At 39.6% G+C, this 288358-nt stretch overlaps 13 protein-coding genes across 32 annotated transcripts; 5 read left to right on the forward strand and 8 right to left on the reverse strand.

Moving 5' to 3' along the window:
* Positions 1 to 2087: 2087 nt before the first annotated feature.
* Positions 2088 to 3561, reverse strand: LOC116254596 (protein LURP-one-related 8-like). The gene is made up of 2 exons (XM_031630078.2): positions 3133 to 3561; positions 2088 to 3052 (listed from the first exon to the last, which is right to left on the reverse strand). The coding sequence occupies exons 1-2, from the start codon at positions 3544 to 3546 to the stop codon at positions 2636 to 2638; spliced, it is 831 nt and encodes a 276-aa protein (XP_031485938.2). The 5' UTR covers positions 3547 to 3561; the 3' UTR covers positions 2088 to 2635.
* A 22110-nt stretch (positions 3562 to 25671) lies between these two features.
* On the reverse strand, positions 25672 to 29808 carry LOC116254966 (protein LURP-one-related 5-like). The gene is made up of 2 exons (XM_031630645.2): positions 29440 to 29808; positions 25672 to 26164 (listed from the first exon to the last, which is right to left on the reverse strand). Exons 1-2 carry the CDS (start codon positions 29713 to 29715, stop codon positions 25772 to 25774), a joined length of 669 nt encoding a protein of 222 aa, XP_031486505.1. The 5' UTR covers positions 29716 to 29808; the 3' UTR covers positions 25672 to 25771.
* A 20302-nt stretch (positions 29809 to 50110) lies between these two features.
* On the reverse strand, positions 50111 to 55743 carry LOC116255135 (probable serine/threonine-protein kinase PBL8). The gene is made up of 6 exons (XM_031630894.2): positions 55142 to 55743; positions 54156 to 54490; positions 53909 to 54044; positions 52860 to 52996; positions 52623 to 52746; positions 50111 to 50977 (listed from the first exon to the last, which is right to left on the reverse strand). Exons 1-6 carry the CDS (start codon positions 55191 to 55193, stop codon positions 50517 to 50519), a joined length of 1245 nt encoding a protein of 414 aa, XP_031486754.1. The 5' UTR covers positions 55194 to 55743; the 3' UTR covers positions 50111 to 50516.
* Positions 55744 to 58089: 2346 nt separating this feature from the next.
* LOC116254870 (ethanolamine-phosphate cytidylyltransferase) lies at positions 58090 to 72773 on the reverse strand. Of its 3 annotated transcripts, none has more exons than XM_031630490.2 (10): positions 72543 to 72773; positions 71435 to 72465; positions 71115 to 71350; positions 70755 to 70939; positions 67095 to 67166; positions 64765 to 64832; positions 59582 to 59702; positions 59383 to 59448; positions 58835 to 58957; positions 58090 to 58638 (listed from the first exon to the last, which is right to left on the reverse strand). In XM_031630490.2, the coding sequence occupies exons 2-10, from the start codon at positions 71776 to 71778 to the stop codon at positions 58567 to 58569; spliced, it is 1287 nt and encodes a 428-aa protein (XP_031486350.1). In that variant the 5' UTR covers positions 71779 to 72465; positions 72543 to 72773; the 3' UTR covers positions 58090 to 58566. The 3 variants fall into 3 exon arrangements, with proteins under 3 accessions (XP_031486350.1, XP_031486351.1, XP_049934072.1); XM_031630491.2 differs by having other exon boundaries at positions 71435 to 72453; positions 72543 to 72729; XM_050078115.1 differs by having other exon boundaries at positions 71435 to 72729.
* A 1478-nt stretch (positions 72774 to 74251) lies between these two features.
* Positions 74252 to 81835, reverse strand: LOC116254871 (ethanolamine-phosphate cytidylyltransferase-like). Of its 4 annotated transcripts, XR_007573505.1 has the most exons (6): positions 81556 to 81835; positions 81090 to 81325; positions 80850 to 80917; positions 78663 to 78734; positions 75180 to 75833; positions 74252 to 74714 (listed from the first exon to the last, which is right to left on the reverse strand). XR_007573505.1 is itself a non-coding variant. In XM_050078116.1 (5 exons), the coding sequence occupies exons 1-5, from the start codon at positions 81687 to 81689 to the stop codon at positions 74643 to 74645; spliced, it is 582 nt and encodes a 193-aa protein (XP_049934073.1). In that variant the 5' UTR covers positions 81690 to 81835; the 3' UTR covers positions 74286 to 74642. The 4 variants fall into 4 exon arrangements, 3 of the variants coding, with proteins under 3 accessions (XP_049934073.1, XP_031486352.1, XP_049934074.1); XM_050078116.1 differs by lacking the exon at positions 75180 to 75833 and having other exon boundaries at positions 74286 to 74714; XM_031630492.2 differs by lacking the exon at positions 74252 to 74714 and having other exon boundaries at positions 74735 to 75833.
* Positions 81836 to 85595: 3760 nt separating this feature from the next.
* LOC116254739 (uncharacterized) lies at positions 85596 to 98205 on the forward strand. The gene is made up of 15 exons (XM_031630287.2): positions 85596 to 85950; positions 86573 to 86700; positions 86992 to 87124; positions 89288 to 89444; positions 89549 to 89627; positions 90770 to 90810; positions 90939 to 91055; positions 91143 to 91223; positions 92495 to 92557; positions 93860 to 93911; positions 94424 to 94498; positions 97441 to 97488; positions 97583 to 97618; positions 97697 to 97771; positions 97872 to 98205. The coding sequence occupies exons 1-15, from the start codon at positions 85791 to 85793 to the stop codon at positions 97959 to 97961; spliced, it is 1335 nt and encodes a 444-aa protein (XP_031486147.1). The 5' UTR covers positions 85596 to 85790; the 3' UTR covers positions 97962 to 98205.
* Positions 98206 to 111897: 13692 nt separating this feature from the next.
* LOC116254369 (protein SCARECROW-like) lies at positions 111898 to 116863 on the forward strand. Its single transcript, XM_050077920.1, is given in 3 exon segments — positions 111898 to 115250; positions 115253 to 115415; positions 116484 to 116863. Coding segments are annotated over 3 exon segments (2862 nt in total). The 5' UTR covers positions 111898 to 112786; the 3' UTR covers positions 116719 to 116863.
* A 4839-nt stretch (positions 116864 to 121702) lies between these two features.
* Positions 121703 to 131309, reverse strand: LOC116254039 (uncharacterized). 10 transcript variants are annotated; one of them, XM_050077802.1, is made up of 10 exons: positions 131148 to 131298; positions 130747 to 131072; positions 129502 to 129676; positions 128235 to 128323; positions 127986 to 128124; positions 127368 to 127442; positions 127154 to 127275; positions 126997 to 127072; positions 122837 to 122896; positions 121703 to 122016 (listed from the first exon to the last, which is right to left on the reverse strand). In XM_050077802.1, exons 3-10 carry the CDS (start codon positions 129604 to 129606, stop codon positions 121879 to 121881), a joined length of 804 nt encoding a protein of 267 aa, XP_049933759.1. In that variant the 5' UTR covers positions 129607 to 129676; positions 130747 to 131072; positions 131148 to 131298; the 3' UTR covers positions 121703 to 121878. The 10 variants fall into 10 exon arrangements, with proteins under 10 accessions (XP_049933759.1, XP_049933760.1, XP_049933761.1 ...); XM_050077803.1 differs by adding an exon at positions 130486 to 130651 and having other exon boundaries at positions 130747 to 131298; XM_031629074.2 differs by adding an exon at positions 123017 to 123076 and having other exon boundaries at positions 121878 to 122016; positions 122837 to 122861; positions 130747 to 131309.
* A 1402-nt stretch (positions 131310 to 132711) lies between these two features.
* On the forward strand, positions 132712 to 187535 carry LOC116255293 (pentatricopeptide repeat-containing protein At4g18975, chloroplastic). Of its 5 annotated transcripts, none has more exons than XM_031631073.2 (9): positions 132712 to 133536; positions 134106 to 134170; positions 134855 to 134876; positions 135038 to 135121; positions 136310 to 136423; positions 137954 to 138100; positions 140186 to 140398; positions 186693 to 186890; positions 186989 to 187535. In XM_031631073.2, exons 2-9 carry the CDS (start codon positions 134118 to 134120, stop codon positions 186995 to 186997), a joined length of 840 nt encoding a protein of 279 aa, XP_031486933.1. In that variant the 5' UTR covers positions 132712 to 133536; positions 134106 to 134117; the 3' UTR covers positions 186998 to 187535. The 5 variants fall into 5 exon arrangements, with proteins under 5 accessions (XP_031486933.1, XP_031486931.1, XP_031486936.1 ...); XM_031631071.2 differs by having other exon boundaries at positions 132713 to 133536; positions 136304 to 136423; XM_031631074.2 differs by having other exon boundaries at positions 132714 to 133536; positions 137957 to 138100.
* LOC126410097 (uncharacterized) lies at positions 165039 to 166678 on the forward strand. Its single transcript, XM_050078066.1, has 2 exons — positions 165039 to 165882; positions 166179 to 166678. The coding sequence occupies exons 1-2, from the start codon at positions 165111 to 165113 to the stop codon at positions 166214 to 166216; spliced, it is 810 nt and encodes a 269-aa protein (XP_049934023.1). The 5' UTR covers positions 165039 to 165110; the 3' UTR covers positions 166217 to 166678.
* A 4465-nt stretch (positions 187536 to 192000) lies between the features above and the next one.
* LOC116255292 (probable galacturonosyltransferase 7) lies at positions 192001 to 200853 on the forward strand. 2 transcript variants are annotated; one of them, XM_031631069.2, is made up of 9 exons: positions 192001 to 192291; positions 192574 to 192841; positions 193274 to 193305; positions 196067 to 196175; positions 196284 to 196336; positions 196519 to 196832; positions 198431 to 198788; positions 198873 to 199424; positions 199971 to 200853. In XM_031631069.2, exons 2-9 carry the CDS (start codon positions 192703 to 192705, stop codon positions 200244 to 200246), a joined length of 1833 nt encoding a protein of 610 aa, XP_031486929.1. In that variant the 5' UTR covers positions 192001 to 192291; positions 192574 to 192702; the 3' UTR covers positions 200247 to 200853. The 2 variants fall into 2 exon arrangements, with proteins under 2 accessions (XP_031486929.1, XP_031486930.1); XM_031631070.2 differs by having other exon boundaries at positions 192577 to 192841.
* Positions 200854 to 203873: 3020 nt separating this feature from the next.
* Positions 203874 to 206403, reverse strand: LOC116253900 (L-ascorbate oxidase homolog). The gene is made up of 4 exons (XM_031628892.2): positions 206278 to 206403; positions 205400 to 206018; positions 204468 to 205312; positions 203874 to 204383 (listed from the first exon to the last, which is right to left on the reverse strand). The coding sequence occupies exons 2-4, from the start codon at positions 205913 to 205915 to the stop codon at positions 204086 to 204088; spliced, it is 1659 nt and encodes a 552-aa protein (XP_031484752.1). The 5' UTR covers positions 205916 to 206018; positions 206278 to 206403; the 3' UTR covers positions 203874 to 204085.
* Positions 206404 to 218380: 11977 nt separating this feature from the next.
* Positions 218381 to 224429, reverse strand: LOC116254573 (leucine-rich repeat receptor protein kinase HPCA1). The gene is made up of 19 exons (XM_031630043.2): positions 224048 to 224429; positions 223266 to 223386; positions 223099 to 223170; positions 222857 to 222931; positions 222699 to 222770; positions 222421 to 222582; positions 222259 to 222333; positions 222072 to 222143; positions 221884 to 221952; positions 221729 to 221797; positions 221554 to 221628; positions 221409 to 221480; positions 221192 to 221329; positions 220635 to 221104; positions 220358 to 220510; positions 220055 to 220197; positions 219754 to 219973; positions 219399 to 219634; positions 218381 to 219277 (listed from the first exon to the last, which is right to left on the reverse strand). The coding sequence occupies exons 1-19, from the start codon at positions 224136 to 224138 to the stop codon at positions 218756 to 218758; spliced, it is 2907 nt and encodes a 968-aa protein (XP_031485903.1). The 5' UTR covers positions 224139 to 224429; the 3' UTR covers positions 218381 to 218755.
* Between the last annotated feature and the right edge of the window lie 63929 nt (positions 224430 to 288358).

Consider the following 288358-nt stretch of genomic DNA (forward strand, 5'->3'; position numbering starts at 1 on the left):
CTTGGATTCGAATTCCAATATATGAATTTCTTGTAAATCCAAATGAAGAATTTGATGCGTCCAGTTGATCGATACAAATAGATGTGCGTAATGGGCGGCGACGACCTGATCTTAATTGCGATAATAAAGAAATGAGAAAAAAAAAAAAGTTGGTTTCTTCATTTTAAAGAAAAGATGAACAGAGCTAATATAGGAAGCTCGCATCTTTTGAACACTAACGGGTGCGGACCTGCCGCCAACGGCAAAGCATGATTCCACCTAAGGAGAAAATAAGATTAAAAAAAAAAAAAAAAAACAAAACCAAATAAAATAAAAGGATATTTGGTCGTCACATTTTTAAAATTTAAAACCGATGGAGACTTGTTAATGAAGTCGCATGCTCTAGTTTGCAAGCTCAGTCTATGCTGCGTCGACAAACAATCTAGCTGCTTCAAAATTTTATTAACTAAAATCAGATGTATTTTTATGGGGGGAGGTGTCTCGGATGACAAGTCAGATGGATACGAACTCTATCTCATGATTTGGTCATGGAAATTAAAATTCAAACCAGACATGGGCGTGCACGGAATTCGACTCTCACCAGTGGACGAGATTTTTCTAGCCTTGTGTTCCGGCCTAAATCTCGTGTTTAATTTGGGACTCAACCAAAAAAATTAGTCAGAAATTTTTTATGAAAGGGGTCGAATCAAACCTTTTAAATTTTGATTAAGACGGAAATATCATTCAAATTTTTTATATAGAATAAGTGAAATTTTTGAAAATTTACATGTAATTTTTTTTTAAAAAAAATTGAAGTTGAACAGGATCCATGCAAGCCATACCTTAGCTCGGCCCCGAGTGCATTATTCATTATTCATGAAATGACAGCAACAACAACATTAAAGGATATGAGTTAAAAACTGTATTTAATAAAGTTACTTGGGGTTGAAAAAGAGCTAAAACCTTGAAAGCATAAGGATATGGTTCTCATTAAAGGAGGTTTTTCTTAACCAAACATTGAGAGAGAGAGAGAAAGAGAGAGCGGGTGATGACAAAGTTGAAAATGGAAAAACAAATGGATCCAACGGTCGACCAGCTGGGCCCTTTTTACCTAATTGCTCCGATCTAAGGCTTATTTTGCTCAAATGGAAGCAATATATACACTTCCAGGCACATGCTTCTCCCCTTGTCTTCAAACTCTTAATTTCCTTCCCATCTGGTTGTAGGTAGCAGTAGCAGCAGCTTTGAGGAATGGACGAAGCAGACCGAGGAAGGAAAAGACATGCACACATGGTTCAGTTTCATCTATGGATTGCCGTCCGTTTCTTTAGCTTTGATTCCATTCAATGGTCATCTATTTATTATACAAGTTAAAATCCTCAGACATTGAGAAAGCCAATCTATAATAAGTATCATTAATGAAGACAATCCTAAGGATAGCTAGAGATTAGAGATCTCGTCTTATACATAATTAAACTTATCAAAAATTTCAGTTAACAATCTTGGTTGTTGTCTTTTCCACACCCAACATATGTTGTAGATTCCTTGAAGCGCTGATGAGGGTGATACCGTTGAAGGAAAATTTCAGGGAGAAACTCAAGTCAATTATGAAACGTCAGTGCCACGAAACGGAACACAGAAATTAATTTGCGCGACTATTTCTTTGTGGACTTAGTGGCTCGGGAGATGAAATCTTTGTCTCCGGCCGGCCGTCCAAATATTAATGGTGGTATGATTAGTATTCATTCAAACTTATGCGTCCGGCGATCGTTCATGAACATGGCAACATCTAGCGGCGAGAGCAGGTGGTGATTTGATAGCTTGCATGGAAATCTGTAGTCACCTTTCGCATCTTTTTTCCGGCGTCTCCTCTGAGGTGGCTCTGTGTTTCTCAAGTTCAACCAAGAACTGTCCCCTGGATGCTCAGATATGATCTCTTTGATTATCCACTGAGGTGGCTGCTCTGCTCACTCTGCCTTTCACTTCACTGAGGAACAGAAATTACGTTGAATCCTGCAAAATGGGAATTTTCCTTACGAACTGGTGAGATATTTTGGAGGGCAAGTCATGACAACGTCCTAAACGAATTCCATTTTTCATTCTTTAGATTACAAAATTCCACTTCTAGTTTTTATTGTCGCCATCTATTCAAAGAAAAATTTGTACATGGAACGAAGCAAGATTGCCTCAATTATTAAGCACAACGTTCTCGACACAAGCCCAAGGACAGGGAAATAGAAAAAAGGACCCTCTAGGGCGCTAATTGAAAACAGAACCACCACCAGAAGAGTCAAGACTCAAAAACTCTGAGAGGATGAAGAAGCTGGACTCCTGAAATGAAAAAAAAAAAAAAATACAAAAAGGAGAAAAAAGCACAAAAAGCCTGATCTTCAGCACCCCTTCTCTCCCTCTTACCACACACCGCCCAGCAAGCACCACGTAGTTTTAAGGAATGTACAGAAGAACCATGCCGACTCCCACAGTCTGCTTCTGCAGGGTTGAAGCAAGCGATGTTGGGTAGTATTAGTTAGGGCAGAGCACCCTTCAGCTTCGACCGGCGATCAAGGATTCATTCGGTTCGGGAAGAAGAAGAAGAAGAGAGCCCATGACCATGAATCAGCTTGATCAGCGCCAGCGATGAAAGTACATGCGTTCGTTAGATTGGAACGGCGGCAGAGGACCACCTAGAAGTAAACATCTGGTCGAGCAGCAGAACCAGCGCCATGGCATCGGCGGCGTCCATCTCCGGCTGAACGATCAGCCGGAAGACGTCGGCACCAAAGGCCACCCCACCGGAGGCAGCCTCCTTCCGCTTGACCTCTGCCACCTTCCTCCGCTTCTCGTCGTATACGGTGCAACATCGCTGCGCGTAGGACCCTTCGATGTCGTAGAAGGCAGCCTTGGAGTGGCAGCAGGAGACGTGGGCAAGGGACCTCGACCCCAGGAAGTTGCCCTGCTTCTTCACGTGAAACTTGGGCGGCCTCGTCGGCGACCCACCTCGCCTTCCTCTCCTTCCGACTCCCAGCGACACTTCCCCATCAAACACCAGCCATTGGTCCCCCAAGCTCAGTCTCTGCATCAACATTCAAATGATTGGTCAGGCCTACCTCCTAAAACTTCAAAAAATCCCTCTCTCTCTCAGATCTCTCTTACCTTTCGCCGGAGGGTGCGGAGCGGCTGACCGGAGGCGTCCATGAGGACCACCTCCCCCCGGTGGTCCGTCGCGTAGTTGTCCACCCGGAAGAGGAGACTTCCCTTGGAGTCGAACACAGTGAAGCCGCTGCAGTTGAACAGAAGCGATTTCTTCCACACTGTCAATGCCATCGACTCGGACCGACCGGAGGAGGAGGAGGACAGCGCTCCCCTGACCTCGTCGGCCGGCGCGGCTGCGTTCGGGTACACCTTCGTCATGGTGACTAACTGGGTGACGGCGTCCTCAGTGGCCGCTCCCTCGTCTCTCTCACTCTTAATTTCTCTGGCTTCCTCTCTCTGTGATGGAGCATCAGGTCTCCATGGAAGCCATATATAAAGCACTTCGTCGCACGTGAGAATCTGGAAGCGTGCCATTGTCGGATCTCGCACGCATGGGTGGTAAATCCGATTCGTGTCGATGGGTTGGGCTGCCATTTCTTTATTCCCTGCACCATCATCACTTGTGGTTGCGCTTCATCTCTTCCCTTTCAAGCTGGACACGTGGTTGGTGAAACGGCCCTTCCCCTCCATAGAAAATTATCAGAGATAAAACACTACGACGTCAAGTAACCTAAACTTCGCAACTATTCTGCTTTCTGTTCGCTCTAATCCTTTTTTTTATTGATCAAAAGCGATAGTGAAAGCAAAACTAAAGCTACGGAGAAGTGGGTTTTTATGATAGTTTATGTTCCATGGTCAACCTGTTTCTATTCGTGACAAGCACCTGCGTCTCGTATGATTATATAATACTGACGGTGATGAAAGAAACCCCACTTTTTAATCTTGTTAACATCTTCTATTGTTTCTCCCATTTGACAAATTAAGATTTCGTGATTCTTCTTCACTTGTCGGCAAATTAAATCTTTTTTTCTTCCTAAAAGGCAATTAATGAACACTCGAAATTCAAGTTCGAGGTTAGCATCAAACGCAATGAAAAGGAAAGTAAGCATGACCATCGCACGCCCGGCATATAGAAATCAAGACTGGTACTTGTTCAACGATAGTGGTTACGGACGTTGCGATGGCTGATCAGAGTCCTAGATATTAATTATGTAATATTATTCGTGTGGAGAATGAGATTTCAGCGGCTGAGAGGGACTTGTGAAGGGTCCACGCAGTCTGCCGCTGTAATTGCACTGTACAGCTTCCTTTCTTCTTCTTCTTCTTCCTCTTCTTCTTACGTGAGCCATGGTGTTACAGAGTCTTAGACTGAACATGAGTTGCCCTTGATGGTCTGCTGAACATTGCAAAAAAATAAAGAAAAAGGAAAGAAACAATTAGTTAAACGCAAATATAAAATAAGAAAAGTCCATCATCCATGCTAGCTCTTTGGTGGTCATGTAACAGTAGTACTTTTCGATTTGGAGAAATTAATTAATGTTTTCGCGAGGGCAACCATGGCGGCCATGATGCCTCAATCTGGTGCGCATAAACGCATAAACTAAGGTCCGAATCAGGATCAATGGGTGCGCAGAATCATTTACAAGAAATCCAAAAACATCATGCTGTTCCACTACCAACAATATAAATTCCTTTCCGTTCCATCGTTTTCGTCCACCGCAATGCAGGATTCTGAAGCCGGTCAGCTCCTAATAGATCGAACAAAAATATCAGCTGGGTACCGGCCGTAAATGAAGCCAACGAATCAAGAAGCCGTCGCCATGGTCGACCAGCAGCGCCGGGACCATGCGGCCGTCCATCAAATCATGATTCTTTGCTCCACTCCACAGTATTGGTCCCAAGGGCGGTGGACCCAGTTTCTAGTGATGAGGTTGTGATCTGTGGTTAGCCATGGCCGCAAGGTCGACCGCAGCAGTCATGGTCACGGTCGCAACAGTGATGGCAGATAAGAATTCACATGTGCAGAACGATGGAGGCGACCTCCAAAAGGATCTCCATGCGGATACTGCGGGGTCGCAGCGCAGTATAAGACACAGCCAACCCTCTGGCTGAGAGATTCCATGGCTCGCTGGATCCATTCCATGTGAGCGCAGCCGATTGTGCAAAGAGCATATCTTCTCCTTATGGAAGGATACCAGGACAAGACAAATTGAAAAGAGATCATTTGGGTCCCAGATTCCATTACCTAGCATCTAAACCTTCGCATTAGTAGTTTACCCATTTTATTGAAATGATCGATGGTCAACTTCTGATTGTGGTTTGTTAACATTCAAGAATCCATAAGAGGACTCTGTATCCCCTCGTCTCCTTCTTCTTCTGACAGTCGTGCATTTTCTTGCCTAAATTTACTCTATGGCAACTTTAACAAATTTTGTTGAATCCATCTCCTTGAATGTCTTGTTTTCGTGGAGCAATAATGCTAAATGTGAATTTCAAATTAAAACGATGCACATACCAAATATGACTTTCTGGGTTGAGACAAGTCAACTCAAAATTAACATGTTAAAAGCACATAAAATGTACAGGCACTATGTGAATTGGTTCTAAGTTATTTGGTGAATGAAATTGATAATTAATTCATAAGGTGTTAAGCAGGAACATTAAAAAAAAAAGAAAGTTTCCGAGTAGCATATTCTGAACAATTTAGACGATTCATATATAAATCAATCCAGTTTTTTCGTGAAATGCAAATGAATGTAGAAATGGAAGTGGATTTATCAATAACAACGAAATTATTGTAATATAAGAGGTATCTAAAAAGGATCTGATGGAAATCGAAAACCAATATTCTTATTGATCCGGGCGTGGGTTGACAACCTCCCACACCTGAAAAATTGAAATGAATATTGTCAATAAATATATTCTTAGAAATCATAAACTGTCCATGTCCTGTAACATTCAAAAAATTTAGTCTCATATTGAAAATTGTGAGAAATATTCAAGAGAGGGTTATTGAATAAATGGTTGTCTGGTTTCTATCCTTTTTGGGGGTTGTAGTCGAAATTACTAAGTGGCAGGTTGGGATTCGTCAAAACAAAGGCTCGAAGTAGGTCAGATTGTTACATGTTCAGTACTCTTATCTCCTCCAAATTTAGGTTCTTAACTCTTAAATTAATATATTCTCAAATCTTTTTTTTTTTATAAAATTCTTTTAAGGGTGTGTTTGCAAGGATTTGTTGGGTATTTTAGACCCTTCCTTTTCTTTATAAGGATTTTATTTGTGGGAGATGCAAGGATTGATTGCATCATATATGGATTTGTATACCTTCATGCATCTTAAATTAATCCATGGATGTCACATCACGACCGCCCACCTGACTTGAGATGCATGGATTTAATTTAAAACAATAAATTAAATGTCACCAAACTTCCCCAGATCAATATTTCTTCACCATAGAATTTTTCAATACATGGATGGGAGGTGAAAGCTTAATGGGAGTTGTAAAATGGGGAATGTTAACTTGTCCAATTAGTGCCTAATGAAGACGGCCTGCTGGAGAAGGTGGGCGGGGCGGTTTGACATAATAAGTTGATGTAAGAAGGTGGAAGGCAGGGCCCAGGGCCGACCCACGCGCAAAGTATTGACCAAGGGAGGCAGAGAAAGATGCAAGTTAAAGGCATGAGATGGATCGAATTGGTTGAAGAGTGATTCCTTTTTCCTTACTCAACACCAACAGGAAAAGCAAATTAACAATGTGAAAAGAAGGACGTGATGGTGACAAGCACAAGGGCCGACCATTTCCTTACAAAATGATGCAATATATTCCCACCAACTCTCCTCAAATTAATGTCTTCATTTGTTACTCCCTTGCATTTATTTTTACCAAAAAAACACCAAAAATTTGGAGAATTCCCAATGACAGCCTTGATCTGCTACCAGCATTGATCTTCTTATGCATGCCTCGGAAACTTACGAACCAAGTGAAGAAATTAGAAAAAAAGGAAAAATGCTAGCTGATCCTGAGTTTAGCTAGATCACCACGGTTGCGAATATATGAGAAGGGTCCCAGAAACAATATGAAAAGCTTGCCAACGACAAGCAAATATTTGATCATCTTAATTGGGCAAAGGTAAGTGAAGAAAGAACTAGAGTGAGAAATTGGCCAGTTTTAGAAAAAGCAAAGTCTTGTATTGGAAAGGAACCCTATTCTCCCGAAAAGTCAAAAACACTTTCGGCTTCCTCTTCATTAATTAGCATTCTATCCATTACATATACATAAAAGTATCTACCGATTACATATATATATTTGAAGACATGTAGATTAATTACATATGCAAAGAGAAGCAACACTGTGAGAAACCATGTGTTGGAAAGGGAATCCTATTCGGATCACGAAAAGGTTAAACACTTTCGGTCTTCTGTATTCCCTCTTTATTAGCCCTTCTATCTGTTTATATATATGTATGGTCACACACACACAAATAAATGTGAAGATTATAAAGGCTAACTGTGAGTTGCCATTCAAGTCAATTGATTCTGAAGTGCTATATATATGAAAGATTGTTTTTTCTAAAAGATAAATGTCAACTTGCATAAAATAGTTTTACAAATGGCACTTCATAAGCAATCAAACAAGTTAATTGATCGACCAAGTCTAGACAGTAGACACACACACAGATATATATATATATATATATATATAGTTTTACAAATGGCACTTCATAAGCAATCAAACAAGCTAATTGATCGACCAAGTCTAGACAGTAGACACACACACAGATATATATATATATATATATATATATATATATATATATATATATATATATATATATATATATATATAGAGAGAGAGAGAGAGAGAGAGAGAGAGAGAGAGAGAGGGAGCACAAGGTGAGTTTATTGGTGTTGACTACAGTAGCAAATGTTACATATGTATGACTAGATGCACCAATCCCACTAATGGGAGATAGGTGAAGGTAGTAGGATGGTAGATTTTTTTTTTGCCTTGATGAGAATTTTTCCTCCATAAAGGTATCTGGGATTAATTCTCACAATTTGAAAGCTCTGCTGACTATCATGTCCACTATGAGGGCTGAGACCTGAATTTATGCTGAAAATATCGTCACAAAAACTTGACAACACTAATCACAGGTAACTATCTTTACTTTTCATGATTTTTTCCTTTTTCCGAAATGTTCATGTCCACTATGGGCCGAGACCTGCATTTATGCTGAGAACATCGTCACAAAAAATTGACAACACTAATTACAAGTAACTATCTTTGCTTTTCATGGGTTCCTCCTATCTCCAAAATTATGTAGCCAAAACAAAACAGAAAAGAACTTATCACCTTTTCTAGAACAATCGGCACGTACCCAAAATTCAAAGACCCTATTGCAAGTGATATATCATTCCCGTAACGCGGAAACTTGCAACTCACTCTCTCTTCATCCATGGATGCATTTGATTTCAGCAATATTCTTTTCCACTGTGATAAGTTTCCTCCCCTCTTAGACATCTTGTCGTGCTAGTTAGCTTTAGCCATCGAGAAGTGGTTACGTGCACATCGCGTAGAGCACACATCTATCTTATTCTTAAGGGTACACAAGCATGAGCATATAAACAGGCTCGCTTTTATAGACAAATAGTTTCTGGTGGGGTGAGTAATGTTTCTCAAAGTTTATCTGTCTAGATAGAAAAAAGACACAAGGGTGAAGAAGAAGTCATTTCCACTTGTACAAGATGGTGGAGGGGGCCTTTAATTCATTACCACTTATGAATCTCCTCATGCTTTTGAAATTAACTGCACAACGGAATGGAAGCAACGTTGGCAGCCACTGTGGTTGACCCAAATTCGGCGGCTCCTCCTCCATTTCCTTTCTCCTTTACAGCTTCGATTTGCCATGCAATATCTCCGCATGCATCTCCTGTCCGCTTCTTCCAGACTTTTCTAGTTGAATCCCTTGTTGCAAAGGAACAGATAGTGATCAGATGCCTTTAAAGATCTTTCCTTTTTTGCATAGCTGACTTTCTCGACCTGAACTAGAAGGTGCAAGTCCACATACGTAAGCACCAACAAACGTCTGTATTGTGTGCGTGCGCGCGCGTGTGTGAGAGAGAGAAAGTTTACTTCATACTGACATAAGAGGTAGCAACTTCAAACCAAAGACAAAATGAATAGAAGGAAGGAGGTCTGTGCACACACAGAGAGAGAGAGAGAGAGAGAGAGAGAGAGAGAGAGAGAGAGAGAGAGAGAGTTTACTTCATACAGAGATGAGAGGTTGTATCAGCTTCAACCAAAGATAAAATGAACAGAAGGACGTACGTCTTTGCAGAGAGAGAGAGAGAGACAGAGAGAGAGAGAGAGTTGCTTCAAAATTTTAATCATGACTGGGGTTCCATTACTTCCTACGTACTTTAAGTTCGCACTCCCTCAAAAGTCACGTGTAGCAAACTAATAACGGATTCTTCATAGACAACACTCCAATTTCCAATCATAGATTCATAGGTACTCTGTTCAGAAGAAGATATGAAAAAGTTATATTCTTATGATCAGGAACTACGCATGTTAATCAAATTTCGAGGTTTGAGTACCGATCATAAGTACATCCAAATGATCTAATCAGACTATTTGCTTGATATTGGAAAAAGAGAGAATTAGTTCTGGAGTGAAAACAAATTGAATGATATGACGGCCGGTTGCTTTGAACCCTCCATAAGGAAAACGAATCTTTGTGGGTGACATATAAGTAAATCATAAAGAGCTTAAGCAAATAGTTAATACACACACGTGAGAACAGGTTAGGAGGTCGGCTTATTCTTGAAGCTTTATTAAATAGAGAAGCAATAACACCCTGTTGGTCTTCTTTCACGTTACGAGGTTCACTCAGATTTGACTTGTGAAAGGAAGGAGACTATCGTCATCGAATAACTGCCCAGTGAATAAATATGAGAGAAAAATTAGTACATTCAAGCTAGCTTTTGCCTTCTCTAAGAATCACCTTGCCTTATTAGACATGATTTATAGTAATTGTGGTTTCCTCGGTTCAATTCATGGGAATTTAGTCTTACATCAATTTAGATGCATCAATAGGATTTTACATCCAGGAGAATGATCTGAGAGTTCAAATAGTTAGTTTGTTCATCTGAACATGAGATCTTCGTCTTACATATTCATGGTTGAAACTTAATTAGATCCTGAAGACAGGAAAGCTGAAGATAATTACGGTTTCGCATGCACATGAATTGCGTCCTTATTCCCAAGCTTTCCTTTAAAATGTCGAAGTGAAAAGATGGGTGGCGATGTTGGGACGTTGATATAGAATGACAGGGCACTCACAAACCAGGCAGTTAAAAAGAGAAATTTGAAAGAAAGAAAGAAAGAGAGAAAGAAAGAGGAACTGATGATCAAAAGAAACTAAATTGAAACCCTAGTCACAAAAAAAAGTAAATCATTTACAATTAAAACAAAAAACTTTTTTTAAAAAAAACGCCAAAACGAAATTTTCTCATTTCTCCTCCCTCTTTTCATTCTTTTTTTCATTTTTTAATGTCAAACTACTTGTTTTAATTTTCTAATTTTTGTTTGATGCAAATTTACTTATTTTTTGATGTTTATGTTATTAGTTTCTCACTTATTTTATTTTTTCTTAATTTTTATTTTTTTTTGAAAAAATATCATATTTTTTCTATATTTTCAAGCTCACCATATCATGGTATGAGAAAAACATCACCGTTTAAAAGGTTAGAAAGTTTTTTGTGACCATGATCGAAACTGAACGGCAAATGCTTCTCAATTCAAACCACTAATAGTAGATGACAGTGTGGAGGAAGCACCACATACCTTACAAATTTGTTAGGTAAATAAAATGGAAAAGAGGAAAATGGACCAGACTCTTTGCTCCGACCAGTAGTTGGCCCGGCCGCAGCTACCGGAACCACACATGCATATTCTACGAAGGGCCGTCACCATCGATCTGCTGCGAGGTCCCTTCTCAACCCACCTTCCACCCACTGCCCAATGATGATTGTGAGCTAATCATGATGCTCGTATGTACATTACATGGATCTATCCAGTGACGTATGTATCTGTTCCACTGAGGAAAATTTGGGTTTTCACATAACATAGTTGCAGCAGTTTGGTATGAGGAGTCATATCATGAGGTCGAAGATATCTTTAAGGGGGGACTAGACGCCGTTCGTCTCTAAGATGAAGATTGAAGGCGGGTACATGACAGCCATTAATAGCTTGAAAAAAAAACAGATTCTGTGGATCATCTCCTAGCTCGGTGGACATTACAGTTTCAGTTTTTTGCAGTCACTCGATTTGTCAACGAATGGCATCAGGTCTTAATTTAAAAACGGGTGGCTGTCCATCTGTGGCGTGTTTTCTGCCCATAAGCCAAACCATTGTTTCTGTCACCTGTTCGATCTCCATGCCACTTCATTCACATGATCATCGGTTGTTAATTTAGACCCAAGAAGCAAGAAATATTTATCTATCCTCATGATCACCAGTTGTTAATTTAGCCATACCATAATCAGATGAAGCAATCTTTACTAACAAAAGAAATGCAGTAATTAGAGGGGCTTCATTTATTTTCTTCAATTTGAAGATGTCAAGATCCTAATATATATATATATATAGATATATATATATCTGAGCTACTTCTAATTGGAAAACTTTTAGCTATTGTAATTCCGACAAAATGATTCGTGAAATTGATTGCTTTTCATCTGAAAGAACAACTGCCCATGTTCCCCGCGTTTATCAAAAATCCCGTCTGTGGGCGATTTGATTCCGGTGATTCGAACACTGGTACGATGGAACTTATAAAAAGTCTGCGATGAATCCACCCAAGTGATGCCTGTTCAATGAATCAACGTACTGACATGATGAGTTCCACTGATGATGTCGTGAAAAGGAACCCGATTCCTTCATCGCTGCCCATGCATTAAGCAGGGGAAATGATCAAACTAGTGAAGATAAACATAACAGAGGAACAACCGACAAGCAAAAGTCTTCTCTTTGCCAATAATTAAGGAATTTATTTCAGATTTGGCGAAGATTGCTAGCCGAAATTTGATCTTTCTTTTTTGGAAAAAGAAAACGAAACGGAAAAGTGAAGATGCTTTGGGTCCTGGAGACGAAGGGATGTTAACTAACACGTACAAATTTTATATTTTCAAGCATTTGAGGAAGCTCATTGATTTTTTGAAAGCTTCGACAAAAGAAAAACATGTTTGCATGTTCATTTGATTACATACCACAGTTAATTTGAAGAAACGTACGGCAAAAAATGTGAAGATTAAACCATGTTGTTTGCAAATACTGGATAACTTGGAGACCAGTGTAGCTTGAAACAAATATTGGGAAGTCAGCCAAGTAATAGTTATTACAGTATAAGGTTGGACCACCGTGGAACATCTACATCATGATATCAGAAACATTGGAGATATTGGTTACCCGAGAAAGAATTAAGAATACATCATGATATCAGAAACATTGGAGATATTGATTACCCGAGAAAGAATTAAGAACGTACATGGGTGTAGCCCTATAAGTAAGAAGAAACCTACAGTGTCCATCACTAGACAAACCTGTGTTAGTTTTCTGCGTCGATTCTTTTGAATCCGAACTATTAATGACTTGATAACTACCACATATAGACCAACCAGAGCGGGGAGGTTAGGTACCAATGGTTAAGTCTATTAATTGAATATTCGATGGTTGCCCACTTTAATTACCAGATGCACTCTGTCCTCCAGCTGCCATTTCCCAAGGAAGAGATGAGAAAATACCCTTTTAGATCTAACATCCACGGAAGGAAGGGGGACAATTGAGTTACATTAGGCCGCACACAGACCAATCAAGTGCTGTTTCTTTTTTACTAAAAAACAGTAAACTAAAGAGAACTTTTTTGGATAAGCGGCAGGTTAACCTGCCACCCAAATGAGCACACAGACCAATCAAGTGTTGTTTCTTTCCTCCCCTCTCCCTGGTCTCAAGGTCTAGAGTTGCATCCAGTGGAACAGGCCCATGATAACTTCAACTTGCATGCAGAGCCAACCCGTTTTTTGGTACATGAGCATAGCTGTTATTAGTTTTTGACTTGGCCATATGTAAGTCAACAGTGGGCATTTATGTCTTTCTTCTTAAACCCTTATTTTGCTTTATGGAAGGGCTCGACATCTTTCCCCTTTTTTTTGCCTCACGCCATCATCTTGTGGTTTGCTATTTTGGTGGAGAAACTCAAGGAGTGGCCTGCAATTTTGGTGGAGCGTCTCAAGGTGTCGTCGTCAACATGGAGACTCCACGACCAACTCTCTCACTTGCTGAAATCTCTTGTGGGCAGTTATTCTATGTGTCGTCTCTAGAAGAAGAGGTATGTTTTTCAGTTTTAGGGTTATGTGAGGAACATACAGAAAACAGAGAGAGAAAGAGTTTTGGGGCTGAAGGTCACGCAGAGACATTGTTGTTTTGTAAGGGGATTTAGTATATTCTGGTTTCTTGGATCTCACTGTATTTTTTATGCTTCATATAATATGAATCCTGCTGGTTTCTCCCCGTGGATGTAGGAAGACAAACAGTCTATCCGAACCATGTAATTTGGGTGTCTTCTGTGTGATTGCTTTTCTGTTTCGCTCTCTGGAGTTCATTCCACTATTCACTCTCTTGATATCACGAACACATATTTGTTTACAGAGTGGCTGTTTTTCACCTTACTCTGTTTTTGCTTGCAATTTGGTCCTAACATGCATAGTAGTAGTGGTGTTGAATTTGGATGAAATACTAGCTAACATATCTTTTGTTGTTGGACAGTCTTCAAACACTATGATCATATCATCTTCCATGAATGTTAACATGATGGTTCTGGCCATCAAGTCATCATTCTCAAAAGCCTCGTATTCCTTCTTTTCCTCATCAGTAGGTTTGTCTCCTAAAGTAGGAAAGGGCTTGTTGATCACATAAATCAGTCTTTCTAAAGTTAAGGTCAACATCATCATACGTTTCCATGCATGAAAATTATTTCCACTGAGTTTTTCAGTCTTAGCTAGTTCAGAGGCTCCCACTCTTGAAGTCATTTCTAAATTAGTTTTTAATAGCAAGCAAAGTACAATAATCAAGAAGCAATATCATGTCAGGAAATCCCTAGTAGTAGCACTCTAAATTGATTTGAATATAGAGGGATAACAAATATCACAATATTATCGGATCCAAAAGGCAAATATGATAATATATAATTGAATCAATGTAAACTGGATATGATAATTTTAACCAATATTCAAACTATATGTCATGATTCAAACTGAATACAACTATGGATCTTAATCAGATCTAAAGCAAGAATCCAACTAATTATTTAGATTCAGACCTTACCAATGTGGATCCACACATAATGATATTACCACTCGAGATAATATGTATTTAGACAAATAAAGATGATCCAAATTCAAATCCAATTAGAATATGTTCAACATACATGGATCCAAACCTCGACGACGTTCAACCATACAATAGATATGGGTGCGCAATATGTAGAAGTTCAAAAAATGGATAATAGTCAAATCCAAAACCAAACCGTTATAGGTATCCACATCATAATTAACACGGATCTGAATATAGTTGCACCCACAATATAGCCAGTATTGATTTAAATAAGAACCAGCTTTACTTCAAATAATATGAACATTCGACAAAAACATTCAAGTCATAACAAAATTCTGGTTAGTTAAAGAGAGATTGGCATTCTTTATCCAATTCATTTCATTTTTCTTTATATCAACACATCTGATATATCAATTCTTTCAAGTCAAGGCAGTAAGATGTATGTTTTTCAATTGATAAGTTGGAGTGGTACCTATATGTAATTGTAGTAAAAACTTTATTTCCATCGAAATTGCAAAACAATTTTTCCGAACCCTCTTTCAAAAAATTATAAGAACTTTGAGGGTACCACCACGAAATTTCGTATGAAATTTCAGGTTTTTGCTCAAATTAATTTTCGCAAGCCTCCTTTTGAAAACTTTTCCGCAAAAAAATGTTGCGGCTTTAATTTTTGAGAAACATAATTTTAAGTAATGCATAAGTGGTGGACTGTTATTGTAATTTAAAAAGTTGCTATAAATACCCCTCTGAACTGCATTTCCTCGGATTCATTCTCCCTCCTCTCGAGAACTTCTCTTTCCCCTTTTGCAGAAAACCCTTTAGGGTTTCGTCTGATTTTCCCTCTCCTCTCGGCCGCCCTACAGCCAGCTCGTCTCTACCTAGTGCGCGAGGAAGACCTTGCTGCCGGCGAGGGAGACTCCAAAGATTCTCAATGTTCTGTCCTCCTTCTCGCGGAAGCAACACGAGCAGCGGCTCAAACTCTCACAGAGGTGTGAGAAGCTCTGGGGAGGAAGAGAAAGTAATAGCCTCAAGAAGACCGGAAAGGTGAGACGATGGTGGAACAGAACCCTCATTTTCTTCTGGAAGTCTGGAAGATGAGGAGGAGGTTCGAGCCACGGACCTCATTAGTCTTCGTCCTATGACATCAGAGGGATCAAGCTTGGTGATGGTCCCTCGACCATCAGGGTGTGCCCCGCCCCGATTTATGGCTCGGTCGATGCGTTTCCTCGCTGGAGAAGCCTGCCGACACGCAGGGGAAGAGCAGCAGAAGATGGGGAATTCAATGTCCCGTATCTCAGCCTGAAGGAGTTCAACATGGACCCTTGTCGATTCTCTACCCCCACGGCCTACCGCCCCTATCTACTTGGTCACTTAGCATATTAGGAAGAGAAATTGGACCCCCGTTCCCTCCCATCTATAAAATCTGATACCAGAAAAAAGAGGGACAGACTGCTGAACTAAAGGTGCTCTCAGGTCAAAAACAAAAAAAAGGAACGACGAGGGAGATGGCCAACAACTGAAGTAACTATCCAATACTTTCTGCTATGGTTTTGGGTACTCCATGTCCTTGCGTGTCTGCTGAAACAAGTGCAGCCGTGGGTTTCCGGTTGTTCCAGAATGTCCGATTTACAGAAGAAGAAGTCGAAACAATTTATTAGAGGCTTCAAAACACAGATTACAACACGATGGTAATCCTGCCTCTCTGTCATAGTGCGTGTGCCCTTTCTGTATAAAGCTGACGGAACAGTTGAAAAGTTTAAAGCAAGGCTGGTGGCGAAAGGTTTCTCCCAAAAGGAAGGAATTGATTACATGGAAACTTATTCTCCGGTAGCAAAATTTGCATCAATCAGAATAATTTTGGCTATTACAGCCTTCTATGACCTGGATGTTCATCAGATGGATGTGAAAACTGCGTTCTTGAACGGTGAACTAAAGGAAACCATATATATGACACAGCCGCAGGGATATATCGTCAGAGGAAATGAAGACAAAGTATACAAGCTACATAAATCATTGTACGGATTGAAGCAGTCTCCAAGACAGTGGTATTTTGCTTTTTATAAAGCAATTACAAAGCTTGGATACATAGCAAATCAACTAGACTAGTGTGTATATGTTTGGAAAAGTGGGAGTCTATTCTGTATCCTATCTTTATATGTCGATGATATTCTATTGACTGGAAACGATAATAGTATGATATCCAAAACAAAGACTTGGTTGAATAAGAATTTCGAAATGAAGGACATGGGTGAAGCTTCCTATATATTAGGAATAAAGATCACTCGAGATAGAGACTCAAGAATTCTGAGTTTGAGCCAAGAACGATATATTGATTATGTCTTAAAGAAATTTCGAATGCAAGATTGCAAACCAATTGGAACTCCGATAGCTAAAGGAGCAAATCTAAGTAGGAGCGATTGTCCTAGAGAAGAACAACAAAAATTGCATGTTCCTTATGCACAGGCTGTTGGTAGTTTAATGTATCTAATGCTTTGTACAAGACCAGACATAAGCTTTCCTGTTGGTCTTGTGAGTCGTTACCAAAGTAATCCTGGTTGGCCTCACTGGCAAGCGGTTAAAAGAATTCTTCGGTATATAAAAGGAACTAAAGGACTGAAATTGTCTTATCAAACGAATGAGCTTACTGTAGTTGGCTATACCGATGCAGATTTTGCTGGTTGTAAAGATGACAGTAAATCCACATCTGGATATGTATTTCTCTTTGGAGGTGGAGCAATAGCCTGGTCCTGTAAGAAACAAGGATGTGTTGCTCAACACACACAAGAAGCAGAATATGTAGCATGTAATGTTGCCACCACATTTGCTGTCTGGATAAATCGGTTCTTGAAAGACTTGAAATTAGGTCTTGATCATGAACCAGTTCAACTATATTGTGATAATCAGGCAGCGATATCACTTATGAAAAATGGAGTTGTGAGCTCAAAGAGTAAACATATAATGGTGAAATACCATTATGTCCATGAAATGATTGAGAAAAATGAAATCTCAGTTGAATACATGCCTACCAATGACATGATAGCAGATCCCCTGACCAAGAGAATATCAGAAGACTTGTTTACCAAGCATGTAGCTCATATGGGGCTGAGATATATTTGAAAGGTTGCGATGAAAGAACCTTGAATGGAAAACCTCGCTACAAACCTTGAGTTAAATTCAAGTTACGATGGACAAACCAATTAAGGAAAACCTCGTAACTTAAGAAAAGAAAACCCACATGTAGTGGAAGCAAACTGGCGGTCTCATGGCCAAGTGGGAGATGTTGGATAGTGGCCCTGAGCCCTATCCTTCCTTTGTAACTGAAAAAGAAGATTCTGCAGTTACGCAATTAAAATGGAAAATAAGTTTACAAATTTAATGTTTCCGTTTTCATTCTTACCATAACTCTCCATGCCATAACCATAGCTGGGACTGGGGAAATCCTGAGAGGCAGTCTATAAAACCCAGCTTTTATTCATCTACCGTATGATGGTTGTGTAATCAACCTGCGCCTCTCAGAAGCAAACCCCCAAAACGATTTCTCTCTTGCTTCTTCTTTTTTCTTCTTCTTCTCTTCTCTTTTATTTTGTCACAGGTGCTGCTATTGCTGAGTCGTAGCTGAAGGATCTCTGAAGTTTCCGCTGCATACTCTATATCAACAGAGTTCCACTGATGATGTCGTGAAAAGGAACCCGATTCCTTCATCGCTGCCCATGCATTAAGCAGGGGAAATGATCAAACTAGTGAAGATAAACATAACAAAGGAACAACCGACAAGCAAAAGTCTTCTCTTTGCCAATAAGTAAGGAATTTATTTCGGATTTGGTGAAGATTCCTAGCCGAAATTTGATTTTTCTTTTTTGGAAAATGAAAACGAAACGGAAAAGTGAAGATGCTTTGGGCCCTGGAGACTAAGGGATGTTAACTAACACGTACAAATTTTTTATTTTCAATTATTTGAGGAAGCTCATTGATTTTTTGAAAGCTTCGACAGAAGAAAAACATGTTTGCATGTTCATTTGATTACATACTCTTTCTAGTTACATATACCCACAGTTAAATTGAAGAAACGTACGGCAAAAAATGTGAAGATTAAACCATGTTGTTTGCAAATACTGGATAACTTGGAGACCACTGTAGCTTGAAACAAATATTGGGAAGTCAGCCAAGTAATAGTTATTACAGTATAAGGTTGGACCACGGTGGAACATCTACATCATGATATCAGAAACATTGGAGATATTGGTTACCCGAGAAAGAATTAAGAACGTACATGGGTGTAGCCCTATAAGCAAGAAGAAACCTACAGTGTCCATCACTCTGGACAAACCTGTGTTAGTTTTCTGCGTCGATTCTTTTGAATCCGAACTATTAATGACTTGATAACTACCACATATAGACCGACCAGAGCGGGGAGGTTAGGTACCAATGGTTAAGTCTATTAATTGAATATTCGACGGTTGCCCACTTTAATTACCAGATGCACTCTGTCCTCCAGCTGCCATTTCCCAAGGAAGAGATGAGAAAATAACCTTTTAGATCTAACATCCACGGAAGGAAGGGGGACAATTGAGTTACATTAGGCCGCACACAGACCAATCAAGTGCTGTTTCTTTTTTACTAAAAAATAGTAAACTAAAGAGAACTTTTTTGGATAAGCGGCAGGTTAACCTGCCACCCAAATGAGCACACAGACCAATCAAGTGCTGTTTCTTTCCTCCCCTCTCCTTGGTCTCAAGGTCTAGAGTTGCATCCAGTGGAACAGGCCCATGATAACTTCAACTTGCATGCAGAGCCAACCCGTTTTTTGGTACATGAGCATAGCTGTTATTAGTTTTTGACTTGGCCATATGTAAGTCAACAGTGGGCATTTATGTCTTTCTTCTTAAAACCCTTATTTTGCTTTATGGAAGGGCTCGACATCTTTCCCCCTTTTTTTGCCTCACGCCATCATCTTATGGTATGCTATTTTGGTGGAGAAACTCAAGGAGTGGCCTGCGATTTTGGTGGAGCGTCTCAAGGTGTCGTTGTCAACATGGAGACTCCACGACCAACTCTCTCACTTGCTGAAATCTCTTGTGGGCAGTTATTCTCTGTGTCGTCTCTAGAAGAAGAGGTATGTTTTTCAGTTTTGGGGTTATGTGAGGAACATACATAAAACAGAGAGAAAGAGTTTTGGGGCTGAAGGTCACGCAGAGACATTGTTGTTTTGTAAGGGGATTTAGTATATTCTGGTTTCTTGGATCTCACTGTATTTTTGATGCTTCATATAATATGAATCCTGCTGGTTTCTCCCCGTGGATGTAGGAAGACAAACAGTCTATCCGAACCACGTAATTTTGGTGTCTTCTGTGTGATTGCTTTTCTGTTTCGCTCTCTACAGTTCATTTCACTATTCACTCTCTTGATATCACGAACACATATTTGTTTACAGAGTAGCTGTTTTTCACCTTACTCTGTTTTTCCTTGCAATTTGGTCCTAACATACGCAACATCTGGTATCAGAGCCAGGTTGCAAGATTTGTGTTTGTGATAGTTGTTTTTTGTTGACTATGACGTCAAATATGTCGATGACTAAGTTTGAGGTGGATAAGTTTGACGGCAAAATTGATTTTGGTTTGTGGCAAAAACGTGTAAAAGCTATTTTGGTTCAGAACAACTTGCATAAAGCCTTGCTTGGAAAAGAGAAATCAGGGATTAAAGATGCTGATTGGGATGAGTTAGACCTGAAGGCGATGAGTACAATTCAGCTTTGCCTAGCTGATGAAGTGATGTATAATGTTGTAGATGTAGATACTACGACTGATTTATGGGCCAAATTAGAAAAAATGTATATGTCAAAGTCTCTCACAAATAAGTTGTATTTGAAAAAGCAGCTTTATAGTTTACGTATGACTGATGGGACAAATTTGCTTGAGCATCTGAATACTTTCAATAAATTGATTGCTCAACTTCGTAGTATTGGTGTTAAGGTAGATGAAGAAGACCAGGCCCTTCTTCTTCTTTCATCGATGCCTAAATTGTATGATCATCTTGTGACTACTATCCTTTATGGAAAAGACACTTTAAAGCTGAAAGAAGTCAGGACTATTTTGCTTTCAAATGAAGCCAGACATAAGCCAAATCATGGAGAAAATTTAAATGTAAAGGAACATGGTCACGAGAGAGGCCGTCAAAAGCATAAATTCAGCAAGAAGTTCAGATCTCGATCCAAGTCCAAAGGTAAAGACAACAGATGCAAGTATTGCAAAGAAGAGGGTCATTGGAAAGTTGATTGTCCAAAGCTTAAAGAAAAATACAAACAAAAAAAGAAAGCAGCCGAAGAAGCAAGTGTACCATCAGATGTCGATGGAGATGTGCAAGCCATTTCCTCAGGTAATAATCTCAAATCTGATGTACGGATTTTAGATTCTAGATGTTCATACCATATGTGTCCTCATAAGTCATGGTTTGATTCTTATACATTATGTGATATTGGAAAAATGTTGATGGGAAATAATACAAAATGTAAATCAGTTGGAATTGAAACCATAAACGTAAAAATGTTTGATGGTGTCATTAAAACTCTAACAGAAGTTAGACACGTTCCAGATTTAAGAAAAAGTCTTATTTCTCTTGGTACACTTGTTATTAATGGTTTTACTTTTAGTGGTGTTAATGGCATATTGAAAGTGAAGCGAGAAGCTTTAGTTGTCATGAAAGGAGAGAAAGTTGGATCTCTATACTGGTTGATTGGAGAAACAATAACAGAGACTGCCGCCATCTCATCTTCTTCATCCCTTTTTGATGATGATACTGCATATTTGTGGCATGCTAGGTTAGGCCATATGAGTGAAAGAGGGATTCAAGAGTTGCATAATAAAAAGCTACTCAAGGGCATCAAATCATGTAAACTTGAATTCTGTGAATGTTGTGTTCTTGAAAAACAGTGCAGAGTTAAATTCTCAACCTCTACAAAAAGAAGTAAAGACATTCTTGAATATATCCATTCAGATGTATGGGGGCCTGCACCAGTTACATCTAAAGGAGGAGCTAGATTTTTTGTTACATTCATTGATGACTACTCACAAAAAGTTTGGGTATATTTCCTCAAGTATAAGTCTAAAGTATTTGAGACTTTTAAAGAATGGAAAGCGAGAGTGGAAAATCAAACAGGTAAAAAGTTAAAAGTGCTAAGAAGTGACAATGGTGGTGAGTATACGTCTTCTCAGTTTGAAAAGTTTTGCAAAGTTGAAGGGATTACTCGACATTTCACTATTTCAGGTACACCACAGCAGAATGGTGTGGCAGAGAGAATGAACAGAACTTTGATTGAGAGGGCTCGTTGTATGAGGTTGTTTGCAGGTTTACCAAAACAGTTTTGAGCAGAAGCTGTTAATACTGCATGTTTTTTAGTAAATAGATCTCCTTCTACAGCATTAAATCTGAAAGTGCCAGAAGAAGTATGGTATGGTAAGCCAGTTGATTACTCTGACATACATATATTTGGTTGTCCTATTTATGTGTTATTGCAGGAAGGAGAAAGAAGCAAACTTGATGCTAAATCAAAGAAATGCATCTTTCTTAGATACAAATCAGGCGTGAAAGGGTATAAAGTTTGGAACCCCGACACACAGAAAGTGGAGATTAGCAGAAATGTAGTTTTTGATGAAGCATCATTGTTAAAGAAAATTCAAGATTGTGATAAAGACATTGAAAAGACAAGAAATCAAATTCAACTTGAGTGGAGTAATGATAAGAACAACCAAATCTTGGAAGAACCATCACAAGAAAGTGAGGAAGAAGAACAACCACTTGAAGAACCTTATTCTATTGCAAAGGGTAGAGAAAGAAGGGAAGTTAGATTACCTTTAAAATTTCAAGATACAGTAGCATATGCATTTCCAGTTATGTCTACTAACTCACTGACTTTTCAGGAAGCAATAGAAAGCAAGGATAGTGGAAAATGGATGGTTGCTATGGAAGATGAAATGAAGTCTCTTCAAAAGAATCAGACATGGGAATTGGTAAGTCTTCCAGAAAGAAAGAAAGTGATTGGCTGCAAGTGGGTGTTTAGAATAAAAGAATCTTCGAGTGCAGGAGAACCACCAAAGTACAAGGCCAGACTGGTAGCCAAGGGCTATGCTCAGAAAAAAGGAGTGGATTTTTCAGAAATTTTTTCTCTAGTGGTGAAACATTGCTCAATTAGAGTTTTGTTAGCCATAGTAGCTATTGATGATTTGGAACTTGAACAACTATATGTTAAAACTGCATTTTTACATGGTAGCCTAGAAGAAGAAATATATATGCAGCAACCAGAATGATTTATTCAAGCAAAAAATGAAAAGTTAGTGTGCAAATTGAAAAGGTCACTCTATGACTTGAAGCAAGCACCACGACAGTGGTACAAAAGATTTGACACATTTATGTTGGCACAAGGCTACAATAAAAGCAGGTATGACAGTTGTGTTTACTTTCATTTTTTGAATGATGGTTCTATTATTATTTTGATGCTCTATGTGGATGACATGCTTATAGCATGCAAACACATGTTAGAAATTGCTAAGTTGAAATATGAACTTAGAAATGAATTTGAAATGAAATATTTGGGGGCAGCCAAAAGAATTTTAGGTATGGAAATTCATAGAGATCGAGAGAACAAGAAACTATGGTTGACACAAAAGGAGTATGTAAACAAAGTGTTGGCTAAATTCAATATGAAGAATGCAAAATTAGTTTCTACTCCACTTGCTCAACACTTTAAGTTATCTTTGAAAGATTGTTCCAAATCTGAAAAAGAGAGCAACATTATGAGCAAAATACCATATGCAAATGCAGTTGGATGTCTTATGTATGCTATGGTCTGTACTAGGCCTGATTTATCTCATGTTGTAAGTAATGTTAGCAGATATATGGCAAATCCAGGTCAAAGACATTGGGAGGCAGTAAAATGGATTCTACGATATTTGAAGGGCTCATCAGATGTTGGTTTACTATTTCAGACATGTATAAATATTTCTGATACTCTGATTGGCTATGTTGATTCAGATTATGCAGGTGACTTAGATAAAAGAAGATCTACAACAGGGTATATATTTACTCTAGGTGGAGGCCCAATCAGTTGGAAAGCTACATTACAAGATATTGTTGCTTTATCAACAACTGAATCAGAGTATATTGTCGCAGTAGAAGCTGCTAAAGAAGCAGTTTGGTTAAGGGGACTTGTTAATGAACTGGGTATTATGCAGGAAAATGTCAAATTATATTGTGACAATCAAAGCGCAATATGTTTGGCTAAAGATCCAGTTTATCATGGAAGAACTAAACATATAGATGTCAAATATCATAAAATCAGGGAGTTTGTGGCAAATGGTGAAATTCAACTGCAAAAGGTGGAGTCGCAACATAATGTGACAGACATGTTGACGAAACCTCTCACCACAACTAAATTTCACTATTGTCTGAGCTTGGCTCAGATTTGTGCATGTTAAACATGGTTGGAGTCCAAGGGAGAATGGACATTCATATTGAACAGGATTGATCTTATATATTTTCTAGATTATGACCAAGCCCAAAAGGTGGAGTTTTGTTATTAGTTTTTGACTTGGCCATATGTAAGTCAACAGTGGGCATTTATGTCTTTCTTCTTAAAACCCTTATTTTGCTTTATGGAAGGGCTCGACATCTTTCCCCTTTTTTTTGCCTCATGCCATCATCTTGTGGTATGCTATTTTGGTGGAGAAACTCAAGGAGTGGCCTGCGATTTTGGTGGAGCGTCTCAAGGTGTCATCGTCAACATGGAGACTCCACGACCAACTCTCTCACTTGCTGAAATCTCTTGTGGGCAGTTATTCTCTGTGTCGTCTCTAGAAGAAGAGGTATGTTTTTCAGTTTTGGGGTTATGTGAGGAACATACAAAAAACAGAGAGAAAGAGTTTTGGAGCTGAAGGTCACGCATAGACATTGTTGTTTTGTAAGGGGATTTAGTATATTCTGGTTTCTTGGATCTCACTGTATTTTTGATGCTTCATATAATATGAATCCTGCTGGTTTCTCCCCGTGGATGTAGGAAGACAAACAGTCTATCCGAATCACGTAAGGTGTCTTCTGTGTGATTGCTTTTCTGTTTCGCTCTCTGCAGTTCATTTCACTATTCACTCTCTTGATATCACGAACACATATTTGTTTACAGAGTGGCTGTTTTTCACCTTACTTTGTTTTTGCTTGCAATCTGGTCCTAACATACGCAACACATAGCCTCTTGCAGGTCAAACTGGGGATGTGGATGTGCCGCGTACATGCAACTCCCTGCCCGCCAGTTTGAGCTATGCCCCTTGAGGTGCAAAAATTTTCTGTTTTTAAAACCCTATAAGCCTTATGTCTGAGTTCATGTCCTCGAAAAATTGATAGCAGCCGTTCGCACTTGAATTTCGTCTTCTATCACTATGTCATCAAAAAATTAAGCATCTTAATTTGATAATGCTTTCTGCAGTAATGTCCGTTAAAAGTATGCATCTGATACAGTTCAACATTATGTTATGCGCAGATCACGTTTCTTGTAATTGCCAGTCATTTACAGACCAATATAAACTGGGTATTAGTTAGAAGGGGCCACTAATGTAATTCATAATCTAAAGATATTTGTTGCAGTGGTTCGTCCCTGTAACAAATCTCCTCATGTAAGTTTGTAATCAAATAATGAAGACATCAAATGATAGAAGCTTCTTTTCTCTCTGTTTCTATCCCGCGTATCCTCTGTTTCGTACCCTGCGTATACACTGTTCTGTTTGTGACCCTTTGCGTCGATCAGGTTTTGCGCTGTATCACTTTCTTTGCAGGCTCTTACAGTGTCGATGGAGGTTACTGTATTTAAATCCAACCACAACCCAGTTATACACTGCCCGAGTGCAGGTCAAAGTTATAAATTAAGGCCTCCCGATGCGTATATGTCTTTCGTAAAGAAACCCGCAAAATGGGCCCAGCAATTCGCGGTAATCTGTTGACCATATTTTATTTCAAATATTTCTCTGCAGATGCAAGACACGATGCAACCTTTACGTGATTCAGAGACAGAATTGGTTGTGTTGTTTCGTGAGATGAAACCACCTGCGGCAATTGTTGCAAACTACCTCGCCTTACAAAAAGAGTTTTTAATGGATCGATGAACTTAATCCTCGACATAACTAACTAAGGAATTGTTATTGGCACTGAATGCTTTGATATCTCAGTAACACTAGCTGCTAACAAGAGAACGAGAACATTGGACATCAAGCTCTCTTCTCTGCATCTCCAAAACGGCGTAAAAACGAAAATGGAGATACCAACTAAATTAACAGCTAATTACTAATGCATGGGGATCTTATGCCAACGAAGTATAATTTGTCGATGCCTCAATGGAATAATGCAGGGATGAAATATTTCCAGCTTATCCGATCCATGGCGACGACAAATGCCATCACCAGCTCGCTGTCAAAACCGGGATTAATGGTAAGGCTGAAGACATCGGTTCCCAACAAAACTGCATCCGATGTGCTGGCCTGTTTCCTGCATATCTCCGCTACCACTTCACCGGTGACGCGTCGGATCTTGCAGCACCTTTTGCTGTAGTTGCCCTCGATGTAAAAGTCGGGCACCGAGAAATCGTCACCAATATTGACTACCGCTTGGCCCTTGTGGTTCGCCATGTGACGCTTCCTGATCGAGAAAACGCGCCGTCCTCTGCCTGTCTTCCTTGGACTTCCTTCTCCTTCAAATCCGTCCCACTGTTCATGCATGCTGGTGATCTGCAAAAAATGGTCGACCAAGAAAATAATATAAGGGCTCCAAACAGGAACTTTGCAAGGGATATATTGACCTGCATTAATCTGTTTATCTCAGCCATTGAATGGCAGATGAGCATACGTTCGTATGATCAGCTGAAACGAATCAGACACAGCTAAAATGCACTACCACCGATCCGTTTAGACCGAGTTAATTGCGTATCATAACGAAGACGTGCAGCAATTAAAATTCTGCTACAAACATTCACCACATATAACAACAGTTTCGGTATTTTTCTTTTCCCACTTTCTCTTGGATTTTTCTCAAAGTTCTAGCTGAATTAGTGGCCCCACCGTTTCTTTTCTAGAATGGATCGTTCCGGTGACACTGAGACCTCATCATGACTTACGTTATACGTTCAATTTCTGAAGAATGTCGAATGACTGGTGGAGGCCACCTCATGCAGGGCGGCTGTCGGTGGCGCGATTCCATCGGTTGCAAAACGAAAGCATAAATCCAAAGTGGCATCATTCCTTCCGAATCCAGCCGCATTTTCCCGTCGCCCGGGTGCCCGCTCCAGTTTCTTTCGATGATCTATTGAGTTTTTATTCTTTTCTTCGTAGAAGCCTAACAACATGTGAAGAGATTTTAATGATTTAAAATCCTTTAGAGTGTGCGTCCTAGACAAAAAAGAGAACCTTCCGCTAGAATATCAGAGTACTAGGCAACTCGATTTTCTGCTGGAATTAGCTTAAAAAGAACCATAGCCCTCCATGATCAATATCAGGTAAAAGAGGCAGACTTCGAAAGCCTAAGAAGTTGAAATTAAGAAAGTAAAAAGTATCATGAAAAGCCCTTTTTGTCTATGCGTATGGATTCTTCGGGAGATTATGGCTTTTCCCAATGTAACAGCTAGTTTGAGAATTCTATTACGTTACTCGTAATGTCCGTTTCCGATGGTTGATGTGGCTAGGACACTACCAGTTTTTGACCAAACTCTGATCGGAGCCCGTCTGCAAGTTGGCGAAGAGGCCAGTTAAACAAAAGAGCTTTTCTTTGGGAATTAGTGTGTGACTCAGAATCCAAAAGACAAAGTTGGAGAAAGAAAAGAAAGCGAAAGCTGCTGCTACACCCACGACTCCACCAGCATCTTCCCTTGATTTATTTTTAATTTGTTTGTTCTGGGCTTCCCTATCATGCAGCCTGGTAGCGGTTTCTCACTTCTTCTTCTTTAAAAAAAGAAAAGGAAGCAATTGAAAAAAGGAACAGCAGTAGAAGACGTACATGTGAAAAGAAAACTTTTGTATAATCTTAATGCCCGCAGAAAAGTAGATCCATCTCAAGATTTTCATGGTAGGACATGTTCTGTTTCAGAAAATTTAACACTGTATAATCTATATCTTGTGGGTACAGATGAAGCCACGCGACTTAGGAACGTAGAACTTAGGAATCCAGGAGGGCCCCCTCTTCCTACGACTGGGATCGTTGACCTGACCCAAGAATAGTCCCTTGTTTGAAATGGCAGCTCTGTTGATCTAAATTGTGACGTTTCACCTACCCACGATCTTTAGGACATACGTGCAAAGAGAAAGAGATAAGCCAAGACTGTCAGGTCTTCAGTTAGAGGAATTAATAATGGAACCCAGCTAATTATGCAGCTTTCTGGTATTATGAGGCCCGACGGCGCTCTATACTGCGGCGCATGGTTTTATGTCAAGAATCTGCCCTAATTGAATTCATTAATAGGCTTGGCTCTTCACGATTAAGGGATCCTCAGGTAATGATAGGATCACTTTCCGCCCTCTCAATTGCGCGAATAGATGGTCCTTTTTGGCGTATGTAAGAGGGCGTTTGACAAGCTAGAATTAGAATTCTAGAACAAAATGCTACTCCAAACTAGAATTGAAATGAAAATTCATGTTCTAGCTTCCATTTGTATTTGATAGTCTGAAATTTTGATTTCAGAATTGAATAACATATCTAATAGAACATGGATTAAAATTCTAGAATCGATGAATTTAAACCATCGTGTCATGAAAAATTTTCTCAAATTATGGAATCACAATTCCACCCCCTAGGATAGAACTATAATTTATAAATTCTCATTCAAGAGATACACATGAGTACTCTCTTTCATGTGAACCCCACTGGAGCTGCGTGTACTTCTCTCATGGTCCGGGAGGATGGACCTAATAGAGATTTGCAGGTTCTTCAGAATTTTCCCTCCTTTAACCCAAAAAAAAAAGATTATATATATATATATATATATATATATATATATATATATATATATATATATATATATATATATATATATATATATATATATACACACACTTCTGCTGTAGATCTATTTTTCTTATGAACTTTGCCGATCGAGAAGACAACAAAATTCCCATATCTGTAGCTTCTCTAGCTTTTCCCCGCTATAACGGCATTAACACCCCTCCTCAGCTGATTCCGATCCTAACCACAATTGCTATGCAAAGACCACACCAACTTGCGTTCACTGATCAGTTTCTCACCACCACCATTTTTATTGTTTGCCGCTAGTAATGCCGCTCTCGCAGAACGCCACCTAGACGGCACCGACAACAATAACAAAGATGATGGTTGCCGCCAACTTGACTTCCCACGGCCACCAAACAAAACATGCTGCTTTCGCTTTGAAGTTTTCTATGCCACCACCAAGACTACCAGCAACTGTTAGAGGCAGTACCTGAGCTACCATGGGGCTGGTGTACACAACTACTCATCCTAGCATGTGTAAACCTTTGTAAATTTTTATTTATCATGTGTTGAGCTCAGGCCTAGACATATGGGGTGCCCACATCAGGCCCAGGTCAATGCCATGTAGCTTTACATATACCCAATCAATTACAATAATAAAATAAATTAGTGCCCTAAGCTAAAACCTGGTTAGAAGGGATGAGATCCATGTCGGCTATAACACTGAGTGTGGTGTGCTTTCCGCAGATCTCTCCCATGAAACCATAGGGAGATCCTTTCAACCGAGTAATAAGATAATATTTCACTTGTTGATCAACTTAGTTAGGTGGTGCATAGTTGGCCTCTATATGGGACTCTCATCTGGACATCTCATGCCCTTTGTATGCATCTTTCACGCCAACAAGTATGTTTTTTGGCAGACGTACTCGCTTCTGGATCGTAGTCGCCGGAGATCATGCATAGACAATTTTTTTATTTTTCTTCATGCATTACACCACTTGGATTGCTGATCCTTTATTTATTTTTAGTTTTTGTTTGTCATAGTATATATGAAGGTATACTTACGTACCTTGGGACGTAAAGCCATGATCGGACTGCCTTCGCCGTCCATAAGCACTAGATCCTGGGTCAGCCATCGGCAGCTTCGGCTGTAGTTGTCGACCCTGAACGCCAACCTTCCTCTGCTATCGAACACCGTGAATCCGTCCATGCAATCAAAAGACATGCTGGATTTCTTCCACACAGTAAAAGTGGAAGGGAAGATCATTGATTCCGCCGGCGGTGGCGATGTCGAGGATGGAGATTGCACCTTGTCGTCATCACCCCGCGGGAAAACCCGAGACATTGATTGCTTCTTCGGAATTTGGGTTGTATCAAGATGATGAACAAGAGGTAGATTGGAGGAAACGACGACGGGAAGTGCAAAGCTCAAGAAACGGAAGACTCGACCTGGGGGTTTGAAAAGGTCGGCCACGAACCCTCTTTTATAAGGAACGATTGCGCGCCGTAGATGAGCAGTGAAAGATGATCTTATGGCATACAGACGTGGAAAGCTTCACTTTCGGACGTGGACTCTACGTCTCTGGCTCTCTCTCTCCCTCTGATCTGTTGACTGTAGAGGACGGCTTCCGTTCACTGTGTAGGCCGGAATGCGGACGGTAGGCCACGTCTGTTAGGCACCCCTTTAAACGCGATCGATCGAGAAAGGAAGCCCGCCAATCGTGAATGAACCAACCAGAGGAGTCACATACTATGAAATGGTATGCACAAGTAACTGCACCAGTACACCAGATTCTCTTGGAAACTTTCTTGACTTTTACGGCTCATAAATCCACAGACAAACACATCCGAGTGGGCTCCAGTTTGGAGCTATGGGGGCCATGCATATCTCACGCCCGATTGGCTCCTTTCTCTTCCATCTTTCCACGCGCTTCTTCTTCATCTTCCCTTGATCATGCGAGATTCAGCGCGAGCTCTCTGCAACAAATGTTAATGTTTGCCGATGCATTTGCCGACCAATATTGGCCGGCACGGCCTATGACCCAAAGAACGTCATACCATCCAGATATCGACAAAACAATAGTCCTTCCTCATAACACAATCAGTTATAGTGATCGTCTTTTAGAACGTCAAGTTCATGCATAGGAAATCACGCATAGGAAATCCGGAAGTTTTTATGTGCGTAGGCATTAGCTGGGCAACAGTCGGGAAGAGGGGAAATGCAAAAATTAATTAGTGACATCAGATTCCGCAACTCTACATATGCGTACGTACAGACCTCTCATCGTCCGACAAAGATCACAATTTGATCAAGCCACGTGCCTCCATGTTTAATTGTCTCTGCACTACTGCTGCATAATCTGTAGTTACATGGTTTCCACAGAGAGAGAGAAAAGAGAATATATATATATATATATATATATATATATGCAGTGCATCATTATTTGCCTACATCTTTTTCAAACATTAGAGAAGGGAAAATATCTATTTACGAAGAGAAAAGAAAGCAAGAGCGAGAAAGAGAGAGAATTAACAAGAAGAAACCAACGGCCATCACTTCATGATGACTCCACATAGTCTCCTCCTTCCAATAATTTATGAAAAATATATATTATAATAATACAAAAATAGCCGCAAAATGTGAGGTTACGACATTCAAAATTGGTGGCCTGTCCTGGCCTTTCCCGTTTATGCTTTCACCGGCCCACCGAATTAAACCCGACATCGTCCTCCCCCTTGCAACAGCCATGGCCGGCCATGGACAAGTCTCGATCCTTTCTGTGATCACTCGACTGAAAAGGCTTGTCACGACATCAAAGTAATGAAATCTGCTCTGTGGGTTCCAGTTATGATTTTCTTTCGGCTTCTTTCGGAGTAGCAAGGGCGTTAAAGAAAATTAATTAAGGAAGATCCATCGTTGTCAACATGCTCCTCTCATTCGCCTGATCTGGTCTTAAATCTTAATTTGAATTGAGAGATTTTGATCAACTTGAAAAAGGTCCACTCGACAGCAGTACTATAAACTTGACTGGGTTCCTATTGGCAAGTCAGCTTGCCTAGCTAGTTATATATAAAGAGATTTCTAGGATATCACCACGAAAATGAACACACATTGTACATGACGAGTGCAGTAACGTCAGTGTTTTGAAGGATTGCAGGTCCCAATGAACAGACTCTCAATAGCCCCTGGAGCTCGGGCTGGGAGAAAGAAGGGCGGTTTCGACGTCTCAACGAATCGCCAATATTGGTCATATTCGAAGAGTTCCTTAAACACGGCTTAATTTGAAAAGTTGTACCCAGCCCCTTGCACCAACCGACGAGAGCGCCTGTTTAGGCAGCACTGTTTTATTTGTACGTAAGATCAGAGACAAAGAAGTCTATATAATCGATCCGGCTTTTTGTTAGATTGAGTTGTTCTTTTTACAATGGTTTCCCTTTTGTCGCTTTCACCGTAAAGAAATGAAATTGAATGTAAAGATTAGAAACACCAAGCGTTCCAATTAAATGGACCAGCCACAGATCTCCATAGGTCTAATGGAGTGAATCTCACCCGGGTGACGAGACTAAGGGCAATCTTTTGTCCTTACAACAAATTGATTTATGCAGGATGAAAAATGAGCGTGTGTATGAAGTCTGTTTCGGTTTGTTTGCGCATGCAAAAGCCAAAAAATACCAAACCAACCATATGTTCTCTACTCACAAGCTTGAAACCAAGGTGTTTCAAGCTTCACTCAAATAGAGAATTCTGGTCCTCCTGGTCTTTGGAGGGAAGCATCTATATATTAATAAACTAATCAGAGGGCGTTTGGTAACAGGAACATGGCATTCCATTATACTTCCCCTTGCAAATGCAATGGATGTATAGTTGGTGGGAATGGCCTGCAATACCTGCTGGGCCAATCAATGTGTCAAACCACTCTGTCAGATTATTGTAACCTCTTCCTGGACAATGGCATCACAGTCATTGTCCATTGATGGATCTAATTGTCTTAAAGTCAGCAGTGATCTATACGTGTTCTTTATCTTTTCGTGAAAAATTGGCAACAAAATCAGATAGGTGACGACTGAACCATATTGTGCATCAACAAACCAACAATATTCGTGTCAAACCTACACTTCAATCCCCCTCACATTTTCCTTTCATACCAAAGTCCATGAACTTGGAGCTGTGTCACTATGTGGGAAATTTTTTACTCAAGAAGACCTTTAAAACTTTTATCAGCAATCTACACGCATACCCTTTCCGTGCAAAGTTCTCTAGCTAGCTGTTCCCTCGACTGTACCAGCCGGACTTTTCTTGTCTCTCTCACCCTACAACCATATTGCTGGCTTAGCCAATAATGCAAAGGAAGATCCAAACGCAAGATATATTGTAAGATTGTGATTCCAATTCCCAAGCAGTTGTTAGCTATGCCTTGGGGAAGAAGAAACAAGTGAACATTTGCTTTAATTGGTACTATCGTCCAATTAGATAGCACCTCCACCCAACACTATGGCATTCTCCTGAGGTACTTGTTAGGACACATTCACTCATCCAAGACATCATAATAGGGCCCGATCGATTCGCCGTTGCTTTTCCAAAGGGGCCGTCTATATGATGTATATGGCTTATCACGATATGGTGGGAGCTTTGGTGTGCTAGGAGGAATGCATTTTATCATGGGATAAAGGTTAATACAAGGCGGGTCACAAACAAACTGTTCTCTTATGCTGCTTTCATGTTAAAGGCTTTCAAACCAAATCTAGGTGGAAATTTTGGGTTCATACCGATCGCTTCTCGATCGCTAATGTTTTCAACCTTCCTAACAGCTTGTTAGGAGGCCTCTGCTTTCTGCTCTTTCGTTTTCTCACCTACTTATTTCTCTCTCTCTCTCTCTCTCTCTCTCTCTCTCTCTCTCTCTCTCTCTCCCCCCTCTTTCTTTCTTAGTTTTTTCCTTTTCGACATCCATCATCCCCATCGTAGGTATTGGGGATTCAAACGAGACAAGGAGACTTGAAAAGTCAGGTTCAAAATAAAACTGATTTAACTCGTTTCATACGTGTGTGCGCGCGCGTGTGTTGTACTCACCATTTTGTAATTTATTTTTTGGATCTTATATAGATGTTTGAACATGTGAAGCCCATTCCTGCTGTTGCGTTTGGTACAAACGTATTTTCAGATGTCAGAATCTAATTACCATATACATGCTAGAATATTCAGTTGGTTGTCAGATTCTGTAGATGTTCAAAATATTATTCAATAGCGTACATAGATAAACTTTACTCTTTACGGATGATCGATATCGTGATCCTGTTTCAAGATAAAGTTCTTGTCAAATGAAAAAGCAGTACTACCTGATAGGACATTCGTTTCTACCCGCAATTTATTTGACTTACGGTAGCTTTGTTTTCACCATTTTCTTCCAAAAGAAAAGCATGAAGGCAGGGAGGAGAGGATCGGGAAGGCACAGATCACTAGAAAAGCTTTATTTTAAATTGACCAAAGTTTTCTGCCGACACAATATGCGCCGTTCTTTTTTTTCAACTTTTTTCTTTTTGGCTATTTGAACACAGAAGAACTTTGTAATTAGCGGAGGCAAGCTGTTTTAATACAGAAACGCTACTAAGTAGAGAGATGACTAAATGGAAGATTAAGCCAAAAAAATTGCGTTCAATTATATCTCTTTTAGACGCAGTGCAAGCCCCCAGTACTTTTCATTATGCTGCGGCAGTAGTGGGAGGTGTAGGTGACAGAGGAGGTCAGCATCGGTGCCAAAGTAGACAAACTGAGAATGCCATGACTATGACCTATCTTGCACGTCCACCTCTTCGCTCATGAACACTAATGTGAATTCATGCACGCTTTGATGGATCGTGTTTCCCACAGATAATATTCAAAGTTGATGATGACCGTCTGTAGGCACATCCATGAAGAGGTGGATCCATGTTAAAGTGGGGGTTTTCATTAATCTTTTGCTGAGAAAGATGAGTTTTTCAATTTGCCGGCTGATGAAGCAAAACCTCTGCCCGACGATTTGCTATGCTTGAGACGTCATTCCCTTGGCTAGCTGATCGTGCTTAGACCACATATGGTTGTGATTTTGGTCATATATGTACGTAGTAAAAGTTTACTGAAAACAATTAAGCAATACTGTGTTAGTATTCCATAAGTCTAATGTTCCATCATTAATTAGCTGCCCCAATCTCTGGGACAGAATGTTCCATGAATTAACTGTCCTAATCTAATCTTAGGACAGTTAATTCATGGAACACTAATAAAGTGGACCCTTTATAAATCATTCCCTCAAGAACCTTGAAAAACCAGCAGTTAGCAAATAGCTGTATATATATCTCCAATTTTTGTTTAAATTGAGAACATGTTCAAAGCGTATTCCCAACAAATGGCCGTCCAGATATATCTACCAAGTTTAATCTGGCAACATGCACTGCAAAATAACATGGTCTGAGCTTTCCCTCGTTAGTTCGAATTTGCCATGGCAAGGGGAGGAGATCAGAAGTGTAAGACCCCTGATTTTATTTTGTTTTCATAAATTACTGAAACGTTAAAATTAAGAAGGAATTATAAGCGGTAGATTTAATTGACTGTTACATAGAATGGAAACTGTCAATTAAATCATAGAGGGAGCCATTATGGAAAGAAATAAATGAGAAACACTGACTGTCCTATTCCTTTCCATGAGAGAGGCGGACAGATTAATCATTTCTTCCTTAATGCTGCAGCCATAGACGAGAGGATCTAGCAACAAGGGGGATTCAAGAGAGAGGGAGAAAGAGAGAGAGGGACGTCCTCATTCTTGTTCTCTTGTTGGGATTGAGATTGAAGTAGGAGGCTGCTGGAAAAGAACCTCACTCAAAGGGAAGGAGTTGCTGCCAAGAATTTATTTCAGATTTTCAAAGGTATGGTGATTTTCGGTTATGTTTGTAGCATGAAATCTAAGTATTTTTTATTTTGCATAGAAACATATAAATGTAGATATATGTATGCATATGCCTAGAAATGAATCCAAGCATGAGGTTCTAGAAATAAAGCATGCTAGATTCAGATATATAATGTTGGGCATGTCCGTTCCACTTATGTTTTGAAATACTTGAATTTCTTGTATCATGGTGTGTGTGATTTCATTTTATCCGTGAGGAATCGAGACCATAGGCAACACTAAAACCTAATGTATCATCAAACAAGAAAAAAAAAAAAAAAAAAGAGAGCAGTCCCAAACAACGTCGACAGAGGGCAAGGCCTGCTCTGCTCGACTTGGGGTAAACAAAAATCAGCAAGCTTTAAATCAACGCCCAAATGAGAGAGAAATAAAGTGAAAGACCTGTCTGCACTTTCTCTTCTTATGCCTCTGTGAATGACACAACACAAGAACACAACACACTAATCGAGCACTTGTTTCTACAAGTGATCACAAAGGCATGACACGTGATAAGAGTACACAACACTAAAAATTTGGGGCACACTTGAAATGTTTTCTCTCACACATTTAGCCAACCCAAAGGGCCATATATATACATGTAAAGAAAAACTGAAAAATAAATGACATTGACTCTTGGTAACTCTACTATGGTCATTATGGACATATTAAAAACAAAAAACTCAAAATATAATGACTATATTAAAAACAAAAAACTGAAAATTAAAATAGGGCACAAGTCTTGGAACGATAGAACTTTTGGAGAACCCAAAAGTTAAACCGTTCACCTTCTTCATAAAGGCAACTGCATTAATATTGCATTAACTTTCATCACTCCCCCTTAATGCAAAGTATGAAACACCAAGGTGAGACCCAAACTTCATATATTTTGGGTATGAAAGTGCCTTTGTAAATCTATCTGCAACTTGGTTGAGCAATACTTCAACACAATTTGACCTTTACCAAAAATCTCACGAATGAAATGATGACGAAGTTCAATATGTTTTGTCCGTCCATGGTAAATTGGATTTCTTGTCGTTGCTATAGTTGCCTTGTTGTCACAATGAATTGGTGTTCCTTCAGTTTGACTTTGACCAAGGTCTTCCAAAACTCGACGCATCCAAATTGCCTGACAAGTAGCTGCAGATGCAGCAATATACTCTGCTTCTAAAGATGATAATGCCGTCGTACTTTGCTTCTTTGAACACCATGATATAGCACCTGATCCAAGTGTAAAGACATAACCGCTTGTGTTCCTTCGATCATCTACAGCTCCTGTCCAGTCACTATCAGTGTAACCAAATAAGTTAAAACAAACATCTGATTTATACCAAATTCCATATTCAGTAGTTTCACGGATGTAACGCAAAACACGTTTTGCTGCCCCCAAATGGTGTAATGATGGATTGTGCATGAATCTGGATAACAAGCTGACAGCAAATAAAATATCTGGTCGTGTATGAGTCAAATATAACAAGCCACCAACTAGACCTCTAAACAATGTTTCATTGGCTTTAGCAGTCCCATCAGACAAAGTCAACTTTTCACCTGCATTCATAGGAGTAGAGCACGATTTGCAATCTAACATTTTATACTTCTTAAATAGGCTTAATGCATATTTTTCTTGAGAAATAAAAATACCATTATTTGTTTGGACAACTTGAAGACAAAAAAAATGCAATAAACCCAAATCTGTCATTTCAAACTCACTTATCATACTGTTCTTGAATTTTTGAATGAGCACATCACTTGATCCCATGTAGATAATGTCATCTACATAAACACATACCACAAGCATATCAATGTCTTCATTTTTCAAGTATAATGTGGGTTCAGTCTCACAACGTCGAAATCCATTTTTGTAAAGATATGTGTCAAGCCTCCCATACCATGCTCTTGGTGCTTGCCTGATGCCATAAAGGGCCTTCTTCAACTTATACACTTTCTTCTCATATTCACTTATGACAAAGCCCTGTGATTGATGTACATATACATCTTCTTTTAAAGCACCATTCAAAAAAACAGATTTGACATCAAATTGAAATACCTTCCATTTTAAGTGAGCTGCAAGTACCAATACTAGCCTAATAGTCTCAAAACGAGCAACAGGAGAAAAAGTTTCAAAATAATCAATGTCATATTTTTGTACATACCCTCTGACGACTAGTCTGGCCTTGTATTTTTGCACATCTCCATCAACATTATATTTCAATTTGCAAACACATTTCACACTTATAGGTTCCTTTCCTTGTGGCAAATCTACTAGCTGCTATGTATCATTTCTCTTAATTGTATCGATATCTTTTTGCATTTTTTTTTCTCATTCTTCTTTACCACATGCTTCCTCATAACATGATGGTTCAGTTACCATAAAAGCAAATGAACAAGAAGCATATATGTCATCTAGAGATCGTACCTTTCTTGGTGGAGAAGACCCATCTGTAATTATTTCAACATCTTCTTCATGATCTGAATTGGTCTCTTTTGAATGAGTAGCACTTGACGTTGATGCATTTGAGTGAGAAGTTGAATCAACAAATGGAATCTGTTGATCTTCTATTGTTGTCACGATCCATTCTCATCAAAAATGATATCACGCCGAATAATTAAAGACTTTGTTACTGGATTGTATAGTCTATAACCTTTTGAGTTATTACTATAACCCACAAAAATACATTTCTCACTCTTTTTATCTATTTTGTCTCGACTACTAGAATCAAGCAGAGAGTAGACAATGCATCCAAAAACTTTCAAAATACTTACATCAGGTTTTTTATTCCACCATGCTTCATATGAAGTCATATTGCAGACTGCTTTGGTTGGTGATATGTTGAGAAGATACACAGCTGTAGCTTCTGCTTCAGCCCAAAACTCATTTGGAAGATGCTTCTCATTCAGCATGCTACGAGCCATCTCTACCACTGTACGGTTTTTTCTTTCAGCTACTCCATTTTGTTGAGGAGTTTTTCTTACTGTCAACTGTCTACGTATGCCATGTAATTTGCAAAAATTGTCAAAATCATTTGACAAAAATTCTCCCCCTCTATCAGTACGAAATTTTTTTATAGGTCGCCCACATTCTTTTTCTGCAAACACTTTAAATTCCTTGAATTTTTCAAAGGCTTCGGATTTTTCAACAAGAAAAAACACCCAACTCATGCGAGAAAAATCGTCAGTGAATAGTAGAAAATATCTACTATTATTTAGAGATGGAGTTCTTGGTGGTCCACAAATGTCAGCATGCACTAATTCTAATGGAGTTTTTGCTCTCCATGCTTTCCCAACTGAAAATGGAAGACGATGTTGTTTTCCATACACACATGCTTCACAAATATCTTCATTATTGGTAAGACGAGGTAAACCAACAACTAATTTTTTCTGCCTCAATAACTTCAGTCCATTGTAGTGCAAGTGTCCATATCTTAAGTGTCATAATTTAGACACTTTATTCATGTCTGCTACTAAGGCATATGCATCAAAGTGTGAAAGCTCGATTGAAAACATTTTGTTCTTTGTCATGTGCACTACTATAGGTGGCATGGTAGAACATTTCTTTTTTTATTTCACATACATCATCATGAAATGAAATCAAATATCCTTTTTGTGCTAACTGTCCAACGCTTAGTAAGTTATATGTTAATTCAGGTATATAATAAATATCATGTACCAACCTTTTAGTACCACTTTTAATTGATATCTCAATTGTGCCTTTACCATCAATTTGCACCTTTTTATTGTCTCCAAGTCGAACTTGTTGCTTCACCGATTCATCAATGTCACAAAACAAGCCTCTCTTTCCTGCCATATGTTTACTGCATCCACTATCTAAAAACCATACATGATCAATATTTTCATTTGACTCTGTATGAGTAAAAAATAAGTTACCATCTTCTGCTTTCTCTTCCACTACATTAGCTTGTTGTTTTGCTTTATCCCAACAGTACGCTTCAGTATGACCATTTCTTTTGCAAAAAACATAATACCTGTTTTTGTGGGCATGTTTTTTATTGTTAGTGTCACCTCCTTCTGACTTGTTTCTGACTGCCTCAAATCTTCCTCGTCCACGTCCACGATAGTTACCTCTACCTCGCCCGCGATATGCATTCTTTCGTACAGTTGCTCCCTTTCTCTCTTTGCTAAAGTCATCCAACTTGAGTTGAGCTTGGAATGCTTGTTCAACACTTTTCTCAGTTGACCTGTTCATTCTTTGTTCATGGGCTAAAAGAGAACCCAATAATTCATTAGCAGAGTATGCAGTCAAATCCTTAGACTCTTCTATAGCCATAACCACATGATCAAATTTAAGCAGTAAGCCCCTCAATATTTTTTCTACAATTTTCTGGTTGCTAACAACCTCTCCAAAGATTTTCATCTCATTTATAATTATGAAAGCTCTTGAAAAAAAATCTTGGACTGGTTCATTGTTTTTCATAAACAATGTCTCAAACTCTTTACGGAGGATTTGGAGTTTCACTGTCATTACCTTCTTATCACCATGATATTCTTGTTTGAGAATAGTCGAAGCTTCATTTGAACTAATAGCACCAGCAATTCGAGGAAAGATAGTCTCACTTACAGCTTGTTGAATAACAAGCAAGGCTTTTGAATCCTTCTTTCGTTGCTCTCTTGATTCAACTGTCTTTTCTCCTTGTTTTGAGCTCTCTGCACTTTCTATATAACCATTTTCAACTAAATCCCAAAGATCTTGTGACAAAAAGAAGGTCTTCATTTTTATGCTCAAAAAACAATAATTATCACAACTAAATACCGGTATGAGCGATTGAAAAATATTTGAAGTGGACATGCCATTAGCCATAATGAACAAAAATTTCTCACAGAAATTTTGTCGAACAAGTTATGTGCAGACTTTACCTTGCAGGCATCTCTTTTGCACTTTTACCAACAATCACGACAACAAAATCGACATGTCTCTAATACCACTGTTAGCAACAGGAATGACATGTCTGCACTTTCTCTTCTTATGCTCATGTGAATGACACAACATAAGAACACAACACACTAATGGAGCACTTGTTTCTACAAGTGATCACAAAGGCATGACACGTGATAAGAGTACACAATACTAAAAATTTGGAGCACACTTGAAATGCTTTCTCTCACACAAGGCCTGCTCTGCTCGACTTGGGGTAAACCAAAATCAGCAAGCTTTAAATCAACGCCCAAATGAGAGAGGAATAAAGTGAAAGACCAGGAAAAGAAAAGAGTAGGGAAGGAATTGCCACAACTCCATCTACCCCTCACAGAAGCATGCTGGAAGAATAATGGCAGAAGAGGCAACGGTCGCTGAGAGCGTCGGACGGTCGATGGGGCGGCGGAAAACCGTGGCGTCGAAGCCCACAGGAGGAAGACGTTCTCTTCTCCCCCATCGTGCTGGTTTTGGGTAGTTGAAGAAGTAGGGAAAGCCATCGCCCACCAGCAGTCGAGTGAGAGGAATGAGGTGCTCTCATGAAGAGAGAGAAAATCAGGCGAGAAATGAAGAAAAACTTAGATTAGAATACAAAATTGGTCCACCTTATTAGCTACATTCTTGGATAAGCTGTTATAATTTTTATAAATGCACGCCGCAACGTTTTTGCTAAAAACATCTTCAAAAAGGGGTCCATGAAAGTTATTTTCCATAAGAACGGAAGAAGTCTTACGAAATTCTGAATCAGTACCCTTCAAGTTCTTCAAATTTTCAAAAGAGGGTTTTTATAGATTTATTTGTAATTTCAGTAGAAAACCGAAATGTTATGTATTATTGCTTCTTGGTACCCTGAGTTTGCTTCAAAATTTCAGAAAAAAGGTTCTGAAATCTCTTGTTTCTATATGATTATCACAATATTATTATTTAAGATTTCTGAACGTGATATGTTGTGTATTGATGCATGTCCATTCGACTTTGTTCGGTTGCCATTAAATCAAGTTATAGAATGACTTATTTTTGTTGTTTGGAAAACCGAGCCTAAGGGTTGTTTCTGTGAGAGATAATAGACGATGTCTAATGATGAGAAACCCTCACATTTGAAATTTGAAGGCGAAATGTGGACTGTGTTCAATGGTTTATGCGAGTGCGAGCATGTGTTTTTGCCCAGTGTTTGGTTTTGTTTCGGGAGGTAGTAGCGTGCGTAAGCTTACTGTTGCCGCACACTCCTCTGTCTGTATTGGAGGGCCCACAGGGTATTGGGCGGCACAAGGGTCCGGGGTTCTGTTTTGTTTTTGTTAGAGAGTGAGGCGTCTGTTGGTCCCTCAAACTGGGTTCCTAGAGGGGCCATGTTACTGCAGTGACGATCTTGATATCTCAGGTGGCTTCACTGTAGGTACTCTTAATCTGTTAGATTGCCTAGTGAAGTTATGCTCTATTCTACTCGTGAGTTGTGTTCACGGGGATTTCTATCGTTGCGCGGTCCGATGACCATGACCTTGTCAGAGAACCACAGTTGGAAGCTTACGAAATTTTGAAGGTTGTGCACACCTTGTTTTTTTTTTCTGATAATATGACGTAACTTTTCGTGTGTTAAGATTTGGGTACTTATGGCTGTTGATCATATGGTCTCATTCGTTTTTGTTTGAAGAGATAAAATATTATTTTGTTGGGTCATGTTCTATTCATGGCTGAATTTTTCCATATTCAGAAGAATTCTGACCCTTTTTTCTATCTGTACAGGTAGTTCTTGAAGATTTGTGGCTATTAGATCGACCTTCTCATGCTTGTGATGGACGAGCATTGACAATATAGACACTGCGTCGGTTTTGAGATTTGTAGTTATTTTTGTTTGGATCCAAGTATTTTTATTGTTGAAATCAATAAAAGTTTGATTTGATTCGGTTTTGATCATTACTCAATGTTACTTTCGTTATTATTTATATTAAAAAAAATTAGTGTAAAAATTGAGTCGTGACAGAAGTCAGACAGACAAAACACAAACTTTTAACGTGGTGGTTCGGTGGCAACACCAACGTCCACCACAATGTCAACTCTCGTCAACGCATCTTCATGAGTGTTGAGGTTTCTTTATATGTTTTTTCACTCGGTCGCACAACTTAGATCCTCTATCATCTGTGAGGATTTTGTTTATATTTACTTCAATATTATCGTTCGGAAAGACAGCCAACTCATCTTCAACAGATCTGCCGTGACCAGCATTAGCACCGCATTCCTTAGCAACCGCACCTTATGAATAGAAGTGTAGAGATAAAGTTCTCTTGACTCATTCGTCAAGTAAACGAAGCAAGAAACAACCAGTAATTAATTTGGATTTAGTACGTTGCAATTTGTGACGCAATGAACTTGATATGAAGGATTCAAATGTTGTAACTAAATACAGGATTCGAGTGAACCAGAATTCCTAAAAATCGAATAGGTATCGACCCCATGCATCGGCCTGTGTTTATCTATGTATCAACCATTAAAAAATTAATTACAACTAAAATTTCATTCATATTATGTTTATGAATATATCTGATAATTAATACGCGGTTGAATGAGCAGCCGACATAGGCCAATTTGCTGATATACGGGCCTGACATAGGCCGATATTTTAAAAGGACAATGTGGAACCCCACACTGCTTGGCTTTGCTTGCGATAGGCACAGATAATACATATATGAGAGAGAACGTTAAGGAGACTAGTTCAGGGGTGGGAACGGCCGGCCGGGGCTTTGGATGCTCTCCGGTTGGTGGCCCAGCCCGTCTGCCATTCCTCTTAGATTGTTGCAGGGATGATGATTGGTTCCTGCGGGGATCGTGGGCCGTTGGTGCCCGTGAGATGCGACAATTCTGGGTGCGGATTCGAGGTGGTGGCAACGCCAGCGTCCAACAGCGAGGCCTGCCCCCCTCTTCGCCGGCCTCCACAGTCGAAGCATGTGCCACCAGCGTATCGCACACACAGGCCGGTGCAGTAGTCCGCAATCGACGCCATCCATCCATCCCATGTTTAAGATGTATCTCCATGATCAGGACCACAGCGGATGGAGTATGGACCTGTCATTCCTTTTCGAAAGGAGAGAGCAGTGCACAAATCCTCATACATCCCCGCCATCCGCCATTATTGGCACCAGTTAACTTTTGCCTGCAATAAACAGTAAATTGGGGAAGGGAGGAAAAACAATAGAACCGATTAACCAGGATCCTGTGTTTCCCGGTGGCAGGAAAAAAAGCAGCAATTCTCTTTCGTGTTCAGGGCACCCCGTTCTATATGGTCTTCTGTTTTGTGATCCGAGAGAGAGAGAGAGAGAGAGCGAGAGAGTGTGTGTGTCTGCAGTTACTAGATGGACTAATGGCACAACCATGAATCTACCGCACTTCGCGTATTACTCGTGAACCAACAATGGTAGCTAGGGAACCATCATATATAAGATCGATTTAATTTTTTGGGCACCGCATCGCTTTATACAATATGAATGAAATTGACAAGTTACCTACATCATCAATCTAAATCAATCCGCAATGTGCAACTTGCGAAAGCTTGCACAGGGTTCTGTATATGATCACCGCAAACAAACATTACACCTTTTCCTATTTCTGCACGGCCGTTTCGCCGTCGCTCCGATGGTTTTAACCTTCTCCTGTATCCCACTATTTCTTGCGTCCGACGTCACGCTTGCCAAGAATACGAAGTAACAGTCTACGGCATCACGATGGGATACGGCTGAAGGAAGAGGAAAGTAGCAGAGGCATTTCACCGGTCACATACCACAAGCCGTGCAGTTGCAGGATTTAGGGACGAAGGCGCAGACGCCGTAAGGCTTGTCGGGCAGAGAGCAGTCGATGCCAAAGCAACAAGGCAAGGTAGCGCAGAGGCTGGGGTCTGTGCCACCGCCGCTGCAACACCGGCAGGCTAAGCAGAGCTGAAACGGCGCCAGACGACGGCGGCCATCGGACGGAGCAAACACCCGGTACTGCACGTCCTCAATTGGCCGGTATTCGAACGCCGGCGCTCCATGACCTGATGACTCCTCAGATATGCCCGAGTAAGGAGTTGTGTATTCGACACTGCTGTTATTGAAGGCGGCTAATATGATAGGTGCCAACAAGATGATAACTGTAGTGATCAAGGCCATGTGGTTCTGATATCCTATGGCACCCATATTGGTGTTTGTGTGCGTGTGTGTGCGTCTGGGGAGGGAAAGGAAGAGGGAGAGAGAGAGAGAATTCTGCCGCAGATGAGAAAAGTATGAACGACAGGCTTTTTATGATACTCCTTGTGTTTCTTTCATAAGTGGGTTTAGTGCGGTGAGGGCAGGCACTATGAAACTTCCTCCCTCTCTCTCCCTTTCTCCCTCTTGGTATGGTTCCTTGAAGAAATCAATCCTTCTTTTTAAATGGTGATCACTCGCTCGATCAGCCACTGGTTCGCTCTTCCAAAGCTGACCGTTGGCCGGCCGCAGTCCCTTTGCTCGATAGATTGGTTGAGTGGGCTTCATGGATTGAGTGAAAGCCCCACCAATAACGTGAGATGTTCATCTTGGTAGCGTGCATCATCAGCACTCCCATCTTTACCCTCCGACTCTGCTTCCGTCCATCGCGGTAGCTGCGGAGCCCACCGGCCACCTCCATCAACGCACCAATGATGTCACCCGCAGCTCCGCCGCACAATGGTGGCCCTTGATCACCGCCCCGCGACACACCATCTCGTTCTCACCCACCCCCACTCCACTCCACTGATTAATGGGAAAAACTGTGTTAAGAGTCTTCTTCCATTGACTTAGATGACTCATGCCTTCTCTTCCTCCATCTGTCAAAGTTGCAAAGCTACTACTATTACCTTTGTAAGCACATGGCGCCTCCTCAGATGGAAATAAATAAAACTGAAAACTCATTTAGTCAGCGGTCACAACTGTGATTAATGAAATAGGAAGAAGAAAAAGAAACTGGTAATGTATATCTGGAGAACATGACAAGAGAGAATGTGGAAGCTGGAAGTGATGTTGAGTGGGGACTTCTATTTTCAATTTGAATGCAGTTTGTCGTCGTTGGCCTTCGGCAGCACCTTCCCTCCGCCGGTCCCATACATAATAAAGACAGAAGCCGCCAGCACCGTCTTCTTTGTCAACACCCCACAAGTGAGAGAGACCCTTCTGGCCTTCTCTCCAGTTGCATTTCTGTGGCTGCGAATTCGTGCCCAAAATGAGATCGCCTTATCATCATCACGGCCATGGGACCCTCCCCCTTTCTTAATCACCACTTAATTAGAACCGTATTCGACTACTTGCGTGCTCTGAAACGCAATCATAATGCAAAATTATAATAAATGATTCTCGAAAATCTCATGTTCTACAAACGTTTCGGTTTTACGACCGAAAGGAGAGTGAGAACCCATAAAATGGAAAAATCCATTGCCAACATGCGTTTTGGCTAGGATTGGAAAGAGAGAGTGAGAGAAAGAGACCTGATTATCTAACCATCCCCATATATATATATATACATATATATATATATATATATATATATATATATATATATATATATGTACGTGTGTGTGTGTGTAATGAGAGATATGGCAATAAAATTGAATGAAGAACAGGATGGGATGGAAGATACTAATGTGGTCAAAGGTATTAAGGCGACTACTAGCAAGGAGGAGTGAGGGTAAGCTAAGTAGCAGAGAGGTGGAAGGCAAAACAGCAATAGATTTAATTTGGAGGTAAAGATCCCATACTAAGAAGCCTAAAGGTAAAGTTACCATGAAAAACTAACTGATGACTTATCCTCTACCTGCCCACCAACCAGGCCGGCTGCGATCAAACTTACGCAAATTACTTATTACCATGGGATTTCTATGCGTATACAAAGTATATTTGTTTTGTGTGTGGAGTGTCTAGCACATTATTGATTTCCTGATAGCTTGACTTGTTCGTGCGAACATGCAAAGGACGAGGTACATCATGTGCAAATTAATGAGAAGAACGCGGCTCCGCCTGCCCTACATCTCTTCAAATCCCTAGCAAACAAGTCATGGCAGGTGCTAGCTAGCTCCTTGAGCTACAAAATTTCGCCGTACAACGGCTTCGGCTGTAGTCCAATATATTGATCGAGTTTCGTTGGGATGATAGTGTTTGACCGCAGTAATTGAATTGGCCTCGATATCCTTTTTTAAGCAAATGTAGCCACTATCCTTCTTGTTTATATATATATATATATATGTATATATATATATATATACCAGTTCCGTATCGGTCAGCCTATATCGGCTATTCATGCAGCATGCTTTAAGAAAAGCCGATTAAAAAAAAAAGCATCTAAAGCAGTCAAATGCATAAGGAAGAAAATAAGAAAGGAAAATTGCCGACGATTCGCTAATAGGGAACGGAGTCCCTTCTCGGAAAAGGTGATCGGTAAACGGTGGGTGGTCGGACTCTCACGACCACCACCGTTTCCCGATCCCTTGAAAATCGAGGATAAGCGTTAGGAAGATCGGATGGCGATCTCTCTCACCATGGGGGCCCGGCAGTTGGACCTCAATAATTCTTTAAATGGACTTCCCTCGATTCCTACTCCGATGTCGACGGCCCCCCCGCATTAATCTCTGCGATCCGGAGAATAGGAGTGGTTTCCGTTTTATATGGCCGGTTGTTCAAAAATGTTTCTCCTCTTCCGCTACCCACATCTGCAAAGTCCTCGAGCTTTGGACACGCGCCTTAGAATGGCACACCCAACAGCCCAACCATTTTTGTCTTCTTAGTTTAGTGACCACTGATCTGCGATCCCGCACGCAGTACCAGAGTCGGGGGAAGTTCAACCAGAGTCTATAATGTAGTTCTTCCCCCAGTGAACGGCATCTTACGTTGTAAAGTTCTCTGCAGGAATCGTGTGGTTCTTTTGAGTCCTTTGTCTGCGTAGTCTTTTTCCTTTTTTAATTTTTTAAGTTATCTGCTTAGCAGAACAAGGTATTGCTTAGCAGGGCTGGAAAGCAATGCTTTCTAGTGTATGCTAGAATATGAGAAAAATAAAGGAATAGCTTCTTTTGTGGTTGGATTGGTGACTGAGAAAGCAAAAGATGAGGGATGAAACTTGCCAAGGCTCAGATTACTGATTATTTACGCTCTACGGAGTGTTAATCTAACGCTAAGGCGACAAGTGCCCATTTTTTATTAACCCACGCCAATAACTTATCCGCCATTATGGAGAAAATGGGGGAAAAAAAAAGGTTCCCCATTGAACCAGTAAAAGCATCTGAGATAGATAAATATTGAGCCCACCAACCTCCCCACTAGAGAACAAAACAAATAAAGAGAGAGAGAAAGTGTGTGTGAGAGATGGGCACATCATGCCTTGCTCCTGCTCTGCAATCTAAGTTTAATTCCGTTGAATTATTGACACCGGAAGAAGAACAGTGGCCATTGGCAAAAAGAAGAAATCAATATGGCTCTGGCTGTTTCTTCGTCAACCGACGCCATTTTCCAATTCCAAGGAAAATTGGTTACAGGACGAAGTAATCTTTATCCAATCTAACAAATCTTTAGACAATTCAACGGTCATTAGAGAAACAAACATACTAAGTGGCTTGGTTTTTGGAGGGTTGCTTGTCAATCCAAACAAGAGAAAAGTTAAAAGCTGTATTGCTTGGCGTTGGTATTCGTTTTTCTTGCAGTTTAACTCAGTGAGAAACTCCGTTGGCATCCCACTGTGGGTTTTGGACCCGATAGCCAGTAGAAAAAAATGAATAAACAAAGCGTAATACAATATTTTGCTCCGGTGCTATATCATCACCTCATCAACGACCAAGGAGAACGACAAGAACGTCCAAATCTAACGAAGAGACGTTGCTTTTTAGGTAGTTTGTTTCTGAGCCTTAGTTCATTAAGCGTGCACGAAGATCTCTCTCCTTGGGTCGCAAACATGAAGTTTGTCCACCATTACGCATTCTTGAATCCATGAATCTAATGTGATGTTTTTCCACATGTGGCAAGAGATCCACACTAAAATCTGAGATTCATCAAACTAGAAATCCTGACCTAAGCTCCACACTTGTGATCCTAGTTTTACTTTTTTCATTGAGAAAAAATCTAATTTAAAATCAAAGAGGAAAGGCTCTTCTATCTTATGTCCAAGGATCTTAATAGGGGTGAACAACACGAGCTCGACTCGTTAAAGCTCGGCTCGTGAACGAGTTTAAGCTGAGTCATTTGCTTAACGAGTCGAGCTCGATTTCATGAGTCGACTCGTTCAAATAATCGAGTTGAGTTTGAACTCAACCCGTAGCTGCCAAGTCGAGCTTAATCGAGTTTGTCGAGCCTTAATCAAGTCGATATACTCAAAGAGTTTACGAGTTTGTCAAGCCTTCTTAATCGAGTAAGCTCGAGCTTAACACGTAACGATGAATATCAATTCTGTTCAAACGAGTTTGTCGAGCTTTAATCGAGTTGAGCTCGAACTCAACACGTAACGATGAATATCAATTATATTCAAACGAGTTTGTCGAGCCTCCAATGAGTGGAGATCGAGCTCAACGTGTAACTGCCGAGTCGAGCTCGAGCTACTTCCGTCGAGCTATTCTCGAGCTTGAACCGAGTCGAGCTCAAAGTTTTTCATTAGTCAAGCCAAGCTCTAGCTAATTGAACTTGAGCTCGACTCGGCTCATGTTCACCCCTAGATCTTAATTCCTGGGAATTTAGATCAAAGTAATAAATAAAAGGCAATCAAACATCTGCAAAGTGAAACAACTTATGACCCAACTTGTTAGTTACTGAGGTTTCTACCTTGTCATGCCGAAATGGCAGGGCCCAGTCTAGTATTAATTGACTTCTTCCATCTTAGAAGCCTAACTTTATTCCCTAGTAGGTACAAGGAGAACTTGTTGGACACTATTAATATAATGGCCCGGGCATGGTTGGTGGATTTTGACCAAAATGTCTCCCCGGCTATATGTACCCGTGCGTGCAAGCATTGTTTTGCCGTTTCCATGTCAAAAACACAAGCCGCAAGGTAACGGCGCACCAATTTTGAAGGCTATTGCATTTTATAAAATGCATGCAACAAGAGGGGTCTTTGACCCCCTCAACGCCTCGTCCCCAAGATCAACATGAAAGGGTAATCCTTGATGAATCTGTATCCACCGCAAAAACATTTGTCACAATTAAAGCTAACCTTAACACCAAACACAAGGGAAAGTACTTGATTCATAAACTACGTGTGGGCCTCTTGTAAAATTCAGACAACCACTTAGTTTGAAGCTTCAGCGGCAGTTCTGGAGGAAACAATCGGCGCACCCACAGTTTCCATGGTATATGTATGAGCACCTCAAATATGTTTTACATTAGAAATACATGGAGATCAGGCTGTCGCGTGCCCACAAATTTCAGATAACCATGGAGGAAGGCATCTCAAATGCAAGGGTGGTCAGAGATCCAGAAAAAAATAGACTCAAACCCGAGTAACAGTAGCCAAAAATCGAAGCCCAACATCTCAGTGGTCATCAGGGCCTACTTGGGGAACCACTGACCTACGGGAGAAGTTAGGGTTTGATGGAGGACGTGGCCTTAGATTAATGGAGTATTAGCAAGTCCGACCCGTTTTCCCTCCATTATAGGACAATAAAGTCTTCGGGAATACTCTTCTATCTGATTCGTTGAGGACAGTCTGAACCAGAAGCGTTGTCCCCGTGCTCTTTCCATGCCTACATCGGAGGAGCCCTTTAACGGTGAGACACTGAGGGCATCCACCTATGGTTGGAGCTTTTATTGTCTTTTCATGGCAGAGTTGCAACGGCTGCTGTGGGGGAGGGGACTACCCCAAGTTAGGTCAATCACACAAGCAGAAGCGTTGGAAGTCATTTGCATGAAACAACGGAAGAGAGATTCCTAAACCCACACACACTTGGAAGCTTTTCAAGAACAAGAAAAAGCATGTGCAACCCTAAGAATAACCATCTCAGAAACAAAGACAGACACAAACATGCACGCTTTGCATATGGTCATGCATGTTATTGTGGCATATATATTAATTACATACAGGCATATGACAACCTGGGAGCTCACAAGGAAACAGAAGAGAAAAAACCTGCTCTGCGCTCTGTCAAGAGTCAAGACAAGGGGAAGAAAGCCAGTGAGTGTTTGTGTGTGTGTGTGTGTGTGTGTGTCAACACTAGGTGAAGCAAGCAGCCAGCTTCTGTTGCGTATAATGCACACCTTACGGAAGGGGACTTCAAAAGGGCCCAAAAAGGAAAAGAGAGAAAAAAATATATATCAAAACTGTTTGTCAGTTTGTAGCTTTCATTTGGCGTTACCTTTCTCATCTGACCCGACAGGCAGGAGGCCCTCCAGGGGAAGCATTACCATGAGGAGATCGGCAACTGCTAATGCTACCAGCAGGACTCGCATAGGCATGCCTCATCCGGTATTCAACACCCTGTATCGAACCAAGCATAGTTGCTGCATCGTCCATGCCCGTGCTCTGTAGTGGCTCCAAGGTTTCCACAACATCACTCATGAGGGGCCTGGCCTTTGGATTCTGGCTCAGGCAGTAATATGCTAAGCTGCAAGCTTTTTGTGCAGCCCTCACTGAATACTGACTCTCAAGTCGGGGATCGATGATCTGCAGAAGTTTTCTCTTGTCATTCAGCTTGGGACGAGCCCAATCCACCAAACTTTGCTCTTTGGGAGGCCGTGTCTTGTCAACTGATCGTCTACCAGTTAGCAACTCCAGAAGCACAACACCGAAGCTATAAACATCGCTCCTTGCTGTCAGGTGACCTGATAAGAAAAGGCTTTACCACTCGTTCTCTCGGTATGAATAGCTACCCTTAGCTTTACTCGGACAACCAATTTAATTAGCAAGTACGCTATGAACAGGCACATCATTGCAAAGAAGTCTGACTAGGAATATGAGATGATCATGACCATACCACGATCAAAAACTGAAACTACCCCACATGCACCTTCCAACCCCAGCCAATAGACAATTCAGGGTCTTCAAATGAGGGAAATGGAGTAAAAGACGCTGAAAACAACTGATGCATTACAAAATAAATATCAGCAAAATGAAAGGAAATAAAAGGTGAGCCAGCTGGTGACGTAACTAATAACACTGATTCCTAGTATCCTACACTTCCATCAAGATTACAATAAGCAGTGTCTAATGTTTTTGAAACCCATAGTCTACCACTCAAAACTGGTGCGACAAAGTTAAGCACCAGCAAGACTATTACGGCCCAAATTCACCTTAGCGGCAACGGGTAAAACACCACCACCAGTTCTGAACAGCTAAGTGTCACCCTTGTGCCATATGTCGAGCTAGACACTCTTGAATATGCTTCTTTATTTTCAAGGAACCTGCCCAGAACATGAGACTTAGTTGCACAACTCCTGACAGCCTAAAACCCTGTGGCTAATAACCTCACCCAAAGGGCCTATGTCAGTGAGTGGCCCCCATGGGATTTTAACTCGATTTTAACTCTGACTGCTTTCCTAACAGCCAGAGACAACCTACCATGCCAACCGTTGGGGCACTTGGATGTGCATCTAGGAACATCTCTATTTCTTAGCAAGGTGGCATGGTCAGGGAAAGCCACCACATTTGTGATGCGCTGGCATTGTAAGAATTATGGGTATCATGAATTAATCATCAGAAGACACATGACATGACTGTACCATGACATTCGCCCATCACCATGGGGTCCATCACTACTCAGACTCTCTTGGAGGAAAGCCAAGGACAAGGCATAACATGAAGCGCAATCGTATCTCAACTTACCAGGTGAAATCTAATATGATTCCTGGCGTCTTTTTTTTGCACATGTGCTTGTAAAAAGCACTTTGTCTATATAGAAAAAAGTAATAATTCAGGTAATTCTGATTCTTGGACATATATTCCTATTTTAGAAACCCTGATGGGACCATTTGGAGTGACACATGTTAAAGCTAGGTTTTCACAAAACCCAGCTGTGTAGAGGACCAGGCTTTTGATCTGAGTTTTTCAAAAAACAAAAACCAGATTTTGTTTTTTGGGATGACATTAAAACCTGGATTTCATTTTACGTATTTGATTAGATGGCCATAACCAGGTTTTGTCAGAATTTAATAAACTAGATCAATAATCTTTCTTTCAAACTCAGTTTGGAGTCTCCTAAACGTGCCTGAAACCAGGTTCATTTTTGTTACCGGATTTTACATCCAAACAAAGTTTATAACTGAGTTTGGCTCCAGTCATCATCCAAACGGTAAACGATATCTTTTCATACAAATACAGCAATACGACAGACTTGCACTTTGTAAAGCTACACTTATAATTTTCCCATATATACGAGACTCCTGATTACTAGAGTTACTGTATGGAATCCAAAGCATGTAACGAATCAGCAGGCCAAAAAAAAGAAGCAAAAAACAAAAAGAAACTCACCAGTCATGACATATTCAGGAGCTGCATATCCATAGGTGCCCATCACACGTGTGGAAACATGTGTCTGATCTCCTTGAGGCCCTGCTTTGGCCAGTCCAAAATCAGAAAGCTTAGCTGTATAGTCCTGCATAGGATGGCAAAAGGAAAGAAAAAGTAAGACCGTAGATTGATACGCTAGTATGGACATGTGGAATTAAGATATCAGGCATCTATGATGTTCTAGGAAGCACCACTAACAGAGTCCAACAATATATTTGAGGTTTTGAAATCTCGGTAGATGACCGGTTTTTCGGCATTGTGCAGGAAAGCAAGCCCTTTTGCAGCCCCAAATGCAATCATCATTCTTGTTGCCCAAGATAACGGAACAGATGCCTCTGCAAGTAGAGATGCTAATTAGTTCCAAGTTACAACTAATATCACGGGCTAAACAGAGTAAAAGAAGACGCAGATGTGGAAGTACAACTAGGATATGTAAATAACGTATTTCTGTAAAACAAACCACAAAGAAACAGATGGAGACATATGCAGTAACTGCATCAAGAAGACATTTTTAGACAAGGGTTCCACAACAAGATAAAATGGAAGCCAGCAGACGTCCCTGACGTTCCTCCAAAATATATATTGGACATCTTGACTTGAACTCTTCCACTGTAATCTAAAATAACCACGACCAGACCTCCCTTTCTAACTTCATTTTCAAGCAAGATATGCGAACTATCAAGTACATTTCTGAATTTGCATGTAAATATAAAACACTTTCAGTAAGACATACACATTACCGAACGTCCTAACCTAAATGCCCAAGCACATTGACGTGAAAGGTGAAAGCACAGAAAAATAAGTTTAAAAGCACTAGCAACTTAGGAATTTGATTGTCAAACAAAATTTACAGGTAAAGCCTCAAAATGAAGCAACTTTTGTCCATGGCTAGGTGATGAAGAAAATGAGATTTACTGTCATAAAACAAATAAGAATGTCCTATTTGCTCTGTTCATAACTGCAAAATGTCTTTGACTCTGTTCTGCCATGGATAAATGAACCAGAGAAACAGAGCCTTCACGTCCTCAAAAAAACCAACCAGAAAACTGCGTTAAGATTGATGACAGAGAAACTCGCCAACTGAAATGAAATGCAGATCGTACACTCCAGTATGGGAGGCTAAGGAACTGTCGTGAGCACCAAAAACCCTTGTGTGCTTTAAAACGAACACTTGTGAAGGGAGGAATGTAAAACAGGAAGAACGAACAGTAAAAACAAAGAGAAAGAAAACTTCAGTGTATGCATACTTCGGAACAGGTGGTTCTCAAGGCTGCCCCGAAACATGAACTCATAGACAAGCAGCCTGTGATCGTCCTCGGAACAATATCCAATCAGCTTCACCAAATTGGGGTGCCGAAGCTGCCCCAGGAAATTAACCTCCGTCTGCAAGAACCAAGCATCAACAACAAGGGCTCCCGCATGAGTAACCCGAGACGCGAACCAGTCAAACAAACTACGATGAAAGCCAAAAAGACAAGAATAAATCGCACTTACGAGCCATTCTCTGTGACCTTGAAGGCCGTCCTTGTTAAGGACCTTAACAGCAACAGGTAGGGATTTTAGACCAACCCTCACGTTCTCGTCAATGTATCCTTTGTACACCGTCCCAAATCCTCCTTCCCCAAGGATATAATCCGAGCGGAAGCTCTTAGTGATTGTCTCAAGCTCAAACAGAGTGAAGGCGATGACTTTGGCGGATGCTACTGTGTGCCTCGGATCATCTGCATTTTTCGGGTTCGAAGAGTCGCTCAATTCTGATGAAGAGCGTTTGTGTCTCTTCTCAGAAGGGGTATTTTTAGCTGGTAACTGAAACATGTGGAGCTGCTGAACTGTTGTCGTCCACAAAAAAGATGGGAAATAAGAGAACTAAGTAAATCGAGGAGACAAGAATGGGTTTTTGTGAATTAACAAAATGCGTACTGCGAACTCTAAACAATCGTAAAGGAAAACAAACAGAAACTAGGAAACGCCAACAAAAGAAATACAAAGGAAGTGTCTCTCCTTGAGCAAAAAAAATGGAACCCTGAAGGAACTTTCATGTTAATGTCCTTAAAAGAATGAAACAAAATTGCGGGGTTTCATGATATTGGGAAGAGGAGGGGGAAAAAGAAAAGAAAACTAATTTATGCACAGACAGCCACCCTTTGCGAGAGAGAGGATGAATCACGAGAACCCCATTGACGAGGAAACCAGGAAAATATGGGGTTTCTAATCCCACTCAGCCACATAGCAGTGTGCTTTCTCGAATTGTCGTATCCAAAAAGGAACAGAAAGAAATCAGAAATAGTAAAACCCCAAGCGAAAGGTAAAGAACCGGGCACTTTTTCTTGGCAACACATCAAAAATCATCCCAGGGATGAATGGCAAAAAAGGGGGTGAATTTGTTGCGTGTGATGCAGTGGAAGAAAACCCATTAGAGAGGACGGAAGGTTGGGATAGAATTTCACGCATTATGCGAATGGTGGTGGTGACGGCGGTACCTTGAGCATGGGTAACGACAGCCGATTCCTCTCTGGTTCCACAGTTTCCCATCTCACTCTCATTCTTGTTGTGAAGCTTCTGTTCCTGCAATTCCAGCAACTATTCCCTGCAACACCACATCATCACACAACGTTCAATAATTGGGCCAGAAAAACACACCCCACAAGGCCGACTTCGATCCGCTTGATGGGAAGCTCTTGTCCAGAGGCCGAGCTGCTTCTGCGGCTTTTGCTTATGAAAGACGGGGTCTTCTTCAAGGATCGGAAGACGATGCCACCATTTTCAGCTCAATTCGTTTCAACCGTGCCTCATTCTTTTCGTTCATTCAGGTTGTTTGTTGAAGTTGAGCCAAAACCAAAGATGAAGATTCCACTCTCTCTCCCCACTTCCCCTCCCTTTTATTTTTTGCCTTCACTTTTCTTTATTTCTTTTAGGCCTTGCGGCCCACCCTCAGTTACCCACAAGCCAACTTCCTTTCCTTTATCGGGGACAGTGGAGTGTGTGAATGTGGGGTAAAAAGGTTGGCGCTCTCTCTCTCTCTCTCTCTCTCTCTCTCTCTGTGCTTTCCCAAGGTGGTCTTGGTGGGATCACCAGATGGACATGGAGACACTTGGACTTGGGTGAGGTGAGGTCTTCCCTCCTACTTAGACAGGAACCAGAACGGGTAACTCCCACTTCCCTACCTAACTGGATCTCTCCACTTTTCTGTTATTTATGCATACTTAGTTTATTATATTCTTCTACCGAAGGGTCCTCTCTGTCACGTCCCTTCCACACCCCTGCTCCGTCAAAGAAAGAAAAGAAGAAAAAAAATGCAGTGCCCTTCTCAATGAGACGGAAAAGCCCCCACTGCCTGCGAAGTAAGTAAAGTTGTGGACGGAAATTTTATTGTTAGCTTCATGGTGTCGGAAGGGCGAGATAGAGTGGTAAAATTATGCTCCTCGTAAATGGTAAAACGCCAAATCCTGGGGAGAGGGGCCCCGATGGGCATTTCGGAGTCGCTACCGGACTGGGGCCGACCCCCCCCGGAGTAGGGGACAAGCTACATGTGCGCGTAACGAGGCCCTCATCAATATTGATTTCTCGTTCGTTTTTGTTCTGAAAAGAAAAAAAGAAAGTAGTTTCTTTTCCCTTGACTCTGTCATCACCATTATCGTCATTCATCATTTTGTTAATCCTTACAGTAACCAGTCAGTCAGTAAGAGGTTTCGAGGAGGAAAAAGACAGAGACAGTTGACGCAACACGAGGGATGTGTACAGCCCTACTCTTAATTATGCTCTTGAGTTTTGGCTGTTCTTCTACCTATGAGGTCGACTCCACCACCACCTATCCATAATCCATCTCTCCCCTCCACCACCATCACCACCGGTTCCCCTCCCCGTCCACTCTGTTTCTTCTCTACTTGTTCTGCCAAAAAAACCTTTGGAGCTTGGAGCTGGAAAAAGAAGATGGAGAGACAAGAGAGTGTGTGTGTGAGGTTGAGAAAGAAAGCTTGGTCTTTTCCGTTAAGCCACACTCTTTTCATCAAAAGCACCTTAAACTAAAGCCTGCCTTCCCATGTTACTGTCGAGAATTAGATCCAAAAATCTTTTGTTGCCTCGGTCTCTACTTGGAATGGGCACCAAGCCACGAGAAAAGGAGGAGGGGAGATCAGTAACACAGGCGAAGAAAAGGGGAAATACAATAGAAGCGGGTGAAGACTGAAGAAAGAAAAGGCGCTGGGGAAAAGCCCACGATGGTGGTGGGCTGATGATGGTCAAAAGTTTCGTTTGCAATGGGAAAAAGGAAAGGGCTTGACTAGAAAGCAAAGATATCTTCTTGGTTAGCACGTGGATGCCCTGCACGCGCGTGCGCATGGGCACACGCAAACATGCATTTGTCGGGTTCCCGAAATTTCCTCCGGTGGACCATTCCAGCTGCCCGGTCCTGCCCACAGGACCAAAACCCTCCGGCATGCCTCTGAAACGTCCGAGGGGCTCTTATTGAACATCAAACTGTGAATAGCACCCTTGGGCAAAAGCTCAAAAGCCACCCAGCCTCCACTGCACCACGTGTTCAGATTGTTTTGTCCAGTGACAGTAAGAAATGTATCACGGACCCTGGAGATCATCCTGTCTTCACGACGGACAAGCCGGTCGGGCTTTCTCGGAATTAGCAGCAAGGCTTGGCCCATACAAACACAACCGCAGTTATTGCAATGTCCCCCCATTTTCGAATTCAACACCCAAATGAAAAACCTTTCATTGAGTGGTCGGCAACAAGTTATAATTCAGAATCACATGCGGTCCCGGCGACCATGCACATCACTTTCTTCTACTATTCACTCGAATAACAACTCCTCACTAGACGGATAAATGGGCTCAATGCCACGCGGTTTTAAAGGGCCCCACAAAAGGACATCTCGTGGCTTGACATGATCCCGATCATCGATCTTCGGCACTAAAATCAATAGCACGGAGCCAAGATCTAGTGCCACCACGAAAGAAGGATGAACATATTGCTTCAGTACAAAAACGGGAATAGGTATACGCAGGCGGGGAGAGATGTGTGTCTTTGAGAGAGAGAGAGAGAGAGAGAGACGCAGGGAAAGATAAAGAGAGAAAAAGACGTTAGAGCTAGCATAACCATGAGACGACGATTGTCCATCAGGCCCACAGGAATAAATTACAACGTACCGAATAAGCACCCAAATTGTTATCTTATGTAGCAGAAGTGTTTCAAGCTCACGCTGTTCATTTTAATAGCCAATGCTTCCAAGTATGATGCTACGTTCCTGAGGGGCTCACGTTGATGAACCACATCCAACTGTTAAGCCGTTAGCAAAGTTTCGAGTTTCAATCAAATCACCTGTTAAATGGAACCAAGCTGCTGCCCATGATAGAAAAAAACCAAGGGGTTCACAAAATCTGCCAGATAGACTGTGACCGACTTCCTAAGAACTGAGGATCAGATAAAACTTCGAACACTTTTTCTCTTTAGTCTTTTCCATTTTTGTTCAATTGAAACTTCATTATCCCAATTTCCGACTTGATCTTGCAAAACACGCAAAAATGCTCCAGGGAAGGCAATCTGCACTCTACAAAATGTAACTCACTCCAAAACTCGTACAAGGAGGTTAAATAGGAAACCAGAAAAAAGACATGGTCAAGGTGATGCTTGCGCTTCTGCGCCACAATGTAGGAAGCAGCGCTGGTTATAGCACGGTGTTTATATAGAAACAGAGCTAACCATTCGCTAGGCGACCTGGCTGTCAAATCCCAAAGCATCATGGAAATAAATAAGAGGACAAACTAGCAGACCGAGCTTCTCAACAAACGCCTGACCAGTGCTAAGCCGCCTCTCTTCAGATAAGGAAGATTAAAGAGGGGATATTGGTCCCCTTAAAACATTACTACGGTCTTGTCTCCGCTGAGCTTTGTAAGGTCAATCGTCACCAACAAAGGTCTTCCCCTCGTAATACCTCTTCTCGCTTTCTGATTTTTTTTCATTCCGCTTCTGAGGAAACCAGAAGTACGGTTAGTGATACTTTGAACTTGCAAATTCAGTTTCCGTATATCAAAAGGAATATAAAACTACAGATCACATTCATGTCACAAAAGAAAAGAACAATGTTGCATCACAAGGACTTGATATAGTAAAAATAAAAACTTTTAAGTGAGTAGAGACGTTGAAGTGTAAGCAAAAGGAAAACCTGGTAGGCCTCGTGATTAGCGACAATCCTTTTGATGATTGTAGTGGTTGTGATGTCCAAAGTACTTTCCAGCTCCTTGAAGATACCCATGCTCGTTGGGACAGCATATGGATTGCAGTTGCCCTGTTTATGGGTTACGTCATATCAGCACCGATTGACAGTTTTTGTGCTAATAGAAATCGAATTTTGCATGGAAGAATATGTTGTGAATGCACTTTTACAATGTAAGGCTGTGTTTCGAAAGCAGACTTGAGGTTAGAGATGAGAATGAAAATAGGCAAGAAAATGGAAGCAAATAGCGTCCTCTCCAAGTAGATGAAACCGGCTTATCTCCACCCTCACTTTCACTTGCCTCTCTGTTCCTACAGCCTACCATTTCCATGCTTCCAAGCAGTCGAAGAAATAAATGTTCTAAGGCAGTAAATGCTCAACAAATCTCCTCCAAATCCTAATCCTTCCTCTAACTTACCATTCTCAAACGAAGTCCAAGTAGCAAGGCTAAATTAGGCTAGTTAGCCAATAGAATAAACAAATGTTTCAAAACCAACCTTCGTGTAATCCATGTTCTCAGCAACAGTTCCATGGACCACCAAGGAGATGTTAAATGTAGTGATCTGCAGCACAAAATACACCTTTAAACATTGCTACACTAAATAGAATAATCTTCCAAGCAGATAGCAAATGTAGTTTTCAATCAGGAAACTGTTAAAGGAAAGAACTTTTAGGACAAGTTAAGCACGGCCCAACCATATCTTTTGACACCTCCCACGGAGCACCAATTATAACCTCATCCACATATCGACAAGCTAAAACACTTAAGCTTCTTTCATGCAGATTCATAATTGGACGATGTGCCCCTCTATTGTTACTGCAATGACCACCATGACGTCAAATGCAAAATGTTAGATGAAACAGACAAATACAAGTTGCATAAACTTAACATACCACATTACACATTCACAAATAAAGTAACAGGACAGGAGTACGATTAAATTTACACCATCGGAGCACAAGTAAATTTTCACTATCACAATAAACGAAGAACCATTGTTACATACAAACAGAAATTTCATGCAAAAATGAAGCTATGCTTACGTCATCCCTCCCAAATCGATCTTCCAACAATCTTGCAATTTTAATACCGCAGTTTCTCTCTCTCACACACACACACAGAGAGAGAGAGAGAGAGAGAGAATTGTGAGAAAAGTAATTTATATCACTGAATTTTCTATTAGGATTTCATCGTCAATATATGATCCAATTTTATTCATCTTTTGGGACTTGATCTTCAATACATGATCCAAGTTTCTTTTTAGTTCCTTTACCTTTCATTTCAAAATTTTTTTTATCTTCACAAATTCCCATCACATTAGTTCCGCAATAATGAATCTGTCGATAAGTGTGTGTCACTTAATGCTGTATAGTTTTAGGCTCATTTCTACGATGATGCTGAAACTGGTGCCTTTGATCAACTTGGTTGGCTAAGTCAACCAACCCCGCTTTTCACTTATACATGTTTCCTATGTGAAGAAGCCACGTAAAAGACTATGACCTGGAATGTTCTTTTACATACCATACTTATTACATGTTCCAGGCAGCAAAAAAACTCTGGATATTCCTCGATTTTCAAGAAACCATGGGTTCACCTTGTAGAAGGACGCCCAACATGGGGACTTAGATAGGGAAAGAAGCCCCACCCATGAACTTGAGGCTGCATGAGTGGTTGCTTTGGGTCATCAATAACCTAGAATTATTTACTTCTTGATGAACATTCTGCGTGTAATTAAGGAATTCAAATAACTATAACTTTGCACCAAAAGAGTGAAAAAATGTAGATCCCAAAGACCGAGTATGATTTGCACTTTTGCAGTTAGCCACTTATGGTTGTCGACTTGCCGATGAATCCTACAGTCGAAGGACGTGAAACATGAAATGCCATCTATTGGAGTTATCAAGCAGCCTACTCTGCATGTGTCTGCTTCCCTACCAAACTTCTTGAGGTTTTAGTTACACAGTATTAAGAACATACTTATAAAAATGGATTTCTTTTTTTTTTTATTGTATGTAATCCACTTTTCACTCACTATAATTTTTACTAAGGTACAGATATCATCTTTTCCACTTACCAGCATTTACTAGCTCATAGTATCAAAGTCTACATGAAAATCCTGCTTCTTCATTAAACGCAAACTCAAACATGTTATCATTACTATGATAGTTCAATCGCCATAATTGTTTCATCATTGTAATCAATTCTCTGTTATGATGGTTGATGTACTAATTCCCTTACTATTAATAGGATGAGTCCACATTATTTACTTCATATACTCCATTCATATTCTTCATATTTAAATAATTTTGATGAACTATACTTTCAGGTAATAGTATACATGTTTATCTTTTCCATGCAAATATCCATCCAACTTAATAAACTCACTCAATGAACCCAATTCATGAGCTCATTAAACAATGGTCTCAGACTACTAACATGCTCGTAACTCCTTACAAGAGGTCGAGCTTTTTTATCTAAAAACATAAACATAGTTATCACCAGCATCTAAGTTCTTCTATCATTTGGAAGTTTATCTTCAAGTAAGCGCTAGATAAGATATAGGGAAATGTTTTAAGCTAACATACTTAGACAAAAATATAATTTTGCACTAAACATGTCTAGATACTAGATAGTGAAGATGGCCAAAACCTGAAAAATATTGCAACCCTCTTTATCGGAACTTCATTTTCATTATCATCACCACATGAGAAACAGCAAAACCTATGCAGTATGCATCTACTTGAACTTGGGCATGAAAACCAGCCAAAACGTCCTATTCCTTCATCTTATCATCTATCAAGCAATTGGTGGTAATATGGATGGAACCCACCTTGTCCCCTCAGATTTACTAGGAAGTATCTAGTTGACCATTTCCTATACATGAAGCATCTATACAATTACCTGTTTATGTATCAAAATTGACATACTACTCAGGTCTCCATATATTCCACCTCGAGACTGCACACCCTTGTTTTTCTATAAGACAGGTTTCTCCTACAAGTAACAATAATCTATCATTCATCTTCAATGTCTACTAAGCAAGTTCAATCTAGACCACACAAAGCGCTTCCACTTTGGATGCCCACAGCAACCTTTTACCTTCCCTGGAATCAGGTTTCCGTTTTGTTTTCCTTTCCAAAATATTGGGAGAATGCCTGAAGACTCTGAACATGTGAAAATAAAGCACGAAGCACTCCATAAATTAACTTCTATCACAGCAGTCATGTTTGCTGAAATGGGCACAAAGACCTGTTCCCAGTAACTTATTTCCTTATATAACTAATAAATAGAAGATAATAAATATGAACAAGGCAGGGTTTAGAAAAATGGTAAAATAACCCTAAGCCAGCAACTCTGAACCACTGAACTGAAATATTGCCTAGGGAGTTAACACAAATATGATAGCTGGCATGCTACATATATGCTAGATATGTCAATGACTCTGAGGGCCAGTTTGGGCGCCACATGACGAAACCTTGAGGAAAACCTAATTACTAAAAACCTCTGAGTTCTAACTAAATAAAGTCAAAAAAATTCACTTTGGGGATGAAAAGGCTGCTCTCCCTCAGTTTTCATAAAACTGGAATAAACTCACTTATGGCAAAAAACTAGTTTTGCAAAAATCTGCGTTTTGTGCCATCCAAACAGGCACAAATACCCCATTTTAGTTTAAAACTGGTTTTGACACCAAAATGAGGTTTTAGTGGCACAAACAAGGCTCGTGGTTTTACGCATGAAAAACCTGATTAGCTTTTGAACCAGTGGGGTTTGATTGCAAGGAGAGTAAAATCAACTTCAGTTTTTTTGCTTTAAAGGTGCAAGAAAACAGAAAAATGTTTTCTGGAGAAAGGAAAACCTTTTCAATCTCTCTCTCGCTCCTGTTTGTGTATCATTTTTCCTCATCTTCTCATCCACCTCCACCCTCCTTCTGTACTCCGTTGCCACCATACTTCCCACCACCTTCTTCTCCACTTATATCATCATCACCATCATCTATTCCATGGTCATTGTCCCCACTATTGGCCATAAATGTTCCATTCCCTTCCACCATTACCAACACATAAGCCACCAGCACTATCACCTTCCTCCCTCTTTACCGCCACATCTATCTTTTCTGATCCTTCATCATCACTAACACCACCATTGACCAACAACCTTTCCCCCTCCCTCCTCCACCTTAATCGTCAACCCACCACCACCCATCGCACTTCTCTTCTTTTAAGGGGGGAGAGGGTATTGCCCACAAACCTTAGTTGTTAAACTAGCAATCAGATGGTCAAACTAGTTACATAGTCAAGCCAGGTGCCAGTCAACATAGTGGTCCATGCCTCCAATCTGCTGGTCCCATTTGATAGACTAGTTGACCAACTTGGTCAACAAGTCTGTGACATGGGCCCTTCTAAAATTTCAAATATGACTTTTGGTCGTGTGTGCATGAGTGTATACTGTAATATCCCAAAAGTTTAGTCCCCTATTGAAGATTGTGAAAGACCTTTAAGGGCTTATAAAAGGGGTTGTTAAAATTGTTGGTTGTTCTAGTTCCGGGGGTTGGAACCGAAGCTGTTAGGGGACGGGTTGGGATTTGCCAGACCAAGGACCTGAACCCGAGAGTGGGTCAGGTCGTTACAGTGGCATCAAAGTGAGGTTCAACACTCGGACTTGGGGATGGATTATAACGTTCCAAAAATTTAGTCTCGTATTGAAGATTATGAGAGATCTTCAAAGGCTTATAAAGGGGATTGTTAAAATAGTTAGTTGTCTTACTTCCTAACCTTTTTCGGACTGGAAGCAAAACTACTAGGGGGCATGTTTAAATCCGTCTAGGGGCCCGAGTCAAGAAGTGGGTCGGGTCATTACATATATAGTCATGACGTTTTGCAGATTTTGTATTTCTAAATATTATCTATTTTATTATATATATAATTATAAATTTATACATTTCTGAACATAAATATCTATATCTGCACATTTTACAAAGTATATATATATATATATATATATATATATATATATATATATATATTTGCATTTCTGTGTGCATATATGTATTCAGTATATTCTGTGAGTTTGTGCATGTGTATAGCTGTGTGGTCTTATGCATAATCAGTGAACTATATGGCTACACAATTCATTATAAGATTTTATATCTTCTGTTACTTTATTTCACTTAGAATGTTGCGTTTATGTGCCTCCTTAGAACTGAGGAAATCCCAACTTGTCTCGCCTGGTCATTTTAGGGCATTGACCAACCTGAGTCCGACTACTGATTTTGACAATTGAGGCATCAACTAGTCTTTCGGAACCTTGTCTAGCATGAGTCCAACTTCCGATTTTAACAACTAAGTCATCAATATCCTCCTCAACTCTCTTTTTCGTCAATAAGAAAAAAAAAATATTTGTGCATTCAAACAGCCTATTCTATCCATTGAACATTGTATATTTTCAATATCGGCCAGTCGCCCTCTAGATAAATAATAATCAAACAAGTCTGCCCGAATTCAAAAGTAATCTACAGCTTATCTACACTGTAAATTCTCAATATTGGATGGTTACCCACTTTGGTTAAATTGACTTAGCTCAAAAGTAGTCTACAGCATAAAGGCTAAAGCTCAAAGAAGCAAATAGAAATGACCACAAGAACAAGAAACAAAAGATGCATCTGTGGATACATAGGTTACCAATCAGTATCCAGTACTCTAGTTCACACAAGTAGTGGACCTTCTCAAATGTTAAACACATGCATGTTACAAGTACCTATTCCAAACAGTAGGGTTTCTAAAGTTTAAAAACTAAAAGACATCACATAGTTAAGACTGTCAAAGCCAATATGGTTAATGGTATTGAAAGTTGTTTCAAGGTGGTGTTCAACAACATTCACCTGACGGTTTGATCAGTGTGGATACCAACAAGCAAAAAGTCTCCAAGTCCACGAGCCAGTCGCAAGATCTACAGAACACAGCAGAATAAATGTCTGAACTTTGAACAACACAGAAAAATAGTTTAAAGAATTTAACATCAAAGAAGATTCACTTTTAGAAATATCATCTAACCAGTCTTCAACCTCCAATAGAAACTCTTATACCTTTAAAAAAAGACTTTGTCCACTCAACAAAAGAATAGAAAAGTTAAGGACTGCAATGTGGCATAAGCATGCTAAAGTACAAGCATCTTGAATCACATAAAAGTAATCTGTCTTTGTTGATCTGGTGGGATAGGCTCCTGAGAATGCTTGAAGTAACTCTAGTTATCATAATCCTTAATAAAGGATGTTTTAATGCTTACTTACCACAGGAATGAAGGAAAATCTATCAAGTTATCCTCCCTGATGATCGTTTTCCTCAGACTGTCTATCAAGGAGAAAAAAGGAAACTACACAGGCAGTAACATGAGGATCTTCAAACATTTCTAAACAAGAAGGATTGATTAGTTAGATAGATAGAGAAGTTTAATCATCTATTCTCTTGCCATCCCATGCATATGGTCAACAGTTCACTGACCTCCTCCCCTTCCACCCACACAATTCAACCCAAACCTCTCATTTGAATAATGTTGTGCCCACTGCATTTTATTAGCCTATTAGGAAATACTTTTGGTCCAAAACTTTTCTGTTGCATCTAGGATGCAGGCATTTTTCTTCTCTTTAATTTGTATTGCATGTAAATGCACATGGAGAGAAGAAGGAAGAGAATGTGTAAGAAATAACAAAAAGGTAAGCTCGTGAATCCATCCAGTCCAGATTTGTAATCTTCTTTGAGTATGTAATAAAGATGTATGAGCTTGATAACAAAATAAACTAAAGAAGTCTTTCTGAACCTATGTAACATGGGTACCTTAATTTTGGTGGAGTACCCATACTAGTCAGGTGCGACACGGCTATGGGTACGGGTACGGTGTCGGGTGCGGCTCAGGTATGAGTCAACAGGTACCGGGTACGATCAACGTACCCAGGTCTGTATCTATCCAAAAACAGACTCAGTCAATGTTGACCGATTTCATTTTCGTCCAAAACTTAGGGGTTTTTTTTGTTTTCTTATTTCCTTTCAAAAACGCAGAGCCTCGAAAAAATTGTGAGCAACGTCCAGCGACCTGCGATGTCCAGCAACTTCCGACGACCTCCAACAACCTCCGGCGACCTTCCTGGATGAACTATTTTTTCTTTTTATTGTTGTTCTTAGCAGTATTTTTGTTTTCATTCGACTAATGTTTATACTTGATTGTTTAGGGGGCTGCTCGGTTGTCCATATGTTTAAAGTTTTTCATAGGTTTCTTAAAAACACTGCTGCAAGATCCGTTGATATATATTTTCTATGTTGTTTATTGTTTATGTTGATATTTTTTTTATTTTGATATATATATTTTCTAAGTATTTCTTCTATATATATATATATATATATATATATATATATATATATATATATATATATACGGCCGTATCCCCACACCCAAGTTTTTTGAAAATTGATCGTACTTGTACTCGCACCGGCACCCGTACCTATGTGACATAGTCCTAAACATTAAATACAAAAGCAAAGGTGAAAGGGAAGCATGTAGATCAGTAAAAATACACAGGAAATCAAAATGATATGAACATCAGTACTAAATTTGGGGTATACAACAAGAAACATCTATTGTAGTATACATCAACAACTTAACTAACTACTGCTGCGCCTAAAGTTCTCCAAATACCTAGGCTTTTGACATATTGATTGGAAGATAAAACGGATGACTTGCTAGACCCAAGTGACCATACTGGATATTAACAGATTTCTTAGATATTACGCCTCTAAGGACTAATAATGTCGCATCATGGCCTTAGGAGAGATGCAAGTAGTCACCTCCTGGGATGATAAAAGAGACCAGAATGGCAATGACAAAGGGAAAGTCTTTGAAACCCAGAGAGATTCAAATTTAGACAGGGGTTCTACAAAATCAATGTGTAAAAATCTACAAGCCATTTAGTGGAACTTTTTCAGCGATAAAAGAAGCACATGGTTCAGCAAGCACATTAACGTCCTTAAAAGTGTGGCACAGATACCAATAGTGACTTTAGCAGAATAAACATAACTGTTCAAAAAATAAAAACATCGGATTTCAAATGATGCAACAAAACATCTAGCGTGAAACACATAATGCTACACAATTTTGCCATCACAAGTTCCAACGTTCATATGCACATTAAGCTTTCAAAGACTCGGGCACAAATTATACCTCTACATGTCCAGCATGGAAAAGATCAAATGCACCATCTATATACACTATGCGTGCATCTGGCCCTGGCCCCTGAATCCAATACATCCACAGTCAAAGTGAGTCAAAGAAGCACAATAGTAGGAAAAGTCCAGGCATTAAAGACAACATCAAGAAGAAACTCTTCCTAGTATTTCATGTGACTTATCCTACACATTTGCAAAGTTACAAGGTTTGAGGGAAACGCACCATAAAAGCAGAATTTTGGAATCAGGCTAAAATAAAAACTTGGGACCCCACTTGTTAGCTCGATTTACAAACCCCAAGAACCAGCAGCAGTAACCCCAAAAGTAATGAGGTTAAAGTTGAACAGATCACATACACATATATATACAAATGCATATATCATATATATGTGTGTGTGTGTGTGTGTATGGATTTTCATGTATACATACAAGCATTAGTCATGGAGGTTTAGTTTAACAAAAGAATCTTATGGAAAAGGATCTACATGTCTTAGAAAGTTAGATGTGTGCATCATAATTTGATAAATGATAGCACTTTTGTGCTTGCTTATGTCTACTAAATGACCTTTATGGACATACAGTAAGAGTAGACACATGATTAGCATTTAGAGCCTTTGGAAGTCACTCATCATATATGGAAACCTTACATACATGTGCCCACAAATAAAAAAGTGTCTATTCTTTGTAAAATTGCAATATAGGCTATACATATTAAGCAAAAGAAGCACTCAATAGTTTCACTTTTGTAAATATTTTGCACCATTGGATATAATTTATACATTATCAAAATGCCACCAACATTGATTTGTCAATGAGCCCTCATAGATACTATTGCAGAATCTGTCCACACAGATACCACATACTTAAAACACAAGAATGCACACATCAAAACACATAGACATATACAGGATATTTAGAAAATGCCATCTAAAAATATGCATTTTGTAATCCTAAGCCAGACGGGTGCGCCAACTATAGCACCGATGCTGGTGCGCGTGCAGCCCAACACGGCACCCGACTCAGTCAAACCGAATCAGGTGCTGCTGACCGCACATGTTCTTCTTTTCTCTTGTTTTTTTTTTTTTTTTTTCCTTCTCCTATCTTGCCCTCTTCTTTTTTCCCTCTTCCCTCTCCAATCCCACTTATTTTATTTAATAAAACTTTGAATTTTGTATGAGATTAAGGTAACCTTGATAAAAAAAAGTTTAAAAATATAGACAAATAAAATTACTTATATAACAAATAACATATATCTATATATATATCATTGTCACATATATTGAGTATGGGCATTATACAGCAAGGAATTTCTCGAGTATATTACGGCAAAGTTGTATATCTAGGGAATATTTCGGGAAAATCTCGTCAAATTTTTAAACAATTTAAAACATTTAATAAATCCTGAAAATTATAAAAAATCATAAAAATACAAAAAAACGTGAAAAAATGTGTTTTTTTCACGTTTTTTATTTTCTGGCGTTTTTTGAAAAAGACGCATTTTTCAAGTTTTATTAATCTTTGCGTATTATACGCGTTTTTTTCAAATAAGATGTGTTTTCTGTGACAATGACATTATATATATATATATATATATATATATATATATATATAAATGCTCTCGCTGGGATTTTTTTTTGGAACTTGCCGCATTCCACACCGGCACCCACACCCAATTTGTTTTGGAATTTGCCGGTACCCGCACCCATGTGACATAACTGTAATCTGTAGAGTTCTAAAGTAACCAGACAAATCATACAAATGAATTTTATCGCCCAAGGCCAGATTATAAGCCCAAAAGTTTTTAAGCTCATAAGATCTGACATATGCATCAATTATATTATTAATTATATCCCATTGGGAATAGCCTAGACAATTGAATCTATCTTTGCATCCCACTTTTGAGCATTCAAAGAAGAAAGAAGTAGATTAAGCAGTCAGGTTATGAAGATTGTTAAAATTAGGACATAATATATATATACACACACACACACACACATACATATATATATATAGGTATATATATATTTATTATACAATTATATATATAATATATAATATATAATATATATAAACATGTAAATTACACTCATACAGTTAGTTTTGCAAGATCTCCACAAAGTACTGGCATGAAGTCCAAAATATATACAGCAAATCTCAGAACGGGATGATTAGATTGCAGTACTAAATGCACGTACACACACACACACATATGTATATATATGTATGTATTTGAGCACCTAAGGTCCTAAACCCACTTAATAGAAAGCTTATATTTTTGCAAATGATACATTTATTTTTCATCAAGGATACATTTATTTCTTCATCAAACCTTTTGGATTTGATCTATTTATGGTTTTTAGTAGGTCATAGCCTGGAGATCGTGTAATTCTAGCAAACATATGGGTGCCTTAATGGCTTGAGAAATCAATAAACTCACAATATGTCAATCCTAAAGGCTAAAAGTTTTTATGTTTTTTATTCCTAAACTGCATTACCCAAGAGATAATCCTATCAAATAAACCAACTTGGGAGCACACTGTGCACATACTTATTGCATCTAATACAACTACAACTTCTACTGATGAGGTTTCACAACATGACTGGAGAAACTCCAAGAGCACCAGACATTGGCAAACACACACACACACACACACACTATATATATATATATATATATATATATATATAAGAGAGAGAGAGAGAGAGTTTGATATAATTGCCATTTTTCAGGAACAATTGTTTCTTAGCAGAGCCTGAGAACTTGGTCTCACTACAAGAATCTTAAAAGCATCAGCATATCAGAGTTCTAGTGTTTTTCATTCTTCTTGGCACTCAATAGTTTTTTGAGCAAGTCATGTTAGAGTTTTACTAAATATCTATATACATGTTCAGGTTCAGCAAGCACAACATCATCACCACGTACTTAGCTAAACATATTATTTGTGGCATGCTCCACGGTAGCATTTATAACATGAAAAAAATATGTACTTTGGAAGTAAGACCTGATGAAATGACAATGTCAAGCGCTTTTTGAATTTCACGAAAAACCTAGTTTCTCCATCAGTCGGATGGACCACACAATGGTCAAAACCAGAATTTCATCATATCCTGGAGATTGAATCTTCTGTATCTTGATGACCTTATGACAATAAGCCCCAAAATGAAGATGCAATTTCAGCACAAATATATCAGGAAACCAAGCTAGGACGAATTCACATAAGGACAAAGAGCAAGCTTATGACCCGACTAGAAGAAATAATTTTTCAAGGTCTAACATAATTAATACAACTGCATACTAACAATAGTTGCTCAAGTATGAGAAAAATGGTCAGCATTCATTAGTAGGTCGGTTTAATAAGAAACATTTGTGGACCACAGGCCTAGATCAAAATTTAGATTAAATCTCAAAACAACAAGAACACAAACAAGAATAGTTCAAGCATCAATTTATAATTTCTCCAGTTTCCTTCTCCCTTTCCCGAGGCTAACACCACGAGTTTACCGTGAAGACTATCCGGTTGCTCATCATTGTACGTAAAATACGGAGATGGACATCCACACCTTTATCATGGACTACCAACCGAAAAAAATATAGCAAATTGCAAAATGCGTATAAGTAATTGAAATTCGGGCAAGGAACAAGCGAAATAACTACCTTGCCGTTGGAGAATTGTACAATCCTTCGAGATGTAGGCAGGAAATGTGATATCCGTGTCGAACTTGCAGTTACCCCTCCATCTTCAATCTTATGGCTGTGCCCATGGCTGAATTGCCGCTGCAAAGATGCATGGTTATGGCTGTCATTGAGTGACCTCTCTCTCACACAAAGAAGCATCCGGCCTGTCCAGAAAGCAAGACGGGGAAGTTTAACGATGCATGAAATGCTGCTGCAAGCCGGAGAAACTAGTCGAGCACAAATGCTCACACCATGAAAACCACCAATTAACGGGAACAGGCGGGATGGCAAAAATAATAACCATAGCAAGAGAAGAAGAGGAGGAGATGTGAACGGTACCAACGATGTCCGTGCTTGAAACTCCTTCAGTCCGCTTGATCTGCTTGTATCGGCCAGCCTTCTTGGCGAGGGCGTACGCATCGGATCCATCAGGGAGAAGGCAGGGATCGTCTCCGTGAATTATGTAGTCGATCTTATATTCATCAAAAAGCTTGTTCATGAATTCTTCCGTTATCGCGTAAGGAGCATCTGGAATGACTTCATCCACCCACTTCACGGCGTTGACCATTATCATCCTGCAGTTGGTCGGAAAGAATCAGATCGAACAAAATGGGCCGAGTCGCCCAAAGTAAAGGTAAAAAGCGACCAATTTCGCTTACCTCTCATGGAGAGGGGTAACCGGCGGACCTTTGTTGGCAATGATCTCGTCGTCGCTGACGACTCCGACGACAAGCTGGTCGCCGAGAGCACGAGCTTGGCGGAGGGCGTTGCAGTGGCCGTAGTGCATCATGTCGAAGCACCCGTCCATATACACCCTGACGGGCTTCTTCTTGTTCCTCTTCCACCACCAACTATCGCTGCCCCCCAGCAGAGGTGGGAGGCTATGGTTGGGGAAACCCAGAAAGAAGCCTAGGGCGGACGCCGTGAGAATGAAACCCCCCAGCAGACCGGTAGCTAACCATCTGGAGACCTGACTGTCCGGGCGAGAGAAATCGGAACCCATGGCGGAGTCAGACGGGCGAGCGATTCCACCTCGCTCCCCGGCCGGCCAGCTAACTATGGATGATAACGATGACCAGTGGTTGATAGGAGAAGAACCCTCCCTGCGAGAGAGAGGAAGAGAGAGAGAGAGAGAGAAGGGGGAGGGGGTGCTTTCTGGAATAACCCGTTAACGTCCTTTTCGCGGGTATTTGTAAATCTTTTCCTCCTTTTTTGGGGGGGTCCCTCTTTCCCTTTTATCTTCCAGCCCCTTCCCTCACCTCACCGTGAGATACGAGGAGGAAGTGGAGGAAAGCCCACCCACAAAACTCCCCATTCTTCAAAATTCTCGGCCCTCTTTCCCAATTCCAACACCCAGAAGAGAACGAAACTGGAAGATGACGCCCTGCCCTCTTCCCTCCACAGTCCAGAATCTCCAGGAACTCAATTTCAGAAAGAGAGAGAGGGGGGGGCCGCTCCCGGACTTTCTCCTGCACCTCAGGCGGCAAAAATCTCTCCTGCCCTTATCGATGGACGGCGCTGCCCAACGAACAACGGACCTACGGAACCAGGCTCTGCCCTTCCCTATTAACTGAAGGAAGGGCACTACTGGGGGTCATCTCAATCTCCTCCCTGCCTGCAGATGTCGTACACCCTCACCGATCAACCTCGCCCCCGGCAGCACAATTTGACTCAGAAACTGAAAAAACAACTGAAAATAAGAACATGGTAGCTTAGATTAGACAATGGCAGAGAGGATGCTTTTAGGCCATTAGGCATGCGGCCCACCTCGATTGGGCTTTTCCTTCTCCAAGCATCTCCTCGTCTTGGCTGTCATTTCGAGTGCTGATGCACCTCCAGTGCGCTGAGCTCTCGTCTTTTTTATCTCTCATGAGCGGTGGTACGTGAGAGGAACCGAAAAACGTGCAACTAAGAGAACAAATCACATGGTGCAACGCTGTCTTGTTGTGTCTTGAATCGACGATTCCTGATTCCATATTTAACCGAAACTGCAGGGGAAATGAAGGCATCGTTCAGTGCCAGTTGGTGTGGACTGTTTGTGTTGGATGGTCTGCCATTATAGATGACATTGCCGTCTCTGTGGTCTTTCAGCAGAACTTTTAAATCTTACGTTCTGTTGCCTACCTAACCATAACTGTTAAAATACAAATTGGCTAAACTCAAAGACTTCAAAAATTACTAGGAAGATGAAAAAGATACATAAAACTAAAGAAATCCATATACTTTTTTTCGTTCTTTGAAGTAAGCTGCAAGCTTCGTGGTCTCTGAAACATGTTCTTGAAAAGACTCTCCTGTGCATAGAAGTTTATAGCAGCTATGTGCCTGACTACCCAATACATGTCAAATGAAAAATGAATGAAAACCTCTCAAGATCTATTAACGACTTTCTTGGCCTTGAAGTTTAGATTCGAAGAGCATCTAACTGAAATGGGCCGCTTTAACTCTACAGTTAGAGAACTATATATTGAAGATCCCCATCAGGCTTGAATCTGTAAATCTCAAGTCTGAACGAAAATGGGCTTGATATTGCATATATGGACTTCAGAATTCAAATTGATAAATCCACGATTGTAGATCCAGCAAGGTTCAATCTTATCAATGCTTATCATCCCCATGCGATAGTATGCGTGTGCGTGCACGCGTGCACCTGGGAATTGTAAGTTGTACGGCAATCAGAAGTGCCACAAACAGGCGAAGGGCACACGCAAAGAAATCTGTAGGTCAAACAGGTTATGAAAACTAATCAGTTTGAAGATTATCTTTGCGCTTGGGGCATTGACCCTTGGGCAATGAGGCAGTTAGTTAAGTAAAACAGAGGCACGTCAATTGTTGGTTGAAATAGTTTGAAGATTTGATTTCTCGTTAGCTTTTAGTATTAATCTGCGTACGTACTCATGTTAAGGTGCAGTTAAGAAACACTCATTAAATGTAGTCTGTCTGACGTTTGATTGCATCAACTGTGTTTCTGTGCGTGTATAAAAGAGAAAGAAAGAGAGGAGGAGAGAAGGGATAAGGCCCATCCAATTAGCCCCACCAGCAATTCTCACTGTAACACAACACTCTTCAATAGTGTCCTTCAATAATCAAACTGAACACATAGATTTCACACGCTACCAAGTCCAACCGGTTGCATTACCTATCACTTGTGAGAAAAAGAAAAAGAGAAATTTTATAAATGAGAAATATGTAGGGTATTTTCTCAGTATTCCTAAACGAGAAGAAGTTTCCGCATTATGCATCATATAAGAAGCGAGTGGTTTAGTGGCCCATGAATTTTCCAGATTTGACCCGCCTTTCTCCCACTTCTTGCAGTTGTTAATGGTGTCTCATTTTCATGAAACTCACAATTTCAAACCAATTAACGGGACAGAGGAGCAAAAGGCTAAAATCTCACTAGGCTTCTGTCCCAAAAGGCTAAAATCTCATTAGACTAACCTTTAATTGATCTGTATCGGTTGTAATCATCACCGCTATAGATCCATACCAGTGGTTTCTTCGCCTCTAGTTTTCGCTTATATGAAGTTTAACGGTGGTTTTGCCACCGGTATATCCTACTTTAACTAAGCGCCAGCTCGGCGAACTTATACTACAATTGTTATTTGCTCTCCCTCAGGTGCGTTCAGCTGATGCTTGTATACTTTTCTATAGCTATATTTTTGTCCGTCAATTTACACCGATAGCAGCAATGCAAGTGCCTAATGGAAACAAGCCATTCATTGAGAGGATGTTCATTAGTCGACAGGCAGAACTCAGCAACACCTTCCAACCATCCACGAACGATAGTTTTCGTTGTTCACAATTGGCATTGGACACCGATGAAAGCAATGCTGCACCTTCTGTGACTTGAAATCAATGCCAAATTTGAAATCAGGCGTGTATTTGAAAGGAGCCACCCGTTGTTAGGACATACAAACGACAGGTGCCACGTTTATAATCACCCTGCAAACCAGTTTTCAGTACCATGTCTACATTCTAACACGAAGCTTTAACACAATAGTGGGGTTCATGCTGCTCAAACAAAAAAATAAACAACCCAAGGCAAAGGAAAGTTAAAAATCAATGAGTTAAAAAGCGAAGAAAAGAAAGAAATAAATATACTAGTATATATGGAAATTCGACGAACGGAAAGCACTGAACGAAGAAATCAAAACATGATAAATAACCTACTGAAACAGCTCTCATTCCTTGACTTGTAACTAGTCATGGCCCTTCTAAAAACGTCACAATCCCTTTCCCAAGCATTATAGGGAATGAATTCAATCCGCTTAGATACAATCAAGAGGCAGAACGAGAGCCCTTAACTCTTTCCGCATAGACTCGAGAAAAATTAAGTTTGCAGCAGAATCAAGATCAGGATAGTGCCGTAAAAAAAACTGCAGAAGCTAAAGGGAAGGAATGGGTTACCTTTTACCATGATCTGGATCGGAGACACACTCCTTTTTTTTATCATTGAGATCTGCAAGAATATACTTCAACTCGCCCTCTATTGTTCGTCAATGCCCTTCCAGTTTCCCCTCCCCCTATAAGGCGTAAGCTCACGATTTCTCCCCTTAACAATCATACGATGATGATAACGATCAAATGCCCACGATTTGATTTGAAAATTTGAAGAACTTCGTGGAATTCCAGTCCAGTCAATCGGGATGATCACTTAAGAGTTTGCGTCAATAAGACCTACTGGCACTTTGGCACCCCTATGCTTTCCTACACTTGGGACTTTTACACCACCCCCCAGGCCCCAAGCCTCCGACTTTGGACCCCCCAGCTGGGCTCGACGTTCTCGGTATCGCATGCAAGGGATGGACACAAATCTGAGGGGCACTCTACATACCACAAACCTCATGCATGCTGCAAAAGAACATTTACATGACCCAAGACCATTCTCAGTCGACTGGCATCTAAATCGACTGCAACCAGAACGCCACATTCCACATCCAGTGTTTGCAAGCGCTGCAAAAGCATACAGCTCTCTTCATAATGCAACATGGACCAGGGTATTATGAAATCCTTCAAATCATATCCCAACTCATCTGTATGCTCCCACTGCAACACAAATTCCTGCACCCAAAAGGCGGCAGCGTCGTTTGGTTAGGCTGCTGCTGGCCACCAAGCAATGTGAATGGTTTGAGTCCACCATCCCCTGAACCATCCCAACCTCTGCATTAGGAAACCACGGTCCACAGGGGATTCTGATTTGATTGCGGATCTCAACCAATGGTCTTATGTGATCCAAAAATTGTTGGATTTGAGTATGTGTACTGCTTTGGGTACAATGACGGCCGGCCGAAGCATGAAATCATGAAGTTAACATATGGGATGAACCGATTCAAAATTGTTTTGCAGACCAATATGAGCAAATGACTGGTACAATCTTGTTTGCTCCGCAAGCATACCCAAATCAGATTCACTTATGGGCAAAGGAGAACCATGACCAATAACATACGTTCAGAAGAATGTTGCTCGAACATGTTCCGCTTATCATATAGTAGTCATCACTCGAATAAACAACAAACAACAAACAACTGAGGGTGGTCAATTTAGGAAAGGTTTACGAAAAGGTTGATAAAAAAAAAAAAAAAACTCTGAAAATTTTTGTTTAACAAAAATTTGACCACAAGTTATGCAAAGATATATAAGTTCAAAACATTACGAATGCACATGAATGCCAAATATTTAGAAAGGCGCAAAAAAGTTTGAGAATTTTTCAACTTTTGATTCAAATATCATGAAAATTTGATAAAATAAATAAATGTTTACAAAGTTCAAAAAGTTGTAAAAATTTGTGACACTTTGTAACGTTCCAATAGGAATTGCAGAAATTAAAATTGGAGAAAACTAGGAAGGTTTAGCAGACATTTTACAAAGTGTTTTCTTCAAAATGTTGTAAACTTCAAACAACTCAGAAAAAGTTTTGTCGAACATCTAAGAATTAGATTAGTAAAGAGAATGTGAAAATATACAAAATATGTGAATCTTTAAGATGATAAAAAATCCTTTCAAAAAATTGCAATTTTAAAAAAATAGTTATTAGTTTATGAAGTTTCAAAAAAAAAATTATGAGTATATGAATTCAACAATGAGTTCATTAGGACAAACGAAAATTTAAAATCATCCACAAGTTAATTTTCTTCACAAAGTAAAATCATCCTTAAAAACGTTTCCAAAGGCCTCTCAAATTATGTGATAATCTATCTGCCTAAGGTTTGCAAATATGTGAGAGAAATAATACCAAAATTTTCCAAAAGGTTAGAAGAGCATGATGTTCTTGAAAAAGTATGAAATTTTTCATTTAAACTTACAAATATTTACAAGAAAAAAAAAGTTTGGGTGCTTATGGAAATAATTTTCTAAAAATGTTTATGCAAGTTTGAAAAAATATGTGAAAGATTGCACAAGTTGAAAGGATCGTTAAAATGTTGTCAAAGTTTGTAATATGTTTATAAAAAGCACATTAAGATTTGAAAGATAATATATAAACATGTTGTCAAGCGGTGATTTGTTATTTGCCCGAAAGTTAGCAGACGTTTATTTTTCCAAAAGTTTGCAAAAGCATCCAAATTGGGAAACCAGCAAGCAAGAGGTCACTATTATTTAAAGAAGGCAAACGAAAATTTAAAATCATCCACAACTAGAATTTTTCATCAAAAAGGAAGAGATGGGCAAAAAAAAAAAGATATCATAAAATATATATATGAGGGTGTAATTTTTCATCATAAGGAAAACACTGGAAAAAAATGGATATTAAATGGTCCAAACACCAAATAAATATTTGAGTGGCCACAACTTTTTCGGAGTTCAAATTACGTAGTGTCCTATTTAACCTAGCATTCTTGCCTAGATATAACATGAATGTTTGCATGTGTATTTAATGGAAAAAATGTGATTGCACATTCTATATATCACATCACGAATTTAAGATAGAGGAGGTTCCATATTTTTCTAGATGCTACAGAAAGCAAATTCTACTAATACCTCAGCCTGGTACATCATCCTGTCGAAGTATGGATTACAACTAAATGAGTCTAACCCTTCTCCTCAAGAAACCTGTGATTCTTTTACTGAAGTTTTTCCAAAGAAAGTTACAGAAAGGCCGTTGTAGTTGCAGATCCCACCCAAGTCAGGCAATAATGAGCTGATAATTCAATAGGTTCTACTGGAGTATTATATCACTAGTATAAGTATCTACAGTGGGAAATTATTTCATTATCATAGATCCTATACTGCTGTTTCTAGTCACCAGTATACACCTATGACAGTGGTGATACACAGTTGTATACTGGTGCTTGTCGCCATTTGTACAGTCTTCACTAATTTAAGAACAAAAAAAAAACAAAAAAGAAATACTGCTTTATACAGGTGGCAGAAAATTCTACAGACAAGCAATTCTGCTCCCAAAAGCCAACAAGAAGATAGAAGAAGGATTCCAGAACTAACAAAATAATCAACTTGACGACTAGGTTTGATCTCAAAAGAGTCAAAACCAGAGAAAAATCAAAGTGCTTTAGAAATTGGGATGATAAAAGAGGCCAGAATGGCAATGACATTGAGAAAGTCTTTGAGACCCAGAGAGATTCAAATTTAGACAGGGGTTCTACAAAATCAATGCGTAAAAATCTACAAGCCTTTCAGTGGAACTTTTTCATCGATAAAAGAAGCACATGGTTCAGCAAGCACATTAACGTCCTTAAAATTGTGGCACAAATACCAATAGTGACTTTAGCAGAATAAACATAACTGATAAAAAATAAATAAAAACATCAGATTTCAAATGATGCAACAAAACAACTATCGTGAAACACATACTGCTATACAACTTTGCCATCACGAGTCCAACCTCGATATGCATCCTAACTCCTAAGCTTTCAAAGACTCGGGCACAAATTATACCTCTACATTTCCAGCATGGAAAAGATCAAACGCACCATCTATATGCACTATGCGTGCATCTGGCCCTGGCCCCTGAATCCAATACATCTACAGTCAAAGTGAGTCGAAAAAGCACAACAGTAGGAAAAATTAAGGTATTAAAGACAACATCAAGAAGAAACTTTTCCTAGTCTTTCATACGACTCATCCAAAAATTTTGCAAAGGTACAAGGTTTTGAAGGAAACACACCATAAAAGCAGAATTTTGGAATCAGGCTAAACTAAAAACTTGGGACCCCACACTATTCACCTCAATTTACAAACCCCTAAGAACCAGCAGCAATAACCCCAAAATTAATGAGGTTAAAGTTGCACACATCACATACACATACATATACAAATGCATATATCATATATGCATGCGTCTGCGTGTGTGTGTGTCATAGTCACAAAAACGTGTTATTTTTGAAAAAACACGAAAGAAACGCAAGAAATGAAATGCCATTTAAAACTTAAAAAAAAAACACTTTTTTTTGAAAAAAAGGTTAAAAACGAAAAAATGCTATGAAAAAACACGTTTTTTTTCACTTTTTTTTAATGTTTTTTAATGCCAAACAGTTTTTTTTTTCATTTTCTATTTTTTATTTGTTGCAAATCTACTTATCTTTTGATGTTTGTGTTATTATTTTCTTACTTATTTTATTTTCCCCTCATTTTCAGTTTTTTAAATTAAAAAAAAAACTTTCCCGTATTTTTCAAAACCGCCGTATTATACCCGAGAAAAACCTCGCCGTTTAAAACTCTGAGACGTTATTTGTGACTATGGAATTATACATTTATGTTTCATCAAGGATACATTTATTTCTTCATCAAACTTTACAGATATGATCTATTTATAGTTTTTAATAGGTCACAGGCTCACAGCCTTGAGATCGTGTAATTCTAGCAAACATATGGGCCTTAATAGCTAGAGAAATAAATGAACTCACAATATGTCTATCCTAAAGTCTTAAAGTTTTCAAGTTTTGTAGTCCTAAACTGCATTACCCAAGACATAACCCTATAAAATAAACCAAGTTGGGTGCATATTGGGCGCATACTGATTGCATATAATGCAACTTCTGATAATGTTTCATTACATGACTGGAGAAACTCCGAGAGCACCATACCATTGGCAAACACACACACACATATATATAAAGAGAGAGAGATTGTTATATTTTCCATTTTTCAGGAACAATGTTTTCATATCAGTAACCTAAATTGTCATCCTAAAGGTTTTCTTGATAAAATAGACTCTTAGCAGAGCCTCATAACCTGGTCTCACTACAAGAATCTTAAAAACATCCGCATATGAAAGTTCTACTGTTTTTCATTCTTCTTGGCATTCAACAGTTTTTTGAGCAAGTCATAAATATCTATACATATGTTCAGGTTCAGTAAGCTCACAGCATCAGCACCACGTACTTAGCTAAGCATGTTATTCATGGCATGTTCCACGGTAGCATTTAGAACATGAAAAAATATGTACTTTGGAAGTAAGACCTGATGAAATGACTGTCGAGCAACTTTTGAAATTCATGAAAGAACTAGTTTGTCCATCAGTCGGATGGACAGCACAATGATTAGAACCATAATTTCATCATGTCCAGGAGATTGAAGGTTGTGTATGTGTGCCCTTGATGACCTTATGATAATAAGCCCCAAATTGAAGATGCAATTTCAGCAGAAATATATCAGGAAACCAAGGTACGACGAATTTACATAATGCCGAAGAGAAAGCTTATGACCCGACTAGAAGAAATAATTTTTCAAGGTCTAAAATAATTAATACAACTGTATACTAACGATAGTTGCTCGAGTATAAGAAAAATGGTCAGCATTCATTAGTAGGTCAGTTTAACAAGAAACAGTTGTGGACCACAGGACTAGATCAAAATATTAGATTAAGTCTTAAAACAACAATAACCCAAAAAAGAATAGTTCAAGCATCAATTTATGATTTCATAGGTTTCCTTCCTCCCTTACCGAAGCTAACACCACGTGTTTACCGTGAAAACTATCCGGTTGCTCATCATTGTTCGTAACATACGGATATGGACATACACACCTTTATCACGGACGACCAACCGAAAAAAATATACCAAATTGCAAATGCATATAAGTAATTAAAATTCTGGCAAGGAACAAGCGAAATAACAATCTTGCCGTTGGAGAATTGTACAATCCTTCGAGATGTAGGCAGGAAATGTGATATCCGTGTCGAACTTGCAGGCCTGTCCAGAAAGCAAGACGGGGAAGTTTAACGGTGCATGAAATGCTGCTGCAAGCCAGAGAGACTAGTCGAGCACAAATGCTGACCATGAAAACCATGATTTAACGGGAACAGGCGGGAAGGCAAAAATAATAACAATATAAGAGCAGAAGAGGAGGAGATGTGAACGGTACCAACAACCTCCATGCTTGAAACTCCTTCAGTTCGCTTGATCTGCTTGTATTGGCCAGCCTTCTTGGCGAGGGCGTACGCATCGGATCCATCAGGGAGAAGGCAGGGGTCGTCTCCGTGAATTATGTAGTCGATCTTATATTCATCAAAAAGCTTGTTCATGAATTCTTCCGTTATCGCGTAAGGAGCATCTGGAATGACTTCATCCACCCACTTCACGGCGTTGACCATTATCATCCTGCAGTTGGTCGGAAAGAATCAGATCGAACCAAATGGGCCGAGTCACCCAAAGTAAAGGCAAAAAGCGACCAACTTCGCTTACCTTTCATGCCTCAAGTGGAGGAACGCCCACCCACAAAAAACAAAAATGCCACACAGCCTATTTCCCTTGCGCAATGAAGTTTAAAGACAAACAAATTCTCATCATCCTCCTCTTGATAGGAATCTATCGCCAGAGAGAGAACTCACCATCGGCATTGATCAGCAGATCCTCCGAAACCCAGAGGGTGAAGGTGAGGATTAGAGGAGATGAAAGGGCGGGAACGCCTAGCCGCCTTTTTGGTTCCATTAGTTCGCGAGATGAGTTTCTTGGCTTTTAACATCTCCTCCCCGCGTGTTCGGCGGTTGACATCACCAATTACTACCGTGGATTTTCCAGTGACCTAATATGTGGGGAAGGAGGACAGCGTCGTAACCTTTCGGAAAAAAAAAAAAATAGAAACGAGTGAGCGAGGACTGAAACCGCGTAGCGCTTTCCAATTTTTTCAAGAGTTCATACTACTTGGATCTTATTATTTTGACGGTTGTAGGTAGCCTGTTACCCTGGTCCCCAAATAGACTTAAAAAAAAGGAGGTTTCCGGCTACTCACCAATAACTAATACCAATTTCAACCCAAATTTGATGGATAGATAGATGTGTTCTTCATACAGGAACAATAACAACCCATATTTAAAGTGAGCAATTTAAAGATTTTATGAAAGTATTATAGTCAGCGGTCATAATGGTTCTTAGATCATAAATCTCAGTCTGTTTTTGGAGAATATGATTTTAGTGTTGATTTTTATAGTTTAGAAGAAGAGAAACACATTTAACGAACTAGTTACTTGTAACATCATATCATATGTACTCTTGTGAAGAAACAGGGGCACGCATTGACAAAATAAAAAAGACAAACCAATAAAAAAAATGGAAAAATAAACTCGCAAGCAAAAATAAGATGCGGAAGATAGATTCTCGTTTTAAATGAGACGGGTCTGATATAAATGCGAAATGAGTTCCTCAAAAGTTTTCGTTCTTTGAATTAAGCTTCAAGCTCAGTGGTCTCTGAAACATGTTCTTGTCAAGACTCTTCTATAGATAGAAGTTTACAGTAGCTCTGTGCCTAACTACCCATGCACGTCAAAAGAAGGACGAATGAAAACCTTTCAAGATTTATCAATTACTTTTCTTTTATTTTTATTTTTTTTAGTGCTGGTCAGATGTTTTTATTTTCAGGTGTTTGGTGACCCTGAGGTTTAGACTCAAAGAGTATCTATCTGAAACGGAGCACTTTAACTCTACAGTTATAGCGAACTATAGATTTAAGATCTCCATCAGGCTTGACGTCTGTAAATCTCAAAGACTGAACTAGAAGGGGCTTGATATGACACATGTGGGACTTCAGAATGCAAGTTGATCAATCCATGATACAAACCTTGCACTTATCAAACAAGAGGTTTTCAGTTCCTTGTTAGAAATCAATGAGCTGAATCCTATGATTTAAGATTTTAAAACCTCAAATTGAAGATTTGTGATTGTGATAATCAAATGGTCGAGATTCTCAAAAATAATGCCATTGCCAGTAAAATAAAATTTATTTCGATGAATGTAATCTTAAAGGGATTGCTCCATTTAAATTGGTCAGACTGCATCATAGTTATCTCAAACAACCACAATTAAAACAAGTCGTGGAGACGGGAGAGTTCTAATATTACTCACCATCAGTAGTCGAGCACTTCCCCGTCGACTACACGGGCCAAGTAGAGGAACTTCCGGCGTAGATCCAGGAAGATTCAACCTAATCATATCATACGGTACTATGCGTGTGCGTGTTTGCGTGCACCTGGGAACTGTAATTTCGACGGCAATTAGAGCAGGTGTCACCACAAGCAAAGAAATTATAAGTCAAAAAGCTCATGAAAACTAAACAGTTAAAAGAAATTATAGTTTGAAGATTTTGCTGCTCGTTAGCTTTCAGTATTAATCTGCATGCATACTCATGTTAAGGTGCAGTTAGGAAACAGTCATTAAGTGGTTTGCCGGACGTCACTTGATTGCATCAGGCATCAACTATGTGTGTGTGTGTGAGAGAGAGAGAGAGAGAGAGAGAGGGAGAGAGAGAGAGAGAGAGAGAGAGAGAGACCTCATATATTTCAATGTTCTCATGGATTTAATGTCTGTATTTCTTAAAATTTTAATTTGATAAACCTCATATTGACTCAGCAAATCCGACCTCGGATCTGAGATCGAGGCTTTCAGGCGCAACCATATAAATAAATAGTGAGTGGTTTAGTGGCGCATGAGTTTTTCAGATTTGACCCGTCTTTCTCGCACTTCAATTGCAGTCATTAATGGTGTCTCAGTTTCATGAAACTCACAATTTGAACCAATAAATGGGACAGAGGAGCAAAAGGTTCAATTAAATCCTCATCCACTCTCATTATAGTTCACTGTTCATAAACACGGGTCTTGGTTAATCATAGTTCAGTTTTCAGACCCAAATCTACCATCTGAGACTAAACTTGAAGATGTTGTACCAATCGCAGCTTCTCATGTTGACTCAATAACTCGCCTGCATAGGAGTGAGCATGACTACTGCGGGACTATCGCGGTCTGCAATACGAGTAAATGCAGGGTTGTGGTGGGCACCTGTTGCATGTCAGTGCCAGCGGCTTCCTCCTCGTCGGTGGCGACGTGGTAGTGTTCCCCTCAACCCCACACGCCACACAGACAAATCGACGGGCATCCCATCAATCTACTGAAATGCCTCTTTTCATTTTCCGAAGAAGATTTATGTACAAGTAATCAATTATTCAAGTGGCTGATGATTCATGTCCTTGCTTTCTTGCTGTTGAAACGTAAAAAATGGCGAGTGCCGTTTACCTCAGCAACCGGCTTTCCTCTCGAAGGATATGCCCAAGGGGACTTTGACCGGTTGCTTGGATGACTGTGCTCGCGGTTGGTGCAGATGAAGACGCAACCGCTTCCGCCGCTTGTCGGAGAGAGCGGTTGCGGTCAACTGCTTTCATTGTTCACCGGAATTTTACGCTACAGGAGGATTTATTGCCAAGTCTCGCTAACTCATGACGAGTAGAAAGAGACGAGTTTATTTGGTCCATGGAAGAAAGCCACAAGCAGTAGATTCTAAAAGGAATATGCAGGGAATGTCCGAAAAGTTGCCGTCAACGAGCCTCTTCCTTCTCCGGTCACCCGCTCCCCGGGATTTAGACGGCAAAGAGTAATGGCCCACTGATGTTAGCTTGATGGATAAAGGGACGGGTAATAAATTTACTAGATGAACTGTCGGTGGAATAAGATGAGAGCGACAGCGATAGAGCGGATGGTCGAAATGGGTAGCTTAATTAGTTCTTAAGTCATATTATTAATCACCAAAATCCCATGTTAAAATGCGATTCGCCACTATCTATTATTATTACAGTGTACACGTGAAAGCTGATTAAGCGCCATGGTCCTTGGAGAAAATACTGTTTTCGCAAGCAAAAGAACAGAAAAAGAGCAGTAACGTGATGTATTGTGGGGGGAGGAGGGGAGCTCGCTTTTTTTTGTTTCTCCCACCTGCTCTGGAATTCTCTCTTGCGGCGGTTGCCTTCCCGGTAGATCCTTTTCTTCCAATCTAGATATTCGTGCTCCGCAGGCATTTTCATTTATGGTCTACCATTCTACGCTATATTGAAAAGAAGAGCTTCACGTGCTTTTAGTTTGTCTATGATATAATCATTTGCTGCAAACATGCATAGCTTCCTTCCAACATAAGAAAACAAGAAACGATTGTTCACGTGAGTTTTGGAAGAAAAAAGGACAAGAACAAGTAGATGTCTGATACTGTTACGAACGAGGTCTTTTCTTTTATCTCTCTCACCATATGAAAGCGAAGGCGAATAGGAAGAAAAAAAGAAATGCAATACATGGTTCGGATACTAATGTTTTTTTTTTTTTTACGTCCATAGTCTTATAGGACTAACTCAAAATAAAGAACAAAAATACAGAGATAACCATCCTCAAAATTAGTAAAATTATGATATTACCGCTGCAAAAGTTTTGCAAGGGACTCAGCCACTCAGGCTCCACTGTCTCGGAGGTATCTCACGAAAACATTAACCCCGCGCCAAAAAAGTTGAAAATTGCTGTGCGGTCTTGTTCAGAACTAGTGGGAAAAGCATCGAGTCTTAATGAAATTTTCTTTAGTAATAAAATTGCAAAAAGGCAGCCGTTGCTGCGCTTTGAAGGGGGGGGGGGGTGGTAGGTTGGTCGTCAGGCTGTCTCGTCTCTGTCTTGCCTGGGAAAGAAACTGGGCGGTTGCCTTACCGCTGGGGAAGCCGGTTTCACGTCCTGAGCGATCTCGTTCGGCTTCTGGTGGCTTTCTGGCTTTGCGGAGCGGATCAGAAAGGGGAGAGACGCAACAGCACCAGCACCAGCCCCATCCATGGCTTCCACGGAGGGTCTGGTGCCAATTACCAGGTCGTTTCTGGCCCGCTATTATGACAAATACGAGTGTGTTCCTCTCCACGACGATGTGCAGCGTTTGTCTGCGGAGCTCCGGGAAGGTTCCAAGGTGCTGATGGACGAGGCTGAACCCACCCCTGGTACGGGACTCTCTCTTTCCTTCTTTCGCGTTCCCAAATGGTTGTTATCTTCCTATTTATTTTCTCCTCCTCCTCCTTTTCTCTGTATCTTTTTAAGCGAATTGGAACAGGGATGAAATGAACAATATCCTTGCTTCCATTACTCGAAAGTCATTTTCCAGTTTAAGACCACATAGTTGGGAAAAATGGGTTTCTCTTTTGCCCAATACCTTTTGTAGTTGAACTTAGGTAGTCAATTAATCTGTGATTTTTTTGCGTGTGTTTGGTACCCATTTCGTGCTGTTCTTTATTTACAATGATTTTGGGGAGAATGGACGAGCAGGCCCGAGATTGCTCAATCAGCTTGTATAATTCTGTCTGAGTGGTTCCGTTGTTGCCGGCGGTGGATATGCTTCAACCACTTGATACATTTCCACGGGGACCATTAGAATAAGAACATAGTGTCTTGCACTTCTCACGAAAGATATATTTTTTTCGTTAAGTTGATCATTTTCTTATTTCCATGGCTCCCTGGGCTGCTGCAGCAGCTCTGCGTGGGCGTGTTCTGTTGTTGCATGGCCCTATTCAATATAATTAATTGCGCTGTACTTTACGTTGTCTTAATTATTGTGCATCATTTCAGCCGAGGAGTCCGTCCTTCAAGAAGCCAACTCCGTTCCTCCACATAAGATCGATCACAACCTCTGGAAGAACAGGGAGCACATTGAAGAAATACTGCATCTGCTGGAGACATTCAACTGGCCGAAGAAGGCACCAAACTTTTATCTCTTTTCCTCTTTTCCTCATTTACAATATCTTAATGATTGCAGACCATACTGGCCCTTTTTATTTTATTTTATTTTATTTTTCTTTCTGAGTTTTTAAGATTGCTTCATCCATTTAATGAACTTAAGCCTACTCATCAGCACAACAAGTAGAGACTACCCCTAATTTATCCGTTAACGTTTTCTTTGTTTGCCCTCCTTGAGTAGGCCTCCAATTTATATTTAATTGGTAGTCTTAGCCTAAGCGTCATTTCTTACTGCAAGTGTCGCATTGCAGCTTCAGCGACAAGAGACACCTGAAGAGGTTGACGTTGTTGTCATTATTGAAAAGGTTAAAACAAAACTAGAGGGATTTCTGAAGTTCTTGGAATCTTTCCAGGCCAAAAATGCTGATCACATATTTCAAGTGGGTTAGTATCTCATCTGCCCCTGCATCACCTGCATTGAGAACTTATAGGAGCTGCACGTCAAAATGCTTGATATTTTCTTTGCTGCAACTTACTTGGATCACCTTACTACATTTCATGAATGAATTTCTGTTTCTTTATTTTCTTTCTCCACTGATGCTTGCTCATGCTATGTGTTTTTCATCTGCTGCATTTTAGCTTCTTTTTCACATGGTTCATAGTTCACACATACTTAACTGGTTCTTCGTTTATGTAATGGTCAATCGATGAATCAGATAGTTTCCAAATGAATTTCAGATTCTCAATATCACTGAATCATCTGTTTCATTGAGAAAGAGATACACCATTGTCATACATACCCATGCCCTTCAATCTTAATACATGTTCTTAGAATGAGTCTGTCAGAAAAAGGGCCTTGTGTAATTAAGCTTTTTCGCTCCGTAAAATGACTCCTCAATCTTCATATATGATGATGGTGATGTTAGTTTAGCAAGTTGAAAGGAAGCAGATGCAAGTTGCTTTCAAATGTTTTAGTTCACCGGTCAAAGCACATAATTGTACCATTTAAGAACTTTCTGCGCTGGTTTTTTCTTAAGATCATTGTGAGAATGCAGGTTTGAGAAACTTCCTTCCATCTCCAGATAGAATTGTTGGACATTAACCCATAGGTGTGGAGCTTTTCTTTTGTAGGAAATGTGGCTGTTTAGATCATTTTCAGAATCTCTATCTGATGAAGAATCTGAAAAACAAAATTTTGGCAGTGATTTAGCTTCTTTTAGGTAGCATTTAATTGTTCCCACTTCCCTTATTTGGAGGGGAAATTTCACTAGGGGAAAGTTCCTTTGATAAAGCGTGGAATAAGAGAAATTTCACCTCATCCTAAAATGAGGTGTGTTTAATGAACTAGAAAAAGTTCATCTGGAGAAATTTATTGGTGTTTGATGCCTAGCGAGGGAAGGTGAGAAAAACAGTTATAAATACCTATCGGAGAGAGAGAGAAAAGGGGAAAAGACAGTTAGAGAGAGAGAGAAAGATGGCAGAAGGCAATACCTGTCACCAGATACTCGATGGAAATGGTGCAACAGCTGCTCAAGCGAAGGCAGTGGTGTCTGCTACTCAGGTGGAAGGAGATGGAGAACTCACAAGATGTTCCCCATGCCCAAGTGACATTTACCGACCCCAAGAAGGGGGTGAAATTTTCTAACATTTGATGAGGGAAAATCCGTACCATCCCCCCCCCCCTCTACAGTGTTTGACACTGCAATCAAATGCTACCTTAGTATTTGGACCCAAATTTAGTAGAACATCAATGCCCACAATATGAATATTACAATAAATAAATCAAGAGAAAAGAAACAAGCACATGCATTCATGTTTAAGTGAGTTTTTACAAAGCCATGTGATGATGGAGCCATGTGGATGTTGTCATATGCGGAAAACATACTGTGTGCAGTTTGTTTGTGTAAAAACATCTCCACAGAATAGTTTCTTCTACAATAGCCATACTTGCCTTTTAAGAAGAAGCTCATCAACTGCTTGGATCATCTATAGGAAATAAAGAACCAAGAGTAATGTGTAAGGTGGTTGTCATATAAAGCTTTGCACCAGCTTAGAAATAATGACTTTAGAGGGTCTATAAGTATGTATATCTTCATTTTTTTTTAAAATTGGACTTGGTACTTACTGAAGATCAAATGAATCCCAAATTTTTGTTGTGAGTATATTGGATGTGTCTTTGCATCCTTGTTCTCTTAGCTTATTAGAGTTAGAGGTAATTTAGTGTGAGATCAAATTTCTATGTTTTCTGTATCTTTTTTGTTTGACTTTTTTATGCTAATCCTCTTCAGTAGCTGAGTATTGTTAGTAAGTATGCTCATCTATTTTTCTTGCCTGTATTCTTAATCTAGTGGTGTACACCAGTCCTGGACCTTATAACTTGTATTGGTAATTCAGGTCATGGTGCCGCTATCCTGTTAAGCATTTCATATCGTGGGGTTCTTTGTTTTGGCTTCTTAGAGTTAGAGTTTCTGTCTGTTGGAATACAATGTTTAACTTGGAAGCATTTTGCTTTTCTGTTTCTTTAGTTTTATGCATTAAACATGCTGATAATTCTTGATGAGATATTGTCGTGACAAATGATCAGGGAATCTGTAAATATATTTGCAGTTATGACCTACATGCCTCAAGACTTTCGAGGTGCCCTAATCAGACAGCAACGAGAACGCTCTGAGAGAAATAAACAAGCTGAGGTTGAGTCTCTAATTAATTCTGGTGGAAGTATTCATGATCGATATGCCTTATTATGGAAGCAGCAAATGGAAAGGTGGGTTCCACACATGTATGGTTGATTTTTTTCTGCATGTTTTTGTGGGGTTTAAGTACATAACTGCTGTATTTGCTTGTTTTCCTTCCTTATCTATTTTTCAGAAGGAGGCAGTTGGCTCAACTTGGTTCTGCTACAGGTGTTTATAAAACACTTGTTAAGTACTTGGTTGGAGTTCCTCAGGTTTATTCCTCATATACCTTCAACCATACTATTTCATTTACTTGTGAAGCATCTGAAACTTTATTCTCTATGAATGATATCTACATCCTGCTAAACTTAGTTTGTCAGGAAGTTCTTGAGGCATACTACTATAGAAAAACTTAAGTTCTCTCTTTAGGCATCATGAAGGTTTGGATAGCTCCCTGATATAAAGAAACAGAATATGATAATAGATGCTCATCACTTGTGGATGCTCAGGTGTTTGATCTCTTAGATCTTGAATTACTCTGATTGTCATGCTGTCTGACATGAAGATAAAGTGGAGTGAGGACTCCGTTGCAAGCATCAAGTTTCTATTGTTAAGCTTTACAATCTCACCAATTGGACGTGACATGAAGTACCCAAATGGAAGCACCATGGTACCTCTGCTTCTTTCTGTTTGGTAGATGAGTTGGAAGACATGGCAATCATTTGAACATCGATTGACAAATCCAGCTACCTTATTTTGAATCATGTTGATCAATAGTCATTGAGGATTTGTAGTCTGTGAGACTCTGGGTAGCTGAAGCAAATCCATTGGATACTTCAAGAAGTTCTTCTTGTTGAAATTCACATTAAGTTCATTAAATATGATATTGGCTGTAAGTCACAAGCATTCAGTGACTGACTAAGGGGTCCTTAATTTTCTAATAAAATATTTGTACCATGACCATATGATAGCTATAGCTTCTTTCTACCTACAAATTTGTACAAGTCAGCAATGTCTGCCCCAATAACAACGTTGACTAGCAACTACTAAGCCGATTGTTAAAAGACTGGAGATGTTTGTGGTTGCATCTTGTGTACTTTGAGAAGTAGCAGGCTTCTGGATTCAAATTTTTCCTTGAAAAGGTTGCAAATATAAAGGTATTAGTCATTTTATTTTAGGAGATATGCAACAATAATTACTTTGACTTCTTTCCAACTACTGAAACATGTATGATGCTGTCACACTTTATTTAGTTGGGACATTGACCTACAGATCATAAGCTAAGAAAGAAGGGGAAACCATAATATTGGGATTTCAAATAGGTTCAACCTAAGTGAAGACAACTACCAGCTTGCATGCTTCCTTTCTATTCATTAATGATGCAAAAGGCTTACATGATTTGTTGTTGGTGCAGGTTTTACTGGATTTCATACGACAAATAAATGATGACCAGGGGTATGATATATTTTCTGAAATTAACAAATTAAAATCTTAAGAAAGCTTATGGTTGTTAAATAACTGGAAATAAATGCATCTCTTCACTTGAAAATTGGTGAGGTTACTAAAGAATCTTTCCATCGTAGGCCTATGGAGGAGCAAAGGCAGCGATATGGCCCCCCGCTCTACAGTCTAACTAGTATGGTGATCTGGATTAGGTCATTTTTGCTTCTTTTGTGGGGACGTCTGGAGGCAGGCAATCTGTAAGATCTTTTTTCTAAATTTGGATTCTCTCTCTCCTCCAATAATAGACTGATCAGAATATTCCATGCATATTTTCTGCTGGACAGGCACAAGGAGAAGTTTGATGTCTTGGAACAGGCTGTTAATGTGTATATCTCTGAATTGGAGCGGTTTCTTAAATTTATAGGGTACTTGCTCACTTGTCTATTAAAGCCTTTCTTGGATAATTATCTGTTAGTTGTAAAATCAGCTCTGCTTTTTGCTTTCATACACGTCGATTTGATTGAACTAGCTAAGGTAAATCTTGCACAGTATGGCAGTTCATTGTTTAGCTTCTAGATACATATATATGTATTTTTTGTATATTATTATGCATCTGTTGATCTACTTAGCTGCTTCCAGCTTGTTCATCTTGTGTCCCTAGCACCTAACAGTCGTGCCATTTTGTTTTCCGCGCTTGGGTTTTTCTTTTTTATAGTCATGTCATTGGGTGTAAATGGTTTTGACTTGAATTGTGCAGCCTAGGTTTGTCTAGTTCTAGCACCATCTCTGGTTAGATGTGCATGTCTGACTCTCAGGCCTCGCCCAATATTTTGTCTGTGTCTGCCTGCTTATTGGTTTGAGACTTTGAGTATTATTTGTTGATATGTGCCAGCTTTAGACAAGTATAACCTTTGAGTTTGAGAGTCTGGGAGTTGAACTGGTAGATAGTAGCTTCTGCCAATGCTATGACTGTTAGGTAGAAATCAGAGAGTTAACTGTACCAAGCTAAGTAGTGAAAGTGGATTTAGGTGCTCAGCAGCAGCCTAAATGCCTAGGCTGTGGCGCATAGGCAGCACAATGAGAATTATTATTATTATTTTTAAATTTTGGTGCTAAAAGTCTAATTCATTTTGATGTTCTATGTTCCAATATATTACTTGAGATGGAGAAATTTTGAGATACCTACTTTTCCTCCTTGTTTCTATTTTTCTTCTTTTTCTTTCAAATAGCACCATCTAGGCCCCTGCCTACCCTTTTCTAACCTGTCTTGTTATACTGCCTAGTGGTACTGCATAGATACCAAGGAAATACGATCATTATTTCTGTTCTTTTATACTACAAAGGACATTTTGCAGTGTGTTGGAGAAGAGCTGCACTGCCAATATAAGGTTTGGTATCTGATAAACGCATGTTATAAGATGATATCATAGTGTATATTAAATTGTGCACGGAAATTCTTAATAAAAGAGACATGCTAAAAGAATCATAGGAATTCACTACCATAACTTTATTGCAGCACATAGTATTGCTATGTCAACTTTATTTGACGGTTTTCTGATCCTTCATAACTTTGTGAGAGCAAATATTATATATTGATTGATTTGAACTGTAAATGAGCTTTTAGTTGATGAATGTAACATGAGTTTTTTGGTGTTTCACCCCATTGCTGTGTATCTGAATTTATATTATTTTACAGGGAAGTTTTTCAAAATTCTCCCTTCTTCATTTCGGCAGACGATGCCTGTGCTGCAGAATCAAGGCATGCTTCTCCTTTCAATTTTTTAGCTTTTGGCATGATACATTGAATAACTTAGTGTTCTTTAGTGGCTTTCTTAGAAGCCTGACATGACTTATGCATGTTCCTCATTGGCAAATTTGAGAAACAATATGTATGAAGCACTTCTTTTTAGTTGAAGTGCTCTAAGGAAGTAGATAAGTCAGCCTTCAAATTCAAGATTTACTTGTAAGGTTTTAGTTTTGTCAGCACAATGAAGGAAAATGATTGCATTCCTCCTCAGACTATGGTGTACTTTATGCTCACCAGTTCAGATCCTAAATACTACCGTCACTAGGTTTGGCAACCCTCTTGCCACTAGGCTGTCCCATGGCTTGGTCGGATCTTGGCCATCTGCCTGATAGTAAAAGATGGACTATCATTTTCTGGGCTAGGTGTAATTGTGACATCTTTTAGAAGAAAGGAAATGAAAGAAGAAACATACCTTAAAAGTTAAATTTACTAGGTTGGGTAGTGGACATTTTGACTCTGTCTACCATGCTTTGCCTGCATGGAGGATAGGTGGGTGGCCTAGTTTATGCATGGGTAAGGTTCTCCTCCCCTTCTCTCTTTCTCATGGTTTTCATTTTGGATTCATTGCATGGAAAGAAACACTGGCACATCCAAATATTTTTTTAATATGTCAACAAAATTTGTTAATATTTTAATACAATTTCTTTTGATTTTTGAAATATCAGCAATTTTTTTCTGATTAAAAATCAGAAATCCTGTGTCCGCTGTGTGGCTTATAGTGGTTATGATCAGGTTCCAGTTCTCTATTAGTTTCAAATCTTCAGATAGTGCTCTTTTGGTCCTTTGGATAATTAACGGCCTAGTGCCGTGTTACTTTTTGCTGCTGAAGTTCTATGAATTTGACTTCTCTTCTTTTTTTCATAATACATGACTTGATATTAGAACTAATCTGGCTTAGAACTTTTACATCCTAATGTATGATTTCAGTAAAAAGAGTCTCATTGCATATCTAGATGATATATAAAGGTCTCAATGGTTCGTAACTGTTAGTTATTTGTTGGATTTCCATGTCAAAGAGTACTGCATGCTTCTTCAGAAAGGTATCGAAGAGAAGTGTGATTCAGAACCATCAATTAACACAGAAAATTATGGTTGAACATATCTTACTTTATCTCTGCAGCATGTATGACATATCAAGAATCTGATCAATAATGAGCTTCTGATATAAACATTAACAGTGAATCAGTGACTATGTCAGCTTGATGGATAGAGATGTTGGCTTCTTTGACAACCTTTTTGATTTTTTTTTTTCAGGAATAATAATGACTTCAAGGAAACAATGATTCCTGCTGGAAAAACTCATGAGGTCTGCTCTTGGAATAGTTCAATCTTTTTGTTGAATTTATTTCAACGTGTTCTGCCTGGTGACTTCTCTATCTGTGAATGAAGCGTGTGCTTCAGAGAGATAAAATGTTTTGCATTCCTAGTTTTGTTCGTGTTCACTCCATTTGAAAAGTTTCTACATACCATTTCCATTGACAATATCATTAAACATAAAAAATGGCTAATGGATGAAATCTAAATTGTCTGTATTGAGATGGTAGCATTGGTGCATCTTTAAGTGAGCTTTAATTTCCAATAACTCATCTTTTTGCTAGTGTTCATCCTTTTTAAGGGAAGAAGGGGTATGAGACTGAACTATGATTCCGCCAGAAGCTTAGACCTGTTTGTCTGGTTGTTGGATATCACTTTTGTTTGATATTTAAGTTATTTGGATTGATTGGAATTGTTTTCTGATTGATTGGAATTGTTTGTTTTCCTTTCTTCCTGGGCTGGAAATTGTTAGCTCACTGTGTCTTTGGTCTTATTCTGTTTCAGATCTTATTGAATGTTGACTCAGTGAACTCCTATATTGCATGGGATTTCTCATTGGTCCAAGGGAAAATCAACTTGGTATGTTTCCACATTTTTTTGGGTTGAGAGCTAAAGTTTGATCTGCCTCGGAAAAATCTATTGCTTAGAATTCCTTTTTGTCTCACATTTGTTTGGCATAATGTGTTCAAATAGCATTTCTACTTTCATACATTATGCTTCTTGTTCAAAGGAAATTCAGATAAATCTCATTTAAAGAGTTCGTAGATTCACATATTCTGTGATTCTTTGGTTCCACAATCATGGTATACTGAAATCAGAATCTTTATTGGAACTAGAAGGATGTTGTTGTGAGCAAGGCCGGACATGATACCCAGGGACATCATATTTGTTGGTCTTTCAGAGGAACCAATAAATTTGCAAGTTTGTTAGAAGTACATCATAAATTAATGATCTTGTTTTCTTCCTGTTAGCATTAGTCTTGACTATAGGACACTACATCAAGTTATCTTGGTAGAAAAGGTTTCTCTCTTTGTCCCTCTTTCTCTATCTCCACACCAGCCCCCACCCCACCCCCCAACATCCATGGAGCTTTAGATAAACCTAGATAATGTATCCAACCATTCTCTGAACCTTTCCTCCCTTTTCTCTCTTATGGGTGATGCAGTGTAGCAATTTCAAACAAATAAGAAAAGGCTAGATATTACATTCCCTCTTGTTTTGTGTAATTTTTAAATGATCCTAAGGAAAAGCATAATGTCCATCTTCGATAGGTAGTGCATAAGGATATCCATTTGGACAATAAATTCAGTCAATTTACTATTAGGACATGAAATTTACACTGGGTGTTTAAATTTCAGTCGATTGTGCTTTCTCATACAACCACTGTGGTTTTCATGAGAGAACTGATGTTTGCTTGGGGCTGATTAGACAGTTATATAAAGGAAATCATCTTTGGAATGCTGTAGCTGTTTGTTTGGTGGAAGCCATAAACTGAGTGAGGTCATGCAAGATTAAACCTCCTGTTATGCTTATATTAGAACCTAAGTTGAGGAATTTATACCCCGGTTTGTAAGTACAAAATTTGTATGCAGCAGCTGTTAATTCTGGGACGATATAAACAAGTTAAAGTTCTGTAGCTTAATACAGGGTTGTGTTATTAGTTGGCTTTTTATAGGTTCAAGGATCCAACTTTCTAATTCTTGTTGAGTTTTGTATAAAGCATGAAGAAGGTAGGTCATGTCCAGGTTAAGGCAAAACTTAAGAGCCATGTATGTAAAAACAGGTTGCTGGTCTCACTAGCTTTCCATCACCTTTGCTTCCTTAGAGCCATGGGAAACCTTCCCTATTTGAGTGAAGTTAAGAATAGGCTCAGTAAAAATTGCTTGAGGGGCAAGCGCTATGTCCCACCTCTACTCGGGATGAAACTTGGGGAAGTTCAATCATTGTGTAAGTGTAGCCAGTATTTGGCTTAATCAGACTTTAAGCTCTGTTTCTCTCTCTCTCGCGCTTTTTACGTATTGGACTTTTGTTTTGATATTGAAGTGGTGGTGCAGGTGAAATGATTCTTGGATGGTCCTTCTCAAGCTGAAGTATGGTAGTAGTTGTCTGTCTTAGTTCTCTCCTAGTCATGTTGAGCTCATTGTAGCTCTTTTATTTGGAAAGCTTGGTCCTGGGTTTTTTGTGTTGATGTACATAAGGGGTATTTGTAGGTGAATGATAGGCTCAGATATTGTACAACCAGTTCCTGGGCAAGGAATTGGAGTTTATTCCCTGTGATCTTCTTTGGGTGCTGGGTTCTGCTTCACGATCTGGATTTTGACCATGGTTAGTTCTTTGGGATAAATTGTGGTTGGCTTACAATTGCATAGCCATCGTATATTGTGCCATGCAGACGAGAACCTTACCATCCATTTATTCTTGTTTCATCTAAGAGTGCAATGCCTTCTCCAATTGGGTGTTAGATTGTCCATGCATGTGGTTAGTGAATCGACCATCACACACGAATTCATCCTTGTTCCTGCTCCCATTAGGCATAGTAAGAAGTGGATGTTTCTTTGGAAAATGTGTCTGTTCACAGCGTGGTGGTATATTGGGACCATTACTAATTCTTTGGGATAATGGGGAGCATCTTAACCGTGTCATGCATTGCCCAAATGGAAGTGGGTCATGATTTTTCTTGGGTATATGAGCACCAGTCCTTTTTGTAGGTGGGGTTGTCTTATGTATACTGTTTTATTGTTGTGCTGCTCCAATTGTCAATGGATTGGTGATGTTTGTCCCATAGTCACAAAAAGCGCATTATTTTCGAAAAAAATGTGAAAAAATGCGAGAAAAAAATGCCATTTAAAATAAATAAAAAAACTCGTTTTTTTGAAAAAAATGTGAAAAAAACGCATTTTTTTCACGTTTTTTTTTCATTTTCTAGTTTTTATTTGTTGCAAATCTACTTATCTTTTGATGTTTGTGTTATTATTTTCTCACTTATTTTATTTTTCCCCATTTTTAGTTTTTTTAATGTTTTTAAAAAATACCTTTTTTCCCGTCTTTTCCCGTATTTTTCAAGCCCCCGCCGTATTATACTCAAGAAAAGCCTCGCCATTTAAAACTCCGAGACATTATTTGTGACTATGGTTTGTCCTGTTGGCTTTGATATGTTTTTGTCTCTCTCTCTATATATATATATACATGTCTGTGTGTATGTGTAATGTAAATGGCATGACTTAATTAGTTAATTTTTGTTTCCTTCGCTATTTCACCTAGAAGAATGAGATTGTTTGATAATTGATTTGATTACGTTACACCATAGGCTTTCTTGAACTTTTTATGCAAAGCTATTTCAAATGGTAGCACTTTGGAAAACATTTTCTAGTTGGACGTATGTAAGATTAGAACCAAATTGAGACATTTTTTTTTTCCAATCCACAACCTGTTTGGTGTATAATTGTGTGGCATTTCTTTTTTCTGTTTTTTCATATAATTTGTTTGTTCTAAGGAAACATGTGTCTTCTTTTCTTGCACAGGATATAGGATTCAGTGTGGAATATATAAGTTCTACTGGTCAAGTCACAGTGAGTTCTCTAAGTACCGAAATTTGTAGACTACAGCTGTTTTCCTTTTGCTTCCTGTCTTTCTCCTTTCTCTGATCAATGGTGTTTTTGGCAGATGATCTTGCCCTATCGGCGATGTGAATCTGACCAGGTAAATATTTCCCTCAGTTTTCTCGTCCTAAAATTGGTTTTGCATAAGAGAATGTAATTTGGGAGATTACTATCGCAGGGAAATTTCTGTACATGCATTGCTGGGTTATACAAACTCATCTGGGACAATTCTTATTCGAATTTCTTCAAGAAGGTACCGTGTCAATTCATTAGCTATACATGCCTTCTTGAAGATGGTGTTTCTTATTAATGATATTCTAATGATCTGCATTCTTTGTTCCATGTTTTTTAAGACGGTGCGATATAAAGTCGATGCTATACCACCTGTGGCAGAAGCAGCAAGGCTTGAAAGTGAAACAGATGTTCCAGTGGTAACAAGTTGAATCATCAATAGGGATTGGAGAGGTTTCTATCTTCCGAACATATATTCTTAAGGAAGCCCCATTTCTTCATCATCTGGATTCATCTTCTGGGCTGTCTTTTCTTCTCTCGTTCCTAATTTCTATCTGGGCTCAGCTCCTGGCTGCCGAGGGTTATCACTGATTATTTGTAATAGCAGCTACATTTTACAGCACTGTAATCAGTCCATTTTAGAATACAAATCACTGGTATTCTTTAGCTAGAGAACCAGAACGAGTCATTCTTGTTTGTTGTGGAAATGTTTCGCTTTTGTGAACCGCAAAGCGGCAGGACGTCTCATCATACGATTTTCACAATTTAAAATCTAAAGCAGCATCTTCTGCTGCCGTAAATGCGTCACCAAGTAAAATCTGCTCCGGACGGAAACCCAAAAAAAGATGAATTGTCCAAGAAGGTACAACCATCAATCGTCCATATAGCAATTTTCTCTCAACGCAGCTTCACGTACGCGACTCCGCCCATTTAATGCATTGTCACGCTAGCTTCATCCACGCGAGGGTGGACGACGTTGAGTTGGGTTGTGGACTCAGAAGGTATGACACGGGAATTTAACTAAAAATACTTTTTTTTTTGTTTTAACAGGTTACTTGTTCTTAATATATATATATATAGAATTTGCAGATTGGACCGGCCAATGACTGTAGGTTCTATTAAAAAGCCGCCAGAGTTTGTTGCATAACTTGAATTTTATGACCTTAATTTTTATCAATCCAGACCGTTGAATTCGCTTGATGCACTGTATTTTCAGGATTTCTTGTCAACCTTATAGGTGTGAAAAAACGCTTGCAGTTTAGACTAATCAGCTGGACGGCTAATAAAATAGTGGTTGGCCAAATCCTCTCTATATACGCACGTACACCCGCACACACTTGAATAAAGCATGTTTTGCACTAAACAAATATTCATAACACATTACCATGGAACTTAAAAAATGTGATCTTTTGACACGAATTTTGAGTGGTTTTTTCTTGATGTCTGATGTAAGGGACCTTAAAACCTATTCATCTCTCTCTCTCTCTCTCTCTTCCTATGTGTGTGTGTGTGTATACATAATTCATTTGCTAACTGCTATATAAAATATAATTTACTTGTGTAATCATAAATATAAAAATAAATAAATAGGACAACAACCAAAAGTTAAGAATTCCTATTTTGATGTGCAATCGAGTGCCTTAAATCAAGACGGCATTGATCGGATAAACTGTAAATAAACAAAGAAAGTATTGAGCCTGCAATTACCCGGCCTAAACTAACCTTAGACGTTTCAGCATCGGTAAGTGACAGAAAGAAAGCTGCATAATTTACTGGTCCAAACTTAAAATCAAAATAACTTAACTCCATAATTCATAAATAATAACTCATAATTATCCTAGACTAGCCTTAGACCTATTATCGAAAAACTGAACATAGTAGGATAAGGCGCTGCCAAATGCTGTAAGACCAAAGCAAAGCAATTGCATAAGCATAAAGAAATAAATATTCCACATAATTCACCAGGAGTTCTCTTTAGACCTTTGAGCTATACTTATCATTATGCTGAGGCTTATTTACTGTTACACGTTGTATCTACAGGGTAATAATTTTTTTTTTTCTGCTAACCCTTTTTCTTGATGTTAAAAAACAACTAGTTTAGAAAAGCTACAAGTTTAAATCCTAGAGTAATTGGTAACAATAACTAATAAACTGGAAATGCTGGTTTAAACGGAGTGGTAGATGGTAACGCTCAGAACAGCAATCGTCTGCTTCACATTGGAGAGCATTTCTGCTGCATTGCGGTGTAACTCATAAGAATCAACTTAGTAAAGCGACCTTTTTTTTTCCCCACCTATTTTTTACAAGGCAATGATGAGGCTATGAATACATAGTTATGTAGTTGTATTCAAGCCTTTGGCCTCTCGCTTTTGTTTTTTTGGTGGTTTCTGAACTTTTGTTTTTTGTCGGCCAAGGTTGTAATAATCCTTCTCTATTTCCCCATTTTAATGAATAAGTGGAGGAGTGAGAACCTCATAGGCAGCCCTTCATGGAGAAAAATAAGAACAAGAAACAAGAAGTAAAAAAATTAAGGCTCTAAGGCTAATTAAATTTGAAAGTTCAAGAGAAATATTCCCATGCCGCAATTGGCTACTGAAAGTAAGATTTGATGAATCATGCTGGACATGCACCTTGTTGATCTAGAGAATGCCATACCTGCAGTTCTGGAGGACATAATTATCTGAGAGAAGCCCTAGCCAGTCCGTCCCACTCTTCATTTGACATCCGAATCAGGTGGCTTGTCTCTTCCCTATGGCTTTAAGCCACAGAATCTGAGTATACTGTTCGCAAGTGCCACCCGATGCATGTTGTTACTCCAGAACCGCCCATGCTTGGAACTGCCAATCCATCTCAGTTTGAGACACCCCAGCCGGAAACTTCCTCTGAAAGACGACTACCTGAGACCAGTCAGCTAGTTGACAGCAGATCATATCGTTAGACTGGTCTTTGCTTTTGATGATGGCATGTTTCACAGGGAAATTAACTGCAGTTTTCAATCAGGTCCTTCAACTCCAAACAGCAGGAATTCCCACTTGCCCATCCATCAAACAATTGGCTCCCTGTCCATTTCCAACTTCCCAAACCCCAGCCAACCTTGTCTCTAAAGTGCTTAATTCCCTTCGCTATATATTTCCTTTCAGGCTTTAGATGGAGGAGTCCTGACGGCTCCACCAAATGTACTTCTTGCTGCACGGTTGATCTCATGTTCTGAATCTAACCAAGGTAGCTCCCTAAAGATTCAGTGCTAGCTGAGTTAATCGGGGGAGATATAAAAAGAGAGATTTGAGGGCTGATAAATTTATTTATGTAAATCTTATGAACATATTATGGAAAACGTCACCATGTACGTATCCTTTTAAACATTTGCAGCAAAAATGAAAGCAATTTATAAGTGAAACTGCTAAAGTTTGTTTATATGGTTCAATGAAAGCACTGTCACTTTCCCGTCCGTGGTATTACAAAGCGATATGGTTGAGAAAAGTCCATAGTGCAGAATAGTACTATGAACCAACTTTCTAGTCTCTAGTAATTGTCACTGGATTATTTTTCAGCCCATGAAGCTTTACCGTGTTAAACTAAACAAACAATACACCCAAATTAATTCCCGTGCGAAGCTTTCCACTTAGTTTCAATTGCTCCCCATATGCTAATCCTTAAGCTAGCAAAGCACTTGCCTCGCTTGGTAGAATTTGTCCATTGACTGCATTAAAACGAGTTTAGCAACACTGGAGGAGCCACTTTTGCAATATATATATATATATATATATATATATATATATATATGAAGATGCACTAAAACGAGTTTAATGTTAGAAATAACTTGCTTGTTTCAAGGTCTATAATTGAATCCTTTTTGTTCCAATTTACCAAGTTTTTCGTAGGAAGCTAGTATTGATTCTTGAGTTTGCATTGTTTTGTCTACGAGAATAAATAAACTTGCTTCCACAAATTTTTCGGTTCTCAGGAGCCAACCTAGTCAAGGTGACCAATTAACTCAAAAAATTGAATCATTTTCGCTACGATACCACTTATTTGACATGCTTACTTTTCACCCATCCAGTGCCAAAGGTTAACCCAGGTGATCTTCAGCCAGACTTCGCTCATCTCAAAATAGCAAAAGTTTAACTTCGTTGAATTAGACAATGAGTATAATCCAAGTACTCAGCTTACATTGCTAGGATCCAATAATTGATCGACAATGGCCATGGGAGTCCATCATAACATGCCATTCTTCTAGATGCGCTGCAACCTTCCAAACAAATTAGGAGAGATTTTGTTTGGAGGAAGTTCCTAGCCGAAGCTAGTTGTCGACGTGCAACCTAAGTGGCTAACATCACCATGTTATTGATATGGAGCTTTTACTTTGTCTGACCGACCACCACTCGTGTGCGAAGTTGATACTGTGCATAGAACATGACCTGTTCGATGGTCCATGACGTCTCAAGGTTTTTGAGCCCATTTGAATTTGCCTTTGCACCTCAACAACGTACATGCCCAAGTGCAAAGCTTGCTGCTTGAATTATCTTCCATTGCGTCTTCATGTTCTCCATCTAATATTAGACAAAGTTGGTCTATGATAGTAACCTTACTATGTAAATTTTTTCATACAGTACTACAAAGTCCATGCTGCACATGTACAGTTCGCCACCTGCGTGTCCCTGATTGTAGCTTCTATCGTGCTGCCCAACATAGCATGGTTTCACTATTTGATTCTTTCTTAAACACTTGGTTTCCTATACCTGGATATGGGTTTCACCGGATTTTCCCATATATATAGAAATTCAGTAGGACCAAGCATAAATCTCATATATATATATATATATATATATATATATTTTTTTTTTTTTCACAATGAAAATTTGTGGATCTTAAGGAGGCTTTTGATCTCGTCATGTCTTGGAACCGATGGTCTGATTAACAAGGGGCCCACCTTAAATCCATAACTATAAGAAACCATGGATACGAGAACGGTACATTTGAGATATGCCTTAAATTCAGGCCTGGCTTGAGATGCAAGATTTATGAATAAACCTTGGATGTTTCAAACATAGAATTTCAAATCTTTTCTATAAATCAAATATCTAAATTCTTAAAATCTAAGTTTATAAGATCTTAAATTACCTTGGATTCAAACGCACCCCTTAGGTTTTGCTATGAAATTAAGAAATCATTATGTCCTTTTAATTTCCATTTACTAACTGAACTCTTGCGTCGGGTGTGTGTTACATGTTAGATGATCTAATGGAACCTTAATATCGGTTTTTCCGACAGGTCCGTGACACCACAGTTGCTAAAAAAATTGGTGGTGTCCGGCCGTAGTCTGGATTGGAACCCTTACATTTGTATCCGAATGATGATATAGAAAAGGGAAAGAAAAAGATGGTGCGAAGGGAAAAGCTTTTAGGCAGTTAGGCAGAAGAATCACAAACCACTGCCAACTTCAGATTTCCTCATACGCAGATGATATTTCGTGTACTTTCCTCAGCACAGTTGAGCTTCAAAAATGCCAAAGCAAATTACATCAGCTCGTATTTTGAAGCTAAACTGTCCAAAGCTGCAGGTCAGGTGGCATGTACGCAGCTACATTTTTTCGATACATCAAGAGCGTCCAGCTTTGCCTTCACCTTTTGTGACCAGATAGATGTGTAGAGCATATTCCACGCCCTTTTGTCCCATTCTGAAAACAATTTTTATCGTTTTGTTTTGTTGCACATTAGTTTTCTTACAAAGAAAGGAAAAGAAAAAGCTGCCTCAACCCTGTTCAACATTAGCTTCCTGGCACTTTCATTAAATTCTGTCCCTCACTTGTATTAAACGTTTATTTGAAATTTTTGGTGCGTCTTTCCTTTTACCTTTCAATCTTTAATATAATTAGAATCTCTTCCATTCTCCGTTTAAATTGGTTACAGAAGCAACGGAAGGTTGAAGAGAAGAGAAAAAGTTTTTACGGCATTAATTTCAACATCGGAATTTAGGAGAGAGGGCATGTTCAGGGTCACGTGTCGCCGATGCCGCATGGAACCCACATCAGACCCGTGTTGTTGCAGAATGCAGAGAGAGTACCATATATCTATAAGTTCCCAAAAAATTGAGGATCTCAGATGCACAGAATTGAGAAAGAGCCCCAGGATCCCGAGCGGGAGTCTCAGAAGGGAATCCATGGTTAATTAATTACCGTTCAGTACTAACTGCAGGAAACGGGCGACTCATGCAGAATCCTTTTTCTTTTTCCTTTTTTCCTAGATTTATTTCGAGAAAAATAAACCCTTCAGTTTTGTTCTTAAGCCCAACAAGAGAAGGAGAGACGATGATGTTTGGAACTCTCAGACCAGTGACCACCATGGTATATAGATCTGTTCACGTGAATGTCAGAACTGTGGTACTCGACATGAAAGTTTGAGCGAGAAAAAGAAGTGGGTGTCGTCGCTCCAAATGCACATATGCCTCAAACTCTAATTCCTTAAGATTTCCACGGGGTAGAAAATCAATCTCAATCTCTCTCCCTCGGCCGCAGAAACTGGGCTGAGGATACGTACAAGAAGGTCGTACCTTTTCATGGTAAAGAAATTTTACCAGTAGCTTGCCGTTACATATGGGGGAGGAAAAGCAACGAGGAGAGGAAGGAAGAAGGTAGCTGGTGTCCGTGGCGTTGGTGGCGGTGGTGGTGACTGCACAGTGCAGGCTATTGATAAGATGTTACGAGCAGCTAAAGTGGGAGGGGAGAGCTGGTTGCAGGGACCACCAACCAAGGGGTAGTCACGTGGAAGCAGCCGGACGAAGCAAAAGACGTTCTACTTTTACACGCAAAACTGGAAAAAGTAGAGCTCCGCTTCTCAGTTTCTCGAACATTGTGCCCTTTCCGGCCGTGCCTGCCTTTTGATTTCCCCTTTCCCCTCCGCTACTTTCCTTTGCCTTGTCAATAACATTTAGAAGAGGTTGAATAATGCACACAGGGAGACAAAAAGTATTTGAAAGTATTGCCGACGACAAAGAGATCGAGATGCCAATCTTCAGAATTAGATGTCCTGCTAAGAGAGAGAGAGAGAGAGAGAGGAGAGCAGAGTCGTCAGCACTCAGCAGCTCTCTCCGGCCCCTACAGTTAAGGGCACGGCCACGATGGTAGTGGAGCTCGCAGGTGAGAGCACCGACGTTTACAGAAAACTCGCATGGCTGCGCCAAGACTACGTGCACCGTGCACGCGCCCCTTTTCTCTCTCCAAAATTTTGATCAACCCGTCCAGAGCGTGTGTACTAAGAAGCCTGTAAACAAACAGGACAGTCGGCTCCGCTTTTTTTAAAAAAATTCTTCTTGAAACCAAAGGCATGTGAACTGGTACGTAGTTAGTAGTATATACTTCTCTGTTGAAACAAAAAGTGAAATAAAATATCTTCAAATTTATAGCAGTTGTTTGTTGAAAAAAAAGTAATATAAAGTATCCTGATGAACACTTTGCTCACACAAACGGACGCACTATTTCCAACTAAAAGTTCAATGGAAAGCATAAAGGTTGTCAATCTCACTGATGATCATATATCTTATTTGATAATTATATTCTTGCACAGAACCGACACTCTCTCCTACTTATGTATTGGTGACCTTCAGTATCAGCGGCCGGCCGCTTGGCTGGGAGCTCAAATTCCTGGCCGATAATTACCCTAAGCAACTTATATGTGACTTGGTGAGGTCTGCAGTCAGCAGTTAAACACCAGCCTCCCCTTCATCTGGAAACCGGGCGCCTACCAATTATGAAAATGGCAGAGCTCATGCTGCTGGTGCAGCACCGTTCATTTCTGCGGCTCGCGCGCCGAGAACTGGATCCCCACGGTCATACTTTTTTCAGTTTTGCACTTCACCCGATCGAACTCTGCGGCCTATCTGCCAGCAGGTTAGTCGTCTACTCCAATATTTCTTTATCATCTGCACTAGTTTCAAAGCAGGTTTAAATCTTAAAGTAGTAGACGAACAGAAATGAGCTTCAGCCTGTTCGGGATATCTTCCTGCTTGTACTCTCACACTTGATCTTAGAACGAAGGGATAAGACCATGAATATATGGTAATAGAAAATGGCCACACAGGCCATATACTTAAGCAAAAGCATAGGCCTAAATGTATATTTCCTTCTCGCCAGAGTCCTTTACCGAGAACACCAATGACATGTAACTTACAGCATTAAATGATGCGAAAAGGCAGGCACCCCGGGAAAAGGTGAGGGATCTAAACCCCCAAAGACAAAAATCATGTCAAAAAGAAACGAAAGAAAGAAACAAAGAGACGGAGAAAGGGGAAAAACTTGAAGACAAAAAGAAACTTATGATGTCACAGACATAAGATATGGCCGTTGTACATGCAAAAGTATAAGTTGTTTGGGGTAACAACAGCTACTCCCAAGCAGCTCTCCACGTGATCAATCATGTCCGATGCAGTCAACAAATAGAGGGTGGCTCCAAACTAAGTGACAAGCTCACGCACTTTATCCACGAGCCCTACCAAGGCGGACCAGGCAATGCAAACAAGGAGGTACTGGACGTGCCGACTGCAGGAGGGCTGTTAAGGCCAAAATATTCGAAAGTCGACTGTTCGTGTGAGCGGTGAGGACACTGCTTCGCTGCATTAAGCCGCTTCGATTCACTGCTCCATGCAGTGCGCCACAGTTTTCTATCTCTTAGAGAGACTTGCATATGTATGCGTCATGCATGAATGTATGTAATTCCCCCAAGATGTGGTGTTGATGATGATCGTTGCAGCTCAGTCGACCGAGGTTTCGCTTTCAATTAAGTGAACAGTGTGGACCCTTTTGATTTCTGATGAGTTCTGATCAATGTAGAAAATGATCATATGGCCCCACAGCAGTGATCTAATTAGATCCGACTCCCACTTGGTGCATGGGCTCTGTATTGGGCCTGTCCTCTAAAGGGCTCATTGCATGGGTTGTTGGTGAACAAGGTCATGTGACGGACCATCACAGGGCCACTTCTTTTTGTTTCTGCATGCATCTTGAAAGTTGAAATGCTATGGACAAATGAGAAAAATCCATACGCTTCATTCGCCTGTACTTTGATGGAGGGTACTGTTAGTGTTAGCCAGGAGACACCCACCTCTACCGACGTCTTGATTTGAATGGAGAGGGTGTTTGGAGGTTTCATTGTCTGAGACCATGTCCTGATCTCTCATTCAAACACGCCCGACCCAATATCCTTGAGTGGCCTAGATAACTAGGAGGGCATGGATGAGTCCAATGTAATAAAAATTGATCGGATCGGCCAAGCTGCTGGCGAATTAGTGAATGAACTGAATCATAATTCAGCTTGCGAAAAATTATTAAATATATTAGTTAGACTCAACAAAAATGAAATGAAAAATCTGTATAAACAGTTTAAAAATGAACAGCCATTTAAGCTATTTAAAAACTATACAGCAAGTTTCGGCTCTTCTATGTCCAACACGATGTGGGACGTGTGTCATGGAGGGGAATATTGGTCGACCATCAAACATCCTTGGCCTTCAAACATTCAATCTGCCGAGAAGTTTGTACTGAAAAGCTACGCCTAATTGATTAGAAGCGAAGAAGCCCATCAAAGGCCTATATGTCTGTGTAAGTATGCCCCCGCAAGCAGTCATGCGTTCATGTATGTGTATGTGGGAGAATAATGGGATGATGAGAGAGGGCCACAAAAAGTAGGAGAGGTTTGAACAAGCTAACGAGCACCGCAGGAGGTTTCATCTACACCCAAGAAGTACCAGCAGAAAAAGCGCAAAAAATGCACATCATAAAAGCCATGCACCAGGTCGATTCAGATACTGGAAAAAGTGGAACAATGGCTTCCCTCACATGCACATGCACTTGGCTCCAATTCCACCCGAGGGCCGGTGTCTTCTTCCAACGAAAAGGAAGGGAACCCACACTGTTAAACCGAGACAGACGTACTGACAAGAATACCCAAGGATCCGTTGAAGATATTGCTAAATCCGAATTCGATATTTCGTGTTTCAGAGTTTTCACAATGACTTCGATGATATGCCATTGTAAAGATAATAATCAAATATGTCGATCATGTTTTGGTTTCCGACTGAGATCATTTCGTGGGGAAGAGGAAAAATGTTATTGCTAGTATTTATACATTTCTAACGAATCGCTTTCCTGAGTTAATACAAGTAGGATCAATATTTATGGGCTCGAGGTTTCGTCTTACAAGGGAATATATATGTAGGCGATAAAAGGCCAGGTGATGCGAACGAGAAGTAGAGATGCTGCTACTCAGCGTCGTCTCTGCACAAAGCCGGCTGTTCATCAACCTATGTGATGAGGACGAGAGGAGCTAGCGATTCCTTCGGCCTCCTCCTCAGTCCTGTACACGTTTTCTGGCTTTCCAGTATTCTAGACTCCCAGTTCCTTTTTCTCGCTTCGCGGGAGGGAGAGAGATAGAAAGCGGGGCTTGGAATCAGAAAGGAAAGCTTGGAGAGCTTTGGGGATCTCGTCAAGTGCGTGAGATTCGAGAATGGCCGCGGAAATAAAATATTTTAATGGCAGATAAATAATCGCATAGGCTCCCAGAACTTTTGTTGCTTGGATTTAGTGAGATCGAGCTGAGCTCGCGCTTGGCACTGGAGAAGATGTTGTAGGCTTAAATGTAGAGTTATATGGCGTTGTACGCTTAAATGTAAAGTTCTGAATAGAAGATATCGTTGTTAGCAGAATGGACCCAAACTCGGTTGCACAGTGCACACCCATTTGATTCGATCGGTTGCCTATTTATGAGTAGTGCTGCATGCGCTTATGTTTTACGTTGTAACTGAAATGTTTGTAATTCATTACATATTCAGCTCATCTTGTGAATTCGTTGACTCTTGACATTCGCAGTTTGGACGCCGATTTCAAAATTTAACTGATTATGACAAAATTATAAAATAAATACTGTTGCGCCATGCACATTCGAAAAACAGAAAAGAAAAAACCTTTTTCATTCTATCCAAGCCAAACAAAAACTCGATCATTCAAGTGTTATTTTAATTCGATCGAGTAGTCGTTTTCACTCTCCATGCTGACTTAGAGCCGCACCACAGTCGAGTACAGACTACTGCACGCCTAGCCATGCATCGAATGTGTAGTGCCATCAAATAGAGTATAAAGTTGGTATCTATACGCTCTAACATACCATTCTTTTGATATAAAAATTGGAAAAAACGAGTATACTCCACCCAATTAGCATGACCTTTTTATCATTAAGTCCACGATTCATATTATAAGTGAGTAAACACTCACAAAACTCTTCTTTTTCTTAATAAGGAACAAGAAGCTAAGGCTTTTCCCCTTGCTTGTAAGGACAGTTTGGTGTGTTATTGTTTCATGGATCTGTTTTTTGCTTAAAAAACATGGTCAATTCATGAATCAATTGTTACAACATTTCATGGACATCTCTCCATGAATTTGTCTTGGTTTTTTTAATAGATTCGTGAGGCACTACCAATAATGTTACATTTATGAAACAACCTGTTAGCGAAGGAGGACTGCATTTACTTATGCCAGATCTAACCAAACTATGTCGAACCCTTTGGAGGGCTATTCTCAAAACCAGTGTTATTACATATGATTAATCTGATAGCATCACTACATGCCTATATACATTTATATACATGTACAAATGCATTTGCTCATGCACCTGATCTATACATGTATGCATGTGCCAACGCATTTGCTCATGCACCCTGATCTATACATACACGCATGAAGGATTAGAAATTTCATGTTTAGTAGCTGAGGCCAACTTTGAAAGTCCACGGACGCATTTGCTCATGCACCTGATCTACACATATATGCATGAAGGATTAGAAATTTCATTTTAGTCGCTAAGGCCAATTTTCAAAATCCCCGGTTAACTAAACAAGGAGATGAGAGAAGGGCATTCTACTTCTAAGCGTTGGTGGTGGGAGGCTGTGACCGAATCTCCTCCAATCGGAGCAAGCAAAATAAATGAAGCACCGGTACTTCCGTTCCCTGATCCCACTAGTAGTTTCGTTAATGTCGAGGGCTCGTTAATTGGGAAAAACGATGGGGGCGGTGTTTGGATATGGGAAATGAAGAGGCCAGCAGCTATATTACATGCAGCAGCAGCCACCAGCTTACGGACACACGAATCCATGGATGGACTTTGGAGGAAGTGGATTGATTGACAGACGAGGGACGGGTGCCCTGCTCCCGATATTTACCATCAAAAGGATATGGTCCTTTTACCTAGTCCCCAGTTCTCCCATCTTTATCTTTTTTTTTTTTTTTTGGGTTGATTCTGAAAAGACGGAGGCCGGTGTCCCGGTAGTTTAGGATCTACGCTCGACTTCTTTACCTCTCCTGCAACGTCAAGTTGTTACAGTATGCATTTTGGTGTTTTCCGCCTTCTACCATCATCGAAATATGATGCAGATATTTTCTTCCCCATTAAAAATCTGCCAGCCTCACATTTCCCATTTGCATTCATTTCCGTAGAACAAGCTTTTGGGGTCTCTCGTTTCGTTTCTGTGTTGGATGACGGAAACCATACACAGTTAAGATGGACAGGTCATTAATGTTTTTTAATGTGATTGAGGCTGAACAGAACAGCCATTGATGATATTGAGGCTGAACAGAACAGCCATTGATGATATTGAGGCTGAACAGCACTGGATCAATAAGGCACTGACATGTCAGAGACCTGGTCCAATAAAAAAAAAAAAGAGAAAAAAAAAAAGACAATGTGAATCATTGGACTGGGCATGAATAAGGAAGGGCATATGACCCGTGCCTAGAACCATCCTCTCTGCTTCACTCTCCCTGCGTGATCGAGGAAGCGAGCAGTTTGTTCTCTCACAGCATGCATCTCTTCCATCGCCACCTGCTTGTCCAAATGTGTTTATTATGATTGATCCATATGTCATTGAGAGGTTCAGATACATGGCACAATGAAATGGGCAGAAAGGCTGATACTTCAATCTGTCAAAAATGTTTTAGTTCTGATTTGCCAACACATTAAATGATTCATTCACACGAAGCGGGATTTACAAGTCACTTTCCTTTTACGCTTCTCATCTAGAGACAATATTAGAAGCACGCTACCCTCTGAACTATCTTACCGTTCGAGTCTGCTAAGGCTCCCCAGGGCTGTATTGTGGTGGAGAATTTTTTGAACTAAGTTTTTGCTAAATATTCTAAGAAGGGGATCAGAAGCTGGCTACAAACATACGCTATTGAGTTTGCAATATCTTGAAACTTGGGAGTATTTATCATATAATATAGAATGTAGATAGAGTGCACGTGATGGTGAGTTGAAGCTGGGAGAGGGGAAAGGAAGGGGGCGGGAGTCAAGAATGTTGTGTGGGAGTGGTTGGGTTTACATGGATGGCCTTATTTTTTTGGAAAGCAACTTTATACGATCACCGAAAAATTAGGCTGTGACAGCGACAACCATATGCAACTCTGCACATGGGCGTTGCTTCCATAAGCATCCTGATTCTCGCCTGGCGCTCCCCCCGCTCCCCCTCCCATCCTTCACGGCTTCACCCTTCCCTTCGCCCCGCCATGCCCTCTCTTTGTTTCTTTCCTCTTGTTGTTGCCTTTGCGCTTCTCCAAATGAGTCCAAACCCACCAGCAGAAGCAGCAGCAGCAGCACCAACACCTGGTCCACCTCCTCCGCTTCCTCTTCTTCCCTTTTCTTGAGTGCGGTATGCCAATGACTTGGTCAAGGTCAAAGCACACCAACCCCCACCCCACCGTGGTAACTTGAGCGTTTGATTTCTTTTCTTTCAAGAGAACAACTGAACTTTTTTTGGTATTGTCCCATCAGCCGCGGATCTGGTTTAGGGGTCGCCGGAGAAAGGCTTGGTAATGCAACAGGGGGAGAGTGAACGAAAGTAAAAGGCGGTAGGGATGGAGGGACTAAATGGCCTTAAAAAAATTGTCGACAACCCGAATGGCCTCGGAACCAGAGGAGTCCATGAATTCGACGGCGTTGAGCATTTGACTTGGACCGTCAACTCCTCCGCCTCCTCCTTAAGCTGGGTTGCTGTGCTCAGTGCATGGAAATAATGCGTTGATTTTTGTTCCGCATCATTAATTTAATACCCCCCTAAATCCCTTCTTTCCCGGAACTTCATCGGTGTTCTAACTCTCTTTCCCTTCTGTTGTAATCAACTCGTTCATGAATGAGTAACTACTATACTGCAAATTGCAATTGCGCCTTCTTTTTCCTTTTCTTTTCTTTTTTTCCAACTTCACACGCATCATCGAAAAGGAGTCTCCTTCCTCACGTCATAAATCTTGTTTCACACTGTCCCAAGGTATTGTCGTACGATACATATGGTTCTCGTTCAATTAGGTAATGTATTGACATAATGTTAATGAAGGATTAGACAAGGGGAGGGAAAAAGAGAAAAAACACAGCCAACTTTGTAGACTAAAACTGGCAAATGTGGTGGATTAGAGAACGGTTCTGTCCTGTTCCCTTCTTCTTTCAGGGGCACAGAGAGAGAGAGAGTAGGTAGGGTGAGGAAGGGGGATAGGGTGGGACGGGGAAGGCACTTGACGACGAGGCAGCGGCCCCGACATGCCTCGATGACTCCCACTGCCCTCTCTAATCACGTTAAACACTCAACGACGAATACGAGGAGTAGGTGCTTGGGCAAAATTTTGCCCTCTTGCTTCTCCCGCAACCCATCTCCTCTCACCCCCTCTCTCTCTATCCTCTTTTTTTAAAAAAAAAAAAATCTTTGTACCTGCTGCGACTCTGTCACCCAGCCCCATCCGACCACGTATTGCCCATCGCCACCACCGCTACCACCACCGGCACCGCCGCTAGACCATTACTTGTAGGTCGCATCTCCGCAGCCACAGACCCTCGCTTTTATCCCTGTCACCCTGTTCTGTTCCTCCCCCCTCTCTATCTCTCCCCTCTTTTTCTCTCACTCCCTTTATTTTTTGGTTCAAATCCCGAAGGAGAAGAGGAACAGGAACAACAGCTAAATCCAACGGGCCCGCCCTTCGCTGCCCGAGCGCTCGTGATCTCTCTTTCCCTCGTTCCCTCCCCTCCCTCGGTTCGCTCGTCTCTTAACGGGCAATAATTTCCATTATTTTCGGGTGGGGGTGTTGGAATCGGCCTTCTCGCCGTGTCCGAATCTTGCCACCGTTTTCCCCCTTGTCTTTTGAGCCCCGATATGCCTCCGTTTAGCCACATGTATATCTACACACCTCTCTTGGATTCATCCGGGCAGCCACTCCCGTTTTCCCTTCTTCATGGCTGCTTGCGTTATGCTCGGGAACGGCTCTTCTGCTGCTCTGCAGGCGCGGGCACATACACCAGCCGGTGACTCCCAAACCTCACAGTCGCTAGCAGAAGCCAGAATGACGACCAGGAAGAGAACGGCAGCCGAGATGGACTTTCCGTCCGGCGCTGACAACCACCCACTGCCGTCATCATCAGCATCGCCGTCGTCAACCTCTGCGTCTCAGAGGCCCTTCCGGCGACTTGCTGGCGTCCCCGCGGCTGCCTCCACCGGTCAATACTTCGTAGAGGCACAGCTTGAACTTGAAGTGGGCGGAGCGCAGCCAAGGTGGTGGTACCAACAACAGCAGCACCAGCACCAGCATCATCAACAACAACAACAACAACAACAACAGGAGTTTGAAAACCCTCCTCCTCCTCTTCCTTCAGGTCAGATAGGGATCACCGCCTCCTGGCATCCCGACCACCTGTTTCCTCCCGCCATCCCTCGCCAACACCTTTCCAACCCCACCACCTCGACTCATGGGTTCCTTACGAACGAGCCTTTCGTCATCGACCCTTCGCAGCAACCGGCGTTGCCCTTGCCCATGCCGTTGCCCTTGCCGGTACTTCCCCCGTCACTTTGTGGCGGGACGGGCCTCTCCCCTTTGCAGCCATCGTTCACTACGGCGGAGAGGGGGAGCACGGTGCTCCCTATGCATCCCTCTCATGCTTCCCCATCTCCTGCTTTCACCGTGGATGACTCCCCAGACGGCGCCAACGCCGCAGCCACCGCCTGCATCGATGGCATCATCAGAGACTTAATCCACTCGTCCACTAACGTGTCCGTCCCCCAGCTGATTCAAAACGTGCGAGAGATCATCCATCCTTGCAACCCTAGCCTCGCCCTCCTCATTGAACAACGGCTTCGATCCCTCACTGATCTCCCGAGCACCGGCGTCATCGGGGGCAGCAGCAGCAGCAACAGCAGGAAGCGAGATCAGGTTTTCCCGGGCTCTGGCTTGAAGCTCTACCTGGACTCAAACATCGTAGACAACTATCCCTCTGCCGCCACCAACATCGATCACCTCAACCGTTTGCTCGACTGGAGTTCCCGGGCCGATAACCAAGAGGGAACGACGTCCCACCACCATGCTTCCGCATTAGCCATCGGCAACACTGCGAGCACCAACACGGCTGCCACTACCTCTCCCCATCTTTCTTTGCAATACCATTCGCCTTCTCAAACGTTGGGTTCATCTGGTACTGCTGCTGGGGTACCGCCAACGTCCTCCTGCCAGTCGGGAGCGGTTTCCGCCAGGAAGGCTTCTGACGAGCAGCGTCAGAACAAGTCCCCTCCCGCGGCAGCGACGGCCTTGAGCCAGCAGCAGCAGCAAAAGCGGGACGAGGAAGGTCTGCACCTTCTTACGCTTCTGCTACAGTGCGCCGAGGCGGTGGAGGCAGATAACCTGGAGGAGGCCCAGAGGATGCTGCTGGAGATCAGCGAGATGTCCACGCCCTTCGGCTCGTCGGCCCAGCGGGTTGCCGCCTACTTCTCGGAAGCCATGTCTGCCAGGCTCATCAGCTCTTGTATTGGCGTCTATTCTCCGCTGCCCCCGTGCACCCACAGCCAGAAGATAGTCGCGGCGTTCCAGGTCTTCAATGGGATCAGTCCGCTGGTCAAGTTCTCCCACTTCACTGCCAACCAGGCCATACAGGAGGCGTTCGAGAGGGAGGACCGGGTCCACATCATCGACCTGGATATCATGCAGGGATTGCAGTGGCCGGGCCTCTTCCATATTCTGGCGTCCCGACCGGGGGGCCCACCGTCCGTCCGGCTGACGGGCGTCGGCTCCTCCATGGAGGCACTGGAAGCCACGGGCAAGCGGCTTTCCGACTTCGCGGAGACACTGGGCCTGCCCTTCGAGTTCTTCCCCGTCGCCGACAAGGTCGGCGACCTGGATCCCGACCGGCTCCGGGTCAGTAAGGCCGACGCCGTGGCGGTGCACTGGTCCAGGCACTCGCTGTACGACGTGATTGGGTCGGACAGGAACGCGCTGTGGGTGGTGCAGCGGCTGGAGCCCAAGGTGGTGACGCTGGTGGAGCAGGACGTGAGGCATGGTGGCCCCTTCATCGCTCGCTTCGTAGAAGCCATCCACTACTACTCCGCCATCTTCGACTCACTGGGAGCGAGCTACGCGGAGGACAGCGAGGAGAGACACTCCGTGGAGGAGGACCTGCTGTCCAGGGAGATAAGGAACGTGCTGGCGGTGGGAGGTCCCGGCAGGAGCGGCGAGCTGAGGTTCGAAAGCTGGAGGGACAAGATGAGGGAGGCGGGCTTCCGGGGGATGTCTCTGGCGGGGAACGCTGCTACCCAGGCCACCCTTTTGCTGGGCATGTTCCCGAGCGAGGGCTATACGTTGGTTGAAGAGAAGGGCATGCTGAAGCTAGGATGGAAGGACCTCTGCCTGCTTACTGCCTCCGCCTGGATGAGGCCCATCACCACCATGATGCCTACTGCAACCTTCACCACTTGCACCACTTCCGCCGCCGCTGCTGCCCCGGGCGGCGGTGGTGGTGTCATCAGTCATCAGCATCTACTGCACCACCTTTCCTGAGTTATTTTTCCTCCTCTCATGGTGATCACATTTGTCATTGCAGGTAATGAATAACAAATGCACCGGTGTTCTTTCTCTCTTTCTCGCTCTCTCTCTCTCCTCCATTCTTTCTAGTCATCCCTTACTAGTCAATCTTCCAATTCAAATGCTGATTCTGCGCGTTTCTTGCAATGCCATTCTTTTATCGGCTTACTTTGTTACTGTTTGATCAGTTCTGGAAGTCGGGAGGCACTTGGGTTCTCTCTCGCTCCTGGGTTGCTTTGTTCTAATGCGATAATGGTAGTTGAGGGATGGGCGATTACACCAACGTATTAAAACATGAGCCGTTGCTCTCTCCCTCTCTTCCCTCATCCACACACATATCCTTATGTAGAAGGTCAGGGATTGCCGTCCTAGAAGTGCGATTAAAGCTGCGAAAAACGTGTTGCTATGGAGACAACTATGGTCTATTCGGAACGACATTAGATCTTTCTTTTTATTTTCTTTCTGACTTTGCTTCTGCGTCTTTCCTAACCTCCACCTTTACAGACTTTTACAGATGCAAATGTAACATCTCCTTTGTTAATTGTGGTGCCTCCTTTACCGCTTTTTGGTCGGTAGCTTCCTTTTTCAAATCTTGTGTCAAGGTCAAACCTTTCTTCTTGAGCTCCGTCCTCCGCGTCGGGATTCGCACTACTTATTTCCCTATAAAGAGCCCCTCTCCTTTCTCGTGGGATTTTCGTGGTATATTTTTTGCGAGAAAATGGAGGACCGGTCTGGTGGAGATTTTGAAACTGATCTTTTCGAAGTACCCCCTTTTTGTTCTTTCCGGGAGAGGTTTTTGAACTGAAACTCATCTTGTCAATGAATTATCGTTTGCATGATGTTGTTGGACAGTCTTGTTTATTCTTCTTCCTAAAGTTGTCTCTCTATTTGTTCTCACCAAACCAAATGATACGCGTGCAACTAACTGGATTCATGGTTCTTCCAAGTTCATCTGACACTCCGAGCTCTCATGTCCCGTGACCCCTGTCCATATCATTTTATTAAATATCTACTTTATCCAGTCAACGCTAAATGCTTTTCCTTTTTCTCCCGTTCTTTTATCGTTTCCATGTTTGACGGACCATAGCTTGTTGAAAGAGAGAATAATTGGCCGCTATCCTGGGAGACTCTCCGGCGAAGTTATGCAATTAATCTCCAGGTTCAGAGGCCCTGGCGAGCGTGCAAATCTCCCAGTCACGTATTCTTGTTCTTTACGATTTTTTTTACTTCTCAGTACAAAAAGGGAGAAAATTTTAGGGGATCTGTGTAGCGACGAAGACGTCACTGGAATTGAAATTTGGCAACCATTATGGCGTAAGTGAAAAAATTGAAAGTCGCCATATTTGCACTTTTAATATAGTGTTATGTAAGCTGAATGATCTTTGTGGTACGTTATTAAACGTGCAGCCCAGAAGGCAGTGCTCATGGAATTTTATATTTTACTAGATTTCATTTTATATTTTTCTAGATTTCGAATTCTGCATGCTTGCTGTTCTCATTTTCCGTTCTAGTGCGTTTCCCCTGGTAAATGACACATGGTCATCTCCCGCATTCCCGCGTCTAAGTGCGTTTGAATGTGAGGGTGGTTGCGAGAGACTTGCAAAATTTTTCGTGTTAGAAGTTCGAACCTAGCACAGAGAACACGAACAATTCACAAATGGAAAACCTGATCTGTAAAGGGAGTTCGGTGCTTATGTTTCGTCTTCACTTTTAATTGATGTGTGAAAAACGACGCGAAGCACCTAAAAACTATGGTACATACAGACAGCGTCCCAGCTGCTGGTGCACCACCTTTTCCGCGTCTTCACTGTACCAATTTTGAACGCCGTTGGGATCATTTCCGATGCAATCTGCAGGGTGAAGGACGCTCTAACCCTTTTATTACCCAAAAAATAGAAGGTAAAGATACAGTAAAGGATGTACATGTACATGAAATTCTAAACAAAATTGGAGCGTGAGGAGATCAGACAGACGTATCTAGCAGGGTAGAGGATCTCAAAAACAAAGCCTTCTAATTCTCTGAAGCCTAACGTTTCAAAATATGGATTACATCGGAGAAAGTGAAATGTGGGTGTTCAAATCCTATTTGACTACGAGTTTTTATCACTTGTTGGAGCAGGGATCTCCATCTATTTGGTGCAGCCACAATGGCAATCTTCCTTTCATTTGCTGGGGAGAGAATTGGACTATAAATCGTAATAAATGATGGTTCCGGCTGACACAGCTTCTCCCTGAATGGAGTGTTTCACCATTTTTGCTCTTGACCACCAACCTAAGAACCATTCTGTCTTTCCACGTAAAATGGAAGTCTGAACCACACAAGCCCAGTTATCGAATAATGAACATGGATCTGGTTTAATGGCTGAGGCAAACCAGCAACAGATCTTCCTCCCCATGATTCAATGCCCATGAGGATGAAGACCCACTAACCATAATTTTTATGTCCGGCCATAGTGCGCTGCCGATGTTTATGTTAGGTTTACCATCATCCACATGAGTTAGGTGATTTCTCAACTTCCATTTATGCCAAAAGGTCATTGGAAGGCTCAGGCGCCAGATGGATTTCATTCATTTGCCTCTAGGAGATCTCCTCCACCACCATCTGATGGCATCTCTCACGTTCTCCCACTTGGGGATCTTCACATCAAATTTCGTTTCAAAAAGATTCCAGAAACACAAGATATAAATAAACACATGGTCGGCTGTTTTGAGTTGCTAAGGCGAATCCAAATCTTTGCGCCCTATCTTGGGTGACAAGTCTGCCTCCTAAGGCCAGAGCGTACACCACCTCGCTCTAGGGATAGCAGTGTTTCTCCAAACCACAGGATTCAGACTGTCAATGGGTTTATGAAGGCGGATCATCTCATAAAGTTCTCGAAGACAAATTTGAGTTGTATCCTTGTTACCCATCAGCAAGGTAACACGCCCGTGGGTAGTAGATGTGTGCTCTATGACGTGTTTAATCCATGGGGAGACTATCTTGTGACAAAGGCTTGATTTATGAACTGTAATCATGTCCGCAATCAAGGCCCCTATAGGTGAGGCACATAGAGGCAGGTCATCCCCGTGAAGGAGGCATTCGATAATGAGAACCAAAACGGATGTTTTCACCATCATCCGTTGAAGCATATGGTCAATATTGTTCCAACCCCATAAGATGCTCTTCCAAAACCAAGAAACTCTGCGCCTTGGCGTGGCATGTCCACAAATTATGAATTCCTAGGTATTTATTTTTCAAGAATCCTGCCCGTGGGGAGTCTCTGCTCCTCACTTGGAGAGCCAAATAAACCAGGTGGACCTTGTTGAGTGTTTAAATCCTTCCTCTTTAGGGGAGCAGAGGCCCTTCCACCCTACAAGATGCATCTTCGTCTGATTTTTGTATCTCCCTAAAGAAATCTGCTGCAGAGCCTCTCCAGAGAAAGTATTACATTGTTAGGGAGGCGGAAAGCCATCGTCCAATATTGAATAATTTGGCCAAGAACGTCATGGATTAAACAGTCTACCTGAATATGCAAGGATTTTACATTTACAACCTGAAAATTTCCTCTCTACTTTGGCAATGAGGTTAGAGCAAATCTCGCTATTCATTTTCCCGACAAAAAGAGGCAGCCCAGGTATTAAATGGATAGGGTCCCTATGCCCCAACCAAGGATTCCTCCAAATGATTGTATGTTGCGTTCATTGACATGAAAGGGGATGAACGTCGATTTCTGATTATTAACCAGCATCCCAGCTTCCGTCTCAAATTGCTGTAAAATGTTTTTCATCTCAGAAAAGTCCCATCTGCCCTGCATGAGTTCACAATGTCATCCCCATAAAATAAGCATGTACGAATGATCCTTCCACTCACAATGCCGTTCCGCCGCATGTATGAATGATCCCCATATTCACTTCGCCTGCTTTTTTGCTCTCTTTTACATTCATGTGCTTCCATGACCTTATTTCTGTCAGGGACGTGTTGACTGGTTGAAGTTAATCGGGATTCTGGTGGTCCTATCAGATTTAACTTGGCATATACACGTTCATGGCGTGTCCAAAGGATTACCGTGAAAGGTGGGGAATTTATTTGGGTTGGAAAATCCTCTCCGCATGAAATTGCATCGTTTCAGCAAGTGACTAAAAGTTTCAACTTCAAAATAGTTGAATCTTTTGGCTCTCCATCTTTGCGGTATCCTTTTTTTCAGCTTTGAGTACGACATATTACATAGGTAGCGTAGGTAAAATCTATTTATTAAAAGTTTTAATCTCACCTGCAGAACACGACCCAGGGACCAATTTGCATAATTTGAGTATATGACAATTTCCTAATGGCGGCTTCAGCCCTTCACTTGTAGTTGTTGTTGTTAAGCTTTGGGGGCTTGGACTCGGGCCGCCCAAGCGGTCATCATAAACCACAACTGACTTCAATGTTGATGATGACAACTTCTGGCACAATTGGCCGTCTCACTCAGATTGGTCTTCTCCCACTGTAAGCGTTGTTAGATATTTACTTAAAAGGTTGCACTTCTACAGGATCATTCTAGTCCATGCACTCCAAATCGAATCTAGAATGTACCTATGCTTTGCGAATCGGTTGCTGAGTCTTGTTGTAATCGAATGTGTGAAAACAGGACACTCCAAAAAACAAAAAGGAAAGGTTGGTTGCGTGCCTCATACAGAGGGAACGTCCTACCTCAAAGGGGGGGCTCGATTTCATTATATTCCATCCATATCCAGTTCCTTTCAGTTCCCTTTCTTTGGAGCCATCTCGTTATCTTCATGTGAAGCTATCATACGGTGGAGTGACCGATCGATCCATCAGTTGACGAAAGAGCTCAATGCTGATTTTTGCAACTTCACTACGATTATAAAGTGTGTTTATGCCACCAAGAAATGCACTTTTTCTTGGAACACGGAGGAATGGAAGTTTAACCCTAAGGAAGTGCTCTATAACGTAATTTGATAATGTGAAAGGAGGGCCCGGATCGGTAGAACGAAACCCACAACTCCTTGGCGTCATCCCAGCTTCTCCCTAAGTGAGAAGCAAGCATTTGAAACATAAAAAATTATTAGTCGACACATTCTATTAAGAGTTTGAAAAATTCAATATTAATTATCAGCGAAAGAACAGGAGAAAACAAAACAGTAGTCATGCCCATGAACCACACTGAAAGCCATGAATGTCATATGTCAACCGGGCTTAGATGCTGAATCCCCGCCCTAGGTCCTATCCTTCTGTGCGCCCACCCACCCAAGCTTTAATGGGACTACATTGTATGACTTGGTCTTTCTTCATTACCAATTAATTTAGTAGGTATTGACAAAACCAATCCTTTCAAGTTTCCAGACTTTTGGACGATTTATAAATTCTCCGCCTTGCAGTTGTTCACAAGGTAACCTAACTTCTTTTTCTTCAAGTAGTCCAAGTTACTCCTAGGTGTTAAATTTGGAAAACTACTTTCCTTTCAATGAAATAGCACAGATAGAGCGGATAAAACCATCTTAAGAAATGACCAGAAAACCTGGAGGCGGCCATTTTTAAAGTTAAAAAAATGGATGAGTTTTTTGCAAAAATGCATATGAGAATGAGAATTTAGCAATCACAACGACACAAAGATGATGAGCAGGATCCCTGCCGATGTAATTATGCACGGCGTTATTAACGTACACGTTCTATATGGTGTCCTAGCGTAACGCCACAAGAGAGGGGATGAAACCCCCAGAAACCTGTGACCTGCACCTACTTATGCTGCTGCCAATGTTTCACTTCTCATAAGAGACTGTCTTGTTAGATAGCCTGTGCGCACATGCTCCTGCGACTTCCGACCGTCCGAATGCTGCTAATTTTCACCAGGAAAAAAAAAGAATGTAGAGATGCAAGACGGACATAATCAGTAGCTTGTGCAGTCACAGAGAGCAGTCGATAAGAAAAGAACTTAACATCCTTCTAACGTCCATTTTTTCACATTCTGAAAGAGAAATTCCTATTCCGATAGAGATCACGCACACCCTCGTTGCCAGTTTGAACTCTTTGACGATATCCTCATCTCAAATTTTTCTGCCTTGAAGAGCATGGTGTTTAGAAGATTACTCCAGTCAAAGCCACAAAATCATCGCAGAGAATCTCTTGTAGCATGTAGCTGCTCCTACCATTTAGATGGAGATCTAAACTTTTCACTTGACAAAGAACATCTAATCGTACATATATATCTCCCAACAATTTTCTCCTTTCTAAATACCCGAGAAGCCATTTTGTATAACCTACCATGATTATGAAACCCAAAAACGAAGAGAGAAAAAAAGAAAGGGAAACAATGAGAAATTCCCTGAAAGAAGTAGCATAAATTTTCATGTTACTATTAGCTTCTAATTTCTAGCAACTGTAGTATAATGATTATGATAACATACAATCAATTGGTCAGGTCGGGTGTTTGAGAGAGCCTGTCGTCCTTAACTAAGCCAGCAGACAAGTCGATTCACTGAAGAAGGCAAACTTTCCTATATCAGTTTTGATGCCTTGACCTGGACAATGTTTTTATCAACCCCTTCACAATCTTCCAAAACCAAAAGACGTTCATCAACGCCAACAGTGGAGGCACTGTTAACAGGCCATAGAAGCCCAACGGGAAAATAGTCTTCACCTAAAAAGAAGGCGTAATAGTCAGTCAGAACAGCTCTCTTTCTTTCATGTCTTGATAAAACAAATGGCAGAGAAATTCATTTTCATGACATATGGGTTCATGCATTGGATTATTTCAAATCCAAAAGTAAAAAAATATGCAGACAAAGTCCTAAATGTAAGCAAATAATATTTTCTGATTGCAAGCTGCCTCATCATGCTACCAGCTTGAAGTTTGACAACGGGCAAAGTGGGGTGGCCAATAAGGTCTCAACACCCCACCAGGTCGCACTAGTATTGGAGAACCGAAGAATGAGAACCGATAAAAAAGGATAGAAATGGAGGGAGATCCAAATTTTTTATTCAACTCGACCCTTTATCTTAAAGCCACCTGAGTCAACTCCTAATAAGCATGTCATTCCATTAGAATGAGGGGCTGCCCTTGAATTTCTGATTTTGCCCCTGAGATGACCATTAGATCTCTAATTGTGTTTAGGTGTACAGACCCAAACAGGCTTGTATATCGGCCGCCTTGGATGCATGTTTGGACAGGCGTACGGACAAGCGCATAACATGGGTCCTGCACCCCAGATCCAAAATAATGAAATTCCCTAGATAGGAAGCAAATGCCCAGAGTTCTTCACAGAGGAACAACTAGAATAAGGCATGATAAATGTGCCCCCGGATCAAAGCCAAAGCATCCAAAAAACTTAGAGGTTTCCCTCATTATTTATTGAAGGAAAAAAAGAGCAATTCACCAAGAACTTGTTAAATTAGGGTCCAAAGTCCAAACTTTCAAGAAAAAGAAGCCGCAGTATGGAAAATGTCAACAAAATCTTTACCTGATCAAAATGGTCATACATGTGCCTGAAGAAAAAAATGAACAAAATGATCCTAGCACCCTCATTATTTATTGAAGGAAAAAAAGAGCAATTCACCAAGAACTTGTTAAATTAGGGTCCAAAGTCCAAACTCTCAAGAAAAAGAAGCTGCAGTATGGAAAATGTCGACAAAATCTTTACCTGATCAAAATGGTCATACATGTGCCTGAAGAAAAAAATGAACAAAATGATCCTAGCACCCTGAAAGCAATTGTTGACAGGTCAATCAACAGCAGAAAAATCACAATTGTTCAACTTCTGAGATCTGGAATACTCTTTACCTTATTCTCTCCTAGAAAAGTAAAATGCAGGACTATCTGCAGATATGCTCAAAGATACTTTTACTAGAAATCAGACATGAAAAACCAATTCATTCTTAAACCCTAACAAGTGAATGGCGCGAAGCTCTTGTAAACATGCCAGCAACAAGCTCTTTGACAAAGAATATCATGTCAACATAGAAGAAACAAACAATTCACCAAATGAAGAACCAAAGAAAGCTTATCCATTCAAGCAACCGTATGAACTGCCCCAGGACTTATTGTAGTGTCAAACATGACCAATGATAGATCTATGACCATGTCCAAGGGTGTAAGATTGGATTATTCATTTCATGTTATCAGTTACTCATACAAGCATAAAACCCCCCATGATCATGAACAAACATGAACTTTTAAGAGTACACAAAATTTCATTTGATGAACCCAATAAGACGAACAATATCTTGATTGTGAATTTTCTCAAAAAAAAATAGATAGAAAAATTTATAAGGAAGAAAACATCTGCTTTCACTGTAGTTATTTATTTAGACACCACAAAGTGTCTTTCAAAATATTGTAATGCCTATCAAAGTTCATTCTAGTACCAAGGAGTGACAATAGTGAACAACACAAGCTCAGGAAGTAACAAATTACAACTTTAATTAAAGAGTAAATAACAATTTTTAATTCTGGTTCGTTGGTCTTCTTCTTCCTTCATCAATACAGATTATCATGGTTATATATATATATATATATATATATATATATAATCTCAGGGATGGTAACTCCTCTTACACCAATGGATCAATGACAAGTGCTAATCATCTCGGTAAAAAAGGCACTATTTATAGTTTACTAAATTGCCCAAGGCTATTTATATGAAATTCAAAAATCACAGCCCATTCAATTTATTCCCGAAAACACTTTGTTCATTAAATTATTCCTTCAGAAATGAAAACATCCATGTCATGTCTTATTTAAGCTCTTCCGATCATGTACTCCAAGCTGTTAGTCACTCTGCCACATAGATGCACCGAGGGTGCTGGTGCAGGCATTTTCTCAGTAAAAAAGGCACTATTTATAGTTTACTAAATTGCCCAAGGCTATTTATATGAAATTCAAAAATCACAGCCCATTCAATTTATTCCCGAAAACACTTTGTTCATTAAATTATTCCTTCAGAAATGAAAACATCCATTTCATGTCTTATTTAAGCTCTTCCTATCATGTACTCCAATCTGTTAGTCACTCTGCCACATAGATGCACCGAGGGTGCTGGTGCAGGCATTTCTCAAAAAAATGAAGGTGGTATATACAGTCACAGAAATGCAAACAAGGCTAACGTCACCAAGGGTGTAAAACATTTTCAAATAACAAAATGCTATATAGCAAAAGCATAGGATATACATTATTCGTTAGACTAGTCCAATGAACCTGTGAGTTTATGACTTATTTGACAACAATCAACTTCAATAAAATCAAATCTGATGCATAGGTGTGACTGCACTTGACATAATTGCATGTTGAATTTTGTGAGTCCATGTAGCACAAATTCCTATACCACCAACAGTTGCAACTTGCAACATAGAAACCAGAGAGTCCTTAAAGAGCCTATGTAAATTAAAATGCCACGGAATTTTCTGTGAGCATACCCCAAAATGTTGGGCACCATGAACTAATATGCCATCTACAGATCCACAAATTGAAGTTACACATGGATATACTTCAAAAGCGTTTGTCAAAAAAACTGCTGTTCTAAGAAGACTGCCCAAAACTCACCTGAACGCCAAGTATGGCAGATCTGAATCCACTTTGTAACTAGCTTCCAATTACACGTCAAAAGGCTATGAACTAGGCCAATCTGTACTTGTCATATAAGTATATAACCCTTTGAAGGCTTCACAAAATATTCAATTGAGAGCTATTTTCAATTTCTGCTCCATGCATTTTGGGTGCTACAGTCTATTCGTCTCACATATGAATTCCAAGCTTGAGTGTTGAACTTGGCTCTACCACCAGAGATAATTATCAGGCCCAAAACCGGCCTGGGTGCCTGGCATGCTGGGCATCATTCCACTTTGTAACTAAGTCTGGTTTCACACCGTAAAGGCTACAAACTGGGATAATTGATAGCTGGTGCAAGGGTATATGAGCCCTAAGGATTTCTTAAGATCTTCACAAACGGTGCCCCTCCATCCTCTTCAAGTACTTGTTTGCAGGATTGGAACCACTGTAAAACAAACACCAGACAGTTTGACAGATGTTCCAGAGAACTATTCTTTGTTGACATATTCTTTGACCCCCCTTGTCCAGAACTATTTGTCCTGGAACTGTCTGTTCTTGCAATGGCACACCTTTTAGTTTTAGAGAAAATCATCCTCTTGTTCTGTCATTTTCAGATTTCCGAGTCATGTAGCTTCAGATGCATCTAAAGTATTTTGAAGATGGTGCCATGAAAATAGACAATTTATTTAAAAAAAATTCTAAAATTAGAAATTTATATTTCTTTTAATTAAAATCTTAAAATCAGTGAAAAGTTTATAAAGGCAAGAATTTAAGGAATGCAAGAGAAGAAAAGCCTTTACTGTTTCATGCTTCATGAATTTAAGACACAGAATTTACAAAGCACATTGACAAGCCATCGCACCAACAAACTGCAGACTTCCATATCCCGTTTATTACTACCAGGGGTCAAAAAGTTGAATTCGCACCTAAGACCCATGGATTTAAGGCTTACGGAGTTAAGTCTTTGCAAATCCAGATTGGATATACAATTAGCAATCACATTGCCAAATTCTTAAGCATTTTAGTAAATTGAATGTCGATAAAAGCCTTAACTTTCACATGCACAGCTTTTAATTTTGGCTTTCATCATTACCTTAACAGAAATGCTTAAAAGAATTTTTTTCACATAATTCAGAGAGACCATAAAGAGAATCCTCTGTAACATATAGTGGAATCAGGACAACAAGACTCACTTTCCGTACACTAGTATAGACTATGTTATTACCATTTTGAATTTAAAAGTTTACAGCAGTCGTCCATATTAACATTAACACGTAGCAGTACTTGCATCTGTACATTCCCTCCTCCATGGCTGAAGTGGCCAATAAACATGAGGTTCACAAAAATTGCAACCATGTTTGCCTATTTTGTAAATTGAGCTGAACTTGGGTCTAGATAGTCTCCCATCTCTCTTTAGTTATCCTCTGTCTCTCTTTTCTCCTTTCACTAACTGCACATACGTATGTATGCACGTGCATACACTACACACACAGACACACACATATATATATAGAGAGAGAGAGACACACACACACACATTATCATTAACATTTCACACAGGCCAACAAATAGTTGGACCAATAACCCAAAACAGCGAAAGAAATCAGAGAATGTAAATTATACATCTTATGTTGAACACAGACCAAAGATGGAAACATATCATCAAATTTAGTTACAAAAATAAGACCCAACTAGCTGACGGCACAATGTTCAGTGATCGGACCACAGTCTGACCCTAACACACAGAATATAAGCTTAGATCTAGATAAGTGACAATTAAAAGAATTTTATCTTGACAAGGACCTTATCCTATTCCAAATTCCACTCCGAAACCAATTTCGCAGTGTCATGTGGCATCTAATTCATATCCGGATCACATTCACCTTGATCTTGTTTTCTCAAATATTGACACCATAATAATTTAAAAACTAAAGTGAACAGCTAAGAATGACTGATGGGTACATGCACAATTGAACCATCACTCATGTGTATATAAATGTATGCATGGCATCTGAAAATACTACAGGCTCAAGAATACAACAGACGTTAGAAGGTTCTGGAGTCTTGTTACTGTACCAGCCATCCAAAAAATAAAGCAATACCATTATAGACATAAATCCTGGATTTTTTCTCCCCACTGACATCCAAATACCTGAAAGAAAGCGATATCTTGATAAAGTTGAGATGAATAAAATCCAAAACAATTGAATAGTGTTGTAATGAAACCCATTACCATCTTAAATTAACAAATGGAGTGGTGATCTCAGAGAATAAAACCATCAGGATGTACATGTGCGCTTGACCACTCAAAAGTGCAAGAATGATTGAATATAATGAGAGCCCGTGATGGAGCATCTAAAACAAACAATCAGAGCAACAATGAAAAGGCTCACTTCATCTTCATGAAAAGCCATAACATCTAAAAGGTGGATGGACATATCACTCACATACTCTTTGCCACCTAAAGCTGGATAATGCCATAAGATCATTGCAAGATCAGAAAGAAAATAACCAATTGAAATCTGCACAAGATATGGAAACAGACATGGGTTAGAGAAAAGGAAAAATATGATCTGATTGTAAAACCGTTATGTGGGTCATCATATCTTCAATAATCATCGAAGAAAGATATAGACTAGTTGATCAAATCTTCACTTCATATGTTATCCTGAAGAAAATCACTTCTAGAAGTTTTAGAAAATATGGAATTTGAGTGTGTCAATGCATACACATTTGAGAGTTGGAACTTGAAAGCAATAAACTTAGATGTAAAGCTATCCGAAAAAGGAAAATTTAGGTGATAGACACTAGTCTGCTCCAAAAGGATCCAAACTTTTTAGAACTGACTTGAACCAAGAATGAGAACAAAATCAACAGCACATTCAGAAGAACAAGAGAATGGAATTTGACTCTTTTTATAAGGTAGGACATGGTTAGAATGCTTAGAACAAGTAACAAAACCTTAAAAAAAAAGCGAATAGCAAAGGAAAATTGCACTAGGCCAACATTTGTCTGCAAAAAAGCTAGAAAAAGAAACAGATAAAAAACCTGGAACTGTATCTCACCCCAAAAGTAGTATTGGAATAGGTGGATCTCCTGTCTACGATATACCCCTTTCCCAAATCTTCCTTAAAAAGATCTGAAAATAGGAGCAGGTGCAAAGCAGCAACCGCAACAATAAATGCATGCACGGTAGAGAAGCCCCTGGCAGGTAAAGCTTGTTCAATGTTATCCCAGGTAGAAACCCAGTGTGACGATCAAAGAGAACTGACGAAGTCAAGAGAAACAAAAATAATGTGAACACATGACATTACCTATTATTCCACTCCACCTTTTGAACACTCTGCAGCTTGCTATAAACCTTGAAGCACACAGAACTGATTGCACCCGTTACATGATAGACCTTCAGAAAAACAAGGAAATGAAAAACATAAACAAACTTTGGCATATCACGGAAGGCATGCACTGCTGTTAATACTGATTTAAAATTTTAAAGGAAAAAATTCAAATGTTTCTCCTTTTTGAGAACAAAACACCAAAATTTCATCCTACAAATTAGGTAACTTTAGAAAAGATATGACTACCAGACTATTTTTATTGACTACTGAATGTCAGAATGATCGGGAACAAATACAAAATGAAATAAATGGTCATAATTCATGCTGGCAAAGAGAAGGGAAAAGGTGGCATACATACATGAAAATGCTAAAGTATTGAAATTACTGTCGTTGATGAACAATTTGCAGTCATTAAATATCCTGAAGCAGGTACTTTGGATACAGTAAATGGCAGGGACCATGTTAAAACAAGTATGCAACAAAATCTTTAGAGAATGTATGACAGCTTCATTCCATGCAGATATCTAATGAACAAAGCTTGTAAGTGGAGAATAACCAGAAAACACTGAAAGATTGAAATAAACCCAAGAGATCATCACAAGAGGTAACTGCAAGAGCTTACAACTTTCCTGAGGGTAGCATCCAGTTTATCCTTTTACTCGATGCCTTCTGGCAATTAGCCAACAGTCCGGCAATGTTTTGTTCAAGTGCCCTTAAGCATAATAAGAGGATTAACATATTATGGTAGAAAGATTGAAATAAACCCAAAAGATCATCACACGAGGTAACTGCAAGAGCTTACAACTTTCCTGAGGGTAGCATCCAGTTTATCCTTTTACTCGATGCCTTCTGGCAATTAGCCAACAGTCTGGCAATGTTTTGTTCAAGTGCCCTCAAGCATAATAAGAGGATTAACATATTATGGTAGAACATTTTGGGGAGACTTTACCCACCCAATTACGATCAACCAAAGAACCAATATTCTCCCACTAGCCGGTTAGAGGGAAAATAAAACTGTGCTCTTGCTGGTTCTAGTTTTGAAAACCTGAAAGCCAATGTCTGATTTTTGAGTGCTGAAATTGGATTGCTATTTGACTACCCGGTCTCATCAGAAACCATGTCTAACTTAATAAGCATGTGGATGTCAACCAGATCGTTACTAGTACAAGGATTTACCATTCATACAAATAGATGAAAGAAATGGGAAAACAACAGCAGCTAATTGTACGCGATGATAACTCACAATGACGCAGATTAGGATCCCGCCGAGAACAGAAGAAAGCCAGAGCATCTGCTCTTTCATGTCAGATCCACCAATAGATGTTCCCGTCTTTTGGGAGTATGCCATCTCCGCAATTCTTTGGCGTGAGTAGAACTTAATGGCAGAAACAATATGCTAAGAGGGCTGACGAGGCGAACTGCACGGAAAAAGGAGCTCCTTCAGACGGCAGATGGTTGTTGAACTAGAGGCAAAGAGAGAGAGAGAGAGAAAGAAGACATGAGAAGATCCAACGATGAAGCTCCAAAGGATCCTACTTTGCGATCATCATTCTGAAATGTCCAATGGAACATGGTAATGAACAGACCCAACTCGAAAAAATAACGAAATGGAAGGTAGTTACGAAGAAGATGGTCAAAATCTTGAAACAGCATCTTGTTCCATCCAAGAAGCTCTATTCAAGAAAGCTTCAAAAACTTGAATAGGAGCCCTAAAAGCTGTTGACGCAATACACGGAGAGAAAAAGGATGGGCAGTGGACGTTTCCTCCGCCGTGCCTTTTTCACATTTTCTAGCAATAAGACCAGGCAAAGGAACTGCTAAATGGAGCCTACAATGCAAGCCACGGCAAGAAAGCAGTCAATCACGTTATGGTTAATGTCTCTCATCCAACACGGCAAATGCCATAATGCAAATTCAGGTGAATCGACGACACTCAAAGTTGTTGGGTGTCCCCTCCGCAAACTCTATCCACCCCCAAAACCTCCCTCCTCCCTCGGCGAACCAGTCCGCAGGCAGACGGCTCTTGCTTGTCTGATCCTATTTCGGCGGGATGAAGGGAGTCTTCCTAGCAGTTAATTTTTTTGCGCCATAAAGGATGACAGAATTGGGATTTTGACCGTGAAGATGGTAGTCGAAAAGAGACAGATAAGAATGCATAGCGTCCCTCGAGGCAACTGATCTAACGCATTCGATCTGATGGACAAAAAGGCTTCAATTAGATGCTTACTCAAACGTTCAGACTACGCCCCTCTTGTCTTGGTATTTCTAAGTTTTTCCTCGTGGGCGAATGTAACCAACAACTAGCTCTGCTGCCAACTTCCGAGCCTAAGAAGATAACTAATAATGGTGAGGAAATGGGACAAGGAAGGCGTCCCTTTCTCTCTTTCCCCTTCCTGTGGAAGTTGAAGTTAAGCATAAATCAAATAGCCAATTAAGCACACAGCAAGTAGCCAATCACTTGGACGTCGACCGGAGAACATGGCCACACCTTTGCCGTGACAGCGGGTCCTTGGTACGAGGACGATAGAGAGCCTGTGCGTTTCCGAGTCGGGGCCTGGGGGAACCCCTCAGACAAATTTGACGGATGTGCGATGATGCGGGGGTGGAGCTCTATGTTGGTCTGGACTCTGGTATGCGGTTTGCTAAATTCTTGTTCAGGACGGCTTGACTTTTCATCCAGGAGCGACCTTCGCACCCTCAGATACTCGATCCAAGAGTAACAGGCAATACAGTGGCGTCAAGCTATTGACTGTTAGCTGTTGATTCTCGGAGGACGAAGTTTCGATGTGGCGGGCACGCCGGGCAGCAAGGCTTCTGCAGATATGGGAAATGGGATAAAGCTTCGGCAGACTTCGACTTAAATCAACCGTAGAATCAAGGCTCGCTCACCTCTCTCCTCGTGAAAGCAGTCTTGTTTCTCTCATCTTATTTGGGAGGTCGAGACTTTTATTGCACGCCTCATCTTGAGTTCTATTTTATTACGCAACATACATTACAGTCGGTGCATTCGATCGGCAGTCCATCAACCCCCTTCACGAGCTGCCTTCACTCTTCAATGGAAGCGGTTTCTTTTCCTCCATACAGGCGTCGATTCTAAGGTCACCAAAATCGGCCTATTTGTGACTGAATGGCACGCATGCGTGAATTAAACGATACAAAGAGCATCGCCCACTTTGCCCCTTAACATGTAAAATAAGAAGGAAGAATGGCTAATGATGGTAGGAGACAAGGATTGAACCCAATGATTGTTATATAGTATGCGGATGATTTGATTCTCTTTGGATGTCTTACTCTATAGCAAATGATGATGATGCTTGTTGTCACTTGTGTCTGAAATGTTCACGTGCCCAATCATTCAGAGCCTGCAATATTTGGTACTCTTTCTTCAGCTGCAAGCTTTAAGATCCACTGCATGGATGCATATTATTCATAGTATTCATGACAGACGGGCAATATGGACATCAACATATCTCTCCGGTTGGCAAATCCATGATTAAGTAGTCGTGATCCTCATTTCCTTCTTATTTTCTCGCGCTCAATATTCCTTTCCCCGCGAGGGTCGAGATGGAATTGATTCATATTTGAGAAGGCTCGTATGAAGCAATACGACTGAAAAATAAATAAATAAATAAACACATGGAAATTTGTCAATCAGAAGCACATCAGGAGGGGGCTTGGGCATTCCTGATCTTAGGCAGATGGATACATCATTCGTTCACAAATGGTAGGCTTTTTGGAAATAACCTTAGTCACTTTGCAAGGTAGCCATATATTGGATCCAGGTTAGTTGCAGTAAGAGGGCCCTCTCATTTCAAAATTTATACTATTAAATATTGAACTTCTGTCCCTAAGAAGTTCCACAAGCTTATATTACTAACTATTATTAGGCATGAGACCAGGGTAGTTGTTCAAGCTTATAACACCCTCCAACCACCAGGGGTATATTGGCCCTCTAGTGGCAGAGGCACGTGTGGGCTGGTGAAAACAGTTGACCATACTAGTTCGACATAAATTGTTTATTTTCATATTAATACTTCGTGTTCTTTTACTACTTACATATTGACTACCACTTTAAAATTACAATTTTAAAGTTTTAGTGCCTCTCATTTCAAAATGTTTCTAGCTCTGCCACTAGTTTCCCTACAATAACTTTTACAGTATGCTCAAAACTCCCACATCGTTAATCATGTTAGACAAAATTCAGTCTGGAAAGGATCAAGCTTTCACCTTGCTAGTAGATGCCCTTTATGTCTGAGGCAGAAAAAGCCACTACACACCTATTTGATATGGCATCACCGTATTTCTCATGAAATAATTGGCAAACCTGGTCCTTTCTACCAGTTGAAGTCAATCAACTCTGGATTAGGGGGGGAAGGAATAAGTGGAATGCATTGTTCACTTCCGGTAGCTCATTTGGACCGCTATAAATGAAATACTCTACAAAAATGAAACATTGTCGATTCAACGAGTAGCCTCTTTCCCATGTTTGAAGTACGAACGATGCCTTTTTCCAAGGCTCTTCTTATCGTTGGACTTGACCTGCGATGTTACGTCTCTCTCTCCGTCGTGAGGGCTGCATGTCCGGTGATTGAATCTACCGAGAGAAGAAAAAGGAACGAGGAGACCACCATCTTAACACTGCTTGCTTATGATTTACACGTTATAAATATTTCAACGGGTTGAAATTATTAGGGAACTTTGTTAACCAAGTGGCCTTTTGCAAAATCTACCAGTTTAGGCGGCCATTTTTCTGCAAAAGCTTACCAGTAGCTAAAATTTTCGAGACGTGATTTTGTTGTCAAAAACATTAACGCGGGAACTATTTAAAAAACATTTGAATACTCATCCCTTCCCTGAGTTCCATCTACTCTCAGCGGTCTAGAGCTGCTCCACTGCAAATCAACTGGTGCATCACTATTTCCTGTTTGCAGAAGGGCCAACCATTGCCCAGGCCGGTACCCCAAAAATCCCTTGGGGCAAGGAAGCTGCAAATGCAACTGATTATCTCGAGCACTCACCGTATTCTGTTTTCAAGCAGCAGTTCCATTAAATTGTAACATCTGAACTTTTGGACCTCTCTAAACGCCACAAACGAGTGCGGCTTTTCGAGGTCGGGCAGCTGGCTCCAAGCATCGGGCACCGTCCTCTTTCCGACGTTCCGCCTCTGACTGTGATTCCAGTGGCTCGCCTCCTACTGTCATAGACTCCAGCGGCTCACATCCCTCGTCTGTCAGTCCGGCGACCCACCTCCAGCTTTGTAGATTGCGAGGACCCACAGGTGCGGCGCCTTCATCTTCTTTTGATAAAATTCGCATCTCTTTCGTTCATCTTGTGCTTGTACACGAATTGCACGTCAAATGTTCACTGAAATGCCCGAGACACATTTCACAGACAGAGAGGGGGAGAGAGAGAGAGAGAGAGACCTTTGTGCGTGCTATGGCATGTCAGAGACAGTTTGAGATAGACTCACGTGGTCCACTGCACATCCGATCGGCCAGTGGTGGAGCACAATTTTTTTTTTTTTGCTGAGGGGCACTATTGCAGAAAATTTTCATTCCTCAAGAGGCACTAGTATATACGTATAGTAAACAAATATTTGAAGGAACCCATATGTAAATAAGGAAAAATTTTAGGGCTGGTGTTGGCAACTAATGGCTCCGCTAGCGCTGGTCCCTACAAGCTATGAGCTGCTTCTAGGTGACTGTTGCTGTTTGTCGATGCGTCAGTAGTTCGTGGACAAATTTTGCGAAGCAGCAAACTGGTAGAACATGACACGCGAGGACGAGGATTAATTTGCTACAACTTTCGTTAATTCCTCTTGTCTGCTGACGCTTGAATTATTTATAGGTCTCTTTTAGCATGCTGACAACAATGTTTCATCCAAGAACAAGGTTCAATCTACTGGCGACAAGGTATTCATGGGAAAACTTGAATTTCTAAATCCTAATGTCTTGTTTGGTCAATTTTAGTGTCATAAGTACAAATCTGCGAGTCCGCGACCACTTTACAGCATTTACGTAAATTATTTTTTTTATCAGAATCATGGAATCCATGAGCATCTCTCTTACCCACCACCCAAATTAAAAAGAGCGAGCGATAGGTGGCTTTATGCGTGGTCATTCTTGGAGGATCATTAGTGAAACTTTTGCACCATAAATCAGCATCTTTTGGTAGTTCAATATTCTACATTTACGGATGTACTTGCAACTATTTAATAGCTTTATTTATCAAAACTTTTTTTTAATGATCTCTAAATAGATCTACGTGGATGGTTGATGTGCAAGGTTGAATACGTAAAATAATAATACGTTTTTTTGCACCTGCATGTGCATCTGTATGACAGTATGAGCATAAGATGCCTGTGGATTCATCTGAAGCATTTTGTTTTCCTTTCTTCATGTATCATCTTCTATTAACTGTGTGAGGTGTAAATTGTTATATATATATATATATATAACGTGCGTGTGTGCATGTAACCATGTATAGACGTTGCAAGTATATAGGGTTTCTCTTTATGTACCTTTTTCTTTCTTTTTCTGTTTATGTTTTTCCAATATCTTCTTTTCCTGATTCCTCTTTCTTGTGTTCTCATGTAGGTTTTGGAATGTGGCATTTGAGGTAATTCCTTCATTTTGTGGGTCTTTATGTTATATTCCATTAAACGAAATAGTAGCTCTAGCTGTTTACTCTCATGAATTATCATGGTGGCAGAATGGAAGGGCATATATTATGTTTTGTGTATGATCACTGGTTTAACATGATGTTCCCTATCTTTGCAGAATATGCGGCCTCTTTCTTTTGGAAGAGGTTTCATTCATGGTGAGAAGAAATTTATCTATGGGCCTGAAAGAAATGTCCAACACGTAAGGAATGCCCATGATGCTTTAAAGATTAATACTGTCATTTGCATAAAAAGTCACAAGCCATTTCTTTCGCATACTCTTGGACAATACCTTTGAACCTTTCGATTGGAACTTTTTGTCAAACACTTATTTTTTGTTGGCAAGCCTCGCCTTCTAGCACTTCTTGTTTTCTAAGCTCAATTGCAAGCTTTAATGTTACTTACCAATCTCGCTTATTTTCATCTTTCCTTTAAGGACCCACTGGGAGTCTGGGATGCCAGAGCCACCTTCTCCTTTGTTCATACTTCATATTGAGGCTCTAGTTTTTAATTGTTTGAATTGGTGGTTGTCTGATGCTAGAGTATTGTGCTGGCCTATGTTAGTTGGTGCATGCAGCATGGAATTTTTTGAGGGTGTAGAGTTCTCTCTCTGGCTCCAGTAAGGAACTTGTGCAGTTTCTCTCTTCTTTTGGTTCAAGAAATATGTTAAGTTCACTCACTTTCTTCTTAAAAGGAAGCCCACCCCTTGGTTGTGCCCTTTCTCTCAAACAAATTCAATAGCTGAAAGTTAAGAAAGGTCAAAGCTAGCTAAATGTTTTTCTTGAGAACCTGACAAGAATTTATCCAGAAGGTAAAGAAGGTGTTAGCTAAAGATTGATCAAGAAAAGAGAAGAAATGTATACAGGGTTGGGGGATAGGTGTCAGCAAAGAAATGTGGGTATCGTGTGCCACATTTTTCTTTGGAGAACAATAATCATGCGTCCTAGGGAATAGAGTATGTTACGTGACTATATTTGGTCAAGCCTTCTAGCTTAGCTTGCTTTCAACCTGTGTGAATGCATCTATAATCATTCTTTCTTGGTTAAGTTCTTATTCTGTTGTATATAGTTGTTTGAAAAATATTCGTGCTACACACATTTTGCTGATGGGTTACTCATGAAAGTTTTGGGTTTCCTACTTGGTTTTGGGCCTTCCGTTTATGTTGTGAGAAACTGATTGTGTTTGTTAGGTATTGTTACTATTCAGAAGATGTAATTTATGACTTTGTTTTTTTATTTCTTCAACTACAAATGATATTCTTTTAGAACCTTGTACGTTTTGTTGTGGTGACAAATAGTCCCCAGCTCGTGTGGAGGTGATCATGCATGGTTTTCTACTTTCTTCAGCTGCTATTTTGAAACTGGCTGAATGAATTCGATTGCAGGTGCAGTATAGCAGTGATACTACTGAGAATCACAGACTAAATGATGTAGGAGTTGTTCACAGGCCAGAGGTTGGCGGTAACATTTCAAAGAGGGATAAGACAAAAATTCTTCTTAACATAGTAAGTATAAAGAAGATTTTGAATTAATTGTTTCACCATCTAATACATTACTTAGATTGAACTTTATAGCTATCAATGATGAACTGCTATTAGGTGAATACTAAGTGGCCAACAATTCGCATTTCAAAGAGAATCATAAGTTTAAGAAATTTATTAAAATCACCTAACTTTTGGAGCATTTACAAACACATTAAAGTTAAACATTAGAAATTCCACATTTATCACTTCATTAGGAAATTAATTTACTCAGGTTGTTGACTAGAGTCAAACCAAGGTTAAGCTTTCGCTGTTACCATTCTTTGATACATTCTCTGATATAAAGCCATACTGACAACATACCTACTGAACATCACAGTGTGCACATTTGAGTCGCCAACTCACCAGGGTCATCTCTCTCTTCTGTATGCATGTGTACCTGCAAAAAGTTCAGCCTTTCTTTTGCAAGAGGCACGTATCAGTAAATTTGGCCAGAAATAATTCTTGCACTTTATCTTCTGATATTAAGATTTGTGAATAGCTGGAGCTAATTGTATGTAGGTTTGCAGTCATTATTGATTTTTAGAATGGCTTAGATTGATTGCATGATTAATCACACAAGCACATGATCAACACTGCACCCAATATGTATATGTATGTATATTGTGTAGATATACAGATCACTATATATATATATATATATATGGTTGGATGGTTATTTTTTACTGTGTCGTTAAAAACCGTTGCAAAATGTGCATACCATAGCTAAAAACTGTGGCCAAGCAATTGACCATTTTAAATGCACATTTTGAGTTGGTTTTAGCGATACCAAAAAAGAAAAAAAAACAACTATGCAGATACTGAAGTAGCCGGCTAATTTCAATTCCTCTCTCTCTCTATATATATATGTGTGTGTGTGTGTGTATGTGAGTGTGAATGTGTGTGTATGTGTAATAGTTTTTCTTTGGGCATCATGATCTATCCTTTGGAGATTAAATTTCGCAAGTTGAAAGGAATGTGGATTGGATCCATTAAGTCTGCTTGATTCATGTGGGAACCTCGATCCAGTTTAATTAGTTTATATGGTGCAGGCCTTTAGCTATTGAGAAATTAACCCCATCCACCCACCTCTGCTTCCTTCTCACCTTCTCGCTCCATATTGCTTTTTGTTTGATTTATTCCTTTTGATGAACTCTGTTGGTTCTTTTGAGAGTTCATTCTTGTGGAAACTAAAAGCATTATACCACTGGAAGAGTTGAAGTCTGTGGACTCTTGTTTTAACATGTTAGTGGGATGCAAATCCTTTTGAAACCAGCCTCAACTTAGGAATTTCAATTGAAAAGTTTTTTTATGTTCATCAAATTTTGATAATGTATTAGTATTATGTGATCTACTTCTTCAGTCAGATATTTGCTTCAATTTGTTTTGGCAATTATTTATTCACCTATGGTCTTGGGGATACGCTATTCCAGTTATTCTTCAATAAATTTAGATGCTGAATTTGGTTTTTGTTTCCTTGCTTATGTATATTCAAATATGTTGCGGTCCTGAAAGCAGCTATCCAGCCTCAAGGAGTCAAAGAAAGCAGTATATGGTGCTTTAGATGCTTGGGTTGCTTGGGAGCAAAACTTTCCATTAGTTCCACTAAGGCAAACCTTGACGATGCTTGAGAAGCAGCACCAGTGGCATAGAATTGTTCAAGTATTGCTATGACCATTTCACGTATTTTGATGACAGTTTCTATGCTATGTAATGTGGTTTAACTATATCTAGCATAAGAAGTTATGCATGCTCATATTTTTTTTGTCTGTATTGGTATATGAAAGCATAACCTATGTCACATAGGTACGGGTACAGGTACGGACTATTTTCAAAAAATTTGGGTGCGGGGGTACGGCCGTACACACACGCGGACATACATATATATGTCAAAAAATTTCAAAATGAATAACATATTCATAAATCATGATCCAAAACACAGTATGGAAGTAATTAACATACAAATATATCAGCTTTCTTGATTCTCCGTCGCATCATCAAGATTAGAAGGAGCAACAGGTCACGCTTTTAAGATATATTGACATCGCTATGGTTATGGCTCACACTATTATCGAAGAGTCAAGTTATAGAGAAGGGATCGATTTTCGAAACATTGTATTGGAAGATTTTAAATGAAAAGTTGTGAGGAACTATGTACAAGAAAGGTTTAGAGTGAAAAAAGAAACACGAAAAGAAAGGGGGATTTTTAATTTTCAACTAAAAAACCGGACAACTTTGGACTCGGTCAAAGTTGACCGAGTCCGAAAATGGACAAAAATGATCTCAGGTACATTGACTGTACCGGTGCTGCGTTGACCACACCTTTGCCGCACCCAAGACCTTACCCGTACCCGTACCCGTACCGTGCGGGTACTCCTCCTTAAGAGGAGTACTTGTGTGACATAGAGCATAACCAAATCTTGTAATTGGATCTAGTTAGGTTTTTTTTTTTGTACTTGTAATTGGATCCAGATCTGTAATCCATCCCTTTCTCTATATAAAGGGAAGTTGGTTCATTTTGTGGGGAGTTAGTTGAAAGAAATGAAAAGCAAGTTGTTTTGTTAGTTTTCTTTTGTTCTTTTTGTTCCTTTGATCTTTGCTTGAGTTTTAGTTAGTTTAAATCTTTGCTTGAGTTTAGTTTAGTTGTGAGTGCAGACGGATTAAGATTCATTGATCTTAATTAGTTTTGCATTAGTATAGCTGTGAATGGTTGTTGATTTTATGTCAAAGGAAATGGTTTTTATTTGCATTCTTGTAAAATGCAATTGTAACTTGCATTTGGGAACCCTACAATAAGGTGCATTCTGAAATAGAACCTAAGATATAAAAAATTGTATTTTTTGTTCCAAAAGAATTGTTAAAAATGTAAGAAGTAATAAAAAGAATATTAATTAGAAGATAAACAACATTTCAAGTAATCAAAGTTGCATAGGAGATCAAGTGTCTAATAATCAAGAATATATGTTGTAAACAGCATGCATGTCTTTAAAAAATCATTAGTTGTAGCTTAACATTCTAATAACTAACTAAATAGAAACTGATTAATGACTGTTGCCAAGCAATGCTGTTGCCAAATCATTGTTTATCTTCTCCATCATGTACCTCTTTTCTCCTTGATTGTTGAATTACTATACATCATCCAAATTTTTATGCGAGGAAGACAACCCTCCAACACATTGAAGTGCTGCAAGCTAAAGATGTCAACCTCCTCCTCATGCCTTCATGATAAACTTTTGCAATTGCCTCAACAAGTGGAAAATAAGTTAACAAATAATGTCCTCCATGGTAATTATTGTGAACATATAATATGCAGAGGTTGACAAAAACCTATAATTTGCTACATTATTTTCAATGGATGATCAACCATGAACTTCACAAATTAATTATTGGAACAGTCGCGAGCTAAAATCTGGTGGTAGTATGTAAACTATTGAGCATATAGTGATGATAAGGTCATCGGAAGTGGGTGGAAGTCGGATATCATTGATTGCTAATAATGTATTTTACTAAATTGTCCTCTTGGAATTGTTATGGTTATGTCTAATTTATATTTCCCGTTTTATTGTTTTTTTAAAGCACAGAAGTGTTCAAGCAGAGCCTCATAGGTCACCTTTTGCTGCATATAGTAAATTGTGTGTACTTCATCTCTAGTCTAGAGATGAACCGTGAAAGCTAGTAGGAAACCATATGAATTTGAATTATAGACAACTGAGTCTTTGTAAACATTCTGTTTGTTCACAATCTCAGGTCATAAAGTGGATGCTGAGCAAAGGACAGGGTACCACAATGGGAACCTATGAGCAGTTGATACGTGCTTTAGATAAGGATGAGCGGGCAAAGGAAGCTCACGTCTTTTGGGAGAAAAGAATTGGACATGATTTGCATTCTGTGCCATGGCGGTTATGTGAACTTATGATCTCCATTTACTATAGAAACAATATGTTGGAGCATGGTGTTAAGGTACCTGGTATTATAGCTGTATACAAATTATATCTCAAGGATAGCACATATGCAATTCTGGATTATGCTATTTCATGTTTTGGCCATTATGCTGATTTTTTTGGGTCAATTTCTAGCTAAATCTTGAGATGAGATAATGCTTCATTCTGGTACTGTTGTATGAATATTTCATTTTTTGTCCATTTTCTTTTCTTTTTTTTTTGTGAATTTCTACCTAGTACCTATGCATACATGCACGGGCATGACTTCTAGGTCACTCTTTTCTGGGGTTGGGTGTTGGGGTTTGCATCAACAAATTTGGCTAACTAGATATTGTGAGAAGCACAAGGTTCCTTCTGTAAAGTTATTAAAGTTTGATGCTACAATTTAGTTCCCACTGCGGACAAGAATTTGTTAACAAAATGATGATATATTTGAAACACACAGAAATGTCTTGTGAAAAGTTGAACTACATGCTCTATATCTGTTCCTGTTGAAGGTATGATTAGAACTGTTTCCCAAGTGGGGATGCATCAGCAAAATGGTTCAGTTTTAGAACAGACTCTGTCATTGATTAGAATCTTATTTTGTCCTATAATCTGTTTGTTTCTGTTTCATGTGCCATCTCATGGCTTCATTCTCTTTTATTCTTTTGTTATTCTTATATGTCAGGATTTCCTTGCTCTGTATTTCATATGTTGGTAAAGAACAAATCTGGTACTTCCAAGGTGTTTTATTACTGCTCCAGAGTGGGCTGTGGAAAGAGTTTCCACTTTCCCTTCCATAGCATCAAAACAGTAATTGTAGTAATTTTTAGTTTCTCTTTTTAAGATAAAAGTTCTGATGAGGATTTGAGGTCGTGATACTTCTTCATCCTGAAGTTTACGTCTCTCCTTTCTGTACTAGTCCTTCTAATAACCTTCATGGCAGCATTGCATCTGGGTATATAAATGTGTCTGACTCGAGTTCTATATTGGTTTTACCACATCCCGCATAACTGGATATCCAGAATTGGTTTGGAGTCACTATGATTAAAATTGGGTTTTGGAGTTGGACTTGGAATTTGGGTGATACTATTTAAAGCCAACTCTGGGTTCAATGCTGAAAAAAGAAAGGCCAAATCCGTCCCTTGGGTCAGATTGAAAATCAATTGAATAGTGGTTGTCCTATTGACAAGTATCATAGTTTCCATTTTCTTAACATAGCAGAGCCAGCTTGAGAAGCAAGGGTGCAAATAGGTGTGGCCATCTGCAGGCCACGCGTTCAAGGAATGCAGATTTTTGGATTACTTCTTGGATCAGATTTGCATCTGTCACTGAATCTGAGTCTGATTTGCATGCACACCTCCATTTCTTCTTTCGTTTCTCTGCCATCTGATAAGATGTTGGATCTAATCTGATCCAGATCCAACATGTCTACTGATTCAGATCCAACACGTCTAACCATGTCTGAGCTCATTTATCTAGATAGGGTTATGATTGTAATTTCTGTAATTGTTTTATTCTAGACTCTAGGTTATTGTGTTGCTTCACTCTAGGCTCTAGATTATTGTGATAATTTCATTCTAGATTCTTGTAAAATGTGTAGGGAGATCACTATATAAACGGGTTGTGTGAAAATGTAAAACCTTACCTCCCTTCCTCATTTCTCTTTTCCTGTTCTCTCTCTTATCTTTTCTTTGCTGAATCTGAACGTGGGATATACTTCGACACCCAAAATCTTACATGGTATCAGAGCAAGGTCTGGCTGGTTCTACCAAGGAGAATGTTTGAACAGACTTGAAATCTCCTAGTTGGTTTTCTCTTATACCTCTTCCAACATTCTGCTCCGATTCCTTCATCTATCTTGACAACACTCTTATATTTCTGTTAGTAGATATCTACGTTGATAGATGTATAATTTATCATGGATATTCTCTCACAATCTAATATGTCCTCCAACTTCTTGCCACACCTTATTTCTGAAAAACTGAACCACTCCAACTACCTTACATGGAAAAGACAGATCACTTCTTTCATAAGGAGTCAGGATCTGTACGGACATCTTGATGGCTCCATTCCAATCCCACCACAATTCATTCAACAAGAGGTGAAGAATGAGAGAGGAGAGACAATTTCCTCAGGAAATTCATAACCCTCAATTTATAACATGGATGAAACGAGATCAAAGTCTTGTTGCGTATATCACATCAACGCTCTCTCAAGAAGTGTTGATTTCTCTTTCTGATGACTGTACAACAGGACAGTTATGGATCAGTCTTGCTGAAACCTATTCTCAAATTTCAGAGGCATGTATTCTATATTTGAAAAAAGAATTTCAGAATCTTAGCAAAGGGTCAATGACGATTATGGAATATTTGGGACGTCTTAAAGGGATAGCTAATCAGTTGGGAGTTGCAGGATATGTTGTTTCCGACAAAGAAAAAGTCCAGCAGACTCTTAGCGGCCTTGGACCAGATTTTTATGCCTTTACTACTGCTCTTGAAGTTTTGCCTATCTTGCCCACCTTCAATGAACTTGAGGGCAAGCTGCTTCAACATGAAATGAACATCAAACAACTGATGGGAGGAACAAACTAAGGTAATGCTCACAATGTTTTAGTTATGAAAGCTGCTGCAGGTCATAGAAAAGGAAATGGGGCTCATCAAGGAGGCATGAATCGTAGGAATGATGAGTAAAATGGCAAAGGTATTTGTTACGTGCAGCCAAGGGAGAGGAGAGAAGAGAACATTTCATCGTATCCACTAAAGCTGCCTTAATCTCAAGTTAAATGAGAATTAGGGTAAAGTAACAAATTACAAAAGAGGTCCATAAATAAAACCCTTATTTATAAAGAGCTGTTCCTAAACTCTTAAATATTCTAAAATACCACCTAACACATATTATTCAACACTCCCCCTCAAGCTGGAGCATAGATGTTAATCATGCTCAGCTTGTCACAACATCTAGAAAATTCTGCAATAGGCAAGGCTTTGGTAAAGATATCAGCGGCTTGATCTTCAGAGGCTACATGTATAGTTGAGATAATTTCCTCTTGAACCATATAGCGAATATAGTGGCAATCTACTTCGATGTGCTTTGTCCTCTCATGAAATACTAGATTATTGGCAATATAGGTAGCCGCTTTGTTATCACAAAACATCTTCATAGGAGTAGAAGTTGGAATACCGAGACTCTCAAGTAAGGATCTAGACCATGTCATTTCAGCAGCCGTTTGAGCCATAGCACGATATTCCGACTCTGCACTTGATCTAGAAACAATATTTTGTTTCTTACTTCTCCAAGAGATGAGATTTTCTCCCACAAACACACAAAACCCTGTGGTGGATTTCCTATCATCAACTGAGCCTGCATAATCTGCGTCGCTATAAGCTTTGACATCAAGAGATATACCCTTTTTAAAAAAAAGTCCTTTGCCAAAGGAGGACTTCAAGTATTTGACAATCAACATAGCTGCATCCCAATGTGATTTTCTTGGTTTTTCCATGAATTGGCTTAATTTTCCCACAACAAAACTAATATCTGGTCGAGTTACTGTCACATAGAGAAGCTTACCAATCAATGATCCGTATGCATGAGAAGCTACCTCTTCCGATTCATCATCAAATAGGTGTACCCGTGGGTTCATAGGAAGAGTTGCAGGTTTAGCACCCAGCATCCCTGTGTCCTGTAACAAATCAAGAACATACTTCCTTTGTGATAACACCACTCCTTCCTTACTACGAGTAACTTCAATGCCAAGGAAGTCGTAGCTGGCCAAGATCTTTGGTAACAAAGTGTTGTAGAAATTTCTTTGTATGAGTTACCTCCTGCTCACATTCACCTGTCAACACAATATCATCAACATACACCCCTAACACCACAGTACATCTAGATCCTTTCTTAATGAATAATGAATGGTCCAGCTGAGATCTCTTGAAACCACATTTTAATACAACTTCTGAAAATTTATGAAACCAAGCACCGAGGACTTTGTTTCAAGCCATATATAGCTTTCTTTAGCCTGCACACTTTACCACACTCCCCCTGACGTTCAAAACCAGGAGGCTGTTGCATATACACGGTCTCATCAAGATCTCCATATAAGAAGGCATTTTTGACATCCAGCTGATATAAGGGCCAATCATAATGTACTGCAACAGAAACAATAAGACGTATGGTGCCCATCCTCGCCACAGGAGAAAAAGTCTCAAAGAAATCCACCCCATAGGTTTGGGTATAACCTTTTGCTACAAGACGAGCTTTGTAGCGCTCTACTGAGCCATCAGATAGGTACTTGATGGTAAATACCCATTTGGAGCCCACAACTTCACAACCAGATGGAGGATTAACCAATTCCCATGTGCCCCTTTGCATTAGAGTCTCCATTTCATCCTGCATAGCCTGCCTCCACTTAGGATCAAGTAACGCAAGTTGGTGGCTTGAGGGAATAGAATGTACTGACAATGCTGACACAAAATTCTGTAGACGCCCACCAATACCAGTAGTAGAAACAAACTGAGATATAGGATGAAGAGTACATTGTCATTTGCCTTTGCGTAAAGCAATGGGTAAGTCCAAAGACATGTCAGGAGCATCCTGTGCAGGGGTAGTAACATCAGAAATACTTACATCCTGAGAAGCGACTGGTGGACAATCCTGAGCAGGAGTGTGCCGGCAGGTGTAGACCAGTGGAGGATCATGGAATCTGCTGACACTTGGAAAAGAATCATACGGAACAGACTGCAGGGGAACCAGTGGGATAGGTAAATGCATAGACGACGACCTGTCGGATACTGATGGAGTAGAGTGAAAATAAGGACTTGACTCAAAGAATGTAACATCCGCACTGATATACTGCTTACGAGTGTGGGAGTCAAAGCAGATATAACCCTTTTGGTGTTTTGGATAACCAATGAAAACACATTTAATTGATTGTGCACCAAGTTTGTCTTTATTAGGACCAAGGATGTGAACAAAGCAAGTGCACCCAAAGACTTTGGGTGGAAGGGAAAACAAGGGTCTATCTGGATAGAGAACTTGAATGGGAATTTGATTGCCGATAGACGAGGATGGAAGACGGTTAATTAGGTAACATGTAGTGAGTATGACATCGCCCCAAAATTGCGTCGGAACACAACTATGTATCATGAGAGTGCGAGCCATGTCAAGTAGTTGACGATGTTTACGTTCGGCAACACCATTTTGTTGAGAAGTGTGGGGGCAAGTGAATTGAGGACATATTCCATATTTGGTGTAAAATTGTAGCAAGGTATTGGATTTGAACTCACAAGCATTATCAGTGCGAATGTTTTTGACAATGGAATCAAACTGAGTCTTTATTTCAATAATGAAATTTTGAAGAATACGAATAACTTCAGACCTCTCTTTTAACAAGAACACCCAACTAAGACGAGAAAAATCATCAACAATAACAAGGAAATACCTAAATTTGGCCCGGCTTACAACCCGGCTAGGCCCCCAAGCATCAACATGAATAAGATCAAAAACTGCATGACTCGACGGACTACTGTTGGAAGGAAAACTACTTCTAGTGTGTTTGCCCAATTGACAAGCCTCACACTGGAATGACTCATACACAAAAATATTAGGGAGAACACCACGAAGCTTGGATAATGAAGGATGGCCTAGTCGGAGATGCCACTGATATGGAGTTGGCTTAGATAGAGCCATAGATGCCACGCCCTCCACTGGTTCAGACGGTAGGTAAACTCCCTTGTGCTCATGGCCGCCACCAATCGTCTTCCCATTTTGCAAGTCCTGAAAAACACATGAACCAGGATCAAATATGGCTCTACAACGCAAATCTTTTGTCAACTGAGTAACAGATAGAAGGTTAGCAGGAAACTCTGGAGCATATAAAACATGGGAAAGAAGGATAGAACCAGGAAGTTTAACATCCCCAATTCCCATAATAGGAGAAAGCTTTCCATTGGCAAGCCTAACGTGTTGAGGCTGTGGAAACCGATGCAATGAAGTAAATACGTGGGGCTTACTGCAAAAGTGTTTCGAAGCCCCAGAATCAATAATCCACATGGTACCTGGTTCATGGGAAGAAGTACTAGCAATAGAATCCACCATGACCAAGGAGGCAGCTGTAGACATCGTGGTAGGAAGAGGTTGCTGAGCCATAAGCTGATCATACTCTGCCTTACTCATAGTCACTGTGGAGTTCTCAGAATTCATCGAGGAAGGAGTCTCTCCCAGTGATGTAGCAACTCGGGCAGAACCTACAGGAATATGAGAAGAGAAGGTCCCTCTGCCCCCCGAAGTACTACCACCCCTGCCATGGGAAGTAGAAGTCAGTTTACCATGGTTGTCCCAACATCTATCTTCCAAATGTCCCAATTTTCCACAGAATGTACATTGAAATCTTCCTCTGCCCCCTACACCACGACCTGAGCCTCTTCCCCTAGTGGCTTGCCCACGCCCTCCAGACACAGCTAAGGCTGCAGAAGGAGACTCACTCTGGGACTGAGAGAGAGATACAGCCAATCTACTGAGTCTATTATATGCCTCAACAAGATCTGGAATTTCTGCTCCAGTAAGCATATGAACTTTTGCTACCTCATACTTAGGGGACAAACCAGCCAAGAACTTAGCCACCATAGTATGCTCAAAATGCGTCTTGTAACATGCCTGACATGGAGGTCGAAGAGCCTTCAATCGTTCATACGCAGCTTTAACTAAAGCAAAGTATTGAGATAGTTCTAATTCACCTTGCTGCAGTTTAAGTAACTCTTCCTCAACTTGTAAAATTTTTGAGACATTCTTGTCATGAGAATAAGTTTGTCTCAAGAACGTCCACATATGTTTGGCAGTCGTATAGTAGGCAAGAGTAGGAGCTATATCCGTCTGCACACTGTTCATGATCTAGGACATAACAATACTATTATCTTCTTTCCATGTGGCATATTTCCCAGTTTTAACACTCGGTTCATCTTCATCAATGATATGGTCTTTCCGATGTCCTACTACAGACATCATAAACATTCGTGACCAGATTTCATAGTTGTGACCATCTAATTTCACAGTAGAACCATAGAAGAAAGGATTCCCAACCACCTTGTATTCAGTATGAGACTCGATCTTAGAATAGTCTCCCATATTAGACGGCTGTTCAGGCTCCATCACAACTCCCACAAAAAGAGAATAGCACTAATATATATACCGCAGAAAGGGACGATAAAGTATGCAAATGATAAAGGAATTTAAATCCGCGGCTGACTGAAACTTAGAGCAGATCACACCTAGGGCAGATCCACGGCTGACTGAAACTTAGAGCAAGTCGACTATTGCAACATCCAACACCAGCTAGGGCAGATCCACGCTATAGAAGGAATTCATATTCATGGCTGCAATATCCAACAAAAAAGGAAGGACAGATATCACCAAGGGCAGATCCACGGCTGACTGAAATTTAGATCAAATCGACGGCAGCAACATCCAACAAGAGGAAGGACATATCCACGGCTGACAGAACCCTAGGGCAGATCCACGACTGATAAAAAAAAAGGTTGTAATATCCACAGCTGCAGCGACTTCCATTCACCAAGTAGTGACCACCGACCACAAAGGAAACTTCTGCCACGTGAGGGAGACACCTGCAACGTCCATCCACGTCCACTTCAACAGGGCATCGATCTAGGGTTTTTAATCTTATGCTTAAGAAAACCCTAGATCGAGCCTAATATGCATGTTCAGCCTGTCGTGCTCTCAGACCTATCCACGAGAATAGAAGAAGAGGAAGAGAAAGAGACAAAGGATGAGCACGGTGAGAGAGGTTTCAGTCCAAAGGAAAGTTGGGCTCTGATACCATGTTACGTGCAGCCAAGGGAGAGGAGAGAAGAGAACATTTCATCGTATCCACTAAAGCTGCCCTAATCTCAAGTTAAATGAGAATTAGGGTAAAGTAACAAATTACAAAAGAGGTCCATAAATAAAACTCTTATTTATAAAGAGCTGTTCCTAAACTCTTAAATATTCTAAAATACCACCTAACACATATTATTCAACAGTATTCTGCCAACACCAAGTGTTACAAGAAGATTTCAAACTAATACCACAAAAAAGGTGCCAACGTGTTTCCAATGTAACAAGAAGGGTCACATCAAAGCAAATTGCTGGTTCAATCCGCAAAACAGAGGCAATAAACCTGAAGTTGAACATAATATCAAACTCCCACCAGCCCATGTACAACAAATACTTATGACTGCCCTCTCCAAGATGACAATGAAACAAAATGATCAAGGCGAATGGTATTTGGATTCAAGTGCTGCTACTCATGTAACTGGAAATGTTGGTAAGTTACATGACCTTCTTCCTTATTTTGGTAAAAGTAATATAGTTACAGGTGACAGAAGTTTTCATCCTATCACACATATTGGAAATGCACAAATTTATCTTCCAACATCACCATTTTCACTATCTTTGTCAAATGTTGCCCTTGCTCCAAATATCAAAAAGAATATTATTTCCATTTCTAAACTTGTAGATGGTACAAACTCATCTGTTGAATTTACTTCTTCTTCTGTGTATGTCAAGGATCTTATAACGAAGAAAACATTTGCTGAAGGGGAACACCAAGGAAATATGTATGTTTTCAAGGAAAATCCTTATTTCTTACAGTCCTCTTCAAGTCCAGCTCAATTGACCTACTTTCCTTCCAACGCACCTTCACAAATTCCAAGTTCTAGCTATCTCCAATCAGACGTCAGTAAGTCAAATTTATGGCATGGTCGTATGTGTAAATCAGGCCCAAAGAAACAACCTCTTCAAGTAATATCAGCCTTGAAGCTTTCACCAACAAGTCAATCTCACAAACCCTCAAACAAGAGGTGAAGAAGAACTTAAATTAATCACACAAAGAGATACAAGAAGTAGGCTAAAAAGCCATGCCTAAAACAATGGGAGAGCTGCCCTATTTATAGAGGAGAGGGCCAAAGAGAAGAAGGAGGAGGCAGTCCCAACGGCTAGAAATCTAGCCGTTGGGACTAGTCTCCCTCTATGAAAAATAGAAAAAGGAGAGGGATAAAAGGGGAAAACAGAAAATAATACATAAAGAAAGTGAAAATTACATAGGTGTCCTAAGTACCCAAAATATAAAATATATATATATATATATAAAGCATATATTAGATGACTAATATATGTGATATATATAAATGTATATATGTATACATATGGGATACATACATTCTAACACCCCCCCTCAAACTTACGGTGTGATAACCGAAAGTTTGCCAAGGAGAAAATTAAATCTGGTAGCAGCGAGAGCTTTAGTGAAGAAATCGCCAAGTTGATACTCTGATTGGACATAGGAGAGATCTATGTTTTTCTGAAGGAACTCTTCACGAACATAATGGCAGTCCATTTCTATATGTTTTGTTCTTTCATGGAATGTGTGATTGCTAGCAATATAGATTGCACTTTTGTTGTCGCAACAAAGTTTGACAGGATTCGTAATATGAATTCCCATATCTTTCAGTAAGCTTTTGAGCCACACTATCTCCATTGTTGTAGTTGCCATTGCTCGATATTCAGCTTCTGTTGATGATAGCGATACCTTATTCTGTTTCTTGCATCGCCAGGAAATTAAGGAGTCACCTAAAAACACACAAAAACCAGTGGTGGAGTGCCTATTATTGGGATCTCCACCCCAATCAGCATCTGTATACGCAACTAATTCTAATATAAAAGAAGAAGACAGAAATAGTCCTTTGTTGATAGTGTTTTTCACATAACGGACAATCCGCATTGCCGCTCCCATATGTACTGAGGTGGGTCTTTGTTGAAATTGGCTTATCACATGCACAACATGAGCAATGTCAGGTCTGGTGATGGAGAGATAAGAGAGAGCGCCAACTATTTGCCGAAAAGGAGTGAGATTCTCCAATATCTCTCCATCATCAATTTTCATTTTTACTCCCAGTGCTGCTGGAGTATCTACAACTTTGTCATCTGAGATACCTGTTCTGTCAACTAATTCACTAGCAAACTTCATTTGAGAAAGAAGATAACCTTGTTTGCTATAAGCAACTTCAATTCCAAGAAAATAAGTTAGTCTTCCCAAATCAGTCATTTGAAAACATTTGCTAAGAAAGTGTTTTACCTCTATAATCCTTTCATCATCACTCCCAGTAATAACCATATCATCAACATACAGTAATAAAACAATTACATCTACGGAGGTAGTTTTTACAAACATGGCAGTATCAGAGTAGCAAGATTTAAAACCTTGATTAAACATGACACTACTAAACTTGTCAAACCAGGCTTTGGGAGCTTGTTTTAAACCATAAAGAGCTTTCTTAAGGCGTAAAACTTTGTTTTGGGGTAGATCAAAACCAGGGGGAGCACTCATGAAAACTTCTTCTTGTAGGTGACCATTTAAGAAAGCATTTTTAACATCCATTTGAAAAATAGTCCAATGTTTAACAGAGGCAATGGCAATAAGGGTTCTAACAGAAGTCATGCGAGCAACAAGAGCAAAGGTTTCTTCATAATCAATCCCATATTCTTGAGCATATCCCTTGGCAACAAGTCTGGCCTTATATCTTTCTAAGGTTCCATCACTTCTAGTTTTGATTTTATAGATCCATCTACAACCAATAGTCTTTTTCCCCGTTGGTAGAGGCACAATATCCCAAGTTTCATTGCTTTCAAGAGCTTTAAGCTCAAGATTCATGGCTTCAATCCAATTGGGATCTTCTTTAGCTTCAAGGTAAGAAGATGGCTCATGAAAAGAATGATGTGCCATAATACAAGCTCGAAATTTTGGAGAAAAAGACTCATAAGAGACAAATCTTTGAGGAGGCCTAATGTGCCTTTGGGATCTCCTAGGAAGAGATTGATTAGTTTCTTGATTTTGGGGGTCTCTTCTTCTATAAACTAAGATCTCTTTTGGAGGGATGATATGAGTAGAATTATCATTGTTGACTTCTTCAATTGGTACCTCTATACCTTTATCGGGTTCATCATCATCAATATCATCATCATCATCAATATCATTAGTCCAAAGAAAAGTATAATCTTCTAGTTTCTTGGGTTCATCTTTGAAACCATCTTCATTTTCTAAAAAGATCACATTTCTAGAAACATAAACTTTATCTTTTTTAATATCATAACATCTATAACCCTTTTGAGTTTCGGAATACCCAATAAAAACACAACAAATAGCTTTGGAGGAAAGCTTATCGTCTTTGTCACTTAACACAAAACATTTGCAACCAAAGACTTTAAGTCTATTGTAATTAGGTTTAACATGATGAAGTCTTTCAAAAGGACAAATATGTTTCAAAAGTTTGGTAGGCATTCTATTAATTAAATAGGTTGAAGTCAAAACAGCCTCGGCCCAAAAGTTTTTGGGAACATTTTTAGATAAAAGAAGGGCTCTAGTAGTTTCAATAATGTGCCTATGTTTACGTTCGGCCACTCCGTTTTGTTGTGGAGTGTTAGGACAAGATCTTTGATGAACAATGCCTTTTTCTTTTTGAAATTGTTGAAATTCATTTGACATAAATTCTCCTCCCGAATCACTTCTAAAGATTTTGATATTTGAGCCAAATTGGGTATAGATCATGTTGTAGAAATTCTTAAAGTTTGTGAATACTTCCGATTTGTGCTTGAGAAAATAAACCCAAGTATGCCTAGAATAATCATCAATAAAGATCACATAGTACAATAATCCTCCTTTTGACATAATAGGAGCGGGTCCCCACACATCCGAATGCACCAAATCAAAAGATTTTTGGGCAATAAAATTTCTATTATCAAAAGGTAAGACTTTCATTTTAGCCTTAATACAATCATTACAATCAAAGTTCTTTTGACAAAAATTCTCCATGAATGGAAGATGAGACATTTTTTCTATATTGGAATGTCCAAGTCTTTGATGCCAAGTTTGAATGTCACATTCTTTGGAGATATTGCAAGATGGTCTTGAAAGGTCCAAAAAGTCTATGTAGTAGAGATTATTTGTTCTAAAACCTTCCCCAATCATCTTCTTGGATATCCGATCCTGTATCAAACATTTGGATTGTGAGAAGATTACATCAAAACCAAGGTCGGCTATTTGAGAAACGGACAATAAATTTAAGTTTAATTTAGGAATATGTCTTACTTGAGGTACTTTTAAAATTTTGGATCCAAAAGCTAGGTCAAGGTTTCCAATAAAATCAATTTCAAGAGAGGTACCATCCGCCGTTTTCACAAAGGAATAAGAATCATTTTTAGTGCATTCGGTGAGAAGGGATTCATAAGGAGTCATATGAAAAGATGCACCCGAATCAATAATCCAAGAGTACTTACTTGAAGAAGTAGATGCCACGGTCGCTCCCAAAGTCGAAGGTGTGCTTCCTCCTTTTAGAAAAGGTTGAAGAGCACTTATGAGTTGCTCAAGTTGGAATGAACTTGCTTCTTTCTTCTCTTCTTGAATTTGAGCCGCAACATTGCTTCTTTTATCAAAAATTCTAAGTTTTGGACATCTTGGCTTGGTATGTCTTTCTTCTTGACAATGATAGCAAATAATTTTTCTCCTTGTTCCTTCATTTGTACGATTGAAGTGAGGAGGTCTATAAGGTCTCAAGTGGGCCCCCGGCCTAGATGTGGCAAGCACATTGTTGACTTTCTCTTTATCAAGACAAAGACGATTTTCCTCCATTTGAAGTTCCGCAATAGCCTCATTCATAGATGGTGTTTTAGAACGATGAAGTAAAGCGGTTTTGACACCATCAAATTCCGGTCTAAGACCTATGATAAACTTGTAAAACTTCTCACGTTGTATTTGCTTTTCTCTAAGAATAAGATCTTGTGTCCAATGTGGTTCAAAAATACTCAATTCATCATACAATTGATCCATTTCAGCCACATAATCTTTAATGGATCTATCTCCTTGTTGAAGATTGTGAATTTTGAGTTGAACATGATGCATATAAGCAACATCTCTCATGGTATGAGTTTTCTTTAGATATTCCCAAGCTTCTAGGGCAGAATTTAATTTAGAGATTTGCCCGCTAGTAGCATTGTCAACACAAGTCAAGATCCAAGTAATGATTTTGTGATGACCAACACTCCATTCTTCCCATTTTTTGTTGTATTCAGCCATTACCTTCTTTTTTTCGGTTGCATCCAATTCCATAGCCCTTCCATCAACAACTTTCGTAAGGACTAGTTGTGGTTCAAGTTTTGTCCCATCAACTAGTCCCCAAAGGCTTTTACTACGAATAAAGTGTTCCATAGTTCTAGCCCATTGTATGTAATTTGTTGATGAGAGTTTGGGAAAAGGAAGAGAAGAGACTTTGTCATCCATGGGCACAATCAACAAGGTAGATCCACTTACAAGTTATGAAGAAGATGGCAGCCACGTGAAAAGAAGTCCACGGCAAGGATAAAAACTCAACAATGATAGAAACCAGTCACCCTTTCAACAGCCACGAGCTCACCACCAAGGGAGCTAGATTTTGTCAAGAAATCACCAAAAAGAAGCCAGCAAAAACACTCTTCTTCTTGTGTAAAACTGCAGCAAGCAATATCTCGAACACTTGGAGTGCTTCACAGCTCCAACGCAAGAATAAAAACTGAACCTTCAATCTTGAATGGCAGCAAGACAAAGAGCCAAAGACGAGGCTCTGATACCATGTAAATCAGGCCCAAAGAAACAACCTCTTCAAGTAATATCAGCCTTGAAGCTTTCACCAATAAGTCAATCTCACAAACCCTCAAACAAGAGCTGAAGAAGAACTTAAATTAATCACACAAAGAGATACAAGAAGTAGGCTAAAAAGCCATGCCTAAAACAATGGGAGAGCTGCCCTATTTATAGAGGAGAGGGCCAAAGAGAAGGAGGAGGAGGCAGTCCCAACGGCTAGAAATCTAGCCGTTGGGACTAGTCTCCCTCTATGAAAAATAGAAAAAGGAGAGGGATAAAAGGGGAAAACAGAAAATAATACATAAAGAAAGTGAAAATTACATAGGTGTCCTAAGTACCCAAAATATAAAATATATATATATATATATATAAAGCATATATTAGATGACTAATATATGTGATATATATAAATGTATATATGTATACATATGGGATACATACATTCTAACAGTATGGGACATTGTAGTCGTGGGTTTTTGGAAAAACTTGCATAAGATAATCTCATTCCAAAATCTAGTCTATCATTTGATTCCTATGACACAAATTGTTCTAGTTGCGAACTATGTAAGAGTCATATACTTCCTTTTCATAATATCAATAAAAGAGCTTTTAAACCTCTTGAGTTTGTCTATTCTGATGTATGAGGGCCAGCTCCCGTTGATTCTTTGTCTGGCTCTCGCTATTATGTTTTGTTCATAGATTCTTATTCTTGATATACTTGGATTCACTTCATGAAACAAAAATCAGAAGTGTTTAGGATCTTTCGAGAATTTCATGCCATGATCCAAACACAGTTTTCGTCTAAAGTTGTGCATTTCCATTGTGATGGTGGGGGAGAATATTTTTCACATGACTTTATTAACTTTTTACGAGAAAATTGGATAACTCGACAGATTTCATGCCCATACACCCCACAACAAAAATGGTGTAGCTGAACGGAAAGATCGTCACATCGTGAAAAGTGTTATGAGTATGATGCATAATAGTAATACTCCTATTACTCTATGGACGGAGGCTTTTCACACCGCTATACATATAATAAATCGTCTGCCCATGACAATTTTGGATTCAAATCTTCTTACTTCACTCTTTTTGGTCGAAATCCAAACTATAATGATTTAAGGGTTTTCGGATGTGTGTGCTATGTTCGCATTGACTCATCACTGAGAAATAAGTTTCAGAGTACAGCAGTGCAGTGCAGGTTCGTTGGCTATGCAGATGAATACAAAGGTTTCAGATGTTATGACCCTACAGCCAGATGCATCAAATGATCAAAGTATCAAGAAATGTTGTGTTTGATGAACACAACTTTAACATTTCTACTGAGAATTCTCAACCCGTGGAATCATATGATCCTTGGGTAAGTGCTGACTTATTTGCAGGAGGCAGTCTAGAATCTCATCCACATGATGAGATAGGATCTTCATATATCACACAAACAGAAGGAAACAAAAAAACTTGTTCCAGCTATGAAAGAAGGAGAAAACAATGCTTCATGTCGATTTTCAGGACAAGTTTATACTCGTCAGAAAAGAAGGAGAGATGACAATCCCACCTCTTCCCATGTTGAAGTCTATGATCAGCTTGTTAGAAGATCTGTGCGAGTGCGATACCCCATTCATAGATGGGTAAGTTATGATAATCTTTCCTTAGATTTTCAGCTTTTTATGTCTCAAGTTATAAAACAAGATGAACCTACTTCTTTTGAGGAAGCATCCAAGTCGTTGCATTGGATCAAGGCAATGAATGAAGAAATAGATGCATTACATGAATGTGGGACATGAAAAGTTGTTCCTAGACCCAAAGAAAAGAATGTAGTAGGATCGAAATGGATTATAAAGTTAAATATAAACCTGATGGCAGTTGTTAAAGTTCTTTTTAGAGTCAATTTGAGGCTTTCTGTAAAGAAAGTGGACTGGGGACTACTTATTGTTTTCTTATATTTTAGTGGACTGAAATTGTAAATATGTAGTCTTTACCCTAATCTCTTTTAACCTGAGATTAGGGTTACGTGATCAATAACAGAAACGACTCTCTCTTTCTGATTACGACATGGTATCAGAGCCTCCATCGCGCGACAGTCAAGTAAGTTTTCCGGCGACTTCTTCTTCTTCTCCGACGACTTTTGCCTCCGGCGGCTTCTTTTTCTTTCCTCTTCTCATCGCCCATCTTTATTTCTTCTTACCCACCAACAGGGAGGCGGTAAAGAAATAAAGTTTGGATGTGCTGCGTGGAGTAGGACTGATCACGCCTATGTGGAAGGCGTGATCAGATCCTTAAGTGGATCTCGTGGCTGCTGTTTGATAGAGGAAAAACAGATCGTGTGGAGCAGATCTGTTTTTTTTATGATGTTTGAGGCGTGATGAACGTGGATTTTTTTTTTTGGAGTGGATGATGTTCTACCGATGGTGTGTGAGGAGACTGAAAACAACAACAGTTTCAGTTTTATGAAGGTGTAAACCATCGGCAGAAAGCAGAATTTGTGTGGACAGTGTGTGAGGAAACTGAAAACAGCAGCTGTTTCAGTTTCTGATGGTGTAAACAGTTGACAGATAGCAGCAGAAACTGGAAATCAATAGCAGTCGACCAAAAATAACAAAAAAAAGTATTATGTAATCTATCTTCTACTTTCTGTTATGCTGTTCAGACGTGGGTAGTTCCTATGATTACAAATTTGTTTTGCTATCCATCATGCTACTCTGTTATGTTGTTTAGATGTGGGCAGTTCCTGTGATTACAGATTTGTTTTGCTATCTATCATGTGATACCTGTATGATCTTTGAGGATACTAGAAATATATTTCTCTTCGGTATTTGACTGTTGCATCCTTACTATCATGTGTCAGTTTTTTTTCTGTTTCCTACTATGGCTGAAGAAAGTTCTAATGAATATAAGATGACTGATAACTCCTTTTCGTATGGAACCACAATCAAACTTGTTGGTTCAAATTATGAAATCTGGTCCAGGGTATTTATGATGTCTGTGGCTGGTCATAGAAAGAAATATATTATTGAAGAAGATGAACCCCTTGAGAAAAAAGGGAAATATGCTGCGTGGGATGAAGATAATAACATTGTAATGGCATGGATTATGAACAGTGTAGAGTCCCGTATAGCTTCAACAATTGCATACTACACCAAAGCTAAAGATATGTGGTCTTTCCTGAAGAAGTCGTATTCTCATCCTACTAATGTTATTAAAATTTTACAATTGGAAGAGGAGCATTGTAACATACGGCAATGAGATCAAGATCTGCCACAATATTTTGCTACATTGACAGCTGCATATGAACGGTTAAAAGCTCTTCACCCACCTTTCAAGCACTGTTATGCATCACATTTTGAAACTGGTATGGTAGCAAAGTTTCTTTCTGGGTTATCTTCGGAGTATTTTGTGGCGAAGTCTCAAATTCTCACAGGCAGTGACCTCCCAGACTTCGCAGATACTTAGGCTGAGTCGTCTTGCAGTCACTCTTACTTAGCCTATGCATGACACCCCAGTCTTTGCACTTGTGATGTCAGGAGGACGTAGCCATAGTTCTTTTGTTGGAACTAGGGGACGTGGTGCAAGACGTGGGAGATTTCAGTGCTCTTATTGTGGTAAATTAGGGCATCTAGAGGACCGATGTTGGGACAAGCATCCTCATTTCCGTTCTGCTGGTCCACCAGGACGTGGTGGAGGGAGAACGAGTACAGGAAAAGGGTCTTCTTCTTCTACTGCAACTTCCTCATAGGCTACAGCTTCTATGGTTGAGTCTCCTACCTGTTCTCCATCGTATTCACTCAGCTTAAGCAAGGAAGAATATGAGCCGGTTCTAGCTCAGAGGTCTACCCCTGCTTCGACCAACACAGCTGCAATAGATTCGGCTTTCTCTTTTGGTGCCCCTACCAGTGACCCAGGTATGATATGGATGTTTGACTCAGGAGCATCCAGGAATGTTGTAATCAGCCACAGATGTTTTTATCGTTCACCAGGTTCACTACACCACAACACGTCAGGTTGGCTGATGGCAAGTTGTCCCCTATCTTGGGCAGCGGTGATATCTACCTCACACCTTTTGGCACCATTACACATGTGCTATATGCTCCTCGATTTCCTGTTAACCTGCTATCTGTTAAGCAATTGGCTAGAGATTTACAGTGCAGAGTCATTTTTTATTCTGGTTCATGTTCTTTTCAGGACTTACAAACTGGAAAGATGATTGGTGGCGACCATGAACGCGAGGGGCTTTATTTCCTTTCTGTCCCTATAGATGTTGCTGCATCCTTTTTCACATCGAAGCCTTCTCCTTTGCAGTGGCATCTCAGACTGGGTCATCTATCTGTGTCCAAGCTTCGTCGCATCTTTCCAGATATTTTTGCATCAGAGTCTTTCTTATGTGATGCATGCCAGTTAGGCAAGCATACACGTAGTAGTTTCCTTTCGAGTTAGAGTCCATTGAGTCAAAGTCCGTTTGATCTTCTTCATGTTGATGTTTAGGGTCCAAGTAAAGTTTCCTTTCGTTCACGTTTCTGGTATTACCTTGTTCTGGTTAATGATTTCACTAGAGTGAGTTGGGTATTTTTGTTACGAGACAGGTTTGAAGTCATTTGTATCCTTCAAAAATTTGTCAATGAAATAAAAACTCAGTTTGGTGTTACTGTAAAAAATATTCGCACTGATAATGCTATTGAATTTAAATCTTCAGTTCTACTTCAATTTTATGCCACTCATGGGATTCGACCACAATATACATGTCCCCACACATCCCAACAAAATGGTGTTGCTGAACGTAAACATCGACAACTTCTAAATGTGGCCCGCACCCTCATGTTGCATACTCATATGCCTGCCTACTTTTGGGGTGATGCCATTCTTACCGCTTGCTACCTCACCAATAGATTGCCCTCGTCTACCATCCAAGAACGCATCCCCATTCAAATACTATATTCAGATCGACCATTATTTCATATACTTCCCAAAGTATTTGGATGCACTTGCTTTGCACATATCTTGGGCTCAAACAAAAACAAACTTGCTGCCCAAGCTGTCAAATGTGTGTTCATTGGATATTCTACCAATCAAAAAGGCTATCGTTGCTTTGATCTCCATAACAAGAAAGAGATTGTCAGTGTGGATGTTACATTCTTTGATTCCCGTCCTTATTTTTTCGCTCCAAGTACCACTGTGTCTGAGCTTCTCGTGTCTGTTCCTCTTCCTATTCTCCCAATCACTTGAGTCTATCCCGTCCTCTCAACCACTGTCAGGTGATCGTTTTCTTGATCCTCCACTAGTCTATGCTCGACATCAAGGTCCCTCTTCAAACCGTCCACCAGAATCTTCTCATGAGGTAAGTTCCTATGATAAGACTGACTCAGGAAGGAATGATGACTATTCTGTAGATGATCTACCTACTGCTATTTGCAAGGGCCAAAGACAGTGCACAAGGCATCCGATTTCTAACTCGGTTTCTATGGACCATTTGAGCACAAGTTTGGTGTAGTTTGATCGAGCTATGGCTAGTCACACTATTCCGACCTCTCACCACCAAGCCTTATTAGATTCACGATGGAAGCATGCTATGTGTTGAAGTATGTTAGATGGGTCTCGGGACCGGGTCCGGATCCGGATCCGATCCAGCTTGTAGCTCTTGTTGGGCATTATTTAAGTCGTGTAACCCTAATCCTTAAGGTGTGAATGAAAGACTAAGGAGAGAGAGAGAGTCTGGCGGCTAGTGGGCACCGGCTCCTCCTCATTCGTGGTTTTTTTCCCTCTTGTTGAGGGTTTTCCACGTTACATCGTGATCGTTGTTTCTCTTCCTCTTCTTGTTCGTGTTTCTACATGGTATCAGAGCCGACGAGTTTGGGAAATTTTTAGGGGTTGTGAAGTTCCAACCCTAATATCTCTCACCGCTACCACCGCCACCACTGCAGCCGCCGCTACCGCTGCCACTGCCGCCGCCGCTGCCGCCGCCGCTACCGCTGCCACTGCCGCCGCCGCCGCCGCTGTACCCAATACCACCGTCGCTATTTCCGCCGCCGCCGGTGTCACCCTTTGCGCCATCGCCATCGCAGCCACTCTTGCGGCGTCGCTCTTGCGTTGTTGACCGTCACCGTTGTCCCTTGCGCCACTGCCTTTTTGCGCCGTCGTCTTGCTTCCCGGAGAAGAAGGAAGATATGCGTGCTTAGGTGCTTCCTAGGCTTGTCTCCCTCTATTCACGTCACTTCCTAGGGGTCTTTTGCAAATCCGGTGAAGTGCATCCGCCTCTTACCTACAGCATCCGCCTCTTACCTACAATATATTGCTTGGTTGATCTTTGATTCCATCTTCTTGTTCTTTTTGGCGCCCACCGTGCAAGAAGAGGTGGCTGGTCCGTGACTTGGTAGAGGACGTAAAGGAGGAGAGGAGCGTAACTTGAGGATTGCCTCAACGTCCGCCGGCGCTGCGGCGATCGCATCCCTCTTTCCTTACAAAAGATCGGGGTTAAATTGGTCTTACGGGTGAAGGCTTTCCTCATCTCGAAGTTGATTTCCTATTCACTTCTATACCTTGATACTTGCTGGGTTTTGCCTCTTGAATCTTGATTCCAGCAAGGAGAACGTGTGGCGCAACCTCTACCCGTGGGAGATTGCAGCCCGAGAGAGAGAAGGAACCGCTTCCGTCGAGCGACATCGACGATCGTTTCCCCCAATCGACATTCTGTTCACTCTTGGGGTTGATTGGGAATCCGGTGAAGATATTACCTCTCTCTCTTTATCGTTCATTTCTAGATAGAACTTGATTTTTCTCTCGTTCTTGTGATTCTATCCAAGGATATTACTGCCCGTTGGTGCTCTCTGTTGTCACCGGTGCCTCTCTTGTTGTATCGCTGCTCGTGCCTCCTGTTGGACTATCTGTGATTATGGCAGCTTCTTCATCTATAGACGTGATGGCGGATTGCCGTATGGGGGAGTGGATCATTGACAGTGGCGCTACTCACCACATGACCGGCGATCCTAAGGTCTTTCATGGATATAAGCTTTCATCAGGAAAGGATCGTGTTTCCCTTGCCGATGGTTCATCTATCTCTGTGGCTGGAAAATGGAGTCTCCCACTTTTGAACAAGTTCTTAGTCCACAATGCTCTACATGTTCCTCATATTCCCTTGAATCTCTTGTCGGTTAGCAAGATCACGAAGGAGTTAAATTGCGAACTTATATTTTCCGCTGATCGCTGTGTTATGCAGGACTTGGTGACGGGGAAGAGGATTGGGATTGGTCTAGCTTCTGACGGGCTTTATCGTTTACCTATGCGTGCTGCTCAGGCTCTCATGACGGCAGTCAGCCAAGCCACGAAGAATAAAGAGGACTCCCTTCAGTTGCTTCTACGTTGGCATGAGCGCCTTGGACACTTGCCTTTTGGCCTTCTTAGACAGTTGTTTCCTGATATATGTTCCAGGTTAAATATGACTATGGTGTCTTGTAATGTCTGTCACCTGGCCAAACATGTTAGGGCTTCATACCCTTTGTCTAGCCATCGGTCTAATGAGGTATTTGCCATGATTCATTCTGATGTGTGGGGGCCTGCAGGGATTCCTTCTTGTCATGGTTTTCAATATTTTATCACCTTTATAGATGATTATTCTCGTAACACTATTGTCTACTTGCTGAAAGACCGTAGTGAAGTTCCTACTGTCATAGAGACTTTCATTGCTTATGTGGAAACTCAATATGGAGCATCTGTTAAGACATTTCGATCTGACAATGCTCGAGAGTATATGTGCCAGTCTGTTGATAGCTTCTTTCAAAAAAAGAGAATTGTTCATGAGACTTCCTGTAGTTATACCCCTTCTCAAAATGGAGTTGCTGATCGAAAAAATCGTCAGTTATTGAATATGACTCGGGCTCTTCTTTTTCAACGTCATGTTCCAAAAAAGTATTGGGGGGATGCTGTGCTGACCAGTGCGTATCTTATAAACCGGTTGCCTAGTCGTGTGTTGAATGGGAAGACGCCTCACTCTCTATTACCGGGGAGTCGTGAACCTTTCTCTCTTCCACTCAGAGTTTTTGGTTGTGTTTGCTTTATTCACAATCATAGTCCTCACATTAAAAAGCTTGATCCAAGATCTATTAAGGGCATTTTTTTAGGGTATTCTCCCACTCAAAAAGGGTACAAGTGTCGAGACCCTTCCACTGGTCGGGCCTATGTTACCAAAGATGTCACTTTCCTTGAACATATTTCCTATTTTGGTGAGAATCCTCTTCAGGGGGAGTACTCTATGTCACAGGAAAGTATTCTCCGAGTCAGGAAATTCAGTTTACAGATTTTTTGGACTACAGGCGTGACTCCGTTGGTCCATCTAGTGAGGTGCATGAACAAGAGAAAAATGGTCCATCTAGTGAGGTGCATGAATAGGAGAAAAATGGAGAGTGTTCCACTGAGGCAGAAGAGAAGTGCAATCGTCTATTTGGGCAAGTTTACTCTAGGCGAAGAGTTTGTACAGATGAGATGACAGGTGGTGAGAATTCTACTCCCAATCCAATTAGTCCTTCCCTGGATGACCCAAGTCGTGCGCAGAAGCAACCTGTTGAAGAAGAGATTCAGACTGTTGCTGCTAGTGAAAAGCTTCCCATCGCCCTGCGAAAGGGTGTCAGGTCATGTACTCAACATCCTATTGGTAACTTTGTTTCATATTCTAGACTGAGCAAGGACTACAAATGCTTTGTATCTTCTCTTTCTTTGACTATGATTCCCAGGAATGTTGCTGAGGCTCAGAGTGATCCTAAGTGGACTTATGCAATGCAAGAAGAGATGGAAACCTTGCGAAGAAACATGACATGGGAAGTTGTAAAGATTTCTGAGGCGGCTCACTTGGTTGGATCTAAGTGGGTCTACACCATCAAGTACAAACCAGATGCGAGTGTTGAAAGATACAAAGCTCGTCTTGTGGCCAAGGGGTTTAGTCAGAAATATGGGATTAATTATTTGGAGACCTTTGCTCCTGTTGCGAAGATGAAGACTGTCAGAGTCATTATCTCTTTAGCTGTGATGAAGGAGTGGAAGATGTACCAACTTGATGTCAAGAACGCATTTCTCACAGCTAAGGAAGTATATATGTGTATGCCTCCAGGATATGAGGAACCTGGAAAATGTTGCAAGCTAAGGAAAGCTTTATATGGGCTCAAGCAATCTCCTCGAGCATGGTTTGAACGACTCAGACTTGTCATGAGACAATGTGGATACCATCAAGGGAATGGAGATCATACACTCTTTGTGAAGAGAAATGAGCAAAAGGTTACTATTTTGTTGGTATATGTTGATGATATGATTGTCACAGGTGATGATGAAGATGAAATAATGAAGTTAAAGAAACTGTTGGCGATCGAGTTTGATCTTAAGGACCTTGGTAAGTTGAAATACTTCCTTGGCATAGAAATTGCTAGGACTGGGACTAGCCTTGTGCTAAATCAACGAAAGTACACTCTAGATTTGTTAAAGGAGACTGGGAAACTAGGGTGTAGACCAACTTCTACTCCTCTAGATGCTGGCCATAAGCTAAGTCTTAGAGACGGGGAGCCACTCTGTGAAGAGGCAAAAAGAAGATATCAATGTCTTGTAGGGAAGTTAATTTATCTTACTCTCACTAGACCTGATATTACCTTTGCTGTGAATGTGATGAGCCAGTTCATGCATGCTCCCACGGATGCCCACTTGAAGGCTGTTGACAGGATCTTGTGCTACTTGAAGAGGTATCCTGGCAAAGGTCTCTTATATGTCAAGCAAGACACTCTTGGGATTGAAGGTTATTCAGATGCAGACTGGGCAGGCTGTATTGACACTAGGAGGTCCACCTCTGGCTATTGTATTTATTTGGGAGGGAATCTCATAGTGTGGAGAAGTAAAAGGCAAGATGTTTGTTCGCGTTCCAGTGCTGAAGCAGAATACAGAGCTGTTGCTATGGGAGTTTCTGAGCTTTTGTGGCTGAAAGTATTGTTGACTGATATTGGTATAAAGTGTTAAGATGTGTTTATATTCAGTTTTAGGTTTAAGAGGGTACTTTTGTAATAACTTTTCCTTTAGATGTTTCTCTTGTAACTTCTCTCTCTTCTCTAGTCTATATAAAGAGGAGTTAGGGCAGATTTCGAGGTTAATCAAAGATTATTCTTTCTAATCTTATCATGGTATCAGAGCAGCAGCCGTCTCCTACTCCTTGGCGCGCCGATTGAGCGGCGCCGCCCGCCGCCTGACCGCGCCCATCGCTGCGCTTCCTCCACCCGCTCGTGTCCACCCAACTCCGCCCGTCGCTGACCTCTCCACCCGACGCCTCCGCCAGTCGCTGTCCTGACCTCTCCGCCCGACGCCTCCGCCCGTCGCTGACCTCTCCACCCGACGCCTCCGCCCGTCGCTGACCTCTCCGCCCGACGCCTCCGCCCGTTGCTGTCTTCTCCGCCCGACGCCTCCGTCAGCTGTTGCAGTCATCTTCGCCGCTGCCTGCGGTGGCTGTCACCTCCGCCCGCCGCCGCCGTCCGTCACTGTTGCTTCTCCGCTGCCGCTGAATCGCCGCTGCACGCTGCATCGCCTCTGCTGTCTCCACCACTCTCCTCTGCTCCGCCGCTGCCCTGCACGCTGATTTTCTTCTCAGCGTCTTCGCTGCATCGCCTCCTCTACTCCGCCGCTGCTCTGCACGCTGATTTTCCTCTCAGCGTCTTCGCTGTCGCCTCTGGTAATCTGTCTTCGTTCAGTTCTGTTGTTGCCTCTTCCAGCCGATCAGACTTATGGATTGCTGCCCGTGTTAACTGCTTCATGATCAGCATGTTGTCTTTCGATATGTGATTGTCTTCTTTTTGCCTGCACTTCCTATTCCGTGGCTCGGTTTCCTCCATTGTGTTGAGCGATGTCTGAAATTAGCAGCGGCGCTAATACCTCTTCCTTTGTGTCGTCGGGAGAGATGAAGAGTTCCCCATTTTCCAGCTTTATCACCAAAATGGATGGGGGTAATTACGAGATGTGGGCCATGCAAGTAAAAAAAACCTTGATCGCTCATGAGAAGGAACATCTTATATTGGAGCCCGAGCCCGTACAGAAGGTAGGAAAATATACTACTTGGTTTAAAGATAATTCGTTGGTTATGGTATGGATTGTTGGTACTCTTACTCAAGACATTGCCAATGAAGTCCTGCATAAGGAAAGTGCAAAGGATATGTGGGATTCCCTTGCAGCCACCTATTCACAAGCAAGGAATGAAACAAGAATTATGCAGCTTCATCATGATATTCATCAGATGCGCCAAGATGGTCGCCCTCTACATACTTATTATTCTAGTCTCAAGTCCATGTTTGAGAGACTAAACAGCTACTTTCCTGCATGTAAGTGTGAACAACAGAAGGCATACAGAGATATGCTTATGGTCGGAGTATTTCTGTCTGGATTAGACTCTGTTTATGAATCAGCAAAGAATCAGATGCTCACTAGTCCCTCGATTCCTCCTATTGATGAAGCTTATAGTAGGCTAAGCAGAATTCCAATCCCTTCATCGACTGTTCTTGATACCACTTCTGCTATGCTTGCTACTCGTGGCAGAGGTGGGTCCCTCTTTGCCAGAGGACGAGGATACCGTGGCCGTGGCAATACCCCTTCGCGCCCAGTATGTCAGTTTTGTCATCGCATTGGTCACACTGTGGATAAGTGTTGGCAGAAACATGGTCGTCCAGCTGTTGCCAATCAGACTGTTTTTACTGATTCTCCAGAGCAGCCTAAGACTCAGCATCCTGTTTCCTCCAGTGAGTTACGTGCAGATGATATTATCTCTCAGTTGAGACACTTGATTGGAGATAGACCTCAACAAGCTCCTGATCCGACCACCTCTACTATCACTACTGCTGCCAGTGCATCTTCATCTGGTATGTATTCTGACACTACAGATTGGCTCATTGATTCGGGTGCATCGACACATCTCTGTGGAGACAAGGCACAGTTTACTTCTTATGTCCCTACTCCACCTGGTCGCTCGGTTATTCTAGCAGATGGCAAATATTCTCCCGTTGTTGGACTTGGAGAGGTCCAACTTACTTCATCATTACCATTGCAACATGTTCTTCATGCACCAGACTTCCCACATAGCCTACTATCTATCAGTCAGATTACCAGAGATTTAAACTGTCGTGCGATATTTGACTCCTCTTCTCTTGTGTTTCAGGATATACTGACGGGCAGGGTGATTGGCAGTGGCCGTGAACAGGGAGGTCTTTACAGGCTAGTGCATCCCTTTCCCTTTGCTGGGTCTACCTCTGCAGGGTCGTCCTCATCCTCGGCTTATACTTGGCATTTACGTTTTGGACATCTACCGTTTCAGAAACTGCTGCATGTTCTTCCTCAGCTGTCTCCTAAGTCTTCTTTTCAATGCGAGTCTTGTCAGTTGGGCAAACACCATCGGTCATCCTTTCCTCCGCGGCCCAGTCGAAGTAGCCATTCTGTGTTTGAGTTACTTCATTTTGATGTTTGGGGTCCGAGTCGTACACCTGCTCTTCAAGGTCATCGATATTATCTTGTTGCTGTCGATGACTATAGTCGTGTTAGTTGGGTTTTTCTTATGAAGCATAAATCTGAAGTGGGTCATGTAATCAAAAATTTTATCAATGAAATTCTGACTCAGTTTGATACTTGTGTCAAAATTGTGCGCTCTGACAATGCTCTTGAGTTCTGTGCTTCCTCTTTGGAACAATTTTTCAGGGATAAGGGTATCATCCACCAAACTTCTTGTGCCTATACCTCCCAACAAAATGGGGTTGCTGAACGGAAACACCGTCATATTCTTGATGTTGCCAGAACCATTATCATACATAGCCATGTTCCCCATTCTTACTGGGGCGATGCTGTTCTCACAGCATGCTATCTTATTAATCGTATGCCGTCATCTGTGTTGGGAGACCTTATTCCTATCTCTGTCTTCTTTCCTGACAGAGACTTGTTTTCTGTTCCACCTTGTGTTTTTGGATGTGTTGCCTTTGTTCAGTTGCTTGGTCCTGGGCGAGATAAGTTGTCTCCTCGGGCCATCAAAACGATCTTTGTTGGTTATTCCCGCACTCAAAAGGGATATCGATGTTATGATCCTTCTACTCGTCGGTATTATGTGAGTGCTGATGTTACATTTTTTGAATCAACCTCTTTCTTCTCCCCAAATGGAACTCAATTAAGGGCGCCTGAATTAAATGATGAAGTCCAATTTCCTCTACCTCTCATGAGTTGTCCAAACCCAGTTGATCCACGTTTTGGGGCTGTCTACCAACGTCGTACTAAGCCTGCTGCGCCTGTTCAATGTGCACCTGTGCCTTCACCCAGCACGCCCAAGGTAATTCCTGACACAAACTCAACTGACAATGTTTTATGTAATGATGACATAGGAGTATGTCACGAGCATGTTCCTGCTCCTAATGAACTTGATATGCCCATTGCTCAAAGGAAAGGCAAACGCAGTTGCACTTTGCATCCTATCTCTGGTCATTTATCCATGGATAGACTCACCCCTATGTACCGACAGTTTGTCAAGGGGCTGTCGGCTATTGCTCTTCCACAGAATCCCATGGATGCTCTCTCTGATCCCAAATGGGCAGCAGCTATGCAAGAAGAGATGGATGCTCTTCAGTCTAGAGGCACCTGGACACTTGTTACCCCTTCAGCTGATGCAGCCATTGTTGGTTGCAGATGGGTCTTTACTATCAAATACCGAGCAGATGGCAGTATTGACAGATATAAGGCTCGTCTGGTTGCAAAAGGCTATACCCAAACTTATGGGGTTGATTATTATGATACCTACTCTCCTGTGGCACGACATGCTTCCTTACGGATTCTCCTTGCTGTGGCTGTCAGCAAGAATTGGTCCCTCTCACAGCTTGATGTCAAAAATGCCTTTCTCTATGGTGACTTACATGAAGAAGTCTATATGCAGCAACCACCAGGGTTTGTTGTTGAGGGGGAGTGTCAGAAAGTGTGCAGATTGAGAAAGGCGATTTATGGTCTGAAACAGAGTCCTCGAGCTTGGTTTCAGAAATTGTCAGAGAATATTGAGAATGAGGGCTTCAGACGTTCTTCGGCCGACCATTCCCTCTTTGTCAAGAAGACTTCTACAGGTACGGTGATAGTTCTTGTCTATGTTGATGATATCATTGTTACAGGGGATGATGATCAGGGGATTTCCAACATCAAGGATGTCCTTGGACAACACTTTGTCACCAAGGACCTTGGTGAACTACGTTATTTCCTTGGTATTGAGTTTGCCAGAAATCAAAAGGGCCTTATCATGTGCCAGAGGAAATACGTTACTGATGTTTTGCAAGAGACAGGGATGCTGGGGTGTCGGCCTGCATCCACGCCTATGGATATCAATACCCGCTTGTATGATGATGATACTGAAGATGTTGATGCGAGACAGTATAGAGGGATTGTTGGGAAGCTCCTATACATCACTGTTACTCGACCTGACATTGCCTATGCTGTTAGCAGAGTGAGTCAATTTATGGATAAGCCCAAGAAAGTTCATTGGGATGCTGCTATGATGATTCTTAGGTATCTAAAGAATTCACCAGGAACGGGACTCTTCTTTCAGAATGGTACCTCACTCACTATATCTGTGTATGTTGATGCCGATTATGCAGGATGCCCCTCAGACAGAAAATCCACTACTGGATTTTGTGTGTTTATTGGATCCAACTTGGTTACATGGAAGAGTAAGAAGCAAACTGTGGTTGCCAGATCAAGTGCAGAATCTGAGTATAGAGCTATGGCTCAGGGTACTGCTGAAGTTATGTGGGTTAGATCCCTGATGTTGGATCTTACTGTCGAAGTGCCTCTTCCTATGCAACTGTTATGTGATAACAAAGCTGCACTGTTTATTGCTAATAATCCGGCTTTTCATGAAAGAACCAAGCATGTTGAAGTAGATTGTCACTATACTAGAGACATGATTCAAAAGGGGTTTGTAAGTACCTCACACATTTCAACTACAGGGCAAACGACTGATATCTTTACTAAGGCTCTTGCAAGGGGACCATTCCAAAGCTGCTGTTCCAAGTTGAGCCTATTTGACATATACGCTCCAACTTGAGGGGGAGTGTTAAGATGTGTTTATATTCAGTTTTAGGTTTAAGAGGGTACTTTTGTAATAACTTTTCCTTTAGATGTTTCTCTTGTAACTTCTCTCTCTTCTCTAGTCTATATAAAGAGGAGTTAGGGCAGATTTCGAGGTTAATCAAAGATTATTCTTTCTAATCTTATCATAAAGGTTGAAGAACCAATGAAGATGTATTGCGATAACAAGTCCGCAATTAACTTGGCCAACAACCCTGTGCTTCATGACAGAACAAAGCATGTTGAGATTGACCGGCATTTCATTCAAGAGAGAATTGATGCTAAAGAACTTGTACTTCCTTACATGAGATCTGAAGACCAAACGGCTGATGTTCTGACGAAGGCTTTATCTTCGACCTCATTTGAGAGAAATGTATCCAAGTTGGGCATGTTTGATATGTATGCCCAACTTGAGGGGGAGTGTTGAAGTATGTTAGATGGGTCTCGGGACCGGGTCCGGATCCGGATCCGATCCAGCTTGTAGCCCTTGTTGGGCATTATTTAAGTCGTGTAACCCTAATCCTTAAGGTGTGAATGAAAGACTAAGGAGAGAGAGAGTCTGGCGGCTAGTGGGCACCGACTCCTCCTCATTCGTGGTTTTTTTCCCTCTTGTTGAGGGTTTTCCACGTTACATCGTGATCGTTGTTTCTCTTCCTCTTCTTGTTCGTGTTTCTACACTATGCATGAGGAAATGGATGCTCTTCTTTTTAGGGAGACTTGGGACTTGGTGGATCCACCGATGAATTGTGGTGTTGTTGGCTTTAAATGGGTATTCACCATCAAATATCATTCTGATGGGTCCGTAGAGCGATTCAAAGCTCGTCTTGTTGCTAAAGGCTATACACAGACTTATGAGGTAGACTTCTTCGAGACGTTTTCGCCTGTGGCACGGCTAGGTACTATTCGCCTAGTTATATCTCTCGCAGTCCAGCAAAATTGGCTTCTTTTTCAACTTGATGTGAAAAATGCGTTTCTATATGGTGATCTCTCTGAAGCAGTCTATGACCCTATATGCAACAACCACCTGGTTTTGAACGACAAAGGGAGTGTTCCAAGGTATCCAAACTCAAAAAGGCTATCTATGGACTTAAACAAAGTCCCCATGCATTGTTCCATAAGCTAATTGAGGTTGTCTCTAAATGTGGATTTCAAAGATCTCAGCTTGATCACTCGTTATTTATCAAGAGAGGGACTTCTGGTATAGTGATATTGATTGTATATGTTGATGATATTGTCCTCACTGGAGAAAGTGCTCAAGAGATAGCTCAGACAAAGGAGTTTCTATAGAAACACTTTGTCACAAAAGTCTTGGTCAACTTCGTTATTTCCTTGGTATTGAAGTGGCTCGTAGTAGTAAAGGGATTGTGATGTCTCAAAGGAAATATGTTCTTGATCTTCTGCAGAAAACAGGGTTATTGGGAGCCACACCTGCTACACTTCCTATGACTCTTCGAATTCATATGCACGATGATGAATCAGATGCTTTTGACTCTCGTTCTTACAGATCTTTGATAGGAAAACTTTTATATTTGACCATCACTCGTCCAGACATCAGCTTTGCTGTAAATAAGCTTAGTCAATTCATGGAGAAACCTCAAAAAGTTCATTGGGAGGCTGCTTTAATGGTGATAAAATACTTGAAATCGGCCCCCAGAAAGGGGTTATGGTTCAAAAAAGGAGAATGTGTGGACATAGAAGCATATAGTGATGCTGATTATGCAGGGTCAATAAATGACAGGAGATCTACTACAGGTTTTTGCATCTTTATTGGTGGGAATCTTATTTCTTGGAGGAGCAAGAAACAGAATGTGGTTGTTAGATCGAGTGTCGAGTTTGAATATAAGGCAATGGCTCAAACGACTGCTGAAATGTCATGGGTCAAATCAGTGCTTCTAGGATTGGGAATATCAATGAAACTTCCTATGAAAATGTATTGTGATAACAGAGCAGCTACCTACATTGTATTGTGATAACAGAAACAGAAAATGTGTTGGCTATGAATGTAAAGTTTGGTAAGAGCCATGGGAACTCCAACCATGGTGGTCGTGGCATTCTACCAACACCACATAACCAAGGTATGTCTCCTTTGGATACTTCAAGAAAAATACCAATTTGTTTTCAGTGCAACAAGAAAGGACACATGAAGGCACAATGTTGGTTTAATCCTCAAAATAAAAACAAAGGGGTAAGACATGATTATAAACAAGGAGGACAAAGTTCTAAATCCACCGCTGAAGATATGCAACAGCTATTGATGGCCGCATTCTCAAAGATGACTATAAAGCAAAATGAGCAGGGAGAATGGTTCTTGGATTCAGGTGCAGCTACCCATGTGACAGGAAATGCAGGTAAATTGACTAACTTATCCCCTCATTATGGTAGAAGTTGCATTATAACAGGTGATGGAAAATCTCATCCTATTACACATATTGGAAATGCACATATTCCATTGTCATCCTCGTCTCTATCACTGTCTAATGTTGTTCTTGCTCCCAATATCAAAAAGAACATCATATCCATTTCTAAACTCATTGATGATACAAGCTCTTCTGTTGAATTCACACCTTCTTCTGTCTATGTCAAGGACCTCCAAACGAAGAAAATGTTCGCTAGAGGGGAGCGTCAAGGGAATATGTACGTCCTCAAGGAATGTCTACCCAAGGATTCATCCACTTTTGATATAGGATTGAAGACATTTTCTCTTTCTCATAATGCGTCATCAGTGCCAAGTTCTTGCCATTTTCAATCAAAAGTAAGGGGCCCTAACCAATTTTTGGAGTCTGATTTGTGGCATAGTCGGCTAGGACACTGTGGTCGACATTTCATTGAAAAACTTGTCACAGATAGTCTCATTCCACGATCAAGTTTACCTCTTACTTCAAGTGTCAAAAAATGTTCAAGTTGTGGACTTTGTAAGAGTCATGTTTTACCTTTCCATAATATAAATCAAAGGGCTTCCAAACCTTTTGAAACTATTTTTTCTGATGTATGGGGGTCAGCCCCTATTGATTCCATGTCTGGGTCAAGATATTATGTCTTATTCATTGACTCTTACTCACGTTTCACCTGGATTTACTTCATGAAACACAAATCAGAAGTACCTCACATATTTCGAAACTTCTATGCCATGATTCAAACTAAATTTTCATCCAATGTGGTGCATTTTCAATGTGATGGAGGGGGAGAATATTCATCGCTTGATTTTATTGAATTTCTACGTGAAAAAGGGATAACTAGACAAATTTCCTGCCCTTACACACCACAACAAAATGGTGTAGTTGAGCGGAAACATCGACATATAGTTGAAAGCGCCATGAGCATGATGCATGATACTAATGTTAAGAAATATGATTTCTTATTGTTGTTATCTCTTAATTAGGTATTATCTTAGTTAAGAGCTAGTTTAGAATTAGTTAGGAATTAGTTTAGGATTTAGTTTATTTCTTTCTTTTCTCTTTATTTTTTATTTTTTTATTTTTTTATTATTTCTGCCAAACTAGCCGTTGGCAGTTCCAACAGCTCTATTAAGAGCTGTTGGAACTAGCCCAACGGCTAGTTTAGCTCATCTCTTCTTATTCTCTCTTATAAATATCCTTGTAACAGTCTTTGTAAAGGATAAGCTGTGTTTTACAGCCTTTATATTGTTTATTGAATGAGTATTACTCTTCTTCACTTGGCCTTAGTGCCTTTTTGGTATTATATGTATTCTTTGTGACTGTTATAGTCACTTTTCACATGGTATCAGAGCCATTGGGCTGATTCTCAAAGCTTGTTAAAGGCTGCTGCTGAGATTTTATGTTGCTGGTTTGATTGAAGAGATTCTTTGCTGGAGGATATAATTTCTTGAAGGCCTTTTTGCTGCGGTTGCTCACCAACTGTTTGGTGAAATTTCTAGAAGAGTTTTTTCTTGACTTCCTTGGAGATTATTGTATTGCTCTCATGGAAGACTCCAAAGTTTCAATTGAAGGAGGAAGCTATTATGTTCCATACAAGCTTGACGGAACCAATTATACACTATGGGCAAAATGTTTGGAAATGCATATCAAAGGAAAATATTTATGGGGCTTCATAAGAGGTACGTCTATCCCTCCCACTCTCAAGTTGACCAAAATAGAAAATGGGATTGAAAAACAACTAGATGGTGTGGAAAGACAAAATGCTATGAATGAATATTACAAAAAATTAGACGATTGGGAAGCTAAAAATTCTAGGATTAAAGAATGGATTTATGGAAGTATTGAACCTAGAATTGCCCAAAATCTTATGTATTATGAAAAGGCTAGTGAAGTTTGGGAATATCTTAAGGGAATGTTCACCCAAAAAGATATGGCCCGAAAGTATCTTTTGATTCAAAAGGCCCAAAGTATCAAGCAAGGAGAGAAAATGTTAGAGAATTTTTCATGGAAATCTCTAGTGTATGGAATGAGTTAGATCAACTAAGTCCCGAACTAGGGTTGGACTGCAAATGCCATGAGATTAGAAGAAATGAAATAGATGAATTTCGGTTTTTTCAATTCCTTCAAGGGCTACGGCCCGAATTTGAACAAATAAGGTCAGCCCTTCTTTCTTCATCCTCTCCTCCACTCATTCATGAACTTCTTACAAAGCTAAGTGGAGAGGAAACTAGAATGAAATTATCCAAAGAAATGGATAAAGATAGTGTTCTTGTCTCAAAACAAGAAGAAGAAAGAGCCTTAGCCGCCTCTAGACCTGGAAACAACATCAAGTCTTTTAGACCTCCTCACTTTAAGAATCAAATTAGAGGAGAATATAAAGTTATTTGCCACTTTTGTCATGAACCGGGTCACATAAGACCTAGTTGCCCAAAGTTGAACAACAATGAAGGACAATCGCGGAATCTTGGAGGAAATTTTCTCAAAGGAGGAACTTCATATCCACAAGGAGGGCAACACAACCGGAGAATTTCATTTCCTCAAGGTGGACATTACAATATTAGACAATTTGATCAAAGAAAGGCCGCAAATGTCACAAATGAAGGATGTGATCTATCATCTATATCCACAACGTTGAATCAAATCATGACAGCCCTTCAACCCATGATCAAGGAGTCAAATTCCGGAGCACTAGCAACAACGGCATCCATCTCCAACACTCCTGGTATGTTTTCTTGGCTTTTAGATTCTGGTGCATCTTTTCATATGACACCAAATATATCATCTTTGACCAAATTTGAAAGAACAAGAAAAGAATCAAATGTTGTTACCGCCGATGGAACTTCTTTAAGTGTTAAAGGGATTGGGAATTTTGAAAAAGAATTTGGAAAACAAAAATTTTTTGTTCCAAAAGTTAGTTATGTTCCTAAACTTAATCTTAACTTACTTTCTGTGTCACAAATCTCAGATCTTGGATTTGATGTTGTTTTCTCATCAAATAAATGTTTGGTGCAGGATCACCAAACCGGGAGATTGATTGGGGAAGGTTTTAGAAAAGGGGACCTTTACTACATGGACAATTTATGCATCCCCAAAGAAAAGTTTTGTCACTATGTTGAAAATGTGGACAACAATGTTTGGCACCAAAGATTAGGTCATCCAAATGTTAGAAAATTGTCTATGATGAACCCTACCAAGAATATTTGTATTGAAAATTTTAAATGTAATGATTGTATACATGGAAAAATGAAATCTTTATCTTTTGGAGAAAGGAACTTCTTCTCTTCTTTGCCTTTTGAGCTTGTTCATTCCGATGTATGGGGACCCTCTCCTATCATGTCAAAAGGAGGGCTATCATATTATGTGATCTTTGTTGATGACTTCACTAGGTATTGTTGGATATATTTCCTAAAATATAAATCCGAAGTTTTTGAGATATTCAAAAATTTTCACATGTTAGTACAAACACAATTCAATGCTAAATTAAAAATTTTAAGGACTGATTCCGGAGGTGAATACATTTCAAATGAGTTCGAAAGATATTTGAAAAACTATGGGATAGTCCACCAAAAATCTTGTCCAAGAACACCTCAACAAAATGGACTTTCAGAAAGAAAACATAGGCACATAATTGAAACAACAAGAACCCTTCTTATTTCCAAAAATGTGCCTAAAAACTTTTGGGCTGAAACCGCACTTGCCTCTGTTTATCTTATAAATAGAATGCCTTCAAAAGTTTTACATAATACCACTCCGTTTGAAAAATTATTCAAGTATGAACCCGATTTCAATAGACTTCGTATTTTTGGATGCAAATGTTTTGTTCTTAATGACAAGGCTGATAAGCTAAGTTCAAAAGTTATTGAATCGCCATATTTTACACTCTTAGGCAAACAACCTGATTACAAGAACTTGAAGGTTTTTGGTTGTGTATGCTATGTTCACGTTGATGCTGCCTTGAGGAACAAGTTTCAAGACAAAGCTATTCAATGTAGATTCGTTGGATATGCTGATGAATATAAAGGTTTTCGATGCTATGATCCAACAACTAAACGTATCAAAACTTCAAGAAATGTCATTTTTGATGAACATAGTTTTGATAACACAAATGAAATGCCTATGACCATTGAATCTTATGATCCCTGGACCAGTACACAGTTATTCAATGCAGATCCTGTTATAGAAAATGATGTGCCTCAAAGTGAAGATTCAGAGAGAGCAATACAATCGTCGGATATGGCTCAAAGTGAAAATCAAGAAGATCCAACACAGTCATCAAGTCATCACGAAAACAATAATGAAGAACAGAGCAACGATGCACATCGGTATTCGGGTCTTATCTACAGTCGACGACTAAGGGACAGAGATGCTCACAGTGAAGAAGACAACATGCCCCACCTTAGAAGATCCCAATGCATTCGTCATCCCATTCACAGGTGGGTTAGTTATGATTCTTTATCACTTGATTTTCAGTTATTCATGGCAAAAGTTGGCAAGGAGGAAGAACCTACTTCATTTGATCAAGCATCAAAATCACATCATTGGAGAAAGGCTATGAAAGAAGAAATGGATGCCTTGCATGAATGTGGAACATGGGAGATCGTTCCAAGGCCACACGAAAAGAACGTAGTGGGCTTCAAATGGGTATACAAAATTAAATACAAACCTGACGGCAGCATAGAAAGACACAAAGCAAGGTTAGTAGCAAAAGAGTTTACACAACAATATGGAGAAGATTATGATGAGACATTCAGCCCTGTGATCAAAATGGGAACAATTCGCGTGATTATATCATTGGCAGTTGAATATGGATGGAGACTACATCAAATGGACGTGAAGAATACTTTTCTTCATGGTGATTTAAGGGAGGAAGTATATATGGAACAACCTCCAGGATACACGAAAGGAGACTCTCATGCATGGGTTTGCAAACTAAGAAAATCTATTTATGGACTTAAACAGGCCTCACGTTCGTGGTTTGACAGTTTCTCTTGCAAGATTCAAGAATGTGGTTTTCGGAGATGTCCTCTAGATCACTCTCTTTTCATTTATCGAAAGGAAAACATATTTACTTTACTTCTTATATATGTTGATGATATTGTTATCACAGGCAATTCAGAAAAACACATAGAAGAAGCTAAAGTTTTGATGATGCAAAACTTCAAAATGAAAGAGCTTGGTGATTTACGATTCTTTCTTGGAGTGGAGATTGATAGGCACAATAATCGCCTCACATTGACACAACAGAAATACACGTTGGATCTGTTGAGAAAGTCAGGTATGTCTGATTGTAAGCCTGTTGGAACTCCTAGTGTTCTAAATCAAAGACTAAGTGCTCAAGATGGGGAGTTATATGAAGATCCTACGCAATATCGAAGTATTGTTGGGGCACTTCAATATCTTACATTTACTAGACCAGATATTATATATGCTGTGAATCAAGTATCCCAATTTATGCATGCACCTAGAGATACTCACATGGATGCTGTCAAAAGAATATTAAGATATCTTAAAGGGACAGCAGGAGATGGCTTAGTTTATGGTAAGAGTGAAAATATAACTACTGGACATCAACTTATGACATTCACAGATGCAGATTGGGCTGGAGATCCCGATCAAAGAAAGTCCATTTCTGGTTTTTGTATTTTCATTGGACGTAATCTTGTGTCTTGGAGTTGTCGAAAGCAAAATGCAGTAGCAAGATCCAGCACTGAAGCTGAATACAGATGCATGGCTGCAGGTACTGCTGAAGTTACATGGGTTAGACATTTGCTAGAAGACATTGGAGAAAAGATTAAAACATCAATGTTAATGTGCGATAATCAAAGCGCTATTAACATTGCCTTTAATCCCGTACAACATGGTCGAACAAAGCATATTGAGATTGATCAACACTTTGTTAGACAAAAGGTGGAAGACAAGGAGATTCAGCCTATTTATGTTCGTACAGATGAACAAGTTGCAGACTTATTTACAAAAGGATTAACAAAGGAACGATTCTGGTTTCTAAAAGGCAAGTTGTACATGGTGCAAAACCATGCACAACTTGAGGGAGGGTGTTAAAATATAAATCCTTCACCAGCACATTGAAGAGGAGTCTCTTAGGATTCCACCTCCTTGTAGAATGTGTTAAAATATTTAATGTCCTTGTAACATGTGAAGAGTCTCCTAAGATTCTATGTTGTAGTTAATATCCTTGTTATATGGGAAGTCTCCTAGGATTCTATGTTGTAGTTAATATCCTTGTAATATGTGAAGTCTCTTAGGTTTCTATGATGTAATTAATGTCCTTGGAGCTTGTGAAATCTCCTAGGATTCTACGATTGGAGACTCTTAGAATTCTGGAAATGGGATTATAAATAGAGGCCGTGCAAACCATTTTGGCTACGGCTTCTTCTCCTCAGTTTCTTCTTGTTTTCATTCTCTCTCTCCCTCTCTCTCTCTCTCTCTCTCTATCTCTATCTTCCTGCGTGAGTGCTGTTTTCGGGTTACAGATATTGGTGCTACATTTCTATCAAGCACTGGATCTAGAGCAAACTTCCTGCCTTTTACTTCTCCATACAACCAGGTTACTCCCCAGAAAGATACAGTACCCTGTGGTAGACCTCCTAGTATCAGTACATCCTGCCCAATCTGCATCAGAGTATCCTTCAATATTAAGTTGGTCTTGCTTAGTATAGAGTAATCCTTTTCCTGGGTCATTTTTTAGGTACCCCAACACTCTTTCTGCACTCTTCCAGTGACAATCAGTAGGAGCATGCATAAACTGACTCAACACATTTACAGCATAAGTAATATCAGGTCGAGTAAGAGTAAGATAGATGAGCTTACCAACCAGCCTCTGATACCGCCCTTTTCCTTCCTCATCTAGGATGTTGCCAGTTTTGATGCTTATCTTTGTACCGGACTCCATTGGAGTTAGAAAGGGCCTACATCCAAGTTTGCCTGTCTCCTTTAGAAGATCCAGAGTGTATTTTCTTTGGCTCATAACCAGCCCTGTCTCTGACCGAGCAATCTCTATTCCCAGAAAGTACCTTAGTTTACCCAAATCTTTAAGATCAAATTCAGCAGCTAACCTCTCCTTCATCTTCCTTTTCTCTTCTTCATCGTCACCTGTGACTATCATATCATCAACATACACAAGAAGAAGACTCACCAGGCCATCTCTCTGCTTAATGAACAGGGTGTGATCACCATTTTCCTGTTTGTATCCATTCGTCTTCATCACTATCCTCAGTCTTTCAAACCATGCTCTAGGAGACTGCTTTAATCCATACAAGGCTTTCATGGATGGAGACTACATCAAATAGCTGAATATGAATGGAGACTACATCAAATGGACGTAAAGAATGCTTTTCTTCATGATGATTTGAGAGAGGAAGTATATATGGAACAACCTCCAGGATATACGAAAGGAGACTCTCATGCATGGGTTTGTAAACTAAGAAAATCTATTTCTGGACTCAAACAGGCCTCATGCTCGTGGTTTGATATTTTCTCCTGCAAGATTCAAGAATGTGGTTTTCGGAGATGTCCTCTAGATCAATGTTATCAGCATCGTATGATACGCATGCATATCGTACGATAAGTATCGTATAGGTCGAAGAAACCTATACGTTAAGCTTGCGATATACGATACGCTCGTGTATCGCAAGCGTAACGCCAGTATCGTATGATACATGAGATACACCCCCGTATCGTACGATACAGGGAAAAAATTAAAAAGGGCCCGATGACCCCTTTTTTGCATGATCTTTTAGAAACCTACGCTCCTCTCTCTCTCTTTTTTTGTTTTTAAACACTGCAAGAGACGTGGGAGGGAGAGATTTTCCCCATTCGCATCAATCTTTGCCGGTGAAGAAGCTTTCTTTCTCATAGTGGGAACGGTGGGAAGCTTGGAGAAAGAGAGTTTTTTGGTTTCTAACACCAAGGAAGACGATAACTATATGTTTTGACTTTTGAACTCATGAATTGTGATGTAATCTAATTCTCTTCGGCATGCTAAGAGGCTAAGAGCCTAACACTGATGCTTATTATGTTATTTTGAATGTTTGATTTCTTATTTTTGAATGTATTATTCATACTTCATACTTAACATATTTGAATGTACCTTTAAATACATTTTTCTTGATTTTTTCTGATTTTTGCTTGTTTTTGTCGCATTTTTGTGGATTTTTTTCTATTTTTCATGATTTTTAATATTTTTTAAAAAATAAAAAAATAATTTTACGATACGTTACGATACGTTTACGATACATTACGATACGGCGTATAGGTCGGCCCGACCGATACGCGATACGCTACTCCTTTTATAACATTGTTTTAGATCACTCTTGTAGAAACACAAACCAAGATAGAGAGAAAGAGAAGAAACACACAATATACGTGGAAAACCTCAAAGAGAGGTGAAAAACCACAGAGAAGCCCTAACCTAGGGGCACAACCACAACCCTAGGAGAGAGAAAATGTTATTCCACTTAATCAACAATTACACCATAAGTGGGATTAAATAAGAGGGAAACCCGCCTAGGGTACCGAGCCACTCTCAGTACCCGTGCACATGGGACCGGGTCTATATCCAGACCCGGTTCCCTATACACGATATGTTAACACTCCCCCTCAAGCTTGGCATACATGTCAAACATGCCAAGCTTGCTTACATTTTTCTCGAATTGAGATGTACATAAGGCTTTGGTTAGAACATCTTCAATTTGATCTTCAGACTTCATATAAGGTAAGATCAACTCCTTTGAATCTATGCGTTCCCGTATGAAGTGGCGATCAATCTCCACATGTTTAGTTCTGTCATGCAGAATGGGATTATTCGCAAGGTTAATTGCAGACTTGTTGTCGCAGTACATCTTCATCTTCTCTTCTGTTTCAACACCAATATCTGCTAGGAGAATCTTTAACCATAACATTTCTGTAACTCCCATAGCCACAGCCCTGTATTCAGCCTCAGTACTGGATCTAGAGCAAACTTCCTGCCTTTTACTTCTCCATACAACCAGGTTACTCCCCAGAAAGATACAGTACCCTGTGGTAGACCTCCTAGTATCAGTACATCCTGCCCAATCTGCGTCAGAGTATCCTTTAATATTAAGTTGGTCTTGCTTAGTATAGAGTAATCCTTTTCCTGGGTCATTCTTTAGGTACCTCAACACTCTTTCTACACTCTTCCAGTGACAATCAGTAGGAGCATGCATAAACTGACTCAACACATTTACAGCATAAGTAATATCAGGTCGAGTAAGAGTAAGATAGATGAGCTTACCAACCAGCCTCTGATACCGCCCTTTTCCTTCCTCATCTAGGATGTTGCCAGTTTTGATGCTTATCTTTGTACCGGACTCCATTGGAGTTAGAAAGGGCCTACATCCAAGTTTGCCTGTCTCCTTTAGAAGATCCAAAGTGTATTTCCTTTGGCTCATAACCAGCCCTGTCTCTGACCGAGCAATCTCTATTCCCAGAAAGTACCTTAGTTTACCCAAATCTTTAAGATCAAATTCAGCAGCTAACCTCTCCTTCATCTTCCTTTTCTCTTCTTCATCGTCACCTGTGACTATCATATCATCAACATACACAAGAAGAAGACTCACCAGGCCATCTCTCTGCTTAATGAACAGGGTGTGATCACCATTTTCCTGTTTGTATTCATTCGTCTTCATCACTATCTTCAGTCTTTCAAACCATGCTCTAGGAGACTGCTTTAATCCATACAAGGCTTTCTTGAGATAACAACATTTTCCGCTTTGAACATATCCAGGAGGCATACTCATGTAGACCTCTTCTTCTAGATGGCCATTCAAGAATGCATTCTTAACATCAAGTTGATCCATGCTCCACCCCTTTTGCACGGCAAGTGCTAAGATGACCCTCACAGTTTTCAGTTTGGCAACAGGGGCAAAGGTTTCAAGATAATCAATACCATATTTCTGGCTGAACCCCTTTGCAACAAGCCGAGCCTTATACCTTTCCACAGTACCATCTGGTTTATACTTCACATTGAACACCCACTTTGAACCAACTAAATGAGTCCCCTTGGGAATATCCACAACTTCCCAAGTGTCATTATTCGCCAAGGCATCCATCTCCTCTGTCATGGCCTGTAGCCATTTAGGATCCTCTCTAGCATCTTCCACACACTTGGGAATAACAGACTTAGACAAGGATGTTATAAAGCATTTGTAATTCTTACTCAGTTTCGCATAAGAGACAAATCTCTGAATTGGATGAGAAGTACAAGACCTGGTGCCCTTGCGCAGGGCTATAGGAAGCTCTTCATTGATTAGACTAGGGTCATCCGGGAAACTCACAGGATTGGGATTGGTTACATCAACATTTTCAACCTCATCTGTCTTCTTCCTTTTGTACACCTGGCCAAACAAATGATCACGGGCCGTAGGCTGATTATCAACAAGGCCCTCGTCCATGTGACAGTCTCTATCATCTCTGACTGTGTTTGCCACACTGTCACTAGCCTTGTAATCCAAGAAATCCATAAACTGAATCAACTGATTTGAGGAATACTCTTCACTACTGTTCCCTAGATACTCCCCCTGAAGAGGATTCACATGAAAGTATGCCTCATGTTCATGGAAGGTAACGTCCCAGGAAACATAGACTTTAGAAGTGGTAGGATCAACACATTTGTATCCCTTCTGAGTGGAGGAATACCCCAGGAAGACAGCCTTGATAGACCGAGGATCAAGTTTCTTGAGGGTGAGACTATGGTCATGAACAAAACATACACACCCGAACACCCGAACACCCGAGGAGTAAGAGGCCAGGGATTCTGAGTTGGCCAAAGCATAGAGTACGGGGAATGACCCTGCAACACACGGGTAGGCATACGGTTGATAAGGTGGGCACTAGTGAGAAGCGCATCACCCCAGTAGCGCTTGGGAACCTGCCGATGGAACAAAATAGCCCGGGTAACATCAAGTAAATGGTGATTCTTCCGTTCAGCCACGCCGTTTTGGGGAGGTGTGTAACTACAGGACGTTTCATGAACAATACCCTTGCTCTTTAAGAAATCATCTAGGGATTGAGAGACATACTCTCTAGCATTATCAGTGCGAAAAGCTTGGACAGACGTTTGAAACTGAGTCTCAACAAACGCCACAAAGTTTTTGACAATAACGGGAACTTCACTACGTTCTTTCAACAGATACACGAACGTACAACGGGAGTAATCATCAATAAGGGTCATAAAGTAATGAAAACCACGACACGTGGGTACTCCCGAAGGACCCCAAACATCAGAGTGAACCAAAGCAAATGGACGAGTGGTTTTATTGAATGAAATAGGGTACGAGGTCCTAACATGTTTAGCCAACTGACACACTTCACAGGTGAAGGAGTCCATGAAAACAGAATGAAACAAACTAGGAAACAACTTCTAAATCAACGGAAACAGAAGATGACCAAGCCGCTCGTGCCACCGCATAATAGTAGATCTGTCTTGCATGCATGACAACTGTCTACTAGTGGCTGAAATAAGAGCAGACGCAACCTGCACAGGCAGTCTGTAGAGCCCATCAATAGCCGAACCAATCCCAATCTTCTGCCCCGTCACCAAGTCCTGCAGAAAACACCGATCAGCAAAAAAGATCAAATTACAGTTGAGTTCTTTAGTAATACTGCTGACAGATAACAAATTCACAGGAATGTTGGGAACATGAAGAGCATTATGAAGACAGTATTTATTTAACAAGGACAAACTCCTTTTCCCAGCCACAGAGATAGAAGAACCATCAGCCAAAGACACACGTTGCTGCCCAGAAGACAATTTGTATTCTTGGAACATCTTAGGGTCCCCTGTCATATGATGCGTAGCGCCACTGTCAATAATCCAATCACCATGTGAGGAATTACCTTGGTCACTAGTGGCCACGAGAGCTTGGGCTAACTTAGCCCCCTCAGACGTGGAAGCATCCTCCTGAGAAGTAGACAACCGGCTGATATACGCTTGCAGTTCTTTGATTTGATCGGAGGAAAGCTTAGATTTGGCAACATTTGAAGGACTACTCTGACTAGGCTCAGGCACAGAAGGACTCCGGCGGCTAGAAGGAGGACGACCCCGGACAAGCCGCCTCTCAGGATGAAGATCCCAACAAAAGTCAACAGAATGTCCCAATTTGTTGCAATGGCTACACCGCCGAGCAGGACGCTGTCCAATCCTAGAAGCACGACTAACAAAGGCTGATGGAGAACTCCCCTGACTACTGTCAATATGCATCACCTGGCGACGCTGTTCCTCAGATTCCACACGGGCATACACCTCTTCAATTCCGGGGACCTCGTCACAATTGAGAATTTGGCTCCTAATGGATTCAAATTCATCGCGTAAGCCTCCAAGGAAAATAAACGTTCGATCCATCTATTCTTTGCCCCAGTACAAGGCATGATCAGAACCACAGTGCTAGTCATCATTCACATGGTAGTCAAGTTCCTCCCATTTAGTCTTCAGGGCTGCAAAGAAAGAGGCTACAGACAAGTCACCCTGTTTAAGAGAGTACATGCTACGTTTGATGTGGTACGTACGCAATACTCTCTTCTTACGGCCATACATCCGTGCAAGCACAGTCCACATGTCGTAGGCAGTCGATTTACGCAAGATCAAAGGCTGAATATCTGCGGAAACAGAACTAATAATCCATACTTTAACCTGACTATCTTCCAACGCCCAAGTAGCCCATCGCGGATTGGTTTTAGAAGGTGCTGGCTTCTCCCCAGTAATGTAGGACAGGCGACCACGACTGGTTATCCCAATTTCTAGGGCAGCAGACCAAGAGAGATAGTTATCCTTGTTCAGTCGGATGGAGGTGACTTGAACAGGCAAGATCTCGCTCTTGGTATTGCTGCCCGTGTCTAGGGCATCATCGATCTTGAGGGACATCTCCTCAGCCATCATAATCACCAAGGAGAAGGAATACCCAGCACCAGAGACGACAAACAAGAGGCAGCGGCGCTAGATGGCGGCGGTGCTGGTGAGGGCGACGGCGGTGGGCAGCGGCGGCACTGAAGAGGGCGACGACGCTGGACGGCGGCGGCGCTGCAGAGAGCGACGGCGCTGCAGAGAGTGAAGACTGCGGCGGAAACACGACTAGCACACCAACGATCTCTCACATGTTGAATCTGATACCATGTAGAAACACAAACCAAGATAGAGAGAAAGAGAAGAAACACTATACGTGGAAAACCTCAAAGAGAGGTGAAAAACCACAGAGAAGCCCTAACCTAGGGGCACAACCGCAACCCTAGGAGAGAGAAAATGTTATTCTACTTAATCAACAATTACACCATAAGTGGGATTAAATAAGAGGGAGACCCGCCTAGGGTACCGAGCCACTCTCGGTACCCGTGCCCATGGGACCGGGTCCATATCCAGACCCGGTTCCCTATACACGATATGTTAACAACTCTCTTTTCATTTATCGAAAGGAAAACATATTTACTTTACTTCTTATATATGTTGATGATATTGTTATCACAGGCAATTCAGAAAAACACATAGAAGAAGCTAAAGTTTTGATGATGCAAAACTTCAAAATGAAAGGGCTTGGTGATTTACGATTCTTTCTTGGTGTAGAGATTGATAGACACAATAATCGCCTCACATTTACACAACAGAAATACATGTTGGATCTGCTGAAAAAGATAGGTATGTCTGATTGTAAACCTGTTGGAACTCCTAGTGTTCTAAATCAAAGGCTAAGTGCTCAGGATGAGGAGTTATATGAAGATCCTACACAATATCGAAGTATTTTTGGTGCACTTCAATATCTTACATTCACTAGACCAGTTAAGTTATTATATATGCTGTGAATCAAGTATCTCAATTTATGCATGTACTTAGAGATACTCACATGGATGCTGTCAAAAGAATATTAAGATATCTAAAAGGGACAGCAAGAGATGGCTTAGTTTATAGTAAAAGTAAAAATATAACTACTGGACACCAACTTATGACATTCACAGATGCAGATTGGGCTGGAGATCCCGATCAAAGAAAGTCCATTTCTGGTTTTTGTATTTTCATTAGACGTAATCTTGTGTCTTGGAGTTGTCGAAACCAAAAGGCAGTGGCAAGATCCAGCACTCAAGCTGAATACAAATGCATGGCTGCAGGTGCTGCTGAAGTTACATGAGTTAGACATTTGCTAGAAGACATTGGAGAAAAGATTAAAACGTCAATGTTAATGTGTGATAATCAAAGCGCTATTAACATTGCTTTTAATCCCATACAACATGGTCGAACAAAGCACATTGAGATTGATCAACACTTTATTAGACAAAAGGTGGAAGACAAGGAGATTCAGCCTATTTATGTTCGTACAAATGAACAAGTTGCAGACTTATTTACAAAAGGACTAACGAAGCAACGAGTCTGGTTTTTAAAAGGTAAGTTGTACATGGTGCAAAACCATATACAACATGAGGGAGGATGATAAGATGTTAGATCTAATTTGATCCAGATCCAACACGTCTACTGATTCAGATCCAACACGTCTAACCATGTCTGAGCGCATTTATCTAGGCAGGGTTATGATTGTAATTTTTGTAATTGTTTTATTCTAGACTCTAGGTTATTGTGTTGCTTCACTCTAGGCTCTAGATTATTGTGATAATTTCATTCTAGATTCTTGTAAAATGTGTAGAGGGATCACTATATAAATGGGTTGTGTGAAAATGTAAAACCTCACCTCCCTTCCTCATTTCTCTTTTCCTGTTTTCTCTCTTATCTTTCCTTTGCTGAATCTAAACGTGGGTTATACTTCGACACCCAAAATCTTACACCATCTTGTGCGAAAGCTGGTGCTCTGCGCAGCACATGGGGCCCACCTCCACCCGAGCAACAAACAAGAGGCATTTTGTGCATTCCATGTCCCTTGAATTCCACTTCCACCATAACGGTGGAATGCTGAGGTGTCCACTCTGCCCTATACATATGCAAGCTGAGGCTGGTCTGTGGCATGCAGCATGCTATTCCTGGCTTTCCAGGAATTGTTATCAAATGATCTCTTAGTTTTCATGGTTTATGTTGTACCTGTCCTTTTCAAGAAAGTTAAATGTTGTCATGAAGGTGAATATTTTATGTGCATTACTGATTTAACAAATGTCTTCTTGCTGATCTCATTACCAACTGACGTGTACCCTTTCTTTCTTGCTCCCATCTTATTGCTTTGAAGCTTTTCAAGGATCTTGAAGCTTTTGGCAGAAAACCTCCAAATGGATCTATTATACAGAAGATCGCAGATTCATACGAATTGCTTGGTTTATTTGATGAACAGAAGAAAGTGTTGGAGAAGTATGATGACTTGGTGAATGAATTATCAAAAGTGAGCTCGAAGAGACGTGGGAAATGTTCGACTGCTAAAAACAAAAAGGTCTGTATCTTTCCATTCAACCGATTGTTTGAGAGATCAAAAGTTTAGTTATTTTTTTGTTGCAAGCTGAAAAAGCTTTTTTTTTTTTTCCCTTTCAGAACGTTTAGCTTTCACCTACCTTCTACTCTTTCCTTGAATCTACATTGGAGCTTCTTTTGTGGCAAAATGGCCTTCTGAGTTTTCGAAGAGGTAAGCAAAGGGGAAGATTTGTAAATATAGGTCTGATGTAAGGCATACACAAGTTTCGTAATGTGAACGTTCCTCATTAAGGTTTTCTGATAGTAATGAGATGACATTGGCTCGTTGTTGTTCCTTAGAAAGCAACTTCTTGGATCAGTATGTTATCTCATCATACAGGGTTTGGTTAGTTCTATGCATGGTTTTGCTGATCATGTGGAGCAGGTCACTCTGAGCAATAAGACAGGGAGCTGCAGTCTTGGTTGATGCAGCCATTCTATTCGGGTTACTGGAGAAAGCGTTGAAAAGGAGTGGTTCTAGACTTCTAGTTATGTTGCCACAAAAGTGGAAATTGCTTTCTTCCTTTCTGATGTTTTCCTGTTTCTGAACATATCTTGGTGATATTTTCTTATGATGAAGTGTAAACTTTGTATAGGCCATAAAAGGCATCTGCTTTGCATTACTTCAGTCTTCTGCTTCAACACATTGTTGCACTTGCATGGTATGTGGATTCTATCCCTCCAACATGGTGGAAATCCAGCCAATTTTAGAGGGATGGGCTTTCTGGGTATTTATGTTAATCCATGAAGGCAGTTTAAGTAGAGAAAGTTGGGAAAGTCATGGCTGGCAACCTGGTGGACTCTTCCATTGTTAGGTGGACAGGCAGCTACAAGCGGAAGCTTACTCTTCGGGGCGTATGAAAGTCTGCGTTCCTTTAATGTCGTTGTGGCCATCAAATTTCTGGTCGAGTGGCAACATGGCAGACTCTTCTCCTATGTAAACAGATTGAACCTGGATGGTGAGCTATTCTGATATTCCTGTCGATTGCATGCTGTTCATCCAGGCGACAAGCGGCTTCCATCTTCATGAATGGATGGATGGGTTTTTTATGAATAAGTTCTGCCAAATTCATGCAACATATCTTTTCAAATCATAGTAGTGGAAAGAAGAGTACGGTGTCTTTGGCTATTTCATTCAGTGTTAGATGTGTAATCTTGTTGACTTGTCGGCTTGAGCATCCATTAGAGATGTGCTCATATTTGCTGAAGTTGATGGCTGAGAAGAGAATTGAGGGAAGGGTTCAGTCTGTTCATTCACCTCTTGTTTCTTCTTCAGCATAGAACTCATGGTTGATTGGGGATGAGGGGAATGTTCTGAAAGTTTTGCAGAATCCAACTCTCGACTTTCTGCAGAAATTTTCTCATCTTATCAGTTGAATCAGAAACCGGCTTTCTGGATTTTAATTTTTGCTTATTCATTTCTACACCTAGGCGTTTGTATTTCAGCTGCTGGTAATCCGGGGCATTTCTGACTGCCACAGAGAACGATGGGAATTGAAGGCCCATCTACTGTTGGTATTTCACGATAAGCTTTCCACTATCCTGACCTTTCTCCCCACCTAGGCTCTTCATCAATATGAGTATAGTGAAGTTGACCATCATCTAAATCCCCAACAAAAGCTCATCCCTGAAAGTGGAGAATTTGAAACTTTCTTCATTTTCTAGTCTTAAAAGTGGAGAAAGTAGGTTGAGAAGAGGCTCGATTTAGTTCATGTGATTGTCGGGTGAAAGTACATTGAAGGATCACTGTTTCAACAATCAACTAACATGTCTTGCCTCAAGGCGTTGGCCATAGCTGGTCGGACGGGCGACTGGTAAAGACCAGTCCATTGTTGGAATCTTGTGGGCATCAAGATCCTGCACAAGCAGACGTGGCTTCAGACTCATTCCCTATCGAAACAATAAGCGTCTTCAATATTGTTTGGAGAAGGGTTAGAAGGGCTTCTTGTGGTTTGGTTGCCGTGTTGTAATTTTTTAAGGATATCTTAGAATGGAACAATGATCGAACCATTAATTGACAAGGTTGCTGACCTTTTGCTTTACAGAAGTTCCAAGGAAGGGCTCCAAATGCATGCTTCCAAATTGCTGCGACGAAGATATGTCCAGAATTTACGTTGATATTCCCCTTATATTCATTTATTTAGCGATGAGGTCATGTATTTAGGTGCTCTTGCAGGACTTATCAAGGTATACTGTGATCGACACACAGCTAAGACATGCATGGTCTCAGTGGTTCAATGTGTTACGATGCTGTCATATAACTAGCAAACAAGTGAGAGTTAGTGGTGTTTTAAAATGCAGAGTGTAAGCTTCGGAGAGGTCAGAGTTTTCTCATTTTCTACTTTCGGGTTACCATGAACGCGGACGGCCAGCTTCAATCAGGCGTACTATTACCATAGTATTAGTATATTGAAGCGCGCTTCGGCTGGGGCTTGAGTGCAGGGCACGGAATGAATGGGCGCCCACTGTCAGGCGTCGAAGGATGTATGTTACTGCTCTTCTTCTTCTTCTGCCCACAACAATGTGCAGCGTCTAGTGGAAACTGGAAACCGAAGCGGGTTGATGGAAAACAAAGGTAAAGGGTAAAGAGTCTCAAAACGAGAGGCAGCCCCATGACTGTTATAATCCAAGTGCTGCAACATAAACAAACCGTCTCTGTTGGAGGAGGGCCTCCAATAAAATATGTTGGCCGTAACAAGGACTGTGGAGGTGTCATAATAATATATGGTCAAAGAAAGAATCACATGCTGAAGCGCCGCCGCCGTTGGAAAAAAATGAAAAAGTAGACTTGGTTAGATGGTTGTAGCGTCTCCAAACTGTGCGAGTGCGTTAACTACTGGAGTTTTGTGTTGCGTTTTTCACTTTCCTTTAGCGGTGTTGCTAAATTTTCTGCCCCGGTTATAGAGAGAAAGGATGTGAGTTTTGTCGCGGCGTGATGACAAAACGAAACGACCTAGTCCCTCTTTTTCCCCGTTGATTGGGGCGGGGGAAGGAAGAGTTGATCAGCAATTAAGAGGGAAGAGTTGATCAGCAATTAAGAGGGAAGAGTTGATCAGCAATTAAGGCCATGATCCAGGGAAGAAGAGTTTGCACGATTTTTGTTTGGAGAACGCGCCGAATGGGAACGTCCTGTTCTCGCGTTCCTAAAACAGGGCGACACGGCTTGCCCCTCTCTGCGGCCTTTGTTTGCATTGGGACGGAAGAGACGCTCCACGATAACTAGTGTCCGTTCTTGGGGACGGACGGGGTTGTGCTCATGCGTCCCACCTTTTGGACCCATTGGGAGTTCCACCAGCAGGACCGTCTGAGAAGCCGCAGCAATCACGCTCTCTGTCCGCCCCCTATTCAGCAGTGGGGTTGATGAACGTAGAGAGTGTGCGGGAGATGGAGTCGAGTGGTTTACGTCCAAATCCGGGGCTGATGAATGATGATTATTGACGACGGTGCTTTCTCAACCTGTTGGCAGGGCCTGCTTCGGTGGTTTCAACAACCAATAATGCCCGATGCATAAAACATTTTCCAAATAATATCATCTTCAGGTTTTGATCGGGAGCAGCTCCTTCGTAATCCAACTGTTTAACTGCTGCTGCTGCTGCTCTCCTACTTCACAATCTTAAAATACTGGTAACCGTCGTAAGGTCGCTAATACTAGTGACCACCGATAGCTATAACTCTAGAAGATCGACAGTAAGATGCCTGTTAAAGACATGCTAGAGTTGAGGTCGTGGGTCAACTGCAAATTTGCAAAAGCCCAACAAACAAACAGCAGTTCTTCACCAAGTAGCTGAAAATAAAATATGAGATTGGAAGTTTTCAACCAGATATTCATGTTTCCGTTCATATTCTGGAGGGCGACAGACAAGTTCCCTTTTGTCATAAAATTTATATTTGCGCAGTGTTTGTGAACCGCTGTCGTGTTCTATGTTTTTCTAAACAAAAAGAACAACGGAAAGGTCTACCGCGTTAATGGAATTTTTTGTTTTGAGCAAGATTTGATGGATTGCTACCACCAACCACCAAACGAAGAGCAGTATTTCCCCATCTTGCCATTTCAGCACTCCGCACCCATTGTCAATTCATATTTAATTGCGAAATCTTAATGAGGGGTCTGTATTTCGGCTATAATTTCAAGGACAGGTGCCGTGGGTTCAAATCTCCAGATGCCACCCTTCTAACCTACAGCGTGTACTTTCTGGCGTTGTTCCTCCTTCAGACTTCAGATAGAAAAATGATTGTTCATTCTCATAAATTCCTGTTGGTTTGTTTATCTGAGCTTTTAACTTTGATCAGGAAGGGTGATGAATGCAGGTCCTCGATGACTGTCAACAGAAGTCGAGCCTCTACAAAGAAAGGTACAGAAATGTGTGACTACATAAATCTCTCAAATGGATCTTCCTTTCGATAAGCAAGCAATGGCAGTTAGATTGGAAGGCAAGCGGGCCTTCCATTTTAATATTTTCACACTTTCCGCTTTTCCTTTTCTTCTTTTTCTCCCCCCCACCCCTCTAGTCTCTTTTAGGCGATTGTGGACCACAACGTTTAACATTCATAAATGAATTTTCTCCTTCTGTTTCCTTTCGGACTTTCACGATTGCTGAGAGAAAGAAAAAGGAAGGCCATCTTTGGAAGGATGGCCGCATTGGTTTTTGATACGAGGGGTTCTTTTGTCTATAAGAAAGGGAAACAGTAGTCAACCAATGGAGCTTGGTTTTCGTAAAAGCATCAAGCTAAACTTTACATATATATTCACATCCACATAAGAGAAAGAAATAGAAACACGAGATCTACCAGCAAAATTATATTTGGGAGATCACTTTTTAATTATAATACGAGAAACACGATCTCAACTTCAATGATCTACTTAACTAGGGTCAGCTTGATTGAACAAATTTTAAATGAAAACGAGACAGGAAGGAGAGGATGACGATTTAAACTTCACTGATTTAGTTAAACTAGGGAAGGCTTGATTGAACAAATTTTAATCGAAAACGAGACCGGAGTTGATAAGAGTTACAAATATAAAAGAATTTCGCCTTTTTAAGATTATACTGAAAATTATAAGGTTATGAATAAAAGAAATCCTGTCAATTAGGTACAAGTTAGAATCCGCTTGTGCACTGGGGAGAAAGGGAGGGTTCCAAAAGCCGACGTCATGAGAGGCCATGACATTCAGAGCTTCATCATCATCATCATCACCAGCATCACCGCTCCCTGACACCGCATCCTGTTTGTTCTCTCTCGTTCTCTGGCAGCCAGCTTTGAGTTCGCATCAGGAAGGTGCCTTGCCTCCTTCCCCCCATGTGCTTCTTTTCCTTCGATGCTGCAAATTAAATTGAAGCCAACTGTTGGGGCATCATCATCTCATCGGGTGCTATTGCGAAAAGGTAAAACTTGTCATTTATTATTATTATTCTCACAATTTCACCAGCCCGAAGTTTTGCGGGCAGGTAACGTACAGGCGGTGTAGAGGTGAGGGGAGAGGGAGATGGAGGGTGGCATGGTGTTCTCTGAGATCTATCTGCCGGTCGATCTCGATTGATCTGTCCCTCCGGTTCTTCTCTCCCTTCCCCCCTCCTCCTTTCCGTGTCGTTCGTTGTGCAGGAATTTTAGTTAACTATGTCGTAATGGCAATAATGATGATGATGATGACCGTTTAATGGTAGCAGCAGGTATGGTATTACAATGTGCAAGGGAATTGGTCGGATAAGTGCGTGAGGATCGATTCCAAGTCCGAGGGAGGTGGGAGCCAGAAGAAACCGAAGGATAAGCTCGGAGGACAAGGTGGCGGAGGTACGATGAAGGGTTCGTCGGTTTCAGCGAAGAAGGGGGCATGGAACAAGTTCACCACGGCAGTTATGGGATTGGTGGTGCTTTCCTTGTTGGTTCCGCTCATCTTTTCCCTCGGTGGCCTCCACAACAGAGCAGCTTACTCGGGTCTGTACCTGTCTTCTATATCTCTCTCCGATAATCAGAAACCTAGATTCCGAGATCTCGATTCACCTGAACCCTTTGTCCTGAACAGATTTTCTTTCTCGACCACCACCAATCCTGATCGTCATCTCTCACTTTCTCTTTCCTCCTTTTTTTGTGGGATCCCTCGCTAAGCACACCCAACAACGTCCTGCCGGCTTCTCATCGCCGCTGGATCCAATATTCCGATTCATAAGTTGTTGTTGTTGTTCTTACTCTCTCTCTCTCTCTCTCTCTCTCTCGCTGCCTTTCTTAGTAAGGATTGATAGTGTCTACTCTTACGCTGTCTTCGGATTCCTTATTCCCCGTCACGCATTTATCTCTCCCTTTTTTTTCCTCTGATTTTTCATCAGATTGATGGATATTTTCTCATATCGTTTGTTTGTCTTCTTTCAGGATTTGGGAGCGATGAGGGAGAAACTGCCCTGGTAAGGATTCTTTATTGTGACCACATTTCTTTTCATGAGTCCTAGATAGGATCACAGATCTATTGTAATAGTGTGTTTACTTTCAAGTATGTTATTCAGTTTTCATGATTAATGGTCGATTTAATTGTGTCATTGTGAAAAGATGAGATTGTGCAGCAAACTTGAAAAACAAGTTATTAGTATTCTTCCATTTAGTGGTTATTGTTTTATTGAATTGAGATGTGTGGTTTCTATTGTCTTTGATGACGTAGGATCAAAGCTTGCTAAGTACTGATTTGCACGTCTTCTTGGGATGTTTCTGTCGGTGAACGAAGAGATCTTGTGTACTAGCTTTTGATCTGGTTCATAATTTAATTCAATGAATACTTGCTAAACACTTCTACTCCTAGTTTTGATGATATTACTATTAATGTTTTGGTATTTCATGCGTAATGGATAAATCTCAAGCTTTGTGTCAATGTCATTTGATTTAGTTAACCTTTCACAAATTTATGGCTCATCCTTGTTGGAACTTGTGGTATTAAGCTCATTAATTATGAATGTTAATTTTCATTGGGTTTTCTTGGGATGAAATGGTTGAGGGTTGTAAACGTAAACAGGCATTTGATAGATAGTTTCACACATAAGTTAATAATGAGGACATCATTCTGAACCTTAAAGTTTGAAGAGAATTTGGAAAATTTTGTGATCCATTGGCAGTAGCTTTTGCATTTTTTAAGAGAACATGGCCCTTTCTTCTGTGATTTCTGCATTTGCACTTTTTATATTCTGTAAATTAGGGCAGTATCCCAAAGTGTTAAAAATCTTTGCTTTGCGAACCGTTAGATCTGTTTTTTTTGCCTTGTACCATGACCTCTTTAATGTTCAAAATATTTATGGATGCTTACTACAGACACTCAAGTCTAACTTACATTTTTACACCGAAAGAATGTGTTTTTTGCTTAGTACTTAGTAGAGACATTTTGCACCATAGTGTGAGCTTCTTTGCCTTCACTATACAAGTTTCACGTGTGTATATGTCATTTTGTGAGGATTGTTTGAATAATTTCAACATATCACTTTGTTTATGTTTATACTGATATCATGAGGTTATACTTACCTTCTTCTGAAATGAGAAAAAATTCTCAGATGTGTTTCAATTCTTGGAAAGCATTGTCATAAACCTTTCAAGGAACTATTAAGATATCTATATCTAAGTAGTTAAAAACTTAAAAGTGCACCAAGGCACCTGTCTAGGTGTGGCCAGGCCCTAGGCTGTTGTCTCTTCGACTAGGTTGTGCCACGTAGGCACCCAAGTGATTAGAATTTTGTGATTCTTTCCCTCCTTTTTGCTCCTACTTTTCCTTTTTATCTTTTCCTGTTCTCCTCTTGTGCTTCTTTTAATTCTTTTCTCCTTTTCCTTCTTCCAATTCTTTTTTTCTTTTCTAGCTTTCCTAGGCCTGCCTAGCACTTTTGACTACTAAGATCTACATAGGAAGAAGTTCCAAGAAATGCTTTCTCACTTTTTTAATATATTCTGAAGAAGAAGATCTGATATTAGTTACAACGACACCAACAAATTTTTAAAGCTCATCCCGTTATTTTACTTCATTGACAGGAAAACTACATGGATGAGGAAAATTGTGTCCAGAGAAAGAAGAATAAGTGGCCAATTGTGCCTATGGGAATAAAAAAAAAACGAGATTATCCTTGAAAAGCAAGCTGTTGACATATTTGGTAGGTTTCAGAGAGGGTGGGTGCTAGGTGAAGCTAAAACTATAATAACTCATCAGATAGGCATGCTAATGCCAATTTAGGAAGAGAAAGTACTTGTGCAATCAAATACCATGGAGTTGGAGAATTGGAAATTGGTGAATGGATTGGTGAGAGATAAAGACAACTGGTGTGAAGTGCTTGATGGACTTGTGAGTTCCATAGCCAGAAATTATCGTTTTCGGTCTAAATGTCATGTGTGCCTCAAGTGCTTGATGGGCTTAATGTCCAATGCATGGAAAGGATACCAAAACAGCTGGAGGTCTGAATATCTCTTTGAATTCTAATGAGTAATGGAATGATGGTTGATATTTTTGTTTGCCTCAACAATATATCAAAACCACCCACGACAGGCTAGAGCATTTAGCTAGGGGTGCATAAAACTCGTTTGGTACAATATGAAAATTATGGACCAGATTGGGATAATATGGACATAAAACTGATGCCCTAAATTCTAGTTTCAGCTGACTTCATATTGGTGTCTACAACATGACATGGATTGTCATCTTCTGGGCCAGGAAGAAGCCAATGGGGCTATCAAGAGAATATATGGGTAGCCTTCTGCACACTTGTGGCTATTCTGTGTCTTTACGATTTAGTCTTTGTTCCTGTCATGTTTTAGTTAATCAAAGTCAAAGAAGAATATTTTGGCAATGCCTTCCGTAAGAAGAACAAAAACAGCATATTCCATAAGTATATTTAAAGTCGCTCGTCTTCTTGAAATTTCAGGTCTTGAGTTGTATTGCTAATCATAGTTTTCTGTGCAATTCTTTTCAATTATTCATTGCACATATCTTCAAATGTTTGTTCTGTTGGCCTTCATGATTGGTGTTTTCAGCTTGTCATTTCATAGATGCTTCTCTACCACTTCGTACTGGTTTTTTTCTATGCTTCTAATAAATGAGCGTGAACAGAAAGATCTTAAGAGCTGATCTTTACATTGTAAATGGTGATGCTTAGCTCTTCACTTTCTGTTTCCAGACTGATTTCCATTTTATCATGTTGACAGAATGATGTTAAAAAAACCTTTATAGAAGAAAATTCTACCCATCCCACGAAGGTTGATATGAAAGTCAGCATGAAACCAGAAGGAACTAGCTGGTCCAATGATGCTCAAAGTATGAAATGGATTTGGTTTCACTACTTATAGTAAAATTAATGTCTTGGGCGCATGTGCTCTACTCCTCTCAAGCTCTTTTCCTTAAGTTTCCATATTGATGTTTCAGGGCCAAGTGACAAGTTCGAGAATTCCATGCAACATTCTCATAGTGACAGGATTGTAAGTTTTTCACTAATATCTGCCAGCAAATTATTCTCAGTTGTGCCATAAAATTATTCTCAGTTGTGCCATATTTCAGATGCACTATATTTGGAACCTTGGTTTGCTTGAGCATGGCTTAGTTTTTTTTTTTTTCCTGACATGCCTAATCATGGTCCTATTTCAATTTGTTGTACGAGCAGCTACAAAATGAGCTGAAAGACAATGATGAGGAGGGAAGTGATCTACAAAGACCTGCGGACAATGATGAGACAGATAAGTCATGTGAAGATGCATTTGGAAGTTACTGTTTGTGGTGTAAGAAACATAAAGAAGTAATGGAAGATTCTATGGTGAAAAAATTAAAAGATCGGCTATTCATGGCTAGATCTTACTATCCAAGCATTGCTAAGAAGAATCAAACCCATGAAAAGTTAACTCGTGAATTGAAGCAAAATATTCAAGAGTTTGAACGTGTTCTTAGTGATGCAACTACTGATGCTGACCTTCAGGGCAGGTAACTAAAATTTTCTTAGTTGGAGTGTGTCCTTGGGCTCTGTGCCTGGTTGGTATTCCAGCAGTCCATGCATTGACTTCTATATTTCTTATTGTTGTCCCTGCAGCTTTTATTTGAGGTAATGTTTCTATTTAAACTCCTTGGAAATGTCTAGATTTTCATTTAAGATTATCCATCTGTTGTAAGGAGGACAAAGCCAGACTAACATGTTAGCTTGGATCAAGCTTTATATAATTACAGTGTGTGATAACATTCAACCTTATGTTCTCAACTGTTTGTAACTATAAAATTCTGCATTGTCCTTGAGAAAATGGCATAGTGTTTTGGTGTCACAAACCATGGGTGTAGTTGCTGTCATGAAAATAGAACTAGGGAGACATGGCCTTTGAACTATTAGAGTCCCTAACCAAGAGGGAAGAAATAACAGTGAGGATTTATATAGAAAAATAAGTACTTGAGAGTGGGCTGCGGCTGAAAGGAAATCATTATTCTGTTGCAGGACGCATGAATCCCACTATTTGGCTTCATATCAATTTGGAAATGCTTCAATGCATTTTAATTTCACGATTCACATGAAAGTATCACATGTCCAGCATTTCTCTGAGTCCACCCTGTCCTGAAACTTCCTTTTGCTATGCCCACTGGCTATTAATGGCTCATAAACGACTCTTGCAGGGAGGCATTGGATGATGCCAATGATTAGCATCCCTTTTTCCACCATCTGATGTCATGACTGGTGCTGTCAACCATTGATGTGATATGTGAATCCATTTATGCAGGCTATTCTAGCTCAGCTTTGACTATGTGCAAGTTGCATCTTTTTACCTCAAAATATTGCCAGTCATCAGTAATGTCATTTTGATGCCATCATATAGAATCCAAAGTCACAAATATCTGTGATATTTTTAAAATATACCAATAATTGTTACCATTTTAAAGATAGATGATAATATTGGCAAATATCTTGGTATTTTCAGTGTATTATAAAGCAAGTGTCATGACATTATCACAATGTTATTCTCAGATGTTCCTGATATCTCGTGTGTTATCACATGATATTCCTGATATTTTTCCAGGTTTAATTCTCATTTTCATGTTTTTAAACATGTAAGATTTTATTTTTTTTCAAAAAGCTTTTCGTAGTTTCTACTTGTTTGTTTACATTTTTCACTAAAGATATTAGATAATTTCTTATTTCATAAATTTTATTTGTTCTTTCTATTTTTTAAGTTGTAAAGTTTCAGGTATGTTTCCCCAAGAAATTTCACATCTTGAAAAAGACTCCTGAAGGAACCTTGCTAAGAAATTGCGACAAATAATCTTAGTGATTATGATTAGATCTATTTATGCAAATGATTTTAGTTTGTCTCCAGAAGTGCCATTGCTCTACTTGGGTCTTTTCCAGCTCATATTATCAATCGTTCAGTACTGGGTGGAGTCTAAGTTTCTTTCTCATTTCCAGTAACTATGACACTACCAGTATACATTGCTTTATAACAATATGCTCTTTGCTTACTTCTGCTTTTAAATGAACAATGGGTCTACTTCTCTAGTACTTGTGAATGACAGTACAAAATAACCGTGTCAATATGTGTCAGTATTGGGCAGAAGTTGCAGAATATGGAAGTTGCAATTGCCAAAGCTGAAGCCAAACATATAGGCTGTTATCATGTGGACAGGAAGTTGGCACAAATACTTGATATGACTAAAGATGAAGCACTCTTTCACAGGCGTCAGAGCGCATTTCTGTATAATCTTGGTGTACAGACCATTCCTAAAAGTCACCATTGTTTGTCAATGAGATTGACTGTGGAATATTTCAAATCACTCCCAGATCATAGTGTGCCATCTGAGATTGACCACTCTGATGCTTCAGGTCTTCAACATTATGTTATTTTCTCAAAAAACGTACTTGCATCATCTGTCGTTATTAACTCAAGTTCGACATATGCTAAGGTATATCCAGCTGGTGCATTTGATGGGCTTGTTTATGTCTTTTGTTTGGCTTGGACTGAATTCAAATATTTTTTCGTTACACAGGGCAGCACCAAGATGGTTTTCCATCTGCTCACAGATTCAGAGAATTACTTTGCAATGAAGCACTGGTTTATGAGAAATTCCTATAATTCGGCAACTGTTCATGTGGAGAATATAGATGAACATAAGCAAAAATATGTCACTGCTGGTCTGAACAATATCTTGCATTTGAGTGCATCAGAGGAGTTCCGTGTTACCATTGGAAATGGTGAAGATGCATTGCTTAGCCCCAAAAGAACAGAATATTTGTCAGTGTTTAGTGAAGCATACTTTTGTCTGCCACAAATCTTTAGCAAACTGAAAAAGGTGATTGTATTGGACGATGATGTAGTTGTTCAGAGAGACCTTTCGCCTTTGTGGAACCTTGATCTGGAAGGAAAAGTGATCGGTGCACCAGAGTTTTGTAGCGTGAGGCTTGGCCACTTAAATGGTTATTTAAATGCAGGAACTTTGGATCTTGATGCTTGCATATGGATGTCAGGACTTAATATAATTGATTTGGAGAAGTGGAGGGAGCTAAATCTATTACAGCAATACCAGGAGAGGCTCCAAAGAGTAAGTACCAATAAACGTGCCTTAGTTGCCTTTCAGTTTCTTTTTCTTTATGATAGTTAAGCAGGTATTTGGCAGACATACCTGTAGATCCATTAGCAGAAAACTGTACAATTAACAAAAGTGAATATAAGCCCCAAATCAGGTGCCTGTCTTCACCACAAAACTGTATAGATGAATCCGTTAGCAAAAAACTATACGATTTACAAAAGTCGATATCAGCCCCGTATGAGTATCTAATAAGTTTGTGGTATTGCAAAGATGTCCAATGGTACCAATTCCTTTCTCCCCTGGGTCCAAAACTCTTTTTCCACCTGTTTAATTGTTTAATTCAACAAAGTTGGTTTAAGTTTTCAGTGGATGCTGCAGAACCCTGTCTGTATATGTATTCTAGCAAAGATTAAGGTCTGTTGCCTTTGTATTTTTGTCTATGGAGTTATGTTATGGTTCTTGATTTCAGGAGTTGTTCTGGTATTCTATAATCTTTATTTTCTGTTTGTCAAAGTGTTGCGCGACTAATTTCATGCTTTAAAAAAATGCTTGCTTCAGATAAGAGACGGATCTTTACCTCAGGCAAGAGCACTGTCTGCAAGTTTGGTGACATTCAACGGTTTGATCTATGGCCTTGACAATTCATGGGTTTTGTCTGGCCTTGGACACCAGTACGGAATAGACAGGGATACCATCAAGAGAGCTGCAGTACTGCATTATAATGGCAAGATGAAGCCATGGCTTGAGCTGGGTATCCGGCAGTACAAAGCCTACTGGACAAGGTTTCTGAAAAGAGATGACCAGTACATGGATGACTGCAACGTGAACCGGTAACCGATGACAAACGAATCTGCAGTGGACCCAGTTAAGTCTCTAATGTGGAATTTTCTGTGCTGGACGGAAGCAGGTGCAGGCATCAGAGATGAAATTAGATTGGGTTCGTCCTTTACTATGGTTGGGGTTCATGCTGGTTTTCGGCCGTCTTGCTGAGGACAAGATCTATCCACAATAAACGAGCTGTCACTCCTACTAACTTCCCAGTGCTCTGGGGAGTGCGTAACTCGTCACACGATTTCTAATATTATTGGATAGGAAGAGGATTCCTGTAAAGATGAGGTGGGGAAGTTGTAGCCGACACGGCTGGCACGGCGGCAAAATCTGCTGAAAGTGCCAAGGCACGCAATTCTTTCTTGCGCTGTGATATATATAATAGTGATCGGTGGGTTTAGCTGGCAACCAAATTTGAGTTGCCACTGTTCCACAAGAGCGGCTTCTTGTTTTTCTTCTCCGGACATTTTCTTTTGCATTCCAATTTCTTAATTATAATTTTTAGAATTCCATCGCCCCAATCCTTGGTAGATGATTCTTCTCTTTTACTATGTAGAAGTTGAATTTTCTTGTTGCTTGAGCAATAAAATTGAATCACATTGATGTAGCACAACGAATATGCTTTCTGAAAAGATGAGCATGTAGCCGTTTGCAAGTTGGCACGACAAAATCCACCACGATCGCATAGAACAGGATGAGAGTCACAGAGGTTGTGGAACTTTTTGCACCCCCACTTCCTCTCTCTTTGGTGTGGTCTGCCATGTCTGTTTGCATGGGAATGGGCTGAGTAACAAGGGAGCCTCATTCCTTGCACAAGTGCTACATTACCCATACAGCAGAGGAACTACCCATACAGCAGAGGAACCAGCAGAACACTGCCAGCACATATCAGTCAGTAGCAGAGCTACATGTGGGCTGGGGTGAGCCATTGCTCATGCCAGTCAACACCAGTCCTTGAAATTTTTTATTAAGAAGGAGATGGACCTGGGTCCAGCCAGATATGGTGCCCATACCAAACTCATGTCATTGCCTCATAAGCACTCAACCCACCACCCCTTTGATCAAATTTTCTGGCTTTGCCACCACTAGTATCAGCAATGACATTGCCCACCCATCTCATGACCTTGAAAGTCTCTTGAGAGGAAATTATAAAAAGAAAAAAAACCAAACCTAGACAGGAAACAATCAATTCGATCGATTTGGGAAACGGAGGAAGAGCATAAAAGGTCACACAATTGTTAGAAATGAAAATTATGAGGTTGACGCGTGCTATGGGTACCGCAAGTAGAGCCTTAAAATTGTTTTGTTTTTTTATAAATGGGAAAATAATAAACAAAAAATTGTTAATTACGCATGGTAGTTGAAAGTAATATGAAGTAGATTAAGAATGATTCATTTGGGGGTCTATATAGAAAAGACTGCCATGGGATGTGTCCTCCTAGGTTGGGTAGTGGTGACGAATTGAGATACGATAGGTTCAGGGTTCTTTATGTGGATAGAAGATGAATTTGGGCGAGTGTGAGAAGCAAGTTCATCGTGTAATACTCCTTGAGGTTGGTCTTTAGGAGGTGACAACATAGGATTGGATGGTTCGACTACTGGTTCAAGCTCTTCACTCAACGGTTGGAGCGGATTGCCTAGGTGGATGGAGGAGTTTCTTTGAAGGCTATGAGGTTGAGATGAATGTCATTTCTGAGTCAGAATCCACCTAGCCACATCACTAGCAAGATCCGATGAGAACGAGTGCTGTATTTGAAACGTGAGATATAAACATGCGTTTGTTAACGAGTTTAATACACATGTAGCCTGTCAGAGACACGCATACCCGAAAGTAAGCCAAAAAACTTCTTTTATTTGAAATTGGTTTTGAATCTGATACTATTGCAATCCAAGTGTGTGTATACAGATCTAAACATGATTAGTCTGCTCATTACATAGTGCATGAATGGTAACATGTCTGACCACCTGTTACAGTTGGCTGTTTAATGTTCAAACACGAGCATACTTTCGTGATTTTTCAAAAGTAAATTCTCTCTCTCTCTCTCTCTAAGTGTCTTGTATATACTAATTTCTCTCTCTCTCTCCCTCTCTCTCTCTCTCTCTCTCTCTCTCTCTCTCAAATATATATATATATATATATATATATATATATATATATATATATATATATATATATATATATATATATATATATATATATATATAGGTCATGGATAAAAAAACAGACCTTTTAATTTTTTGATAAAAAAAACTATTTAATATAGACATCCTAATATATTTATAAAAACTATTTTGATATAAAACAGGCTTTGAATCAAGTTTTTTTTATGAAAAATGTTGATTTTTATATTATCAAAATGTTGATGCTATGAGAGCCATTTGTTTTTGCTTACTGCAAAAACACTATTAAAACTCAAAAAATGATACTTAATATACATTTTGCATCAACCTATCCTTAAGATCATATTCATAAGGTTAGATTTAAAAAAACTTTTAAATATGATATTCACAAGGTCTGGTTTTTTGTCTGTGACCTAGGTCTGGTTTCTACCAAACACTCTGTGTGTGTGTGAAATGTTTAGGATAAGCCTAGCAATTAGATCAAGTCAATAAGATGCAAAATTTATTAGTTTTCTATAATTGGTAAATGCTTATTGAGATTACTATTTCCTCCCTCAATGCCAAATTGACCTTTCAATAGATGTACCTATACTAGGTCATAAATATTTTGGTCCTTGTTTACTTCTTCTATAGCGTGGAAAGAAAACAGAAATCATATTATAACGCATTTTTGCTGATGAATTAAAGTAACTGCTTCTTAAGATTTATGACTGTCTATCAGAAGGTTTAGCTTACATAACAATTGGAGCTTTTGGGTAAAACCCAACAAGATCTCATGCAAATGAATGGGCATTTTCCTTATACAAAACTTGAAATAAATATTTGACATTTTACAAAAGGGTTTCACAATCCACTCGCTTAAAATGAATTCAAAGAAGCACAAATGTGATTGAAATTAATTTTCTCATTTCGAATGAAAGCAGGAAACGAGAAAATTAAAAGTTAAGGAATATCTATGTAATTAACTAAAAAAATGAAATAAAATTAAATAAACAAAGACACTTAGAATATTTAACAACTTGTTCGAATGATTTGAATAGCACCTCTCTCTCCCTCTCTTTCTCTCTCTCTATCTACTCTCTATTCATTCTGCCTACCTACATGTATGTATACAGCCACTGGTATGAGAAAAACATTCTTAATTTTGAAAACTGATCATTTATTTATTTTATATTTTATTTCAGTCCGTAAATTTGACACATTCAAACGAGATTATAATTTTTGGTGTTGATTTTTTTTTGAGAAAATATGTTTTATAAGCCACGCCAACTCACATACAATCATGCAGTGATGCAGAGCGCTTAGTTGCTCATCATTGTCGTTACCATTTTATAATACCGTGAATTTTGTCTTCCGCTATTTAGTCTTGGTAACGTGAATCACCACTACAACCATTTGGGTCTTAATTTGCCAGTGATGAGAGACGTCTGCATGATCACATTCTGATGATTACCAATAGCTAAATCGATCTCTCGCTCTCTCCCTCTCTTTGGGGCACAAAACGAACAAACGTTTATGTAAATGCGGTATTATTTAATTAAAAAAAAATACTTCAAGCCAAGCCAATCCAATCCAATCCATCGATTTTAATCGAGCCTGCCTCGTTACATGCATACAATGATTGAGCTCCAGAGAGACGGTATCTTCTTTGCTGCTCGTTCCTGCGGTCAGACTGAGTGGAAGAGTCATCGATCGATCATTCCGGTGGTCGGTCGAGTCTGGAATTAACTGTAAGGAGGGGGGAGGGGGAGGCCGTCGACGATGCCACAGAGAGGTTGGCCGTCCGGCATGTTGTATTCATCTCGGAGGGACCGAGCTGGGGAGACGACGCTGACGTATAGCTGCTGCCCTAGGTACTGGCGATCCCACATCTCGCTCCTCAGGTTCCACGCGCCGGCGTTGTCCAGCGTCAGCAGGATGGCCGTCCACGACTTGGGATACACCTGAACCGTGTGTCGGCTCACGGCGTCAAGGTTGTTGTACACGCTGCGGCTGGCGGGAGTCCACTTGCCGCGCTCCATCCTGCAAATTCAGCCGGCGGTGCTTAGTTTAGCTTAGCTTAGCTTTGGCTTGTTCATTGGAGGAAGAAAGAGCGTCTCCACTTACCCTACGGCGAAGAAGGAGTAGCCATCCAGATGCCAAGATTGAAGGCTCTTCTCGTGGTTCTCGAACACGATCTCCACAAAGTCGCGGAAGATGCCGTTCAGCACAGCCGTCTCTACCCTCAACGCAGAGGAGGAGTTGGATTTGGCGCTGGGGTCGTCCACGATGATGCTGTCGTCGTACACTTTCTCGGCCACACCGAAGTACTCGGCCAGCTTCAGCGGAGTGGTTGCCTGGACGTGGGAGACGCCGTTGATTGCGTACCTCAGCTTCCCCTGGGCGTCCTTTTCCTTCGAGTTGACGATCTTGATGGTGCGGGTAATGTTTATCTGGCCGTAGTGGTAAGATCCCTGAGGGTTCGGCCTGGCAGCGCTGGCCGTCAAGTTCCACCTGAAGGAGCGGAATTGGTTGACGGACCAGGAGACGCCGGCGGGTGGTGGGGGCAGCACCTGGGTGGCTGGCTTGCTGGAGTTAGAGTAGCGGATCAGCCCGGTGGCGCTCAGCTGGTACTTGGTGAACCTGGTGGACGCGACGATGTGGTAATCGCCGGGGGCTTGGTCGGCGGTAATGAGCACGGAGTAGCACTGGCCCAGATGGATGTCCAGGGAATCGTAGATGTTCTGCACCGTGTGCGAACCTTCGATCTCCACCAGCTTCATCTGGTGGCCCTGCACCCTGAAGTTGAGGGAAGTCTTTATCCCCACGTTGCAGATCCTGTAGCGATAGGTTTTCCCAGCCTCCACGTCGAACACTGCGCTCTCGTTCTCGCTCTTTCCGGATTTCCCGTTGATGAGGACCCCATCGGGTTTGGCGAGAGACCTTCCGCTATCCAAGACCTTCCTAATTGCCTGGTTTTGTTCGATATAGTTCAAGAAAAGGAATAGTTTAGGAAAAAATAACACAGAAGCATTGAATAATAGGAGTGAGTTACCCACCCCATGGCTCCTGGTGTACCAATCCCCGATGAGCACGGTGAAATCGTCGGCAGGGTCATCAAAGGGAACGGGGATGTAGAGGCGACTGTTGACGCGGAGGCCGCCGAAGGCGCCGGCAGCCTTGTGCATGGCGGTGGAAGGGAAGTAGAAGTAGCTGCCGATCTGGTCCTTGACTTGAAAGTGATAGGTAAAGTTGCCGCCGGGGGGGATGGGGCAGTTGGTGCCGGGCATGCCGTCCATCCAGGAGTTCTTCCTCTGCTGAATGCCGCTCCAGGTGAGCAGGAAGGGCTCGTCCAGCTCGTTGAACACGTTGACGACGATGTTGTCGTTGGTGGTGGAGTTGATGTTGGGTCCCGGGAACTCCCCATTGATTAGGATGACCTGCTGAGGCACGCCCAGAGGGGAGCGGGTGCCATACGTTATGTTCCACGTGAAGTAGCGGTAGGGGTTCTCGGCTTGGACTGCTGCACCCAGCAGCAGCACCACCACTGCGACGAGCAACGACGACGACGCCATCTCCTCTCTTGCTCTTGTTTGTTTGTTTTTTTTTCGCTCCCTCCTGTTTGCTTGATCGAGACCGACCGGCGAACTATATGAGGACGGAAAGGAGAAGACTGACCTGTTGTGCACATACACTACTCAATCAATGGGAACACCTCGTTTTCATATGAGATAATGACCCAAAAGGTCGTCGGAAGAAGCGTTAAGAAAATATTAATGACTAGCAATCGCAGTCTAGAAAGTGGTAATATATAGACACTGCAGAGAGAATATAATCGTATGATGAGATAAACTTCAGATGTGAAATTAATGGTCGAGTAGACAAACCAAGAAGGTTGAACCAACCATTTGAATGAAGTAGTGCATGGCCAACTCACCTCTGTAGCAGACGGTAGGGATTTAATTAGCGGAAGGAGGCCATGGGGGTCGCCTTCCCGGCTAGCACTTTAGAGCTTTGAACGCACAGACTCTGAAAAGAGGCCAACCGGGAGTGCGATCTTCATCCTTCCTCCCCCCTCCAATTTATAGCTTCTCTTTCTCCTACCTTCACCTCACGCCATTCATCCATCTGTCTCCGACGATGAAGGTGAGCCAAGAGAGGCCTCTTCAAGCATTCCCCAACTTCCCCTCCTCCAATTTAGCTCTGCCAGCCATGCGTTTGGGCAACGCCTACGCAGACGTTTCCACCTCCCCGTTCGTTCTCGAATTGGAATGCAACGGCCCTGCTGATTCGGGAGGTGCTTAATGGAAGAACAACTTCAAAACAAAAAATTGTTTCGCACTACCTTTTTTTACTTTGTCCATCAATATCATCATCTTAATCTAATCGTCTCCAAATCCATGTATAAAGGTAATATCCTCCATATACCTACATGTAGTGCATTCAAGGTTTTACAACTGCCCATTCTGCCCTGCCCGTAAATATGCAGCTGGTGCGGGAAAAGGCTAGCAGACATAAAATAAGTGTTTCTAATTTTAACTGCGCTAACTGGGCATCGGGCAGGTTGGCCAGGCTTGACCCGACCCCCAATAAGGAGTCGGCATAGGGCCAGGCTGCAGCTCATAAGTGTGGTCTTGGCCTTGTCCGATTATCTGAAACTCGAGCTTGGGTCCAGCCCAATCAACGTTACAAATTATATTTTTTAATCATAATAAAAAATATATGAAAACAGTAAAATAATATCAAATATTAATTGTAAGGCGAAGTCGAGCTGAGTCAAATCTACCCAAACTGGCCGGATAAGTTATTGGGGCAACTCGACGACCAACTTTTGGGGCTGGGCTCTAACCACACCGGAATGGATGGAACAAAGTCTTCTAGCTTTTCATACTTTTGGAGAACTCCCAGCTATCAAGGAAACGAAAAGCTGTGTGAAGTAAGTTAGTTGCTCCATTCCTTAGCTTCTTCATTCTTTCGACACTTTGCTAAGCCACTGTCAAAGCGACAAGACATAAGCAAGAGTCAAACCCCTAATGTTTCTAGAAGTACTATAAAAGTAGAGTAACAAAAGTCTTCTTATTAATGTCGTTGAGAGGCCCCACCCAACTAATCCAAGAAGCTTTTCTCTTTTTTGCTTTCGATGTCATTGCAAGAAATGTAGATGAATCTGGGAACCTCCATATATAATAACATATGATTACCCATACATGATTAAAATGGCCAAATAATTAGTCAAAAGCATTTTACTTCTGCTATAGGTCAGCTACCAGCTTCAGCTTTCTTAGATATTTGCTTCAATATAAAATAGTGATCAATAAGATGTCCCACACGAAGGAGAAAGTTTCTCCTTAAGTCTAGTGGATTATATGTTAATTAATGACAAGATGTACGTCTCCCATGTGGTTATGATATAGTTTGGAGCGTTTGTGCAAATATGCGAAAAGAATAAACGATATTTAGCGATATATATATATATATATATATATATATATATATATATATATATATATATATATATATATATATATATATATATATATATGAATGAAATCCATCATTATAATTTGCAAATAAGCTACATGTTCTTAAATTATAGTATATATAATGGCAAATCTAGCATAACGATTTTTTTTTATGGTTACAACATATAATTTTTATTACATAGGGATTGTCAAATGTGTACACTTTGATCTATGATTATATGTACACCTGTCAGATTGCCACTGGTTGAAACGGCCAAAGCACTGGATCCTTCTGTCATGAAATGGCAACAGACCTTGTGGCGCCACAAGGTAGCTAAATCAAAGTCTTCACTTTTTTCTCTCTTTTCTTCATGTAAATCCATTAGGTGTGACTATCTCTACTAGAAATAGAAAGAAGGAAATAAAGATCAAATTTATTAGTATTAAAACCTCCTATTGCTAGTACTAGGAAATCTAAGGAGAAACAAAAAAATAGGCTTTCTACATATCCATTGTCCAAAGGGGAACAATTTTAAGAAACTGTAGCAAAAAAAAAAAAAGACTTCATAAAAGCCGATATATGAAGAACTAAGTATAGCCCATATACTAGATTCTATGGATAAAAGATCTAATTTATAAAAGAATCACCGTAAAGATCATTTATTGAGGTTTTTGGCTGATACAATAAGACTTGCTTACTTATGTATGTCATAATGTGACATAAAAGTTAGTAATCAACTTATGTAATAGGGTTGATCCACTAAGGTATTGAGCAGCGGTGTAGTATCAGAACCCAAGGAGAGTAAGTCCTTTTTTTATTATCGAAGAAAGTCTTTTTCAAATATTCTATATGAATTCTAGACGAAACCGAGACAGTTAACTTTCAGAAAACTCTAATGATAGAGGGAGATATCTATGCTTCATTGTTTTTGAGAGTGGGAGAAGAGATAAAATTGATTATTGATCCAAATTGGAGTTTGAAACTCATGTAATTAACTTAACCTCTTTAGGTTATTTGATTTGGCTAATCCAAGAAGGGATAGATCTCCGATAAATCTCATTCAGCTAGATACAGTAGATTAAGAAAGATATAACACCAAAAAAGAGCTGACTGCTGAGCCGTATGAGGCAGAAAACTCTCAAGTACGGTTCTAAGGGAAGAAATTGAACTACCTATTCCAACTGGGGAGAAGAGGCCATTCGACAGGGAAATTCAGAAATTGCATAGGCTTGGTTCGATCAAGCTGCTAAGTATTGGAAACAAGCCATAGCGCTTACTCCAGGTAATTATATTGAAGCACAAAATTGGTTGAAGATCACAGGGCGGTTTGAATAATTACACTTTCTTTTTGAATTAAATTCACTTAAATTGTTTGTTGGACCCATCACATAGATTGTCGCTCGAGGGGAATCAATAGAGGAATTTCATTATATCTCTTCTAAGATCGTTCTTTTTATTTCATTTGGTACCTTATAGGGGTATACAATATATGCATATGGCACATAATCTCTTCCTTTCTCTTAGTGATTGCCAACTAATAAAAAAGATGTCTAAAATCGATATTGGGATATTTCTTATCTTAGTCATTAGTAATGACTAATGAGAGATCTTGTGATTTGTAATGGCCTAATAAGTTGCATGTAACATAGCACACAAGTAGACCCATCTAGGCACTCATACATCGAAATATGAGTAGACTTGATTGGGCCAAAAAGTCATTTTTGGCTCACATCAGGAAGGGATTTACAAAAAAATGGTCTGTTGAACACCTCATAGATATGTCATAATAGATCCGAACACTTGCCCCACATAGATTTTCATATCATAATTGCTCTAGTGAATAACTAAGGAAAATTGTGGGGGATAGAAAAGAACTAATCATAAATACATATTTCTCATAGGTTCACTAATTACTTGTTGGTGGGTTTCTTCATATGTGTTGTCGAGAAAGAGGATGAGAGGATGACTCAATGATTATTCGTTTGCCACAACCAAAAGTGAAGATTTTGGTGCATAGGGATCCCATAAAAACTTTATTTGAGGAATGGGTCAGACTCAGCCATTTCTCAAGGTAGCTAAGGGCCCTCATCCTCCCACTTGGATCTGGAACCTACATGCTGATGCTCACGATTTTGATAGCCATACCAATGATTTGGAGGAGATCTCCCAAAAAGTATTTATTGCTCATTTTTATCAACTATCCACCATCTTGCTTTGGATCTTTCTTTGGTTGAGTGGCATGTATTTCCATACAGCCCGTTTTTCCAATTATGAAGCGTGGCTGAGAGAATCTACTCACATCGGACCCAGTGCCCAGGTGGTTTGGCCGATAGTGGGTCAAGAACCATTAGTTCTTACGTGCTTTTCCACGGATGTCGTATAGGCGAGTTCTAAGCGCACCAGTGAGAATTCGCGAGTGCTAAGCTTTTACCAATATATCGGAAAGCGTGTTGTTCAATGAGGTGGATAGAAATGATTGTGCTGAAAAAGTGAGAAAGAGAGACCAATCGCAAACAATTAGTTGGATCTTCAGCTCAAAGCCGCAAATTTCCGGTGAAAGTTAGTGTTGACAGACGGCAGATGTTAATGTTGGTGACGCATGTAGTTAAGTTGCGGGGGCACAAGTTCAGTAATGTTGGTGGGTACTGGTGCTTCTTGTGAGTGTTCCGTTTGAAACTAATTCATACACTAGCATCTGTTAATGGCGGTCAACACAGAAACCGATAGGTGCAACAAGGTTTTTGTGATGAACTTTGGACAACGGCTGAATTTCTGTCTTTGAACTCTACACCACCTTGCATGGAATCCTGCGTAGCCCTCTTGTTCGCTACCATCTGACAACTTGGCAAGCGGGGAACTCATAGGGAAGAAAATGGATCGCTTGGGATGTGAGTGGACAGCATTTTGAAGAGAAAGATTCCTAAAATGCCTGCTTTGCATCGTAGCCTTCTGTCGGCGCCATTCTTTTGTTGGATGGCATGTACACCAAGAGGGTAGAATCGCAAGAACCAAAACACCAAAACAGAGCAGCGAACCGTTAGGCCAATGGGCACACCAACGATAATGTCCAAGGATTGAAAAACTATGCGAATTGATCCCTGCAAGTTCTGTGGGACTCCATCAGTTTAGAGCACGCACAACTTACAATTCATTCGTATGAATGTATGTGTAAGGTTGCTAAGATTGGTTGGTTTTAAAGTGAACCGCTAAAGGAATTCCCCTCTCGTCGGCTTTAACAACTTCCGGTCCGGAGTTAAACAATCAGAGCAGAGGAATCGGCTCTTTCTCTTTGAACCGCCAAAAAGTGTGGTAGGAGATTAAATAATCAGATCCTAGAATTGTGTGTTAGAATATTGACGGAAATACTTGTCAAACAAAAAAGAGAAATCCCTTATAAACGGTTGGGCTTGGGCCCGAAAAAAGAGAATCCTATTTAAGTCGAAACTTTTTATTTTAATAATATATATATATATATATATATTATTAAAAATGTATATTATTATTAAAAATGTATTTTATTTATATTAAAAAATTATTTATTTTAGTTAGGCCAAGCCCAACTCGAGTTTTGAGTGTAAGGCGGACTCGAGCTCGATTCTTGGCCGACTCAGTGCCCAGCACGGTTGAAGATCTGATTGCCTGCAACCACCTTCACCTTGTTTAAAGTGCCCCTCTCTCTTGCTTCAGTAATGTTCACATCCAATAGTGAGAGCATCTGTATGGAAGCTGGTTAGGTGCAGATGAGCGTGCACAAAAAATTGTGCACAGGGGCAAGAATGACTAAAATGCACCTATTAAAATAATAAAAAGGAACTTTTTAAAAGGGTAAAAAATGTTTGTAAAAAAAGCGAAACAGTCTAAAAAGTCTACTTTATTTATAAAAAATTTCAAAAAATTAGTGCATATTTGTTGAATGCACACCTCTGAGCAGGCGATATATATGCATGTGAAAGCTAATACGATATTATGAGTAATTACCAGTGGCGGAGGGGGGGGGCCCGCCTGGGCCATGGCCCTACCCCAGGCGGAGGAAAAAAAAAATTTTTAATTATAAAAATTTAAAAAATTTATTAATTCTATGTAGTATTCAGATCCAGGTTCAAATTGGCCCTACCCCTACCCGGATCCAACTAAACGAGTGAGAGAAAAAGGGAGCATTGACTACCGCACTGAAGAAGGTCTGCAGCGTGAAAAGGAAGAGACAAGAGGCGCTGAGCACGGCTGCACGAGCACGCTGGTCGCTGCTGCCTGCTGGCTTCAAGAACAGGTGGGGCCATTTCCTGACTTTCTTCTCTGTTCATTTTTGTTGCTTAGTGAAATATGGTGGGGCCGTTTTTTTCATACTTTAGTTTTTGTGTTTCTTTTTTGTTAACCTTGTTTGTCATTTTTCTTTTGTCTATGGTGGACCGTGGGTTTCTAATTTCTATTATGCACATTATTTATTTTTTAACCTTGAATCTTAATCGTTCACAGTTTCATCGTTTTCCATGACTTTTCCTGCCGTGATTTATTTTTCCTAGTCTTAATTTCTAGGATTTTGACGTTTTGGGAACACAATCTTAACTGGCTTGGCAGATTTTTCTCTGCATCCACGAACTGTTTATGGGCTTCAATGCTTCATTGATGGCTGCCATTCTCACATGTTTTTTACTTTGCAGTCTTGTTTTCAGTACCCAGTACCCACGACATTCTTTTTACTTTAAGTGGGATTTGGGAATACCCCATACAATCACATAAATAGATAAAATTAACATTGGAACTTCCTTATAAAGGGGACTTGCAGCAATTTGTTTTAAGTCAAAGGAAAAAGAAACGTTGCATTTTCCACTTCTGTGAATTGAGGAGGAAGAAAAGTTGCTTGAAATTTCAGGAGGAAGACAAATCAGCAGGCTGCCTCTCTAGTTGAACATGATTTTTTTTTCTTTTTAGTTTGTGTTTCTAAAAATTGTTATAAACTATGTATTCTGTCACTAAAAAAATCATAGGCAAGCAATTGTCATCACTATTTGAAATAGGAGAGTAGCAGCGAAAGAACTTGTTGATTGGCATCCGTCATTTCACTTAAATGTTTTAAGTTAAATGGCGATTTGATGAGAAGTAAAAAAAGTTAAATGGCATCTGTAGGAATTTATAAAAGTAGCTTCATAAAGGCCTAAAATCATTCTTTGTTTTATTTTTCAGACTTTACTCCACTTGTGGTAATTCGAAAAGCAAGTTAGCGAGGAGAGAAAACAACTCTTCATTGTTCTACATAGTGCAAGAGGTTCAACAGGTAAATTTTCTTTATCTATTGTTTATAAGGTGGTTGATTTTAAATTCCTGCTTTTTTTATTGTCTATTTTAAATTTCAGATTTTTTGTGTTAGCTTATTGAGAAAATGAAGAAAAGTATACAAGATTATTTCAAAAAGAAACAAGTTATTGATCAAGTGAGAGAAAACCAAGAGGGAGAAAACCAAGAGGGAGAAGACGAAAATGCTGGTTGTTCTAGTCCAAAAGCTCTTGATGTGGTTCTTTTTGACTCAGATTCTCCACCTTTTAAGTATTCAAAAATTGAAACTGTAGAAAGCATCGTGCGTGATCCAGGGTTGCGACGTCCCATATGGGAGATACCAATAAATAAGAGAGATGAAGTTAGGCGAGCATATATCAATTATGGGTCATATCAACATAAACTTCATAGATATCCAGTGTCAGGTTCTTCAAGTCATCCTCGTAAATTTCAAAGTTCTTGGTTTCAAAGATTTCCATGGTTAGAATATTCTCCAAAGACAGATAGTGCATATTGTTTACCGTGTTATCTTTTCAGTACTCCACATTCAAATGACAGTCCATTTATTACTGAAGGATTCAGAGCTTGGAAGAGGGTGGGTGGTAGTGAGAAAACATGTGCTTTTCGTAGTCATGAAGGGACAAGTCAAAATTCGCCTCATAATATGAATGTGCGAGCATTTAATGACTTAAGTCGTCAAAGTGTACACATAGATAAAATGATTGAAAAGCAAAGTTCAGAGCTTGTTTACAACAATCGTTTGAGATTGAAGGCATCTGTGGACACAGTTCGTTGGTTGGCGTTCCAAGCTTGTGCTTTTAGAGGCCATGATGAAAGTTCAAGTTCATTAAATCAAGGTAACTTTATTGAGTTCATTAAAATTTTAGCTAATTATAATGACAAAGTTGCACAAGTTGTTTTGGATAATGCCCCCAAAAATGCTAAATATACATCACCAACAGTTCAGAAAGAAATTTTGCATGTTTTTGCAAGTAAAGTGAGAGCTAAAATTATAGAAGAAATTGGTGATGCTAAATATTGTATTATTATTGATAAAGCTCGAGATGAGTCCAAGAGAGAGCAAATGGGTGTTGTTCTTAGATTTGTTAATAAGCAAGGTCAAGTTCAAGAGCGATTTTTAGATGTTGTGCATGTGAGGGATACTACAGCAATTACATTGAAGAATGCAGTTTTCACTTTGTTGTCTCAACATAATCTCAATATTCAAGATATACGAGGTCAAGGATATGATGGTGCCAGTAATATGCGAGGTGAATGGAATGGATTGCAAGCATTAATTTTGAATGAATGTCCTTATGCATATTATGTTCATTGTTTTGCTCATAGATTACAACTTGCACTTGTTGCAGCTTCAAGAGAAGTTGTTGATGTTCATAGTTTTTTTGAACAGTTGACATATATAATTAATGTTGTTAGTGCAAGCAGTAAACGCAATGATGAATTGCACAAAGCTCAAGCAAACGAAATTGCATTTAGAATTGCTACAGATGAACTTCAGACAGGAAGAAGACTTAATCAAATTGGATCACTACAACGGTCTGGTGATACTAGATGGGGATCTCATTTTTCGTCCGTGTGTAGTTTGATAAAAATGTTCTATGCAGCATGTGTAGTATTGGAAAATTTAAGAGATAATGGATCAACATATCAAATACGGGGTGAAGGTAATTCAGCTTACAAAATGATAACATCATTTGACTTTGTATTTATTTTGCATTTGGTACAAGAAATTTTGGGACAAAGTGATATTCTTTGTCAGGAGAGAAAGACAAGACATTCTAAATGCAATGGTTTTGGTTTGTAATTCAAAAAAGTTTCTACAAGAACTTAGAGAGACTGGTTGGGATTCATTTATAGATACTGTGAGAGCATTTTGTATGACACATGATATCCCTATTCCAGATATGGATGCTCAATATTTTGTAAGAGGATCACGTTCTCGTCGTGAACATAATTTCATTACAGTGAGACATCATTATCATGTTGATATTTTTATTGCTGCCATTGATTCTCAGTTGGTAGAGTTGAATAATAGATTTAATGAGAATTCTATGGAAATACTTCGTTTGATGTCGACATTCAACCCTAGAGATCAATATGAGTCGTTTAATGCACAAGATGCATACACTCTTGCACAGAAGTTCTATCCTGAAGATTTTCTTGACTCAGATTTTATGAGTTTAAATTATCAGTTGAGACATTACAAAAATGATATTTGTCATCATTCAAGTTTTCAAAATTTGGGTACACTATCAGATGTATGTGAAGTATTGATACGAAGTAGAAAAAGTGAAGAATATCCTTATGTATACAGGTTGCTTAGTCTCATTCTAACACTTCTTGTCTCCACTGCAATCACAGAAAGGGCATTCTCTGCTATGAAACTTATTAAAACAAGGTTGCGTAACAAAATGGAGGATGAATTCTTTGTAGATTGTCTACTTTTGTATATTGAAAAAGAAATTGCTCAAATATTTGATTCGGATGATATCATTGATGCCTTTTATAAGATGAAAAGCCGTAGAGCACAATTACAATAGGTAAAGTATTTTGTTGCATCCTTTTTATGTTAATGTTTATTTGAGTTATTATTTAGTTGCAATAATAAATGATATAGTTTTTATTTACATTTTATTGTGCAGGTGAATGAATGATGATATGGAACTATTTTCAATAAAAATAAAGGCAAAAACAGATTGTATTGTATAGAAAGAATGCAAAATTGCTTGTTTTAGGTAAGTAATATTTATTTTGGTTTTCTAGTTTGTAGATGTCTTTGTTTGCTATATTTTTGTTGTGATGTTTGTATGTCCACTTTATGTCCACACCTACGTCACTGTAATAGAAATAGAGCACCTTATCTGTTTAGGACAGATCGCGTTTTGTGTTAATGACACAAACAATTATTAAAATGTGCCGTAGGACAGGTCGCGCTTCACGTTCATGACGTGGGCAATTTTATACGACATATGTTCACTTTTAATATACTATGGTTTGCAAATGTCTAAAGTGTGTGAGTATATATATATATAATGTATTACAGTTAGTTGGACCGTTCGGCCCGCCCTGAGAAAAAATCCTGGCTCCGCCCCTGGTAATTACTCTCCCTCTCCCTCTCTTCTATTTACTGTAGCACAGGACAGGAGATGGTTGTAGGGTCCTTGACAGACGCCCAGGGCCTATTCGTTCAATAGCGTTGTCCCACAGGCTGAAAATTTGTGACAAGCGCGCCCACACCATTTGGACCCATTCTTCATCTTTATCATTTCCCTCGTTAAAAACAAATTAAAACGAACTTTCAGTGCATTTTAATTAGACCGGCTAGCTATTGGGTTGGGCCCATTTAACCTTTTGGATGAATGGGCTATTGACCTCCTTCCTTGATTCTCCACTCTATGATTGTATCCATCGGACTATTTTTTTGGGAATTTGCTCTCAATAGCTTACTTGAATAAGTTTCACACAATGAGCTAGTATTTTGGGAATTTGCTCTCAATAGCTTACTTGAATAAGTTTCACACAATGAGCTAGTATTTTGGCCACATGTAACCACGAATAAATACGTTTTGATAGTAGTCATCCACCCTTAGTGTTCTCCGAACCCATCCTTCTGTCGGCTCTAACCGCATCAAATGGATATCAATAATTTTCCATCGTCAGAAGAGTTACTGTAATGCGTCATCTTTACAAGTCAAACACCTTTTTGTTAAGTTGAGAACTACCAGTTTTCTCTAAATGACTTTCTTCTAGAATTAGCAAGATCTTCTAGAGCTTTCTGCTGCAACAGAGTTACTTTTTAAGAAGAGTAAATTGAAGTTAATGTTGTAATTAATGGTATGACAGGATTACTCCTCCAGAATTTCTAATGTAATAGGATTGGGCAGAGCATCTGTAGAAGTTTCTCATATTGTAAATATATCTCTCATCTCTCTTCCAGAATTCCATAAGTAGGGCAGCAATGTAGAAGGATGAGCAAAGATAGTTTCTTATCTTTGTTCGTTTATATCTTCATTTTGTGCGGAAATAAAATTGAGTTTGCCACGCTGCTCATTAAAAAAAAAGAAAAAAATCCTCGAGTGCATTTAGCTTATATGTCCAGACCTGACTATGATACTTGGATTACAGGTAGTGGATCTAGTGATCGTATAACTTCATCCTTATCCTTTTCCCGTAGTTCAAGAGAATGAAATCTCTAAGAAACAAGAAATTCGTAAAAGGAAGAAGCGAAACAAAGGTTCTAAGCCATCTTCATTGACCACCGATCATAATACCAATCCCTCAAGAATCAGTTGTTAAAATATTTATAAACTCAAAGATCGATATGGAGTTATTGAAAACTACCTGCTCTATAGGGCTGTTTCTCCTTTAGTCTTTACGAAGATGTCCAAAACAGTGATAGAAATCCTCTACTAAAATCTGCATGGTAAGAAGTGCAGGCATTCGTAATCTCTCTCCCTTGTGGCCCCGAAATATATCCCTCTTCATTGTCAACAAAATTACGGATGACTTCACATCCTGGGCAGAATGGTGGCAGCCTAATCAGCAGGCAAGCAAATCTAGACAGAAGTTATAACAGTTGACACTCGCCTGCAAGTTTTTTCAAATTTAATTGCTGGCCAATTAGTTCACCAGTTCTAGAAACCATTTTGTACCACATCAAGAAAAGCAATACGTAGAGAACAAGCATTATCACAATTATCATTTTAAAAGCAATACTTCAGGGGAAAATCACTGAAATTTTACCTGATTAAGCTTTTGGGTCTACTTTAGGGCTTTTGTGATTGAAATTGGGTTCCCTGTCCCACAGGGAAAAGATGTGCTTCAGATTTCTGCATTTTCATTCGAAACAGTCCAATATGGAAGGTTAAGAAGCAAAGTACTAAATCATCAGTGGAGGCCGACTTTAGGCAATGTCGTTGACTACTTGTAAAGTGATGTATATCTTCTTACTGATATAGGAATTGCTGCTCATAAATTATATTATGACAGTCAAATACATAGAAATTGATTATCATGTGGTTTAAGGTCCAAAATCAAGAAATATACAACAGATGCATGGACATGAAGGAAGAAGTGACAGATATATTTACCAAGGATCTAGGAAGGGAATCGTTTTTCAAACTAAGGCACAAGTTGGCACTCCAACTTAAGGGGGAGTGTTGAACGGAGTTCCAACTTAAAGGAGGAGTGTTGAATGTTATCCATGCATGTCTTGTAGATACTGGAAAAAAGTTAAGCGTATCGCATGGAGATCATTCCATTTAACAAAGCATTTGTCGTGATGGTTTTGTTGTATATTCTATTATCAGATGGAGAGGATATTGGCAAACATAAAGTCTATCCTTCTCCTTGCTATAACTCATACAAATGTGAAATACACTGTCTGTTCTTTCCCCTTCGTGTGATCCATCTTAACATATTTAGATCACCACTCCAGTGCAGATGACGAAAGAGACGCAGGACATTGTAGCATCAGTAGACGGCACTGCAGGCAAGACACACTTGGAATAATAATAAATACACTTCACACATAGAAAACCTACCGGAGTTCTTCAGCTCAAAACCACAATTGTGGGACAAGAGTTCAGTACGTATGTTACAGAGGAGTAGTAATGGGTGATAATTTGTTGGCGCATGTACCGAACATGCAGGGGTGCATGCTATTTGGGTTCAATGTTGGTTGAGACTGTGTAGCCACTGCTATAACTGAACTCATCACTGCACTGTTGGTGCTCCTTGCCTGCAGGCATGGGATCATTGTAGGGATGGCGAGGCGGAGCGGCCTTGCATGTTCCAAAATCATTAGCAGATGAGGATGCCGACGCGGGGTTGGTGTTCACTCCTTCGTTCTGCAATATTGTTTCAATCTCCTTGACGATTTCCCCCATGGTGGGACGATCTGATGCAGATTCCTCTACGCAACGCATCGCCAAGTCCACGAACTTCTCGAAGCCTGCAAGGGCGACCCCGTGAGGGGTCCTGATGGCCGGATCCAGCAACTCCCCCAGGCCGCATGGTTCTTTTCTCTTGTCAATTGCCAATCTCACCTCCCTGACGATGTACTTGCCTCTTTCAATTGGTGCTTTAGCTGTTACCAGTTCAAGCATAACCACACCAAAGCTATAAACATCGCTCTTTTCTGTCAGCTGCTGGGTCATGTAGTACTCCGGATCTAAGTAACCCTGCAATTGCACACAACAGAAAAAGGAAAAGTTACGTGTAATCCGTACATGGTAGTAGCCTGCACCAAGCAGCCCAACAACCGTTAACTTGAGTTCTAGTTAGCAAATTAAGCCGCCTCACCAGAGTCCCTTTAACTTGAGTCGAAACATGTCCCTTTGCAGTATCAGCTACAAGTTTGGAGAGGCCGAAATCTGCAACTTTGGCTACTAAACTTTCATCCAGAAGAATATTTGTAGATTTAACATCTCTGTGGATTATCGGAGGATTGGCAAGTTCATGCAGATAAGCCAATCCTCTAGCAGAACCCAATGAAACACGAAGTCTCCTCTTCCAGTCAAGATGAATGCCACTCTTGCCTGTTGAATAGGGGTATTCATCAAATGTTCGGGAAAGGCCCACCCCCTAGGCTTAAGAGCAATTTGGAGGAAAAATGAAGCACGAACGTACGTAAAATCTATGATTCTAGTCTACATACCGGACAAGCTATCTTTAAGTGATCCGTTTGGAACAAATTCATAGACTAGCATCTGTTCACCACGGTCAAAACAAAAGCCGACAAGTCCAACAAGATTTTTGTGATGAACTCTGGACAGTAGCTCAATTTCTGTCTTGAACTCGACCCCACCTTGCATGGAACCCTGCATAGCCCTCTTGATCGCTACCATCTGACCAGTTGGCAAGATCCCCCTATAGACCTGAAGAAAAGTGTCTGGATGTTATATTCCCTTCTGGACTTCCAAAACGAAACAGGAAAAGGGAAAAATGATGTCCTTTACCTTGCCATAGCCTCCGGATCCTATCTCGTTTCTTGCTGAGAAATTGTCTGTGCACTTCTTGACTTCATCATATGAAAACCACCGAGCTCCTTTCAACTGCGGTGCATCCCCACTGTCTTTACCACTGGTCGCTCCCCAAGACGCTGTAAATCGTATGCAACAAGAGATGCAGTCAAGGCCGAGAACTGTGAAAGCCACTCTACGACACGAGGGAAATCCATTTTTTTTTTCAATGAATTTAACACATCGCAACACCTCCACCACTTAGGATGCGGGTGTCCAAAGATTTGAACAGAACATTACCAAAAGGCCTGCTTCCAGCCATAGCCCTTTTCGCCCGCCTCTTTTGTCGGATGGCATATACACCAAGAGCTAGAAGCGCAAGAACCAAAACTGAGCAGCCAACTGCTATGCCAATGACGACAGTAATAGGAAGAGATTTGCCACCATTTTCATCTGGCAGGAAAACATACATATATTGGACACAAGTCGGTCTGTTACGAGCAAACCACATAATTCACGATAAATCCAAAAAGAAAGGCACGTGTTACCAAGTGAAGGGCACAGGAGGGTGGAATACCTGGGAAGTGATATGGGAAGGCCTCGAAGTAATATGGTCCAAATTCGGGAGGTGGCTTGAATGTTTGGTTAGTCAGCTCGAAACCAAACGTGTAGACTTGTGTCCTGGTTAAATACATCCCAGCTGATGGGAAAAGAGCTATGCGGAGTTGCACATAGTCGCTTTCATCAAAGAACGGGTTCTGGACAAACACTGAACCAGGTACCAAATCTAGCTTTTTCCAAAGCATTTGTTCTAGAGCTTGAAATGCGGTGGCGTTGGACAAGTCTGAGAAATGGATTGCCCTAAAATGCATAACTCCCTGGTATGGGTATGCACATTCACAACTGCTGGGGTTAAGCATCTGGGGTGTTACACATTGTACATTGCTGCAGTTTGCTAAGCTGGTTGAGTACGGTTTTGCATCTTCTAGAGTCGGCTTGCAGATTCGGAGGCTTGGCTGGGATGTACAAATGGGATTTCCAGCAAGCCTGAAAATTTGAATGGCAAATTAATTGCAACATCACAAATACTCAAGAAATAATTAAATAAATATGTGTGATTCAGATGTCTCGTACATCAGCGTGACATTCTTGTTGCTGTCCCCAATTGTGGCATCGGAGATTTGGTTGTATTCGAGGTCTACGTATTGTAATTGTGTAGAAATGCTGGTTCCCATACTGAACGTGCCATTGAATTGGTTCCTCTTCAATCGCCTGCAGTTTTAAGAAAGAGAAAAAGTTAAGCTGCCAAAATTTGGACCGATCAACCAAGTACATAATCATTTTTGCTTACACTCTTTGAAGAGAAGCTAGACTGAACAAGCCCGGCGGTACCTCTCCTTCCAGTTTTCCAGATTCTAGAACTCTACACCATTGCCAATATATTAGGAAGGGGGTAAGGGAATCTCATAAAACCTGAAAGCAAGATGAGAACTCACAGTGTCGTTAGAGACTGTATTGTTGTGAACCAAGATGGAGCTACGGATGCATCAAACGAGTTGTTGCTCAAGTCCCTGTAGAAGAAGACGAGATCTTTCAAGGACAGAGCAAGAGATGTGGTGCTGCGGGCACAGTGCAGCAGTATATATAATTTTATACGTAAATTCCCCTTACACATAGTTGAGGCTTTTCATTGCCGTTAAATTGGGCAGAGGGCCTGTCAATTGATTGGCTGCCAAATTCCTAGAAAAATGTAGAAGAGTTGAAAACTATGCGAACTAACTGCAAGTCCAGTAAAAATCCATCAGATTAAAGTACGCAGAACTTACAGTTCGTTGATTTTTGTAAGGTTGCTGAGGGACGGCACTGTACCACTAAAGGAATTCCTATCAAGTCGGCTTTTTTTTCCAAAATAAATCCCCGAATCAAATAATTATATAAATGGATTAGATTACAATGATGCAAAAAACAGTCCTAAACAAGCAATTGGAAAGAAAAGATATCTTGGAATACTCACAGGACCTCAAGTGTTTGTACAAGTCCGATGGTAGAAGGTATTGGTCCAGAAAATTTGTTTCCGTCAAACAGTCTTTTACAAGCAATCAGTTGGGAAGAAAATCATGCATGAGTCGAAATCATACAAAGGAAGAGAGAGAGAGAGAGAGAGAGAGAGAGAGAGAGGAGGAGAAGAAGAAGGTGCTTACACGTGTATAAGTATCATGTCTGAACGAAAGAGGCTTTCTGGAACAGTACCCGATAGTTGGTTCCTGTTAAAATGGCTGCACCTCCAAAAAAATAGTCAAATAAGTCTATTACCCGTGTTGCTGCACGAACGAAGTGGTTCTTTTTTCTGGGTTTCAACTTACAAGTGCTTTGTTTTAAGAAGCATGTCGAGACCGGGTGTATTGCCAGATGAGATCGGAAGGGTCCCACTTAACATGTTGTCTGCGAAATCAAGCCAATATACGTTCGACAATTTACCAAAGGAGGGAGGTATTTGGCCAGTAAGCTTGTTGTTATTCAGAGCCCTGAAAGGAAACGAAGACCGCACAGGCAACAAGGATACATAAAAATCGAGGAAGCAGAGAACATAAGTGGTGTCAAATTTCGGGAGAGAAAAAGGAAGGGTGCTTTGAATTCTTACAGGAACGTTAGTTTTTCCAGATTCCCCAATTCTTGGGGCATAGGACCCGTAAAATTGCAAACTGCCAGAATTCTTGAGACAAAAGAAATCAAATTCTAAAGTCAAATCACCAATTCCAGTTACGAGAATTGAAGTAATCGGAATCCAATTTCTCTTACAGGATAGTTAGTTTCACCAGGTTTCCTATACCCGATGGGATTGGACCCGTCAGCCCACGATTGGATGATAAATCCCTACGCCAAGCATAAAAAATAGCTCATGAGACTGCAGAATACGGTGAGATGGCTTTCGTATGCAAGCCCAAGGCGTGCAGGACAAAAAGGGGGGCACCAACCCCATGAAAATAAACGCCGTTGCTTGATGATTAAGAAAAGGTGAGACGCAGGAGCAAGGGACTTACAACACCTGCAACTCGGTGAGCGATCCGATGTCACTAATATCATTACCTTCAAGACCCATGGATGATAATTTCCTGGAAACAGGGGAAAAGAGAGCGGTAAAGTAAGAAACCGTCAAGTGGATATTTATATAAGTTTGAATCTCAACGAAGCTCAGGTTGACACTCACAAGCTAGTCACCCTAGAACCAGTGCAGCCGACGCCCTCCCATGGTGCATCGCAAGGGTCTCCCCTTTTCCAGCTTGGTGGTGTATTTCGCCAGATGTTCATAAGGGAAGTTAGTGCAGCAGCTGTTGTCACATTATTCAAGAACAAGTTATAGTCGAGAATCATTGGTAGATGCGTATAGCAGAATGGGTTTGGCGTCTTAAGTGCGTTTCAGCCTCTCCCACGAATTCGATTTTTCATAGAAGAAGAAGAGATCAATATCAGAAAAAAATGCAGTCCTTCGATCAACTTAAGCAATAGCAGGATCCAGAGGCTGCCCTCCGATTTTACAACCATGGCAAGATTATGCATGTCATAAACTAAGCATATTCCTTGCAGAAAAGCTGAAGTTGTTATGTTGATAGCAGCTACATTCATCGAACTAATCTAACGGCGGTTTTCACGTTGCTAGCTACAGGGCCGTAAAACAGAGCTAAATTGTTCAAAAACTAGTTCACATGAATGATTTGATTTCCTCAAGTTGCTTCACAGTTACAATAGAGGTAAGCTCAAAGGCAGATCTAAAATGGCAGATTAAACCAACTATAGCTCCATTGATCTGGAGAATAACGCTAAAATAACTAATGGGAGCATGAAGAACACCAGGCATATTACGCTTGCTCCGTTTGGCAGTAACAATAGAGAAGAGCAAAAAGCAGGCTGGTTGCGCCTGTACAAGAGCTAGAAGCAAAGAGGAAGGATGAAGAATCAAGTCTGACAGAGAGAGAGAGAGAGAGAGAGAACCGTCTTCAGGATATGTATCAGCTGTTACTGCAACAAGAAGAAGACATCGAAGAAGCAGCAAGCAGAAGCAAGGCCAACGAATCTCCGCCATTACGACTTGTGAGGGCGGAGGAGGAGCAATCCCTGTAGAGCTTGATTGGAAGTGGGAGAAATCGCTTCAGAGGAACGTCAACTCACGGCCAAATGCAGCCCCTCCATTATGATCAAACCAAGCCCCTCTCTCGTCTTTTTCTCTCCCTCCCCGAAGCAGCCAAAACAAAACCATCTACACGGTAATAATTGTTGGAATAATTTCACACCGCACCACCACCGGTCCACCACCACCACCACCATCACTCCTCTCCTCTTTGCTTACAAGCCAATCCATGTCCCCTCTCCCCGGCTCCCTTCGTTTCACCGTTTCCTCCTCCCCATCGCAGAAATATCGGCCGCCGGGGACCCCACCCTCACCGTGCCGTGGAAATTTGTAACCAAGACCCGGTCAACTCCGATACCAATTCTCTTGGAACTATCAGTCCACAAGGTTGGGTCCTACAGCTTCGCCTGGTTGGACAATTAAGCCCAATGTCTCCATCACCGCACCACTGACATCCGCAGCGCCAACCACCCACTTAATGCCAATAAGTATATATTAATCTGCAAACCGTGACGTCTTCAACTCTTCAAAATTTGGGAAACATTTTCGAACATTTTTTTTTTTTGGTTCATGTTCATGCGTTGATCATAGTCCAATACCATTAACACTGTTTATTTGTGCATCATACTTCAATTGCTAATGTGGATTAAGAACCACAAGCTATGGGCAGGTAAAAAGAGAAAAATGTGGAGCGTCAAATCGACGACCCTCGATCAAGTCTGAACCTTGTAATTTTTTAATCCAAGCTTAATTTGGCATGATGTGATAGTTATTGAAATTAAAAATTACCACACAAAAAGATATATACGTACATACACACGCCACCATCACCACCAATTTGGCCATCGAACGATATAATCGGATTCAATTTCAGAGAGTTCAAAATAAATTGGACTCAGTTTTTTAGCTGACCATAAAAACTGGTTGGCATATTTTTATAATTTTTGTTTAGAAAGACATTCTGGACATTTTACGTTAAATTTATATGGTTCAGTTTTGAAAAATGAAATCTGGCCGTCAAAGTGTTCAGACTGCGCAAAACAAAAGTCGAAGTCATTATATAATCTTACAAATTAAGAAGTCAGTCCTTAACAACTACTAGCCAGATGAGGATAAAATTATTGGCAATAATATTGGACCACTCAGTCATGTTTGAATCGGTCAATTCGAATGGGTACGTAGAAAACTTTTACAAATTAACATTTTTTAATATATATATATATATATATATATATATATATGGATTCAGCCAATTCCGTTCTTGTTCTACTTGCTTTTGGTACTTGTGAAAAACGAATCATGATCAAAATAAAATCTTATTTTTCAACAAAGGGCTCAACATTTAATGTTGCAAGTCAAAGATTATATATGGTTATCTTGCTGTCTAGTTATTAACGGGAACATCAATCCATTATTATTATTCTATCTTAACAATGGAGCGTGAGAATTTGTTGGTACATTTTTATTACCGGATGCAGTTGCGAAGGAAGGCGACTTATGTATCCAGTCCAGATACCTCATTCACCGCATCGTCCTTTTCTAAACCCAGTTTTTCCGTCCGGTATGGCCATCGGCCGCGGCGAGACAGCTAAAAGTGACAGCGATGGACGACGTGTTAGGCTCTCCCACATCCGTCCGCCTATTTACTGTAGCACGGGACGGGAGTTGGTTGGTTCAATGGGATTGTTGAATTCGATATAATAGCGCTGTCCCGTAGGCTGAGAGAGGAGAAGCAGACAGGCTGCTTATCCCCATTCCCCGGCCCTCCCTTCATTAATTACTCAACACCATTCCTTCAATGCATTTCATGCCAGTTGCGCATAATAATGATCTTTTTGGATGAGTTTAAGCAATTATCGCCCTCTTTCCTTCACCGATCGATCGATCTCCATAACTACATCGCCTCAATCGGACTTACTTTCGCTGCAGTCAATCAGTAGGTCCATCATCTTGGCTGCAAAGTACGAAATCGAGCCTTGTCGCGCCGTCTCAACTTTAACAGTACCCTTAGAACCACGTTTTCTTACATGTGGTATGGACCTAAGATCCACGTACTGCTCACATCCCCTGTTTTTTTGTTTTCTTTGGTTAGACAGGGGATCTCAAGTAGCTTGGATTGATTTCAAATCAGCCTCTATCAAACACCACCACCTTAGACGACTTAGAGTTAACTCGGCATGGGGACACATAAACGCTTTTGAATCATCCTAGACAGGGGGGATGAGTCCATCTGCAATTTGTCGGTATGAGGGTGGGACCAACCTGGTGTAGGTAATCAATTATTATACATACATGAAGTCCAGCATGAAAATTAGAGGGAAGTGCCAACTCACAGCATGTGTAATTAATTCCTTACGGATCCCTCCTGTCCTGTCCTCCCTGTCCTGTCCTCATCCTTTAAACCCTCTTTTCTATCTATACATACATACACATCCATCATCCAGAGCATAGGCAGCCAAGAGTGAAAATGACCATAGGACGCACATTCTGGATGCCATACATCCTGGGATGAATGAGAGTCGTCCTTTTCTAAACCCTGTTAATGTGCCGTTGCAGTTGCATGGGAAGTGCACTGTATTTTTAACGCACATTTTCTTACAAACTATATTTTTAAAAGCACTATCTCTTAACATAGTTATACAGACTCCCCCCACCCCAACAAACCTTTGTGGATCTCCTATTACGTAATTCAGTAAATGCTTGGTGTCATATAATAAACTCCTCAAGACTGAATCATCAACCACCTCAAAAAAAAAAAATTGAGAATAGAAACATAATAAAAGAGATATTATGCCGATTTACATGGAAAACCCTCTATTGAACAAGAGAGAAAAACGATGTGGCCACAGTAAAACAGTTCACTACGTGAAATCAGGTTCAACAAGAGATCCGGCTTTGCTCACTTGATGGTGGAAGAGGCTCTCCCTCTTTCTTACATACCCACAAGCATGTATAAGAATTCCCCATAGAAAAAAGCTCTGTCCATTCCTAAGAAACAAAAATATGTAAAAGTTTAAAGTTTCGGCCCAAAATATGAACAAGTGTAAACCGCTTTACTTCAACCCCACATTTCACTCTCTACAATACAACAATGAGAACTAAATGAGAAATGGATTCTCCCACATGAAGATGGACCCAAATTTAATAATTAACACATGTTTTTTGGTACACGAAGCATTGTATAATTATGTCAAGACATTAACGGTTTTATCCAAAAAATAACATCCACAAACACACACTAAGAATTTTTGAAAGAAAAAAAATACAAATCCATGCTCAGTGTTTTGATTCAATAACAAATCCATGCTTCAGTTTTGGTGGTCAAAAAGGGGCCCTCAACTCTTTCTACGATGGTCTCAAACAACCACACCTTTTATAAAAAGTACTACAATAATAAGCTCGAACACTAAACTGCCCTCGCTGAACAAATTTTCTTTTAAAAACATAAAAAATTTAAAATGAAAAAAAAAAAGCTGCCCCCCTCTTGGCATCCCGCTAGCATTGACAGCGGTTGCTCATCTTTTCCAGAGGCTTGGGTTAGAGAGAGGGTTCAGTGCTTAGAATTGCTTTCAGATGTGCGTGAAACTTACGATTATTCCATTAAACTGATATGCCACTGTTTCTAGTTGAGAGAAAAACAGGCTCACGTACACCAAACTGGTAATCAATTAGCTTTATCGGCGAATCGACTCGACCAACTACGTTACACCATTGAATCCGTCAAGATTTGTGTTGAAATAGCTGCAGCCCATCGCCGCTTTTTTTTAGAAAGAAAAAAAAAAACCGTGAAAATATTATACGAATGACCTCTATTTACAGCTATCCATATCTCCTTGCCAATTCTTGCCGCGTCCGCCAAGTCGGCGAAAGCGAACGAGGCGACTACATAATTTCTGCAAACGCGAGTGTGTCTCTTACGCGCCGCCGCTTGGGGATCAATTGATGTGAGAGTAACCAATGGCAATAGCAGCGAAGCGTCTAAGACATCAACTCGAGCTCGACTTCTTTAACAAATAAATGTGGGTTTGTTTAACTCGACTCAGCTTCCCCTTTTCTTCTATTTCACCGTTTTTTTTTTTGCCGATTTCTAGCCAACCTTTTTTGTTAAAAGGAGCCGAGCTCCATACACAATTTTAATCGAGTCTTCTTCCTCTTCACCATTCCTTTTCTCTCCTCACCTTCCGGCCTTCCCGCCCCAGCGCCCCTTTCGTTCGCCTTTTTTTTTTTTACCATTCCTTTTCTCTCCTCACCTTCCGGCCTTCCCGTCCTCTTCATTAGCCCTTTTTTTTTCTCTCCTAGACTCTCCACCCACCCATCGCTTCTTCTTCCCCTTTCCTTTTCTCTTTCCTCACCCTTCCTCCTCCATCCTCCGACGGACTCTTCGAGCAGCACTGGTGATGGCGGCGTTGGTGTTCGGCGACCGGCGGCGGTGGGCGGGACCAAAGGTAGCGAGGGTTCTCTTTTCGAGCCGAGGGCTCTGAGCATAGAACCCTTGCTCGCTCTGATGCATCAGAACCCTCGTGCTGAGCTGAGCAACCCTCCCTCGAGCGTCATGGTGCTGAGACCTTTGATCGAGAGCTTTATAAATCGATCCGACCTTTTTTTCTAGGTTTTTGTCATTGGTATTCTTATCTTCTCTGCGGAGGCCTCCAAAGCGCCGGTCTCATCTTCTCGCCTCCGCTGTCATCTCCTTCCGTAGCAGGAAGAAACTCACGCCTGCCTGCCATCTCCTAGGAAGAAGTAAGTGTTGAAATAACAGAGTAAAGAAGATAGAGGAAACACGCAGAGGTTAATGTGGTTAGGCCTCATCAATGGCCTACATCCACACATAAGACAGCACACTGGCTTATATCTCACTCATAATAAGTTCCTTTTACAAGTGTGAAAACTTAAAACAAAAACATACACACCTCCACCGTGAAAGAACCGAAACTGAAGGTAGGAGATGATAACTGTTAAAATAACTGCCAACCAACAAAATGAACGACCAAAATTTAAGACACGCCTTTATAAAAAAAATAAACAAAAACGTTCTTCAACATTCCCCCTCAAGTGGGGCTTAGAGATTATAGCATCTCCACTTGGATTTTAGCTCCTCAAGTAGTCTCATATCCAAGCCTTTAGTTAATCCATCGACAAGCTAATCATTGCTTCTAGTGTATGGAGTTGTAATCATCCTTTTCTGAACTTGTTCGCGCACATAATGACAGTCAATTTCTATGTGTTTAGTGCGCTCATGAAATATTGAATTAGCCGCAATGTGTATCGCTGTTTGGTTGTCACAATGCATAGGAACTGATTTTTCAACTTTGAATCCCATTTCACAAATGAAAGATTTAACCTAAACAAGTTCACTCGCTGTAGTAGCCATAACTCTATATTCTGCTTCTGCACTGGATCGTGACATTCTATGTTGTTTTTTACTTTTCCATGTCACTAAATTTCCTCCAACAAAAACATAGTATCATGATGTGGATTTTTTATCTGTGCTGCCAGCCCAATCAGCATTTGTGAATCCTCTGATATCAATGTTCTCATTTGCCTTGTACCATAATCCTTATCAATGTTCTCATTTGTACCATAATCCTTGACCTAGAGAGCCTTTCAAATATCTCAAAATTCTATCAATAGCTTTCATATGTATATTTTTAGGAAAATGCATAAACTGACTGACCTGACTGATGGCAAAAGGTCGTGTTATTGTAAGATAAATCAGTCTTCCAACCAATCGTTGATATCTAGAAACATCTTCTAGAGCTTTATCATTTTTCACATCCAATTTTATGTAGGGTTCAATAGGTGTTAAGGCAGGTTTGGCTCCAAGTTTTTCTGTTTCTTTGAGAAGATCAAGTGTGTATTTTCTTTGAGACATAAAAATCCCTTTCTTTGATTTAGATATTTTTATCTCAAGAAAATATCTCAACTTTCCCAAATCTTTTATTTCAAAAGTTTGGTGAAGAAATTGTTTGGTGGCAGAAATCTGGTCTTGATTATTTCCTGTTATAATAATATCATCTACATAAACAAGAATTATTACTATTGTCTCTTTAACCCTTTTGATAAATATTGAGTTGTCTGCAAGACTACGTTTGAATCCTTTGTCTTCTAAAGTAGTGCTTAAGTTTTGATGCCATGCACGAGGAGATTGTTTAAGACCATATATAGACTTTTTGAGCTTGCACAGTAAGTTTGGATTTCCTTCTTGTGGGTGCCCTGGAGGTAATTGCATATATACTTCCTCGTTCAAATCACCTTGTAGAAATGCATTTTTTACATCTAACTGAAACAGTTCCCAATTGAGATTGCAAGCAATGGATAAAATAATTCTGACAGTATTCATTTTAACAACGAGAGCAAATGTTTCATCATAGTCCAATCCATGAGTTTGAGTGTAACCTTTTGCAACAAGTCGAGCTTTGTGTCGCTCTATGGTACCGTCACTATGATACTTGGTTTTAAAAATCCACCTACAGCCAATCACCTTCTTATCATTTGGCACTTGAACAAGTTCCCAAGTATTATTTTTATAAAGAGCATTTAGCTTTTCATTAATCGCTTCTACCCAAACACAACTCTTCACAACTTCTTGATAGGAATATGGATCAACAACTTTAGATATATTACTCAAGTATGCAACATGCTTTGATGATACCCGATCATTGCATAGATAATTATTAATTGAAAAAGTTTGAGTAGAGTAAGTAACATAGTCATGCAAATACCTTGGAGGATACGTGTCCCTTTGAGATCTTCTCACTGTAGTCTCTAAAATTGAATTTTGGATAGCTTCACCTTCATTAGTAGTACCATCATCAGCATCATCTTGATTTGTCACTTCATTAAGGTCTACTCGCGGTTGAAGTGAAGTGATAAACACATCAAACTCTTTGTAGTCCTCCATTGTAGGTGCAACATTATGATTTGATGACTCCCCCTTTCGCTCAATGACCTTAAAGAATGGTTCCTGCTCATCAAAACAAATATCTCGTGAGATCAATACTTGGTTGGTTTCTAAATCGAAGCACCGATATCCCTTTTTTGATGAAGAATACCCCAAGAAGACACACCACTTGGCTCTTTGACTTAATTTGTCAGATCCTTTGCATTTGACAAAAACTACACACCCAAAGGTCCTTAAGTCTGCAATTTTGATAGGTCTCTTCATAAGAATTTCCATTGGAGATTTGTTATTCAAATGTCTTGATGAAAGTCTGTTTATAATATAACATGCTGTCATAACTGCATCACTCCAAAATCTTTTTGGTACTGACATTTGAAAAAGTAATGAACGAGTTTTTTCTAATAGATGTCTATTTTTCCTCTCAGCCACCCCGTTCTGTTGGGGAGTATCTACACATGTAAACTGATGAGTAATGCCATGCATTTTCTCGAATTGATCAAATTCTTAATTTTTGTATTCAGTTCCATTGTCTGATCTCAGAATCTTCACACGAACATTATACTGAGTTTCAATCATCTTTAAAAACTCACAAAACTTTGGAAAAACATCATTTTTAGATTTCAGCAAGGTACAACCATGTCATTTTAGAATAATTATCAATGAAAGTCACATAGTAACAACACCCATTATAGGAATTAATAGGCGCATGTCCCCAAACATCAGAATACACTAACTCAAACAAAGTATTAGTATGATGTTCTATAGTATCAAACGGTAATCTAGACATCTTGGCAAATTTGCAAATGTCACACAACTGTGAATTAAAGACTAACTCATGCATTAGAACTTTCAAAGTTTGACTTGACACATGTCCAAGGCACCGGTGCCAAAACTGTCCATTTGATTTAGAACTTGTGACCAGTGCACTACTTGTGTTATCCAGCCAATAAATGTCGCGGCATAATTCTCCCTTACCAATCATCTTCCTCGTCGTAATGTCCTGAATAATCACATCAGTTGGAGAGAAAGTAACACAACAATTAAGTTCTCTTGTAAGTTTCGATATAGATAATATATTAGAATTCAAATCAGGCATGTGCAGAATTTTAGAGCTAATAGGTTGATTTAAAAATGACATTTCACCAATATCATTCACATGCATAGAAGACCCATTGCTATAGTAATAGATTTATCAATATTATGAGTTGAATAGTTCCTAAGTAGATGCCGATCCATGGTCATGTGGTCACTTGCTCCAGAGTCCAACACCCAAGCATTAGAAAACATACATTTGGGGTTACACAAAGTGGAATTGCTTGCTGATGCAGCTATGACTTCTTGCTTAACAGACATGTGCTTTAGCAAATCTGAAATCTTTTCTAAGACAGTTGTAGCATCATTAGTCTCTTTAGATTTGGTAACAGCCACTTTTGCCAAGGATGAAGTTTCTTTAGATTTTTCAAACGGTGATTTCTTAGGGACTGATCTCCCATACAAATCCCAACAACGCTCACGCAAGTGTCCTTCTTTTTCACAATAGGTGCAAACTCTCTTCATTTTTCCTTTCCATCGGTTAAACCCACTCTGTCTTTCTGCAGCCACAAATGTTACTTTATCATCAAATTCTCCCCCCTTTGACAGTGAGGGAATCATGACTTGCTTTCTTGATTCATCACTCATTAATAAAGAACAAATAGTGGATAACGATGGTAGTGATGTATGCATAAAAATCTGCTGCCGTATTGGTTCATATTATGTACCAAGACTGTTAAGCAATTGAAATTTTTTTTGCTACTCACGTAAACGTTCTCTAGTTTGCAGACTTTCAGTCATATCAACTAAGTAGTCTAACTCGTCCCACAATGCTTAAAGATCACTAAGATGTTCACTGAAACTGGTTTTCTGATCTTTCTTTACACTATAATTTTTTTTTTGACAAATGAAACATTCTAGCAATATTGTTTTTCTCACTATACAGATCTTTGGCTTTTTTCCAAATTTGTGCAACAGTTTCAGAAAAAAGAAAACCTTGTTGAATTCTCGGTTCCATAGAATTCATCAACCAAGACATGACCATGTGATTGGTCATCGTCCACTCCTTGTAGAAGGAGATATTCTCGTCTAGTTTTGGGTGGTCACCCGTAACATATTCAAGTTTGGATTTTCCACTCAAAAATAACGTTGCTGATTTTGACCATGCAAGATAATTTATCCCATTGAGAAGCACTCACGTGATTTTAATAGCAGGATTGGGTTGCTCTTGAACAACAATTTTCTCAATGATTCGATTGTTACCTGTTTCAGCCATGATGCTTACGAAGATGAGAATAAGGAAGTCAGGTTTGCTCAAGCGCCTTTCAAGACCAGCAACCACTCACCGAATTTTTAAAAATCACCCCCAACTCAGAAAATCCCCAAAATTGGTCAACACGTTGCTAATACCCTCAGGAGTGGACGCCCAATCTCCCAGCTCAAGCTGAGCTTCCCAAAAAAATGCGTTAAAAATTTATCCTTATGGAAATTTCAGTCTCAGAATGTAGTAGAACAGGGTCTCCCTTCTTAGGACCTCGCAGTACTCAAAAATTCATAGAAAATCAACTGTTGGTCCGTTTTTTCTGAAATTTGGACTGAAGATCAAAAACATGAAGAGGAAAGGATACTCTAAATTTCAGCCCCAACGGAGCTTCAAGGAAGCATCACGCCTATTTTTTCTACCGCTAGATTTCACAGTCTCTCTGTTCTTCAGAGCCAGCACCGTTCCTTTGGGCATTGATGATTTCTCCCTCGATCATGGACAAATTGACTCCAAACTTCAATAGATTTATAGTGAGTTCAGGGCGATGATGATCTTCAAGTTGTTGTCCATTGATTGTCCTCCATCGCCAGATTCCAACAAAACTTATGAAAAAACCCAAATTAGTGAACAACAGAAATAGAGCCCGTTCTGCTTGACTCCTCAACAAAAAAAAACTCTGAAACTTAGAATCGAAGCCCCAACAACCTCGGCGGAAATGTTAACTGCTCTGATACCATGTTGAAATAAAAGAGTAAGGAAGATAGAGGAAACACACGGAGGTTAACGTGGTTCGGCCTGATCAATGGCCTACATCCACACACAAGACAACACACTGGCTTATATCTCACTCACAATAAGTTCCTTTTACAAGTGAGAAAACATTAAACAAAAACATGACACACCTCCACCGTGAAGGAACCAAAACTGAAGGTAGGAGATGACAATTGTTAAAATAACTGCCAACCAACAAAATGAACAACCAAAATTTAAGACACGTCTTTATAAAAAAAAAACTGATCAGAAAGACGTGCATAAAACAAAAATGTTCTTCAACAATAAGGGTCGAGTCGAGTTTGAACTGACTAAGCCAAGGCTCGTATTCAACCTTAGTCTGCCAGCCATCCGATGGAGCAGATCCATTTGAAAGCCAATCGACCCTTACTAATTAAGCTCAAACTGAATGTTACTCTAAGCCCCTACCAACATAACTTGTACAGAAAATTCCATCTGATCCATCCGATTTGCAGACCACATTAGTCAGCTCAAAATTCAGCTCAAACTGAATGATTTGAGAATAACTTTAGAAAATAAAAAACGTATAAGTAATCAACTGACTGACATTCTGAGAAATACGGATCAAAAGAAACCGGAACTACAGAAGATAGAAAGTGAGCCAGAAAGCTGTATATTTCAGACCAGATAGTCAATAGAGAAATAAAATATTTGACAGCCATGTATAACCAAGACCTAATAATCGGAAGAATAATTACTGAATCATTTATATGAATAAATCAGAATATGAAGTGGATTCAAAAAAGGCTTTTGTTTTCGGACAAAAGTGTAGAATAGTAGAAACTAACCTAGACAGGAAATTCCTAGAACTTAACCAAGATGACATGTACTTAATATTAGACGAAGCAGAAATGAATACAGAAACCGTACTAGATAGAATAAGAAGACTTAATACAGAAAATAAACCCAGGCCTAAGATAAAGACGTGGCAATATGAAGGTTGCCCTGCCGATCAAGAACAGTCGGTGCAAGGTTGCCCAGTGCGTCTGGAAGATAAAATGGATAAAATAATAAATCTATTAGAAAAACTCATAGAAAAATTGGAAAAAAATTTTAAACAAATAAATAAAAAGCTAGATGTTGTCCTAAACAAGAATATAGAGATTAACATGGTAGGAACAGGTGATATATCAGAATCAGAAAATGAAACGGAAACTTATGAACCCAGCATAACTTATACAACATTGTTAAACCAAGAACAAACTGAACAAATAACTGATATGGAAATAAACATGAATACAACACCAAAAGAAGGAGTAAAAATAAAAGAAGAATATCCAACCGGTTCTAGGACACATAAAGGAAACCCAAGTAGAAACAAACACTATGACGACTATGGTAAAAGTGAAAGATGGGAAAAATTATGGAAAGCTAGGCTTAAAACGAAAATAGAAGAAAAAGAATGGAAACAAGGGATATTAAATCTGAACAATAGAAATAACATACTAGAATTTTACAAATGTGGAAAGCAGAAATGAGTAAACATTTAACAGAAAACAAGATTGATATAAAAAATGTCCCAACATATAAAAAATTCATTTGTAAGAAATGTATACCTATGGTTTTACCGATTACCTAGTTCTTCAAAAGAATCACTCAGAGCAGATAACAAAGGGTCAACAACTACAAGTCCAATAGATATTTTAGAAAAATATTTAGGATCAATAAAAGCTTAATTTTCACATTCTAACATTGAAAAAAATACTCGAAGAACAAATAAGAATAACTGCTAGACAAAATAGTTTAAATCTAACAATCTGTGATATGTGTTACTTAGAAGAATATATCGAGACCTTTAGTAAATACTACTATCAAGCAACTATTTCAGTCGAAGAGAAACCTTGATACTTAGACTTATTTTTTTCAAAATTACCACCGATAGGTTATGCGCAAATCATAAAAGTGTTCCAAGAAAACCAATCGAAAGAAAATACCTTAGGATCAAGAATCGAATTCTTACGAACATGGTTCAAATCTATGTGTGAAGAATATGTTAAACGAAAAAACTCAAATTAATTATACAATCCCCATACAATTGTTGCGAAGAACAGACAATACCACAATTAGGCTGTAAGACATATTATAAACCGAGAAAATATAAAAAAAATAAAAAACTAAAACATTATTACAAAAAATATAAAAACCGATATCCTAAAAAGAAATATTATATTAAAAATAGAAATAAACATACAAAAAATCTTAAAAGTTGTAAATGTTATAATTGTGGAAAAATAAGACATATGGCAAAAGATTGTAGACAACCTATGAAATAGAAACTAATAAATATAATAGAAGATTATTATATTAACATAGAAAATCTCAGAGAGTAGTGATAATGAGTGAAGAAATAGAACGACCACAAGAAATCCATTACCAAGATGAGTTAACAAAGACTACACAATCCAAAGGGGTTATATTTGATGAAAAACTTTTTAGACAAATAGAAAAACATGAGTTGGATATTAGTACAGAAAAGATATTCGAATTTCCTTTAGTGAAAAAAATCCCAGTAATAAAGACTATGCTTAATAAAAATTCAAAAGAATATTATATAATCAATCAAAGAGAACATGTAATAGACATAGAGCATGCATATACAATAAAGTTTATTGTAAAACCCAATTATACAATAAGTTTGACAGACAGACATAGATAAAAGCTTAGTGTTATATTGGAAGTTATCAGGAATAAAACTTGAGAAATTATGTAAGGTAATGACAATAAAAGGAAAAAATATGTACATAGTGACAAATAAGCACAAGATATCAGCCAGATGAAAAACAAATGAAATAGTACAAATAGACAACCCATTCAAACAATTAATATCAGTAATAAACGAAGATGAATCTTACTATTTAGAAGATGGACAAAATGAACTACAAATTATTAAACAAAGATTAAGTCTTAGTACATCGGGAGAAACCAATTACAATAAACAATTTCACATAAAAGGAACTATAGACAACATGACAAAAAGAATATTGATAGACACTGGATCAGAAGAAAACTATATTAACCAGATATGGTAAATAACGACATAGTCTTACCAAGTGAACACAAATATAAGGATATCCAGGGAAACATTATCAAGAGTATAGGAAAAGTGAACAAAGAAATTAAAATAGCTGACTATATGTTCGAGATAGAATTTGAAATACAAGCACTTGGAAATGACAACTTAACAGGGATAATACTAAGAAATAAATGGTTAAATAAGTATGAAAATTTTAAAATTGAGAAAAATGTACTAGAAATTGAACATTTAGGAAAACATATAATAATTCCCAGAAATCTTGATGATTAGACAAACAAACCATAAGGATTTTGCGACAGATATGAGAAGAACGCTAGATAAGATAATAGAAGAAGAAGAAAAAAGGAAACAAAGAAAAGAAAAATTGATAAAAGTTTTTAAACTTTATCTTATGATATACAAGTTTATATTCAATATTAGGAGTATGATAGAAGAAAATGAACAGAGACGTTTGTAATCACCCCAAATTTTTCTAAAGGACTATGATGTTTTATCCAAGTGCGAAATTCAAATTTAGGCACAAGATTCAAATCCAAAATAAAACTCTTAAATCCAAATTAAATCCAAAATACTACTTTCAGATTCAAATTAAATCCTAAATACTACTTTTAGATCCAAATTAAATCTGAAATACTACTATCAAATCCAAAACCCAAGTTCAGATCCAAATCGATCATTTAAGACTAATTTGCCCTTCTTTTTGACAAAAAAACCTCCTTTTAAAGGGTAATTTTAGTCTTTTTGGGTGGACGAGACCAATTTGCCCTTTCTTTTGAACAAAAAACCTCTTTTTAGAGGGTAATTTTAGTCTTTTTAGGTGGACAAGACTCATTTGCCATTTCTTTTGACCGAAAAACCTCCTTTTAGAGGGTAATTTTAGTCTTTTTGGGTGAACAAAACCCATTTGCCCTTCTTTTTGACCAAAAAACCTCCTTTTAGAGGGTAATTTTAGTCTTTTTGGGTGAACAAGACCCATTTGCCATTCCTTTTGACCAAAAAACCTCATTTTAGAGAGTAATTTTAGTCTTTTTGGGTGGACAAGACCCATTTGCCCTTCCTTTTGACCAAAAAATCTCCTTTTGAAGGGTGATTTTAGTCTTTTTAGGTCAAAAAATTCAAATTTTGGGTTTTGGCTCCAAAATTCTCTATAAATACCCCCCATATCCCCCCTCTTGGGCAAGATTGGTCATTGGGAGAAACTCTAGTGTATTCTCACTTGAAGACTTAGAGTTTCTCTTGAGCTCTCTCTCTCTCCCTCTTCCTCTGTCCATATTCCTTTCCAACTTGGAGCAAGCTACGACCCTCTTGGAGCCATCATCTTGGAGCTTCACTCAAAGGGAATTTCAAGTGAAAGTGTTTATCTTCCTTAGGTCATTTCTCATTAGAGGTATGTAATCATCATCCCTTTCATTTCTTTTTTTTTTTATTTCTCATCTTCATCTCCCCATGGCCAAAGGAGATAACACTCAACCTCTGTTTAGAGACAAGAGTCTATGCTCAAGTGCACCGAAAGCGTGAGAAGATGTGATGATATTTTATTTTATGATTAATCATGTTCTTTCAAGTATTCTTGTTGTTGTTATTTGTCATTAATATGTTCTTATTATTATGCTATTCCCTTTTCTTGAACATAGTCTTATGCTATTAATTTTTCTTGAACATAGTCTTGTTGATTGTTTTCATTTTCTCTTCTTATCTTCATCTCCCCATGGCCAAAAAAGATAACACTCAACGTCTTTTTAGAGACAAGAGGCTATGCTCAAGTGCACCGAGAGCATGAGAAGATGAGATGATATTTTATTTTATGATTAAATCATGCTCTTTCAAGTATTCCTGTTGTTGTTGTTCTCTCCCTTCATGAATATATTCTTGTTGTTATTGTTATTTCCTTTCTTCAATATAGTCTTGTTCTTGTTATTTTCTTTTCTCTCTTCCTCCTCTCCCTATGGCCAAAGGAGATAGCACTCAATCTCTTTTTAGAGACAAGAGGCTATGATCAAGTGCATTGGGAGTATGGAAGGATGAGATGATCTTTCATTTCGTGATTAAATCATGCTTTCTCTTTTATTAAATATGGTATTGTTTTTCTTTCTATAATTTCTCCTCATCTTCATCTCCCTATGGCTAAAGGAGGTAGCACTCAATCTCTTTTTAGAGACAAGAGGCTATGCTCAAGTGCACCGGGAGCATGAAAAGATGAAGTGATCTTTCATTTTAATCATGTTCTTTCTTTTCATTAATACATTCTTGTTGTTCTTTTGCTTCCTCTTATTTTTCTCTATTCTTTATTTCCCCATGGCCAAAGGAGATAGCTCTCCATCTCTATTTTAGAGTCAATAGGCTATACTCAAGTGCACTAGGAACATGAGAAGATGAGATGACATCATTTCATAGTTACATCATGTCCTCTCTCCTAATTGAACCTTGCACTTTTGATCATCATCTTTCTCTCTTTCCTTCCTTGAATGTTGTCTATATATTATCCATGCATAGTTGCTTGGTTTGCTACTTATATGTAAATGTATGGTGGGAATGAGAGTGTGGTTTGGGGACTCTTTATTTTATATTAATTTTTGAGGTTGGGACTTGTCCAGCTCGGGATATACCCTCACGAAAATGTACATGTTAATATGCATTTGCATGTCATTTTGCGCTAGCTTTCTTGTTAATCATCCAATTAAGAACCCTAACGAGTGTCTCGTTATGTTGCTTGTTTTCTTCCATACCCAACGGTGGAGGAAATATATCCCTTACAACAAACTAAATAATAACATTCTATGCTTATATAAATCCTATTTTCCAAAACATTTTCAAAAGGAACCTTCTAACATGACCTTAGGGACTTAGCTTAGACTCTTGCATGAGTCCAAGCTCCCCTCCGGCCCACATTAAACTTGAAGTTGGTAATTTTAAGTTGTTCTTTGATTTCTAATCTTGTGATGGTATGGATGTATACACATGTTATATACATCTATGCCAACATGATAACCCCATCTTTCTCTCTTTATGCTTTTACTTTCCATTTTATAACTTTTCATATATGCATGAATACGTATATACTTGTGCTCCATTTCCTCTCTTTCAAATATTTATTCCTCTTTTCATGACAAATATCTTCTCTTATAAAATGTCTCATACCCATATATACGTATGATATCTTTCTTTTCCTCTAAAATCTCTCTTTCTCTTCAAATCAATACATCTTTTTCTCTTAAGCTTTCATATATGTGTATATGTGATGGTATGTACACATGTATGCTTTTCTTTCTCTATCTCTTTCTTTCTTTTCATAAGAGTGTTTTATCTCTTGTATTCTTTTTAACATTCTCCTCTCACGAACTTTCTATTTACTAACTTCATTAAGACCACAAACCTAGTAATGACCCAATATTGGAATCATGCTTGATGGTCTACAATCCCTATCCATTTTCAACAACTTTTCCTTCTTATATACAATAATTATAACAACAAAATCTTATATGTATGTTGTGGTAGGAACGATTTTAGATGAATGTTGTGGTAGGAATGTTTTACATTCTTTTAATCATATATGATAAATGCATCCATGCATTCTCACCCACTTTATTTCACTTCACAAGCATCTCTCCAAAAGAACTTAAGCAAGAAGGGATGAAGCTCTAGCTAGGTGGTAACCGAATTAGAGTAAAATCTCAAACCTACTTAAAGTCTTAAGAGAACACTAAAGTGATTTCAAAATGATTTCACAAGCTTTTCAAATGATATTTACTAGTTACACTTTTTCCTCAAATCATTTCACATTTTCAAGCAACTCTTCAAGAACCTTTTCAAAAGTTTGAAACTTTAAACTTTTAATATTTTCTACACCGCATATAGAATAAAAAAGATGTTTAAGTTAAAACGAAATGCATTAATGATAAACATAGCCCTTGGGTTGATTACCCCCGGTAAAGGCACCGGGAACGGTCGATCTTCGTACCAATGGGCGAGTCCATTTCTTTCCTCTTTCAAAACAAAAACCTCATTTTTCTGGGACACTCCAAAACCAATGAAAATTTTGGGATGCAAACAGATGGCGACCGTGATGGGACCCGTCATCGTTTGGCTATGATTATAATTGATGCATTTTCACTAATTTGAACATCTCATATATTGCCAAGGATAAAGTATGTCCCCTATTTTGGCCTCGACCCCATTGGCATTTCATTGCATTGTTTAGTGATTGTGATTGTTTTCTTGCACATAGGACTAATTGAGGAGCATCAATCATGTTCACAAATATCTATGATCACATACCACCCTTTTCAATTTAGGAGTTGTTTGAAAACCATGTTTGCTCTTATATTTTAATCTTCAAACTTAAGCAATATTGCATTAGAGACAACTCATTTTATATGATTTCTCGTATTTCAAAATTCCTCATACCTATTTGTCCCAGTCATCTTGTTGCCAGGCTTGGTCTTTGACGGTAGCACAAGACTAAGCCTTACAACTAGACCACACCTTGGGTGGGAAAGCCCCCTCGTTAGTATCATGAGTGGTAATTTATGGTATATCGACGAGTGATCAAGAAGAAGTTGATGAACTCTACCCTTAGTTGCCTAAGGAAGAATGTATGCTCGTACTAAGCCATTTGGCTAAGGTATATAAGCATAACTTGATATCGGATTATCGAGACACAAAATTATCTCAATAAGCTTCCTATACCCAATTTTCTAAAAAAAAAGAAAATTATTTCATGATAGATGTTGATGTGCGTGAAACCTTATGTGATGATTTACAACCTCATTCCACACATCTACCTCATATTGTTTTTGTCAACCTAGTCAATGTTTTCCACTAATTCAATCTTTATCTTTTAGAGTCATCATTCAAGATGTATTCTTTCCAACCTGGTGTCACATTCCCTTATGATCACATCCTCTTTGGGGAAGGTCCCGAACGGTCCACCTACATTTCTCTTGAGTCTAAACCTTTGGCTCCCGAATGGTATCGGACTTGGCATCCCACCTTCTCTCGGATGTTTCCTTCTTACTTTGAAGAATGTGGGCTAGAGACAGTGGCAGCTGGAGGAATGCAGTTAGTTGATGGAAATTTGGTACATGCAATCGCCGAGCGTTGGAACCCAAGGGCCTCTTCTTTTTGGATTCCATGGGGAGAAATGACAATATTACTAGATGAATTTGCCGAAATACTAGACCTCCCTACCCCAACTTGTGACGCAAATGATATATTGGAAAAACAATTCCTTATGAACCCAACCAAGGTCAATGCAAATGACCTCATTGCTCACTTTACTGGACGAAAAACTTGGCCTTTAGTAGAAAACCATGAAAATCAAAGCATCAACATGAAAAATTTGTATGAAGAATTTGGAACCTATGTTAAACCTTCTACCATACCTCGAAAAGCCATAGGGAGAATTAAACATTGTATGATGCTCTGCACAGTAGAAGTGACCCTTTTTACCGATGGAAGTGACCTTTTAGATGTCCGTATTGCTCAACTTTTTTCAGTATGGGGGCATAGAGGGACCCGACACTTGTCAGTAGCAATGATAGCCTTAGCCTTCCTTTACCGAGGACTCACCCGCTTTACCATTGGAGATATCAACTTCATAGAAGGATGCACATATGTTTTACAATTGTGGTTCCTCAAGCATGCGGGACCCCAAGCTAGTCTATTCAGAAACACTGATGGATCATTGACAACCATGGAGCAATACCGTCGTTTGATCGAGCAATTGAATGAAGGAGAGATCATTTGGGATTATTGTGATCGTCGGTAGAGCCTACCCCGATACACTCACCATCATCATGGGCGTACTACACTCTTGGGCCCTTACTTCATAGTTGATTATTGTGCTGATAGATGTATGAGACAGTTCTCTCAAAGGCAAAAGATGGTCTCTGTGCATGCACCAATTGGAGCTATTCCCGAATTCGACATTAGTTCTTCTCAATAGACGACATTATTTGCAGTAGCTCGACAAGAATGGAAAACACAGATATCATACACTTGGTTCATAGGCCCAGTGGTGAAGAAGAAATATGCTGAGTGGTGGGATGCCAACCAACCACCATGCATCCTTCCCTAAAAAGTTTTATGTTGTCAACTTTGTATTCCTTCTGTCGTTGTCATCTTTATTAGTATCTTTGGATGTAACTTTTAAAACTTGTAATGCAATATGAACCTTCATTTTGTCATCATTTCCCTTCAATAACTCTATTTTCTTGTGTCATAAGGTGAATACTTGAAAGCCAACAAGATGGTTGAAACTAGATCGCAAGCTAAGCAAGCTCCTCAGAACGAGGCTTCATCTTCTGAACTCCAGCCAGAAACACTTGGCCCACCAGCAATCGAGCCAGAAGCTTACCATATGTTTCGTTTGTTCATGGAGCGATTCATGAAAGAGCAAGAAGAGAAAAGGCCTTGATGGTTACTCCAGAACCTGAGAATGAAAAGGCTGCCAAACAAAAAAGAAAGAAGAAAAAGAACAAGTCATCTTCTACATATCAGGATGAAGATTATTTGAGTTCGGATTTGGCAATTAGTAAGGAAGAAAAACCCGAACTGCTTCCTCTCAAAAAAAAAAAGACAACAAAGAAAAGCAAAAAGGGAAAAGAAATTATGATAGAAAGCAGCTTACCTAAGAAAAAGTAAAGGAGATCAAGGGCAAAAAGAAAAAGACCAAGCCAGAATTGGTCGAATCAAGTGATGATGAAAGTCCGACTAAGCGCAGATTCTATGAAATGGAGAAAAGAATGAACAATCTTGAGCTTAGGGGGAAGGGGAAACGTTCATATTCATATGAGGACTACTACCTTGGCATTAAAGGGGACGAAGACGTGAAAGGCCTGCCCAAAGAATTCATCAGATATGATGGAACCACTTGCCCACACGTTCATCTTTCAATATTTTTCAACGATTGCTACAAAATTCGGACAAATAACAGAGCTTTGTTTCGATATTTTCCAAGAAGTCTTGAAGGCATTGCCGCACAATGGTACGAAGAAAATGTGAATCCAATTGAGCTGAAGGAGTTTGACAAATTGATTAACATGTTTGTTGAAAGATTTGAACAAAATGCTCCCATGGCTCCAACCCTCAGTACCATTTGCAGTCTTCGTCAGAAACAGGGAGAAAAGGCTCGAGAATTCATCCAAAAATGGAGAATTCAATGCAATAAGATGAAGGAACCCATTTCTGAGACACAAGCCTTGTCACTCATTAGGAAAAATCTTGCTCAACCCTTGAAAAGTCTCATCCGCAACGCCCCAATCAAAATTTTTGCTGAATTGATTGAACAATCAAACTCGATAGAAGAAGGGATTGAGGAAGGAGATTTTGATGAAATTATTACTTCTAAGTACAAATAAGATGGAAAGAAAGGAGGAAAGACATAGCTGCCTGCACACTTTATAGCCAATGCTGGCATTAGAAAGGACCATGACAATAGCTACAAGTATGACAAGGAAGTCAGTTTCAAGAAGAACACACAGTTTCTCAAAAGCGACGATGAAAGGAAAAACAAACACCCAGGTTGGAGCTACGACCGGAAATTCACTCCTTTCAGCCAGTCTCGTGAGAAGATCCTGGAATACCTTCTTGCCAAAGGAACTATCATCTTGCCAAAAGTATTAGAGCCTCCGAAAATGATGGGAGAAAATAAAGAAAAACTGTGCAAGTTTCATCGTGCCCCTGGTCATGACACTGATGATTGTTTTGTCCTCAAAAATATTATTCAAGACTTCATCAACAAAGATCTCAAGAGTTGTGATGATACAACCCCTGAGAGATTAAGGAATCCATTCGCTGACCACGGAAAGACGACAGTGGCCATGATCACTACAGGCACTCTACTTCCGTACCATCCACAAGAGCACATTCGACCTTATATTAGGAGCAGTTCACACAATGTCATGGTGGTAGACCAAGGTAGGGAACCTCTGGATTTCATTGCTATGATGAATGGTAGGACAGAAAGTTTGCCCAAGAAACTTCCCATGATTCCGAAGATTTTTATCTTACAAGGCGACGAATCATCAGATGACTCCTCAGATGAAGATCCATGCTATTTGGAAGAGCGTATGGATGAGGGAGAATCGGTTCAAGCTTCTAAAAATCAGTCAATTACCTTCTCAGGAAAAGACCTCTCAAAATGAGAATATTTCCATGAAGATGCTCTTTAGATCGTCGTTCAGGTCAATGGGATGACGGTGCCACACGTGTTGATTGATAGAGGAAGTGGTATGAATATTTGTCCTGATCTCACGGCCAAAACATTGGGGTTTCGTGAAGACAAATATCGCTCAAATGATATCAAGATCTACGGATATGATGGTCGAGGCATGAACAACAAAGGTACTCTCGATATGAAGGTGACCATCGAAAATACTAGCCATCACATTGTGTTCCATGTGGTAGATGTGCCACCATCATATAACTTACTTTTAGGACGACCTGGGTCCACCAAATACGAGGAGTCCCATCCACTCTTCATCAATGCCTCAAATGGAATTTTAGCACATCAGTCATCACCGTACGTGCTGAGGATCCAACCGAAAGGCAAGTGCAACCAATGCTCCCTAGGCCAATTGATCCAGTGGATGTACCCATCATAAGAACAACAAAGGACAGACCTTTGGAAGAATGAATGCAAAACATAAAGATAGGCGAATCATTTGAAAGTGCCCATATTGTTTTGAGCAATTATGCAAGTTACCAAGAACATCATTTATGTGTTCATTTCACAAAAAATCCTAAAGGTTTTCAGTTGCTTCTGAAAGGCGGCTACCGTCCATTCACTGGCCTCGAAAAAATGAAGTTGGCATCTTGCAGCCGATTAGCATCCCTTTTCAGATGAACATGAGAGGACTGGAATATCATGAAAGAATTTGAAGAAGATCTTGGGGGCTAATAGTATTTACTTTTGTTTCGAAATCCTCCCATGAATTTTGTAATTTTAAACATTTTTTTGTCTGATCTCATGAGAGGACCCATTCTATGAACTAAGAACCTTTTTTTTTTTATATATGCAAATGCAAGTAATTTTTTTGTTGTCAATTTTAATTTCGTCCAACTCTTTCCTTTATCCTCTTTACAGGATGTCGGAACTCAATATGTCTCAATTTATTCTTTTTCCACGAAAGTCCCCCCAAAAAGCATTTATCGAACAATCAGTCAGTGAAATGGAACTTATGGCAATACCCGAGTCAGAATTACTAGAATTCACTCAGATTCAAAAATAAGAACATCCCTCATCCTTGATTAATGATCCAATTGAAGAAATTAATATTGGAACCAGTAAAGATCCTAAAATTCTTCAAATTGGCACCTGTTTGTCAATGGATGAGAAGAAAAGATTGGTGCACTTTCTTGAAATGGAACCTATGGCAATACCCGAGTCAGAATTACCAGAATTCACTCAGATTGAAAAACAAGAACATCCCTCATCCTTGATTAATGATCCAATTGAAGAAATTAATATTGGAACCAGTAAAAATCCTAAAATTCTTCAAATTGGCACCAGTTTGTCAATGGATGAGAAGAAAAGATTGGTGGACTTTCTTATAAGTAACCAAGAATCTTTTGCTTGGACTTATGAAGATATGCCAGGCTTAGACCCCCAGTTGGTCGAACATCGTTTGCCCTTAAATCTTAACTGCAAACCGATTAAGCAAAAATTGCGCAAGCTTGACCCTTGACTAGAAGGCCCTGTAAAAGAAGTATTAGAGGACTTGCTAAAGACAAAATTCATTCGTGCCATTGATTACACTGAATGGTTGGCAAACATCGTGGTGGTCCCTAAGAAAAATGGTAAAGTCAGGTTGTGCATTGACTTTCGAGATTTGAACAAAGCCACTCTGAAGGATGATTATCCTCTTCCAAACATTGATCTATTGGTAGACAGTACTGCAGGTCATGCAATGTTTTCTTTCACGGATGGATATTCAGGATATAACTAGATCAAATTAGCAGTCAAAAATCAACCTAAGACCGCTTTTACTACACCCTGGGGCACTTTTTGTTACACGGTAATGCCATTTGGGTTGAAGAATGCTGGAGCAACCTATCAAAGAGCCATGGCTGCCATCTTCCATGACTAGATGCATAAAATCATGGATGCATATATCGATGACATATTGATCAAATCCAAGACAAGAGAAGATCACATTGAAACTCTTGCCCAAGTATTCGATAGACTTTTACAGTACAAGCTTCGCCTGAATCCTCAAAAATGTGTGTTTGGGGTTGAGTTAGGCAAGTTGTTGGGTTTCATGGTCAGTAAGAAGAGAATTGAAATGGATCTTACCAAAGCTAAGGCAATAATCGATATGCCACCACCTACCAATATCAAGCAGTTGCGAAGCTTGCAAGGACGAAGCTAATCCATTAGACCATTCATTTCCAATCTGGCCATGAGATGCGAGCCATTCAACCAGTTGCTGAGGAAAGGTGTCATGTTTGAATGGGGTTTTGAATGCCAATAGTCATTCGAAAGGATCAAGAAATATCTTCTAAATCCACCAATTCTAAAACCACCAACGTTGGGTAGACAATTGTTGCTTTACATCACAGTGAATGAGTCAGCATGTGGTGCCTTTTTGGCACAATATGAGGAAGGAAGTCGCATCGAACATGCAATCTATTACATTAGCAAGACTTTTGTTCAGTACGAGAAGAAGTACTCTCCAATAGAGAAAACTTGTCTGGCATTGGTTTGGATGTATAAGAAGTTGAGACATTATTTATTAGCTTGCGAGGTCAAGATACTCTCCAAACTAAATCCTCTCAAGTACATCTTGGAACAACCATTCCTTAATGGGCGTATTGCCAAATGGCAAGTTCTGTTGATGCAATATGATCTTGAATATGTGTCTCAAAAGTCATCTATTTTTAGAGGGTAATTTTAGTCTTTTTGGGTGGACAAGACCCATTTGCCATTCCTTTTGACCAAAAAACCTCCTTTTAGAGGGTAATTTTAGTCTTTTTTGGTGGATAAGACCCATTTGCCCTTTATTTTGACCAAAAAAATCTCCTTTTGAAGGGTGATTTTAGTCTTTTTAGGTCAAGAAATTCAAATTTTGGGTTTTGGCTCCAAAATCCTCTATAAATACCCCCATATCCCCCTCTTGGGCAAGATTGGCCCTTGGGAGAAACTCTAGTATATTCTCACTTCAAGACTTAGAGTTTCTTTTGAGCTCTCTCTCTCTCCCTCTTCCTCTCTCCATATTCCTCTCCAACTTGGAGCAAGCTACAAACCTCTTGGAGGCATCATCTTGGAGCTTCACTCAAAGGAGATTACAAGTGAAGGTGTTTATCTTCCTTAGGTCATTTCTCATTAGAGGTATGTAATCATCATCCCTTTCATTTCTTTTTTTTTTCTCTCTCATTTTCATCTCCCCATGGACAAAGGAGATAGCACTCAACCTCTTTTTAGAGACAAGAGGCTATGCTCAAGTGCACCGGCAGCGTGAGAAGATGAGATGATATATTATTTTATGATTAAATCATGTTCTTTTAAGTATTCTTGTTGTTGTTATTTTTCATTAATATGTTCTTATTATTATGCTATTCCTTTTTCTTGAACATAGTGTTGTTGATTGTTTTCATTTTCTCTTCTTATCTTCATCTCCCCATGGCCAAAAAAGATAACACTCAACGTCTTTTTAGAGACAAGAGGCTATGCTCAAGTGCACCGAGAGCATGAGAAGATGAGATGATATTTTATTTTATGATTAAATCATGCTCTTTCAAGTATTCCTGTTGTTGTTGTTCTCTCCCTTCATGAATATATTCTTGTTGTTATTGTTATTTCCTTTCTTCAATATAGTCTTGTTCTTGTTATTTTCTTTTCTCTCTTCCTCTTCTCCCCATGGCCAAAGGAGATAGCACTCAATCTCTTTTTAGAGACAAGAGGCTATGATCAAGTGCATTGGGAGTATGGAAGGATGAGATGATCTTTCATTTCGTGATTAAATCATGCTTTCTCTTTTATTAAATATGGTATTGTTTTTCTTTCTATAATTTCTCCTCATCTTCATCTCCCTATGGCTAAAGGAGGTAGCACTCAATCTCTTTTTAGAGACAAGAGGCTATGCTCAAGTGCACCGGGAGCATGAAAAGATGAAGTGATCTTTCATTTTAATCATGTTCTTTCTTTTCATTAATACATTCTTGTTGTTCTTTTGCTTCCTCTTATTTTTCTCTATTCTTTATTTCCCCATGGCCAAAGGAGATAGCTCTCCATCTCTATTTTAGAGTCAATAGGCTATACTCAAGTGCACCAGGAACATGAGAAGATGAGGTGACATCATTTCATAGTTACATCATGTCCTCTCTCCTAATTGAACCTTGCACTTTTGATCATCATCTTTCTCTCTTTCCTTCCTTGAATGTTGTCTATATATTATCCATGCATAGTTGCTTAGTTTGCTACTTATATGTAAATATATGGTGGGAATGAGAGTGTGGTTTGGGGACTCTTTATTTTATATTAATTTTTGAGGTTGGGACTTGTCCAGCTCGGGATATACCCTCACGAAAATATACATGTTAATATGCATTTGCATGTCATTTTGCGCTAGTTTTCTTGTTAATCATCCAATTAGGAACCCTAACGAGTGTCTCGTTATGTTGCTTGTTTTCTTCCATGCCCAACGGTGGAGGAAATATATCCCTTACAACAAACTAAATAATAACATTCTATGCTTATATAAATCCTATTTTCCAAAACATTTTCAAAAGGAACCTTCTAACATGACCTTAGGGACTTAGCTTAGACTCTTGCATGAGTCCAAGCTCCCCTCCGGCCCACATTAAACTTGAAGTTGGTAATTTTAAGTTGTTCTTTGATTTCTAATCTTGTGATGGTATGGATATATACACATGTTATATACATCTATGCCAACATGATAACCCCCATCTTTCTCTCTCTATGCTTTTACTTTCCATTTTATAACTTTTCATATGTGCATGAATACGTATATACTTGTGCTCCATTTCCTCTCTTTCAAATATTTATTCCTCTTTTCATGACAAATATCTTCTCTTATAAAATGTCTCATACCCATATATACGTATGATATCTTTCTTTTCCTCTAAAATCTCTCTTTCTCTTCAAATCAATACATCTTTTTCTCTTAAGCTTTCATATATGTGTATATGTGATGGTATGTACACATGTATGCTTTTCTTTCTCTATCTCTTTCTTTCTTTTCATAAGAGTGTTTTATCTCTTGTATTCTTTTTAACATTCTCCTCTCACGAACTTTCTATTTACTAACTTCATTAAGACCACAAACCTAGTAATGACCCAATATTGGAATCATGCTTGATGGTCTACAATCCCTATCCATTTTCAACAACTTTTCCTTCTTATATACAATAATTATAACAACAAAATCTTATATGTATGTTGTGGTAGGAACGATTTTAGATGAATGTTGTGGTAGGAATGTTTTACATTCTTTTAATCATATATGATAAATGCATCCATGCATTCTCACCCACTTTATTTCACTTCACAAGCATCTCTCCAAAAGAACTTAAGCAAGAAGGGATGAAGCTCTAGCTAGGTGGTAACCGAATTAGAGCAAAATCTGAAACCTACATAAAGTCTTAAAAGAACACTAAAGTGATTTCAAAATGATTTCACAAGCTTTTCAAATGATATTTACTAGTTACACTTTTTCCTCAAATCATTTCACATTTTCAAGCAACTCTTCAAGAACCTTTTCAAAAGTTTGAAACTTCAAACTTTCAATATTTTCTACACCGCATATAGAATCAAAAAGATGTTTAAGTTAAAACGAAATGCATCAATGATAAATATAGCCCTTGGGTTGATTACCCCCGGTAAAGGAGCCGGGAACGATCGATCCTCGTACCGACGGACGAGTCCCTTTCTTTCCTCTTTCAAAACAAAAACCTCATTTTTTTGGGGCACTCCAAAACCAATGAAAATTTTGGGATGCAAACAACGTTCTATAGAGTCCTCTTATACATAGAAGAATATGATGATTATACTGATGACCTAACAAACTACGACAGTGATTACTATGATTATGATGATGACATAATGTGGAGAAATATAATCAATCGAATGGAAGGGTAAAAATGATTAAACTAGGATCATGATTAACATACATAATACCAATCAACACAAACGACAGACGAAAAATTATTATTATGAGAAACAAATGGATAGTATGGTTAAAGAAGATGATAATTGTAAGACAATTTATAGACAGACTAATTCACAAAGTGCATGATAGATGGCTCAAAAAAATAAGAAACATAGATTCAGACGAAACAATGTCAGAAACATCATATGATGAAACAGAATGTTTCCAACTACAAGTGTAGAAACATATAAAAGAGAAACTAGAAACTTTATAAGAAACAGAACAGGAAAACTATTTAGAATCTATATAAGAATCCTCAAATTTATCGAAATATTAGGGAAAAGAGTAATAAGAAGAAAATTCAAAGAATATAGAAGACAGTTCTTTACCTATATAAGAGCAAGGGCAGTAGCAGAATGGAAATTTGTTAAATATTGGGAAGAAAAGGAAAAAAGAACTTCACATCTCACATACAATAGTGAAGAGCGGGAGCTTCCAATAGTTTCTTGGTCTTATAATAGTTGTGGTTTATTACTTTTGCATGAAGAATGGTTGTGGGTACCACTGGACGCGCACCTATACAACAACATTTGAAGTTTTGAGAAGCAAGACGCCTTTCTTCTCAAACGCCGTCTTGAGGCCATTTGGATCACCACTAAACTGGGTTCTAAAAGCCCAGTCCTTTCAAAGCGACTATTTCATCTGCAGTTTGTGTTGGGTAGTGGCCTTGAGCCCGATCCCTTTCCCTCTATAAATGCAAAGGAGATCCTGCAGTTATGGAATTGAAACAGGAAATAAATCAAATATTAAAGTTTCCGTTTTAATTCTTACCATAAATCTTCATGCCATAACCGTAGCTGGGATTTGGGGAAACCCTGAGAGGCGGTCTATAAAGCCTAGCCTCTATTCATCTAAAAGATAAGGTTGAGAAATCAACTGCGCGTCTCATAGAAGCAAACCCCCAAAATCAATTTCTCTCTTGTTTCTTTCTTCCTCTCTTGCTCATAGGTCTTGCATTTGAGACGCTGGTGGTGGTGGACCTACTTCACAGACGCCATTCCGCTGCTTAAGATTCAACATTGGTATCAGAGCAAGGTTTATCGAACACCAGTAAGTGTTTTCGATGGTGCCTGTGCAGATTATACTACTGTGAAGCATGTGTCATTTGTGCATCATGCGTGTATCATGCTGTGATCCATTTACTGAAAATAAAGCATGCTAGGCAAAAGTAAGTTCAAGCATGAAGCATGATAGTATTGTTTAGGTCTGGAATCCTCTGCTTTACATATTATGTCGCTTTCTTTTTCTCTGTGTCTGCGAGAGACTGAGACCAGGACTGAGCACATCGGCTCTGTCAATACTTTTCTAGATCAGGACCCTCGTAGAAGTTCTGTCCACGAAGAACTCCACTACTTCAAGTAAATTTTTTTTGACCTGCGTCTCTGCCAAACGGTAGCAAAGGAGGCAGAGCCTGCTCTGCTCGACATACAACAGAGCCAAAATAAAATAAATAAAGAATAAGGAGGAAATGGAACACAGAACCTTTGCTCTTGTTTGAGAAACTGATCCAACGACTACTAGAAAAGAGCCGGGATTCTCCCGTCTGTCAAAACCGGAGGAACAGTTACTGTCTTTTGTTAGGACTTAAAATCCTTTCTTGAACTCGACCTGTCTGCCCATCTTCTCTACCGATGAAAAGTAGCAGTTGCCCGATCGATTGGAAGACAGTCGTCTTCCTCGTGCGAGAAGCACAGATCTCTTGCTGAAAGCAAGGAGGCGACTTGGGTAAAGGGGAAGACAGCGTTACGCCTTGGAAACCTCCTCCTGTCGTTCCTCTGTAGTCTGCTGGTTCACCATTGTCTCAGCGAAAGCGGAGACTGAGGAAGCCATTTTTTTTAAGCTTCTGGTTTGGGGAAGTTGTCTTCCTCAATGTGGCAACAGAGAAGGAGCGAGGGCAGAGAAGGAGGAGGCGGCGGCTGAAGGCATCGGAGGGCAGGAAGAAGCTGCAATGTGAAACCCTAGCTCAGCTCTCGCAAGAGGAGAAAGGGTTCACGCGAGAGGAGAGAGAGTATCGAGCGAAAAGAAATGAGTGAAAAACGGTTCGGAGGGGTATTTATACCAAAAGTGTAAAAAATACAAAATCAGTCCACCCGTTTTGCTTAATTTAAAAAAAAAAGCTGTTACAATTTTGATAAATTATTTCCGCAACGTTTTTGCGAAAAACTTTTTCAGAAGGAGGTTTGCGAAAGTTAATTTCGGTAAAAACCTAGAAATTTATACGAAATTGCATAGGGGTATCCCCTGAGTTATTATAAATTTCTAAAAGAAGGTTTTCATAAATTATTTTGCAATTTCAACAGAAGGCCGTGATTTTATATGAAATTGCGTCGTAATACCCTCAGACATTATAATTTAATGAAAGAGGGTTCCAGAAGATTGTTTTAGAATTTTGGTGAAAGACTGAGCTATTTTGTAAAATTGCATACAAGTACCACTCAGGCTTATTAAACTTACAGAAAAGAGTTCTAAAGGCAATTTTTAAAATGAAAAAGGAAACTCATGGTCTAAAATTTTAATATGACTTTTCCTTATTTAAGTGATACCTTAGAATGGTTTTGGAGATATTTGATATATTATTCTCCTTATTGATTTCCATGTATTATTGTTCTATATTTGTCATGGAATTAATTTGGTAATGACTACAAGAGTGGGATCCTCAGGCAAAAAGTTGAAAATAGTCAGCATGTATGCTTATGGATTTTTGTTATTTTGTGTGTGCATGACCCAATGGCATTATAAACATTGTGTCGTATTTGGATATGGATATTATGTTGAAACATGTTCATATTGGATCCTCTTTATTTGTTTAAAAAACATATCAAATATAGTGTTGATGTTATTGTGTGTGGATCCACATTGGTAAGATTTGAATTTAAATAATCTTTTGGATTTTTGTGATTGTTGCTTAAGATCCAACAAGTACTGCTATCAAAACCTGGAAGCAAAAGAGTTATGAATATAAATTTGGAAATAAAAAAGGAAATTCACATTGTGTTGCTTCTTGATGTGCCTTAGACTTCTACTGGGAATTTCCTGACATGGTATTTTCATTGTTTGCTTCATGTTTATTGTACAATTGTACTTTGCTTGCCATTACAAATTAATTTAGAAATGACTTCAAGAGTGAGAGCCTTTGAGTTGGCCAAGACCGAAAAACTCAGTGGAAATAATTTTCATGCATGGAAACGTAGAATAATGTTGGCCTTAACTCTAGAAAGATTGATTCATGTGATCAACAAGCCTTTTTCCTGTTTAGGAGAGAAACCTACAGATGAGGAAAAGAAGGAATATGAGACTTTTGAGAATGATGACTTGATGGCCAAAACCATCATGTTAACATTCATGGAAGATGATCTGATCAGAGTGTTTGAAGATTGCCCAACTGCAAAAGATATGTTAGACAGCATTTCATCCAAATTCAACACCACTACTACTATGCATGTTCAACTATTGTTAGAACAGTATACCTCGTACAAAATGAAGGAGTCAGATAGAGTTGTTGACCATGTTGTTGGTCATGGCTAAGGACCTAGCAGTAGTGGGAAATGTAATATCTGATAACATGCAAATATGCACTATTGTGAATAGCTTACCACCTTCTTGGGATATGGCTGTCACAGCTTTGAGCCTTCAGTTTGACTCTTTGACTCTAGAGAAACTCCCTATACAGTTAGCCTTTCAGCAAGAATGTTTGACCAAGAGAAATGATGTAGAACTTATGAATGTTCAAGAAAAACCAACAAATCTTGCGCCTATGAGGTCTAAAGACTTTAAAAAGAAAAGCGATGGCAAGTTCAAAGGCAATTTTGCAGGAACCCCAAGAACTCAAGAAGCTGTAGTGAAATGCTACAGATGTGGGAAGCCTGGACACATTGCAGGACAAAATTCCTGAACAAGAAGGACAATAAGAGTCAGAACAACAAAAACAAAGAAAAAGAACATAAGGACTACAATGAAGAAGTCATTTGTGTTGTGTCAGAGTGCTTGTTTGCAGATGGAGATCTAACTGGTTGGTGGGTCGATTCGGGAGCTACACGTCACATTGCAAAAACAAAAGAAGGCATGATTCGTATGAAAAACCTGAGTTCAGGAATGCAAAAAGTTTATATGGGTAACAACTCATACTGTGATGTAATGGGAGTTGGGACATATCGACTGAATATTGGGGGTACAAGTCATTCTTACTGAAGTCTTGTATGTTCCCTCCATGCGAAGGAATTTAGTGTCAGTCCCTACTTTGACTGGAAAAGGTTTTGAAGTTTGTTTTGTTACAGGGAAAGTTACAGTGGAAAAACATGGAAGGACCATGTTCGATGGAAAATATGTTAAAGAACATGGTATGTTCAAACTCAATGAAATGAATAAATCTTCTGGTTCTGCTTATATTGATTGTGCGATGAATGTGAGTACAAATCTATGGCACGAAAGACTAGGCCATGTAAGCATCAACAAGATGAAGATTCTAGCACAACAAGGTATTATACCTGACATTAAAGCAAATGATTTCACGAAATGTGAGGTGTGTTTATATGGAAAAATGACAAGAAAACTCTTTCCATCTGAAGTAATTCAGGCCACTGATCTATTGGAAATAATCCACACTGACATTTGTGGACCTTTTAGAGTCCAAACACATAGTGGAAAGTTATATTTTATAACTTTTATTGATTACTTTTCAAGATTTGGATATATTTATCTTATTAGATATAAGTCAGAAGCACTTGAAAAATTCAAGGAATATAAATCTGAAGTTGAGAGACAACTTGGGAAAAACATCAAGGTTATAAGGTCTGATCGAGGAGATGAATATACATCAAATGAATTCCTCGAACACTGCAAAGACCTTGGAATTAATAGGCAAAGAACAATGCCTAGGACACCGCAGCAAAATGGTGTCGCTGAGAGGTGTAACAGAACCCTCTTGAACATGGTGAGATCCATGTTGGTAGGTGCACAATTACCCAAAGTTTTTTGGGGAGAGGCTGTGTTAACAGCCATGTATACTATAAATCGAGTGCCCTGCAAGGCAGTCCCAACCACTCCTTATGAGAGATGGACTGGTGTGAAACCAGACTTAAGACATCTCAAGAGATGGGGATCCGTAGTACATGTAAAAGTTTTAGATCCAAAAATGGATAAACTGGATAATAGATCAGTAAGATGTGTGTTTATTTGATGTCCAAAAGAATCCAAAGGCTACAGATTATATCACTCTACTATGGGTCTCATAGAAAGTAGAGATGTGGAGTTCCTTGAAGAACTAAATAACAATGATAGTAATCCAGTGAAAGATCATAACGATCTACTGGAGGATCTGATTTATTCAGATGATCAGTCTGGCAAAGAACCGACTGGAGTACAGTTTGGTAATGAACCAACTGTGGATCAGTTTAGTAATGAACCAACTGAGCAAGAATTGATTGAAGTACAGTTTGGTAATGAACCAACTATGGATCAGTCTGGCAATGAATCGACTATAGATCAGTCTGGCAATGAACCGACTGGAGATCAATTTGGTAATGAACCAACTGAGCATGAATTGTCTGAGGAACAGTCAGGTAATGAATGGACTGAGGAACAGTTAGGTAATAAACCAACTACGTTATCAACTCAGACTTTGTTAGGTCGTAAAAGACCAGGAGCTCCACCTTCATATTTGAGTGATTATTATATATATCTTGCAGAGGAGCTATGCTGTTTAGCAGATATTGAAAAAATGTCTGACAATCTAACATATGATGAAGCCATTAGCTCGCATGAATCGTCGGATTGGGTGAATGCTATGAATGAAGAAATTGAATCCATAGAAAAGAATAAAGTCTGTGAATTAGTAGATCTTCCTAATGACAGAAAACCCGTTGGATGTAAATGGGTGCTAAGGAAGAAGTATAAAGCTGATGGATCAGTCGAAAAATTCAAAGCAAGGCTCGTGGCGAAAGGTTTTTCCCAAAAGGAAGGAATTGATTATTCCGAGACCTATTCACCGGTTGTAAAATTTGCATCAATCAGAATAATTTTGGCTATCACAGCATTCTATGACTTGGATATTTGTCAGATGGATGTGAAGACTGCTTTTCTAAATGGTGAGTTGAAAGAAACTATATGTATGACTCAACCACAAGGATATGTCATCAAAGAAAAAGAAGACAAAGTGTACAAGTTGAATAAATCGTTGTATGGACTGAAACGGTCTCCTAGACAATGGTATTTTGCTTTTCACAAAGCAATTACAAAACTTGGGTTCGTTGTAAATCAACTAGACCATTGTGTGTATGTTTGGAAAAGTGAGAGACTTTTCTGTATTTTATCATTATATGTTGATGACATATTACTAACAGGAAATGATAACGACATGATTGTCAAAACGAAGACTTGGCTGAACAAAAACTTTGAAATGAAGGACATGGGTGAAGCTTCCTACATATTAGGAATAAAGATCACTCAAGATAGAGACTCAAGAATTCTGAGTTTGAGCCAGGAACGATATATTGATTATATCTTAAAGAAATTTCGAATGCAAGATTGCAAACCAATCGGAACCCCTATAGCTAAAGGAGCAAATCTAAGCAGGAACGATTGTCCTGGAGAAGAACAACAGAAATTACATGTTCCTTATGCACAGGCTGTTGGTAGTCTAATGTATCTAATGTTGTGTACCACACCTGACATAAGTTTTCCTATCGGTTTGGTAAGTCGTTATCAAAGTAATCCTGGATGGCCACATTGGCAAGCAGTCAAAAGGATTTTTCGGTATATTAAACGAACAAAGGGACTAAAATTGTCCTACCAAGCTGATGAACTGACCTTAGTTGGCTATTCAGATGCGGATTTTGCAGGATGCAAAGATGATAGTAAGTCTACATCTGGTTATGTATTCCTCTTTGGAGGTGGAGCGATAGCCTGGTCCTGTAAGAAACAGGGATGTGTTGCTCAACACACACAAGAAGCAGAATATGAAGCATGTAATGTTGCCACCACATTTGCTGTCTAGATAAATCGGTTCTTGAAAGGCTTGAAATTAGATCTTGATTATGAACCAGTTCAACTATATTGTGATAATAAAACAACGATATCACTTATGAAAAATGGAGCTGTGAGCTCAAAGAGTAAACATATAATGGTGAAATACCATTATGTTCATGAAATGATTGAGAAAAATGAAATCTCAGTTGAATACATGCCTACCAATGACATGGTAGCAGATCCCCTTACCAAGGGAATATCATAAGACTTGTTTACCAAGCATGTAGCCCATATGGGGTTGAGATATATTTGAAAGGTTGCGATGAAAAAAAAAAAACCTGAAAAATGGAAAACCTCGTAACTTAGAATAAAAAAACCCACATAAAGTGGAAGCAAACTGTCGGTCTCATGGCCAAGTGGGAGATGTTGGGTAGTGGCCTTGAGCCCGATCCCTTTCCCTCTATAACTGCAAAGGAGATCCTGCAGTTATGGAATTAAAACAGGAAATAAATCAAATATTAAAGTTTTCGTTTTAATTCTTACCATAAATCTTCATGCCAAACCGTAGCTGGGATTTGGGGAAACCCTGAGAGGCGGTCTATAAAGCCCAACCTCTATTCATCTAAAAGATAAGGTTGAGAAATCAACTGCGCGTTTCTCAGAAGCAAACCCCCAAAATCAATTTCTCTCTTGTTTCTTTCTTCCTCTCTTGCTCACAGGTCTTGCATTTGAGACGCTGCTGGTGGTGGACCTACTTCACAAACGCCGTTCCGCTGCTTAAGATTCAACAGTTTGCATAACAAGTTGCAAGGGCCTTTTTTTTTTATCCATAATCGCATCTTGGGACAAGATCACACTGGTCGTGCCATTTTCATTGTTATAAATATTATAACAGTTTTTGTTGTATGCTATGAGCATTCGTAACGTGTCATGGTTTTTTATATCATAAAGTTTAAATGCACATTATTAGATGAATACATCAGCATGAAGGAAAAACATACATACCATCAATTACTAAAAGAAAAAACAGAATCTAGATGATCTATCACAAAACATGCACTAAACAGTCCTGAGTATTTCAATGATGCGTGAAGAGCGATAATGCATTACTGAAAAAACATCATTCATAACGATCATCGTAATAAACAATAATGATGAAACATCAATAACAATCATTATACATAACAATATGAAGGCCGCCATACTCATAGAACAACTAACATGAGAAGATAGAAATCTACACGAATTAGTGGTGATACCGGTTTACATATTTGGTGTGAACGCTCTTACAGGGAAGCTATTTCTGCAATAGATGGCTTTTGTTGATTGAGAAGAACGGAAGATAGAAAGCGAACAAATGAAGCAGCCGTATACAAGCATGTTACACGTTATAGCAACTGGATCACCTCTAAACTGGGGTTTCTAGAAATGCAGTTTTTTCAAAACAATTTTTCATTTCTAGTCTTATTGACTCGTCGGAGGGGCCTTTCTTCGCTCGAAAATCTGCTTTGGGACAACATGGAATTGCTCATTTCATTTTCATTACTATTAATATTAGAACAGCTTCTATTGGAATTTCAATCCGTCTCTACGTGATCAGAAGGCCCAAAACCACAGCTAAAATCAGAAAATAATTGATTTGTCTCAAAAGTGGAAAAACTAGAAAGATGGATTTGAAGATCGCAACTAGGGTATCTTAATTAATAATAAAAAAACGTTGATTTGGACAAACTAGATTCTCTTTTACAAAACCTTCACTTATTGTTAAAACATTCTTTTGACGAAAAACGTGAAGGGAGAGAATTCCATTTCTTTTGCCGGAGGTGGACGCAAACTAGTGACACAAGAATTTGGATTTTCTCGAAGTCCAACCCGGATTTTGACTGATCAAGTGATTGTACCTCGAATCCGGTTTGAACTAATCCAAGGCCCGATTAATAATCCCCTATTTGACATGATCATCAAAAGGCCCACCCCTGCTTTTCTGAATTAAAGGCGACCCGAGACAACCCGTACTAAGACAACACTCAAGCATCAGAATGACGGGGTTTAAACTCGATTCAGAATGATTAACTTGAGTTACTTGATTTGCATTTTTTTCTTACAATCAAGGCCAGTTTTTGTTAATTGTGACGACCAAAGAATAATAACCCATTTCATGATAACCTCAAAAAGTGAAACTCAATTATTCGAGTAATGATAGTGGGAAACGTTCATTCAGTTGAGTGCTTTTTAAGCAAATTTTAAATATGTTGATGATCAAAGGACTTCCAAATAAATAAACAAAAACTCGTTGATGGAGACAATCACATAGGCTTCTAGTTCATACATTTGGGTTAAGTTCTTGGGCTCAGGTCAGTCCCTGCCGGATGTACAGAACAACCACGCATGACACGGTGAGTTCGGGTGAATCCAGGTTCGAGTTTGAGGTAAACCATGAGCATACTCGTCTCCTTGGTCTAAGAACGATATCGTTGCACACATACCGATCCCAAACTTAAGAACCCTCGTATGATATTTAGCTTCAATAATATTCTCCAACCTCCTAAGCTTCAACAATGTAAAACCCTGAAGACAACAAAATACTCATTCCCTTGAAAGTAAAGCACGTAACTGTGTTGAAACTTTTTGGTGCCCACTTTTATTTGAAAACTGCAAGTTCGGGGACATATATTTCCAATCTTATTGGACAGGCAACCAGTTCCTTTCTAAAGGTCAAAAGACTCGGCCTGGAACCCTTATTCTTTTTCTTCAAGATATGAACTACCATACGAACGTTTTTTCCTCTTAAGCGAAATCATTCACCTCCAAAAGCAACACCAAAAAAAGATCCATGCCCACAACCAAATACCCCTTCTCAGAGCACATTTCAAACATGAAGTTTTAAAAATTATTGCACTATAATTTTACGGGGCTATCATGTCCAAAGCTCCGATATAGAAAAGAGCTCCACTATAAACCCATGGCACTTATTATCACACCCTAAAATCACGTAAGATGTGCATTAGACAGGCTACTTCTGTGTCATCTTTCATTGGGGATAGCCGTAGGAAGAAACATGACATAAGACGTAGAAGAATCAAGGATAGCGCTTGGCCTGTCCAAAATATCATCGTTTCAACTCAATCAAATTCTACCAGGCACAAGGGAGAATTTGCTGCTCTGAGGATAAGGACATTCAAATTGGGGCAGGTTATCCGTTTGAAAATTCAACTCTAGGATAAGAGAGCAACCATCATTGCAGTCTAATAATAACCAGCAGTTCTATCAATCCACTGGTTATAAATCACACTAAAAGAATCAATCAATCAACTTTAAAAGCAGGCTTTTAGGAATCACCATTTCTTACTATACAACAGATGTTAAAAGACAACTAACAGTTTGTCTTGGAATGAACCGCTAGGAAACCATTCAGAACCAAATGTACACGCTAGGAAGCTCTTCTTCAAGGCATAGCACAAACTTACTCATCTGAGATTGCATCCATCCCTCTCCATGTGAAGCACAAACGGCTGTCTTTGTTATTACCAGCCAAAGAATCGGATACGAGTTGATCACTTTCATCTTCATCCGTTTTGACCAAGTACGATGTCCATGTAAAAGAATAACATTGGATATCTCAAGAACTTCAGCGTATAAGATGAAAAATGAAAACAAAGCAATATATAGGACTGGTTTTCCAACTCTTTTGTCTCTCACTCTCTGACCTACTTTTCTCTTCTCATTTCTTTTTTATTCTTCCTTTTCACAACCATACTGCCCATCCTAGGATTGGAAGATCCTAGAGAGGGAATGGTACTTGAAAACCCAATCCCATTATGGAACTGGTTTTACAGAGAATAATTGAATATCCTGTTAACATAAACACCAAGAAGGCTCTCAATGTGTATTACTTGGGAGATGAAAAGTCATATCTCTTGAGAGATGAAAAGTCATATCTGTTGGAAGATGAAAAGTCATGTCTCTTAGGAAATGAAAAGACATGTCTCTTGAGAGACGAAAAGTCATGCCTCTTGAGGGATGAAAAGTAATGTATGTTGAAAGATGAAAAGTCATGTCTCTTGGGAACTAGAGACCCCTTATGTAATTCCTCTATATAAATGAGCCTCTCCACCAAAGGAAGGCAAGCAAGAAATGATAGAGTAGTGGACGTAAGCCTATTGGCTGAACCACTTTAAAAATTTATGTCCCTTTAATTATTTCTTCATTTTGATTTCTTACATGGTATCAGAGCCACTGGTTCTTGTTAGTATTGCTGCTAGATCCTAAGGATTACATTTTGTGTTGCCGCGTTTCATTTTCATGGCAAATCAAGAAGCATCATCAAATACGGAAGTCAACTCTGATACGGGTATGAATTTTCTTGCTTCTTCTCTTCAGTGCCCAAGCAATTTACAACATTTCCTCACCATCAAGTTAAATGCTGAAAATTATCTTATTTGGGAATCTCAATTCACTTCAATTTTGATCTCATTTGGTCTTATGGGATATATTGATGGAAGCAAACCTGCTCCGTCAATGTTTAGAAGTGGAACAACTGAAATTAGTTTAGAATATATTGAATGGTTGAGAAATGATCAACTACTTTTGAGTTGGATTAAGTCCTCTCTATCTGAAGCAATACATACCCAAATTATTGGTTTAAAAACCTCTCTAGAGGTTTGGAGCGCTCTTAGGCAGTCATATGTCACTCAATCTAGGGCTCGAATAACGCAGTTAAAATCACAGTTTCAAGATTTGAAAAAGGGGTCTAGTTCTATAGATGTTTATATAAACAAAGCAAAATCTATTACTCATCAATTAGCCATTGCATCCAAACCTGTTGATGAAGATGATCTTGTTCTTCAAATTCTTAGAGGATTTCCAAGTGAATATCTTGCTTTTAAAGTCAGTATGGAAACTCGAAAGGACCCTGTTTCTTTTAACGAAGTTCTTGGGCTTCTTCTCATACAAGAAGCCAACTTAGAAGAAGATGATTCTCAAACTTTTGAATCTATTATGCCGGCTGCGAATATTGCCTCAAAACAAGTTTACAACAAGCAAACCAACTACAGAGGTCGTGGTAGAAACAACTATCAATCTAGAGGAGGAGTCCGGAAAAGTGATCAATACAAAGGTGATCGTCTTGTGTGCCAAATATGTGGAAAAGTTGGTCATATTGCAAAGTTTTTTTGGTCATATACTAACTTGCTTAAAGAAAAAGAGATAATGCCTCCTCAAGCATATCATGCAGTTTCTTCTAGCACTCTGAATCAAGACATTAGAGATGACAATTGGTATCCTGACTCCGGTGTGACTCATCACATCACCAATGATATCAATAACTTGTCCATTCATGCCAAATACAAAGGTGGAGATGCAGTAAAAATCGGAGATGGATCAGGTTTGAGAATTTTTCATATTGGTTCTTCAAAGACATCTCAAAATTTAGTTTTAAATGATCTCCTTTATGTGCCCAAAATAACAAGAAACTTGTTATCTGTACAACGTTTTTCTAAGGATAATGGAGTCTATTTTGAGTTTCATCCTAATATGTGCTATGTTAAGCACCTAATATGTGCTATGTCAGTCATGTTTTTAAAGCTTTCAAGGCACTTTCTAAAAATCTCACTGGGCACAAGATAAAATATTTTCACTTAGATTGGGGAGGAGAATTTCAAGGACTTCAATCATATCTTGTCGATAATGGGATTGAACATAGAATATCATGTCCTCATACCCCTGAACAAAATGGAGCAGCTGAAATGAGACATAAACATATTGTTGAAACAGGTTTATCTCTAATGGTAGAAGGTAATAATCCCATGAACTTTTGGTCATATGCTTTTTGTACAGTTGTATATTTGATTAACCGAATGCCAACCAAGATACTTGATTTTGCTTTTCCTTTGGAAAAATTGTTCAAAGAAAAACCTAACTATGGCTTCCTCAAAATCTTTGGAAGTGAATGCTTTCCTTGTTTAAGAGCTTATCAGAAAAATAAATTAGATTACCATTCTGAAAGATGTGTTTTCTTGGGTTATGCTCCTCAACATAAAGGATATTATTGTTTGGGTTTACGAACCCGTAAAATCTATATTTCGAGACATGTCCAATTTAATGAGAAAAAATTTCCTTTTATTGATACTCAAGAAACTAGAACTCAAGATCTAGAAACTCAAAACCAAGCTATAATTTTAACCTCCCCTCATGAATATCAGTTCTCAAGCCCCACAATACCATCATCTAGTACCTCCACAACTTCAGAGGAACCCTTACTTCAGTCTGAAACAAATAGTGAATTTCAACCTGAAACTCCTGGAAATGAGGAGCCTACCCAATCCAATGAAAATGAACCAAATCAAGAACGAGTCCATCCTATGACTACTAGATCTCAAGTGGGAATCTTCAAACCTAATTCTAAATACAATGAGTTCCATACATATTTTTCCAGCAAACACTCTCTTCCAAGAGCTCTTGTCTCCACTCTTCTTGAAGACAAAGAACCCTCAAGTTTCAAGGAAGCATATGAAGATGAAAATTGGAGGAAGGCCATGCAAGAAGAATATGATGCTCTTATTCGAAACAATACTTGGAAACTTGTTCCAAAGAAAGAAGCCAAACACATTGTAGGATGTAAATGGGTGTTCAAAATCAAGCGAAAAGCAGATGGATCATTGAAAAGATACAAGGCTAGACTCGTCGCCAAGGGATGTAGTCAAAAAGAAAGAATTGACTATACTGAAACCTTCAGCCCTGTTGTGAAGCCTACTACAATTTGGACAGTATTGACTATTTCTATTAGTCATAAATAGAAAATACATCAGCTGGATATTCAAAATGCATTCCTATATGGATCTATTTTAAAAGAATTTTATATGGCTCAACCACCCGGATTTCAAAATCATTCTTTCCCAAATCATGTATGCAAGCTTGAACGTGCTTTATATGGTTTAAAACAGGCTCCTAGGGCATGGTTTGCCCATCTTAGTCTATTCCTCCAAAATCTTGGTTTTAAAGGGGCTCAAACAGATTCATTTCTTTTTATTTTGAGAAAAAGAGAAATACTTATATATATTTTGGTATACGTGGATGACATGATCATAACAAGAAGCTCACCAGAATATATTCATAAAATTATTTGTCAATTCAAAAGTGAGTTTGCCATTAAAGATCTGGGTGAGCTTCATTTCTTTTTGGGCATAGAAGCAAAAAGAATTGACAATAAGCTAATATTGTCTCAAAGGAAGTACATATTCAAGCTTCTCAAAAGAACAAATATGCTTGGAGCTAAGGGAGTTTCAACTCCCATGGCATGCTCCCCTGCTTTATCTGCTCAAACTGAATCAAATTTTTATGATCCAACTCTTTATCGCAGTATTGTTGGCGCTCTTTAATACTCTACTGTGACTCGTTCAGACATCTCTTATGATGTCAACAAAGTTTGTCAATACATGCATCATCCTATTGATGCCCATTGGAATGCCGTAAAGAGAATCTTAAGATATTTGAAGCACACTATTGATTATGGCCTTGTTATTAGACCTAGTTCAGTTTTAAATATTAATGCAGATTGGGCAGGATGTCTTGATGATAGATGCTCTACAGGTGGATATGCAGTGTTTATTGGATCCAATCTAGTTTCATGGAGTGCTAAAAAGCAGTCAGTTGTCTCTCGTTCTAGCACTGAGGCTGAGTATCGATCTATTGCCAATACTACTGATGAAATCATGTGGTTACAATTTTTATTAAAAGAACTTTGTGTTGATCAATCACAACCTCCCATATTATGGTGCGACAACATCGGCGCAGCCTATCTTGCAGCTCATCCTGTGTATCATAGTCGCAGCAAACACATAGAGATTGACCTTCATTTTGTTCAAGAAAAATTGGCTAAAGGAGATTTGAAAATTCAGTACATCTCTTCCAAAGATCAGGTTGCTGATATTTTAACTAAGCCACTTAGTAAGGAGCACCATTATCAAATAATTAACAAGCTCAATCTCATTGTTGGTGCATTGAGCTTGCGGGGGGATGTTAACAGAAACACCAAGAAGGCTCTCAATGTATATTACTTGGGAGATGAAAAGTCATATCTCTTGAGAGATGAAAAGTCATGTCTGTTGGAAGATGAAAAGTCATGTCTCTTAGGAAATGAAAAGACATGTCTCTTGAGAGATGAAAAGTCATGTCTCTTGAGGGATGAAAAGTCATGTATGTTGAAAGATGAAAAGTCATGTCTCTTGGGAACTAGAGACCCCTTATGTAACTCCTCTATATAAATGAGCCTTTCCACCAAAGGAAGGCAAGCAAGAAATGATAGAGTAGTGGACGTAGGCCTATTGGCTGAACCACTTTAAAAATTTATGTCCTTTTAATTATTTCTTCATTTTGATTTCTTACATGTCCATATCCTGGACAGCAACTCATCAGTTGTTCTCTTATGCACATAGATGGTCATTTCGTACTAAACTTTGGCAAGAAGAGTTGTCAGTCGTAAGAACAGGACAAATTTCAAACAGGGAAGCTAAATGTTTTTTGTATGTCCTACAAACAGACACAAAATACCAAGAAGGATAAGAGTAGGACGAGTTATTGGACTGAGCTTTACATACCATCTTCATGTAGTACATCATTCTTCTCATCACAATCACTAACTTCATCATCAGTATACCTTCATCACTATCCTCACTGCTTTCATCTTTCGGATTTAATGGCATAGGAGTGTTTGTTCTCGTCCTATGAGAACCTGAAATTATGTTTGATGTGTCAATGCCTGCTAAATCCTTTTCTGTCTCCTTTTTCATTCTAACATCTTTTATCTCTGCTGACAGAAAACAGGTACTAATAACATGTTACTCTGTCAATATTCGGCAAACTTACAGGTGCAAGAAATACATCATGTACAAGATCCTATGCCCAACGCTTGTCTCCAATGACAGTTTGAGATGTCTTGAAGGAGAACGAATTAGTAAATATGAGTACACTCAATAAAGAAAGGAAATTATATGCTGAATGTGCAGAATAGTTGTCGAACCATATATCTTTCAGAGGTTGACAGGCCAAACCATTGCCAGAAATACCTTTCTTAGGTACTTCTCGGTGTGGTTCCTATTAGAAATTTTTTCCTTTCGTTTTGTTCCTCTCAGGAAAATCTGGAAATTCAAAAAAAAGTGAAAAATTTATAAAATTATGAGTTTTTTTTACTATTTTTTCCAGAAAAATATTGATAAAAAACGAAATAATTTTTAAAATTTGGAGAAATAAAAAGGAAAATATATGCGTAATAGTATAAAAAGGATTTCATTTTAAAAAGGCCACATTTAGTAATATTCCTTATCACAACAATATATCACGATATTTCTTTACAATTTTGAAAGTATTGTGATATTTTACTGATAAACATTATTTTCTTTTTTGACAATACTACTTGGATGTTTTTCACAGATTACTGGTATCCGTGAAGATGAAGTTAACGTGCCATTTAAATGATAAAACTTATCTCTACCCAACTTCATGAACGCGCTTTTTAGGACCAAGACATCTTTATCCATGCAGGACCCAAGCTAGGGGGCCATGGTTCCTCTTAAGGTGTCTTCGGATGCATGCCCAAAAAGCGTTTTGGAGGTAAAATGATGTTTTGCCTCAACATCTATTTGTTTTTGGCCTGTTTGGGTGGCATGAAAACTTGGTTTTCAGAAATATGGGTTTTTTTAGAACATTGTTTTCAAAGGGACTTAAAAAAAAGCCACACTCCTCGGGGCTATTCAACTAAAACCAAATTTTTGCCTGCCCACTCAAATATAAAAAACAACGTTTTTCAAACTCATTAAAAAAAATTATTTTTACAAAAGCAGGTTTTTTGAAAAATCATTTTTTGAATGTGCCATCCAAACACAACCTTCAATTTTTAAAAGATAAAATTTTACTTCATAAAATCTTCAAAAATTCTAATTTGGCCCCTCTAAAAATTTTGAAAACAGCAGCTGACCCATGAAAAAGATTTTATCTACCACCGCCGGCCATCTTAAGAAAAAAAATCGCCAGGTCCATAAGCTGTTTTCCCTTGTAAAAAGTGGCCAAATTGAGCTGAAAGTGTATATTCTGACAGCACGGTAGATCATATGGGTAATGAGCTCCCATTGTATTAACTTCTTCAATGCCTTGGCAATGAATAACATTAACTCAATTAGTAACACGATCTCTCTTTAATCATGCCAAAATGCAATGAAAACAAAAAAACTTTGTAAAACATCAGTAGTGACAGAAAGAGTTATGCAAGAACCAAAAGGAAAACAAAATTATCCCACTTGAATTTCACAGAGGATGATGGAAAGAATCAAGAATGATCTCACTTTCTGAAAGATTTTGGTCTAATCAGTTCATTCAGTTCAGAACCTTGGGGCCAATAGTGTCTCCTAAGCACTGCAGCCAACTGCATAGAATTCTTACAAATGCCATGAGATTATAATAGGATTGAACTAACAAGAATATCGCAAGGTTCATCGAGATAAAATCTGTAAAAGGATTATGTGTTCCAATGAGGGAGCCAACTGCAAACCACCACGGCATGGACATTTTCCACAAGGATGCAGTAAAAGCCCAATATTTTGTAATTGCAGTCTCTAGGAAGAGACGAAGCAGGAATAAAAGTATCAAGATCATAAGGAATAGCACAAATGAAGAAAATAACCCAAAAATTAGATGAAAGTAAGATGCTATTCTCAAAATTAGAACAAATTATTGAAGATCTCCAAGACATAGCTTTAAGCTAATATGGAATATCTGCTTTTTATAAGCACAATTGCTGCTCAATTAAAGATAATGGTGTCCAGGCCTCTTCTAGATATACCAAATATGAAGGAACTTCCTAGTTCGATAAAGAATATCCAAAACTATTCAATCTCACTATTGGCCTCATATGCCTAATCCATCCTTTAAGAGTTCTCCCATAAACGGACATCTGAGGGCTTGCTTCCAATCAACATGAAAAACATCTAGGAGTGATATTAAGTATGGAGCATTTAATTCATACTTAAAATGAGGTTTTACCATGATGTCGATTTGTCCTAGATGAACTAACTTGTAACCTTTTGATAACCACCCTTGGACATCTTCTTTGATGAATAATGGTAGGAATACTGGTTGGATGCCGCTTCCTTGGATAGAAAGTGACACTTTTGTTTGCTTGATGGATTGCGGGATTTTCATAAGGTGGCTAGGCAAAAGATAGAAGTCATTTTTTTTATTCTTATAAATGTTACTTCTCTATTTTCATCAAACGATTCTATCTCAAGTTCAATGAAAGTAGAGTGGAACTCAAATATTTATGTGGATGGTCCTGCTTCAGAAATAGACTGTCTGCATGACTGTACTCGGGAAAACATCTTCATCTGTGAAAGTTTGGGTTCTTTCCAGCTATAGCATGATTTGTCTACCATGATTTTTTGCGTGTGGATTTTTTGGGGCAAACGGCATGTGGCATGACTGCATGAAGAATCATTGTTATGGTATGGATGACCATGTCTATGCTCATGCTCATCATCACTATCTGGTACAGTGTGCACCACAAGTTTTGGTTCATGGTGTTTGATACATTCGATTTCATGCTTTGAATCTATCCACTTTGATATGTATTCCCACTCAATTCACTCATTGAGAGCTGCCTTGATGTGGATTTCGCCTCCAAACTTGTGTGGAACTCTGGTATAAAGATCTTTTTTTACTTTTCACAGGCAAATATATTTGCCTAATTATTGTATTTGACACCATTTTTTAGCAACTCAGTATAAATAGATGCTGCCGAGCCTATGGGCATCGGTCTTTTGCCATATTCCTTGTGCCAAAAATTTTTCAACCCTTCCTTTGCTTTGAGCGAAGAGAGATGCGAAGGTGTGATTTGCCTTTGCAAATACTGAGTTTCATTATCCAGTGGCAATCTTTCAATGGATTTGTGCAACCACGGTCCCTTATCCCTGTGAATCCAAAGTAGCCCTGCGTAAAACACTATAGCACCAGCCGTTATTGTAGCAAACACTGTAGCACCATAACACAATCCATCTTAATCCCCATTAATCTCTAGAGATTGGTGAGCTACCTACTTGGTTAACAATTAATCGCTATCCCATTAATCGGTATCTTGCCCACCAATCTCCCATTTCCACCTTACCTCTACCCAAGCTTCCCAGTTTGTCAAACACTATAAACGAATGTTATGGTGAAGAACCTATACAATGGTTTGCTGCAGGCTCCAGAATTCTGCTTCTTGTGTGACATGATTAGCTAAGTTTGGTGCCCATCAACAAAATCAATTGCAAAGGATGCTGCAATAGAAGTTCTCTTGTAACAGATGCAGGTTATAATATGTAACAAACCGACCCACTCCTGAGCTCGGGTCCTTGGTTCGATGGATCCCAACCTGCCCCATAGCAGTTTTGGTTTCAACCCCAAAAGGCTAGAAACCAGGACAATTATCTCATTAACGGTCTCCCTTTATGGGCCCTTGAAGATCCCTCACAATCTTCGATGCATGACTAAACTTCTGGGGTGTCACAATTTACTTCCCTTAAGGCACATGCGCCTGCACTAAGGGACCCCAGGTCTGAGTGTTGAACTAGCTCTGAATACCACTGTAACAACCCGACCCACTCCTTGGCTCGGCCCCTTGGTTCGGCGGTTCCCAACCCCCCTAGCAATTTCGGCTTCAACCCTAAAAATGCTAGGAACCAGTTCAATCATCTCATTAATAGTCTCCCTTTATAAGACCTTGAAGATTCCTCACAATCTTCGATACAAGACTAAACTTCTGGGGTGTTACATAATCAATTTATATCAGCAAAGGTAAGAGCTTGAAAAAATTATCATACACAATGGTGACTGAACTGAAATAAAAAACGGGGTACCATATTCACAATTTGCACCATTCAAATAACCCTTTGCCTGCACAAGCTCCAGCATCTTGAAGCAGTTTATGTAATTAGATGAAAATCTCAAAGCATTCAAGATAGTTGGTACTTTGGGTACTAATGCCCACACGTAAACAAAGTCAGTTGCATAGAACGCTATGATAAAATAGTTTATAACATATTCAAGATAGAAGGAAATTAAGCAGCAAAGAATATTGTTACAATAAGAGGCCCCTTATAACAAGATCCAGGTCACAGGCAAGTTATACCATCAAAGAAAAGATCATGAAAAACTGTTCACGTGAACTGAAAAGAGTTATAGGTACAATTTTCATGCTTTTTCATTTCTAAAATAACTCTTTGCCCATACATGCTCCATCTTTGTTCATCTTGAAGCAGTTAGTGCACATCAGAAATGAGAACAAGGGGTTAAAAAATTTTCAATGTTGAATAAGGACCAATCTGAAATGAGAAACGACACAGAGATCGCTTACTCAAAACCCTTTGCACAACGCCAAAGTAGCACAACACTTGCATCGATCTTTATTTTTGTGCTGATCACCTTCTGAATCAGAAACTTCCCTAAATATTAACTCTATCTGCACTCCTGTTTATTTATAGTTTATGTATCTTATCACTTGACCCTTGCAGTTCTAACATCGCTAAGAAAGAAATCCAGTGCAGCATACATAGAATGACAGACTAATTTCTTTCAGAAAATGAAACATCACGGACTCATCACTCATTAAATGCTGAATGATGTATGTGCGATGATTGTAATAAAAAAAAAATTCTTTCACAACATATCAACGAAGTCCATTATATGTTTTCAATTCTTTCTTCATTCATTCAAGTTCAAATTTCGGATGATTAAGGTAAAGGAAACTATGAAACACGCACACACAGAATAAACACAGCTTAAGAAGAAGGTACTGAACATGGCAAAAATAGAGTTAAAAACTTAAGAGCAGCACAATAAAAAAGGTCAACAAACAACAGCAGCAGTGATTCAGTGAAAGATCAAGGCTAAAGAATGTGCATAATAGAAATTAGAAACCCATATCACCATAGCATGATAGCGATACAATGAAGAGAAAAAGCAATTGGCAGAAAAGGTTAAGAAAAATAAAAAGAAAAAATAAAGTATGAATGAAACGGCCCACTATAATTCACTACGCAACAAAAATGGAAGACCACTAAAATAAAGTATGGACGAAAGTCACGAAACACCTGCAGCCAGCAGCCCTGCTCCGTGCTCTCTTTGTCTCTGCTGCTCCCTTTCTCACTCTTTCATATTTCCTGCTCAGTGCTCTCTTTGTCTCTGCTGCTCCCTTTCTCACTCTTTCATATTTCTCTATCAAGCTATCTCCCTCTCTTTGTCTCTCATTCTCTCCCTCGCACTCTCTCCATGGCGCAGCCCTGCATTTTCCCCTTTCGAAAACCTAGGCAAACGAAAGGGGGCAGGCTGGGTTTTGTGGGTTGGATTCGGGTAGAACCAAACTAAACCTGGATTCAAATACTACATAGCAGCAATAAAAATTTTGAATTTTTTAATTTTTTTTTTTTTCAGTTTGCTGGGTTAGGGCCACGGCCCAGGCAGCCCCCCCCTGGCTCTATCCCTGCATACATGTCATACAACAAATAGTATATATAAGCATGTATAGTATCTATACGTATGTATAGTACACTAATGTTGCATAACTTATATATAATACTATAATATATCATATAACATATATACAAGTTTTTCAAAATATCTATTATATATATATTATATATATATATATATATATATATAATATACGTGTATATATAGTATATATATACACATGTATTATACATAACTTTTAGTATACATATATGTACACATGTCAACTTATAAATAATTATATGTTAACAAATTATATTTACAATATGTATTATATTATGTGTATGTACATTGTACACATAACGTGTGTATATATATATATATATATATATAATATGTATTATATTATGTGTATGTACATTGTACACATAACGTGTATATATATATATATATATATATATATATATACACACACGTTTAGGGATGTCAATGGATCGGATTCGGATCCGATCCGATCCGAATCGCTTGTAAAAAATCGGATATGGTTAGTAATTTGACATCCGATTGAGAAATCGGATCAGATTCGGATTTAAGAAGTAACATCCGATCGGATACGGATTTGGATTTAAGTAAATATCCGATCGGATATTGAACCATCTTATCCCATCGGATACGGATTCGGATTCGGATTCGGTTTTAAGTAAATATCCGATCGGACACTTAACCATCATAACAAGTATATCCGAATCCGAATTACAGCTTGATATCCGAATCCGAACCGTGATATGATATCCGAATCCGAAACGAAGTGCTGACATCCGAATCCGAATCTAAGATTGAGTTGGTGACCCCAGACATCCGAATCCGATGATATCCGAATCCGAATCTAAGATTGAGTTGGTGACCCCACGTTTTGAAGTAGAGACCTATGAATGGTTAGGCAAAAGGTCTAACCAAGCGCACCAACTTAAAGTTATGATATAAAAATAATATAAACTGTATATGAAGGTATAACCTGATTAATAGCTGATTGTTTTTACGAAGTTGCATATAAACTATTTATGCCATTTAACTTAAACTATTTAAAAATATATCATATAAAACTAATAAAATAATAATTAATATTATATTTAATTAAACGTTTTTGTGTAAACAAGCAAACTATTATAGTTAAGGCATCAACTAAACAGGATATCTTAAATAATGTATTTATTTAATTATTAATAATAATAATAAAAACTTCTATAAGAAAATTTCAATAAAATTAGTATTTTAAAAAATATGAAAATTAATCATAAATAGATATGTTTAATATGAAAAAAGTCTTGAACGCATAAAAAAGTTTTAATTTATGAAATTAAAAATTATTTATTCAATTAATCAAGTAAATCATTTTGTATAATCATATAATATGTCCAAAAGTCTTAGATATTTCATATATAACACATAATTCACAAATTTGAAAACAAAAGCCTCTAACTATTAAGAAAACAACACATTGTTCGATTTAATAAACTATCTTACATATCATTGGAGTAATTATAAAATTTTATGTAAAGAATGATTATAGTAATAAAGGTAAGAGGATTAATAAATTATTTTATATTATTAAACACTCTTGTTACAGGTGTAACACAAATTATTTTAATCAACTCAATAAAATGAGAAAAAATCATTAAATAATATTTTTTAATGATAAATAATATGGGTCTCACGATTTAATAATTGACAATAAGTGATCAACTGATCATCATGAAATAATAGTTTACTCAATTTAAAATATGTTATTAGTTACAAATAAACCAATTAATGTTCAATGTTCACAATTTTTATAACGAAAGCATGAAAGCTTCTTCATCGTGTATTTTAGCAGGAAATCTTAAATAATATATTTATTTAATTAAAAATAATAAAGAAAACTTCAATCAAAAAATTCAAAAAAACGAGAATTTTTAAAATATGAAAAAGACACTTTTTAAGGCTATAAATTTTAATGGACTGTTATGTCAAATTGGTTTCAAGTATGGCTATATTATATATTTAAGAAAGTAAAGGTTTCAAGAAAAACTATTGGCATGTATGTCACTTATGAAAAAAAAGTTGATAGCAAACAAACTGCTAAACTCATAAAATAAAAAAAGTTGATAGAAAATCTTAAACACATTATGATATTCATTTTAGTTGAAAGGTTCTCCACTTGCATAAACGCATGTATGTCCTAGGTGTTTGATATATAATACATAATTCACAAATTTGAAAATAAAAACTTTAACTAGTAGCAAAATAACAAATTGTTCGATTTAATAAATTATCTGATATATCAAATAATAGCTTTTTTATATACTATATGCTTAGAAGTTGTTTTGTTGCCAGAGTCAAACTATAGTTCTAAAATTTAAAGTGAAGCCAAAACATAATTTTTAATTTTTTTTTTTAGCAGTGAGTCACCCGAACTCTTTTATTTTATTGTCGCACCCGCGTCGCATCAAGTCGGGTGCGCACTGAACATGGGTGCGGCTCCGACTCACACCCGAGTCCAGTTAGAATGTCATATTATTAAATTACTTATATAAAATATGTTGTTCTGAAATTTTCAACTTTCTTTAGATTGGACGAAATTAAAAAGCCATAGTTTTTTAAATTACTTATATTACAATTTTCAACTAGCTATAGGTTGGACGAAATTAAGAAACCATAGTTTTTCCTTTAAGTTCAATTTAAGTTGATCAAATTTAAAATGAAAATAAAGCTTCCCGCCCATTTTGTTTGATTGTAAAAGCAATCGTTTTTATTGGTTGTTAAATGAACGTTGTTGAAGATGATTGGTCTTGTTTCTTCTTCCCTACGGCTCAATAGAAAAACAAAAAAAGGAAACAAGAAAAGGAAACAAAAAAAGAAGAACTGCTTGACGTTCTTGACGTTCTTCCTTCCCTGCACCGTTCCTTCCCTGCACCAAAGATTCGAAGAATAACCCTTGCCATTCTTCCCCTCTTTTCTTCTCCCTCTTGCTCTCTCACGCTGCGTTCAGGGCCAAAACAAAAAAAGTTTGTGGTGAGTTAGGTGACTTGGTCGGCTTTCCTTCCCTCGGTGGCATTGTAGAAGTTGGTGAGGGAAACGTTGGCTTCTAGGGGCAGGGAGGCGAACGCGCGGCGTAGGTTGTGGTCGAAGTTGCTGTCCACCATGTAACCGGTGCAGTACCAAAAGGGAGGGGACTCGACCTTTTCGTCCTGAAAGTGCTCGCCCTTATCATCGCCAACTCACTAAGGTAATGCTGCTCTCCTCTGAAGCTTTTTCTTGCCTCTGGTTTTGATGCGTTTGCTTGTGGCATTCTTTCTTCTAGTCGAGATGTTTGTTTGAAGTCGGAAGATGATGCACCTTGGTTTTATTTGATTACAAATGAACGACGTATTTGTTGCAACTGCACTGATTGATATCATGATATGTATAGCAAATGTGGTTGCTTGGACAGTGCATACCAAGTGTCTGAGAAGATGCCACAGAGGGATGTGGTTGCTTGGAACTCCATGGCTGCAGGTTGTGCTCTTCATGGGCTATATGATGATGTGATCTGTTTGGTTCTGGAAATGCAACAGGCAGGCCTTAAGCCAAACTCTTCAACTTTGGTTTCAGTTTTGCCTGTTTTTGGTGAAGCTTCAGCTCTTCGACAGGGCAAGAGCATACACTCTTACTGCGTAAGAAGGTTCTTTCAATCGGCCACCTTCCTTACTTACAGGTGGCTTTCAAGTCTATAAGCTTCATCCCACGCTTCAAATCTTTCTCTTTGAACTTGTGCAGTTCGTTTTAACTTACCTTGCATTAGGGTTGTTTCCGTATCTTCCATACCAGCAGCTCCCGGCCCTCCCTCGATGGGTTGTTCTTGAATTCCTGTCTGGATGTCACCTGTAATCTCCACAAAAGAAGCTCCGACATGATTATATCCAATAATTACGCAGCTAATAGCAGCTTTTAACATCAATTAACCAATCCAAACAAGCTGATTTCATAAAAGGGATTGCACAAGGCTGCTGAAAGTCAGTTGCGAGCATAAAATCGAGTTTTCAACACCAATGTTGCAGCAATATATGTCAAGATATATGTCAGATAATGCAGAAAATAAGAGACACCAATTTACGTTGAAAAACCCTCAATAATGGGGTACAAAAAAAGCACGGGCAAGGGAGACTTTATATATATTTCAAAGAGGCAATACAAACACATCAATATGTGTTGCTCTTCTTGTAGAGAATAATATAAATTATTCTCAGAATGAATGCACAAGAAAACAACAAAAAAAGAAATCACTGTATGTTCTTCTTTCATTTCTTTTGTTTTCTTCACCTTCTCTGTTTACACTTGCACCCACGCGGCTGCACAAACCATAGCCGTGCTCTTCTTCCTCTTTCCTTCTTGCCTACCTCCTCTCCTTCTCTTCTTTTCCTTCCTCTTCCCTTTCTCCTTGCTTGGTGTGAGCGACGATGGAAGAGCCCTCTTTTCTTTTTCCCAAAAGAAAACACAAGAGAGAGTGAGAGTCGTGAAAGAGATGGGGCACAATCGGGTGCCCTCCCCATTTCCTCTGCCCGTTCACTTAAGTGACAGGTCGGGTCTTTACTTAAGGCTGGACCTGACCCAACAAACTCCCCCTCTAGCCTCAAGAGAGGAAACATACCTGCAAAATGAACAAAACTTAATGCACTGCCTTAAAGGTAGTCACCTCAACTAAGTCTATACACATGTCATGTATCTCTTTAGGTAGAGACTTCCTCGTCATATCTGCATGATTCTTCTCTGTATGTATCTTCTCTAACTGAATTAGTTTTTGCTCAAGCACATCATGAATCTAATGATATCTAACATCAATGTGCTTGGTCCTTGAGTGGAACGTTGAATTCTTTACCAAGTGTATAGTACTTTGGCTATCACAATGCAACACATAGGTCTTTTGGCTAAGGCATATATCATGAAGAAAACTCTTCATCCACAACAACTCTTTACCAACTTCAATTGCTGTAATATATTCTACCTCTGTGGTGGAAAGTACAACACACTTCTGCAACTTAGATTGCCATGATACAACTCCTGCTAAGAAAGTAAAGACATAACCAGAAAGAGACTTTCTAGAGTTCAAGTCACCTGCCATATCTGCATCAACAAATTCTTGTATCTCTGGAATAGATTTACCAAAACACAAACAATAATTGTGTTTTAGATAGAATTATATCATCTACCACTTCTGCATAAGATCCTAACTCTCCACTATTTGTAAACATAATATATTCATTAGTAAAATATCTAGTAGATGAAATATGCATTCTTTTACCTCTCCCAAATTGCTCTTGGTTCTCAATGAGGAGGGAGCTCCCCCTCCAACTCATGCTCATGATCAGTTTGAGTCTCCATAGGGATGTCATCTGTATACTGCACATCTGCCTCTCTTTCATCTTCCTTTACATTTTCATCAGTCTCACAATGCTCAGATGAAAGTTCTTCAGGTTATGTATAGGTTGACTCATGAACACCACTAGCATTCACACCTGACTTCATGTCTCCCATGACATCTTCAATAGTCTGATCCTCTTTGAAGACAATATCACGACTCCTGTAGATTTTGTTATTCTTTGGACTTTATAACTTGTAACCAAATCTATCATATGCACAACCAAGAAAGATTAGAGGAATAGCTTTATCATCCAGTTTGGTTCTATGTTCTTTAGGTACATGCACGAATTCTTTGCAACAAAAAACTCTGAGGTGATCATATTTAACATCTTCATCTGACCACATTCTCTATGGAATATTTCCATCTAGAGGCACTGAATGAGATCTATTTATCAAATAAACTACGGTACGTGTTGCTTCTGCAAAAAAAAACTTGGGCAACTTAGAGCTGGATAGCAAATTTCTTATTCTCTCAATTATAGTTTTGTTCATCATTTCTTCAACTCAATTATGTTGTGGAGTATAAGGAACAGTCTTTTCATGTCTAATACCATACTGTAGACAATATTCTTCTAAAGAAGATGTTATGTACTCACCACTATTATCTATACGCAGTCTCTTCATTTTCTTACCAATCTCGCGCTCGACCAAATACCACTTACTTCACTTTTGTTTTTCATTGTAAAGGCCCACATCTTCCTAAATGCATCATCAATAAATGTAACAAAATAGGATGCTCTACCTTTAGATGTCACATTTATAGGTCCGCACACATCAAAATAAACTAAATCTAATGCATCTTTGGTTTTAAAAGAGTGCTTTTTTCTGAAAAAAGAATCTACGTAACTTACCAATCAAGCAATGATCACAAGGAGATAACTGTGCACCATGTGCCTTTGGTAACAAATTTTTCTTGGTGAGCAATTCTCTTTGACTCATGTGAACTAACCTCTTATGCCACAAATCTGACAAAGTATTACCAGTAACCGCATTTACCTCCACACTACTGATTCGAGGCTTCATACCTTACAAAGATCAAAATCTACTACCTCTAGCCAACACTAGTGTCCCCTTTGTCAGTTTCCAACCTGTTTAACTAAACAAAGTATAATATCCATCTTCATTTAGTTTTCCTGTAGAAATCAGATTCATTCTAAGATCTGGAACATGTCATACATCTCTCAAAGTCAACTTGCATCATGTGCTCGTCTCAATGCAATCATCTCCTATCCTAACAATCCTTGAAGTGTCACTATTACCCATATGAACTACTCCAAGATCACCTGCTCTGTAGGATAATAACAACTCTCTACATGGCGTGACATGATAGGATGTCCCAGTATCTAAACTCCATGTAGAATCACCATTATGAACTGTAAGACAATCATTTTCCTCAAATAAAAATAATACTACCTCATTATCTGAAGCAACTGCAGTGTACTCTTTTAGCTTCACATTCTCTTGACTCTTCTTTTTCTTCTTTCCATTTCCTGCAATCAATCTTCTTATGACTTGGAATACTACAATGAAAGCTTTTACCTTTCATCTTGGGTATTGATTTGGACCAAGATTTTGATCTGTGATGCCATTTGTTATGGTTTTTCTGTATGTCCTTGTCTCCCTTCACTAGCACTTGTGAGCTAGTAGTACCAAGAGACTTTCTCCTTGTCTCTTCATTTAGAATGCTGCTGGTTACATGCTTCATCGTTAGCATACCATCTGGGGTGGAGTTGCTCAAATAAACAACTAAAAACAATTAAAGTCTCCCAACTATCGAAAAGAGAACTGAGCAATAAGAGTGTCTGTATCTCATCATCCAATATCATTTCATGGCTGACAATTGATTGATTATGCTCTGCACTTCCTTCAAATGCTATGACACAGATTTCTTCTTTCTAAGTTTGAGATTTACCAATTGCCTAATCAAGAAAGTCTTGTTCCTAGCTGCTTTTCTATAATACCTCAGAAGTTTAGTCTCGTATCGAAGATTGTGAGGGATCTTCAAGGACTTATAAAGGGAGGCTTTAATGAGATGATTGTCCTGGTTCCTAGCCTTTTTAGGATCGAAACCAAAACTGCTAGGGGACGGGTTGGGATCCGCCGAACCAAGGGCCCAAGCCCAGGAATGGGTCGGGTTGTTATTTTGGTATCAGAGTACAGTGTCTAGAGTCCATGTCCAATAACAATGTCGATCACAAGCAGAGGAAGGTCATCCAAACCTGTTAAAGAATGATGTTTTGATTTCATTCTGAATATTGAATTTCATAGTTTTGTGGTAGTTCTAATGAATTGCTTTACGTATTCATGTTTGTTTCCTCTGTGCGGTGTAGTTCAATGGCATGCACTAGAGGAGGGAGTGTTAGTGGACGAGGGAGAACTCCTCGCAACACCAGAAGCTGGAATGAAGAGACACATCCTACTGGACCTAGGGTGCCTGGTGCAAACGTCCAACAACAACAACAAGCATTCATCATGAACACTTTGCAGATGATTACGGGATTGGTGCATGGACTGGCACATAATGCTTCTGCAGGAGGAATTAGTACAGACACAAACAGAACAACAAATGGTGAGGCAAGGGGCACAACTCACCAACAATTTATGAGTCTGTATCCCCAAAAATTTCATGGAAAGGGCACTGCTGACGATGCTAAAGAGTGGATAAAGGAAACTGAGGAGATCTTTACCACCCTAGAAGTGCCTGACAACAAGAAGGTTCGGTATAGAACCTTTATGCTAAAAAGAGATGCTAAGGAATGGTGGCAAACGCAACGTGAAGTGAAGTTCGCAAATCACGAAGCGACTTGGGGAGAATTCAAGGAAGCCTTCACACATGCCTACATCCCAACCTTCACACGAGAGAAACACATGCAAGAATTCCTGGACCTTCAACAAGGGAGTCTGTGTTTGCACGAATACGTCGTCAAATTCAGACATTTTGAAAAATATTGCCCCCATGTGTATACTGCTGATGCGGACCGAGCAAATAAGTTTGTCAGAGGACTTAAAGACGGGTTGCGGAGCCAAGTAATTAGTAGTCATCCAAGAGATCTAGACGAGGACTGGAACAGGACGCAAGGGACAGATAGGAGAAGTGAATTTCTGTGATACAAGTCGAGGCCAGACATGTTCAAGAGAAGGCGCAGTGACAGGGTGAATCAAGGGGACAGATTCAACAGGCAGAGGCCATCAGCATCTAGGCGGGACAGTGAATGCCCTAAGTGTCATCGCCAACACCCTGATAAACCATGTTACAGAGATATCAGAGCATGTCTTTACTGTGGAACACAAGGTCATTTTATTCATGAGTGCCCAAAGAAGAAAGAGGTAGAGCAAAGGCATGGTGCAACCAATCAGCCAGCAGAAAAGAAGGTACCTGGGAGAGTTTACGCGACCACGGTTGAAAAGTTGAAACCTACTGACGTGATTGAAGCTACCCTTCTTGTACAATCTCATTGGGCTCATATTCTGTTTGACTCTGGTGCATCACATTCTTTTGTTTCTAAGAGTTTTGCTGAAATTTTAGAGTTAGAAAGAAAGAAAATGCCTTATGAATTGTTAGTTGCTACGCCTATGAGAAACAAAGACACATGCAGAACATATCTAGAAAATGTGAAAATAAAAATACATGGACAATTATTACCAGCACTATTGGTGGTAATGAATATGATGGGGTATGACATAATCCTAGGAATGGATTGGTTATACCATCACTATGCGATGATAGATTGCAGAAAGAAGAAGTTGAAGATTCAGTTGGAGAATGGTCAAAAGATTGAATTTAGAGTAAAAACGCCCCAAGATCAAAGAAAGTTGGTTGTCTCAGCAGTTAAGGCAAGGAAATACATGGAAAATGGGTGCACTGCATATTTGGTTACCATGGACGCAATCGAGCAGAAATTAAAACCCATTAGTGAGGTGCGTACGGTGAAGGACTACGCAGATGTGTTTCCTGAGGATTTACCTGGATTGCCTCCCGTACGAGAAGTGGAGTTTGGCATCGAATTGATGCCAGGAACTGCACCTATTTCTAAGACCCCATATAGAATGGTACCAGCAGAATTAGAAGAATTAAAGAAGTAGATACAAGATTTAGCCAGCAAGGGATTTATCCGTCCGAGTGTGTCACCCTGGGGAGCACCGGTCCTGTTTGTGAAGAAGAAAGATGGGTCAATGCAATTATGTATTAACTATCGAATGTTGAATCAGGTTACAATCAAGAACAAATACCCATTGCCTAGAATCGTAGACTTATTCGATCAATTAAAAGAAGCAAAAGTGTTTTCTAAGATAGACTTGAGGTCGGGATACCATCAATTGCGCATTAAGGAAGAAGATATTCCCAAAACAGCATTTTGCACACGTTATGGGCATTATGAGTTTCGAGTGATGCCTTTTCGACTCACAAATGCCCCAGCAGCTTTTATGGATCTCATGAATCGGATATTTCACAAGCACTTAGACCGATTCGTTATAGTGTTCATTGACGATGTGCTAGTGTACTCAGAGTGTGAAGCAATGCATGCGGCACATCTCGAGATAGTGATGAAGATATTGAGACAAAATCAACTGTATGCCAAATATTCCAAGTGTGAGTTTTGGCTAGACAAAGTGAATTTCTTGGGACATGTAATCTCTAAGGAGGGAGTGGCAGTTGATCCGGCCAAAGTGGAAGTTGTACAACAATGGAATGCACCAACTAATGTGTCCGAAATCAGAAGTTTTCTTGGCTTGGCAGGTTACTACAGGAAGTTTATCAAGGATTTTTCGAAAATTGCAACCCCAATGACTAAATTGCTACGGAAAGGAGTCAAATTTATGTGGACAGAGGATTGTCAGAAGAGTTTTTAGATATTAAAAGACAGTTTGACTAGTGCCCCAATTCTAACACTACCAAATGGGAGGAAAGGATTTCTGGTATATACCGATGCTTCAGGAACAGGTTATGGAGCAGTGCTTATGCAAAAGGACAATGTTATAGCTTATGCCTCTAGGCAACTAAAACAGCACGAGAAGAACTATCTAACACATGATTTGGAATTAGGAGTTGTGGTATTTGCACTAAAGATATGGAGACATTATCTCTATAGTGTGGAATTTGAAGTATTTTCTGACCACAAATCCTTTAAATATTTGTTCTCACAGAAGGAACTAAATCTAAGACAGAGAAGATGGCTGGAATATCTCATAGATTACGACTTTGAAATAAAGTATCATCCAGGAAAGGCCAATGTGGTGGCTGATGCACTCAGCAAAAAGACGACTGCTAAAGCTAGCAGACTATTAATGCAGACATGGAATTTAGTTGAAGACTTTGAAAAATGGGATCTATTGCGAGATGATAATGGAAAGGTGAAGTGTGCTAGAATAATTCGAGATAGTTTCCTTGATAAAATTATTGAGAAACAAAAACAGAGCCCTAAATATGTGAAGTTGAAACTTGAGTGTCACAAGAAGGAAAAAACTCCTTATTCTGAGGATGACGATGGATCTGTGTGGTTCAACGGTAGATTGTGGGTTCTGAATAATCTAGAGGTAAAAAAAAATTGCTTGAAGAGGCACACAAAACAAGATACACCATACATCCAGGAAGCACAAAGATGTATCAAAATTTAAGGATAAACTTCTGGTGGCCAGGAATGAAGAAAGAGATTGCTGAGTTTGTCTCACGATGCTTAGTGTGCCAACAGGTTAAAGTGGAACATCAGAAACTGGGTGGTTTGATACAACAGATAGAAATTCCTCAATGGAAATTGGAAGACATCACAATGGACTTTGTAGTGAGGTTACCACGTACTCGACGACAATACGATGCTATTTGGGTAGTGGTAGACCGCCTAACTAAATCTGCACATTTTCTTTCGATCAAGATTTCACAATCACTAGAAAGTCTGGCAGATTTGTATGTTGATGAAATTGTGAGACTTCATGGAATCCCTAAATCAATAATCTCTGACAGAGATCCAATATTTACATCCAAGTTTTTGAGAAGGTTACAGAAAGCGTTGGGAACAAAATTGAAACTGAGTACAACATTTCATCCGCATACAAATGGACAGTCTGAGCGAACCATCTAGACTCTTGAAGATATGTTAAGATCTTGTGTTTTGCAATGGAAGGGTGAATGGGATAAACATGTGAAATTGACTGAATTTGCCTACAACAATAGCTATCACTCTAGCATTGGAATTGCACCATTTGAAGCTCTTTATGGCCGACTTTGTAGATCACCATTATGTTGGACTGAGATAGGAGACAACAAGATTGAGGATCCTTTGGTGATCAAACACTACACTGATCAGGTCAATATGATTAGAAAGAAACTTTTGGCTGCTCAGAGTCGACAAAAGAGTTATGCAGACCAACGACGAAGAGAGTTGGCTTTTGAAGCAGGAGATCATGTATTTGTCAAGATATCACCCACCAAAAGTGTTTTTCGATTCAGAAAGAAGGGAAAATTGAGCCCAAGATACATTGGTCCGTTCGAGATTCTGGAAAAAGTTGGAGATGTTGCATATCGAATTGCACTTCTACTACAATATAGTCATGTTCATCCAGTATTTCACGTGTCGATGTTAAGGAAGTATATACCTGATCCTTCGCATGTGATAGACTACGAAGAAGTTGATTTGCAAGAGGACATGACAACAGAGGAAAAACCGCTTCGGATCATAGACCGAAAGGAGCATGTGTTGCGGAAGAAGACCATCCCACTAGTTCAAGTGGAATGGCAGCATCATGGCATCAAAGAATGTACGTGGGAGCCAGAAGAAGACATGAGAAAGAGTTATCCCCAATTGTTTCAATAAGGTATGCTCAAATTTCGAGGACAAATTTTTTTTTTTAGGGGGGAAGGATGTAAGACCCACGATTTCTTTTTTTTTTCCCTTATCTTTTAGCAACTGTCACGTTCACCATATTGGGAGGTTATAACTGCAAAAGGGAAATGGAGTGGGGGAGAAAAGAAACTGAAAACAACACTCGGGAGGTTTTGTAGAGGGTTTATTTAACCCAATGTTTTAGAAAATGATTATTTCTTTACTGCATTCATAGAGGAGAAGGCTCAACGACAGACTTTGAGAGAAAGAAGAAGAAGGTGAGGAAGAGATCCTCATTTGTGCTGGTGGCTACTGGAAAAGAACGAGAAGCAAAAAGAGGTTGCTGCTGGAAATCAATCTTGATTAAAAGGTATGGGGACATTCAACTGTGAACGTACCATGTAGCCTTGTATTTTTTGGTTGATTATGATGGATAGAGATACTTATATTCATGCTGTAATAGAATCCATGTGAGGTGTAAAAGGTATTCATGTTGTTATTTGGTGTTCTTTATTCGAGTTATCTTTGAATCTCTAGAACGAAGCATGCTAAAGTTAGGTTTGGAGATCCTCCGTATTGTGTTGTGTATTCCAATCTGTGAGAAACAGAGATTCCAGCCGGCCCTAAAACTGAGCATGCACATTTATGTTAAGGGCTTTGTTAGACGGTTCTAACAAATCACAGAAAGTAATCATATACCAGAACCCTCGCAAAGGGTCTAGCCACAGAATTTGTGATACAAAGCTGATTGAGGGAAGACTCTGTTGTCATCTCGAACTTAAGATTATACCAAACCAAAGAGAATGGCAGTTCATAATGTCGTCAATAGAAGGCAACACCAGTTTTGCTTGACTTAGGGTAAACCCAAAATCAGCAAGCAAATAGGGATGAGGGAAGGAAATACACTAGATTTTACCAAAGAATAGAGGCAATCGCCCGCCCGATTGGAAACCAGTCATTTTTCTCACATGGGAGGCAGAGAGGCGACTTGGGAAAGACTGGACTACAGCGTCGTCTTTTTGCAGTTCCCTCTTTGCTTGTGGCCCATCCCCGTCGCAGCAAAGGTGGTGCTGAAAGAACGAGAACAGCGGAGGAGACGGCAGATGAAAGCCTGCGTCGGTCGGTTGGCGCAGCAACGGAAGGCATGAGCGAAGGATCTTGTGGGAGGAAGGTAGAGCTCTCTCTCCCACTCGGGTTGGGTTTCTTCTTTGAAGTTCAGTGGAAGTGCCACCGTCAGTCGGACGGTGGGCAGTGGCGTGGTAAACCCAAACGCAGAAACAGAGGCCTCTTTCCCTCTCTGGTTTCGTTCTCTTGAAGACAGGAGGAGGCGGCGGCGGAAGCTGTCAGACGGCCGGTGGGCGCAGCAGCGTGGAAACCCAATGCCGGATCCCTCCCTGGTTCTGGATGAGGAAGACGGTGGAAGCTCCACCGTCGGTCACCTTTGAAGAAGAAGAGACTCCACCGCCGGACGAACACGAAGACGAGGAAGAGGCGCTCGTGAGGAGAGAGAAAACGAAGCGGTGAAATGAAAGAAGAACGAGGAACGACGGGTTTTATAGCAAAGTTGGAAAATTTCAAAGCGGGTCCACCTCTTAAGCAAAATTTACGAAAAGACTGTTATAATTTTTAATCATTCATGCCGCAACGTTTTTGCTAAAAACATCTTCAAAAAGGGGTCCGCAAAAGTTATTTTCTATAAGAACCAAAGAACTCTTTCGAAATTGTGAATCAGTACCCTTTGAATTCTTAAAATTTCCAAAAGAGGGTTTTTATAAATTTGTTTGCAATTTCGATGGAAAAACTGTAATTTTATGCATTATTGCTCTGTGGTACCTTTTGTATTATTTAAATTTCAGGAAAAGGGTGTTGAACCCCCTTGTTTTGAAATAGTGATTTTTGTGTTTAGTCTGGATGTGATATGCTCTATATCGTTGCATGTCTTATCGATCTTGTTCTGGTGCCATTAAATTAAGACTTAAAATGGCTGAATTATTCTGTTTGGGAAACCGAGCCTGAGAGCAGTTTCTGTGAGAGGTACTAGACGATGTCTAGCATTGGCAAAACCTCACTTTTGAAATTCGAAGGCGAAACGTGGACTTTGTGCGATGGTTTATGCGAGTGCGAGCTTTATGTTTTGCCCAGTGTTTGGTTTCTTCCTGGGAGGTAGTGGTGCGCCTGAGCTCACTGTTGACGCACACTCCTCTGTCTGTACTGGAGGGCCCACAGGATATTGGGCAGCACAAGGGCCCGAGATTCTGTTATGTTTCTGTATGGGAGCAAGACGTCTCCTGGTCTCTCCATCCGAGTTCCTAGAGAGACCATGCTGCTGCAGCGGCGATCTGGGATATCTCAGGAGGCTTCACTACAGGTACCCTCGATCCGTTGGATCACCTGGTGAAGAGATGTTCTATTCTGCCCGTGAGTGCCCATGGGGTTTTCTGTTGCTCGGCACGATGACCATGACATTGTCAGAGAACGACAGTTGGAAGCCTACGAAATTTTGGAGGTTATGCACACCTCGTTTTGTTTCTGTTAATGAGTCGTAACTGTAATATGTGCTAAGATTTGAAGATATTTGTTTTACAAAAGTAAAATATTATTTTGTTGGGCCATGTTCCATTCATGGCTGGATTTTCTCCATACTCAGAGGAATTCTGACTATTCTTTTTATCTCTATAGGTAGGCCTTGATAGATTTTGGTTTTGGAGTGACGACCTCAGTTTTGTGATGGACGGGCATTGACATTCTGGACACTGCGTCGGTTTTAGGGACTTGTGTTTATTTTAGTTGTTTGGGTCCAAATGTTTTATCTTAATACAGTGCATTTGTTTATGTTTTGGTCATGACTCAATGTTGCTTCCACTATTATAGAAATGAAAAGAATATTTTTGGTGTCAAAAATTGGGTCGTGACATTTTCTCTCGTAAAGATCATGCAACTTTAGCCATAATGACTTTGCGCTCGTCTCTGTGGATACGAAATGAAAAATACTGTCATCTAACCATTGTCTAATGGTGCCAATGGTTTTTCTGTCTAATAACTTCCATTTTTCATTTGTCATATTCGCTGGCTTCTGATTCTCAATGGGTGCATACAAGCCTTTACAATACAGCAAATCCTCTATTTTTGCTTTCCACATAGTCCAATTGTTTCTATTTAGAGAGACCATCATAGTGGGGGTCGACTCCATCCTTCAATAAGAATGCACACACCAAACCTAGCACTTTGATACCACTTTATTATAAATGTTTCCCCCAAAAAGAATGCTTAAGAAGACAATAACCAACTCAAAAAC

Source organism: Nymphaea colorata, chromosome 5 (assembly GCF_008831285.2).
Source record: "Nymphaea colorata isolate Beijing-Zhang1983 chromosome 5, ASM883128v2, whole genome shotgun sequence".
NCBI classification, from domain to species: domain Eukaryota; kingdom Viridiplantae; phylum Streptophyta; class Magnoliopsida; order Nymphaeales; family Nymphaeaceae; genus Nymphaea; species Nymphaea colorata.

What these genes read in the sequence shown, in the direction of transcription:
- LOC116254739 (XM_031630287.2), top strand. Translation starts at nt 85,791, where the DNA reads ATGGCTTCCACGGAGGGTCTGGTGCCAATTACCAGGTCGTTTCTGGCC. An exon ending in TGATCACATATTTCAAGTGG is followed by an intron (nt 87,125 to 89,287) that starts GTTAGTATCTCA and finishes ATATATTTGCAG; the next exon opens with TTATGACCTACATGCCTCAA. An exon ending in GCCTGTGCTGCAGAATCAAG is followed by an intron (nt 92,558 to 93,859) that starts GCATGCTTCTCC and finishes TTTTTTTTTCAG; the next exon opens with GAATAATAATGACTTCAAGG.
- LOC116255135 (XM_031630894.2), bottom strand. Translation starts at nt 55,193, where the DNA reads ATGGGAAACTGTGGAACCAGAGAGGAATCGGCTGTCGTTACCCATGCT. An exon ending in TGTCGTTACCCATGCTCAAG is followed by an intron (nt 54,491 to 55,141) that starts GTACCGCCGTCA and finishes GGACGACAACAG; the next exon opens with TTCAGCAGCTCCACATGTTT. An exon ending in TCCTGAATATGTCATGACTG is followed by an intron (nt 50,978 to 52,622) that starts GTGAGTTTCTTT and finishes TTTTCTTATCAG; the next exon opens with GTCACCTGACAGCAAGGAGC.
- LOC126410097 (XM_050078066.1), top strand. Translation starts at nt 165,111, where the DNA reads ATGGTATGGATTGTTGGTACTCTTACTCAAGACATTGCCAATGAAGTC. An exon ending in TGCCAGTGCATCTTCATCTG is followed by an intron (nt 165,883 to 166,178) that starts GTATGTATTCTG and finishes CTTGTGTTTCAG; the next exon opens with GATATACTGACGGGCAGGGT.
- LOC116253900 (XM_031628892.2), bottom strand. Translation starts at nt 205,915, where the DNA reads ATGGCGTCGTCGTCGTTGCTCGTCGCAGTGGTGGTGCTGCTGCTGGGT. An exon ending in GGTACACCAGGAGCCATGGG is followed by an intron (nt 205,313 to 205,399) that starts GTGGGTAACTCA and finishes GAACAAAACCAG; the next exon opens with GCAATTAGGAAGGTCTTGGA. An exon ending in TACTCCTTCTTCGCCGTAGG is followed by an intron (nt 204,384 to 204,467) that starts GTAAGTGGAGAC and finishes CTGAATTTGCAG; the next exon opens with GATGGAGCGCGGCAAGTGGA.
- LOC116254039 (XM_050077804.1), bottom strand. Translation starts at nt 129,606, where the DNA reads ATGGCATACTCCCAAAAGACGGGAACATCTATTGGTGGATCTGACATG. An exon ending in GGATCCTAATCTGCGTCATT is followed by an intron (nt 128,324 to 129,501) that starts GTGAGTTATCAT and finishes GTTTTTCTGAAG; the next exon opens with GTCTATCATGTAACGGGTGC. An exon ending in CTTTATTTTTTGGATGGCTG is followed by an intron (nt 122,897 to 126,996) that starts GTACAGTAACAA and finishes ATAAATAATGAG; the next exon opens with GGTGCTAGGATCATTTTGTT.
- LOC116254870 (XM_031630490.2), bottom strand. Translation starts at nt 71,778, where the DNA reads ATGGGTTCCGATTTCTCTCGCCCGGACAGTCAGGTCTCCAGATGGTTA. An exon ending in TTCAAGCACGGACATCGTTG is followed by an intron (nt 70,940 to 71,114) that starts GTACCGTTCACA and finishes CTTTCTGGACAG; the next exon opens with GCCGGATGCTTCTTTGTGTG. An exon ending in CACACTGATCAAACCGTCAG is followed by an intron (nt 59,703 to 64,764) that starts GTGAATGTTGTT and finishes TGGTCATTGCAG; the next exon opens with TAACAATAGAGGGGCACATC.
- LOC116255292 (XM_031631069.2), top strand. Translation starts at nt 192,703, where the DNA reads ATGAAGGGTTCGTCGGTTTCAGCGAAGAAGGGGGCATGGAACAAGTTC. An exon ending in CAACAGAGCAGCTTACTCGG is followed by an intron (nt 192,842 to 193,273) that starts GTCTGTACCTGT and finishes GTCTTCTTTCAG; the next exon opens with GATTTGGGAGCGATGAGGGA. An exon ending in CTGGTCCAATGATGCTCAAA is followed by an intron (nt 196,176 to 196,283) that starts GTATGAAATGGA and finishes TTGATGTTTCAG; the next exon opens with GGCCAAGTGACAAGTTCGAG.
- LOC116254573 (XM_031630043.2), bottom strand. Translation starts at nt 224,138, where the DNA reads ATGGCGGAGATTCGTTGGCCTTGCTTCTGCTTGCTGCTTCTTCGATGT. An exon ending in CTTCTTAAAACAAAGCACTT is followed by an intron (nt 222,334 to 222,420) that starts GTAAGTTGAAAC and finishes TTGGAGGTGCAG; the next exon opens with CCATTTTAACAGGAACCAAC. An exon ending in GGCTGGAAGCAGGCCTTTTG is followed by an intron (nt 220,198 to 220,357) that starts GTAATGTTCTGT and finishes TACGATTTACAG; the next exon opens with CGTCTTGGGGAGCGACCAGT.
- LOC116254871 (XM_031630492.2), bottom strand. Translation starts at nt 81,689, where the DNA reads ATGTTAAAAGCCAAGAAACTCATCTCGCGAACTAATGGAACCAAAAAG. An exon ending in TTCAAGCATGGAGGTTGTTG is followed by an intron (nt 80,918 to 81,089) that starts GTACCGTTCACA and finishes CTTTCTGGACAG; the next exon opens with GCCTGCAAGTTCGACACGGA. An exon ending in TCCATGCTGGAAATGTAGAG is followed by an intron (nt 75,834 to 78,662) that starts GTATAATTTGTG and finishes TTTTGGGTGCAG; the next exon opens with GAATTTGTGTTGCAGTGGGA.
- LOC116254966 (XM_031630645.2), bottom strand. Translation starts at nt 29,715, where the DNA reads ATGTCTCGGGTTTTCCCGCGGGGTGATGACGACAAGGTGCAATCTCCA. An exon ending in TCATGGCTTTACGTCCCAAG is followed by an intron (nt 26,165 to 29,439) that starts GTACGTAAGTAT and finishes CATTTTTTGCAG; the next exon opens with ATCACCAGCATGCATGAACA.
- LOC116254596 (XM_031630078.2), bottom strand. Translation starts at nt 3,546, where the DNA reads ATGGCACGCTTCCAGATTCTCACGTGCGACGAAGTGCTTTATATATGG. An exon ending in TCCGCACCCTCCGGCGAAAG is followed by an intron (nt 3,053 to 3,132) that starts GTAAGAGAGATC and finishes ATGTTGATGCAG; the next exon opens with AGACTGAGCTTGGGGGACCA.
- LOC116255293 (XM_031631071.2), top strand. Translation starts at nt 134,118, where the DNA reads ATGCTGACAACAATGTTTCATCCAAGAACAAGGTTCAATCTACTGGCG. An exon ending in AGTGGCATAGAATTGTTCAA is followed by an intron (nt 138,101 to 140,185) that starts GTATTGCTATGA and finishes TCACAATCTCAG; the next exon opens with GTCATAAAGTGGATGCTGAG. An exon ending in TGTTGGAGCATGGTGTTAAG is followed by an intron (nt 140,399 to 186,692) that starts GTACCTGGTATT and finishes ATTGCTTTGAAG; the next exon opens with CTTTTCAAGGATCTTGAAGC.